This window comes from Daphnia pulex, chromosome 5 (genome assembly GCF_021134715.1).
Source record: "Daphnia pulex isolate KAP4 chromosome 5, ASM2113471v1".
Classification (NCBI taxonomy): Eukaryota; Metazoa; Arthropoda; class Branchiopoda; order Diplostraca; family Daphniidae; genus Daphnia; species Daphnia pulex.
The window spans coordinates 5,423,361-5,702,605 of record NC_060021.1 but is presented as its reverse complement, the minus strand read 5'-3'; the positions used below and the strand labels follow the sequence as shown (position 1 = coordinate 5,702,605).

General features: G+C 37.8%; 15 protein-coding genes, 3 long non-coding RNA genes and 110 other non-coding genes across 138 annotated transcripts; 8 read left to right on the top strand and 120 right to left on the bottom strand.

Moving 5' to 3' along the window:
* The first annotated feature begins 30,813 nt into the window (after positions 1-30,813).
* LOC124195036 lies at positions 30,814-31,388 on the top strand. The gene is made up of 3 exons (XR_006875109.1): positions 30,814-30,933; positions 31,008-31,210; positions 31,270-31,388. It is a non-coding gene; the product is annotated as an uncharacterized LOC124195036 (long non-coding RNA).
* Positions 31,389-45,921: 14,533 nt separating this feature from the next.
* Positions 45,922-49,700, bottom strand: LOC124195035 (chorion peroxidase-like). Its single transcript, XM_046589501.1, has 12 exons — positions 49,255-49,700; positions 48,925-49,183; positions 48,720-48,844; positions 48,503-48,654; positions 48,227-48,435; positions 47,989-48,162; positions 47,497-47,880; positions 47,073-47,418; positions 46,830-47,006; positions 46,418-46,767; positions 46,252-46,357; positions 45,922-46,192 (listed from the first exon to the last, which is right to left on the bottom strand). Exons 2-12 carry the CDS (start codon positions 49,148-49,150, stop codon positions 46,126-46,128), a joined length of 2,316 nt encoding a protein of 771 aa, XP_046445457.1. The 5' UTR covers positions 49,151-49,183; positions 49,255-49,700; the 3' UTR covers positions 45,922-46,125.
* Positions 49,701-50,384: 684 nt separating this feature from the next.
* LOC124195034 lies at positions 50,385-55,916 on the bottom strand. Its single transcript, XM_046589500.1, has 10 exons — positions 55,681-55,916; positions 54,451-55,609; positions 54,251-54,381; positions 53,924-54,175; positions 53,735-53,841; positions 53,405-53,672; positions 53,040-53,332; positions 52,342-52,971; positions 51,249-52,269; positions 50,385-51,177 (listed from the first exon to the last, which is right to left on the bottom strand). The coding sequence occupies exons 1-10, from the start codon at positions 55,750-55,752 to the stop codon at positions 50,614-50,616; spliced, it is 4,497 nt and encodes a 1,498-aa protein (XP_046445456.1). The 5' UTR covers positions 55,753-55,916; the 3' UTR covers positions 50,385-50,613.
* A 432-nt stretch (positions 55,917-56,348) lies between these two features.
* Positions 56,349-57,860, top strand: LOC124195028 (ketimine reductase mu-crystallin-like). 2 transcript variants are annotated; one of them, XM_046589489.1, is made up of 7 exons: positions 56,349-56,455; positions 56,515-56,688; positions 56,749-56,899; positions 56,967-57,128; positions 57,202-57,397; positions 57,465-57,671; positions 57,741-57,860. In XM_046589489.1, the coding sequence occupies exons 2-7, from the start codon at positions 56,525-56,527 to the stop codon at positions 57,818-57,820; spliced, it is 960 nt and encodes a 319-aa protein (XP_046445445.1). In that variant the 5' UTR covers positions 56,349-56,455; positions 56,515-56,524; the 3' UTR covers positions 57,821-57,860. The 2 variants fall into 2 exon arrangements, with proteins under 2 accessions (XP_046445445.1, XP_046445444.1); XM_046589488.1 differs by having other exon boundaries at positions 56,363-56,455; positions 56,525-56,688.
* Positions 57,861-57,862: 2 nt separating this feature from the next.
* LOC124195029 (glycogen [starch] synthase-like) lies at positions 57,863-60,136 on the bottom strand. Of its 4 annotated transcripts, none has more exons than XM_046589494.1 (3): positions 60,038-60,136; positions 59,935-59,975; positions 57,863-59,878 (listed from the first exon to the last, which is right to left on the bottom strand). In XM_046589494.1, exon 3 carries the CDS (start codon positions 58,948-58,950, stop codon positions 57,949-57,951), a length of 1,002 nt encoding a protein of 333 aa, XP_046445450.1. In that variant the 5' UTR covers positions 58,951-59,878; positions 59,935-59,975; positions 60,038-60,136; the 3' UTR covers positions 57,863-57,948. The 4 variants fall into 4 exon arrangements, with proteins under 4 accessions (XP_046445450.1, XP_046445448.1, XP_046445449.1 ...); XM_046589492.1 differs by having other exon boundaries at positions 57,863-59,053; positions 59,195-59,975; positions 60,038-60,135; XM_046589493.1 differs by having other exon boundaries at positions 57,863-59,053; positions 59,645-59,975; positions 60,038-60,135.
* A 2-nt stretch (positions 60,137-60,138) lies between these two features.
* LOC124195031 lies at positions 60,139-61,124 on the top strand. 2 transcript variants are annotated; one of them, XM_046589496.1, is made up of 5 exons: positions 60,139-60,274; positions 60,344-60,498; positions 60,577-60,719; positions 60,786-60,925; positions 60,999-61,124. In XM_046589496.1, exons 1-5 carry the CDS (start codon positions 60,167-60,169, stop codon positions 61,041-61,043), a joined length of 591 nt encoding a protein of 196 aa, XP_046445452.1. In that variant the 5' UTR covers positions 60,139-60,166; the 3' UTR covers positions 61,044-61,124. The 2 variants fall into 2 exon arrangements, with proteins under 2 accessions (XP_046445452.1, XP_046445453.1); XM_046589497.1 differs by having other exon boundaries at positions 60,996-61,124.
* A 407-nt stretch (positions 61,125-61,531) lies between these two features.
* LOC124195033 lies at positions 61,532-63,255 on the bottom strand. The gene is made up of 4 exons (XR_006875108.1): positions 63,109-63,255; positions 62,631-63,038; positions 61,937-62,070; positions 61,532-61,847 (listed from the first exon to the last, which is right to left on the bottom strand). It is a non-coding gene; the product is annotated as an uncharacterized LOC124195033 (long non-coding RNA).
* Positions 62,736-63,737, top strand: LOC124195032. The gene is made up of 5 exons (XM_046589498.1): positions 62,736-62,864; positions 62,938-63,068; positions 63,145-63,230; positions 63,301-63,417; positions 63,493-63,737. Exons 1-5 carry the CDS (start codon positions 62,745-62,747, stop codon positions 63,591-63,593), a joined length of 555 nt encoding a protein of 184 aa, XP_046445454.1. The 5' UTR covers positions 62,736-62,744; the 3' UTR covers positions 63,594-63,737.
* Positions 63,668-65,443, bottom strand: LOC124195030 (TATA-box-binding protein 2-like). Its single transcript, XM_046589495.1, has 6 exons — positions 65,009-65,443; positions 64,622-64,794; positions 64,315-64,558; positions 64,155-64,258; positions 64,005-64,099; positions 63,668-63,940 (listed from the first exon to the last, which is right to left on the bottom strand). The coding sequence occupies exons 1-6, from the start codon at positions 65,252-65,254 to the stop codon at positions 63,864-63,866; spliced, it is 939 nt and encodes a 312-aa protein (XP_046445451.1). The 5' UTR covers positions 65,255-65,443; the 3' UTR covers positions 63,668-63,863.
* Positions 65,444-65,760: 317 nt separating this feature from the next.
* LOC124194816 (F-box-like/WD repeat-containing protein ebi) lies at positions 65,761-68,215 on the bottom strand. The gene is made up of 8 exons (XM_046589201.1): positions 67,714-68,215; positions 67,289-67,641; positions 67,035-67,220; positions 66,636-66,961; positions 66,414-66,568; positions 66,180-66,345; positions 66,009-66,107; positions 65,761-65,912 (listed from the first exon to the last, which is right to left on the bottom strand). The coding sequence occupies exons 1-4, from the start codon at positions 68,213-68,215 to the stop codon at positions 66,728-66,730; spliced, it is 1,275 nt and encodes a 424-aa protein (XP_046445157.1). The 3' UTR covers positions 65,761-65,912; positions 66,009-66,107; positions 66,180-66,345; positions 66,414-66,568; positions 66,636-66,727.
* A 23,385-nt stretch (positions 68,216-91,600) lies between these two features.
* Positions 91,601-91,673, bottom strand: Trnat-agu. The gene has a single exon. It is a non-coding gene; the product is annotated as a tRNA-Thr (tRNA).
* Positions 91,674-92,529: 856 nt separating this feature from the next.
* Trnav-aac lies at positions 92,530-92,602 on the bottom strand. Its single transcript has one exon. It is a non-coding gene; the product is annotated as a tRNA-Val (tRNA).
* An 856-nt stretch (positions 92,603-93,458) lies between these two features.
* Positions 93,459-93,531, bottom strand: Trnav-aac. Its single transcript has one exon. It is a non-coding gene; the product is annotated as a tRNA-Val (tRNA).
* A 410-nt stretch (positions 93,532-93,941) lies between these two features.
* On the bottom strand, positions 93,942-94,014 carry Trnat-agu. The gene has a single exon. It is a non-coding gene; the product is annotated as a tRNA-Thr (tRNA).
* An 857-nt stretch (positions 94,015-94,871) lies between these two features.
* Positions 94,872-94,944, bottom strand: Trnav-aac. The gene has a single exon. It is a non-coding gene; the product is annotated as a tRNA-Val (tRNA).
* Positions 94,945-95,354: 410 nt separating this feature from the next.
* Positions 95,355-95,427, bottom strand: Trnat-agu. Its single transcript has one exon. It is a non-coding gene; the product is annotated as a tRNA-Thr (tRNA).
* A 411-nt stretch (positions 95,428-95,838) lies between these two features.
* Trnat-agu lies at positions 95,839-95,911 on the bottom strand. Its single transcript has one exon. It is a non-coding gene; the product is annotated as a tRNA-Thr (tRNA).
* Positions 95,912-97,742: 1,831 nt separating this feature from the next.
* Trnat-agu lies at positions 97,743-97,815 on the bottom strand. The gene has a single exon. It is a non-coding gene; the product is annotated as a tRNA-Thr (tRNA).
* Positions 97,816-99,602: 1,787 nt separating this feature from the next.
* Positions 99,603-99,675, bottom strand: Trnav-aac. Its single transcript has one exon. It is a non-coding gene; the product is annotated as a tRNA-Val (tRNA).
* Positions 99,676-100,085: 410 nt separating this feature from the next.
* Trnat-agu lies at positions 100,086-100,158 on the bottom strand. The gene has a single exon. It is a non-coding gene; the product is annotated as a tRNA-Thr (tRNA).
* An 895-nt stretch (positions 100,159-101,053) lies between these two features.
* On the bottom strand, positions 101,054-101,126 carry Trnat-agu. The gene has a single exon. It is a non-coding gene; the product is annotated as a tRNA-Thr (tRNA).
* A 412-nt stretch (positions 101,127-101,538) lies between these two features.
* Positions 101,539-101,611, bottom strand: Trnat-agu. The gene has a single exon. It is a non-coding gene; the product is annotated as a tRNA-Thr (tRNA).
* A 412-nt stretch (positions 101,612-102,023) lies between these two features.
* Trnat-agu lies at positions 102,024-102,096 on the bottom strand. The gene has a single exon. It is a non-coding gene; the product is annotated as a tRNA-Thr (tRNA).
* Positions 102,097-102,507: 411 nt separating this feature from the next.
* Positions 102,508-102,580, bottom strand: Trnat-agu. The gene has a single exon. It is a non-coding gene; the product is annotated as a tRNA-Thr (tRNA).
* Positions 102,581-102,992: 412 nt separating this feature from the next.
* Positions 102,993-103,065, bottom strand: Trnat-agu. The gene has a single exon. It is a non-coding gene; the product is annotated as a tRNA-Thr (tRNA).
* A 411-nt stretch (positions 103,066-103,476) lies between these two features.
* Positions 103,477-103,549, bottom strand: Trnat-agu. Its single transcript has one exon. It is a non-coding gene; the product is annotated as a tRNA-Thr (tRNA).
* A 411-nt stretch (positions 103,550-103,960) lies between these two features.
* On the bottom strand, positions 103,961-104,033 carry Trnat-agu. The gene has a single exon. It is a non-coding gene; the product is annotated as a tRNA-Thr (tRNA).
* A 411-nt stretch (positions 104,034-104,444) lies between these two features.
* Trnat-ugu lies at positions 104,445-104,517 on the bottom strand. The gene has a single exon. It is a non-coding gene; the product is annotated as a tRNA-Thr (tRNA).
* A 4,860-nt stretch (positions 104,518-109,377) lies between these two features.
* Trnat-agu lies at positions 109,378-109,450 on the bottom strand. Its single transcript has one exon. It is a non-coding gene; the product is annotated as a tRNA-Thr (tRNA).
* A 411-nt stretch (positions 109,451-109,861) lies between these two features.
* Trnat-agu lies at positions 109,862-109,934 on the bottom strand. The gene has a single exon. It is a non-coding gene; the product is annotated as a tRNA-Thr (tRNA).
* A 411-nt stretch (positions 109,935-110,345) lies between these two features.
* On the bottom strand, positions 110,346-110,418 carry Trnat-agu. The gene has a single exon. It is a non-coding gene; the product is annotated as a tRNA-Thr (tRNA).
* Positions 110,419-110,829: 411 nt separating this feature from the next.
* Positions 110,830-110,902, bottom strand: Trnat-agu. Its single transcript has one exon. It is a non-coding gene; the product is annotated as a tRNA-Thr (tRNA).
* A 411-nt stretch (positions 110,903-111,313) lies between these two features.
* Positions 111,314-111,386, bottom strand: Trnat-agu. Its single transcript has one exon. It is a non-coding gene; the product is annotated as a tRNA-Thr (tRNA).
* Positions 111,387-112,281: 895 nt separating this feature from the next.
* On the bottom strand, positions 112,282-112,354 carry Trnat-agu. The gene has a single exon. It is a non-coding gene; the product is annotated as a tRNA-Thr (tRNA).
* Positions 112,355-112,765: 411 nt separating this feature from the next.
* On the bottom strand, positions 112,766-112,838 carry Trnat-agu. Its single transcript has one exon. It is a non-coding gene; the product is annotated as a tRNA-Thr (tRNA).
* A 412-nt stretch (positions 112,839-113,250) lies between these two features.
* Trnat-agu lies at positions 113,251-113,323 on the bottom strand. Its single transcript has one exon. It is a non-coding gene; the product is annotated as a tRNA-Thr (tRNA).
* Positions 113,324-113,734: 411 nt separating this feature from the next.
* Trnat-agu lies at positions 113,735-113,807 on the bottom strand. The gene has a single exon. It is a non-coding gene; the product is annotated as a tRNA-Thr (tRNA).
* An 884-nt stretch (positions 113,808-114,691) lies between these two features.
* On the bottom strand, positions 114,692-114,764 carry Trnat-agu. The gene has a single exon. It is a non-coding gene; the product is annotated as a tRNA-Thr (tRNA).
* Positions 114,765-115,175: 411 nt separating this feature from the next.
* Positions 115,176-115,248, bottom strand: Trnat-agu. Its single transcript has one exon. It is a non-coding gene; the product is annotated as a tRNA-Thr (tRNA).
* Positions 115,249-115,660: 412 nt separating this feature from the next.
* Positions 115,661-115,733, bottom strand: Trnat-agu. The gene has a single exon. It is a non-coding gene; the product is annotated as a tRNA-Thr (tRNA).
* Positions 115,734-116,144: 411 nt separating this feature from the next.
* On the bottom strand, positions 116,145-116,217 carry Trnat-agu. The gene has a single exon. It is a non-coding gene; the product is annotated as a tRNA-Thr (tRNA).
* Positions 116,218-117,101: 884 nt separating this feature from the next.
* On the bottom strand, positions 117,102-117,174 carry Trnat-agu. The gene has a single exon. It is a non-coding gene; the product is annotated as a tRNA-Thr (tRNA).
* Positions 117,175-117,586: 412 nt separating this feature from the next.
* Positions 117,587-117,659, bottom strand: Trnat-agu. Its single transcript has one exon. It is a non-coding gene; the product is annotated as a tRNA-Thr (tRNA).
* Positions 117,660-118,070: 411 nt separating this feature from the next.
* Trnat-agu lies at positions 118,071-118,143 on the bottom strand. The gene has a single exon. It is a non-coding gene; the product is annotated as a tRNA-Thr (tRNA).
* An 884-nt stretch (positions 118,144-119,027) lies between these two features.
* Positions 119,028-119,100, bottom strand: Trnat-agu. The gene has a single exon. It is a non-coding gene; the product is annotated as a tRNA-Thr (tRNA).
* A 411-nt stretch (positions 119,101-119,511) lies between these two features.
* On the bottom strand, positions 119,512-119,584 carry Trnat-agu. The gene has a single exon. It is a non-coding gene; the product is annotated as a tRNA-Thr (tRNA).
* A 1,380-nt stretch (positions 119,585-120,964) lies between these two features.
* Positions 120,965-121,037, bottom strand: Trnat-agu. Its single transcript has one exon. It is a non-coding gene; the product is annotated as a tRNA-Thr (tRNA).
* Positions 121,038-121,448: 411 nt separating this feature from the next.
* On the bottom strand, positions 121,449-121,521 carry Trnat-agu. Its single transcript has one exon. It is a non-coding gene; the product is annotated as a tRNA-Thr (tRNA).
* A 411-nt stretch (positions 121,522-121,932) lies between these two features.
* Positions 121,933-122,005, bottom strand: Trnat-agu. The gene has a single exon. It is a non-coding gene; the product is annotated as a tRNA-Thr (tRNA).
* Positions 122,006-123,385: 1,380 nt separating this feature from the next.
* On the bottom strand, positions 123,386-123,458 carry Trnat-agu. Its single transcript has one exon. It is a non-coding gene; the product is annotated as a tRNA-Thr (tRNA).
* A 411-nt stretch (positions 123,459-123,869) lies between these two features.
* Trnat-agu lies at positions 123,870-123,942 on the bottom strand. The gene has a single exon. It is a non-coding gene; the product is annotated as a tRNA-Thr (tRNA).
* Positions 123,943-124,354: 412 nt separating this feature from the next.
* Trnat-agu lies at positions 124,355-124,427 on the bottom strand. The gene has a single exon. It is a non-coding gene; the product is annotated as a tRNA-Thr (tRNA).
* Positions 124,428-124,838: 411 nt separating this feature from the next.
* Trnat-agu lies at positions 124,839-124,911 on the bottom strand. The gene has a single exon. It is a non-coding gene; the product is annotated as a tRNA-Thr (tRNA).
* Positions 124,912-127,256: 2,345 nt separating this feature from the next.
* Trnat-agu lies at positions 127,257-127,329 on the bottom strand. The gene has a single exon. It is a non-coding gene; the product is annotated as a tRNA-Thr (tRNA).
* A 1,861-nt stretch (positions 127,330-129,190) lies between these two features.
* Positions 129,191-129,263, bottom strand: Trnat-agu. The gene has a single exon. It is a non-coding gene; the product is annotated as a tRNA-Thr (tRNA).
* Positions 129,264-130,137: 874 nt separating this feature from the next.
* Trnat-agu lies at positions 130,138-130,210 on the bottom strand. The gene has a single exon. It is a non-coding gene; the product is annotated as a tRNA-Thr (tRNA).
* A 410-nt stretch (positions 130,211-130,620) lies between these two features.
* Positions 130,621-130,693, bottom strand: Trnat-agu. Its single transcript has one exon. It is a non-coding gene; the product is annotated as a tRNA-Thr (tRNA).
* Positions 130,694-131,104: 411 nt separating this feature from the next.
* Trnat-agu lies at positions 131,105-131,177 on the bottom strand. The gene has a single exon. It is a non-coding gene; the product is annotated as a tRNA-Thr (tRNA).
* A 407-nt stretch (positions 131,178-131,584) lies between these two features.
* On the bottom strand, positions 131,585-131,657 carry Trnat-agu. Its single transcript has one exon. It is a non-coding gene; the product is annotated as a tRNA-Thr (tRNA).
* Positions 131,658-132,552: 895 nt separating this feature from the next.
* On the bottom strand, positions 132,553-132,625 carry Trnat-agu. Its single transcript has one exon. It is a non-coding gene; the product is annotated as a tRNA-Thr (tRNA).
* Positions 132,626-133,036: 411 nt separating this feature from the next.
* On the bottom strand, positions 133,037-133,109 carry Trnat-agu. The gene has a single exon. It is a non-coding gene; the product is annotated as a tRNA-Thr (tRNA).
* An 874-nt stretch (positions 133,110-133,983) lies between these two features.
* Trnat-agu lies at positions 133,984-134,056 on the bottom strand. The gene has a single exon. It is a non-coding gene; the product is annotated as a tRNA-Thr (tRNA).
* A 407-nt stretch (positions 134,057-134,463) lies between these two features.
* On the bottom strand, positions 134,464-134,536 carry Trnat-agu. The gene has a single exon. It is a non-coding gene; the product is annotated as a tRNA-Thr (tRNA).
* A 412-nt stretch (positions 134,537-134,948) lies between these two features.
* Positions 134,949-135,021, bottom strand: Trnat-agu. Its single transcript has one exon. It is a non-coding gene; the product is annotated as a tRNA-Thr (tRNA).
* A 1,850-nt stretch (positions 135,022-136,871) lies between these two features.
* Positions 136,872-140,277, top strand: LOC124195027. Its single transcript, XR_006875107.1, has 3 exons — positions 136,872-139,897; positions 139,965-140,045; positions 140,108-140,277. It is a non-coding gene; the product is annotated as an uncharacterized LOC124195027 (long non-coding RNA).
* Positions 140,278-141,145: 868 nt separating this feature from the next.
* Positions 141,146-141,218, top strand: Trnat-agu. The gene has a single exon. It is a non-coding gene; the product is annotated as a tRNA-Thr (tRNA).
* A 1,309-nt stretch (positions 141,219-142,527) lies between these two features.
* Positions 142,528-142,600, bottom strand: Trnat-ugu. Its single transcript has one exon. It is a non-coding gene; the product is annotated as a tRNA-Thr (tRNA).
* Positions 142,601-143,010: 410 nt separating this feature from the next.
* Trnat-agu lies at positions 143,011-143,083 on the bottom strand. The gene has a single exon. It is a non-coding gene; the product is annotated as a tRNA-Thr (tRNA).
* Positions 143,084-143,978: 895 nt separating this feature from the next.
* On the bottom strand, positions 143,979-144,051 carry Trnat-ugu. Its single transcript has one exon. It is a non-coding gene; the product is annotated as a tRNA-Thr (tRNA).
* A 413-nt stretch (positions 144,052-144,464) lies between these two features.
* On the bottom strand, positions 144,465-144,537 carry Trnat-ugu. Its single transcript has one exon. It is a non-coding gene; the product is annotated as a tRNA-Thr (tRNA).
* A 410-nt stretch (positions 144,538-144,947) lies between these two features.
* On the bottom strand, positions 144,948-145,020 carry Trnat-agu. The gene has a single exon. It is a non-coding gene; the product is annotated as a tRNA-Thr (tRNA).
* Positions 145,021-145,915: 895 nt separating this feature from the next.
* Positions 145,916-145,988, bottom strand: Trnat-ugu. Its single transcript has one exon. It is a non-coding gene; the product is annotated as a tRNA-Thr (tRNA).
* Positions 145,989-147,369: 1,381 nt separating this feature from the next.
* Positions 147,370-147,442, bottom strand: Trnat-ugu. The gene has a single exon. It is a non-coding gene; the product is annotated as a tRNA-Thr (tRNA).
* Positions 147,443-149,794: 2,352 nt separating this feature from the next.
* Positions 149,795-149,867, bottom strand: Trnat-agu. Its single transcript has one exon. It is a non-coding gene; the product is annotated as a tRNA-Thr (tRNA).
* Positions 149,868-155,601: 5,734 nt separating this feature from the next.
* Trnat-agu lies at positions 155,602-155,674 on the bottom strand. The gene has a single exon. It is a non-coding gene; the product is annotated as a tRNA-Thr (tRNA).
* Positions 155,675-156,572: 898 nt separating this feature from the next.
* Positions 156,573-156,645, bottom strand: Trnat-ugu. The gene has a single exon. It is a non-coding gene; the product is annotated as a tRNA-Thr (tRNA).
* An 898-nt stretch (positions 156,646-157,543) lies between these two features.
* On the bottom strand, positions 157,544-157,616 carry Trnat-ugu. Its single transcript has one exon. It is a non-coding gene; the product is annotated as a tRNA-Thr (tRNA).
* An 899-nt stretch (positions 157,617-158,515) lies between these two features.
* Positions 158,516-158,588, bottom strand: Trnat-ugu. Its single transcript has one exon. It is a non-coding gene; the product is annotated as a tRNA-Thr (tRNA).
* An 896-nt stretch (positions 158,589-159,484) lies between these two features.
* Positions 159,485-159,557, bottom strand: Trnat-ugu. Its single transcript has one exon. It is a non-coding gene; the product is annotated as a tRNA-Thr (tRNA).
* Positions 159,558-159,970: 413 nt separating this feature from the next.
* Positions 159,971-160,043, bottom strand: Trnat-ugu. The gene has a single exon. It is a non-coding gene; the product is annotated as a tRNA-Thr (tRNA).
* Positions 160,044-160,939: 896 nt separating this feature from the next.
* Positions 160,940-161,012, bottom strand: Trnat-ugu. Its single transcript has one exon. It is a non-coding gene; the product is annotated as a tRNA-Thr (tRNA).
* A 1,858-nt stretch (positions 161,013-162,870) lies between these two features.
* Positions 162,871-162,943, bottom strand: Trnat-ugu. The gene has a single exon. It is a non-coding gene; the product is annotated as a tRNA-Thr (tRNA).
* A 1,865-nt stretch (positions 162,944-164,808) lies between these two features.
* On the bottom strand, positions 164,809-164,881 carry Trnat-ugu. The gene has a single exon. It is a non-coding gene; the product is annotated as a tRNA-Thr (tRNA).
* Positions 164,882-165,294: 413 nt separating this feature from the next.
* On the bottom strand, positions 165,295-165,367 carry Trnat-ugu. The gene has a single exon. It is a non-coding gene; the product is annotated as a tRNA-Thr (tRNA).
* A 411-nt stretch (positions 165,368-165,778) lies between these two features.
* Positions 165,779-165,851, bottom strand: Trnat-agu. Its single transcript has one exon. It is a non-coding gene; the product is annotated as a tRNA-Thr (tRNA).
* A 3,320-nt stretch (positions 165,852-169,171) lies between these two features.
* Trnat-ugu lies at positions 169,172-169,244 on the bottom strand. Its single transcript has one exon. It is a non-coding gene; the product is annotated as a tRNA-Thr (tRNA).
* A 414-nt stretch (positions 169,245-169,658) lies between these two features.
* Trnat-ugu lies at positions 169,659-169,731 on the bottom strand. The gene has a single exon. It is a non-coding gene; the product is annotated as a tRNA-Thr (tRNA).
* Positions 169,732-171,109: 1,378 nt separating this feature from the next.
* Positions 171,110-171,182, bottom strand: Trnat-agu. The gene has a single exon. It is a non-coding gene; the product is annotated as a tRNA-Thr (tRNA).
* Positions 171,183-171,596: 414 nt separating this feature from the next.
* Positions 171,597-171,669, bottom strand: Trnat-ugu. The gene has a single exon. It is a non-coding gene; the product is annotated as a tRNA-Thr (tRNA).
* A 410-nt stretch (positions 171,670-172,079) lies between these two features.
* On the bottom strand, positions 172,080-172,152 carry Trnat-agu. The gene has a single exon. It is a non-coding gene; the product is annotated as a tRNA-Thr (tRNA).
* Positions 172,153-173,052: 900 nt separating this feature from the next.
* Positions 173,053-173,125, bottom strand: Trnat-ugu. The gene has a single exon. It is a non-coding gene; the product is annotated as a tRNA-Thr (tRNA).
* An 895-nt stretch (positions 173,126-174,020) lies between these two features.
* Positions 174,021-174,093, bottom strand: Trnat-ugu. Its single transcript has one exon. It is a non-coding gene; the product is annotated as a tRNA-Thr (tRNA).
* A 414-nt stretch (positions 174,094-174,507) lies between these two features.
* Trnat-ugu lies at positions 174,508-174,580 on the bottom strand. Its single transcript has one exon. It is a non-coding gene; the product is annotated as a tRNA-Thr (tRNA).
* A 1,377-nt stretch (positions 174,581-175,957) lies between these two features.
* On the bottom strand, positions 175,958-176,030 carry Trnat-agu. Its single transcript has one exon. It is a non-coding gene; the product is annotated as a tRNA-Thr (tRNA).
* Positions 176,031-178,376: 2,346 nt separating this feature from the next.
* Trnat-agu lies at positions 178,377-178,449 on the bottom strand. The gene has a single exon. It is a non-coding gene; the product is annotated as a tRNA-Thr (tRNA).
* Positions 178,450-178,860: 411 nt separating this feature from the next.
* Trnat-agu lies at positions 178,861-178,933 on the bottom strand. The gene has a single exon. It is a non-coding gene; the product is annotated as a tRNA-Thr (tRNA).
* Positions 178,934-179,344: 411 nt separating this feature from the next.
* Positions 179,345-179,417, bottom strand: Trnat-agu. The gene has a single exon. It is a non-coding gene; the product is annotated as a tRNA-Thr (tRNA).
* Positions 179,418-179,828: 411 nt separating this feature from the next.
* Trnat-agu lies at positions 179,829-179,901 on the bottom strand. The gene has a single exon. It is a non-coding gene; the product is annotated as a tRNA-Thr (tRNA).
* A 411-nt stretch (positions 179,902-180,312) lies between these two features.
* On the bottom strand, positions 180,313-180,385 carry Trnat-agu. The gene has a single exon. It is a non-coding gene; the product is annotated as a tRNA-Thr (tRNA).
* A 411-nt stretch (positions 180,386-180,796) lies between these two features.
* Trnat-agu lies at positions 180,797-180,869 on the bottom strand. Its single transcript has one exon. It is a non-coding gene; the product is annotated as a tRNA-Thr (tRNA).
* A 1,379-nt stretch (positions 180,870-182,248) lies between these two features.
* Trnat-agu lies at positions 182,249-182,321 on the bottom strand. The gene has a single exon. It is a non-coding gene; the product is annotated as a tRNA-Thr (tRNA).
* Positions 182,322-185,162: 2,841 nt separating this feature from the next.
* Trnat-agu lies at positions 185,163-185,235 on the bottom strand. Its single transcript has one exon. It is a non-coding gene; the product is annotated as a tRNA-Thr (tRNA).
* A 411-nt stretch (positions 185,236-185,646) lies between these two features.
* Trnat-agu lies at positions 185,647-185,719 on the bottom strand. Its single transcript has one exon. It is a non-coding gene; the product is annotated as a tRNA-Thr (tRNA).
* Positions 185,720-187,097: 1,378 nt separating this feature from the next.
* Trnat-agu lies at positions 187,098-187,170 on the bottom strand. The gene has a single exon. It is a non-coding gene; the product is annotated as a tRNA-Thr (tRNA).
* Positions 187,171-190,976: 3,806 nt separating this feature from the next.
* Positions 190,977-191,049, bottom strand: Trnat-agu. Its single transcript has one exon. It is a non-coding gene; the product is annotated as a tRNA-Thr (tRNA).
* An 898-nt stretch (positions 191,050-191,947) lies between these two features.
* On the bottom strand, positions 191,948-192,020 carry Trnat-ugu. The gene has a single exon. It is a non-coding gene; the product is annotated as a tRNA-Thr (tRNA).
* Positions 192,021-192,431: 411 nt separating this feature from the next.
* On the bottom strand, positions 192,432-192,504 carry Trnat-agu. The gene has a single exon. It is a non-coding gene; the product is annotated as a tRNA-Thr (tRNA).
* Positions 192,505-195,825: 3,321 nt separating this feature from the next.
* On the bottom strand, positions 195,826-195,898 carry Trnat-agu. The gene has a single exon. It is a non-coding gene; the product is annotated as a tRNA-Thr (tRNA).
* Positions 195,899-201,641: 5,743 nt separating this feature from the next.
* On the bottom strand, positions 201,642-201,714 carry Trnat-agu. Its single transcript has one exon. It is a non-coding gene; the product is annotated as a tRNA-Thr (tRNA).
* A 411-nt stretch (positions 201,715-202,125) lies between these two features.
* On the bottom strand, positions 202,126-202,198 carry Trnat-ugu. Its single transcript has one exon. It is a non-coding gene; the product is annotated as a tRNA-Thr (tRNA).
* Positions 202,199-214,717: 12,519 nt separating this feature from the next.
* Positions 214,718-214,790, bottom strand: Trnat-ugu. Its single transcript has one exon. It is a non-coding gene; the product is annotated as a tRNA-Thr (tRNA).
* Positions 214,791-216,655: 1,865 nt separating this feature from the next.
* On the bottom strand, positions 216,656-216,728 carry Trnat-ugu. Its single transcript has one exon. It is a non-coding gene; the product is annotated as a tRNA-Thr (tRNA).
* Positions 216,729-217,141: 413 nt separating this feature from the next.
* Positions 217,142-217,214, bottom strand: Trnat-agu. Its single transcript has one exon. It is a non-coding gene; the product is annotated as a tRNA-Thr (tRNA).
* Positions 217,215-219,081: 1,867 nt separating this feature from the next.
* Trnat-ugu lies at positions 219,082-219,154 on the bottom strand. Its single transcript has one exon. It is a non-coding gene; the product is annotated as a tRNA-Thr (tRNA).
* Positions 219,155-219,567: 413 nt separating this feature from the next.
* Trnat-agu lies at positions 219,568-219,640 on the bottom strand. The gene has a single exon. It is a non-coding gene; the product is annotated as a tRNA-Thr (tRNA).
* A 2,834-nt stretch (positions 219,641-222,474) lies between these two features.
* Trnat-ugu lies at positions 222,475-222,547 on the bottom strand. The gene has a single exon. It is a non-coding gene; the product is annotated as a tRNA-Thr (tRNA).
* A 413-nt stretch (positions 222,548-222,960) lies between these two features.
* Positions 222,961-223,033, bottom strand: Trnat-ugu. Its single transcript has one exon. It is a non-coding gene; the product is annotated as a tRNA-Thr (tRNA).
* An 896-nt stretch (positions 223,034-223,929) lies between these two features.
* On the bottom strand, positions 223,930-224,002 carry Trnat-ugu. Its single transcript has one exon. It is a non-coding gene; the product is annotated as a tRNA-Thr (tRNA).
* A 3,159-nt stretch (positions 224,003-227,161) lies between these two features.
* Trnat-ugu lies at positions 227,162-227,234 on the bottom strand. Its single transcript has one exon. It is a non-coding gene; the product is annotated as a tRNA-Thr (tRNA).
* A 2,189-nt stretch (positions 227,235-229,423) lies between these two features.
* Positions 229,424-229,496, bottom strand: Trnat-ugu. The gene has a single exon. It is a non-coding gene; the product is annotated as a tRNA-Thr (tRNA).
* Positions 229,497-230,391: 895 nt separating this feature from the next.
* Trnat-ugu lies at positions 230,392-230,464 on the bottom strand. The gene has a single exon. It is a non-coding gene; the product is annotated as a tRNA-Thr (tRNA).
* Positions 230,465-231,630: 1,166 nt separating this feature from the next.
* Positions 231,631-233,608, bottom strand: LOC124194814 (probable 4-coumarate--CoA ligase 3). The gene is made up of 4 exons (XM_046589200.1): positions 233,507-233,608; positions 233,265-233,442; positions 232,869-233,197; positions 231,631-231,927 (listed from the first exon to the last, which is right to left on the bottom strand). The coding sequence occupies exons 1-4, from the start codon at positions 233,606-233,608 to the stop codon at positions 231,631-231,633; spliced, it is 906 nt and encodes a 301-aa protein (XP_046445156.1).
* Positions 233,008-241,748, bottom strand: LOC124195025 (F-box-like/WD repeat-containing protein ebi). 3 transcript variants are annotated; one of them, XM_046589484.1, is made up of 16 exons: positions 241,514-241,748; positions 241,338-241,414; positions 240,036-241,252; positions 239,611-239,963; positions 239,358-239,543; positions 239,107-239,292; positions 238,967-239,041; positions 238,745-238,899; positions 238,507-238,672; positions 238,336-238,434; positions 236,324-237,239; positions 234,017-234,424; positions 233,739-233,953; positions 233,507-233,673; positions 233,265-233,442; positions 233,008-233,197 (listed from the first exon to the last, which is right to left on the bottom strand). In XM_046589484.1, exons 1-11 carry the CDS (start codon positions 241,568-241,570, stop codon positions 236,958-236,960), a joined length of 2,853 nt encoding a protein of 950 aa, XP_046445440.1. In that variant the 5' UTR covers positions 241,571-241,748; the 3' UTR covers positions 233,008-233,197; positions 233,265-233,442; positions 233,507-233,673; positions 233,739-233,953; positions 234,017-234,424; positions 236,324-236,957. The 3 variants fall into 3 exon arrangements, with proteins under 3 accessions (XP_046445440.1, XP_046445441.1, XP_046445442.1); XM_046589485.1 differs by having other exon boundaries at positions 233,739-234,424; XM_046589486.1 differs by lacking the exons at positions 233,008-233,197; positions 233,265-233,442; positions 233,507-233,673; ... (1 more) ...; positions 234,017-234,424; positions 236,324-237,239 and adding an exon at positions 237,917-238,239.
* A 90-nt stretch (positions 241,749-241,838) lies between these two features.
* On the bottom strand, positions 241,839-243,405 carry LOC124195026 (DNA repair protein RAD51 homolog 2-like). Its single transcript, XM_046589487.1, has 6 exons — positions 243,195-243,405; positions 243,004-243,117; positions 242,723-242,943; positions 242,539-242,652; positions 242,406-242,467; positions 241,839-242,331 (listed from the first exon to the last, which is right to left on the bottom strand). The coding sequence occupies exons 1-6, from the start codon at positions 243,279-243,281 to the stop codon at positions 241,976-241,978; spliced, it is 954 nt and encodes a 317-aa protein (XP_046445443.1). The 5' UTR covers positions 243,282-243,405; the 3' UTR covers positions 241,839-241,975.
* A 194-nt stretch (positions 243,406-243,599) lies between these two features.
* On the top strand, positions 243,600-244,847 carry LOC124195023 (ribosomal RNA processing protein 36 homolog). 3 transcript variants are annotated; one of them, XM_046589481.1, is made up of 5 exons: positions 243,602-243,832; positions 243,881-244,180; positions 244,265-244,393; positions 244,465-244,582; positions 244,646-244,847. In XM_046589481.1, exons 1-5 carry the CDS (start codon positions 243,665-243,667, stop codon positions 244,780-244,782), a joined length of 852 nt encoding a protein of 283 aa, XP_046445437.1. In that variant the 5' UTR covers positions 243,602-243,664; the 3' UTR covers positions 244,783-244,847. The 3 variants fall into 3 exon arrangements, with proteins under 3 accessions (XP_046445435.1, XP_046445437.1, XP_046445436.1); XM_046589480.1 differs by having other exon boundaries at positions 243,602-244,180; XM_046589479.1 differs by having other exon boundaries at positions 243,600-244,180; positions 244,465-244,847.
* Positions 244,783-245,796, bottom strand: LOC124195024 (39S ribosomal protein L11, mitochondrial-like). The gene is made up of 3 exons (XM_046589483.1): positions 245,428-245,796; positions 245,170-245,359; positions 244,783-245,098 (listed from the first exon to the last, which is right to left on the bottom strand). Exons 1-3 carry the CDS (start codon positions 245,566-245,568, stop codon positions 244,833-244,835), a joined length of 597 nt encoding a protein of 198 aa, XP_046445439.1. The 5' UTR covers positions 245,569-245,796; the 3' UTR covers positions 244,783-244,832.
* A 1,993-nt stretch (positions 245,797-247,789) lies between these two features.
* LOC124195022 (serine/threonine-protein phosphatase PP1-beta catalytic subunit) lies at positions 247,790-249,853 on the top strand. 2 transcript variants are annotated; one of them, XM_046589477.1, is made up of 6 exons: positions 247,790-247,928; positions 248,347-248,478; positions 248,572-248,802; positions 248,865-249,041; positions 249,114-249,400; positions 249,462-249,853. In XM_046589477.1, the coding sequence occupies exons 1-6, from the start codon at positions 247,808-247,810 to the stop codon at positions 249,561-249,563; spliced, it is 1,050 nt and encodes a 349-aa protein (XP_046445433.1). In that variant the 5' UTR covers positions 247,790-247,807; the 3' UTR covers positions 249,564-249,853. The 2 variants fall into 2 exon arrangements, with proteins under 2 accessions (XP_046445433.1, XP_046445434.1); XM_046589478.1 differs by lacking the exon at positions 247,790-247,928 and adding an exon at positions 247,992-248,194.
* Positions 249,854-249,949: 96 nt separating this feature from the next.
* Positions 249,950-253,073, bottom strand: LOC124195021 (probable ATP-dependent RNA helicase DDX10). Its single transcript, XM_046589476.1, has 6 exons — positions 252,160-253,073; positions 251,889-252,090; positions 250,882-251,826; positions 250,402-250,811; positions 250,237-250,341; positions 249,950-250,179 (listed from the first exon to the last, which is right to left on the bottom strand). The coding sequence occupies exons 1-6, from the start codon at positions 252,924-252,926 to the stop codon at positions 249,999-250,001; spliced, it is 2,610 nt and encodes an 869-aa protein (XP_046445432.1). The 5' UTR covers positions 252,927-253,073; the 3' UTR covers positions 249,950-249,998.
* Positions 253,074-279,245: the final 26,172 nt, after the last annotated feature.

Here is a 279,245-nt window from a genome sequence, read left to right as displayed (position 1 = left end):
TCCCCCGGCTTTGGCCCTCGGCTCTTCAGTCATGGTAATAAAAACCGCACGGTGTAATTAATTGGAAGTATTAATAGTGTACATGCAGCGTGAATCATCGAACAAGAATGACACTGCCAGTGACACCAACGAAGACCTAGCAAATGTGTAAGCTGTTAATGACTTCTAAGTAGTAACAGTTGACATGCAGCATGAATCATCTAACAAGAATGGCACTGCCAGTGACACCAACGAAGACCAAGCAAATGTGCAAGCTATTAATGACTTCGAAGTAGTAACAGTTGACATGCAGCGTGAATCATCTATCAAGAATGGCACTGCCAGTGACACCAACGAAGACCCAGCAAATGTGCAAGCTGTTAATGACTTCGAAGTAGTAACAGTTGAAATGCATCAGCGTGAATCATCAAACAAAAATTGCACTGCCAGTGACACTAACGAAGACCCAGCAAATTTTAAAACAAATTCATTGCCGGAATCTATTGACGGTCTTATCTTAGATACCACTAAGGCCAAAACACCTAATGCATCTTGAAGCTGTCTGTCTGCCGAAGTGGAAGCTTTTGGGAAAGAGAGACGAGAAAGTTATACAAGAACCTGAGTGAAGTTTACAAATGTTGGCGATATTAGTTTACACTTACTAATTGGAATACTCACGGTTGGTGGGCAACGACGTGGTTGAATTGCCTTTCTTGCCCTACCACCAGTTTTGGAAAGATTATTTGGAGGTACTTCTGGAGCTCCCGATGGTGCAAACACTGCTCCGCACCGACCTTAGTTTTTTTACTCTGTATTTTTGCTTCCTCCACAACGTTTCGCTTCCTCTTCTTGGCTGCGCGAACCTCGTTTTTTGTCTCTTTATCCCATCGGATATAGCCTGGCGACGGCGGTTGTGTGTGCGTCGGTCTACGGCGTCTGCAATGGCTATTAAATCCTCCTCCCGCCCATTCCAACCAGGCCCTTCAATGATCCTTTCCTAAAAAAAAGAATCAATTTTTTAAATTTTAATTAGTATTTTATTTTTTTTTTACTTACCAACTGAAATACCCATGGGTGGTGTGCAACGATGTGGTTGAATTGCCTTTCTTGCTCCACCACAAGTTCAGGAAATATTTTTTGGAGGTACTTCTGGAACTACCGATGGTGGAAACACCGCACCACACCGACCTTAGTTGTTTTACTAGCTGTATTTTGGCTTCCTCCACCACGTCTTGCTTCCTATTCTTGGCTGTGCGAACCAAGTTTTGTTCTTTATCCCATCGGATATAGGTTAGCAACGGCGGTTGTTTCGGCGTCGGTCTACGGCGTCTGCAATGGCAATTAACTCTTCCTCCCGCCCATTCCAAACGGGCCCTTCAATGATCCTTTCCTAAAAATAGAATCAACTTTTAAAATTTAATTAATATTTAAATTTTTGTTTTAAGTTACCAATTGAAATACCCACGGGTGGTGGGCAACGATGTGGTTGAATTGCCTTTCTTGCCCCACCACCAGTTCGGGAAAGATTATTTGGAGGTACTTCTGGAGCTCCCGATGGTGAAAACACTACACTGCAAAATTTGTTACCCGAGGAAGGGAGTGGAGGATATTCTGAACCTGCCTTTCCTAGGGAGTGACACCGGTCATCGAGAGGGCAGCCGCCATTTGTCCGGCAGTGACAACCATTGAAAAAAAACGTTGAAAGTGCAAATTAAAATTAAGAAAATTCGCGGAACCACGACCGGGAACATCCTTTTGGACATAAATAAATAAACTTAACTACACACATTGCATACACTATTGCCAAAAGGTTCGGTGAAATGAGCATTATCCCAGTCAGAGCCTGGATGCTCATACCATTACAACAAAAAATAATTCATCGACCGGCTGGTGACTTGCTTTCACTGCAAATGTAAAAATTATTCGTGGCACGAATAATCACTTTTGTCTTGTTTTCTTGAGTAGTTTGGTTGTCAATCTTCTGGTGTTATGACTTTTTTCGGCTTAAGAATCCAAATCCATGTTAATTCCTATAAGAAATGTTACAAATATTTATTACCATTATTTTTAAATTATGATTGAATTCACTCAAAATATATTGTGGCTTTTCTTAAAGTTCGTTAAGCTCGTGTTTAAATCCACTCTTAGTGCGCTCTACTGAGCTCGGATTCTGGTAGTATCCTCTCACTGGTTTGTAACGGAAAATTTTTACCACAAAAACAGATAAAAATTTCTTATGTGAAAAATACCTTCAAAAGATTGAAGAAATCAAGCTTATTAGTTCAAAATGAACTTAACAATTCTAAATTTCTTCAAAAGCCACACGTTAGTTAAAATAAATTATAAAAATAAAGTTAAGTCCTACAAAGGAAAAGACAAGAAATCAATCCGCTGTGAATATGCTTAAAATTTAAAATTTAATTTTTTTTTATATTTGATTGATTGACGTCTAGTATGACAACTGTTTAGCACAATCCAATGTAGTTATTACATTGCTCTGTTCCTTCAGTTGTCTTGAGTTCCTTAATTTGGATAAAATGGAAAACGAAATTCGAATTCAGCTACTTCAAGTTCATAATCTTACGCCTTATTTACAACATACAGAAAACTGTAGGAAAAATTTGTAGTCGTTTCAATTATAACTTATTAAAGAAAATCATTTTACATACAAAGACTTGCATCCAGGGACGATTGCATAAACGAATCACTTCAGAAGAGGAGATTTTAAAAAATTGGTGTTTGTTGTGGCCTGCAATAATCGAAACGACTGAAACTTTTTATTGTTTCAATCATCAATTATTTTATCTTTCATATCTAATTATGTAAAAATTGTCTGAGTCAATTTGATATTTTATTTTTGTGGTGTGTGTCATTTGCTAAGGGATGTATACGAGAAAACTATAGAGAATTAAGAGATAAATGTAGACGTTTCCGCGAAGGAATATTTATATTGTCCTAGATTTTAGTGAAAGAAAATTTATTTGAATACGTTTTATTTTACACTCCTGCTGGGGTGTAAAATTTTGGTGAAACAAAATTTATTTTAATACGTTTGATTTTACAATCCTTGGGTGTAATGCCGGTGTAATGGTTAGAGCTTCGGGTAGATCAAATAAGTTGTGTTTGGGCTCGAATTAGCTTTCGTGGGGCCGTATGGGAGAGTGGGGCCACTGGCTCACTTTTTTTTAGCTCCCATTCCCTTATTTTCCTATGTATTTAGGGAATCCCGACGTTTCGGACCTTACCATTTCGGCCCCGTCCTTTTCGGCCCTTTTTAACCATTTCGGCCCGGGGCCAAAAATGTCCAAAACTGGGTCCGAAATGACTTGTTATAATAAAACAAATTTAAAGAAAGAAAGAAGTTTGTATTGTTTATTTTGCATTGATATAGGCATAACATTATTATTATGGTGACTCAATCGATTGGTAGGACGACCCAATTTTAAGACGAAAAATTAATTTTACTTTTTTATTCCTCAAAGAGGGTTGTATTCAGCCGTAGGCAGTACGAAAAGGGTGATTTTGGTGAGCGTCGTCTACAAATTCATCAAAAATTAAGCACCACCCATCAAAAATGGCTGAGACCCCATTTTGAAATGGGAGGCGCTTATTTTAACTTTAAACTAGAAAAACCCACACTTCGATTGATTTTTTAAAAAAAGAAAAAAAAAACATGATAATCAGCGTGAAAAACTGATTCTCATGAAGTATGTTAAAACAAATCGAAATTTCATGCAAAGACCCTATTCTAACCCATCAAGAAATCAATTGAGCCAATCGTCCCGTCTGCCAGATCGCCCCACTCACCCCTACATTATAGCGTACCCGCCGATATGTCCAAGTTAAACTTGCATAACCGAGAATTGTTTCTTAGTTATTCATGCTTTTTATTAAAAAATATTTTCTTTTTAGAACAATTGACTTAATCGAATAATCCTTTGGCATTCGAAATCAATACGTAAAACAAAGGAAAATATGCTACTTATTTAAATATTATGTCGATTCGTTATAAAAACTCAAATTTTTCGTGAAGCACGCTACAAATACTTATATTAGATGAAGTTGTTCGATTTATTCATTGCGTTGTTAGGTGAATACCAACTGTACGAGTAAAGGTAAAGGGAAACGACTAAAAACAACAAATACAGCCATAACGGGTGGGGGCTTTCACTATAGTGATGTTTGCACCCACAAAAAAGTAAGCTAATAAAAACTTTTTCAGATGTATTTATAGTAATTAACAATCAAATCTTTTTTTTAGGAAACTAAGTACGTACAACACCGCTTGAAAGATATTTACTTACACATACTGTGGTTACTAATCCTTTTTAAGTTTTGTGATTTCAAAATATTCAGCCTTTGAATAGAAAGAAAAATATACTTTTCTTTTTTAAAATAAATGGAATGTAATACGTTCGTCAGTGATGAGTGACTATAATTAAGAAATAATAGTGCTTACACCAAAGTATCCGATAGCGTCCGATAGCAACTGCCAATTGCGTGCCAGTAGCGTCCCACTCGATTGTGTAGATTCCGCCGTGATATAGATATTAGATTCTGAAACAGCTCAAAACTATTTCTTTTTTTAAAAGTTGCATGCCACACGATAACCGTGCCATCATCAGAACCACTGTGAAAACGTCGCTGTAAGAATTTCAAGCAACCACCACTTAAAAGTAACCAAAAATTTGAAGTCACCTTGCCAGGTATTTGCTACACAGCTATCCCTCCTAATTTAAGAGACACCTGGTCCAGAGGAAACAGCAGGATGCCATGAAATCGCGTTCATCGATCGATAATGACCATTCAATTCCTTTGGTTCAGAGCTAATTCTTAATGCATCTTTCCAAACCTGAATAATAGAGAACTAACTTTGTAAGAACCAACATTAAATAATGTTTCTGTGTAGTGTGTATGTGTGAGTTTACTTGAAACGATGAATCCACAGAAAAAGTTGCTAATACATTTGAACCAGGATTCCAGATGACTGATTTACCCAACGCTAAATTGAATCGCATATTAAAATTTTAAATAATAGTGAACAATTACATAACATAGGCTTACGGGATGATCGGAAAGAGTTCGCAGTGGATGGCCATGCCCTACTCGATGAATGAAGATGAATCCATAATAAGCGTAAGACACGAAAATATTTGTATTTATTTTCCAGTCAACATCGCAAATTGGATCTGAATGGCAGGTGAAAACTTCAAATTTTATTAATGATAAATGTTTGCAGCTAGGCTGCAAACAAACTCATCTCTACAACGAAACATACAATTTTGCATCGGAAACAGCTTTTTCCCTGAGAGATTTTTAAAATTCTTATTTTAAAATTCATCATTAAAAAAAATTGATTCTTTTTTTAGGAAAGGATCATTGAAGGGCCTGGTTGGAATGGGCGGGATGAGGATTTAATAGCCATTGCAGACGCCGTAGACCGACGCACACACAACCGCCGTCGCCAGGCTATATCCGATGGGATAAAGAGACAAAAAACGAGGTTCGCGCAGCCAAGAAGAGGAAGCGAAACGTTGTGGAGGAAGCAAAAATACAGAGTAAAAAAACTAAGGTCGGTGCGGAGCAGTGTTTGCACCATCGGGAGCTCCAGAAGTACCTCCAAATAATCTTTCCAAAACTGGTGGTAGGGCAAGAAAGACAATTCAACCACGTCGTTGCCCACCAACCGTGAGTATTCCAATTAGTAACTTACTAATTATTAATTATTTATCATTTATAACCTGGAAATGTCGTTGGAGTTCTTTAAATTGTCTAATTTTCATTGGCGATACCATAATCAGGAGTTCAGGATACTAGCCTATTACAGAATTTCTATAGGACATTTCTCACATTATCTTGAAGCCCCCCCCCCCCCATAAAGAACCCTTTCATTGATCTCATTTTCTAAAGTTATTCATCTTTAAAATTGACTCTGAGACGCAAGCCTTTTTTGTAAAAGGTTTTGACTCCTTTGAATATATTTGTCACCTATTTGCGTTAGCACTCATCTCCAGGACACAAAGAAGTGAAAGACTGAATACGTTCCCAACTACGGCTGAAAAGATGCTCCAGGGCGATGCTCGTAACTGCCACCAGGTTCGCACTCTTTTCTCCCCTATTCTCTACAAGGGTCAGATCTGCGCATGCGCAGACTCGGTCACGTGGTCTTAATCGATCAATGGGACAGTTTCTTTTGGTCTGAATGGTCCCTAACTTTAGACCACGTGACCAAGCCTGTGGGTATCTGCTCATGCGCAGATCCAACCCTCGTCACCCAGAGAAAAGGGGAGATCCCCCCACTTTAAAACGGACCCCATGCCATTTTTGGTGGGTGGTCCTTTAAATGTGATGAATTTTGCTCTTTTTCCCCCCTTTTTTTCTTTTGCCTCTGTCTTTTGGCTCTAAGGGCAAAAGAGGGGGTATAGGCAGCACAAAAAAGGGTGAAAAGGGGGAAAATGAGCAATGTGTGCTACACTTTATTTGTGTGCGTTCTATTTATTTTTAACGTTGTGCGTTTTTTTAACGCTTGCCACCGTGTTACTTGTGGGAATACGTAATTTCATCACGCACCTAACTAATAGTTATAGTGTTAGACACATCCATTGTAAAATTGCTAAAGCGAGCAGAGCTCATGAGGAATAATTCACATTTTTTTGTAAAAATAAATGTGAAACACTAACTGTATAATCTTGTAATCGAGCACTTTTATAGTAAGCAAGTGATTTGATAGCTTACAACGTCAAATGAAAGGGGGAAGGTAAAAAATAGGGGGGCGTATAGCGTCTATAACGCATGTCTAGTAGAACAACAACAAAAAACTGGTGGGCTGGTGCGTTGACCATTAAAAACCTTGCGTTTTGAGGTTACGCCTGATAGTAACGCCAATAGGTGGCTCTCTCCCAGTTGTGAGATCAAAAGGTTCGGTAGTTGATGAAGTAGGCGAAGGATGTAGATCGTGAGGTCCATCGCCGTTGGGAACCAGGGTTGTCTGAGCCAGTACGGAGTGATGAGGGTCACCTCTGCATCTTCCACTAACAGTTTTGATAAGCAAAATGGAATAATATTGAACGGCAGGAAACAGTACCCGTCGAGCCCTTCCCAGTTGAGGTTGAATGCGTCCATTTTCCAAGCACATGATTGGGGAAACCAGCTCACAAACTGAGTTGTTTGTTCCAATCGCTATAGATCTATGTGGATCTTCCAGATATATTGAGAAAACGATCCTGAAAATCCACAGGGAAAGTTTCCCATCTCCTGTAGATGGGGGACCGGCTTCATTGTTGGTCAACGTGTTAAGTTTGCCAGAAACAAAAATAGCATTCAGATAAATATTTTTCTTTTCACGCCAGCTAGCGATCTGTAGGGTGATGTTGCAAAGAATTTAAGGATGTTCAACCTCCTAGCATGAGGCAAGAGGTTGAGAGGTATCTCTACTGGGTTCTTCCCCGATGACCGTGATAAAAGGACGTGGTAGTTGCAAAAGAAGCCCATTTTTGCATGGGGGGTACAGAGACTTTGATCGTATTATCAATATTGTTGTCAATAAGTAGAAAAAAGCGTTTACAATCATTTTTGTTTTATATTGTCAGAAATAGTTTTAGCAACATATTTCACTTGTAAATGGAACGATATGTTGGATAAAAAATAAATATGTTTCGCTTTGTGGTTTTTTAGCAACAGCTGGTTTGCTAGAATTTGTGGGGGGTTTTAAAGGAGAAAATATTTTGAACGAGCAAAAATCATAGCAACCATAAGAAAAGGAACTTGTTATCTGTCATATGTACTCATTTAACGTTTGTTTTATTTTGTGAAAACCAACTACGACGAAATATTGGTAATCATTATCAAATAACTAGGTTTTAAGTGTTAACACATTTTAAACAAGCTTTATTGCAAGAATTGTTTGATTAAAACTGTAGATTAGTCAGTAAATACGACAGAAATAAGGTAAAACTTAAAAAAGAAAAAAAGACTAGAAATTATTTCTGCTTGTTTATGCAGTGATTTTTCCAGTTGGTGTTTTATACATTTTTTAAATTTTTCGCTTATATATACTCCTGCTGTATATAAACATACACTGTTTCTGTCAAAAACAATAAAATTCGTTTTGTCCTAAGAGAATTTCACTTGCACTCGTATTTTGTGTGAATCAAAGTATTCATAAATTTATTGGTTTAATGTTTCTTCATATATTTAATGGATTGTTTTTATTAAAAGGGAAAATTACATATGAATCTATATATTGGAGAATCATTATCTTCATAGTTTTCTTTCTTTGATGTTTTTAGTTTTGTCACACAAAACTTGTATGGTCAATTTTTCAATTTTTTTCATCATGTTGCTCTTTAAATTAACGTGAAATTTTTAAAAATTAGGGTATGATTAAACAAAACAATAAAATAATTCACCATTATTTGGAATTTGAATCATTATTGGATTTTTGGCAAGAGAATCACAAACATACGGTGGCTTTTAAGAGTAATTATTGGAACCTGTAAGAGTATCAAATAATACTAAATTAAATAAATCAATATTAGTACGAGGTATGCCTACCATGAATTTTGCCTGCAAAGAATACAATTTTCTTAATTTTATCAAACAATTTTGGTTTCTTTTTGTTATCTGAGACACCGCTCCCAGTTTATAATTTGTATAGGAATGACCTCTAGAGTACTCTTTACGTACTGTAGCTTCTCCTATTCAGATTTGCAAGTTTGGCCTTTGTCTAAACCTCGTAGTGGGGAACCAGATCTTCCTCTATCCCATTTTAATAGTGTCCCCAAATTATTTTTTACTGGTTTTGGAATCATTCAGGGACTCCCAATTATCTCACAATATACCTAAAATATAGTTGTTTCATAAATAAAATTAAGATTAACAGATGGAAATAAAAAATGACTCAAAAGGCCAACTCAAAGGCTTTTGTAGATTCAAAATCAATTGCAATCTGATAATAATACCCTGTAATAAAACTGATCGCCGGAAGCGTAGGGGACACCGGAGTCGAGCGAATGACCACCAACGACTCCCAAGAGACTTGCCATCCACGAACATTTTCATTAGAGTTCGCTTCAAAGTCTGGATATGGCGCTTCACCAAGCCATTAGACTGGGTGAATTCAGGGCTGGACGTGACCTGGTGAATACCAGCAGTAAGGCAAAACTCTTGGAACTTGGCACTGCATAATTGCGAACTCCATCTCTACCGGGCTGCCAAAATCACAGAAAAAATGGGTCACTTCACAAATTAGCGCTGCCGAGGTGATCGGTTTTATCTGGGCGACGCATGGCCGCTTGCTATAAGCGTCCACCAGCAGCAAGTAGGACACCTGAGAGAAATAGAACAAATTGGACGGCACAATCTGTAAAGCATAATCCGGCAAACAGACCGGAAACAGCAGCATGCGCGGATTACGATGACGATGTTCTTGACAAATAGCGCAGCTTGACACTGCGTTGCGAACCTGCTCTCCGCATCCTGATCAATATACAGATGAAAAAACATATTTGGACTCACCAAAGGGCCCATCATGAATGCAGTCTATTGCCTCTTTGCGTAGTGAACGGGACCACCAGTCTTGTTCCAAGAAGAACAACACTTTCTTCAGTCGCGAGACTATGTTGCGCCAGCCAATATGGTTTCACTGAAACAGGGCAACTGCGCCTGTGTTCCGGTCTCCCAGCCTCCATCACCAAACGAAGTAACTGCAGCGTTAGTTTTGCCATATGGCATCTGCATAGCGGAGACGAGTTGACTCAGCAGGTACAATACTGGTGAGAACGTGATGGACTTCCTCCTCACAATCCGGTGTAACATCGTCGTCATAAAGGCGAGGCGACGGGCGTGGCTGAGCGTATCCACGATAAAAAGTTCTTTGTCAGGTTTGCATACAACTTGAAAATTAAACCTCTGGAGCTGTAGTCTTATTCTCTGGATTCGTGGTGAACAAGCCGCGACCGGTTTCTCCAGTAGTCACACTATCAGTTTGTGGTCCAATTCCACGATGACCCGCTGGATGTAAGCATACTAATGGAACCGCAGTAGCCCAATGAATTGCTCGAAGCTCTTTTTCAATTTGACAATATCGCCGTTACGTTGGCGTCAAGGTTGTTGATGAGAACGCAACCGGCTGCCATCTTGGACTAAAACTTCTCATAGTCCAACGGGAGAAGCGTCCACCGACACCAACAATGGCTTAGAAACATCAAACAATCGCAGCAGGGTAACGAAAACAGGACAGTCTTCAGAGATGCCATGCCTCTGCTGTTCATCCCAGAACCGAGCAGCGTACTTTTTAAGGATGTCAAGAAGAGGACGTGTTTGAGTGGCTAAAGCTTTTCAGTTTTCTCATTTTTCCCAAATTGCAATTGCGAAAAGAGTGGGAAACCCCTTGTTGTTTTAAATTTTATATCATGTGAGTAGCATCTTTCTTTCATCTTTCTTTGTTTTCTAGACTTGTGTGTGTGTGTATGTGCATGTGTGTATTTTGACTCATCGGCCTACGAGATAGTCAATCACCTAATGATCGACTGGATCACCCAGGTATCTCCCACTGTTCCCTTTCTGATCGCCTATTCAACCTAGGCACTATCTAAACATTGATAGAAATACTATCCATGCAAGTCTCAATCTCAGTATATTGAATTTTAAACCGAAAAAGAACAACCGAAACAACTTCTTGCTTATGCCTCCCAAATTACCAAGATTCATGATTCATTTGAGCCACCAATTCAGGCGTGATTTGAGCGGCCCAGGAGATGGAAGAAGCTTAATATGAACCCAGCCTTAAATTATGGTCAGCGGCATCCCTTTGATAGATCTTTAAGCTTGGATTGCTACGTTGGAGAAGGCAACGAGAAGCAGAATGAGTCGTTTGGTTCAGGTGAGCCTACAGCAGTAGTGCCGGGTGTTTGCCCATGTTTAAAAAAAAACGCCGAGAGTCTGTCGTCCATTTTACGGATCCCAGAGTTGACTACCTTTTTGGGGATGATAGCTGTTTCACAAACAGTGAGGAGGCCCGCGAGGTCCATTTCACCGCACCTAAAAAAACCTTGCCGATTATCGGACAAATTATCCCCGAAAACGGGAATCCAGATTCGGATATTTTTACTACCGAAAAAAGAGGCAGTGGAGGGTACCGCTAATCGGAAATTTAGGTTATAATTTTTTACTGCGTATACATACCATGTTAAATGTTAAAAGCTTACATAATAGCTCCTAAGGCATTGATAAAGATTCTAATTGATGATTCTAATGCACAATAAAGATAAATTATTGTAAAAAGGGGAAACAAATTTTCTCCTCCATGATTTGAACCTATTACATATGGATTCCCACACTAGTATTCTAATTATTGCACAATGAATTTATATTTTATATTGAATTTGAACTGACAAATTGCAAGAAAAGAAGCCAGCTTGGTTCCACTAAATATTAAGGCCGATATTACTTCTATGGGTCTAAAATTAAGGCCAACAGATAAAACCTTGTGCTGGCTTCCGCAAGCAGTGCGGCGGAGAGTACAAAAAAATTGCTGCCAGGTAAAGAGGGAAAAGGGAAAAATGAGCCTCACTGTAAATGTTTTCCACGACTCAAGTAGACCGAAATCCCGAAGCGGCTTTCCAGATCTAAATCCGGAAAAGGCCTTAAAAATATTTAAAAAATATTATCATGTTCGTCTTTGCACGCCGGATTTACTTGCGTTTGCAAAAAGATGAAATTCCCACCCGTTTACGAGATATTAAGAGTTAAAGTGAGGGTTTTTTTAATTTTGTCAGAAAGGGGGGGGGGGGTACTTTGACATCGCTTTTCTGAAAAGCGGAGGAGCAATAGCAAAAACTAATTTTTTTAAAAGGTTTATTACTATCTCAACCACCAAAATCCAAAAGGAATTTCTTTTCCGGATTTTATTGGTTGTGATATGACTAATTTACTGAGAGGCTCATTTTTCCCTTTTCCCTCACTGCCTGGCAGCAATTTTTTGTACTCTCCTTCGAGCCCCTTGCGGAAGCCAGCTTGGATCCACTAAATATTAAGGCCGATATGAGTTCTATGGGTCTAAATTTAAGGCCAACAGATAAAACTTTCTACTGGCTTCCGCAAGGGGCGCGACGAATTTATACAGAGCCTACCTAAAGTTTTGGAACGCGCGAGAGAACCTTATGGAAAAAGGCGTTTTTTCTCGGCGTTAAAAAAAAAAAAAAAAAAATTTGTTGGAATGCGACCAATTTTTTTTTACGTGCCCACTAGAGGTATGATAAAGCTATTTTTTTTTTAGATTTTTTCATTCACGGGAATAGTAGGTTTTTTAACGAGCCATAAGTTTTGGAACGCTCCGTAGAGTTATATGTAAATTAGGCTACTTTAAAGGGTTATAACTTGTAACGGGTAAAACTAGAACGACGCGGAATGCTTTAAAAATTAAAACGATGAGCTTTATAAAGTTAATATGGATAGTTGGTGTACAACGAAAAATAAAATCAAGTTTGACTTAAAAATTAAATTTGAATAAAGTAAAAATAATGATAAGTTGTTTGTACAACTTTAAAGAACTCATGAATTATATTTAACATTTTTATTATTTTTGTTTATTTTGGATGTTTTCTTAGTTCTCTCGTGGGTTCAAGCAGGTATTTAACACATCATTATTATACATCAATTTTTTTTGTATTAACAATGAGTCCACAACTCATGCCGTTTTGGGGGTTTTAATTTTTTGGGAAATATTGACTGAATTCGCCCAGTCTAATGGCTTGGTGAAGCGCCATATCCAGACTTTGAAGCGAACTCTAATGAAAATGTTCGTGGATGGCAAGTCTCTTGGGAGTCGTTGGTGGTCATTCGCTCGACTCCGGTGTCTCCTACGCTTCCGGCGATCAGTTTTATTACAGGGTATTATTATCAGATTGCAATTGATTTTGAATCTACAAAAGCCTTTGAGTTGGCCTTTTGAGTCATTTTTTATTTCCATCTGTTAATCTTAATTTTATTTATGAAACAACTATATTTTAGGTATATTGTGAGATAATTGGGAGTCCCTGAATGATTCCAAAACCAGTAAAAAATAATTTGGGGACACCATTAAAATGGGATAGAGGAAGATCTGGTTCCCCACTACGAGGTTTAGACAAAGGCCAAACTTGCAAATCTGAATAGGAGAAGCTACAGTACGTAAAGAGTACTCTAGAGGTCATTCCTATACAAATTATAAACTGGGAGCGGTGTCTCAGATAACAAAAAGAAACCAAAATTGTTTGATAAAATTAAGAAAATTGTATTCTTTGCAGGCAAAATTCATGGTAGGCATACCTCGTACTAATATTGATTTATTTAATTTAGTATTATTTGATACTCTTACAGGTTCCAATAATTACTCTTAAAAGCCACCGTATGTTTGTGATTCTCTTGCCAAAAATCCAATAATGATTCAAATTCCAAATAATGGTGAATTATTTTATTGTTTTGTTTAATCATACCCTAATTTTTAAAAATTTCACGTTAATTTAAAGAGCAACATGATGAAAAAAATTGAAAAATTGACCATACAAGTTTTGTGTGACAAAACTAAAAACATCAAAGAAAGAAAACTATGAAGATAATGATTCTCCAATATATAGATTCATATGTAATTTTCCCTTTTAATAAAAACAATCCATTAAATATATGAAGAAACATTAAACCAATAAATTTATGAATACTTTGATTCACACAAAATACGAGTGCAAGTGAAATTCTCTTAGGACAAAACGAATTTTATTGTTTTTGACAGAAACAGTGTATGTTTATATACAGCAGGAGTATATATAAGCGAAAAATTTAAAAAATGTATAAAACACCAACTGGAAAAATCACTGCATAAACAAGCAGAAATAATTTCTAGTCTTTTTTTCTTTTTTAAGTTTTACCTTATTTCTGTCGTATTTACTGACTAATCTACAGTTTTAATCAAACAATTCTTGCAATAAAGCTTGTTTAAAATGTGTTAACACTTAAAACCTAGTTATTTGATAATGATTACCAATATTTCGTCGTAGTTGGTTTTCACAAAATAAAACAAACGTTAAATGAGTACATATGACAGATAACAAGTTCCTTTTCTTATGGTTGCTATGATTTTTGCTCGTTCAAAATATTTTCTCCTTTAAAACCCCCCACAAATTCTAGCAAACCAGCTGTTGCTAAAAAACCACAAAGCGAAACATATTTATTTTTTATCCAACATATCGTTCCATTTACAAGTGAAATATGTTGCTAAAACTATTTCTGACAATATAAAACAAAAATGATTGTAAACGCTTTTTTCTACTTATTGACAACAATATTGATAATACGATCAAAGTCTCTGTACCCCCCATGCAAAAATGGGCTTCTTTTGCAACTACCACGTCCTTTTATCACGGTCATCGGGGAAGAACCCAGTAGAGATACCTCTCAACCTCTTGCCTCATGCTAGGAGGTTGAACATCCTTAAATTCTTTGCAACATCACCCTACAGATCGCTAGCTGGCGTGAAAAGAAAAATATTTATCTGAATGCTATTTTTGTTTCTGGCAAACTTAACACGTTGACCAACAATGAAGCCGGTCCCCCATCTACAGGAGATGGGAAACTTTCCCTGTGGATTTTCAGGATCGTTTTCTCAATATATCTGGAAGATCCACATAGATCTATAGCGATTGGAACAAACAACTCAGTTTGTGAGCTGGTTTCCCCAATCATGTGCTTGGAAAATGGACGCATTCAACCTCAACTGGGAAGGGCTCGACGGGTACTGTTTCCTGCCGTTCAATATTATTCCATTTTGCTTATCAAAACTGTTAGTGGAAGATGCAGAGGTGACCCTCATCACTCCGTACTGGCTCAGACAACCCTGGTTCCCAACGGCGATGGACCTCACGATCTACATCCTTCGCCTACTTCATCAACTACCGAACCTTTTGATCTCACAACTGGGAGAGAGCCACCTATTGGCGTTACTATCAGGCGTAACCTCAAAACGCAAGGTTTTTAATGGTCAACGCACCAGCCCACCAGTTTTTTGTTGTTGTTCTACTAGACATGCGTTATAGACGCTATACGCCCCCCTCTTTTTTACCTTCCCCCTTTCATTTGACGTTGTCAGCTATCAAATCACTTGCTTACTATAAAAGTGCTCGATTACAAGATTATACAGTTAGTGTTTCACATTTATTTTTTATTTTTACAAAAAATGTGAATTGTTCCTCATGAGCTCTGCTCGCTTTAGCAATTTTACAATGGATGTGTCTAACACTATAACTATTAGTTAGGTGCCTGATGAAATTACGTATTCCCACAAGTAACACGGTGGCAAACGTTAAAAAAACGCACAACGTTAAAAATAAATAGAACGCACACAAATAAAGTGTAGCACACATTGCTCATTTTCCCCCCTTTTCACCCTTTTTTGTGCTGCCTATACCCCCTCTTTTGCCCTTAGAGCCAAAAGACAGAGGCAAAAGAAAAAAAGGGGGGAAAAAGAGCAAAATTCATCACATTTAAAGGACCACCCACCAAAAATGGCGTGGGGTCCGTTTTAAAGTGGGGGGATCTCCCCTTTTCTCTGGGTGACGAGGGTTGGATCTGCGCATGAGCAGATACCCACAGGCTTGGTCACGTGGTCTAAAGTTAGGGACCATTCAGACCAAAAGAAACTGTCCCATTGATCGATTAAGACCACGTGACCGAGTCTGCGCATGCGCAGATCTGACCCTTGTAGAGAATAGGGGAGAAAAGAGTGCGAACCTGGTGGCAGTTACGAGCATCGCCCTGGAGCATCTTTTCAGCCGTAGTTGGGAACGTATTCAGTCTTTCACTTCTTTGTGTCCTGGAGATGAGTGCTAACGCAAATAGGTGACAAATATATTCAAAGGAGTCAAAACCTTTTACAAAAAAGGCTTGCGTCTCAGAGTCAATTTTAAAGATGAATAACTTTAGAAAATGAGATCAATGAAAGGGTTCTTTATGGGGGGGGGGGCTTCAAGATAATGTGAGAAATGTCCTATAGAAATTCTGTAATAGGCTAGTATCCTGAACTCCTGATTATGGTATCGCCAATGAAAATTAGACAATTTAAAGAACTCCAACAACATTTCCAGGTTATAAATGATAAATAATTAATAGAAACTACTTATTAAATCATGCTTATTTCATACCTAGTTGAAAAATTTTTCACTCGGTCTACATTTCGAAAAATCGAATGATGCAACATGTGTCAAATTATCCCTGAAACCAAATTTGAAAGTTGGATTTTTTACTGTACAGTTGACAAACACAAACAAGTGATGCTTAACCATTTCAAGATCAACCTTTAAGCAATGCTTGTTCTCCTTCTTGATCTTCTTATTCTGTTTAAGGGCTGGGTTAGTTATTTGGGCTTCAGTTGGTGTTTGAAGCAACAAACTAGTATCGTGTTTCCGCTTCGTGTGAAAAACAGACCCGTACTCAGGTCTACCTGAGCCTGTCGACGAAGAGTCTAGAGCGGCTGTACGATACCAAACAAGATTTCCTCACCTCTGGTGTTTCACAAATGATCCGTACGCCGTCGTCTTCGGTGATGGGCGAGCCAGCCGACTTTGCCCATGTATTCTCCAATGGACATATTGCTCTACGTCTCTCTTTTTGCTTTCGTACAGCCGCTCTAGCCTCTTCGTCGACAGGCTGATGCGACTACCCTGAATTAAGACCTGCTGCGAAGCTTCAATCCGTCGGCGTTTACGCTCGAACTATTCGCGCTGGACCTTAGTTTTTTTGCTAGCTGTATTTTGGCTTCCTCCACCGCGTCTCGCTTCCTCTTCTTGGCTGCGCGAACCTCGTTTTGTGCCTCTTTATCCCGTCGGATATAGGTTGGCGACGGCGGTTGTGTGGGCGTCGGTCTACGGCGTCTGCAATGGCCATTAACTCCTCCTCCCGTCCATTCCAACCAGGCCCTTCAATGATCCTTTCCAAAAAAAAAGAATCAATTTTAAAATTTCATTAATATTTTTTTTTACTTACTAATTGGAATACTCACGGTTGGTGGGCAATGACGTGGTTGAATTGCCTTTCTTGCCCTACCACCAGTTTTGGAAAGATTATTTGGAGGTACTTCTGGAGCTCCCGATGGTGCAAACACTGCTCCGCACCGACCTTAGTTTTTTTACTCTGTATTTTTGCTTCCTCCACAACGTTTCGCTTCCTCTTCTTGGCTGCGCGAACCTCGTTTTTTGTCTCTTTATCCCATCGGATATAGCCTGGCGACGGCGGTTGTGTGTGCGTCGGTCTACGGCGTCTGCAATGGCTATTAAATCCTCATCCCGCCCATTCCAACCAGGCCCTTCAATGATCCTTTCATAAAAAAAAGAATCAATTTTTTTTAATGATGAATTTTAAAATAAGAATTTTAAAAATCTCTCAGGGAAAAAGCTGTTTCCGATGCAAAATTGTATGTTTCGTTGTAGAGATGAGTTTGTTTGCAGCCTAGCTGCAAACATTTATCATTAATAAAATTTGAAGTTTTCACCTGCCATTCAGATCCAATTTGCGATGTTGACTGGAAAATAAATACAAATATTTTCGTGTCTTACGCTTATTATGGATTCATCTTCATTCATCGAGTAGGGCATGACCATCCACTGCGAACTCTTTCCGATCATCCCGTAAGCCTATGTTATGTAATTGTTCACTATTATTTAAAATTTTAAAATGCGATTCAATTTAGCGTTGGGTAAAATCAGTCATCTGGAATCCTGGTTCAAATGTATTAGCAACTTTGTCTGTGGATTCATCGCTTCAAGTAAACTCACACATACACACTACACAGAAACATTATTTAATGTTGGTTCTTACAAAGTTAGTTCTCTATTATTCAGGTTTGGAAAGATGCATTAAGAATTAGCTCTGAACCAAAGGAATTGAATGGTCATTATCGATCGATGAACGCGATTTCATGGCATCCTGCTGTTTCCTCTGGACCAGGTGTTTCTTAAATTAGGAGGGATAGCTGTGTAGCAAATACCTGGCAAGGTGACTTCAAATTTTTGGTTACTTTTAAGTGGTGGTTGCTTGAAATTCTTACAGCGACGTTTTCACAGTGGTTCTGATGATGGCACGGTTATCGTGTGGCATGCAACTTTTAAAAAAAGAAATAGTTTTGAGCTGTATCAGAATCTAATATCTATATCACGGCGGAATCTACACAATCGAGTGGGACGCTACTGGCACGCAATTGGCAGTTGCTATCGGACGCTATCGGATACTTTGGTGTTAGCACTATTCTTTCTTAATTATAGTCACTCATCACTGACGAACGTATTACATTCCATTTATTTTAAAAAAGAAAAGTATATTTTTCTTTCTATTCAAAGGCTGAATATTTTGAAATCACAAAACTTAAAAAGGATTAGTAACCACAGTATGTGTAAGTGAATATCTTTCAAGCGGTGTTGTACGTACTTAGTTTCCTAAAAAAAAGATTTGATTGTTAATTACTATAAATACATCTGAAAAAGTTTTTATTAGCTTACTTTTTTGTGGGTGCAAACATCACTATAGTGAAAGCCCCCACCCGTTATGGCTGTATTTGTTGTTTTTAGTCGTTTCCCTTTACCTTTACTAGTACAGTTGGTATTCACCTAACAATCAATTTTTTAAATTTTAATTAGTATTTTATTTTTTTTTTACTTACCAACTGAAATACCCATGGGTGGTGTGCAACGATGTGGTTGAATTGCCTTTCTTGCTCCACCACAAGTTCAGGAAATATTTTTTGGAGGTACTTCTGGAACTACCGATGGTGGAAACACCGCACCACACCGACCTTAGTTGTTTTACTAGCTGTATTTTGGCTTCCTCCACCACGTCTTGCTTCCTATTCTTTGCTGTGCGAACCAAGTTTTGTTCTTTATCCCATCGGATATAGGTTAGCAACGGCGGTTGTTTCGGCGTCGGTCTACGGCGTCTGCAATGGCAATTAACTCTTCCTCCCGCCCATTCCAAACGGGCCCTTCAATAATATTAATATTTAAATTTTTGTTTTAAGTTACCAATTGAAATACCCACGGGTGGTGGGCAACGATGTGGTTGAATTGCCTTTCTTGCCCCACCACCAGTTCGGGAAAGATTATTTGGAGGTACTTCTGGAGCTCCCGATGGTGAAAACACTACACCGCAAAATTTGTTACCCGAGGAAGGGAGTGGAGGATATTCTGAACCTGCCTTTCCTAGGGAGTGACACCGGTCATCGAGAGGGCAGCCGCCATTTGTCCGGCAGTGACAACCATCGAAAAAAAACGTTGAAAGTGCAAATTAAAATTAAGAAAATTCGCGGAACCACGACCGGGAACATCCTTTTGGACATAAATAAATAAACTTAACTACACACATTGCATACACTATTGCCAAAAGGTTCGATGAAATGAGCATTATCCCAGTCAGAGCCTGGATGCTCATACCATTACAACAAAAAATAATTCATCGACCGGCTGGTGACTTGCTTTCACTGCAAATGTAAAAATTATTCGTGGCACGAATAATCACTTTTGTCTTGTTTTCTTGAGTAGTTTGGTTGACAATCTTCTGGTGTTATGACTTTTTTCGGCTTAAGAATCCAAATCCATGTTAATTCCTATAAGAAATGTTACAAATATTTATTACCATTATTTTTAAATTATGATTGAATTCACTCAAAATATATTGTGGCTTTTCTTAAAGTTCGTTAAGCTCGTGTTTAAATCCACTCTTAGTGCGCTCTTCTGAGCTCGGATTCTGGTAGTATCCTCTCACTGGTTTGTAACGGAAAATTTTTACCACAAAAACAGATAAAAATTTCTTATGTGAAAAATACCTTCAAAAGATTGAAGAAATCAAGCTTATTAGTTCAAAATGAACTTAACAATTCTAAATTTCTTCAAAAGCCACACGTTAGTTATAATAAATTATAAAAATAAAGTTAAGTCCTACAAAGGAAAAGACAAGAAATCAATCCGCAGTGAATATGCTTAAAATTTAAAATTTAAATTTTTTTTATATTTGATTGATTGACGTCTAGTATGACAACCGTTTAGCACAATCCAATGTAGTTATTACATTGCTCTGTTCCTTCAGTTGTCTTGAGTTCCTTAATTTGGATAAAATGGAAAACGACGTTCGAATTCAGCTACTTCAAGTTCATAATCTTACGCCTTATTTACAACATACAGAAAACTGTAGCAAAAATTTGTAGTCGTTTCAATTATAACTTATTAAAGAAAATCATTTTACATACAAAGACTTGCATCCAGGGACGATTGCATAAACGAATCACTTCAGAAGAGGAGATTTTAAAAAATTGGTGTTTGTTGTGGCCTGCAATATGTGGGAATTTCTTGAAAGAATCTCTGGATTATAAGCCTGACTGACGGAGTACTGTTGACGGACGTTGTATGGTGAAAAGAATTCTAACGCCGACTTGCCTCGGTAATCCCGTTGCTCCTATACAAAATTCCCATCCAGAATTTTTCTTGTGATGTCAACTGTTCGGATCGGGCTTTAAAATATATCTGACGCCCATAAAATGTGTCTTCGCATTCATATTGGGCCAGTAGATGTAGTGGGCTTAGAGAATTTGTATCAACTGCGTTGGTATTGGAACCCAACCTCAGCAAAAGCTTAAACAAATAAAAATCAGACGGTTTTCCTTTGTACTCCTTACTATCTTTGAAAAGATAGGATACTTCATAATTGTAAAGGTGCATGCTTATCTCATGACCCAAAACCAGCTTCTTTGTTGTCCAGTTTTAGGTCACAGATCCAACAATTTAAGGATATGAATGATCAGATGGATTTCTTCGTCCTTCTTCCTGGCTGCATCATGCTGCTTGAGATTATGAATCTCCAATAAGTACTTGCAGACGAATTCCAGGCAGGGATATAAGTGTTGAAACCTAAAATACTGTATTCACATCTTCAATCCATGATGAGTTTCTGATTTCCCAGGATTAGAGATAAGTTTGTCTTTTAGAATTAGACAAGGTTAAACGTTGTTCATCTCAAATGATCAACTCAGCAGAACGAAATAGCTCAAAAAAGTACATGGCGAATTTGAAGGCGCGGAAGTCAAGCAATCCGCGACCAAGATTAACTTTGTACAAGGCCTTCAAGACGTAGTTTTTTGGAAAAAACCCATACCTCCTTTAGATACATTTACAGACGAATAACGCTTGATTATTCAAAAACTTTTCTGGCTTGAGTGAAAAAATATCCAGTTTTCTTTACAGTTAACTTCACTATTGGGCGTGAAGGCAAGTTATTCAATGTGAGACTGACGAGGTTTTGTTTTTTGAATCAATTGCTCTTCACGCATTTCATTGCTACTTTCCCTAGGGTAATACCGTCTTTTCGTGCAATGTTACTACGAAAGAAGCATGCTACGTCTGTTATTTCCAGGTTACCAATAATTAGCTCAATACCAATGTCAATTGGGATTATCAAGCAACCTAGGAATTGTTGGTTCGTAACGACTGGTAGAAACTTCCCAATGAAGTAGTTCATCTTTTTTTCCCAAAAACAGTGTGAACAGCCACTGAAAGTTTCACCATTATCTGCGAATGGCTCCAACGCCGTCTTCCCAGAGTCCAAAGTTCCAAATTTTTCGAGTGATAATGAATAAACGATAAGCAGCACACGAAAACTCTCCTGACACCACCCGAAATTATCGGAACACTCTTTACGGGACAGTATGTGCAATGGGGTGTAGAAGATTCTTCAACAACGTTGGTGTTTGCTTTAGCTTTTAACAACCGTTAAAGAAACGACTAAGAAACTAAGAAGAGACAAAGAACCAAGAGAAAAGAAAGCTTGTTCTCCTTCTTGATCTTCTTATTCTGTGTTTTAAGGCTGAGTTAGTTTTCTAGTTTTTAATGTTCATCATAATCAATATTTCATTAGACGATAACCTCTGAATTATCACAAACCTGACAAGCAAGAAAAAAAAATGATTGGAAGCAATAGCACGTCGTTAAATGTATGAGAAAAGCTAATATTGGTTGTCATAATAACCTGATCGACAGTTGATGCTGAACTTAGAGACGTACTCTTTGATCACTCGAACGTATCGTGATTGTCATGGATCTGCTGGTTGAGTAGAGGAACAAATTCAATGTAAGCGATGAGAAGCAGTGACGTAACAAAATAAGGTTGTAATCCTGCAATCCACTTCAAGTGTATACGGGATGCTTTAAGTTGGAAACAATATGTTATCTCCAACAATCAATACTATTTTGAAATCACATATGTAAATTATATTACAAATGAGACAATAAACAAGATAGCTTACACATCACACATGAAAAAGGCCATTGTCTGTGTGGTTTAGTTTAATTAGCAAGCCCAACTGTTTTTAACAAAAAAAACCTAGGACTAACAATATTACTCTATCATTAATTTATCCTATTGGGAGGGATTGCCTTTTTTTCCTAGATACATTTTTAAAATAGATTGAGTAATAACCCGTAGGTCTAGAGGTGGTTCAAACTAATAACGATTTGACATCCATTTCTTTGATACTTAATACAACGTTAGGAGAAAATTCATACGCACGTTTGCATAATGCATACACATCTGAAATATTTAATTTCTAGAGATAAAAGATATCCAGATCTTCCAGACTGTTGATTTAATTATTGTACATGAAAGCAAGTTCTTTAAACTCAGACTGACGTGGTAGAGTTTTGTCTTTTCCTATCTTCATGGCTTTTTTCCATGAGGTAAAGCTTCTTCTTGTGCGATGCCACCATGACAGAAGCATTTCTAAATCAATCTAAATTTTAAATTAAATTTACATTACTATAATTGCTTCCTTTACATGTTTTCTGTTGTTTTTTTAACATATAGTAGTCAGTTTTATTTCGTCATTAATAATTTTGCTTTTTCCCACATAAATCGGTGCCAATGTCACAACAGTTCGCTGCATGCAGTTTACACTCTGCTGTTATCCAGAAGTGTAGAAGCAATATCTGGAGCGTATCTGCATAAAGACTTCTTGAAAAGGTTTCTGTCCTCCCTGAGCCAGCCTTAGGACACCTGCATAATCGTTTGACAGATGTACCGCAGTCAAACTCCCCATTCGGCAATGTCCTCAGCTCGGATCGCCCCAGCATCGTGCGTCAGCAAGAAGTTGACACTTCAACTATCCTGCCTCTACATTCCCTCCGTGGCTGAGTTCGTCTTATGTCCTTGTCTTGGACAACAATGAGCGTATGCTTCTTTCTGTATCATGTGTGCTGTGGCTACGTTCTGGTTACCATCGTCGTACGGACTCTTACCAATTCTGTGTGATGTCAATTGACAACATGGTTATTCTGGACATAGGACATTATTAGTGGTTTTCTTGGCTCAGAATTCGGTGAACTAACTACCCATCTACATAATGTACTGAGTGCTCTACGGGTCACGTCCCTGTCAGTTCAGAGATACCCCTGTGTGAAGCTATGTGCATCATTAGTTCCATCTTTCACCTTCTTTCCACCCCTCTCCGGATTGCAGGTTAAGAATCTCGACATCCTCTCTTCCATTCGTAAAAAACCCACTCTCTGCTTGTGCCTCCCTTTGTTACCAATTCCCTGGTCCTTTCCTTTACCAGTTTTGGTTCCCCTCTTCCTTAACAATCTATCTCTTCTAAAAAATCCGGACTAAAAACTCACCAGATAGTTGACAAGTCGGCCATCTGAAACCGTAAGTTGATAAAACCCTCGTCTAGTGCAAACACACGAGTTATTTTCTTGCACATGATGCACATAACACCGTCTCTCTTCAAGCTGCTATCAACAACATTACTGCAAATCTTCCATTTTTTTTATTACTTTAACCTAAGCTAGAAGTCTCATGACGACTATGTGTCTTTAAAGTAGTTGTATTGTCTTCTTTGTTAAATAATAAGATTTCTTCCCACAAAGGTTTGAGCTTTCCTTTTAAATTTTTCGCGCTGTATTTTTCCAATCAACCCCGCATACTCTGTTGGCCCGACGTTGTCGACGTCTTTTGGCATATTTTTATCTCTCATACTGCTTGTGAACATAATGTCTCCTTGGAGCTCTTTGAAGCATATCAACAAATTAATCAAGTCTGGTGCGACCGTCCCAGCCTGTTCCACGGGAATTTCCTAGAACAAGGTAAATCTTATCAGAAGAAGGAGTAACATTTGTTGTTTGGGAATTTTGTCTCAATACATAAGGGAGGAGTCTGGGGTGCGACGTTCAGTTGTTAGGACATTTGAGCTGGAAAAAGCTGGGGTGCGGGTTCTGCTTTATTTATGCTTAATGGATGTTCTTCATAAATACAGACGAATGGCATCAATTTTCTATTAAAGGCATGGTATTCCATGGCATCGAAGAAAAACTTGAATAACATGTACCTTAACTTAAACAGTTAAGACACGCTGTAATCATAATTGTAAGGTCTTAGAGGGATAACCAGGACACGGTGACACTTCAGAACTTCCAGATTTCCGCAGTAAAAGTCACGATCCTCTGCAACTGATGAAAGAACTACATTATATATTTGAGAAAGCTTTTTATTTTGTTTCCATTAAATTGACTCTCAGACTTCAGTAAAACACATAACAACGAAATAATAATAATCTGAATCAATAAAAATTGAAAGTACAGTCTTGCTAACCACCACCAAGGTGCGCACTAATCGAAAAGTGACACGAGGTTTTACTGCGAATACTTTGCAACGTTAAAAAAACACATGATAACAAAAAAAACTAGTAAAAAAAGGAATCGGAAACTTCTTAACCCTTCCCCTTGGAAACACATGTTAAGCACGCAACTGGCACCGTTAAATAAACAGTGACTCGTCCTCGCGTGTTTTTCCTCGGTGTCTCTTTACGTCACATAAACGTCTTTTTCACATCACTAACCGCATTGGCTTGCGATAAATAAAAACAAATTCAAATTAGTATTCGCGATGGATCAAATCCAAGGAGCTATATGTGACCAACAATGTCCAAGATTGCTCCCACAACGCGGATAGAATTAGGTTATTTCTCGGAATCTGGTTTCATGGTTCTATTCCTTGAGGAAGAATGCTGTTTGCTCAGGAAGATTCAACGAAGGTTGAGCCCCTGCTCACCGAAACGACCATGAGTATCATTGTCATCATTGTCGTTCACATTTTTTTATTTCTTCGTGGTACTTGCTTTTGTCTGATTTATTATACATTGTCTTACCTTTTTACAGGAAAGACTAATTGACGGACCTGTTTGGTATGGTTGACGGGCAAATATTGATGCTGTTGTCATCAAGTCTAGAATGAGGCTGATGTTATCTACAACAACTTTTTGTTGTTATAGCAGACGACCATCACGAGAATACGCCATAACATCAGTAATTCATTTTTAATCTCGTTGTTAATTTCATTATTATTTTATATTTCATAAAGCTTCAGCTAGTTCATAACTTCTATTGCTGTAAAACAAGGATAAATGAATGGAGTCTTAAAAACCAACAATCGGTTAGCATTCGTTTTTGACGATGGGAAAATTTGTCTCCACGTCACGGACGCAGTGCTAGAGAATTGTGCTATGTGTGAGTAAAGATTTTAAAACAAAATTTGTTTGGTCTTATGGTTATCTCTGTGATAAATTTCTAAGCCATCGGTATGTCGACGATATTTCTTAAAATTTTTGTTAAAATTGTTAAAAAAACCAAGGAGCTGGACGCGGCAGGAGTTTTTCTCGGTTTTTAGAGTACAGTTTGCACAAAGACATCCAAAGAAGCAATTATTATTTTATTTTATTTTCTGAATCCTCTCCCAGAATTTGGACGGAGGATGCAAAAATGTGTACCTTTTCCCCTCCAATATATGAGTACTTTGTGTTTGTGCCTTACATTTCATTCATTTATTTTTTTATCTTTTAAAATGAATTTAATTAAATGAATAAATAAACAACGACGTTTTGTAATACAATTTCTATTTCAGTAGAAAAATCAAATCGTTGTGATGGTCACCGCATAAAAACGCGTATTGTACGCTGCACAGTAATTGAAAACGGAATAGAGTCAGTACGAGTCATGTGGCAACACCAGGGAAATTTCAGGATAACAACGTAGCGTAGCAACGGATAACAGACTGCACGCAAGAAATTTATGAAGAATGGCGCAAAGCAATATTCCGATTTTGGGGTGGCGAAACGGGAGGAAATTCTTTGTTCGAGAATACTATCATTTGTCCCCCATATCCTTAAGTCATGCCGTGGGTAGGGACAAGCCATGCGACATATTTTTACTGTGTGATCCAATATTGATAATCCATGAAAAAATTGAGGGTGTCTGGTGCGGACTTAGGTCAAACCAATTTCTCAGTGGCAATGGTATAAAAATATCGTTGATTTTACTGATAAAAATTAACAAATCACAATTACAATGAAGAAACCAAACTTTGATAAACTCGCATCTGCAGCCAAGTCAAGTATGAATAAAAATTTTCCCAACTAACACACTGACTGCCCGATATCCGCCAACGGTGGAATCTTGACTTCGCCTATATATGATGCCAACCTATTCCGATATCTGCAATAAAAATCGGATTTGGACGCTAAACTGCGTTGGTATGCCGGTATGCTATAGAAAAGAATTTTTTACTTTTCTTTTATTATTTCCTCTGTTTCCGCTGCAATTCGCTTATTTCATGGATTAAATCCATTCATTGATTTTTTACTGGGAATAACACTTAAACTCGAGCCCTCATAGTGTTATGCCAGTGCAAGACATAAACGTAAATAATACACATTTTAATTTTCATCTGCGAGTATATGTTTTTTAAACAGATCCTTGAAACTTCAACAGATGCTCAAATCCCTTTCTAACAAAGCTTAACATATAACATTGCAACATTTCAAATTCGTTCGCAATTGCAAAATGAAGTTTTTCTAACCCCGGTAAGATTGGGAATGGTTTGTATTCTTGAGGAGCTCGTCCTCTCCACCAATCGGTAGATCTTGTGGATCATCAAACAACTGAGTCAATCCAAACGGGCCCTCAAAATTTACAGGTTTGGATCTGAGGCTTTTGCGTCGTGCCGTCTATTTGCTCGCCGCCTCCACAAACTTTTTCAAAGGTGGGTTGATTTTTTTCGGGTCTTTTGGATCTTCACTAGCATGACACCAGGATTCTCCTCGTCAAAACTTTTGAGAATGAGCTCCGACTCCTGATACTGTTTAGCTGGAGCGAAATTGACGGTTGACGTTTCAGATTTTGTCGTGGTCTTCGGACTGACTAGCTCATTGCCTTTTGTTGGCTTGGGCGAGATCGGACTCAGCAAAACCGGTAAATTCAGGATCGGGGCAAAGCAGATGCCTTCCTCTTACTACCTACCGTTTGCTTTGGAGCCGCCGTTTTTTGTGCCTGGCTCTTCGAGGCTGCTGACAAGGATTGAATTGTCTTTTGAGTAAGCAATGATACAAGAACGGAGGTTACCAGATCACTCGCCGTGCCCAGTATAACCCTTTATCTACCGTCGGGACATCCTAGACATATCGGCTTGGAAACTTCTAATGCCTGTCGGGACAAATCCAGACGGGGAATCCCCTATTAATTCTTGTTTACGCGGCTTCTAGAGGTTAAAAACTTTTATTGGCTCGCGTCGACAAAGGGATAAGGAACTGACATGGTATTGGTGGCTGGAGATGGTGATTGTGTTGGTGGCGTAGATGGTGATGGTGTTGGTGCCATTGCTGGAGGGGCGGAGCTAATAGCCGTCTCCTTTGAAGGTGACTCACAGAGTAGGTGTCTTCTATAATACATGATAAAACGGAACAGTGAAGAGCAATCAACACAAAAAAAATTAGAAGGACAGCACTTGGGATTGAAATACGAAAATAAACTAGCATAGGGGATTTTGAGGCGAAAATGATGAACTAAGATAAGGTATAGGACGAACCAAAAGTGGGGACCAAAAGAAAAAACATAAAAGCAGTCAAGATAGTGAATTAGGCATACTTGGCGCATTATCAAAATTAGAATAAGGAATCCAGGTGAGAGGGAGGGTTACTTCGTGCCCCTCCCCTTTCCTTTTAATGACGAGCCTCCACGCATCGCGACGGGACATGTCTAATTGACCTGCATCTAGGGCAGGTTGGACCTAACTTTGTCCACGTGGAAGGCTGGTAGGGGTTGACGGTCATGGTGCGGGGCCATGTGATGGATATGCCAGGAATTCGTACGCTGAAGTCTGTTGTTTCAAAAACTTTATTCCCATGATAAACTGTGTGTTTATGTTAGTAATCAAAACACAAAAAAGGGGTAGCAAATTGGGGGTAGCCAGTGTCGGGTAGCCGGTGTCGGGGTAGCCAGTGTCGGCCTTATGGGTAGCCAGTGTCGGGTAGCCAGTGTCGACGGTAGCAGGTGTCGTTTTCGCGAGTTTTTTCAAATTTTTTTTAAATTGAAAATTGGTTTCATTTCTGTCCACAAATAAAATGAAAATTATCCGAAAGACTTTCATAAAAGCAAATACACAATGAATGAGGACATTTTGTAAACAAATTTTAGTTTACCAACAACAAGCTTATGAGTCAAGGGCAAACGTGCCATAGAAAAAAAATATGTCCAATAATTACGCTATTTGAGGATGTGGTGGTGTAGTGGATTAGAGCGTCAACGCTTTGGAAAAAAGGCAATGAGGCTCTGGTTTCGAAACCCAGCTGAACCCGTCAAAAACCTGTAACAGTCGCGCCGACGGAAGGCAGCACGCTTAACACAGGGATCCTTGATTGCTTTCAAGGATATGACGTTAAACATACGGTGATGTGTTCACCCGTACGAAACTTTTAGCTAATTCTATGCTAGAATTAGCTACGAAGTTAGGTGGTTTTAGCTAGAAATTTTCAAGTCAAAATTTTTAAATTTCACATTGGGAATTTTAGGGTAGTTTTAGCTTTTTTTTCTAGCTGGGAATCTTAGATTGAGGTTAGCTTGAAATTTTCACGCTAAAGTAGAACTAAGAGAAAAAGATTCTTTGCGCGCGATTTCCCTTTGTATGCAGGGTCACCCATCCATTTACTTCTCAAGTCATATTTGCTGCACTTACTTACTTATGGTCGCTGGTTCTCCGGCTCTGGCATTTTCTGATATATTTATTTTTATTAAATATTTGATCGTATTATAGTTATGTTCATAATTCTTCACATAGACTGGTGAATAAAACTAATGAAGAACTAAAATAAACTATTTTTAATTAAAAAAATACATTTTCAAAAATTTTTAAATCTAGATTCTATAAATGAAATTAATTATAAATTTATGCCTAGTTTTTATTTGGTTTCGTAATTAGTTCAAAATTTGTTTTGACTATTTCGTAGTTCAAACAATATCTTCATCTAATCTCCAATCATATAATTTATTCGAAATGTATATTATATGTCAGTAATTATTATAGAAAAATGATAAAAATCTAAGCTAAGTTGAACCTCAAACAGGTTATAAAAATGATAATACCCGGGCGAAACCTTAGCTTAAAAATTTCATACTAGAATTAGCTGAAACAGTTAGGAAATATATTTAGGGGGAAAAATTCGAGCTGATTTCAAGCTTAATTATTTCAAGCCAGATCCAAAAACTCCCTAGCTTGGAAAATAAAAGCTGATATCTGCTAAACAAAGTGGAGCGAAATCCTAGATTAAAACTTCCATACTGGAATTAGCTAACAGTTAGGAAATATATTTAGGGGGGAAAATTCAAGCTGGTTTAAAGGTTTATTTTTTCAAGCAAGAAAAGAAAACGCCCTAGCTTGAAAAAAAAAAGCTTATATCTGCTAAAAAAAAGATGAATTGTGTTAACTTGAATTATTTCGATGTGATCGCAGCATGAAAGCTGCTTTTATTTTTTAGCCTAGCACCGCGCGAGCTGTTATTAGCAAACAGTTCAAAATCTAAGCTAAAAGTTTCGTACGGGCAATCACATCTTCCAAATTGGAAACGAAACAGCGTCATTAGATCGGGATTCAGTTCCATGCGATAGTGCGCTATATAAATTGAGAAATACATACATACGCTACCCAACATATTTTATGTTAATGTCGTCTTCGCTGTTGGTCTCGCTGTCCTTTTCTTCGTTGTAGTCATCTTATATTTAAGATTGAATTTGATATTTAGAAATGACAATAAGGTATAAAGGACTTACAAGGATGGTACGCAGTCTACGATGTGTTTTCAAGGCCGCTTCAGCTTTCTCTTTCTCTCTTTTCTTCTTCTCTTTCTACAACTTCATCTGCTTCCTCTTATGCATCTCTGTATGTTACAAAAAATGTTGGATATTAGTCTCGGCTCTCTTCTTTTTCGACGTTTTCGTCTTGGCATATTTCCTGGAGAGAAACCGACAGTCAACTGTGCCTACGCAAAGGAATGTGACCAGCTCACTTCAGCCCTGTTGAAACTGATCTTGAAATCTACGTGTTATATCGAACATTTTACTTCGAATTTATACAAAGTGACCACATACCGGAACATGAAGGAGAGAAAAATTGATATGGAGGGAAAAAGTTGCTACAAGAGCCTTGGAAGGAATTTGAATCCCAACGCTTCGCCATCGTAAGGTACAGTATCCTGCAAAAAAAAAGAACGGGAAATCTCCACCTTTTGGTCGTTTTTGTAGTCGCAAGAAAGCGGTTAACAAAAGAAGCCAAGTTTCACGACCTGATGTTCAACAGTTCAACTACTGTGATGCGTAAAAATTGTAGTCTTTTCTCTTTGGCTCTTTGCTATCAAGGCCAGCTAATTACAAATGTTGTGAACATGTTGAGTGATTTTTTACAGTGACAAAGCGTTTTAAGAGTATTATCACACGGAGAAGTGCTTAACAGCACAAGAAGAAAGTGGAAAGTGGCTGTCGGTGGCTTTGACGAAAAGACAATCTGCCGTTACGGATGTCCAATTACAACCCAACTTGGAAACTACGACAAAATTTGTTGACGAACCAGTAAAAGGTGGAATAAATTGAAATCCAGTTTCCCCTTTGTATATTCCTATAATGGGTCAATGTTTTACTCGGTTGGAACAGGTTTGATGACCAACTGCCATTATCGAGCAGCATTACCAATTTACTTGTCAAATGTTTGAACTTGCGAGATACATGGTTAACAAAACCACCAGTTCTTATTATTATCCCCCCCCCTCCTTTTTCAAAGATCAACAGCGGCTTGAAAACTCTGACCCAGTCTCTAAACTTGCTAAAATTGGGGACAAGACCAAAAAGGCTCTTACGTAAATCGTTTTACTCACTTAATTTTTTCAGTTCAAATTCATATTCCTTTGGTTTTCAGGGCAATTAACAAACCTAAAACAGAAACAAGTTAACAGCTTACAGCACAATTGTCTGTTGAACAGCAGCTATACTATAAAGAAATTACTGAGGCGTGTGTTTGCTCCGATCAAGCCAGACGAGCTGTAAGAGCTTTACATATTTGTTGGTTCCTTCTGAATACCCTTTTCTATGTTGATTCTTTTTAGGAAGCATTTCAAAGTTTGACTTCAGATCCGGGATTGCATCGAATGGTACCTCGCTTGTGCACCTTTATCGCTGAAGGCGTTCGAGTTTACGTTGTTCAAAACAAGTTGGCACCTGTTAAAGCACTGCTTTTCAATCAAACGCTTAACTTTGAAAAATACTTGAGTTTACATTTTTGCAGTTCTTTCCCAGCAGCTCCGTTATAGATAATTTCAGTTAGGTTTTCAGCTTCACGAATGAGTTCCTGCTGTCACGTCTTGCATGGACAGTAAACAAATTTTTCTTCGGCAAGAAGTGGATAATCATTGGGCTTTGAAAGATTATTTTCACGCCTGATTGCACAAATTTGCAAAAATATCCCCACGACGACGAATAACTCGATTTTGTGTCTCATTCCTAGGGTGGTGATATCAGGGTCAGGCCTGATAATGGAAAAAAATTAAACAACTTTCTGGCCCTTAAAATCGTCATCGGAAAGCGAATTGAAAGTTTCTTTCAAGTTAGTCTACTTTTGCGCTAAAAAGCCATTCTCTTTAACATTGACATATTTTAATCAGGATCACTGTTGCAATTTTGTAATCCAAATGTGCTAGCCGCGACAACCTCCGATCGCTGCGTCACATATTTTTCGTCGACGATTTGGATGACACTTTGTCAGAAGAAGAGGATGTGAATCAGGTGGCCCAGGAAGTGTTCCATTTATTGACTAAACAATTGCATGGTAAGAATTACCGCTCCGACAACAGAAACACGAAGATAACGTTTCGCTTTTGTTTTTAGGACTACTTGTCAAAACTGTTGGTGAGGATCTCTGCACTGACGTCTTAAAAACTAATATTCATGCTTAACAGACCCCCTACTTAATCGCGACCTCGTTTTAACGTTACTCAATTTCGTCTTTTTGCAAATCCTCCCAATATGTGCTTTCCAACATATTTTTTGTTTGTCGAAGCTTGTTTACTGAAATCTTAAATTGCACTCAATGTTTCGAAACATTTGTTGACTTGCCGCTGCAAGATTTCGGTGAGGGGAAAAACATTCTTAAATGAATGACAGCAGACCTGGAAAATAGATTCAGAAGCACACGGTTAAACCTCGTCAGCATGAAATATTACTTTTAATTCGGATAAACGCCTGTGTAACCAACGAGATATACAGTTCTAAAATCGTATTTTGCCGCTTTCCGCTTCATTTTTTTTATTCATCGTCCATTTCTCTTTTATTGATGCTATAGTTTGCGACTATACATATAAACTAAAGAAATAATAGTAAAACACGTCAATCTTTTTAACTACAGTGTTTATTTAATATTCGGTCCAATGGCCGTCATTTTCTACGACTAGACGAAGCCGGGAAACCATTGAATACGAAAGCTTTCGCCAATAAGTAGCATTTGGTCGGTACCCATCCCAAATAGAATTAACCCTGTCAAAAACTTCATCCGCAGTACAAGGCCGGAAGAATTCGCAATCCTTGACCATATCCCCCCCCCCCAAAAAAAAAACGTTCTCTATAGGGTTGAGATCTGCTCCCTTAGCTGGCCAAGGAAGTAGATCAAAATGAGGATTATTTTCAAACCAATACTTAATAATATTGGCACCGTTAATGGGCCACTTATCCTGAACAAATGAAACGCGCATTACCGGGAATCTAATCTGAACGGAGGGAAGAAGGGTATTGCCGAGAATTTCCAAATACTTCTCAGCCGTTAATTTTCCGTCAATACGGACGAAGTCAACGGCTCCACTTGCGGAAAACCACGCCCAGACAGGGACGGATTTCCTTCCACTTCGATCTTTAACCTTGACGTGGTTGTTATCAAAGCGGGTTCCATCACGTCGGTAAACAAATACTCGGCCGCACTCGTCCGATCTAATATGAAATTAGTAAATAAGTTTACTGTTATTAGAATAAGTCAACTTTAAATTACCCAAATGTTTTTTCTTCGCTGAAAATAACATTTTCCCAGAACGCTTGGGTTTCGTTCCTGTATGGAAAGCAAATTCTAAACGTAAATTCGCGTGCGCAGGCGTTAAAAACAATTTGCACGCAGCTCGCCTCGCATTAATTCCTTGCCGTTTCAGAATGCGGATGATGGTGGTGGGACTCACATTAACATTTGCAATATCTAGAAGACAATTAAATATAGTTCCGATATATTTTTTTAGATTGCTTAAGATTTAAATTTACCCGCAATCTCTTGCACTGTCGTGATTGGCTTGGCAGCCACCGCAAGGGCTATATTCTCTTCTTCTTCCGGGGTAGTTTTTCTTGGTCTATCGGAACCCACTTGCCTAGTTATGTCACCCGTGTCACGATACCGTGTTTGCAATAAACTCACGGTCCCGACACCGATCCCCAATCGATTACTTATGAATCTAACTGACTTCCCGTCGTTTGAATAAGCAATGATAGCGCCGCTTTCTTTGTCTTAATGTTTTCTTCCGCGATCGGCACGAAACATTTCGACTACTGTCTTCCATAGAAAATCTAGACTAAATTTTTTCGTACTACATTATTTCATTTGCAGACCGCCCCATTCCTCCCCCCCCCCTTAAAAAAATAAAAATTTAGTGTCATAATGTCTGGGTCAAACTTCCAATCAGACTTAATGAAATAAGAAAGCCATAACCATGGCCATAGATTTTAATGGAATGGTTATGAGGAGCGATGAGTAACCTTGGGGTTTCCGGTTACAGAAATAAATATATCATTCTTACCCTCCATTAATTACTTTAAGTTAATTTTTTTCCTATGGCTTGTAGGAAAGCCTATATAAAGTTTTATTTCAACCTTATGTATCCCCAACCCCAATACGCTGGGGTTTAAAGGAAAGGGAATCCCAGCATAGATGTGGGGCTATAAAACGCCGAGCTCATCTTCACTCCTCATTTTTTCTCAGTCATTCGTCCGTCAACATGACACAAAGACAATTATTCGCTGCCCAATTTGCCTCTTCTTCTTTTTCCTTTTGGAAAAACTGTATTTTTATTGGTAACCAGAGATTTGGGTAGTGAAATTTATATTTTGTGTTTCTTTTTTTAAGTTATTTCTCTAATCATTGTAATTTATTTTTTAGATTAATCCCGCGGGAGATTTAATCACGCTCCCGCTTCAAAGTCCCCAACGGAGATCTGTTCTCGTGACTGGGTGCGTGTCCTACGACTTCCCGAGGACAATCCACCACGTTGAAGGATCACTCAACATCGAGCAGTATTTCACCGTGTTGGAGAGTTTGGCTGCGCCCGCCGGAAGAACTATCGTTCATTCCCGCAGTCCAGTTCATTCATCACTAAGGGTAAAGGAATGGATTGCTGCCCACAACATGTCCAGCATCTTGTGGCCGACAGGAAGTTCGGACATAATGCCCATGACTTCGATTTGGCGACAATTCATTCATGAATTTAACATAGCCGGTCCAGTCATCGGGAACGTGAATGATTTGTGGGGGGAAATTGAATTTCAATGGGAAAAGTTTATATACAATCAATTTTATCTCATGTCATCCACTGTTGGATATTTATGGGTGGATCTGTCTAATATTGAAGAACAATACAATTACTTTGTAAAGCCCGTTGGGCGCCTTCGGGATTTACGTTTTTACCATTACGTTTTGTTTAGTTAATGATTTACAGTTTCTAACTCCTATCCAATTTTGACTATTTTTTTAGTTTTCTTACCATGTCTCACCATAGCTTGTTTTTCACAGAAGTGTGCAACTGACCAACTGTCATTCTATTTTCGTGTGTTTACATTTACCCATTAACGTAATGTAGCGCCATCTGCTGTAACATTATGAACTATCTCAGAAAACAATAGCTGTGAAAAAGTAAATGGCCGCTACTTCACTTTTAAATGCATCGAAAGGGTTAAAAGAATCACATAGTTTCTATTTTTAGGTTCAGAAGTATCTAATAAGCTCTATACCTAACTTCGTCATCCCTTATAGTTAAAAACTAAACCTTAAAATTACCCTAAATCGTGTTTTTCGGATTTCCTCGATTCTGATTGGTAGAGAAAATTCCCAATAATGACTTTCGGGGTTCCTCTCTCAGCAGACTACTGTTACTTGTGCTGCGATAAGAGCCCCTAAGCCTTCGGTAATTTAGTTGCGAGCCCGAAGGGCGAAGCTAATAATCGCATACGCAGAAGAAAAAAAAGCCATGAAAAAAATAAAGGCAAAGAAAAAGGCATTAAAAATATAAAAAAATACAACCATGTGTGTCTTCGCACGCCGGATTTACCTGCATTTGCAGAATGACGAAATTCCCACCCGTTGAGGAGTTATTTAGCTCTAAAGTTTGGGTTTTTTGAATTTTGTCAGAAAGTGGGGGGGGGGCTTTGACATCAATTTTCGGAAAAGCGAGGGAGCTAGGAAAAAAAACTAATTTTTTAAAAAGTTTTATTGCAATCTCAACCACCGAAATCCAAAATTTATTTCCCTTCCGGATTTTATTGGTTGAGATATGACTAATTTAGTGAAAGGATAATTTATCTGGTTTCCCTCCCTGGCTTGCAGCCATTTTTTCGTACGGTCCGCTACGCTCCTAGTGGGAGCCAGCAGAAGGTCTTATGTATCGGCCTTCACATTAGACCCATTGAATTTATACAGGCATTCATATATAGTGAACCCAGAAGCTTTTCGTCAGTTGCAATTGACATTGATTGCTACGGCTAATAGTGAGGTGTTACGAGCGTTGGTGTTACAAGCTGCGGAGAGAAACCCATGAACTGTTGAATCTTTGCAATCAGGAACGCTAGTAGATGTGCATTTTTCAATGGTATCTAGCATTTCATCACCGGAACACATTGTGAAATTGGGTTTGACACAACCTTCATTTTCCGGTGTTGCTGCAATAATTTCGATACCGTAAGCCATATAAATGACATCAGCTGGTTTTATCCCCACCATGTCGAGGTCTTTCAAAGTGTGAGCCTAAAAAAACCGCACAAATTAGAGGAATGCTGGTGATGCACATAGAAGAGTATCGGAAAGCTCGAGAAGGCGGAAAAATGTCACCGCCATTATCGTTTGAGCTCTGCAGTACATGAGAAATTCATGCACATATCGCTTTTCACACAACCAATTCTATTGTTGTATAGCCGATTTCTCTTCCAAATAAAAATGGTGGACGAATTAGCAATCAAGTTGTCACGTTTGCCAGCAAAGCCAACCAAATGTTGTGTTCCCTACAATACAATATGCCTATTCTTGGTGGTTGATTTCACACTCTAATTAGTCTACATGCATGCAAACCTCCTGACACACGAATGACAATGGCCATTTCTTGCATCACACATGCCAAACAAATTTGTCTAGGCCGTTACTGGGGGAGTGTGACAGACAGCAAATTTTTGGTCAGGTTATTTTCAAATATTGGGAGAAAGAAGGACGAATGAAAAAAAATACTTACAAAATTGGCCATCTTTCCACTGAAATCGCTAGGGTAGTTCACCATGTACCCAACCTTATAATTAGGCATGTAGTGATATTTTAACAAATCAGATACATGGGCCATAGGTAGGTGAAGATCGTTGGTTTCATCAGAACGGTCGTGTTTGATCATGTCACTTTCTAAACTCAAAATAGAGCCGTTGGCTGCCGCTTCAGAAATTATATGAATTTCATAGTCGATGCCCGTCTTCTCCTTCAAGTAAATTCTTATTTTCCTGTAAAAAGAAATAAATTATTTGCACTGCCATGTTTGCCTACGAATCTGCTTTGACAGATGATTGGAGGTGACTTGAATCATTAAAGGGTCAAGGGAGAGAGTAAGAGAAATAAACCTTTCTCCTCTTGACTTTTTTTCTCCCCGATTGTGATGATGGATCTCTTGAGCTATGCTTTTGGCTACCCTTATAGTTTGGCCAAGCCATTTTTACTCTATCTCTCTCCTGATGAATTTATACATGTGTTTGTGTCTCTCTATCTCATATCGTTGGCGCGCGTCTAGGACGGAGTCCACAACTCTTTTTGGTTCTGTTTTTTGCCATCCACGACGTTCAATTCAATTACATTTCCCTTTGTTTTGTATTATATTACATTAGATTACGTGTTCCCGACCCAAAGCCAAAAGAAAAATACAAACTCTTCCCAGTAATAAATATTTTAATTGAATACCAACTTTTAGGCAATTACAAGTTGAGACGGCATAAAAGTTCCCGAGAAAGATGAAGATACATTCAAATGGATTGCCAATATATCCGTTTCCTTGTAGGCTATCTATTCTATTTGAAGTGGCAGATGTTAGAAGTTTCCCTTGTTTCTTCTCTACACGGCCCCAAATCGATACAAATAACTCAATATAGCGGAATTAATGTTTAAGGGATTCGCACAGTCAGCAGGATTGGGATTGGTCAACCGGTTTTTTTTCCATTAACACCGTTGCACAGCAGCAGCAGCATCTCGGCTGCGCTGATGGTCATCGCACGTAACACGATCGAATCATCACAGTAAAAAGCCACGTCCACCCATCCCCTTATTTTTAAGGAAAAGAATTTTCTTACCTTTAGTTATCTATTACGCTTTGGCGCATTTTTTGGAAAAATGAGGCGGAATAGCCCGCCAACTTGAGGAACGGGTAACCAAGACAATCAAAAAGCAGTTCGCCAAAGACTAAAGGTGGTATTGTCCAAAATTTGTTGGTGCCATCTTGAAAAGGGGGAATAGTTGTCTTGCACTTTTGGCAAATTAACTGCAAAGTGTCGACGTTATGAAACGATCCTAAATGGCCTTTATTTTGACACCACACACCGTGCCCCTCTGTGTGGTAGTGAATTGCCGGAATTGTACCATTTACCGGTATCTTGAAACCACTGGCATTTTTTTGGTAAAGGTTTCACTGTGCCGCTTTTGCCCGTCACTATGGAAAAAAAGGAATATAAGTAAGGAAAACCAAAGGAAATTGAAAATTTAATTACATGCATGATAAACACATTAAAAAAGATGATTGATGTTGTCACAGTTTGCTTCGCGTACAGTAGCATCCATGAATTGGGTGCCTGTACATGTCTTATGAGATCGGGATTTCCGTAGAAAAGGGTAGTAGAAAAAGGGGTTGTTTAGAAGCTATGATGTGTTTTCTTTATATATTAGTTCGTTATAGTGTTAGTGTTTACTTTATTTATGTTTACTAATTTTGAAGCTGTAATTCTATAAGCACGGTAACAGAACCAGTATTTGCTATCGCTCTGGTTTGCAGTTAGGGAGGAAATAGCTTCTTGTTGTTCTACAGTGACTGAAATTTGGCTATACAGCTCATTACTCTTTTTGATAAGCTCCGACAATGTACTACCCATTAGGTCAATTTTAAAAAAAAGAACCAATAGGTTTTGGTAAAGTGATTTTAAGAGCTTCAGGAATGAAATTGCTCGAGTTCTCAGTAACTAATAAAATACCGGCAGGATTGCCGGGCATTTCAGTCAGTTTACAAAGAAGAATTGATATTTCCTCCTTTGTTGGTACCTTAACTTTTAGTAATTTTTCTTTACAAATAGACCCCATATCAGCCATTTTTTGAAGACTTCCTGATCATAAGTTAATCGTCATAAACTCATAAAAATAAGTAAACTAACACAAAAATTACCGGCTTTGAATAGGTACCAGACTAGGTACACATTTCCTCAGTACAGCTTATTTGTTTATTAATCTGTGACGAAACCATGCAGACTTGCAGCAACCCAGCTACATGGTTTTGATAGATTTTTGTTTCAACAAGATGTATGAAGATATCTGAGGGAGCAATTTTTTGAACCATTGGACAACAGTCTAAACCGTGTTTCCACAGAGAATTAGGAATACAATATGGACAATCACTGTAAAACATTTGTAACTTTCCCAAATAACGTTGGTTGGCCTCAATTCTAAGTCCACTGGCATAATTAGACAGTAATTGTTATAGTTATTCAATTTCTATAGCGTACTTTACAGCTTCATGATCAAATGACGCTGTTTAGTTTCCAATGTTGAAGATGTGATTAAACACATCACAGTATATTTAACGTAATATCCTTGAAAGCAATCAAGGATCCTGTGTTATGCGTGCAACCTCAACTGCTAACAGTATTATGGCGGGTTCATCTGGGGATCGAAACCAGAGCTTCGTTGAATTTTTCAAGAGCGTTGACGCTTTAGTCCACTTCACCCCACATCCCCTAACTCCCGTGACATACTTAACCACTAACACTATAACGAACTAATATATAAAGAAAACACATCATAACTTCTAAACAACCCCCTTTTCTATTACTATTTTTCAAAAAAATTCATATTTCGCAGAACTACACAAGTCAATCGTAGCAGACAGAAAATACATGAGTTGCTGCGTTGCCACAATGGTAACAAATGTTAAAAAAGATGTCGAACAGCCCTATAGAGGTGCGCTTTCTCTCCAATTCTTTTTTATTTTTTTCCAAAGCTTACACTAACGTGATCGACGACGAAAAAATATTAAAAAATAGAGCAGGTTTTATAGATTAACACCTATTTATTTCAAATAAACTCAAATGTCTTTCATGCAATACTAAAATAAAGAAAAACGTAGTCCCATAAGGACCCTGTGAACTGTGGCGACGGGTTTTTTGGGGGGAGCAGAAGTAGGAGAGAACGGGGCTAAAAGGCCTGAAGGCAGGTTTCTCTTTTCTAATTATTTACAGTACCGTATCCTACAAAAAAAAATTCCGAACACAGCTCTTTTTCTAAAGCCCAGTTCAATGTATATTTTTTGTTTTTAACTTTGAAGACTTCACATTATATGTAGAATTAATTGTTTTACAAAGTTCATTTATAAGAATTAAGAAAAAAATGCCGAAATATTTTTTATATATAAAAAAGAGACCAAGGTGTTCAGGATACTACCTACCCGAAGTTTGGGAATGCGCAAGCGCGCGCGAGATAATCTTATGGGAAATTGCTTTTTTTTTGGCGTGCCCAAAAATCAAATTTTTGTCGGATCGCGACGAAATAGTTTTGGCCGTAGCCATTACTAATAGCATTAAAGAATTTTTTTTTTAGATTTCTTCGATAAAGGGAAATTTAGGTTTAAAATGGATCCCTAAGTTCGGGAACACTCTATAGAGCTCCATGCAAAGTAGAATACTTTGAAGGGGAATAAGTACAGAACGGGTTAAGGTAGGAAGACGCGGAAAACTCTGAAATGAAGAACTTTAAAAGCTGAAAAACAGTCACCATTTTCGGATTTTTCGCGTCATATTGAACTTCGCATTTGCGGAATTATTTTTTTGGCCCGTTCTTCCCTCCTCTTTCCACCCACGCTGGGTTGTAGTCCCCTCATAAGAGCGCGGGGTGGAAATGGGGGGGGGAGAGAAAGGGACTAGAAAGGGCCGAATCAAAAAGCTGTTTTCAATTCCCAAATGCGAAGTTCAATATGACGCGAAAAATCTGAAAATACTACATTAGAAAAAAATAACCAAAAAATCCCCACTTAGTCTTTTTTTGAAGCCCGTTTATCTTTCTTTACTTTGTTAAAAATTCATACACTAAAAGTAAAAAGGATAAAAAGTAACAAAGATAATACAATCTTCGTTAGAAAACTGTCTTACCCAAATTCGTGTATCAACTGGTTTTGGTATTTCGTACCTTGGTATGTCTGAACCGGATACTGGAAGTATACCTTTTCTTGTGTACGGAAGTGAATAGTAACAAGAAAAAGTGAAATAAAATTACTCTTTATGTTAGAATTTTCAAATGGAGGAAAGTATACAAAAAGCACCCCCTACTTTGGATTTATTTTGCCCTTTCCATTCTCTTCTTCTAATCCTTTCTCTCTTTCAATAACTTTCCCACCAGAATAAACACTAATGAGAGATAATATGAGATTCCTAAGCTAAAACTTCCACCAAATTAAAGTTAAAACATAGAGAGATATTTTGCTAAACACACTTTCACGGATGATGATATTATGTAAGTCACAATTTAATTTCATTTACCAGGTCGCAAGCATACATTTATAATAGGAAAACCAATCGAATATTTTTAAAATTTCATAACCGAACAATTATTTAATGTGTGTTCGAAATTCCGATTACAGTTTTCATGCTACGATTATTACCAGGATAACTTGGATGTCACATGAACAGTTGGAAAAAGATTGGACATCAAAAGTGCTATTGAGATGATACTGAACAAACAATCTAGCATATTTTATTACACTTCAGTAGGAAGCCTAGCAAATATTAGTGAACGGATGTCTAAAAAAAAATTAACAAATTACAATGACAGCTTAGATGACGGGACGATATTAAATATAATTCATATGATAATACATGTTTTTTAAATATCTAACAAGGAACAACCAGAGCCTTTAATGGCTCTGGCAGAGCTATGGACTCCTGGTCTCTTCTCGGCTGTGTTAGCTTCCCTATCCCGGGTTTAGGGTAAAAGTAGTTTCCGTCTGGGGCTTTATGAAAAGCGAAAACATATTTTATCAGGTTACTCTGAAGCTATGTGGGAATAAAGAGGTGTGTAGGATGTAATAGTTTTAATTTATATATTTATTCATTAACTTTTTTCTTCTTGCTTATTTTTTAGCTTGATGTTTTGGTGAAGGAGTTACGTCGTCAAAACTATGTTTCAGATCCACTTCTTGCGTGGAGGAGGAATAATGATGTCCACATGAAATGTAAATAGCAATGATGGCGAGTACTCGTACTGATATCAATTGCAATTGCCCATCAGCTATCTAACAGAAGGAGGAAAAATGGAATGGTTGAGCGAACAATGTTGGAAGAATAGGGAATGGGAAAAACTTTCGAGAAAATTACCTGCAGAAATGTGGCTTAAAGACTTGGAAGACTTTTTGGTGAAGTATGGTGTGGATGAAGGTTTTGAGTAGGAGAGTTGTTGATTAATGTCGACGAATTTAAGATCAACGTACGTCAGTGATGATAAATTAGATAGTTAACTTTAAAAGTAATTAAATTTACTGTCTTTTTAAAAATATATTTCAGTTTGTAACTATTGTCTTGTTTTGTGATAAATAAAAACCTAGATTGAGTAAATAAAATCGAAAGGTTAAAACGCTACATTTATTAATAATTATTTCCAGCTATAATAATTACAGGGGAGGGGAGGAGGGGGAGAAACAAATAGGTCTAACGTAAAAAAAATGGATACGAGAAAGATGATTTATGCCATAAAAGGCCAAGTTAAAAAAGAAATTCAAAATACAACACCAAGTACGGCTGGTGTTCAACAACAAAATTCAAAGTACGGCTGGTGTTCGACAAAAAAATTCAAAGTTCTTGGTGCAATAGTACTTTGAATTTTTTTTTGCACCCGGTCGTGGTGCCGTGAATTTTTTAAATTTTAATTTGCACTTTCTTTTTTTTCAGATGGTTGTCACAGCCGAGCAAATGGCGGCGGCCCTAATGGTGACCGGCAACACTCCCGAGGAAATAGAGGTTCGGAATATCCTCCACTACCTTCCTCGGGTTTCAAATTTCACGGTGCAGTGTTTGCACCATCGAAAGCTGCAAGTTTTGCTCCAAAGAATCTTTCCAGAGCTGGTGGTGGGACGGGAAAAGGAGTTAAACCACATCGTTGCCCACCACCCGTGGGTATTTCAATTGATAAGTTTTAAAAAAAATAATATTAATTTAATTTAAAAATCGATTCTTTTTTTTAGGAAAGGATCAACCGTCGTCACCAACCTATATCCGACGGGATAAAGAGGCACAAAACGAGGTTCGCGCAGCCAAGAAGAGGAAGCGAGACGCGGTGGAGGAGGCCAAAATACAGCTAGTAAAAAAACTAAGGTCCAGCGTGAAGAGTTCGAGCGTAAACGCCGACGGATTGAGGCTTCGCAGCAGGTCTTAACTCAGGGTAACATGGTAGACCTGAGTAGGGTCCGTTTGTCACACGAAGCGGAAACACGATACTATTTTGTTGCTTCAAACACCAACTGAAGCCCAAATAACTAACCCAGCCCTTAAACAGAATAAGAAGATCAAGAAGGAGAACAAGCCTTACTTAAAGGTTGATCTTGAAATGGTTAAGCATCACTTGTTTTTGTTTGTCAACTGTACAGTAAAAAATCCAACATTCAAATTTCGTTTCAAGGATAATATGACACATGTTGCATTCTTTGATTTTTTGAAATGTAGACCGAGTGAAAGTTTTTTCAATGAGGTATGAAATAAGCATGATTTAATAAGTCATTTCTATTACTTATTTATTATTTATAACCTGGAAATGTCGTTGGAGTTCTTTACATTGTGTAATTTTCATTGGCGATACCATAATCAGGAGTTCAGGATAGTAGCCTATTAGAATTTCTATAGGAATTTCTCACGTTATCTTGAAGCCACCCCCCAAAAAAAGAACCCTTTCATTGATCTCATTTTCTAAAGTTATTCATCTTTAAAATTGACCCTGAGAAGCAAACCTTTTTTGTAAAAGGTTTTGACTCCTCTGAATATTTTTGTCACCTATTTGCGTTTGCACTCATCTCCAGGACACAAAGAAGTGAAAGACTGAGAACGTTCCCAACTACGGTTGAGAAGATGCTCCAGGGCGATGCTCGTTACTGCCACCAGGTTCGCACTCTTTTCTCCCCTTTTCTCTACAAGTCTGCGCATGCGCAGACTTGGTCACGTGGTCTTAATCGACCAATGGGAGAGTTTCTTTTGGTATGAATGGTCCCTTACTTCAGACAACGTGACCAAGCCTGCGGGTATCTGCTCATGCGTAGATCCAACCCTCGTCACCCAGAGAAAAGGGGAGATCCCCCCCCCCACCACTTTAAAACGGACTTCACGCCATTGTTGGTGGGCGGTCCTTTAAATGTGATGAATTTTGCTCTTTTTTTCCTCTTTTCACCCTTTTCGTCTTTTGCCTTTAGGCTCTAAGGGATACGGATTCTAATTATATTTGTTTTAAAGGAATCCCTTATTCATGCAAGGACCCTATTATAAATTGAAAAAAACGGGCATCATGTCAAGCAGTGCCACTAGCGGTTGGTGACATAAATTTAGAGGGCTAACCCTGGGAAATTTGAAACTTGGAAATGGCTCACCTTCCCGATATGACTCGGCGATGGTCATCATGAAGAGCGCGGGGCTGCTGCGGGGCATTACAAATATAAAAGATTGATTTCTTTTCCGTTCCAACTTGTTTTTTTATTTTTAAAGAGACTTTGTAATTGATTATCAATTTCAAAAAATTAATCGATTTTCAGAAAAAATTTCCGAAAAAGTAATCGTTTAGTATCTCATAGAAATCCGTAGTGGCGGGGCTGCAATCTTTATGTGTATGTCCAAAGAACGCTCTTGTTATTGCATGAATTTTGAATTTGAAAAAAAAGCATTACAATAGGGCCCTATTAAATAAACTTTCTTTTTCAATTCTTAAACAAACAGAATTTGCAATAGCCTGCAAATTCGACATACTTACATACGAAAGGCAAACGGTCTTAAAAAAAGATCTGCGTTTCTTCTATGGCACCCGTGAGTCACGATTTTTTAAAGCGAAATCAGTAAAAACTGCAAAAGAATGAAAAGAATACTGAAAAGGGAATATTAGGAATGAATAAGAAGCGGTAAATAATTTATAAATTAATTAGTTGTCTCATGCATGTCTTGAAGAAGATATCTTCCATACATGACATTAAACTATTGCAAAGATATCTATAGGATAGCTATCTAATAGATGTATTCCTGTCTGAACGATATCTTAAAGATATCTTGTTCTACTAGGGAGGACTAGGGAGGAGGAGGGGGGAAAACGTTGACTGCTGGACTTTACTTAGAGTAACCGATCTCCTTATCTCTGGACCAGGATGCGTAACAGCTTTTTTTACGTGAAACCCGAAATCGTTTCTACTGAAAACTGATTTCACGGTGAAATAGAGCATGAAAAGCTCTATATAATTGCAAACGACTAGACTAAATGATATGGTGCAAAATACAATAGCAATTACCAGACTCAAGTGTGTAATAGAATTTTGACACCTAGTGGTAGTTTTTCGTATATGGCAAAGCTGCTCTACGGCCCGCTTTTTTCAAATTTCAATGCAAACAAATAAACAATTAACAATAACATCTTAGTTTAATTAAGCATTGGGAAGTAGGCCTAACAATTTTAGTCAAAAATGAGAACTGGACTTAAAAATTATAAGACTAAACTAGCAACTGATTGGTGATCTCGTTTAAACTTTGAAAAAACCTTAAAAAAGCTGTGTTAAGGACTTACGACCGAATCCAACAGCGTGGCTATACCATCTCTTTTTAGAGCATGATTAGACTGATCAGAGATTGATCACGTCCGTCTGGTGTTTACTATAATTGTTTGTCACTCTGAATTGTTCGTCGTCAAGCGTGCTCAGATGATGAAATTGCTTGAAAATTCTTTATTTTAGTTAATTAATAACAGAATCGACACTTAAGAAAAACCAAATAAATTATGCAAGCGTCTACTGCCAGATGTTGCCGAACGAAAATAATGTAATCATTTATGATTGAATAATGTATTTTATAAATTTGTTAGTAATTAAGTGTACCGTTCATATCATAGATACAGCCACTAGTGTCATTAATGTGATTAAATAAATGTTATTCACTGTTCAAGAAATCATTCATATATCTTAAAAGGGGCTGTACAATGTTAGGGTTGGTTATTTATACAAAAGTCGAAGCGTTGATTAGCCAATGCCAATTACTGTTTCCATGCAGCAAGATTCATGCGAGGAATCATCGGAGATTTACAGTTGACGCGAGGATTCCTACGGAATGAAGAAATAGTAAACCATAACAGTCAAGACTTTCAAATAAATCTTCTTACGTGGGAGATGGTTGGCGTAATACCAATGGCTGAATGTTAATGATTTGATCCGCATTGTCGCAAATTACTGCAGCTAAACTCATTTGACGGATCTCCTGTAGTTGCGCTGCAAAATTGAAATTTAGATTCTCAACAGAATCGTAAAACTATGTGAGCAGTTTCATACCTGGTGAGAATGAGCTAGGATGTCCCCCGTGCTCGAAAAAAAAGCGATCACCTTCCTTTAAACGAGCAAACTGATCAGCAATGATACAGGAGAAAACTGGACCGAGCATTGAACCAGGCAAATGACTTTCAACAAGACCACCAATGAAAAGGTCAATGTCGTCGACTGAGCGGTAAACTGAAGCCAAACGATCCACCACTGAACGATCCATGATTGTCAAGAGCTCCTGAAAGTTAGTCACACGGGGTAAACCACAGACTTGACGATAAGTATTATAACCTGGGAGACCGTGATCACGACCACGCCAAATGTTTAATGAAACAAGGTCAAATCCGAAATCACGTTTAGCGCTATAAAATAAAAGAAACACGTTAGGATATGAGACAAATTACTCAACGTTAGCCATTTATACCTTTGGAAGAGGTGATTCGTTACGTCCTCAGAGACCCACTCGTCCATATTTTGGGGCCACTGATCAACCAGACCACGTAATACAGCGTCCATAAGACCAGCTTGACGCAGCAAGTGTGGGTTATCGAACCAGTGTCTCATCAATTCCACCCGAACCGTACCATCTTCCGCCACTAAACTATATCAATATGAAGATTAAGCTTAGGTGATTATAATTACGGTAATAGTTTTTTAGATTACATACTTCATTGCACCTTGGATGAGCGAGTGTCCCATTCGGAAAGCAGCCGCGCCAAATTCGTTAGTAATAGATGGATTAACATTTTCGTCGTAACTAGGTGAGTAGCCAGATGTCTGTGGTGTTAATCCGTAGGTGTCCATTGTCAGTCGACCGAGTAAAGTGGGCAAGAATTCGTTATAGGTGATGTGCTGCATTAAGGCACCAACAATTCGTCGAGCTTCGAGATACAGGATTTCGTCGTTCCATTGAGGGTTGAGAGCAGCCAACGCTGAAGCCAAAAAATTATGTTGACGAAGGAATAGGATGTGCAAAGCAGTCAGTCCCATAATCTGATTCACACGTGTATCACCTGTACAGCGTAAATCAAGAAACAAATTAGATTTAAAAATCAAACCTTCATTGGAAATTTTTAAAAATTTGAGAATACCTGATACAAAACAAGCAAAGCCATTGGTACGAATGCAGCCTCTAGCTTGAGGATTTTGAGGAAGATAAGGACGGCCCTCGATAACCGAAATTTTCAAGAGTCCTCCAACGAACTCACGTAAACTGGAAGCGATATCTGGTGATGGTCCATATATGTGCGACGCATCAATAAAGTGGGTAAGCTGATTCATTTGCTCCGCATAACCAACTCGGCAATCTAACCGAGGAGCAATCATGGATCGAACAAAGTTCAAACATCTCACACCTCTAGGACCGTAGAAGGGATCATTGATTGGAATATCAATCGGGAAACAGTGAGGATGGCGCATTTCAGGAGGAATGGTTCCACCCTCCCTAGTGCAGCATTCAATGTTTGATCTATTTGCTAAAATAAGAAATAGCAATTTATTTAAATCCTACACATCTAAAAAACGATTTATTAAGCCAAAATATGAATAGATCGACTCGGTCTCGAAAAAAGGTTAGAATTTACCTGTGCGAAAGACTGGAACGTGAATCATATCGTGATCCAAAAACTGCCCCCATTGCATAAGCATGTGCGTCATGTCTACCTTTGGGTGATTTTCGTCTGTGACTAGAACGCTCCTGACAACTCGCACACTGGGAAGCTCTTGACCAAATTTTCTAATTTTGGGTTCCCAAATACCTGAAAAATAAATTGCTATGTAATTTGTACAGACATAAGACAATTAACCAATGTATGAATGTACCGTCATCGTATTCCGGTGGGGCCAGTCGTTCTAACGGCGATAAAGCACTTCCCCAGGAAGGTTGTCGTAGGTTATTACATGTTCCGTCAAAAGATCGATATTTAATCGGTACACAAGCAGGGAGTATGGGGCACGTGTCTCCGAGTAAACTCAACCGTGTGTCGATCGCCTGGAGTCCAAGTCCGGCCTGTTCCGGTGAAAGTCTCAAACTGCGACGAAAAAGTAAAAATTAATAGTAACAAAATTCATACGCTTCCTTCGTCCAACCACAAGTACCTGTCCTGCAAACGTCGGGCGACATTGACCACCAAAAGAGCTCTTTCACCCTGGACGCCGGCCATTTCCAACGGAGCCATGTTGGAAGAGTGAGCCCAAGCCATTGAGTTAAAACTCATCGTCATTTGGTTACGACTGAGATTTTCCTCGATCTTAATTATAACAGAAGGGAATTAAAAATTTGAAACAATTAATTTGCCGATCTTGTTTTACTTACAACTTTCATGTGTATCAAATCTGTACGAGCTGCTCGGGCAGTATTTGCCAAAATTGCTGGTGGGACAGGTGTAAGAGGTGGAAGCAAGCGAATTATTGGAACCTCCGGGTATTTGATGGCAGTGGCTATTTCAAATAATCACAAAAATTTAATTTTTCGAAAAACTTTTATCAACGATACAATAAGAATTGGCAATTTAACTTACATTTAACGTGAACAACATCAGGGCAGCAGAGACCGACGACTCCTCGAGGATCCGAGCAAGGTTTCGGTGGAAGTGCATTTAATTCGGCATACCAAACAGAACACTGTGAAGTCGGTTTGCATGCAAACTGGTTGCCACATACACCATTCGGTAAGATGCTAATGGCATTAGGACTAGGAGGAAGAGCCCAAACCACAGTGGGTAACAACAGTAAAATCCACCACATTTTGAAATAAAATGCCTTTTTAAGAATAAAATTCTAAACAAATAAAAAAGTTATTTATTCAAAACAATATTGAAAAAATAAGTAGAATATTCGATTAAACTTACACTCTTCTCTTTTTAAAAATTAAGTTGAAATCTAAAACAGGAGCTAGTGCAGAGGACTGCACCGGGTGAAAGATCCAAGACAACTGACTCTGTCGTTGCCAGAGATTTGCGTTTTATAAAAGAAAGTCCCGCTCGATGCTAATGAATCAGCTAAAATGAAAGTGGTGATGAAGGAGTTGCACGTGGATTGGAATGTCCTAATGAGCTTTCGATTGCCACCTTAGGAAGGGGTAAGCTTTTTTTTTTGTCTCCCTGCCTCCCTGCCTCCTTTGTCTCGATTTGATATCGATGACAACATCAGGGAAGTAAATGGGCGCAAGCCTGGAGCTGATGTGTACCAAACCCAAGGATTTAATAAAGTTTTCTTTTACTTTATTTTAATGTTACGGAGTAATATTGATAGCAGAAAGAGATAAGTACCGTATGACCTTTTGCAGTTCAGATACTAGACAGATCGCATGATGTCACGTACCCCAATATTTTATCCTTAAGCGTTATTTTTATTGTCCTTTCACTTTTCACCTGGGGATATTTAAAAAACGCCATATTTATTTCCTGAAAATCGATTAGCCTGATATTTAACTGTATCAAGGCTATTCAGTCTTTGCTAAATGACATCAGAATTGATAATATACTATTTTTGTAAAGCAAATCTTGTCGTCATCGAGAGAAATCCTTTGGTCTGATTACAGTATTTACTTCTAGTTCACATGTCATTTGCTTCTAGTTTATTTATAGTAGGCACTTGCCTGACACGCGAATCTGTGCATACGAGCAATGTCAAAAGCAGAAACTAATTTAGCATAGTCGAAAGTAACTGTTGGTCGCTGGCATACGATTCTCCAGGAAAAGCCATTTAGGATTTGCCAATCAAATATCCTTTCACGTCAAACAAACAAGTGGTCACCACTTTCTCCCGTTTCTGGTCCCCATCACGCAACACGCGAAACTACCCATGACACATAAACACGCAGGCTCTACCGCTTTGTGGAAGTCGGGTCATGTATCAAACGTAATTAATTTAAGGTAAAATATTCCGTTAGGCAGGGGAAAAAGGACAAATGACCCAGATTTTCGCACGACACGCACAGGTGAGTGGGTGCAATGAATGTCACAACGCAAAGCGTGCATGAAGTGGAGAAAGACAAACTGTATGCTCGCAGAAAACGTATGGGTCTCTGCTCTAGTAGTACATGTAACAAAACAAATGTACATTATGCGTTCAACAATGCCTTCATTCAACTTGGACGGAAGACGAAAGTTTCCGAGTTTCGCCATTTCTAGCGGGTTGACCGACTCTAAAAAAAAAGTGGTATTAGACGTGACACGCAAATGAGAGAAAAAGGGAAAGGCCCAATTTCATTTCCTCGTAGAACGCGTCGTCCGTTTAGGTCGGGTTTCTTTCGTTTCCGTGTTTTCGGGGTTAATCTTGGTGGCCGCAAGCTTGGAGCTTAAATCAGCCACTTCCAAATCTTTTTTAGATGATGATGAAGCCAATCTGGACTTGAAAAATTTCTTTTCCACTGGGGCGGAAGCAGCCGGCTGCTGTGGGTCTAGGTCAGCCTCCGCTTTGGCTTTACTCGAGGATGAGGTTTTTCCGGGAGGTTTAGTTTTATCGGCAGCAGATCGTTTTTCTTTTTCTGGTCGGATGTCCAAATCTTCGCTTTTCGAATCAGAAGACTTCAAATTCTTACGCTTAGAATACGTCTTTACAACAGGCGGAACGGTAAACTCCGCGGTAGGAGATGGCATTTCTTGTGTCTTCTTCTTGACAACTGCTTTTGTTTTCTTCGGCGCTTTAACCGTCGGAGGAGTTGGCGGAAGTAGGTCACTATCGCTGTCGCTCGAATACAGAATAGCTTTTTGGGGTTTGCCTAATCGGCGACGAGAGAAGCCTCCATCGCTATCCTCGTCGTCATCGATCTATGAGAATATGAAAAGGTTGATGTGTCATTAATTGAGCAGTCAATGTAAAAGAGGTTATTTGAACTTACAGTGATCGTATCGTCGATTTTAACGGCCATCAGATTTCGCCGCACACGTCGCGGAGCCGGAATTTCCAACGGCTTTCTGAGACCAAAGGCTGGAGTCTTGGGAGCTAGACCCCCCTCTAAAATGATGATATCGTCGTCCTCCTCTTCAACCATAATCTTACATTTCTGTTCTGGAGTAGTGAAACAAGTAGGCTGCTGAAGGGAGATTGTGGCGATTGCCGATGTCAATTTCATAACTCGATGTTCCAGCGGCCCCAAATAGAAGTCGTACATGACGGCTTTCACTGGATCCAATAACTCTGAAAGTGGAATGATGGTAGATTCGGTGACTAGCCGGTGCATCGCATTTTCCAAGAATAGTTCCATGCCAGTTACGACGGGCGGCTGAAACCAATGCATTTTGTACTGCGCCCATGTTTCATTGATTTTCAAACAGTCAGGTACTTCGAATAGTCTCTTCGACGATTTTTTCGCGGCAACAGGTTTTGTTGAACTCCTCAGACGAGAGCATATCGACTGGACTAGCTGACGCCCCTTGAGGAAGTCTTCGGTGGCTAGGTCTTGAAAGCCCAGCAAACTCCATAGTTTCGATTGGACCGACAGAGCAGCGATGCGAATTGACATTGTCAGTTCACCGGAACAAATTAAGCAAATGCAGTCGGAGATATGTTGTGGGAAGATGCCGTCGGATACTTCTCTTGCCTTTGTGTTTGGTGACGCACCTTGATGGTTTAAAGGTAACTGCAGTGCGCGTTGTGTTGCGTCCTGCTGCACTTGGATTGGAATCTCAGGAACATTTCGGGAAGCAATTCCTTTCCGCCGATCAGTTTTGAGTTGTACGGGTGACGCGGGAGTTTCAAAAGATTTCTTCCCAGCCGAAGGCGCAATGTTCTCTGAATCCGGAATAACTGGTGGTGCTACACCCATCAGGTGGCAGATAAGAACCAACTTGGATTGACAGTCGATGGTGTTATCGAGCATCAAATCTAAGTTACAAAGTACCAAGAGCGCTTCAGCTGTCCTGTTCGTGAAATAATAAAAATTTTAAATTGTATTGTGAATTTTCATATCTAGAATAAAAAAATCGCGTTACCTGAGAACTGACACATGTTTCTGTGCTGCATTTAGAGCTTCTTTTAGAAAGAAACGGGCCTCTCTTGGGGCAGCAATGTACAAATAAATACGAGAAATGTTGATGGCGGCAACAAGAAAATTCCCCAGAATATTCCACTCTTGTCCGTAATAATCCCAACCATACTGCTGAGCATAGGCTACATACCCTCTAAGTGTAGCGTAAGCCGATTGCCCAGCTTTTACACCGGCTTGGACGGGCCCGATGTCATCCGATGGTGGGATGTGGCTCAGTTCTTCAGGCAAGACGGCCAGCAGACTTCGAAGTAAATTGGCTTGTGAAATTAACAGCAGTATGCTTTTCGTTGGTGATTCGGTGTTTATCGATGAAGATTGCAAGACTTGCTCATCGAGAATTTGCCAGGCTTCTGCAAAATTATGTTGTAAATATTGGAACCACGCCCAGCTCAAGTGGAAGAAAAGTTGATCCTGAGTAACCAACTCTTTTTTCTCTACCAATTCTTTGCAGCGTAATAGAACACAGTTTTCAACTTTCCATCCCAGTCTGAGCAATTGTGATGCAGAAAGCACCAATTCCTCATTTGAATTTACCGATTCCGCCAATTTAAGCGAAAGAGACCATGCACGGGCACTAAAAAAAATAAAAAGAATAAATAAATACCTTAGCAAATAAAACTTCAACTATAACAACTCGATTACCTGAAGAAACTGTTGCCGATAAGGCTAAAGTAGTAGCCCAGAGATTTAAGGCAAGTAAAAATGATGTTGCTGTATTGATCCGGCGACCAACCAAACTGTACTAGTTCTTCCCACTGCTGAAGGCATTTAACCATCCATTCTTGATTTTTTAGCTCCAGCTCCAATTTCAGATAAGAATAGGAAACTGCGTCTACTGATGTTCCATCACTTTGCAAGTTTGTGCCATCTTCTCCTGATTGAACCTCTACGTTCGAACTACTTTGAATCAGGGGTCCAAGTGATTCCATTTCTTCCTGCAGTTCAGCAATGAATAAAAATACTGTTTAAAAAAAGTGTTAGAAAATTATTACTATTAGAATTCATACTTCCGTCTTCTTCTTCAAAATTTCTTGTTGGCTAACGAACAGTTCCAGATAAGCCAATGCGATGTATACTTGTCCCTGAGATTTGCAATCGGCCATCGTAGTCTGCCCTGATAATTTTGCTATGGCTTTCTTGGCCGCTTTATGCCTTTGAACGAAATCGTCTCCTTTGCGAGAGAGAAAAAAACTAGAAACTCCTTTTTGGAAAGGGGATTTTGCCAATGTTGATGCTTGTTGTGCTACGACGCTGAAAGCAGCTTTGGGCATTGGCCTAAATATTCAACGGTATAAATTAGTTGCTACGGATTTTGCTATGGAGCGTTTCAGACTAACCCTATTCGTTGATCGAGCATCCGATACTCTTCGAAAAGTAGTCTCCAAGCAGAGTCGTTATCGAATGTCACATTTATCTGCTTAAAAACATCTAAGACAGTCATTTTCTGTTCAATGTTTATAAATAAAAATTAAAAACGTTAAAAAAATGTACTAGACATGAACCTAAAATATTAGATTTTGAAATACCAGAAAACGTTCACAGGACGGCGTAGAACATTGATTTTGATATATATATAGATTTGATTTAAATCGACTCCATGCCACAAGCAAGTGTTGTTCAATGACTTTGCTCTTGCAACGAAATCTGATTTTTGCTTCACAATAGTCATAAAACTTTGAAAAACAAAGGGCAAAATCTTCTATTATGCCATCCCAATCACGAGCAGCTTTGCGGTTATCGTAGAGTGTCATAAATCGCGAGGAAAAATAAGTTGGTAACTTAAAAAAAAAAAAAGAAATAAATAAAAAATAATTCAGAAAAATGTCGGTTGATTAGCGAGAAAAAAAACTTACCTCTCCGCTGGAAACTTGTAGTTCTGACACATTAAAAATGTGATACTCGAGCGCTTTGCGATAGTATTTGACAGCGTTTACGTGATCCGAATTGTGATTTGAAATTACGGCCAAGTTGTTTGCGAAATATTCTTTTCGTATGCAAAAAGTTAAGATATTGTAGAAGTAGTTTAATAAATTGAGAAACTGACATTATTTACCAGCATTAGAAAAGCAGTTGCTTGAACTTTTGCTCTGCTCCACAATTCCTTGTTTGTAGAGCTTGTCTATTTCATGAATTACTCTTTGGCAAACAAATATCTTGGAAAAGTCGAGCTTAACCAAGTGTAAAGCAACAGAGAAAGCTCGTGTTAAACACGTGATTCTCAAGTTTATCGGTTCCATTTGCAAGTTGGCTTTGACGACCGCTCCTAGTCGATCACTTTCTTGACAGAAATATAGTAAAACGTTGAGCGTAGAGATGATTTGATTTGTTCGATTCCACTTCGTCTCCGCCGACTGGCTACGAACTACACAGGATGAGGAGCTCAAAGAAAGCATAGTGATTCGGATGAATACAATCTCAAAATCTTTGGTGAAGAAATTATTCCATTTTGGAAGGGAAAAATCAACTTCGTCGCTGGCGTCATCACTGTCTCCAAACAAGTTCAACACCAAATCAATTATGCTGAAAATTTGACAATGTTCTTGAATTTCCATGGCAAATAACTTGAGTTTGGAAGTTCGATCTTGATGCTGATTTGATGAATTTGATGAGAGCACCAAAAAAGTCCACACTTGAAGTAATGATGAAACACAATATGATTCTTTTAGTTTGAGGTTATTGCAGTATGAAAGTAACTCATCAAAAATAGATTCAGCCAGTTGGAATGAAGTGGTAGATGGTTCCTGCACATCAGTTATGAGTTTCTCAATTAATCGATTCCAGTGGGTACTTCCACCATGAACCAATATTAAAAGAGCCACACTCCTGTATGAGAAGCATAGTTCACTATTCACTTTGTTGGCAATTTTCCATATTTGAAGATAAACATTTGCTGCAATTGACTGAACATCATTCAGACTTTTGTCAGTCTTGCGTAAACAAACAAGAATTGTTTTTGACAACAAACTGATCTCACTTTTATAAGAAGAAGTGAGTGAAAGTGTGACCAAATGATATAGGGATACTAATCCTTGAGTAAATTCTGAATCGTCAGCTGTTAGATCTTGAGATTGATCAAGAGTAGCACAACAATCTTGCATGAATTCCTTGACACTGTCTTCATCTTCTATGTTACTTGAATTAATTTTCAACTGAGTAACCAAGTATCTCATAAGCTTGAATGTTGTTCTGCCGTCTATAACTGTTTGATGCGCCTATGGAAAGAAAAACAATGTTAGAAACAAACATACTGGTATGCAAACAACATCATGTCAATATCCAATACCTTGAGTAAAGTGGCAGCTTTTTCAAAGTGCCTAGACTTCAAACATGTTGTTATTTCGTAGGAGGGGTTCATTTTACAATAATAATACAAATCAACACGTTAAACTAATGAATTTTAAGGACTAATTATTGAGAAAAATTCAGTTGTTCACTTCAAACTGCGCCATGTTGATAAAACTTTGAATATAAAAAAACCGTTGCCAAGTCGGAGATTTACGCGTCACAACTTTCCGTTCGCAAACAAAATTTTCCTTTTTTACAAAACCACAGATAAAAACCTTTGTTATATTCCACGTAAATTTGGAATTGTCATTTCTAATTATATTTAAAATTATTTGACTTTGAAATTTATTTATTATTTTGATTTAAAAAATTTAGTTGACGATATCGATAAAATTTTTGTAGGCAAATTTTTTTGATTTATTTTGTTCGTTATATGGACAAATTATACAATCGTTCATCGATAAATTAGGACATGCACGGCATTTAACGATGTTGTCAATGTTGCAACAATTCGCTGAAATATTTACATATGGTTTAATCACAGTTATTGTGTTTCAACCAATAACAGGTTTCGGTTTGTCACGATGAATTGCAGATAAATTTAGCTGTTCAGCATGCGATATGCCGCTTGGAGCGCTTTTCGAAAGGTGCTAACGTTGATCAAAGAAATAGGATAGATTAAAAACAGCGTTATCATGTTATGTAGTCACAGAGGTGTCTACGATGAAAACCACACGAAAACATTGTTTTCACCACAGCAGACGCAACAAGTCGTACGTCTCATCCATTCAATTTTTATTAAGCAGGCGCCATTTTATTTCACTTATTTTAGTTAATTGAAGATGAACAACATCCCATACTACGGCCCCGAGGACGTAAAGGCCTCGTTGAAATATGAAGAACTGGTTTCAGCGTTGGAACTGGCATTGGCTGATTTTTCAAAGGGGCCAGAAGGAGGGGTTAGTCAGCCCCTCAGAGCCACTGCTGAAGTCACAAAATTCAATGGGTTTGAAAAATAAATTGTCCTGTTCTTTTCTGATTAAAAATTTATTTGGTAATGTAATAGTTTTTTAGCTGCGATGCCAGCATATGTCGCATCACGAAACGCCTTGGCATGCAAATTAGTTACGTTTTATCCAAATAATGCAGCCAAAGAAATGGACACTCATATGGCTCATGTATTACTATTTGACGAAACGTCTGGAGAAATCAAAGCAGTAATTCCTCTATTTAATAATAAAGGGGATCGCAATAATACCGTATTACATTTGTCATAAATACTAGATCATGGATGGGGAGGTGATCACTGCCATGAGAACGGCAGCGGTTTCCGCGATTGCCACCAAATACTTGGCGGAAAAGTATGATATATTGGCTGTTCTGGGATCGGGAGTCCAAGCTACAGCTCACATCGAAGCCTTTTGTAAAATGTTTCCAATTAAGAAGGTATATTGTACTGATTTCTCACTTTTCGCATTTTTTTGTAAGGAAACCGCACTATAATTCTTTTATTTCACAGATTAATATTTGGAATCATCGAACAGAAGGCGCAGAAAAGCTAGCCAAATACGTAAAAGAATCGATGGGAATCGAAGTGCAAGTTTTCACAGACGTTCAGTCGTGCGTAGAAATGGCCGATGTTATTATCGCGGCCACATTCGCAACAGAACCAATTCTTAAAGAATACCCCATGAGACCATGGGTTCACATAAATTGTAAGGACATTGAGCTTCTAAACTATTTGAATTATGCAGAGTAACTACGTGAACGTTTCACCTTCAGCTGTTGGAGCTCCGCGTCCGCAATGGCAAGAATTGAGCGCAGAACTTATGAACAACTCGGTTGTGTACGTCGATTCGTTTTTATCGGCAAACAAGGAATCGGGCGATGTTATTAAATCTGGAGCTCAAATTTATGCAGAAATCGGGGAAATAATTCTCGGGAATAAAAAGGCGGAAATCACTACACGAACCGTATTTAAATCTTTAGGTAATTTAAATGAAGCTGTAAATTATGTGCACAACTTACGCCTTTTACTGTAAAATTCGCTTGCAACAGGACTAGCCCTCGAAGATGCTGTTTCTGCCCGCCTTGTTTTTGACGTGATGGAACTAAACAAGAAAATTCTCAAACAATAGTTGTGTCTTGTTTAAATAAAAAGAACTCTTAAGAACACAAGATTATCTTTGCATTTGTTTTATTCGACATTAATCAGATAACAGAACGAAATTATTCAGGAAATGGTTGGCGATCGGCATACATCATGTTAGTCTTGAGTGATGACACAGTCTGGGTGTTTCCCTAGAACGACCTCGGCCTGTTCCGCAACGGTTTCGGATATAGGAGTGAAAATATTGGAAGCAAGGGCGGCAGCGAGTTCCATAGAAAAGCGGTGGAATATTCCTCGTCGACGAGCTTCTTCATGAGCCCTTTCCTGAGAATGAAAGTCTCCCTCCAGACAACTAGTTTTCAGAGTAAAGATGGTTGTGATGCGACTGCTCCACTGACGCAGAAGAACGAGCCCAACTGCACATTTCCAGTCGTGAAATTGAGTGCAAATCTCGTTTCCTGACGATGGTTCCCGTTCAATATCACTCGGGACGATGGAAGGCTCGGTCGGTTCATCTTGATGAGAAGGCTGTTTAGTATCACTCAAAGAAGGGTTGAGTCCCGTTGTTGGATTGGCATTGGACCCATTAGAAGATTCTGGCCGACACCTCAATTCGAATTCCGTGAGGAATTCGGCTACCATGTATCCGAATATCACAGCGTCTCTGGCTTCTTCATCATCAGCTGGGATGTCAATCTGGTGGTCTTTCTTAAACATTTCAACATAACGATCTCCAAACATGTCACGAGCTGATTCAACATGGAAAACGATAGCTGGTGGACGGTCACGAATCAGCCATTTGCCAGTTATCACCTTGAATCCTTTATCACGAACGGCTTCCACCGCCACGGCTAGCGGAGAATCTCTTGGGAATTCGGCATGTAGAATTTCATCAGCAGCTTTATCGGGCCTGTAACGTCCAATTAGGATATTCTTTTCGCCGTTTATGGTAAACAAATCAGCGACGTTGGCGACCACATCCCACAAAATTTCAAAAGTCCAGGGCTCTTCGACGTTATCTTCGTCCGGGGTAGTGGATTCTTCACTATTTACTCCAACTTGGCCTTTTTCCGCATCGTTGTTTGGTGTGCGATTAACTTCGTACAAACGAAACCAACAAAGGATTTTCGAAACGTAATCTTTCAATTTGCGAAACATTTTTTAGTAGTTCCAAAAGATTGATTATCATCTAGTTGTGATGTCGGGTCTTAAGTAACCTGAATACGTGAAGGGTACACTTGCAAGCGCTGAAATACCGTTCCTAGGATAATTTTCGTGTAAAAAAAATTGTTACATCAGAAAATGAAAATATTTTACTAATACTAATACATATTTCGCACATTATTCAATTTTCTTTCATATCTTTTTTCGGCATTATCAATATTTAAAACATAATTGATACCTGTCCTATGTTGTTTGTTGACTAAAGAAAACGCTGTCCTACATCGTTGTGATAATTTACCGTAGTGGGCGAAAAAACTGAAATGTTATGATATTTAACGCCATGCCAACGTAAGGTCAATTAACCTTCATCAACGTTTTACTCAGTATTTACAGATTATTCTGTAAGGCCAAGCCACGTCTTCTGTTCCAGGAATAAGAGGATCGAATGGTTTTACCGTATTGAGTATGTTCGAGTGTTGACGGTAGGGCTATACCCTATTGACCTAGATCGATCAGCAATGCTGTGCTTTGATTATTGAAAAGTTCAAACGGTGCAGATTGGTCTGGTTTTTACGTGAGGGGCGGAAGTGATTACTATTCTACGTTTGTCGTTCCATTTCCAGTTTGATGCAACAGCTACATTCTTTTGCAGACTAAAGACGAGGAAAGAAAAGAGCTGCTGTATTACCTTTTCCTCTTGCTTCACTCGGGATTGTTAGGCTTTCCCTTTCCTCGATAACATTTCCTTTTTCCGCCGGTCAATTTCTCCAGGAGGACCAACTGCGCCGTGCCTATTGGATTTCAAAGTAGTACCTTCAACCAACAACTAGAGAACGGATTGCAGATTAGGTGGCCTTCCCTGTTCCTCCGACGAAAACCAAGGGCCGTCCAAACATGTGTGGATGTTGTCGTACAAAATTGCCTATCTCGATGGTTAGACACAAATGCGACTTTATGCTGATCTTGATAAACGCTTACGGATTTTCTCGATACTGATCACGCCGTTTTCCTCTTCCAAACTGCGCCAACAGAACGAATAAATTAGCGTCACATAAAAGGTATAAAAGCATGTCCAACTTACCACCGGGCCGCAGTGATACCAACAGTTTCAGTTCTCGATTCCAAAAGCGTCTATGCAGCCGTGTTCGATTTTCTGTTTTACCTTGTCCACTAATTTTACTTAAATCAAAGAAAACATTTGCAATTTGAAATGATGGCCGAGAACGGCACAGTGTGGAAGAGCGATTACCCTAAAAGACACATTTACTTCTTGGGTACCCTAGGATTACTTTTGGGGCTTGGAATAATCGTCCTTGAGGTAAAAGACGTAGAAACGTTTACATCCATTATACAGCCTACTTTATACATTACGATTTATAACCTGCAGGCCACGATGGTTGTTTACCGAGATGATATTCGCCTCAACGACATCCGCAACAACCCTCTGCTGCCGATTGCCATCACGGGTCTTACATTTGGAGTTTACTTCGTTGTCTTAGCCATCGTTACTGCCTGTGCTGCCAAATCAAAATCACGATGCATGTAAATTATTAGCTTATTTCTCCCTGTTAAAGTTTGTTAATTAACTAACAATTTGATAATGATTGCTACCAATTGCAGAACCGTAACATTCCTCGTCATGAGCATCATCGCGCTAGCTTTGGACTTGTGCTTACTTTCTTTCCACGGTCTTCATCTAATCACTCGCTGTAATCCAAATGAGTTTGAAGGTCTCGGAGGAAATTTTGGCATCCGGAATTGCCGTAAGTTCCGGGATCAGTAGTTTAGCCTTTTAATGAATAATAAACAAATTTGGAATGATTTTATAGGTAATGAATTCGATCACGTATTGTTGATCAATCGACATGGTACCTCGTTACTGTTGATCATCATCGGCACAACACTCCATGCCGTTATCAATTTTTGCTCCATTATTGTCTCCTTTTATGTTGTCTGCCGATTCGAGCAGGTATGAATGACTCCTACAGCAGAAAAGTTATTAACAATACAGAAATTTTTAATTTTGTTTGGATTTGAAGTAGAAATACCTTATCAACGGCCGAAATGGATCGCACCGCAACAAATAAACTATACTAATCTTATACTTCATCGTCACAGTAATGACATCATCCGAATTTCAGAGATAAATACATCCTTTGTTATAATAACCCGTGTTCCTTCATTGAACCCATTCCTTGACCCGGATGCTGATTTCTTCACCATGCCACTCCATTGTTTATGGTTATTTCCGCTTGCTACGAAGCAGGATGAAAGGGATCCGGATCTGTAAAACTTGAAATTACAATTTCGACTTGAATGGGACATCAGTTCAGTAGAGGCAATAGCATAAATCGAGTGCCAACATGACGATCGCGTGGCTGACTACCGAAGTTTATATTAAAACTAAGCTTAGACTTATTTCAATTTACAATGGAGTGAAAGAGCGCTCAAAAAGATGGGCATACCTTCTAATTGTTACGTGGTGTACACTTTTGATAGCAACAACTGGAATTCAGGTATATATGTTGTAATAATTATAAAAATTTAGCTAATCTTAAACTACCTTAATTAAACAAGATATCGATGGTTACGGCATATCAAGAGCAAGAAGGATCTCATGACGTACCGTATAATCCTTGGTTTCCTGCCACCATGAACGGACTAACAATGTGTCTTTATGCTGCAGTGCTGTCAGCACTTGTTCTTTGGTCAATTCAAGCCTATTCAAGAAAGTTGTAGGTGTGACCTGAAACAGATATTAAATCAATGTATTAAATTTGTCTTTATTTATTAGTGCCGTCACGTGTTTTTCAGTTACACTAATAGGGTACTTATTACTGGACATGGCAGTCTTCTTCTACTATCCCCTTCGACTTGTGACTCGATGTAGCCTGTCGGATTTCAACGGAATTATGCGCAAATGCCGTACAAAGAATTTTAACAAAATGAGATTTGAATGTACAGCCTAATATTCTAATACCATGTGTGGGATTTTAGGTGCTGAATTTAGTGACGTCTTGATGGTGGTGCGACGTGGAAGCACACCAATGATGTTCTCTATAGTGGGCGTCCTTCATGGTTTGGTCATTTCTTTTTCACTTGCTGTCATGATTGCTGTCCTCATTAGAAAAAAACAGGTATTTTATTAATCATTCACTAGATTACGTTAAACACTTGCTTTAATACTGATTAAATCATTGGCTAAAGGTAAAATATGAAGTTAACGGACGTGGTAATGGACACGGAATTTCACAAGAAAGCTACACAGATTTCGACGATATAGAATTAAAATAAAATAGTTCCCATTAGTGCAGTTACAGTCCAATCTTTCAACTACTAAAGAGAACCATAGAAAATCATCTGCATTAATATTTATCTCCGGAATCCATTTGAAAGCTCATAGATTTTAATTTCCCTTATAACGTATGCGGCATCACGCCAGTCGTAGTGGAATCATTCTGTCTGGAAAGCATAATACACGTGCCGATCTTGAGAAGAAAGTAAGCGTTTTCTCACAACAGCAGCAGAACCTAATCATTTATGTACAAGGTATAGTTTACAGCATCACGGGGTAAGGCCAACTCACGACCGGCTTGCACAGGATACTCAAATGTGAACATAACCTAACCATCACTGTGGTGTAAAAATTTCCATCATAAAAAATTATAACTTACGGATGCTGTGGTCACCGGTGTGTGGCTTTCCGCTTCCTTAGTAGAAAGAAAAGTTGAGAAGGACAGATCAAAAACAGTGTTTGTACCCATTCAGTGGTTCTCAAAACTCGTTTCATGGAGTACAAATGCTACGTACCGTCTAGTCCGTCACAGGCAACAAGATTTTTTCGACTTAGATTCCGTATCACAGCGGTGATTGGATTGCTGATCGGAATCATCACAGTGTTCTGGCAGGTAACTTGAGGGATTCCGCAATATTTTTCAAATGTGGAGGTCGACATGAATAGCCTACTGAATTCTTTTACAGATACAGTCTCATGTAGACAGGGATCAGCCTGACGTTGATATGACTTTTGAACTTGAAATTTGTTTTGGGATTTACGGTTTTTTTCTAGCGAGTACGAGCTACTACCTCGGTGAAATTCAAGCAAGTTCATGGTATTTTATTTTATTTTACAGAGATTGAAAACTTTATTACCTTTAATCTTTGGTTCAATAATTCTTCCACTTTTAGGGCGCGATTTCACATCGTCATCTCGTCTACTGGAATTGTATTAGATCTTGTTCTTCTGGTTTACCATGCTACTTCAACAATTCTAAGTTAGTGGAAAAATACATAAAATGAATTATTATTACTACTTAATAACTACATTTATACTGCATTTATCAGGAGGCAGCTATATCAACCCTGGAAACAATTTCTTTATGATTTCAATAGCGACGTTACAAGCGGTCAACAACTCTGTTGCTATATTTCTCTGTCGGAAGCTCATTGTTCATGAACACAGTATTCTAAAATTAATTATTAGTTAACTTAGTGCTCAAAAACAGACCTTTCACCTAAATTTGAATTTTTCTTAAGGAACACAAGAGCTTCGTTTTAAACGTGAAACTTCACCCGAGCCTAACGATGACGTGGAACACAGTATTTTATTGCTAAAAAAACCTGAAAATGTTGAGTGATGAAAAGAGAAACAATTAAATTATTACAGGAACGGTATAAACTGAGAGTTACCAAGTGCTTTTTAAAAATAAGATTAAATTGAGAAAAATGTCTGTATTATTTTTACTGGATGAAATATCAATACAAAGAAATGTGAATGAAAAGCGCATTTTGAGTTACCCGATGGTTGCCCAATAGCACAGAACCAGCAATGAGTTAAACAAAGGAGGAAAATTGGAAATTAACCAACGTACGTAAGTAATTTTGTCATCGCCATGTTGACAAATGTGCTATTGCTTCTTGAAACTTTTTAATATGGGGTATATGTTATCGAATGCATCGTAGATCTCTTGGCGAACTTTCGCGCCTAGAAGAAGTGAAATTGAAGTAAACAAATATTCAAAAACCCCACATTGAAAATTTTAACATACCGGTTAGCACAACTTTTCCTGAAACGAAAATAAGCAAAACAATACGAGGTTTGACCATTCGGTAAATGAGACCAGGGAAGAGTTCGGGTTCGTAGCTGTAAATATAATAATAAGTAAAATTATACACAACATTTTATTGTATATGATTACCTGCTAAACTGGCTGTGTGTCAAAACGAGGCCTTCTAGACGGATAGGAAATTTCACGTCACAACTACCAACCATGTTTTGAATTTTGAAATCAAGAAATTTTGCCTGGAATATAAAATGGTTATTTGAAGTGAATTTTTTCCTCGCACAAATTGTCTTACGGGAAAGTTAAGCTTCTGTACGATTCGAGCATATTTTCTGGCTGCTAATCTTGAATCTTCTTCAGATTTAGCTCCTGTACACACCATTTTCCCTGAACTAAAGATAAGGGCTGTTGTTCTGGGCTCTCGGATTCTCATAATCACGGCTGCGAAACGTTTAGGGTTGTACTCTGCATTACGGGCGTGGAGAGCAATCTTTTTTAGATCTAATTTGCATCCCAGATTCACTGTTGATACTATATTCCTGAAATATAAAAAGAAAATACCTGATTATCATAGCAACTAAAATAAATATTTCGTCTCTTACTGTAGTTGAGGAACAATTCCTGGATCAGCAGAAGCTGGTGTGTGTGGTGTCATGGGAGCAGGTGTAGATGGGCCAAACATTCCAGCAGGAGCTGGTGTGCCTTGTGAATGCAAGTGTGAATCCCCGATGGCTGCACTAGACCCTCGGTTTGGAGCAGGTGACATAAGAGCTTGCTGCAAACAAAAAATAGTTTTAATGAATCCCATTACATATACAAATTTTTTCAAAGCAAATAAGATACTGTCGTAACTCAATCCTCAGATAAAATTAGAACATGATTGACATTACAATTTTCCAGCAATATTTTTAGCAACACGTAAAAGACTGGTACATCATCTCATCATAGACTTTAGTCAATGGTCGTGCCTCAGTTTAACAATATATTACCGGAGTCTGAGGTTGTAACATGTGCTGGGGTGTAAATCCCGGTAAACTGTATAGGTTCTGTGAGCTAGATGCAGTGTTGATCTGTTGGTGGGGAAGAGCAAGTCCAAACCCATTTTGTTGTTGTTGTTGACGTTGTGTCGGAATAGGGCTGTTATGAGGTAAAATTTGCTGGTCTTCCTCTGGCTGATGAAGTGGAGTGCCAATTGATGGAATACTGAAGCCAGGACTGGATAGCATTTGATCCATTTTCTAGGCTATCTTGAACTCCTCCAAAGATCAGTAAGGAAATTAAGCAAAACCCCGAAACAGTTCAAGTAATCACAACTCTTTAGGCAACAGGCAAGAGTCACAGCAGCAAAATCTATATCGAAGCAGTACAGCAGCTCTCTCTGTACGGCTCTCCAACCGTCTCTGCCTTCAGAACTGCGAATGGCCGACACTTTTCTGTTTCTGATCAAAGGCGTACAACGCGAACCTAGCGGTAGAACTTTGTACTTGACACAGTCAGACAGCCAGTAAAGAGCGCCAAAAAGCAAAAAGTTCAAAAAGTAAAACAAACGAAAATATGCTACTTATTTCATTATTACGTCGATTCGTTATAAAAACTCAAATTTTGCGTGAAGCACGCTACAAATACTTATATTAGATGAAGTCGTTCGATTTATTCATTGAATTGTTAGGTGTATCAACTGTACTGTGTGTACGGTAAGGAGAACGACTAAAAACAAGAAATACAGCAATAAGGGGTGGGGAAAAACGTTTAAAAATGTATTCATAGTAATTAACAATCAAAATCAAACTTTTAGGAAACTATAAGTACGAACAACATCACTTGAAAGATATCCATTTACACATACTGTGGTTACTAATCCTTTTTAAGTTTTTTTATTTCAAAATACTCAGCCTGCAAATGGAATGAAAAATATAGATTTTTCTTTTTTAAAATAAGTGGAATGTAATACGTTCGTCAGTGACTTTAATAAGAAATAATAGTGCTTACCCCAAAGTCTCCGACAGCAACTGCCAATTGCGTGCCAGTAGCGTCCCACTCTATTGTGTAGATTGCACCGTTGAGTTTCATGGAACCAAACAGCTTCCCCTTTTTGAATTTCATTCCATCACTCGATAATCAGCTCGAATGAGTACATACTGGATTAAGTTATATGCTTACCTTTGAAAACCAGCAATCTACATGACCATCACCTCTGCCAGCAGCTAAAAGTTTTCCATTAGGTGAGAAGGCGAGGCACTTGACGCTACTTTTATTCTTACTGCTCAAAACCATTTTTGTTTTTAAAGTTGCATGCCACACGATAACCGTGCCATCATCAGAACCACTGTGAAAACGTTGCTGTAAGGATTTCAAGCAACCACCACTTATAAGTAACCAAAAATTTGAAGTCACCTTGCCAGGTATTTGCTACACAAGCTATCCCTCCTAATTGAAGAAACACCTGGTCCAGAGGAAACAGCAGGACGCCATGAAATGGCGTTCACCGATCGATAATGACCATTCAATTCCTTTGGTTCAGAGCTAATTTTTAATGCATCTTTCCAAACCTGAATAATAGAGAACTGACTTTGTAAGAACCAACATTAAAAATATGCTGTGTATGTGTGAGTTTACTTGAAGCGATGAATCCACAGAAAAAGTTGCTAATACATCTGAACCAGGATTCCAGCGGACTGATCTTACCCAACGCTAAATTGAATCGCATTTTAAAATTTAAAATAATAATTTTGCGCAAATACATAACATAGTCTTACGGGATAATCGGAAACAGTTCGCAGTGGATGATCATGCCCTGCTCGATGAATGAAGATGAATCCATTATAAGCGCAAGAAACGAAAATATTTGTATTTATTTTCCAGTCAACATCGCAAATCGGATCTGAATGGCAGGTGAAAGTCTGGCGCAGACTTAATCTGTCCATATCCCAGACCAACATTTTCTAGAAAGAATAAAGATGTGATAGTCATTATCAAGTTATACAGATATCTGCTGGTTTTCTATGGGTTACGTACGCCGTCCATCCCTCCAGAAACGAGGTACTTTCCTGACGGACTAAATTTCAAAACTAAAACCTCATTTGCATGAGTTTCTACCATGGTTTCAGCTTCAGGCGGGATTGCAGGATTTAATTTGCCTTCGGTAGACCAAAATCGAATGACTCCTTTTTTCGATCCTGTAACTAGAATGGTCCCATTGGGCTAACAAAAGAAAAGAAAAGAGATCAACATTTGACTAAAGGTAATAATAATAATTAGCAATTCTTTACATTCCAAGCAATTTGAAAAACAGGATCATTCGAGTGGTCGAGTGCAACGCGTCGGTTTTGTTTGCGAAAGGTATCTGATAAGCTAGCGAATTTCGCTAACCGAACTGATTCATTCACATTTTCATTTTCAACTTTGTTTTCATTCTGTGCGGGTAATATCCAAATAAGGGCATCTGCCCCATCACTGGTGGTGGCCACACAGTTAGTTTGAGGGTGCCATGTACATGTGTTTTTTAAAGCGCTGCGAATGCGATCAGCAGCAAAACGACGATTTTCTAGCACTGCATCCTCCAAGCTGACTGAATGAGCAATAGGAGGACTGCTCAACGATAAATTTGGACCTATCGGTACTTCTGCGATATTAATAAAAATAAAGTTTAGTTTCATTGCCTTGTTTTCAAAGAATACCATGAAGTTTTAGTAACCATAAAATTCTGGAGACTCAGGATCGAAACCAAGATTGGAACGAACCCGTTTATTAATTCTTGACTCCGTTCCATTAATGCCAGATCTAGATTCTGCAGAGAAATTTAATGAAGAAGGTGTTGGAGACGATGCATCGTCGGTTAAGGAGACAGTGCTATTTGCCGGTGATACGGAAGATTGTGGAGAATCAATAGATAAATCATAGCTTATATAGGAAGGAAGCTCGGATGCGAAGCTCGTTTTCCCTTTAAGACTTTTTAAAGGCCTCAATGAAAGTGGTTTCGGAGGATTTGGCGGATTCTGAAGCGATACGGTTGCTGTCGATGGGAGAATACTATTACGTGCCAGTGTTATGTTACTGCTTTCGTCATCTGATGATGAAAGCCGCCTAATTGAAAGTGAGGACAATGTTGGATTCTTATTACAGCAATCAAACGGTTTTCTAGGTGATGTAGGCGTCTTTGCGTGCTGCAGGGGTGTACGACATTCAGGCCCAGTCATTCAGGCCCGCGACGTTCAGGCCCACCTTTTTTTTACGTGCCTTTCAGGCCCAATTTTGACGTCATTCAGGCCCAAGTTTTTTTTAAATATAAAATCATGGAAATTTTTTCATTTTCGTTCGCAATAAAACGTCAATGTTCGGGGGACAGGTGGGTGAGTCGAATAAGGCGTCGCTTAGTGATCTGGTGTTCGAGGTCCTTTGGTATCCGAGTTCGACTCCCATGATGAGCATAGTTGCTCCCACACCTGGGCCCTACCACTACACGTATACAGTTCACACGCTACTACATACAACACTTACAGATCCACAAACATAACTTCGGATAGCTCTTCATGAATTCCTAGAAGTCGGCTTGGACAAATAAGAGAATAAGAAAATTCAAATAAGAATACGGCGAATTGCAATGCCATATCAAAAAGTGGTTTGGTTGCATGGAAATGAGACCAAACTAATAAGTTGACGACGTTATTGAGTCCATACCATTCTGGCCCATTTTTCTCCCTCTGCTAACATAATAACGGTGGTCTAATGGTCAGAAGCCTGGGCTGTAATGTCAAAGGACCGAGGTTCGAATCTCTGACAAGGCGAGATAGAAAATGCCAATAAATAGAAATTTATTGGCATACCCGACGCTATGCCCGTCACCTCATCTTCGCCACCGATCAGCAGCTACATCTGTTACGCAAAGCCAAAAGATGGTACGGTGACGGAACTTTTTTCATCTGCCCGACTCCTTTCTATCAGGTTTTCGGCATACATGCGTTCATCCGACATGGTAATCTAGATATGCAGGTAAGATAGTTGGTACGAGGACTCGAACCTTTGACTTTAAGAATGGTAATCGAACACCGTAACCACTTACCCATTTATCATTGATCCAGGTTCCTTTAGTCACAGTGCTGATGTCCGGGAAAAGAAAGAAAGACTACGTTGCAGTTTTTTCTTCTATTCTTGAACTTCTGACTCTTTTGGGTGAACCAAGAGTGGAAGAGTTTATGATGGATTTCGAGGCTGCTATGTGGCAGGTATTTGCTTTTTTAAACGTTAATCTTCAGTAATAAACACTCCCTTTTCTCTTCCTATAGGCATGCAGGGCGGTTTTCCCCACAGTGAAGCCGGTCGGCTGTTCCTTTCACTTGACACAGTCCTTCTACCGCAACATCAAGGTTATAGGACTAAGTCCAGCCTATAGAAAGGACAGCCAGACCCGGAACACCTGTCGGGAATTGCTTAGCCTTTACCTGCTGCCAGCCGAAAAAATTCGCAAAAGGTTCCAGAGCATCGCATCCAACGCGACAGGGCTAATGTTGCGTTTCTGCAACTATGTGGAGACAGCACAATTCGGCCACCAGAGTGCTGGTCTATGTTTATGCAGCATGTTAGGACCAATAACAACGTTGAGGGTACCCACAATAACCTCAAAGCTGTTGCTGGCAAGTTATCTATTTAAGTTATCGATCTATAATATATCGATTATTTTTAATTTTCTATCTGTATTTTTGTACTAGGACTGGCTTCAACCAATCTTGTTGCCTTTTTAATAAAGATGCACGCAGAGGCTGAGAAACTTGCCATGACGGCAAAACTTTTGTCACAAAAACAAGTGCTCAAAAAACTCAACAAGGACGCAGAATCGAAACAGCGCCATCTGACCTTCTTCCAATCTTTTAACAGACCGGACCACCCCATTTCCTCTAAAGAGATGCTTTTGCAGCTCGCGAAGCTCACAAAGAAGCACTCAAAAGCGGATCTGAGAGAGCTGAGGAACGGTCCGGTGAACGAAGATTCCGATTAATGTTTTCATAATAGTCTTCGAATTATTCTGTTCGATCATGAAATACAATTCCTTATAAGCACTTCCGCTTTATATTCAATTTCTTTCCATTTCCTACTTTTGAATTTACTGTGATGTCTAAGAAAGGAGTATCTATTTCATTTTCACATATTTTCAATTAATATAAACGTTGTCCGGCTATGAACCGTTGACCTCAGAACAGCAGCTCACCTTGCTAACCACTACACCACTAGTTAATATTTTACTTTGTGTATTTATGAATGACTGTGTATTTATGTACATATGAAGAACATAAAAAATTATATTGGGCCTGAATGACATTCAAGTCCGTCTTTCAGGCCCAATTTTTGCGACGTTCAGGCCCAATAAAAGTGGGCCTGAAAGACGTGGGCCTGAATGACTGGGCCTGAATGTCGCACACCCGTGCTGCAGCAGTGGTGCACCAAGCAAAGTACGAGGTGCCGGGAGCGGTGATCGACGCAGCATTGCTTTCGTTGGATATATCCGGCGGACTTCATTTGTTTCCTCTTTAATAGAAAGGGAAGTTTCCAATGAATAAGCAATCACACGACGAACGTCTTCTGCTGTAGAATGTCCTTCAAGACGATCTTGATCCAAACCATGAAGAATATTAACGGGTCCGTCGATCGAGGATTCCAAGCGAACAGACGACAGATTACCGTATGGTCCTTCGATAATCACTTTCAGATAAGATTGCTGCAAATCGGAATAAAGCTGATAAATCTGGGCAGCGGTCGTGCAAGAATCTACAAGTTTCTTGATGCAGTCTTCAATTTGACTGCTAAAATCCTCACGATCAGTTCGGGATGAACGTCCAGCGGAGAGGAAGTTGTCCTGAAAAGATACTATTTCGTTTTTTGCCACTTCTAGTTGACTTATTTGCTGGTTGTTATGAGCTATTTTCTCTCGTACGCTTATTGTAAGGCGCTGCAAGGAGTCCTCGACAGTATTTAAAACGTCTCCGTATTTCTTTCGCTGGTCTAAGGCAGAGTCTAAATTTGTAATAGTCTTGTAGAATAAAATGACGTGATTTCCGATTGCGCAGTGAATAATATCAGACACATCGAAAACTAGATGGCTGTCATTCCAACACCAGTCGCTGGATATCTTTTGACACAAAAACCAAGAAACACAAGACTACCAAGAAAATAATCATTATAACTAGCAATTTAACGGTATTTTGCGCTAAAATAGAACTTATTTTAACGATTGCATCAGTTCTTTTTCTTTTTTCTAAGAATCACAGGATGATTATGATGACATTTTTACAGGTACCAACGCTACTTGAACTCGTGATCTCCTGTTTACTAGGCAGGCGCTTTACCATCGAAGCCATAGGACCAAAAAACATATTCATAGGACAACAATTTAAAAAGTGGTCATGACGTCACAACAGCAGTTTTACAATTGATTACTTCTATTTTAAAGTTCCCAACTGTTCCACAGCACAAAGAACAATTTACAAAAAAATCAACGAGATTTTCAACGATACTACGAGTCCTGGGTTCTTACTAGGAAGAGCAGATCCATGCAGCACAATTAGTTATTATGATTTGGTGTTTAAATTTCAGCATGAAAAATACCTATGCAATTGTGCCCGAGTAGGCAGTCAAAATTAGATTACCAAGAAAATAATCATTTTATTTTATCATATTTATTCATTCATTTTAACGATTCTATCAGTTCTTTTTCTGATTTCTAAGAGACACGGGATGATTATGATGACATTTCTTACAGGTTTCAATGAGACTCGAACTCGTTATCTAATGCTTACTAGGCAGGCGCTTTGCCATGTAAGCCATAGTACCACAACACTCTTTCATAGGACAACAATTTCAAAAGTGGTCATGACGTCACAACAGCAGTTTTACAATTGATTACTTCTATTTTAAAGTTCCCAACTGTTCCACAGCACAAAGAACAATTTACAAAAAAATCAACGAGATTTTCAACGATACTACGAGTCCTGGTCTCTTACAAGGAAGAGAAGATCCCTGCAGCACAATTAGTAATTATGATTTGATGTTTAAATTTTAGCATGGAAAATACCTATGGAATTGTGCCCGAGTAGGCAGTAAAAATTAGACTACCAAGAAAATAATCATTATAACTATTAATTTAACGGTATTCTGCGCTAAAATAGAACTTATTTTAACGATTCTAACAGTTCTTTTTCAGTTTTCCAAGAGACACGGGATGATTATGATGACATTTCTTACATGTCCCAACGAGACACGAACTCGTGATATCCTGCTTACTAGGCAGGACCTTTGCCATCTAAGCCATAGGACCACAAAACTTTTTCATAGGACAACAATTTCAAAAGTGGTCATGACGTCACAACAGCAGTTTTACAATTGATTTCTTCTATTTTAAAGTTCCCAACTGTTCCACAGCACAAAGAACAATTTACAAAAAAGTCAACTAGATTTTCAACGATACTACGAGTCCTGGTCTCTTACTAGGAAGAGCAGATCCATGCAGCACAATTAGTTATTATGATTTGGTGTTTAAATATCAGCATGGAAAATACCTATGGAATTGTGCCCGAGTAGGCAGTCAAAATTAGATAACCAAGAAAATAATCATTATAACTAGCAATTTAACGGTATTCTGCGCTATAATAGAACTTATTTTAACGATTCTATCAGTTCTTTTTCTGATTTCTGAGAGACACGGGATGATTATGATGACATTTTTTACAAGTCACAACGAGACTCGAACTCGTGATCCCCTGCGTACTAGGCAGGCTCTTTTCCATCTAAGCCATAGGACCACAAAACTGCTTCATAGGACAACAATTTCAAAAGTGGTCATGAAGTCACAACAGCAGTTTTACAATTGATTACTTCTATTTTAAAGTTCCCAACTGTTCCACAGCACAAAGAACAATTTACAAAAAAATCAATGAGATTTTCAACGATACTACGAGTCCTGGTCTCTTACTAGGAAGAGAAGATCCATGCAGCACAATTAGTTTTTATGATTTGGTGTTTAAATATCAGCATGGAAAATACCTATGGAATTGTGCCCGAGAAGGCAGTCAAAATTAGACTACCAAGAAAATAATCATTATAACTAGCAATTTAACGGTATTCTGCGCTAAAATAGAACTTATTTTAACGATTCTATCAGTTCTTTTTCTGTTTTCTAAGAGACCAGGGATGATTATGTAGACATTTTTTACAGGTACCATCGAGACTCGAACTCATCATCTCCTGCTTGCTAGGCAGGCGCTTTGCCATCGAAGCCATAGGACCAAAAAACATATTCATAGGACAACAATTTCAAAAGTGGTCATGACGTCACAACAGCAGTTTTACAATTGATTACTTCTATTTTAAAGTTCCCAACTGTTCCACAGCACAAAGAACAATTTACAAAAAAATCAATGAGATTTTCAACGATACTACGAGTCCTGGTCTCTTACTAGGAAGAGAAGATCCATGCAGCACAATAAGTTATTATGATTTGGTGTTTAAATATCAGCATGGAAAATACCTATGGAATTGTGCCCGAGAAGGCAGTCAAAATTAGACTACCAAGAAAATAATCATTATAACTAGCAATTTAACGGTATTCTGCGCTAAAATAGAACTTATTTTAACGATTCTATCAGTTCTTTTTCTGTTTTCCAAGAGACAAGTGATGATTATTTTGACATTTTTTACAGGTACCATCGAGACTCGAACTCATCATCTCCTGCTTACTAGGCAGGCGCTTTGCCATCGAAGCCATAGGACCAAAAAACATATTCATAGGACAACAATTTCAAAAGTGGTCATGACGTCACAACAGCAGTTTTACAATTGATTACTTCTATTTTAAAGTTCCCAACTGTTCCACAGCACAAAGAACAATTTACAAAAAAATCAATGAGATTTTCAACGATACTACGAGTCCTGGTCTCTTACTAGGAAGAGAAGATCCATGCAGCACAATTAGTTATTATGATTTGGTGTTTAAATATCAGCATGGAAAATACCTATGGAATTGTGCCCGAGAAGGCAGTCAAAATTAGACTACCAAGAAAATAATCATTATAACTAGCAATTTAACGGTATTCTGCGCTAAAATATAACTTATTTTAACGATTCTAACAGTTCTTTTTCAGTTTTCTAAGAGACACGGGATGATTATGATGACATTTCTTACATGTCCCAACGAGACTCGAACTCGTGATCTCCTGCTTACTAGGCAGGCCCTTTGCCATCTAAGCCATAGGACCACAAAACGGCTTCATAGGACAACAATTTGAAAAGTGGTCATGACGTCACAAAAGCAGTTTTACAATTGATTACTTCTATTTTTAAGTTCCCAACTGTTCCACAGCACAAAGAACAATTTACAAAAAAGTCAACTAGATTTTCAACGATACTACGAGTCCTGGTCTCTTACTAGGAAGAGCAGATCCATGCAGCACAATTAGTTATTATGATTTGGTGTTTAAATATCAGCATGGAAAATACCTATGGAATTGTGCCCGAGTAGGCAGTAAAAATTAGACTACCAAGAAAATAATCATTATAACTAGCAATTTAACGGTATTCTGCGCTAAAATATAACTTATTTCAACGATTCTAACAGTTCTTTTTCAGTTTTCTAAGAGACACGGGATGATTATGATGACATTTCTTACATGTCCCAACGAGACTCGAACTCGTGATCTCCTGCTTACTAGGCAGGCCCTTTGCCATCTAAGCCATAGGACCACAAAACGGCTTCATAGGACAACAATTTGAAAAGTGGTCATGACGTCACAAAAGCAGTTTTACAATTGATTACTTCTATTTTTAAGTTCCCAACTGTTCCACAGCACAAAGAACAATTTACAAAAAAGTCAACTAGATTTTCAACGATACTACGAGTCCTGGTCTCTTACTAGGAAGAGCAGATCCATGCAGCACAATTAGTTATTATGATTTGGTGTTTAAATATCAGCATGGAAAATACCTATGGAATTGTGCCCGAGTAGGCAGTCAAAATTAGACTACCAAGAAAATAATCATTATAACTAGCAATTTAACGGTATTCTGCGCTAAAATAGAACTTATTTTAACGATTCTATCAGTTCTTTTTCTGAATTCTAAGAGACCAGAGATGATTATGTTGACATTTTTTACAGGTACCATCGAGACTCGAACTCATCATCTCCTGCTTGCTAGGCAGGCGCTTTGCCATCGAAGCCATAGGACCAAAAAACATATTCATAGGACAACAATTTCAAAAGTGGTCATGATGTCACAACAGCAGTTTTACAATTGATTACTTCTATTTTAAAGTTCCCAACTGTTCCACAGCACAAAGAACAATTTACAAAAAAATCAATGAGATTTTCAACGATACTACGAGTCCTGGTCTCTTACTAGGAAGAGAAGATCCATGCAGCACAATTAGTTTTTATGATTTGGTGTTTAAATATCAGCATGGAAAATACCTATGGAATTGTGCCCGAGAAGGCAGTCAAAATTAGACTACCAAGAAAATAATCATTATAACTAGCAATTTAACGGTATTCTGCGCTAAAATAGAACTTATTTTAACGATTCTATCAGTTCTTTTTCTGTTTTCTAAGAGACCAGGGATGATTATGTAGACATTTTTTACAGGTACCATCGAGACTCGAACTCATCATCTCCTGCTTGCTAGGCAGGCGCTTTGCCATCGAAGCCATAGGACCAAAAAACATATTCATAGGACAACAATTTCAAAAGTGGTCATGACGTCACAACAGCAGTTTTACAATTGATTACTTCTATTTTAAAGTTCCCAACTGTTCCACAGCACAAAGAACAATTTACAAAAAAATCAATGAGATTTTCAACGATACTACGAGTCCTGGTCTCTTACTAGGAAGAGAAGATCCATGCAGCACAATTAGTTTTTATGATTTGGTGTTTAAATATCAGCATGGAAAATACCTATGGAATTGTGCCCGAGAAGGCAGTCAAAATTAGACTACCAAGAAAATAATCATTATAACTAGCAATTTAACGGTATTCTGCGCTAAAATAGAACTTATTTTAACGATTCTATCAGTTCTTTTTCTGTTTTCTAAGAGACCAGGGATGATTATGATGACATTTTTTACAGGTACCATCGAGACTCGAACTCATCATCTCCTGCTTGCTAGGCAGGCGCTTTGCCATCGAAGCCATAGGACCAAAAAACATATTCATAGGACAACAATTTCAAAAGTGGTCATGACGTCACAACAGCAGTTTTACAATTGATTACTTCTATTTTAAAGTTCCCAACTGTTCCACAGCACAAAGAACAATTTACAAAAAAATCAATGAGATTTTCAACGATACTACGAGTCCTGGTCTCTTACTAGGAAGAGAAGATCCATGCAGCACAATTAGTTATTATGATTTGGTGTTTAAATATCAGCATGGAAAATACCTATGGAATTGTGCCCGAGAAGGCAGTCAAAATTAGACTACCAAGAAAATAATCATTATAACTAGCAATTTAACGGTATTCTGCGCTAAAATAGAACTTATTTTAACGATTCTATCAGTTCTTTTTCTGTTTTCTAAGAGACCAGGGATGATTATGTTGACATTTTTTACAGGTACCATCGAGACTCGAACTCATCATCTCCTGCTTGCTAGGCAGGCGCTTTGCCATCGAAGCCATAGGACCAAAAAACATATTCATAGGACAACAATTTCAAAAGTGGTCATGACGTCACAACAGCAGTTTTACAATTGATTACTTCTATTTTAAAGTTCCCAACTGTTCCACAGCACAGAACAATTTACAAAAAAATCAATGAGATTTTCAACGATACTACGAGTCCTGGTCTCTTACTAGGAAGAGCAGATCCATGCAGCACAATTAGTTATTATGATTTGGTGTTTAAATATCAGCATGGAAAATACCTATGGAATTGTGCCCGAGTAGGCAGTAAAAATTAGACTACCAAGAAAATAATCATTATAACTAGCAATTTAACGGTATTCTGCGCTAAAATATAACTTATTTCAACGATTCTAACAGTTCTTTTTCAGTTTTCTAAGAGACACGGGATGATTATGATGACATTTCTTACATGTCCCAACGAGACTCGAACTCGTGACCTCCTGCTTACTAGGCAGGCCCTTTGCCATCTAAGCCATAGGACCACAAAACGGCTTCATAGGACAACAATTTGAAAAGTGGTCATGACGTCACAAAAGCAGTTTTACAATTGATTACTTCTATTTTTAAGTTCCCAACTGTTCCACAGCACAAAGAACAATTTACAAAAAAGTCAACTAGATTTTCAACGATACTACGAGTCCTGGTCTCTTACTAGGAAGAGCAGATCCATGCAGCACAATTAGTTATTATGATTTGGTGTTTAAATATCAGCATGGAAAATACCTATGGAATTGTGCCCGAGTAGGCAGTCAAAATTAGACTACCAAGAAAATAATCATTATAACTAGCAATTTAACGGTATTCTGCGCTAAAATAGAACTTATTTTAACGATTCTATCAGTTCTTTTTCTGAATTCTAAGAGACCAGAGATGATTATGTTGACATTTTTTACAGGTACCATCGAGACTCGAACTCATCATCTCCTGCTTGCTAGGCAGGCGCTTTGCCATCGAAGCCATAGGACCAAAAAACATATTCATAGGACAACAATTTCAAAAGTGGTCATGATGTCACAACAGCAGTTTTACAATTGATTACTTCTATTTTAAAGTTCCCAACTGTTCCACAGCACAAAGAACAATTTACAAAAAAATCAATGAGATTTTCAACGATACTACGAGTCCTGGTCTCTTACTAGGAAGAGAAGATCCATGCAGCACAATTAGTTTTTATGATTTGGTGTTTAAATATCAGCATGGAAAATACCTATGGAATTGTGCCCGAGAAGGCAGTCAAAATTAGACTACCAAGAAAATAATCATTATAACTAGCAATTTAACGGTATTCTGCGCTAAAATAGAACTTATTTTAACGATTCTATCAGTTCTTTTTCTGTTTTCTAAGAGACCAGGGATGATTATGTAGACATTTTTTACAGGTACCATCGAGACTCGAACTCATCATCTCCTGCTTGCTAGGCAGGCGCTTTGCCATCGAAGCCATAGGACCAAAAAACATATTCATAGGACAACAATTTCAAAAGTGGTCATGACGTCACAACAGCAGTTTTACAATTGATTACTTCTATTTTAAAGTTCTCAACTGTTCCACAGCACAAAGAACAATTTACAAAAAAATCAATGAGATTTTCAACGATACTACGAGTCCTGGTCTCTTACTAGGAAGAGAAGATCCATGCAGCACAATTAGTTTTTATGATTTGGTGTTTAAATATCAGCATGGAAAATACCTATGGAATTGTGCCCGAGAAGGCAGTCAAAATTAGACTACCAAGAAAATAATCATTATAACTAGCAATTTAACGGTATTCTGCGCTAAAATAGAACTTATTTTAACGATTCTATCAGTTCTTTTTCTGTTTTCTAAGAGACCAGGGATGATTATGATGACATTTTTTACAGGTACCATCGAGACTCGAACTCATCATCTCCTGCTTGCTAGGCAGGCGCTTTGCCATCGAAGCCATAGGACCAAAAAACATATTCATAGGACAACAATTTCAAAAGTGGTCATGACGTCACAACAGCAGTTTTACAATTGATTACTTCTATTTTAAAGTTCCCAACTGTTCCACAGCACAAAGAACAATTTACAAAAAAATCAATGAGATTTTCAACGATACTACGAGTCCTGGTCTCTTACTAGGAAGAGAAGATCCATGCAGCACAATTAGTTATTATGATTTGGTGTTTAAATATCAGCATGGAAAATACCTATGGAATTGTGCCCGAGAAGGCAGTCAAAATTAGACTACCAAGAAAATAATCATTATAACTAGCAATTTAACGGTATTCTGCGCTAAAATAGAACTTATTTTAACGATTCTATCAGTTCTTTTTCTGTTTTCTAAGAGACCAGGGATGATTATGTTGACATTTTTTACAGGTACCATCGAGACTCGAACTCATCATCTCCTGCTTGCTAGGCAGGCGCTTTGCCATCGAAGCCATAGGACCAAAAAACATATTCATAGGACAACAATTTCAAAAGTGGTCATGACGTCACAACAGCAGTTTTACAATTGATTACTTCTATTTTAAAGTTCCCAACTGTTCCACAGCACAGAACAATTTACAAAAAAATCAATGAGATTTTCAACGATACTACGAGTCCTGGTCTCTTACTAGGAAGAGCAGATCCATGCAGCACAATTAGTTATTATGATTTGGTGTTTAAATATCAGCATGGAAAATACCTATGGAATTGTGCCCGAGTAGGCAGTAAAAATTAGACTACCAAGAAAATAATCATTATAACTAGCAATTTAACGGTATTCTGCGCTAAAATATAACTTATTTCAACGATTCTAACAGTTCTTTTTCAGTTTTCTAAGAGACACGGGATGATTATGATGACATTTCTTACATGTCCCAACGAGACTCGAACTCGTGATCTCCTGCTTACTAGGCAGGCCCTTTGCCATCTAAGCCATAGGACCACAAAACGGCTTCATAGGACAACAATTTGAAAAGTGGTCATGACGTCACAAAAGCAGTTTTACAATTGATTACTTCTATTTTTAAGTTCCCAACTGTTCCACAGCACAAAGAACAATTTACAAAAAAGTCAACTAGATTTTCAACGATACTACGAGTCCTGGTCTCTTACTAGGAAGAGCAGATCCATGCAGCACAATTAGTTATTATGATTTGGTGTTTAAATATCAGCATGGAAAATACCTATGGAATTGTGCCCGAGTAGGCAGTCAAAATTAGACTACCAAGAAAATAATCATTATAACTAGCAATTTAACGGTATTCTGCGCTAAAATAGAACTTATTTTAACGATTCTATCAGTTCTTTTTCTGAATTCTAAGAGACCAGAGATGATTATGTTGACATTTTTTACAGGTACCATCGAGACTCGAACTCATCATCTCCTGCTTGCTAGGCAGGCGCTTTGCCATCGAAGCCATAGGACCAAAAAACATATTCATAGGACAACAATTTCAAAAGTGGTCATGATGTCACAACAGCAGTTTTACAATTGATTACTTCTATTTTAAAGTTCCCAACTGTTCCACAGCACAAAGAACAATTTACAAAAAAATCAATGAGATTTTCAACGATACTACGAGTCCTGGTCTCTTACTAGGAAGAGAAGATCCATGCAGCACAATTAGTTTTTATGATTTGGTGTTTAAATATCAGCATGGAAAATACCTATGGAATTGTGCCCGAGAAGGCAGTCAAAATTAGACTACCAAGAAAATAATCATTATAACTAGCAATTTAACGGTATTCTGCGCTAAAATAGAACTTATTTTAACGATTCTATCAGTTCTTTTTCTGTTTTCTAAGAGACCAGGGATGATTATGTAGACATTTTTTACAGGTACCATCGAGACTCGAACTCATCATCTCCTGCTTGCTAGGCAGGCGCTTTGCCATCGAAGCCATAGGACCAAAAAACATATTCATAGGACAACAATTTCAAAAGTGGTCATGACGTCACAACAGCAGTTTTACAATTGATTACTTCTATTTTAAAGTTCCCAACTGTTCCACAGCACAAAGAACAATTTACAAAAAAATCAATGAGATTTTCAACGATACTACGAGTCCTGGTCTCTTACTAGGAAGAGAAGATCCATGCAGCACAATTAGTTTTTATGATTTGGTGTTTAAATATCAGCATGGAAAATACCTATGGAATTGTGCCCGAGAAGGCAGTCAAAATTAGACTACCAAGAAAATAATCATTATAACTAGCAATTTAACGGTATTCTGCGCTAAAATAGAACTTATTTTAACGATTCTATCAGTTCTTTTTCTGTTTTCTAAGAGACCAGGGATGATTATGATGACATTTTTTACAGGTACCATCGAGACTCGAACTCATCATCTCCTGCTTGCTAGGCAGGCGCTTTGCCATCGAAGCCATAGGACCAAAAAACATATTCATAGGACAACAATTTCAAAAGTGGTCATGACGTCACAACAGCAGTTTTACAATTGATTACTTCTATTTTAAAGTTCCCAACTGTTCCACAGCACAAAGAACAATTTACAAAAAAATCAATGAGATTTTCAACGATACTACGAGTCCTGGTCTCTTACTAGGAAGAGAAGATCCATGCAGCACAATTAGTTATTATGATTTGGTGTTTAAATATCAGCATGGAAAATACCTATGGAATTGTGCCCGAGAAGGCAGTCAAAATTAGACTACCAAGAAAATAATCATTATAACTAGCAATTTAACGGTATTCTGCGCTAAAATAGAACTTATTTTAACGATTCTATCAGTTCTTTTTCTGTTTTCTAAGAGACCAGGGATGATTATGTTGACATTTTTTACAGGTACCATCGAGACTCGAACTCATCATCTCCTGCTTGCTAGGCAGGCGCTTTGCCATCGAAGCCATAGGACCAAAAAACATATTCATAGGACAACAATTTCAAAAGTGGTCATGACGTCACAACAGCAGTTTTACAATTGATTACTTCTATTTTAAAGTTCCCAACTGTTCCACAGCACAAAGAACAATTTACAAAAAAATCAATGAGATTTTCAACGATACTACGAGTCCTGGTCTCTTACTAGGAAGAGAAGATCCATGCAGCACAATTAGTTTTTATGATTTGGTGTTTAAATATCAGCATGGAAAATACCTATGGAATTGTGCCCGAGAAGGCAGTCAAAATTAGACTACCAAGAAAATAATCATTATAACTAGCAATTTAACGGTATTCTGCGCTAAAATAGAACTTATTTTAACGATTCTATCAGTTCTTTTTCTGTTTTCTAAGAGACCAGGGATGATTATGTAGACATTTTTTACAGGTACCATCGAGACTCGAACTCATCATCTCCTGCTTGCTAGGCAGGCGCTTTGCCATCGAAGCCATAGGACCAAAAAACATATTCATAGGACAACAATTTCAAAAGTGGTCATGACGTCACAACAGCAGTTTTACAATTGATTACTTCTATTTTAAAGTTCCCAACTGTTCCACAGCACAAAGAACAATTTACAAAAAAATCAATGAGATTTTCAACGATACTACGAGTCCTGGTCTCTTACTAGGAAGAGAAGATCCATGCAGCACAATTAGTTATTATGATTTGGTGTTTAAATATCAGCATGGAAAATACCTATGGAATTGTGCCCGAGAAGGCAGTCAAAATTAGACTACCAAGAAAATAATCATTATAACTAGCAATTTAACGGTATTCTGCGCTAAAATAGAACTTATTTTAACGATTCTATCAGTTCTTTTTCTGTTTTCCAAGAGACAAGTGATGATTATTTTGACATTTTTTACAGGTACCATCGAGACTCGAACTCATCATCTCCTGCTTACTAGGCAGGCGCTTTGCCATCGAAGCCATAGGACCAAAAAACATATTCATAGGACAACAATTTCAAAAGTGGTCATGACGTCACAACAGCAGTTTTACAATTGATTACTTCTATTTTAAAGTTCCCAACTGTTCCACAGCACAAAGAACAATTTACAAAAAAATCAATGAGATTTTCAACGATACTACGAGTCCTGGTCTCTTACTAGGAAGAGAAGATCCATGCAGCACAATTAGTTTTTATGATTTGGTGTTTAAATATCAGCATGGAAAATACCTATGGAATTGTGCCCGAGAAGGCAGTCAAAATTAGACTACCAAGAAAATAATCATTATAACTAGCAATTTAACGGTATTCTGCGCTAAAATAGAACTTATTTTAACGATTCTATCAGTTCTTTTTCTGTTTTCTAAGAGACCAGGGATGATTATGTAGACATTTTTTACAGGTACCATCGAGACTCGATCTCATCATCTCCTGCTTGCTAGGCAGGCGCTTTGCCATCGAAGCCATAGGACCAAAAAACATATTCATAGGACAACAATTTCAAAAGTGGTCATGACGTCACAACAGCAGTTTTACAATTGATTACTTCTATTTTAAAGTTCCCAACTGTTCCACAGCACAGAACAATTTACAAAAAAATCAATGAGATTTTCAACGATACTACGAGTCCTGGTCTCTTACTAGGAAGAGAAGATCCATGCAGCACAATTAGTTATTATGATTTGGTGTTTAAATATCAGCATGGAAAATACCTATGGAATTGTGCCCGAGAAGGCAGTCAAAATTAGACTACCAAGAAAATAATCATTATAACTAGCAATTTAACGGTATTCTGCGCTAAAATAGAACTTATTTTAACGATTCTATCAGTTCTTTTTCTGTTTTCCAAGAGACAAGTGATGATTATTTTGACATTTTTTACAGGTACCATCGAGACTCGAACTCATCATCTCCTGCTTACTAGGCAGGCGCTTTGCCATCGAAGCCATAGGACCAAAAAACATATTCATAGGACAACAATTTCAAAAGTGGTCATGACGTCACATCAGCAGTTTTACAATTGATTACTTCTATTTAAAGTTCCCAACTGTTCCACAGCACAAAGAACAATTTACAAAAAAGTCAACTAGATTTTCAACGATACTACGAGTCCTGGTCTCTTACTAGGAAGAGCAGATCCCTGCAGCACAATTAGTAATTATGATTTGATGTTTAAATTTCAGCATGGAAAATACCTATGCAATTGTGCCCGAGTAGGCAGTAAAAATTAGACTACCAAGAAAATAATCATTATAACTAGCAATTTAACGGTATTCTGCGCTAAAATATAACTTATTTTAACGATTCTAACAGTTCTTTTTCAGTTTTCTAAGAGACACGGGATGATTATGATGACATTTCTTACATGTCCCAACGAGACTCGAACTCGTGATCTCCTGCTTACTAGGCAGGCCCTTTGCCATCTAAGCCATAGGACCACAAAACTTTTTCATAGGACAACAATTTCAAAAGTGGTCATGACGTCACAACAGCAGTTTTACAATTGATTACTTCTATTTTAAAGTTCCCAACTGTTCCACAGCACAAAGAACAATTTACAAAAAAGTCTACTAGATTTTCAACGATACTACGAGTCCTGGTCTCTTACTAGGAAGAGCAGATCCATGCAGCACAATTAGTTATTATGATTTGGTGTTTAAATATCAGCATGGAAAATACCTATGGAATTGTGCCCGAGTAGGCAGTCAAAATTAGACTACCAAGAAAATAATCATTATAACTAGCAATTTAACGGTATTCTGCGCTAAAATAGAACTTATTTTAACGATTCTATCAGTTCTTTTTCTGTTTTCTAAGAGACCAGGGATGATTATGTTGACATTTTTTACAGGTACCATCGAGACTCGAACTCATCATCTCCTGCTTGCTAGGCAGGCGCTTTGCCATCGAAGCCATAGGACCAAAAAACATATTCATAGGACAACAATTTCAAAAGTGGTCATGACGTCACAACAGCACTTTTACAATTGATTACTTCTATTTTAAAGTTCCCAACTGTTCCACAGCACAAAGAACAATTTACAAAAAAATCAACGAGATTTTCAACGATACTACGAGTCCTGGTCATTTACTAGGAAGAGAAGATCCCTGCAGCACAATTAGTAATTATGATTTGATGTTTAAATTTCAGCATGGAAAATACCTATGCAATTGTGCCCGAGTAGGCAGTAAAAATTAGACTACCAAGAAAATAATCATTATAACTAGCAATTTAACGGTATTCTGCGCTATAATAGAACTTATTTTAACGATTCTATCAGTTCTTTTTCTGATTTCTAAGAGACACGGGATGATTATGATGACATTCCTTACAAGTCCCAACGAGACTCGAACTCGTGATCTCCTGCTTACTAGGCAGGCGCTTTGCCATCTATGCCATAGTACCACAAAACTTTTTCATAGGACAACAATTTAAAAAGTGGTCATGACGACACAACAGCAGTTTTACAATTGATTACTTCTATATTAAAGTTCCCAACTGTTCCACAGCACAAAGAACAATTTACAAAAAAATCAATGAGATTTTCAACGATATTACGAGTCCTGGTCTCTTACTAGGAAGAGCAGATCCATGCTTATTAGAATAAATAAGATATAATGTACTGAGTGTATATTGTTGATGACACTAGGGATACACAAAGCCACATTTGAGACACACATAAGAAATACAGAGCACATACAGCGTTACCACACTCCACGAGATCACGGACAAGAAGAAGGAAAAAAGGAAGCACCCCCTTTTCTAAGATGACTCCCACCCACGTTGCCAGACTTAAAGAAAAGCCTGGCGTCGTCACTTGCTCAAAGGAGGGGAAGGGGGTAAAGCGGGTTTGCCAAATGGACAGCCGTTTCTAATACCCTCTCTCAAACCCGTACCTCCTCAATTCTTCTCGTATGGTCCTACCCCGATGCGTTCACGTAACTCTTGAAACCTTGGCGCTGGCAAAGCCTTCGTGAAGATGTCGGCCAGTTGGTCTTTGGAGCTAACGAATTCGACGGCGATCTTGTTGTTTTCTTGCAGCTGTCTTACAAAGTGATATCTCACGTCGATGTGTTTTGATCGCCGCGGATGGACCGGATTTTTGACCAGACAAATAGCACTTTGATTGTCGCAATACATCTTAACGGGATTTGGTGGTACCTCGTCGCCTGAAGACTTTTCCATTGGGACCGGAGACGAGTTTAGGCCGTTAGCCAGCGCGTTGAGCCAAAGAGCTGTCTTCGCTCCATCTGATAAGGACACATATTCCGACTCGGTAGTTGAGATAGATACACATTCTTGTCTCCTGCACGACCATGCGACTGGCCCTCCCTTGTAGAAAGCGATGCATCCTGAGATGGATTTTCGGTCGTCTACATCACTGGCGTAGTCGGCGTCGGTATAGACTACGGCTCCTTCATCCTTCCGTCCACCCAGCCATATACCGAAGTCGAGCGTACCTTTCAGGTAAGCGAATATACGTTTGACTGCGTTCCAGTGCGCCGGCTGTGGGTTTTCGCAAAATTTCGACACTTGTCCAACGCCTTAGGCAATGTCCGGTCTAGTGGTGGATGAAAGATAGAGCAGGAATCCAACTGCCGCACGGTAGGGGATTAAAGACATGTCCACTTTCCCCTCGTTGCGTGGCACCATCGAACTAGAAAGGTGAACGCTGGATTCGGCTGGGGTCAGCTTAGGATGGCTATCCGTCATGCCGAACTGTTCCAGTGCCTTGAGTATCGAGTGCTGCTGCGAGAGAAATACTTGGCTATTTTTCCTGTCGTACTCGATGTTCATACCAACGAATCTGGTCGGGGGGAGACATCTTACTTCAAATTCGTTACCTGACAAAAGAGGTAGGAAATTTGATTTGTGAGTAATGGGGAAAAAAAAGGTTATATCTTATTAGTTACCGATCCAAGTAGCGAAGCGTTGACACTCCTCATCAGAACTGCTAGAAAACCATCCGTCATCTACCCAGATGAAGAGATATGACACGATGCTATTGTTAACCAGGATGAACACGCACATATCTGCGTCCAGTGCCTTAAAACCATATCTGAGTAGGGCGGCGATGAAGGTCTTGCACCAAAGACGGGGAGCCTGCTTTATTCCGTAGACTGCTTTCAAAAGTTTACACACGTGATCCTCTTTTCCAGACACCACGAATCCTTCGGGTTGGGTCATGAAAATTGGTTTGTCAACATCCGCGTTCAGAAACGCTGTGGCCACGTCGAACTGAAATGATTTGTATCCGAGTGATGCGGTGAGTGATAGAACAGATCGAATTGAGTCAAGACGTGGCACAGGTGCGTACGTTTCTTCGTAGTCGACGCCGTACTGCTGGTGACATCCAACAACTGTTAATCTTCCTTTAAAGCGTGGGGCCACGAAATCTGGCTGCAGTGGGTCTCCATAGCCCGGCTTATATTTCCCAACCCATTTGTGAGGCAGTATAGCGCACTCAGTTGGTACATGGGATTTTGGGATGAGCACCCACGATTTGTTCTTGATCTGAGAGTCATACTCTGCCTTGAAAGCTGGTAACCACTGTTCCGCATATCTTGATTCCACCGCTTGTTTGTAGGTTTGTGGTTCATCAACTTCTAGTTCGAAAAATGAAGAGCTCTTAGGGGCTGGATCAGTGGATGCTGCATTTCCGAAGGATTCCATATATTCCACGTATCGATCCGTGTATCTTGGCACGCGGCCGGATCTTGTTGGTCTATGAAATATATATGGAAGGTGGTGAGCGCCAGTAATTGTTTCGTAACGGCGATTAGTTTTTACCTTCGATAATTGTGTGAATCGTGAATCGATATTGGTGGGGCGTCGATGTTGGGGACTTCGTCCACTTCTTGATTCTTGTTGGCGTGATCAGGAGTCACAACGTGAACAGGTTCCGCATTCGCAACGTCGAGGACTTCCGTACCTTCTTCATTTCTGCCGCTAGGAGCCCGTTCAATCTCCTCCTCTAAGGCCTCGACTTGGGGAGCTTCTTCGACTGATGCATCTTGATTATCGGGAGTGTCTTGGCTTTCATCTACACCTTCGATTAGTTGAGTCTGGTGAAAAAAAAACGGATATATATATAAAATATATATATACATATATGAATATATACATACACATACATAAATATATATACACAAAAAATATATTTGGTTTGTTTATGTATGGCTACTAGTATAAGCAAGATACCTGATTAAGTACTTCTACTAATAGTTGCATTGGTTCCATTGGGCTATTGCCCTTTTCAGCTGTGAGTGGGTGATCTCCAATCAGGATTGTTTCATCGAAGGTCACATCACGGGAAATGATTATTTTCCTCTCGACAGGATTCCAAAGTCGCCAGGCCTTTTGATTTTCACCGTAGCCGACCATCCAACATGCTTCGCCTTTAGGATCTAGTTTCTTGCGTAACTGGTCAGGAACGTGGGCGTATGCGCGGCAGCCGAGAACCCTTAGGTGGGCAACCGATGGTTTCTTGCCGAATAATTTCTCGAACGGAGTGACTTCTGTGTGGCTGGTGAGAGTCCGGTTGAATATGTAAACGATAGACAGAAGAAATTCGCCCCAGAGTTCTCTGACTTCATTTCTGATGTTGCACGGAAGTTGTTTGCTGTTGTCGTTAGTGTACAGGCCACTTCTCACGGCCTCTACAACTGTACGCATCGTTCTCTCGGAACGAGAGTTTTGTTGTGGAGTGTACCTAGCAGTAGTTTGATGAATAAGACCAGTACGTTTTTTGTATTCGCTAAAGTTTCCACCGAGGATGTCAGTTCCTTGGTCCGTCCTGAGTATTTTTATTGGCCTTCCGGTTTGGGTTTTCATCATTTCTGCAAATTCCATGAAATGCGTGCCAGCTTCATTTTTCGTCTTCATGAGTTTGGCTACTGTATAACTGCTGTTGTCGTCTTTGAAGATGACGAAGAAGCGATGGCCTTCAGGAGTTGGCACGTGTAATGGACCCCCGACATCGGAGTGGATCAAGTCGCCGATATTTTCCGCGCGGCCGCATCCGGTTGGGAACTTGCTACGGTGGAGTTTTCCAAAGATGCAACCTTCGCATATGAGTGGTTTTTTGACGTCGTTGAGGTGCAGGCCGTATACTGCTTTAGATTTGTTGATCTTTAAAATGTCTTGACAGTTGAGATGGCCGAATCTTCTATGCCAAAGTTCGAGGGACGCCTTGGTACTCCCATTACCAACACCGTAGAGCGCTGTTGAAGATTCTTCGTTCAGTTCCGTTGGGTTTTTGGTCGTAGCGCATAATCTGTAGAGGGAGTTTTCGACACGAGAGCCAGTCATGAATTTTTCGTTAGTTTCCTTATTAGCGAAAAAGACCTGTGTATCAGTGAACTCAACATTGACGTTACAGTCGGTGGCTGCTCCAATTGAAAAAAGATTAATTCCAAGACCGGGAACGTATAACACGTCGTGGAATGTTCCTTCAAGCTTCACACCATCTACTTCTGTAATGACGTCGATGTTTCCTATACCAAGGGCTTGTAGTTCAACACCACCAATTCCATTGATTTTCCATGTTCCGGGTGGAATTATTTTGAAAGTGGTGAAGAAGGACCGTTGATCAGTCATGTGATTGGTTGCGCCCGAATCAGCGTTCCAGACCTTGTGTTCTCGTGCAACCAGACACAATGACGAAGAGATACAACCAAAACCTCTTTTCTTGTTGAAATTTTCTTGTCTCGCCTGACCACGTTCTTCTTCTCTTTTTGTTGGACACTGATAAGCTTTGTGTCCGTTTCCATTGCAGTTGAAGCAGACGACTGAGCCGGCATGTTGGCTGCTTTGCTGCTGATCGTTTTGTTGATGTCCATCTTTTCGTGCGTATGAGTGGTTGTGCGGATTGGAGCTGCCACCACCTCTACCTCCTCTTCCTCCTCTGCCTCTGCCGCGTCCTCGCCATTCACCCGTAAAGTAGGAGCCTCGTCCACGGCCAAGAAATCCCCCTTGCGCGTGTGCTGCGTTGTCGAAACTTTGCCCTGGGGATGTCTTTGCGGCGCTCTCCCCGGCGAAAGCGGCTGCTTTAGGCGTGTGGAACGCAAAGAAGGCCGCATCGGTCGGATTCATCGCGCCGTTGTTGGCCGCTCTGCTGATGGCTTCTTCGTTTACCAGTCTTGGTGTTAGGTTTGCTATTGTTTGCTCGTTTCTTGGTAGATTGTCCCAAGCCGAACGGAATGAGCGAAAACTGGGGGGCAGTGTTTGGATAATTTTCACAACGAGTTGTTGTTCAGTGACAGGTGATTCCAAGTTTCTCAGCTCTTCTGCCAAGTTTGTGTATACTGCCACATGATCCAGCACTCTGTGCTCAGGATTGTATTTGTAGTTGAAAAATTTCTCTAGCAGTAGATTGCCGTTGATAGGAGCAGCGTTGGCGTATTGCAGTATCAAACGCTCCCACATTTCCGCGGAGGACGCGCATCCTTCGATGAGAGTTTGCTGTGGCCCCTCAACGTTGCAGAATATTATAATTCTCGCCTCTGCATCCTTCATGTCCCAAGCGTCTATCAGATTTTGATTCGCGACCTCCTGGTTCTCATTGAGGTTCTGTCAATAATTGAACATAACGTTAATTAACTGGCGTGCGTAATATGCCGCGTCTGTGGAGATAAGCTCTCAATGAACAGCATAATAATGTGTGAGTTCTCAATAGAACAAACAGTGGCACTCTGTCGTGTCGTGGTACGCGCATAAAATATGTATACATACATATATTTATATATAAATATATATTTATATTTTGTTTTAATCAAACGATCGTGACTTTCACCACTCGTTAGATGCGAGTGTGGCGTGTGTGAGGCCTGAGTGACGTGAACGATAATTTGACCCAAGCAAATGCGTTTACCCGACTTACAACGACATAAAATTTCTTCACAATTCATACTAGAATGGCAGTATAGTGTTTCTATTTCAGACAGAGGCTATATAGTGAGAGGATTAATTCAGACTGCTATAGGCGGCTGAAAACAAAGTCAAGCTTACAGGTATCATGTGAATTGCCTATCTGATAGAAACACTATTTACGACTGCAAACTTGAACAATAAGCCAAGCATTTAATGCTTTTCCATCATCAGGTAGTGTCATGCTTTTATACCAACACGTGGCTGCAAAGAAGCAAGTCTGGCCCCATAGTTACTGTAATACGTTTCATAATTTAATTTAAAAAAAAACTGGGCATTGACTTCATTCTGAGCAGCCGTTGGATAGAAACATCACTTACAACTACTCGTCAAATCTCTTTCTTCTATGTCCAGGAAATAGTTTAGTCTTTTGCCATCATTACAATTTTCGTCTCTCTCATTTTCTTTTGTAAAGAAGAATTCTCAAAATTCAACCTTTGTTCTTTGTCTCGCAAGACGTCTACATAGAAAGACAATAATTACCGGTTCGGGTCGAGGTTCAAGTCTCGTGACGACGTTGAGAACACGTGCTCGTTGCAGCAGCAGTGTACACCCATATCTAAACGAGGTCCATTTTTCCGGACCGCTTAACTTCGTTATTCTGTTGACTTCTCTCGAGGCTTCGTGATTCATTCTTGTCAATTAATTGGCGTGTCCTGGGCCCATAACCTATTAGAATAAATAAGATATAATGCACTGAGTGTATATTGTTGATGACACTAGGGATACACAAAGCCACATTTGAGACACACATAAGAAATACAGAGCACATACAGCGTTACCACACTCCACGAGATCACGGACAAGAAGAAGGAAAAAAGGAAGCCCCCCCTTTTCTAAGATGACTCCCACCCACGTTGCCAGACTTAAAGAAAAGCCTGGCGTCGTCACTTGCTCAAAGGAGGGGAAGGGGGTAAAGCGGGTTTGCCAAATGGACAGCCGTTTCTAATAATGCTGGACAATTAGTTATTATGATTTGGTATTTAAATTTCAGCATGGAAAATACCTATGGAATTGTGCCCGAGTAGGCAGTCAAAATTAGACTACCAAGAAAATAATCATTATAACTAGCAATTTAACGATATTCTGCGCTAAAATAGAACTTATTTTAACGATTCTATCAGTTCTTTTTCTGATTTCTAAGAGACACGGGATGATTATGATGACATTTCTTACAGGTCCCAACGAGACTCGAACGCGTGATCTCCTGCTTACTAGGCAGGCGCTTTGCCATCTAAGCCATAGGACCCAGAACTTTTTCATAGGACAACAATTTCAAAAGTGGTCATGACGTAACAACAGTAGTTTTACAATTGATTACTTCTATTTTAAAGTTCCCAACTGTTCCACAGCACAAAGATCAATTTACAAAAAAATCATTGAGATTTTCAACGATACTACGAGTCCTGGTCTCTTACTAGGAAGAGCAGATCCATGCTGCACCATTAGTTATTATCATTTGGTGTTTAAATTTCAGCATCGAAAATACCTATGGAATTGTGCCCGAGTAGGCAGTCAAAATTAGACTACCAAGAAAATAATCATTATAACTAGCAATTTAACGGTATTCTGCGCTAAAATAGAACTTGTTTTAACGATTCTATCAGTTCTTTTTCTGATTTCTAAGTGACACGGGATGATTTTTATTTCATTTCTTACAGGTCCCAACTTTGCCATCTAAGCCATAGGACCACACAAAACGGCTTCATAGGACAACAATTTAAAAAGTGGTCATGACGTCACAAAAGCAGTTTTACAATTGATTACTTCTATTTTAAAGTTCCCAACTGTTGCACAGCACAAAGAACAATTTACAAAAAAATCAACGAGATTTTCAACGATATTACGAGTCCTGGTCTCTTACTAGGAAGAGCAGATCCATGCTGGACAATTAGTTATAATGATTTGGTATTTAAATTTCAGCATAAAAAATACCTATGGAATTGTGCCCGAGTAGGCAGTCAAAATTAGACTACCAAGAAAATAATCATTATAACTAGCAATTTAACGGTATTCTGCGCTAAAATAGAACTTATTTTAACGATTCTATCAGTTATTTTTCTGATTTCTAAGAGACGCGGTATGATTATGATGACATTTCTTACAGGTCCCAACGAGACTCGAACTCGTGATCTCCTGCTTGTTAGGCAGGCGCTTTGCCATCTAAGCCATAGGACCCAGAACTTTTTCATAGGACAACAATTTCAAAAGTGGTCATGACGTAACAACAGTAGTTTTACAATTGATTACTTCTATTTTAAAGTTCCCAACTGTTCCACAGCACAAAGATCAATTTACAAAAAAATCATTGAGATTTTCAACGATACTACGAGTCCTGGTCTCTTACTAGGAAGAGCAGATCCATGCTGCACCATTAGTTATTATCATTTGGTGTTTAAATTTCAGCATCGAAAATACCTATGGAATTGTGCCCGAGTAGGCAGTCAAAATTAGACTACCAAGAAAATAATCATTATAACTAGCAATTTAACGGTATTCTGCGCTAAAATAGAACTTGTTTTAACGATTCTATCAGTTCTTTTTCTGATTTCTAAGTGACACGGGATGATTTTTATTTCATTTCTTACAGGTCCCAACTTTGCCATCTAAGCCATAGGACCACACAAAACGGCTTCATAGGACAACAATTTAAAAAGTGGTCATGACGTCACAAAAGCAGTTTTACAATTGATTACTTCTATTTTAAAGTTCCCAACTGTTGCACAGCACAAAGAACAATTTACAAAAAAATCAACGAGATTTTCAACGATATTACGAGTCCTGGTCTCTTACTAGGAAGAGCAGATCCATGCTGGACAATTAGTTATAATGATTTGGTATTTAAATTTCAGCATAAAAAATACCTATGGAATTGTGCCCGAGTAGGCAGTCAAAATTAGACTACCAAGAAAATAATCATTATAACTAGCAATTTAACGGTATTCTGCGCTAAAATAGAACTTATTTTAACGATTCTATCAGTTATTTTTCTGATTTCTAAGAGACGCGGTATGATTATGATGACATTTCTTACAGGTCCCAACGAGACTCGAACTCGTGATCTCCTGCTTGTTAGGCAGGCGCTTTGCCATCTAAGCCATAGGACCCAGAACTTTTTCATAGGACAACAATTTCAAAAGTGGTCATGACGTCCCAACAGCAGTTTTACAATTGATTACTTTTATTTTAAAGTTCCCAACTGTTCCACAGCACAAAGAACAATTTACAAAAAAATCAACGAGATTTTCAACGATACTACGAGTCCTGGTCTCTTACTAGGAAGAGCAGATCCATGCTGCACAATTAGTTATTATGATTTGTTAATTAAATTTCAGCATGGAAAATACCTATGGAATTTTGGCCGAGTAGGCAGTCAAAATTAGACTACCAAGAAAATAATCATTATAACTAGCAATTTAACGGTATTCTGCGCTAAAATAGAACTTATTTTAACGATTCTATCAGTTATTTTTCTGATTTATAAGAGACACGGGATGATTATGATGACATTTCTTACAGGTCCCAGCGAGACTCGAACTCGTGATCTCCTGCTTACTAGGCAGGCGCTTTGACATCTAAGCCATAGGACCACAAAACGGATTCATAGGAAAACAATTTGAAAAGTGGTCATAACGTCACAAAAGCAGTTTTACAATTGATTACTTCTATTTTAAAGTTCCCAACTGTTCCACAGCACAAAGAACAATTTACAAAAAAATCAACGAGATTTTCAACGATATTACGAGTCCTGGTCTCTTACTAGGAAGAGCAGATCCATGCTGGACAATTAGTTATTATGATTTGGTATTTAAATTTCAGCATAAAAAATACCTATGGAATTGTGCCCGAGTAGGCAGTCAAAATTAGACTACCAAGAAAATAATCATTATAACTAGCAATTTAACGGTATTCTGCGCTAAAATAGAACTTGTTTTAACGATTCTATCAGTTCTTTTTCTGATTTCTAAGTGACACGGGATGATTTTTATTTCATTTCTTACAGGTCCCAACTTTGCCATCTAAGCCATAGGACCATACAAAACGGCTTCATAGGACAACAATTTAAAAAGTGGTCATGACGTCACAAAAGCAGTTTTACAATTGATTACTTCTATTTTAAAGTTCCAAACTGTTCCATAGCACAAAGAACAATTTACAAAAAAATCAACGAGATTTTCAACGATACTACGAGTCCTGGTCTCTTACTAGGAAGAGCAGATCCATGCTGGAAAATTAGTTATTATGATTTGGTATTTAAATTTCAGCATAAAAAATACCTATGGAATTGTGCCCGAGTAGGCAGTCAAAATTAGACTACCAAGAAAATAATCATTATAACTAGCAATTTAACGGTATTCTGCGCTAAAATAGAACTTATTTTAACGATTCTATCAGTTATTTTTCTGATTTCTTAGAGACGCGGTATGATTATGATGACATTTCTTACAGGTCCCAACGAGACTCGAACTCGTGATCTCCTGCTTGTTAGGCAGGCGCTTTGCCATCTAAGCCATAGGACCCAGAACTTTTTCACAGGACAACAATTTCAAAAGTGGTCATGACGTCCCAAAAGCAGTTTTACAATTGATTACTTTTATTTTAAAGTTCCCAACTGTTCCACAGCACAAAGAACAATTTACAAAAAAATCAACGAGATTTTCAACGATACTACGAGTCCTGGTCTCTTACTAGGAAGAGCAGATCCATGCTGCACAATTAGTTATTATGATTTGTTAATTAAATTTCAGCATGGAAAATACCTATGGAATTTTGGCCGAGTAGGCAGTCAAAATTAGACTACCAAGAAAATAATCATTATAACTAGCAATTTAACGGTATTCTGCGCTAAAAAAGAACTTATTTTAACGATTCTATCAGTTCTTTTTCTGATTTATAAGAGACACGGGATGATTATGATGACATTTCTTACAGGTCCCAGCGAGACTCGAACTCGTGATCTCCTGCTTACTAGGCAGGCGCTTTGACATCTAAGCCATAGGACCACAAAACGGCTTCATAGGAAAACAATTTGAAAAGTGGTCATAACGTCACAAAAGCAGTTTTACAATTGATTACTTCTATTTTAAAGTTCCCAACTGTTCCACAGCACAAAGAACAATTTACAAAAAAATCAATGAGATTTTCAACGATACTACGAGTCCTGGTCTCTTACTAGGAAGAGCAGATCCATGCTGGACAATTAGTTATTATGATTTGGTATTTAAATTTCAGCATAAAAAATACCTATGGAATTGTGCCCGAGTAGGCAGTCAAAATTAGACTACCAAGAAAATAATCATTATAACTAGCAATTTTACGGTATTCTGCGCTAAAATAGAACTTATTTTAACGATTCTATCAGTTATTTTTCTGATTTCTAAGAGACACGGGATGATTATGATGACATTTCTTACAGGTCCCAACGAGACTCGAACTCGTGATCTCCTGCCTACTAGGCAGGCACTTTGCCATCTAAGCCATAGGACCCAGAACTTTTTCATAGGACAACAATTTCAAAAGTGGTCATGACGTCACAACAGCAGTTTATAATTGATTACTTCTATTTTAAAGTTCCCAACTGTTCCACAGCATAAAGAACAATTTAAGAAAAAATCAACGAGATTTTCAACGATACTACGAGTCCTGGTCTCTTACTAGGAAGAGCAGATCCATGCTGCACAATTAGTTATTATGATTTGGTGTTTAAATTTCAGCATGGAAAATACCTATGGAATTGTGCCCGAGAAGGCAGTAAAAATTAGACTACCAAGAAAATAATCATTATAACTAGCAATTTAACGGTATTCTGCGCTATAATAGAACTTATTTTAACGATTCTATCAGTTCTTTTTCTGAATTCTAAGAGACACTGGATGATTATGATGACATTTCTTACAGGTCCCAACGAGACTCGAACTCATCATCCCCTGCTTACTAGGCAGGCGCTTTGCCATCGAAGCCATAGGACCACAAAACGGCTACATAGGGCAACAATTCAAAAAGTGGTCATGATGTCACAACAGCAGTTTTACAATTGATTACTTCTAATTTAAAGTTCCCAACTGTTCCACAGCACAAAGAACAATTTACAAAAAAATCAACGAGATTTTCAACGATACTACGAGTCCTGGTATCTACTAGGAAGAGCAGATCCATGCTGCACAATTAGTTATTATGATTTGGTGTTTAAATTTCAGCATGGAAAATACCTATGGAATTGTGCCCGAGTAGGCAGTCAAAATTAGACTACCAAGAAAATAATCATTATAACTAGCAATTTAACAGTATTCTGCGCGTAAATAGAACTTGTTTTAACGATTCTATCAGTTCTTTTTCTGATTTCTAAGTGACACGGGATGATTTTTATTTCATTTCTTACAGGTCCCAACTTTGCCATCTAAGCCATAGGACCACACAAAACGGCTTCATAGGACAACAATTTAAAAAGTGGTCATGACGTCACAAAAGCAGTTTTACAATTGATTACTTCTATTTTAAAGTTCCCAACTGTTCCATAGCACAAAGAACAATTTACAAAAAAATCAACGAGATTTTCAACGATACTACGAGTCCTGGTCTCTTACTAGGAAGAGCAGATCCATGCTGCACCATTAGTTATTATGATTTGGTGTTTAAATTTCAGCATTGAAAATACCTATGGAATTGTGCCCGAGTAGGCAGTCAAAATTAGACTACCAAGAAAATAATCATTAGAACTAGCAATTTAACGGTATTCTGCGCTATAATAGAACTTTTTTTAACGATTCTATCAGTTCCTTTTCTGAATTCTAAGAGACACGGGATGATTTTTCATACATGATGACATTTCTTACAGATCGCAACGAGACACGAACGCGTGATCTCATGCATACTAGGCAGGCGCTTTGCCATCTAAGCCATAGAACCACAATACTTTTTCATAGGACAACAATTTAAAAAGTGGTCATGACGTCACAACAGCAGTTTTACAATTGATTACTTCTATTTTAAAGTTCCCAACTGTTCCACAGCACAAAGAACAATTTACAAAAAAATCAGCGAGATTTTCAACGATACTACGAGTCCTGGTCTCTTACTAGGAAGAGCAGATCCATGCTGCACAATTAGTTATTATGATTTGTTAATTAAATTTCAGCATGGAAAATACCTATGGAATTTTGGCCGAGTAGGCAGTCAAAATTAAGACTACCAAGAAAATAATCATTATAACTAGCAATTTAACGGTATTCTGCGCTAAAAAAGAACTTATTTTAACGATTCTATCAGTTCTTTTTCTGATTTATAAGAGACACGGGATGATTATGATGACATTTCTTACAGGTCCCAGCGAGACTCGAACTCGTGATCTCCTGCTTACTAGGCAGGCGCTTTGACATCTAAGCCATAGGACCACAAAACGGCTTCATAGGACAACAATTTGAAAAGTGGTCATGACGTCACAAAAGCAGTTTTACAATTGATTACTTCTATTTTAAAGTTCCCAACTGTTCCACAGCATAAAGAACAATTTAAGAAAAAATCAACGAGATTTTCAACGATACTACGAGTCCTGGTCTCTTACTAGGAAGAGCAGATCCATGCTGCACAATTAGTTATTATGATTTGGTGTTTAAATTTCAGCATGGAAAATACCTATGGAATTGTGCCCGAGAAGGCAGTAAAAATTAGACTACCAAGAAAATAATCATTATAACTAGCAATTTAACGGTATTCTGCGCTATAATAGAACTTATTTTAACGATTCTATCAGTTCTTTTTCTGAATTCTAAGAGACACTGGATGATTATGATGACATTTCTTACAGGTCCCAACGAGACTCAAACTCATCATCCCCTGCTTACTAGGCAGGCGTTTTGCCATCGAGGCCATAGGACCATAAAACGGCTACATAGGGCAACAATTCAAAAAGTGGTCATGATGTCACAACAGCAGTTTTACAATTGATTACTCCTAATTTAAAGTTCCCAACTGTTCCACAGCACAAAGAACAATTTACAAAAAAATCAACGAGATTTTCAACGATACTACGAGTCCTGGTCTCTTACTAGGAAGAGCAGATCCATGCTGCACAATTAGTTATTATGATTTGGTGTTTAAATTTCAGCATGGAAAATACCTATGGAATTGTGCCCGAGTAGGCAGTCAAAATTAGACTACCAAGAAAATAATCATTATAACTAGCAATTTAACGGTATTTTGCGCTAAAATAGAACTTGTTTTAACGATTCTATCAGTTCTTTTTCTGATTTCTAAGTGACACGGGGTGATTTTGATTTCATTTCTTACAGGTCCCAACTTTGCCATCTAAGCCATAGGACCACACAAAACGGCTTTATAGGACAACAATTTAAAAAGTGGTCATGACGTCACAAAAGCAGTTTTACAATTGATTACTTCTATTTTAAAGTTCCCAACTGTTCCACAGCACAAAGAACAATTTACAAAAAAATCAACGAGATTTTCAACGATATTACGAGTCCTGGTCTCTTACTAGGAAGAGCAGATCCATGCTGGACAATTAGTTATTATGATTTGGTATTTAAATTTCAGCATAAAAAATACCTATGGAATTGTGCCCGAGTAGGCAGTCAAAATTAGACTACCAAGAAAATAATCATTATAACTAGCAATTTAACGGTATTCTGCGCTAAAATAGAACTTGTTTTAACGATTCTATCAGTTCTTTTTCTGATTTCTAAGTGACACGGGATGATTTTTATTTCATTTCTTACAGGTCCCAACTTTGCCATCTAAGCCATAGGACCACACAAAACGGCTTCATAGGACAACAATTTAAAAAGTGGTCATGACGTCACAAAAGCAGTTTTACAATTGATTACTTCTATTTTAAAGTTCCAAACTGTTCCATAGCACAAAGAACAATTTACAAAAAAATCAACGAGATTTTCAACGATACTACGAGTCCTGGTCTCTTACTAGGAAGAGCAGATCCATGCTGGAAAATTAGTTATTATGATTTGGTATTTAAATTTCAGCATAAAAAATACCTATGGAATTGTGCCCGAGTAGGCAGTCAAAATTAGACTACCAAGAAAATAATCATTATAACTAGCAATTTAACGGTATTCTGCGCTAAAATAGAACTTATTTTAACGATTCTATCAGTTATTTTTCTGATTTCTTAGAGACGCGGTATGATTATGATGACATTTCTTACAGGTCCCAACGAGACTCGAACTCGTGATCTCCTGCTTGTTAGGCAGGCGCTTTGCCATCTAAGCCATAGGACCCAGAACTTTTTCACAGGACAACAATTTCAAAAGTGGTCATGACGTCCCAACAGCAGTTTTACAATTGATTACTTTTATTTTAAAGTTCCCAACTGTTCCACAGCACAAAGAACAATTTACAAAAAAATCAACGAGATTTTCAACGATACTACGAGTCCTGGTCTCTTACTAGGAAGAGCAGATCCATGCTGCACAATTAGTTATTATGATTTGTTAATTAAATTTCAGCATGGAAAATACCTATGGAATTTTGGCCGAGTAGGCAGTCAAAATTAGACTACCAAGAAAATAATCATTATAACTAGCAATTTAGCGGTATTCTGCGCTAAAAAAGAACTTATTTTAACGATTCTATCAGTTCTTTTTCTGATTTATAAGAGACACGGGATGATTATGATGACATTTCTTACAGGTCCCAGCGAGACTCGAACTCGTGATCTCCTGCTTACTAGGCAGGCGCTTTGACATCTAAGCCATAGGACCACAAAACGGCTTCATAGGAAAACAATTTGAAAAGTGGTCATAACGTCACAAAAGCAGTTTTACAATTGATTACTTCTATTTTAAAGTTCCCAACTGTTCCACAGCACAAAGAACAATTTACAAAAAAATCAATGAGATTTTCAACGATACTACGAGTCCTGGTCTCTTACTAGGAAGAGCAGATCCATGCTGCACCATTAGTTATTATGATTTGGTGTTTAAATTTCAGCATGGAAAATACCTATGGAATTGTGCCCGAGTAGGCAGTCAAAATTAGACTACCAAGAAAATAATCATTATAACTAGCAATTTAACGGTATTCTGCGCTAAAATAAAACTTATTTTATTGATTCTATAAGTTCTTTTTCTGAATTCTAAGAGTCACGGGATGATTTTGATGACATTTCTTACAGGTCCCATCGAGACACGAACTCGTGATCTCCTGCTTACTAGGCAGGCGCTTTGCCATCTAAGCCATAGGACCATAAAACGGCTTCATAGGACAACAATTCAAAAAGTGGTCATGACGTCATAACAGCAGTTTTACAATTGATTACTTCTATTTTAAAGTTCCCAACTGTTCCACAGCACAAAGAACAATTTACAAAAAAATAAACGAGATTTTCAACGATACTACTAGTCCTGGTCTCTTACTAGGAAGAGCAGATCCATGCTGCACAATTAGTTATTATGATTTGGTGTTTAAATTTCAGCATGGAAAATACCTATGGAATTGTGCCCGAGTAGGCAGTCAAAATTAGACTACCAAGAAAATAATCATTATAACTAGCAATTTAACGGTATTCTGCGCTATAATAGAACTTATTTTAACGAATCTATCAGTTCTTTTTCTAATTTATAAGAGACACGGGATGATTATGATGGCATTTCTTACAGGTCCCAACGAGACTCGAACTCGTGATCTCCTGCTTACTAGGCAGGCGCTTTGCCATCTAAGCCATAGGACCATAAAACGGCTTCATAGGACAACTATTTCAAAGGTGGTCATGACGTCACAAAAGCAGTTTTACAATTGATTACTTCTATTTTAAAGTTCCCAACTGTTCCAAAGCACAAAGAACAATTTACAAAAAAATCAACGAGATTTTTAACGATATTACGAGTCCTGGTCTCTTACTAGGAAGAGCAGATCCATGCTGGACAATTAGTTATTATGATTTGGTATTTAAATTTCAGCATGGAAAATACCTATGGAATTGTGCCCGAGTAGGCAGTCAAAATTAAGACTACCAAGAAAATAATCATTATAACTAGCAATTTAACGGTATTCTGCGCTATAATAGAACTTATTTTAACGATTCTATCAGTTCTATTTCTGTTTTCTAAGAGACACGGGATGATTTTGATAACATTTCTTACAGGTCCCAACGAGACTCGAACTCGTGATCTCCTGCTTACTAGGCAGGCGCTTTGCCATCTAAGCCATATAACCACAACACTTTTTCATAGGACAACAATTTCAAAAGTGGTCATGACGTCACAACAGCAGTTTTACAATTGATTACTTCTATTTTAAAGTTCCCAACTGTTCCAAAGCACAAAGAACAATTTACAAAAAAATCAACGAGATTTTTAACGATATTACGAGTCCTGGTCTCTTACTAGGAAGAGCAGATCCATGCTGGACAATTAGTTATTATGATTTGGTATTTAAATTTCAGCATGGAAAATACCTATGGAGTTGTGCCCGAGTAGGCAGTCAAAATTAAGACTACCAAGAAAATAATCATTATAACTAGCAATTTAACGGTATTCTGCGCTATAATAGAACTTATTTTAACGTTTCTATCAGTTCTTTTTCTGTTTTCTAAGAGACACGGGATGATTAAGATGACATTTCTTACAGGTACCAACGAGACTCGAACTCGTGATCTCCTGCTTACTAGGCAGGCGCTTTGCCATCTAAGCCATAGAACCACAACACTTTTTCATAGGACAACAATTTCAAAAGTGGTCATGACGTCACAAAAGCAGTTTTACAATTGATTACTTCTATTTTAAAGTTCCCAACTGTTCCACAGCACAAAGAACAATTTACAAAAAAATCAACGAGATTTTCAACGATACTACTAGTCCTGGTCTCTTACTAGGAAGAGCAGATCCATGCTGCACAATTAGTTATTATGATTTGGTGTTTAAATTTCAGCATGGAAAATACCTATGGAATTGTGCCCGAGTAGGCAGTCAAAATTAGACTACCAAGAAAATAATCATTATAACTAGCAATTTAACGGTATTCTGCGCTAAACAAGAACTTATTTTAACGATTCTATCAGTTCTTTTTCTGAATTCTAAGAGACACGGGATGATTATGATGACATTTCTTACAGGTCCTAGCGAGACTCGAACTCGTGATCTCCTGCTTACTAGGCAGGCGCTTTGCCATCTAAGCCATAGGACCATAAAACGGCTTCATAGGACAACTATTTCAAAGGTGGTCATGACGTCACAAAAGCAGTTTTACAATTGATTACTTCTATTTTAAAGTTCCCAACTGTTCCAAAGCACAAAGAACAATTTACAAAAAAATCAACGAGATTTTTAACGATATTACGAGTCCTGGTCTCTTACTAGGAAGAGCAGATCCATGCTGGACAATTAGTTATTATGATTTGGTATTTAAATTTCAGCATGGAAAATACCTATGGAATTGTGCCCCAGTAGGCAGTCAAAATTAAGACTACCAAGAAAATAATCATTATAACTAGCAATTTAACGGTATTCTGCGCTATAATAGAACTTATTTTAACGATTCTATCAGTTCTATTTCTGTTTTCTAAGAGACACGGGATGATTTTGATGACATTTCTTACAGGTCCCAACGAGACTCGAACTCGTGATCTCCTGCTTACTAGGCAGGCGCTTTGCCATCTAAGCCATATAACCATAACACTTTTTCATAGGACAACAATTTCAAAAGTGGTCATGACGTCACAACAGCAGTTTTACAATTGATTACTTCTATTTTAAAGTTCCCAACTGTTCCACAGCACAAAGAACAATTTACAAAAAAATCAGCGAGATTTTCAACGATACTACGAGTCCTGGTCTCTTACTAGGAAGAGCAGATCCATGCTGCACCATTAGTTATTATGATTTGGTGTTAAAATTTCAGCATGGAAAATACCTATGGAATTGTGCCCGAGTAGGCAGTCAAAATTAGACTACCAAGAAAATAATCATTATAACTAGCAATTTAACGGTATTCTGCGCTATAATAGAACTTATTTTAACGATTCTATCAGTTTTTTTTCTGAATTCTAAGAGACACGGGATGATTATGATGACATTTCTTACAGGTTCCAGCGAGACTCGAACTCGTGATCTCCTGCTTACTAGGCAGGCGCTTTGCCATCTAAGCCATAGAACCACAACACCTTTTCATAGGACAACAATTTCAAAAGTGGTCATGACGTCACAACAGCAGTTTTACAATTGATTACTTCTATTTTAAAGTTCCCAACTGTTCCACAGCACAAAGAAAAATTTACAAAAAAATCAACGAGATTTTCAACGATACTACGAGTCCTGGTCTCTTACTAGGAAGAGCAGATCCATGCTGCACAATTAGTTATTATGATTTGGTGTTTAAATTTCAGCATGGAAAATACCTATGGAATTGTGCCCGAGTAGGCAGTCAAAATTAGACTACCAAGAAAATAATCATTATAACTAGCAATTTAACGGTATTCTGCGCTATAATAGAACTTATTTTAACGAATCTATCAGTTCTTTTTCTAATTTATAAGAGACACGGGATGATTATGATGACATTTCTTACAGGTCCCAACGAGACTCGAACTCGTGATCTCCTGCTTACTAGGCAGGCGCTTTGCCATCTAAGCCATAGGACCATAAAACGGCTTCATAGGACAACAATTTATAAAGTGGTCATAACATCACAAAAGCAGTTTTACAATTGATTACTTCTATTTGAAAGTTCCCAACTGTTCCACAGCACAAAGAACAATTTACAAAAAAATCAGCGAGATTTTCAACGATACTACGAGTCCTGGTCTCTTACTAGGAAGAGCAGATCCATGCTGCACCATTAGTTATTATGATTTGGTGTTTAAATTTCAGCATGGAAAATACCTATGGAATTGTGCCCGAGTAGGCAGTCAAAATTAGACTACCAAGAAAATAATCATTATAACTAGCAATTTAACGGTATTCTGCGCTAAAAAAGAACTTATTTTAACGATTCTATCAGTTCTTTTTCTGAATTCTAAGAGACACGGGATGATTATGATGACATTTCTTACAGGTCCCAACGAGACTAGAACTCGTGATCTCCTGCTCACAAGGCAGGCGCTTTGCCATCTAAGCCATAGAACCACAACACTTTTTCATAGGACAACAATTTCAAAAGTGGTCATGACGTCACAAAAGCAGTTTTACAATTGATTACTTCTATTTTAAAGTTCCCAACTGTTCCACAGCACAAAGAACAATTTAAAAAAAAATCAACGAGATTTTCAACGATACTACGAGTCCTGGTCTCTTACTAGGAAGAGCAGATCCATGCTGCACCATTAGTTATTATGATTTGGTGTTTAAATTTCAGCATGGAAAATACCTATGGAATTGTGCCCGAGTAGGCAGTCAAAATTAGACTACCAAGAAAATAATCATTATAACTAGCAATTTAACGGTATTCTGCGTTAAAATAAAACTTATTTTATTGATTCTATAAGTTCTTTTTCTGAATTCTAAGAGACACGGGATGATTATGATGACATTTCTTACAGGTCCCATCGAGACACGAACTCGTGATCTCCTGCTTACTAGGCAGGCGCTTTGCCATCTAAGCCATAGGACCATAAAACGGCTTCATAGGACAACAATTCAAAAAGTGGTCATGACGTCATAACAGCAGTTTTACAATTGATTACTTCTATTTTAAAGTTCCCAACTGTTCCACAGCACAAAGAAGAATTTACAAAAAAATCAACGAGATTTTCAACGATACTACTAGTCCTGGTCTCTTACTAGGAAGAGCAGATCCATGCTGCACAATTAGTTATTATGATTTGGTGTTTAAATTTCAGCATGGAAAATACCTATGGAATTGTGCCCGAGTAGGCAGTCAAAATTAGACTACCAAGAAAATAATCATTATAACTAGCAATTTAACGGTATTCTGCGCTATAATCGACTTCGACTGCTTTTTTTCGACTGCTCTATAAACCGCGGGCGCGGGTAGGTGACCTTGGCCCGTCTGTGGATCTGTCTGTTTGTTTGTTTGTTTGTTTGTTTGTCCCAACCGAGGTCCAGAGTGGTTTGTCTGTATCGGCGAGACGCAACCAGTGGCGAAAGTTTCGAATTGAGTAAGCGAGGCGATACACACGTCAGCATTCCTCACCGTTTGTCCGTTTGCGCGCGCCCTTCTCGCCACACACACACACACGGGCTCGAACCGTGTGCGTTTTTTTTTTTTTTTTTTTTTTATTATTGGCACAGGGGGGGAGAGGGGGGTAGAATTAGTTAGTAGTCGGGTAGGGTTTTTTTTCCATCGGTTATATGTCGATGTCCTCTATTAGATTCGAGTGTACTACTTGGGGTTTGAACCATGGTCGGAGAGGTGCTTCCGCTGCACATTCGATAAGGATGGCATTGTCGCTCACACTCTAACCACTACACTATCAGAACTGATATTCTTACCGAGTTGGAATTTAGACAAATGGTTGTTGTTGTTGCGCTTTCAGTGTTTCGTGCGCGGCGCGCGCCGTTTGTCTTTGACAACCATTTTTACATCCAATTTCCTCTTTTGCATTCCAAGTCGCTCATGGTGTATTGGTTAGCGTGGTCGGCTACCATGTGAGAGGTTTGAGGTTCGATCCCGGATCCAGGCGCTGTTATTATTTATTTATTTGCAATGTTCAATTTGCAGAAATTGGTGTGTCTATCGGGATTTGAACCCGAATACTCACGCATGGTAAGAGAACATGCTAACCACTTGACCATCAATTGATGTTTTTTCTTTGATCTTACTGACAAGTTCTTTCAAACATATCTGCGTCTCGCGTCACGTCGCTCAGGACGCATAGGTGAGCGCGAAGCGATGCACCGTGTCTCTACGACATATTTATAGATCCAATTTCCTCTATTGAATTCCATCTCTTCTCTCTCATGGTATATTGAATAGCGTTCACGGCTACGAAGCGACAGGTCTGAGGTTCGATCCCGGGTCAAGGCATTGTTATGAATTGTTTATTTGTAAAGTTCAATTTTTAATTTAGAAATTAGGGTCTATCTGGATTTGAACCCGAATACTCACGCATGGTAAGCGAACTTGCTAACCACTTGACCACCAATTGATATTCATTACTGAGCTCATTTAGAGGTAGTTTCAATTATTTTGGCGTCTCGCGTTACACACGTCGCGTAGCTCTTGCCACACACAGGTGAGCGCGACGTGACGCACCGTATCTGCACGACATATTTTTACATCCAATTCCCTCTATTACTTTCCATCTCTCTAATAGTGTATTGGTTAGCGTGCTCGGCTAATATGTGAGAGGTCCAAGGTTTGATCCCGGGCAAATTCTTTGTTATTGATTATTAATTTGCAATGTTCAATTTTTAATTTAGAAATGGGAGGGTCGATCGGGATTTGAACCCGAGTACTCACGCATGGTAAGCGAACTCACTAACCACTTCGCCACCAATTTAAATTAAATATTGATCTCATTGAAGAGTGGTCACCGTATAGTGGTTGCTCATGCCGAGTTGAAAATTATTCACTATTTTTCGCTCACGTCGGGCTGAAAAGAATTCACCCTAAGTTGCTCACGACGGGCTGAAAATAATTCAATCTATTTCGCTCACGACGGGCTGAAAAGAATTCACTCTATTTCGCTCACGACGGGTAAAAAATAATTCACCCTATTTCGCTCACGACGGGCTGCAAATAATTCACCCTATTTGCTCATGACGGGCTGCAAATAATTCAATCTATTTTGCTCACGACGGGCTGAAAATAATTCACCCTTTTCCGCTCACGACAGGCATAAAATAATTCACCCTTATTTTCTCACGACGGGCTGAAAATAATTCAACGAAAGTTAATCACGACGGGCTAAAAGTCACGTGGGATGATTAACTTTCTTGATTTGGCTCACGCTTAACAAGTAGCTACAAAGAATAGTTGTAAAAAAGTGAGAATGCGTTCGACGGGCGAAACGTGTTCAAGGTACAAAAAACCAAGGATACCTTCACCGCGACTCGAGCCCGCGGGGGTGGGGCCCCTAAGGGGCACCCCCGTGGCCGCGAGAGCTCGTGGTGAAGGAATTCGAGGTAATTTTTCGGGTCAAACAAAAGGTATCGGAGATTCAATGACATTGGTTTAACTGGCAAATGATTTGTCCACGGGCAGGAAATTTAAGCGCAGGCTCACGCTTAACGGGCAGGAAATTTTAAAATTCCTTCAAAATACGCTGTGCCATGAGTGGATATATGAGAAATCTAATGGCAGTGGTTTAACTGGTAAATGCGTAACTGAGTTCAACGGGCGAAACGTTTTCAAGGTACCAAAAACCGAGGATACCTTCACCTCGACTCGAGCCCGCGGGGGTGGGGCCCCCGAAGGGGCACCCCCGCGGCCGCGAGAGCTCGTGGTGAAGGAATTCGAGGGAATTTTTCGGGTCAAACACAAGGTATCGGAGATTCAATGACATTGGTTAAACTGGCAAATGATTTGTCCACGGGCAGGAAATTAAATCTTTTAAACTGTTAAAAAACGGGCAGGAAATTTTAAGTGTCCTACAGAACACGTTGGGTGAAACATAATATCTACAAATTTGTTTACGTTGGGCCATGAGTAATTGCAACTAATTCGCTAACGACGGGTGATGAATTATTCTACCAATTTATTGCAAACGCAACTGTTCACTATCGATGTTGCCTCATATATGTCGATGACTTCCTCCCAAGGAAATACTTCAATAATTCTCAATAGCTATGTGGTTAGAGAACAGGACTCAAGAAACGATGGGCTGTTGTTCAAACCGGCAATGAGGAATGTATAGACGAAAACAGGAAATTATGAGATAATCAGATTGAAAGCCAAGTAAATTATTTCAAACACTTTGTCAATTATTATCAATTATTATTTTAATAATTTATGAGTATTGAACCTAAAGACATAAATGTGCTATGCGAACACTCTAACCAATACACAACCAATCATATATTTCACTATTACCTCTCAAGTGGTTATTCGAATTTTATACGCAAAGCGAGTTTTGTAACTTACATTAAAAGACAGGAGCAAATACATTACGGGCCAAAGAATTACGTCGTGCGATTAATATTTATTGGTATTTAGAGCAAATCCGAATTGACTTAAGTGGCTGATGACTTTTCCCCCTGTTTAACTGATAATACAACTGAACAGCTCAGTGGTTAGAGCATTGGATCCAGGATACAACGGCCCGTTGTTCAAGCCCTCATCGAGATAAGTACGAGATACATGTGAGTCTAAGGAGAAGGGTTACATGAGGGAGGAGTGTGCAAGGAGGGGATGGTGAGGGGTGGGGAGATAGAGAGGTGGAGGATGGGAGTGGGGAGTAGGAGGGGAGAAAGTGGGAGGGGAGAAAGTGGGAGGGGAGAAAGTGGAAGGGGAGAAAGTGGGAGGTGAGGATGAGGAAAGATAGGGAGAAGGAGGGGAGGATAAGAGTGGGGAGGTCGACGAGCCAAACGTGAACAAGTTACAAAACACCGTAGATACCTTGACCGCGACTCAAGCCCTTGAAGGTGGGCCCCCGAAGTGCCACCCCCGCAGCCGCGTAAGCTCGCGGTGAAAAAATCCGAGGAAATGTGTCAAAGCCAATTCAACTAAACTCTGAAAAATACAAGTCCCAAAATAAATCCAAATGCCACCGATAATTGGTTGCAACGAAAAAACCAAGTCCACAAACAAAACCCAAAAGACCGACTGGCTCACGGTGGAAGATGTAAAAGTCCATAAATGGATGAAAAAACAAGTCCCGGACAGTAAGGAATTGGCCAGTGGGATTATACGAGTGGCGTTTTGCTCCACGTGTGCTGTGCTGTGCGCTTGGGTGATTGCGTCTAGCAAGGTGGTTCGCCGTCCTTGGACGGGCATCTGGTATACTTAGAACTTATTTTAACGAATCTATCAGTTCTTTTTCTAATTTATAAGAGACACGGGATGATTATGATGACATTTCTTACAGGTCCCAACGAGTCTCGAACTCGTGATCACCTGCTTACTAGGCAGGCGCTTTGCCATCTAAGCCATAGGACCATAAAACGGCTTCATAGGACAACAATTTAAAAAGTGGTCATGACATCACAAAAGCAGTTTTTCAATTGATTACTTCTATTTTAAAGTTCCCAACTGTTCCACAGCACAAAGAACAATTTACAAAAAAATCAGCGAGATTTTCAACGATACTACGAGTCCTGGTCTCTTACTAGGAAGAGCAGATCCATGCTGCACCATTAGTTATTATGATTTGGTGTTTAAATTTCAGCATGGAAAATACCTATGGAATTGTGCCCGAGTAGGCAGTCAAAATTAGACTACCAAGAAAATAATCATTATAACTAGCAATTTAACGGTATTCTGCGCTATAATAGAACTTATTTCAACGATTCTATCAGTTCTTTTTCTGAATTCTAAGAGACACGGGATGATTATGATGACATTTCTTACAGGTCCCAGCGAGACTCGAACTCGTGATCTCCTGCTTACTAGGCAGGCGCTTTGCCATCTAAGCCATAGAACCACAACACCTTTTCATAGGACAACAATTTCAAAAGTGGTCATGACGTCACAACAGCAGTTTTACAATTGATTACTTCTATTTTAAAGTTCCCAACTGTTCCACAGCACAATGAACAATTTACAAAAAAATCAGCGAGATTTTCAACGATACTACGAGTCCTGGTCTCTTACTAGGAAGAGCAGATCCATGCTGCACCATTAGTTATTATGATTTGGTGTTTAAATTTCAGCATGGAAAATACCTATGGAATTGTGCCCGAGTAGGCAGTCAAAATTAGACTACCAAGAAAATAATCATTATAACTAGCAATTTAACGGTATTCTGCGCTATAATAGAACTTATTTTAACGATTCTATCAGTTCTTTTTCTGAATTCTAAGAGACACGGGATGATTATGATGACATTTCTTACAGGTCCCAGCGAGACTCGAACTCGTGATCTCCTGCTTACTAGGCAGGCGCTTTGCCATCTAAGCCATAGAACCGCAACACCTTTTCATAGGACAACAATTTCAAAAGTGGTCATGACGTCACAACAGCAGTTTTACAATTGATTACTTCTATTTTAAAGTTCCCAACTGTTCCACAGCACAAAGAAAAATTTACAAAAAAATCAACGAGATTTTCAACGATACTACGAGTCCTGGTCTCTTACTAGGAAGAGCAGATCCATGCTGCACCATTAGTTATTATGATTTGGTGTTTAAATTTCAGCATGGAAAATACCTATGGAATTGTGCCCGAGTAGGCAGTCAAAATTAGACTATCAAGAAAATAATCATTATAACTAGCAATTTAACGGTATTCTAAGCTATAATAGAACTTATTTTAACGAATCTATCAGTTCTTTTTCTAATTTATACGAGACACGGGATGATTATGATGACATTTCTTACAGGTCCCAACGAGACCCGAACTCGTGATCTCCTGCTTACTAGGCAGGCGCTTTGCCATCTAAGCCATAGGACCATAAAACGGCTTCATAGGACAACAATTTAAAAAGTGGTCATGACATCACAAAAGAAGTTTTACAATTGATTACTTCTATTTGAAAGTTCCCAACTGTTCCACAGCACAAAGAACAATTTACAAAAAAATCAGCGAGATTTTCAACGATACTACGAGTCCTGGTCTCTTACTAGGAAGAGCAGATCCATGCTGCACCATTAGTTATTATGATTTGGTGTTTAAATTTCGGCATGGAAAATACCTATGGAATTGTGCCCGAGTAGGCAGTCAAAATTAGACTACCAAGAAAATAATCATTATAACTAGCAATTTAACGGTATTCTGCGCTATAATAGAACTTATTTTAACGATTCTATCAGTTCTTTTTCTGAATTCTAAGAGACAAGGGATGATTATGATGACATTTCTTACAGGTCCCAGCGAGACTCGAACTCGTGATCTCCTGCTTACTAGGCAGGCGCTTTGCCATCTAAGCCATAGAACCACAACACCTTTTCATAGGACAACAATTTCAAAAGTGGTCATGACGTCACAACAGCAGTTTTACAATTGATTACTTCTATTTTAAAGTTCCCAACTGTTCCACAGCACAAAGAAAAATTTACAAAAAAATCAACGAGATTTTCAACGATACTACGAGTCCTGGTCTCTTACTAGGAAGAGCAGATCCATGCTGCACCATTAGTTATTATGATTTGGTGTTTAAATTTCAGCATGGAAAATACCTATGGAATTGTGCCCGAGTAGGCAGTCAAAATTAGACTACCAAGAAAATAATCATTATAACTAGCAATTTAACGGTATTCTGCGCTAAAATAAAACTTATTTTATTGATTCTATAAGTTCTTTTTCTGAATTCTAAGAGACACAGGATGATTATGATGACATTTCTTACAGGTCCCATCGAGACACGAACTCGTGATCTCCTGCTTACTAGGCAGGCGCTTTGCCATCTAAGCCATAGGACCATAAAACGGCTTCATAGGACAACAATTCAAAAAGTGGTCATGACGTCATAACAGCAGTTTTACAATTGATTACTTCTATTTTAAAGTTCCCAACTGTTCCACAGCACAAAGAACAATTTACAAAAAAATCAACGAGATTTTCAACGATACTACTAGTCCTGGTCTCTTACTAGGAAGAGCAGATCCATGCTGCACAATTAGTTATTATGATTTGGTGTTTAAATTTCAGCATGGAAAATACCTATGGAATTGTGCCCGAGTAGGCAGTCAAAATTAGACTACCAAGAAAATAATCATTATAACTAGCAATTTAACGGTATTCTGCGCTATAATAGAACTTATTTTAACGAATCTATCAGTTCTTGTTCTAATTTATAAGAGACACGGGATGATTATGATGACATTTCTTACAGGTCCCAACGAGACACGAACTCGTGATCTCCTGCTTACTAGGCAGGCGCTTTGCCATCTAAGCCATAGGACCATAAAACGGCTTCATAGGACAACAATTTAAAAAGTGGTCATGACATCACAAAAGCAGTTTTACAATTGATTACTTCTATTTGAAAGTTCCCAACTGTTCCACAGCACAAAGAACAATTTACAAAAAAATCAGCGAGATTTTCAACGATACTACGAGTCCTGGTCTCTTACTAGGAAGAGCAGATCCATGCTGCACCATTAGTTATTATGATTTGGTGTTTAAATTTCAGCATGGAAAATACCTATGGAATTGTGCCCGAGTAGGCAGTCAAAATTAGACTACCAAGAAAATAATCATTATAACTAGCAATTTAACGGTATTCTGCGCTAAAAAAGAACTTATTTTAACGATTCTATCAGTTCTTTTTCTGAATTCTAAGAGACACGGGATGATTATGATGACATTTCTTACAGGTCCCAGCGAGACTCGAACTCGTGATCTCCTGCTTACTAGGCAGGCGCTTTGCCATCTAAGCCATAGGACCATAAAACGGCTTCATAGGACAACTATTTCAAAGGTGGTCATGACGTCACAAAAGCAGTTTTACAATTGATTACTTCTATTTTAAAGTTCCCAACTGTTCCAAAGCACAAAGAACAATTTACAAAAAAATCAACGAGATTTTTAACGATATTACGAGTCCTGGTCTCTTACTAGGAAGAGCAGATCCATGCTGGACAATTAGTTATTATGATTTGGTATTTAAATTTCAGCATGGAAAATACCTATGGAATTGTGCCCGAGTAGGCAGTCAAAATTAAGACTACCAAGAAAATAATCATTATAACTAGCAATTTAACGGTATTCTGCGCTATAATAGAACTTATTTTAACGATTCTATCAGTTCTATTTCTGTTTTCTAAGAGACACGGGATGATTTTGATGACATTTCTTACAGGTCCCAACGAGACTCAAACTCGTGATCTCCTGCTTACTAGGCAGGCGCTTTGCCATCTAAGCCATAGAACCACAACACTTTTTCATAGGACAACAATTTCAAAAGTGGTCATGACGTCACAACAGCAGTTTTACAATTGATTACTTCTATTTTAAAGTTCCCAACTGTTCCACAGCACAAAGAACAATTTACAAAAAAATCAGCGAGATTTTCAACGATACTACGAGTCCTGGTCTCTTACTAGGAAGAGCAGATCCATGCTGCACCATTAGTTATTATGATTTGGTGTTTAAATTTCAGCATGGAAAACACCTATGGAATTGTGCCCGAGTAGGCAGTCAAAATTAGACTACCAAGAAAAAAATCATTAAAACTAGCAATTTAACGGTATTCTGCGCTATAATAGAACTTATTTTAACGATTCTATCAGTTCTTTTTCGGTTTTCTAAGAGACACGGGATGATTTTGATGACATTTCTTACAGGTCCCAACGAGACTCGAACTCGTGATCTCCTGCTTACTAGGCAGGCGCTTTGCCATCTAAGCCATAAAACCACAACACCTTTTCATAGGACAACAATTTCAAAAGTGGTCATGACGTCACAACAGCAGTTTTACAATTGATTACTTCTATTTTAAAGTTCCCAACTGTTCCACAGCACAAAGAACAATTTACAAAAAAATCAACGAGATTTTCAACGATACTACTAGTCCTGGTCTCTTACTAGGAAGAGCAGATCCATGCTGCACAATTAGTTATTATGATTTGGTGTTTAAATTTCAGCATGGAAAATACCTATGGAATTGTGCCCGAGTAGGCAGTCAAAATTAGACTACCAAGAAAATAATCATTATAACTAGCAATTTAACGGTATTCTGCGCTATAATAGAACTTATTTTAACGAATCTATCAGTTCTTTTTCTAATTTATAAGAGACACGGGATGATTATGATGACATTTCTTACAGGTCCCAACGAGACTCGAACTCGTGCCTAGGCAGGCGCTTTGCCATCTAAGCCATAGGACCATAAAACGGCTTCATAGGACAACAATTTAAAAAGTGGTCATGACATCGAAAAAGCAGTTTTACAATTGATTACTTCTATTTTAAAGTTCCCAACTGTTCCACAGCACAAAGAACAATTTACAAAAAAATCAGCGAGATTTTCAACGATACTACGAGTCCTGGTCTCTTACTAGGAAGAGCAGATCCATGCTGCACCATTAGTTATTATGATTTGGTGTTTAAATTTCAGCATGGAAAATACCTATGGAATTGTGCCCGAGTAGGCAGTCAAAATTAGACTACCAAGAAAATAATCATTATAACTAGCAATTTAACGGTATTCTGCGCTAAAAAAGAACTTATTTTAACGATTCTATCAGTTCTTTTTCTGAATTCTAAGAGACACGGGATGATTTTGATGACATTTCTTACAGGTCCCAACGAGACTCGAACTCGTGATCTCCTGCTTACTAGGCAGGCGCTTTGCCATCTAAGCCATAGAACCACAATACTTTTTCATAGGACAACAATTTCAAAAGTGGTCATGACGTCACAAAAGCAGTTTTACAATTGATTATTTCTATTTTAAAGTTCCCAACTGTTCCACAGCACAAAGAACAATTAAAAAAAAAATCAACGAGATTTTCAACGATACTACGAGTCCTGGTCTCTTACTAGGAAGAGCAGATCCATGCTGCACAATTAGTTATTATGATTTGGTGTTTAAATTTCAGCATGGAAAATACCTATGGAATTGTGCCCGAGTAGGCAGTCAAAATTAGACTACCAAGAAAATAATCATTATAACTAGCAATTTAACGGTATTCTGCGCTAAAAAAGAACTTATTTTAACGATTCTATCAGTTCTTTTTCTGAATTCTAAGAGACACGGGATGATTATGATGACATTTCTTACAGGTCCCAGCGAGACTCGAACTCGTGATCTCCTGCTTACTAGGCAGGCGCTTTGCCATCTAAGCCATAGGACCATAAAACGGCTTCATAGGACAACTATTTCAAAGGTGGTCATGACGTCACAAAAGCAGTTTTACAATTGATTACTTCTATTTTAAAGTTCCCAACTGTTCCAAAGCACAAAGAACAATTTACAAAAAAATCAACGAGATTTTTAACGATATTACGAGTCCTGGTCTCTTACTAGGAAGAGCAGATCCATGCTGGACAATTAGTTATTATGATTTGGTATTTAAATTTCAGCATGGAAAATACCTATGGAATTGTGCCCGAGTAGGCAGTCAAAATTAAGACTACCAAGAAAATAATCATTATAACTAGCAATTTAACGGTATTCTGCGCTATAATAGAACTTATTTTAACGATTCTATCAGTTCTATTTCTGTTTTCTAAGAGACACGGGATGATTTTGAAGACATTTCTTACAGGTCCCAACGAGACTCAAACTCGTGATCTCCTGCTTACTAGGCAGGCGCTTTGCCATCTAAGCCATAGAACCACAACACTTTTTCATAGGACAACAATTTCAAAAGTGGTCATGACGTCACAACAGCAGTTTTACAATTGATTACTTCTATTTTAAAGTTCCCAACTGTTCCACAGCACAAAGAACAATTTACAAAAAAATCAGCGAGATTTTCAACGATACTACGAGTCCTGGTCTCTTACTAGGAAGAGCAGATCCATGCTGCACCATTAGTTATTATGATTTGGTGTTTAAATTTCAGCATGGAAAACACCTATGGAATTGTGCCCGAGTAGGCAGTCAAAATTAGACTACCAAGAAAAAAATCATTAAAACTAGCAATTTAACGGTATTCTGCGCTATAATAGAACTTATTTTAACGATTCTATCAGTTCTTTTTCGGTTTTCTAAGAGACACGGGATGATTTTGATGACATTTCTTACAGGTCCCAACGAGACTCGAACTCGTGATCTCCTGCTTACTAGGCAGGCGCTTTGCCATCTAAGCCATAAAACCACAACACCTTTTCATAGGACAACAATTTCAAAAGTGGTCATGACGTCACAACAGCAGTTTTACAATTGATTACTTCTATTTTAAAGTTCCCAACTGTTCCACAGCACAAAGAACAATTTACAAAAAAATCAACGAGATTTTCAACGATACTACTAGTCCTGGTCTCTTACTAGGAAGAGCAGATCCATGCTGCACAATTAGTTATTATGATTTGGTGTTTAAATTTCAGCATGGAAAATACCTATGGAATTGTGCCCGAGTAGGCAGTCAAAATTAGACTACCAAGAAAATAATCATTATAACTAGCAATTTAACGGTATTCTGCGCTATAATAGAACTTATTTTAACGAATCTATCAGTTCTTTTTCTAATTTATAAGAGACACGGGATGATTATGATGACATTTCTTACAGGTCCCAACGAGACTCGAACTCGTGCCTAGGCAGGCGCTTTGCCATCTAAGCCATAGGACCATAAAACGGCTTCATAGGACAACAATTTAAAAAGTGGTCATGACATCACAAAAGCAGTTTTACAATTGATTACTTCTATTTTAAAGTTCCCAACTGTTCCACAGCACAAAGAACCATTTAAAAAAAAATCAACGAGATTTTCAACGATACTACGAGTCCTGGTCTCTTACTAGGAAGAGCAGATCCATGCTGCACAATTAGTTATTATGATTTGGTGTTTAAATTTCAGCATGGAAAATACCTATGGAATTGTGCCCGAGTAGGCAGTCAAAATTAGACTACCAAGAAAATAATCATTATAACTAGCAATTTAACGGTATTCTGCGCTAAAAAAGAACTTATTTTAACGATTCTATCAGTTCTTTTTCTGAATTCTAAGAGACACGGGATGATTATGATGACATTTCTTACAGGTCCCAGCGAGACTCGAACTCGTGATCTCCTGCTTACTAGGCAGGCGCTTTGCCATCTAAGCCATAGGACCATAAAACGACTTCATAGGACAACTATTTCAAAAGTGGTCATGACGTCACAAAAGCAGTTTTACAATTGATTACTTCTATTTTAAAGTTCCCAAAAGTTCCAAAGCACAAAGAACAATTTACAAAAAAATCAACGAGATTTTTAACGATATTACGAGTCCTGGTCTCTTACTAGGAAGAGCAGATCCATGCTGGACAATTAGTTATTATGATTTGGTATTTAAATTTCAGCATGGAAAATACCTATGGAATTGTGCCCGAGTAGGCAGTCAAAATTAAGACTACCAAGAAAATAATCATTATAACTAGCAATTTAACGGCATTCTGCGCTATAATAGAACTTATTTTAACGATTCTATCAGTTCTATTTCTGTTTTCTAAGAGACACGGGATGATTTTGATGACATTTCTTACAGGTCCCAACGAGACTCAAACTCGTGATCTCCTGCTTACTAGGCAGGCGCTTTGCCATCTAAGCCATAGAACCACAACACTTTTTCATAGGACAACAATTTCAAAAGTGGTCATGACGTCACAACAGCAGTTTTACAATTGATTACTTCTATTTTAAAGTTCCCAACTGTTCCACAGCACAAAGAACAATTTACAAAAAAATCAGCGAGATTTTCAACGATACTACGAGTCCTGGTCTCTTACTAGGAAGAGCAGATCCATGCTGCACCATTAGTTATTATGATTTGGTGTTTAAATTTCAGCATGGAAAACACCTATGGAATTGTGCCCGAGTAGGCAGTCAAAATTAGACTACCAAGAAAATAATCATTATAACTAGCAATTTAACGGTATTCTGCGCTATAATAGAACTTATTTTAACGATTCTATCAGTTCTTTTTCTGTTTTCTAAGAGACACAGGATGATTTTGATGACATTTCTTACAGGTCCCAACGAGACTCGAACTCGTGATCTCCTGCTTACTAGGCAGGCGCTTTGCCATCTAAGCCATAAAACCACAACACCTTTTCATAGGACAACAATTTCAAAAGTGGTCATGACGTCACAACAGCAGTTTTACAATTGATTACTTCTATTTTAAAGTTCCCAACTGTTCCACAGCACAAAGAACAATTTACAAAAAAATCAACGAGATTTTCAACGATACTACTAGTCCTGGTCTCTTACTAGGAAGAGCAGATCCATGCTGCACAATGAGTTATTATGATTTGGTGTTTAAATTTCAGCATGGAAAATACCTATGGAATTGTGCCCGAGTAGGCAGTCAAAATTAGACTACCAAGAAAATAATCATTATAACTAGCAATTTAACGGTATTCTGCGCTATAATAGAACTTATTTTAACGAATCTATCAGTTCTTTTTCTAATTTATAAGAGACACGGGATGATTATGATGACATTTCTTACAGGTCCCAACGAGACTCGAACTCGTGCCTAGGCAGGCGCTTTGCCATCTAAGCCATAGGACCATAAAACGGCTTCATAGGACAACAATTTAAAAAGTGGTCATGACATCACAAAAGCAGTTTTACAATTGATTACTTCTATTTTAAAGTTCCCAACTGTTCCACAGCACAAAGAACAATTTACAAAAAAATCAGCGAGATTTTCAACGATACTACGAGTCCTGGTCTCTTACTAGGAAGAGCAGATCCATGCTGCACCATTAGTTATTATGATTTGGTGTTTAAATTTCAGCATGGAAAATACCTATGGAATTGTGCCCGAGTAGGCAGTCAAAATTAGACTACCAAGAAAATAATCATTATAACTAGCAATTTAACGGTATTCTGCGCTATAATAGAACTTATTTTAACGATTCTATCAGTTCTTTTTCTATTTTCTAAGAGACACGGGATGATTTTGATGACATTTCTTACAGGTCCCAACGAGACTCGAACTCGTGATCTCCTGCTTACTAGGCAGGCGCTTTGCCATCTAAGCCATAGAACCACAACACTTTTTCATAGGACAACAATTTGAAAAGTGGTCATGACGTCACAAAAGCAGTTTTACAATTGATTACTTCTATTTTAAAGTTCCCAACTGTTCCACAGCACACAGAACAATTTACAAAAAAATCAACGAGATTTTCAACGATACTACTAGTCCTGGTCTCTTACTAGGAAGAGCAGATCCATGCTGCACAATTAGTTATTATGATTTGGTGTTTAAATTTCAGCATGGAAAATACCTATGGAATTGTGCCCGAGTAGGCAGTCAAAATTAGACTACCAAGAAAATAATCATTATAACTAGCAATTTAACGGTATTCTGCGCTATAATAGAACTTATTTTAACGAATCTATCAGTTCTTTTTCTAATTTATAAGAGACACGGGATGATTATAATGGCATTTCTTACAGGTCCCAACGAGACTCGAACTCGTGATCTCCTGCTTACTAGGCAGGCGCTTTGCCATCTAAGCCATAGGACCATAAAACGGTTTCATAGGACAACAATTTAAAAAGTGGTCATGACATCACAAAAGCAGTTTTACAATTGATTACTTCTATTTGAAAGTTCCCAACTGTTCCACAGCACAAAGAACAATTTACAAAAAAATCAGCGAGATTTTCAACGATACTACGAGTCCTGGTCTCTTACTAGGAAGAGCAGATCCATGCTGCACCATTAGTTATTATGATTTGGTGTTTAAATTTCAGCATGGAAAACACCTATGGAATTGTGCCCGAGTAGGCAGTCAAAATTAGACTACCAAGAAAATAATCATTATAACTAGCAATTTAACGGTATTCTGCGCTATAATAGAACTTATTTTAACGATTCTATCAGTTCTTTTTCTGTTTTATAAGAGACACGGGATGATTTTGATGACATTTCTTACAGGTCCCAACGAGACTCGAACTCGTGATCTCCTGCTTACTAGGCAGGCTTTTTGCCATCTAAGCCATAGAACCACAACACTTTTTCATAGGACAACAATTTCAAAAGTGGTCATGACGTCACAAAAGCAGTTTTACAATTGATTACTTCTATTTTAAAGTTCCCAACTGTTCCACAGCACAAAGAACCATTTAAAAAAAAATCAACGAGATTTTCAACGATACTACGAGTCCTGGTCTCTTACTAGGAAGAGCAGATCCATGCTGCACCATTAGTTATTATGATTTGGTGTTTAAATTTCAGCATGGAAAATACCTATGGACTTGTGCCCGAGTAGGCAGTCAAAATTAGACTACCAAGAAAATAATCATTATAACTAGCAATTTAACGGTATTCTGCGCTAAAATAAAACTTATTTTATTGATTCTATAAGTTCTTTTTCTGAATTCTAAGAGACACGGGATGATTATGATGACATTTCTTACAGGTCCCATCGAGACACGAACTCGTGATCTCCTGCTTACTAGGCAGGCGCTTTGCCATCTAAGCCATAGGACCATAAAACGGCTTCATAGGACAACAATTCAAAAAGTGGTCATGACGTCATAACAGCAGTTTTACAATTGATTACTTCTATTTTAAAGTTCCCAACTGTTCCACAGCACAAAGAACAATTTACAAAAAAATCAGCGAGATTTTCAACGATACTACGAGTCCTGGTCTCTTACTAGGAAGAGCAGATCCATGCTGCACCATTAGTTATTATGATTTGGTGTTTAAATTTCAGCATGGAAAATACCTATGGAATTGTGCCAGAGTAGGCAGTCAAAATTAGACTACCAAGAAAATAATCATTATAACCAGCAATTTAACGGTATTCTGCGCTAAAAAAAGAACTTATTTTAACGATTCTATCAGATCTTTTTCTGAATTCTAAGAGACACGGGATGATTATGATGACATTTATTACAGGTCCCAGCGAGACTCGAACTCGTGATCTCCTGCTTACTAGGCAGGCGCTTTGCCATCTAAGCCATAGGACCATAAAACGGCTTCATAGGACAACTATTTCAAAGGTGGTCATGACGTCACAAAAGCAGTTTTACAATTGATTACTTCTATTTTAAAGTTCCCAACTGTTCCAAAGCACAAAGAACAATTTACAAAAAAATCAGTGAGATTTTCAACGATACTACGAGTCCTGGTCTCTTACTAGGAAGAGCAGATCCATGCTGCACCATTAGTTATTATGATTTGGTGTTTAAATTTCAGCATGGAAAATACCTATGGAATTGTGCCCGAGTAGGCAGTCAAAATTAGACTACCAAGAAAATAATCATTATAACTAGCAATTTAACGGTATTCTGCGCTATAATAGAACTTATTTTAACGATTCTATCAGTTCTTTTTCTATTTTCTAAGAGACACGGGATGATTTTGATGACATTTCTTACAGGTCCCAACGAGACTCGAACTCGTGATCTCCTGCTTACTAGGCAGGCGCTTTGCCATCTAAGCCATAGAACCACAACACTTTTTCATAGGACAACAATTTGAAAAGTGGTCATGACGTCACAAAAGCAGTTTTACAATTGATTACTTCTATTTTAAAGTTCCCAACTGTTCCACAGCACACAGAACAATTTACAAAAAAATCAACGAGATTTTCAACGATACTACTAGTCCTGGTCTCTTACTAGGAAGAGCAGATCCATGCTGCACAATTAGTTATTATGATTTGGTGTTTAAATTTCAGCATGGAAAATACCTATGGAATTGTGCCCGAGTAGGCAGTCAAAATTAGACTACCAAGAAAATAATCATTATAACTAGCAATTTAACGGTATTCTGCGCTATAATAGAACTTATTTTAACGAATCTATCAGTTCTTTTTCTAATTTATAAGAGACACGGGATGATTATAATGGCATTTCTTACAGGTCCCAACGAGACTCGAACTCGTGATCTCCTGCTTACTAGGCAGGCGCTTTGCCATCTAAGCCATAGGACCATAAAACGGTTTCATAGGACAACAATTTAAAAAGTGGTCATGACATCACAAAAGCAGTTTTACAATTGATTACTTCTATTTGAAAGTTCCCAACTGTTCCACAGCACAAAGAACAATTTACAAAAAAATCAGCGAGATTTTCAACGATACTACGAGTCCTGGTCTCTTACTAGGAAGAGCAGATCCATGCTGCACCATTAGTTATTATGATTTGGTGTTTAAATTTCAGCATGGAAAACACCTATGGAATTGTGCCCGAGTAGGCAGTCAAAATTAGACTACCAAGAAAATAATCATTATAACTAGCAATTTAACGGTATTCTGCGCTATAATAGAACTTATTTTAACGATTCTATCAGTTCTTTTTCTGTTTTATAAGAGACACGGGATGATTTTGATGACATTTCTTACAGGTCCCAACGAGACTCGAACTCGTGATCTCCTGCTTACTAGGCAGGCTTTTTGCCATCTAAGCCATAGAACCACAACACTTTTTCATAGGACAACAATTTCAAAAGTGGTCATGACGTCACAAAAGCAGTTTTACAATTGATTACTTCTATTTTAAAGTTCCCAACTGTTCCACAGCACAAAGAACCATTTAAAAAAAAATCAACGAGATTTTCAACGATACTACGAGTCCTGGTCTCTTACTAGGAAGAGCAGATCCATGCTGCACCATTAGTTATTATGATTTGGTGTTTAAATTTCAGCATGGAAAATACCTATGGACTTGTGCCCGAGTAGGCAGTCAAAATTAGACTACCAAGAAAATAATCATTATAACTAGCAATTTAACGGTATTCTGCGCTAAAATAAAACTTATTTTATTGATTCTATAAGTTCTTTTTCTGAATTCTAAGAGACACGGGATGATTATGATGACATTTCTTACAGGTCCCATCGAGACACGAACTCGTGATCTCCTGCTTACTAGGCAGGCGCTTTGCCATCTAAGCCATAGGACCATAAAACGGCTTCATAGGACAACAATTCAAAAAGTGGTCATGACGTCATAACAGCAGTTTTACAATTGATTACTTCTATTTTAAAGTTCCCAACTGTTCCACAGCACAAAGAACAATTTACAAAAAAATCAGCGAGATTTTCAACGATACTACGAGTCCTGGTCTCTTACTAGGAAGAGCAGATCCATGCTGCACCATTAGTTATTATGATTTGGTGTTTAAATTTCAGCATGGAAAATACCTATGGAATTGTGCCAGAGTAGGCAGTCAAAATTAGACTACCAAGAAAATAATCATTATAACCAGCAATTTAACGGTATTCTGCGCTAAAAAAAGAACTTATTTTAACGATTCTATCAGTTCTTTTTCTGAATTCTAAGAGACACGGGATGATTATGATGACATTTATTACAGGTCCCAGCGAGACTCGAACTCGTGATCTCCTGCTTACTAGGCAGGCGCTTTGCCATCTAAGCCATAGGACCATAAAACGGCTTCATAGGACAACTATTTCAAAGGTGGTCATGACGTCACAAAAGCAGTTTTACAATTGATTACTTCTATTTTAAAGTTCCCAACTGTTCCAAAGCACAAAGAACAATTTACAAAAAAATCAGTGAGATTTTCAACGATACTACGAGTCCTGGTCTCTTACTAGGAAGAGCAGATCCATGCTGCACCATTAGTTATTATGATTTGGTGTTTAAATTTCAGCATGGAAAATACCTATGGAATTGTGCCCGAGTAGGCAGTCAAAATTAGACTACCAAGAAAATAATCATTATAACTAGCAATTTAACGGTATTCTGCGCTAAACAAGAACTTATTTTAACGATTCGATCAGTTCTTTTTCTGAATTCTAAGAGACACGGGATGATTATGATGACATTTCTTACAGGTCCCAGCGAGACTCGAACTCGTGATCTCCTGCTTACTAGGCAGGCGCTTTGCCATCTAAGCCATAGGACCATTAAACGGCTTCATAGGACAACTATTTCAAAGGTGGTCATGACGTCACAAAAGCAGTTTTACAATTGATTACTTCTATTTTAAAGTTCCCAACTGTTCCAAAGCACAAAGAACAATTTACAAAAAAATCAACGAGATTTTTAACGATATTACGAGTCCTGGTCTCTTACTAGGAAGAGCAGATCCATGCTGGACAATTAGTTATTATGATTTGGTATTTAAATTTAAGCATGGAAAATACCTATGGAATTGTGCCCGAGTAGGCAGTCAAAATTAAGACTACCAAGAAAATAATCATTATAACTAGCAATTTAACGGTATTCTGCGCTATAATAGAACTTATTTTAACGATTCTATCAGTTCTATTTCTGTTTTCTAAGAGACACGGGATGATTTCGATGACATTTCTTACAGGTCCCAACGAGTCTCGAACTCGTGATCTCCTGCTTACTAGGCAGGCGCTTTGCCATCTAAGCCATAGAACCACAACACTTTTTCATAGGACAACAATTTCAAAAGTGGTCATGACGTCACAACAGCAGTTTTACAATTGATTACTTCTATTTTAAAGTTCCCAACTGTTCCACAGCACAAAGAACAATTTACAAAAAAATCAGCGAGATTTTCAACGATACTACGAGTCCTGGTCTCTTACTAGGAAGAGCAGATCCATGCTGCACCATTAGTTATTATGATTTAGTGTTTAAATTTCAGCATGGAAAATACCTATGGAATTGTGCCCGAGTAGGCAGTCAAAATTAGACTACCAAGAAAATAATCATTATAACTAGCAATTTAACGGTATTCTGCGCTATAATAGAACTTATTTTAACGATTCTATCAGTTCTTTTTCTGTTTTCTAAGAGACACGGGATGATTTTGATGACATTTCTTACAGGTCCCAACTAGACTCGAACTCGTGATCTCCTGCTTACTAGGCAGGCGCTTTGCCATCTAAGCCATAGAACCACAACACCTTTTCATAGGACAACAATTTCAAAAGTGGTCATGACGTCACAACAGCAGTTTTACAATTGATTACTTCTATTTTAAAGTTCCCAACTGTTCCACAGTACAAAGAAAAATTTACAAAAAAATCAACGAGATTTTCAACGATACTACGAGTCCTGGTCTCTTACTAGGAAGAGCAGATCCATGCTGCACCATTAGTTATTATGATTTGGTGTTTAAATTTCAGCATGGAAAATACCTATGGAATTGTGCCCGAGTAGGCAGTCAAAATTAGACTACTAAGAAAATAATCATTATAACTAGCAATTTAACGGTATTCTGCGCTAAAATAAAACTTATTTTATTGATTCTATAAGTTCTTTTTCTGAATTCTAAGAGACACGGGATGATTATGATGACATTTCTTACAGGTCCCATCGAGACACGAACTCGTGATCTCCTGCTTACTAGGCAGGCGCTTTGCCATCTAAGCCATAGGACCATAAAACGGCTTCATAGGACAACAATTTAAAAAGTGGTCATGACATAACAAAAGCAGTTTTACAATTGATTACTTCTATTTTAAAGTTCCCAACTGTTCCACAGCACAAAGAACAATTTACAAAAAAATCAGCGAGATTTTCAACGATACTACGAGTCCTGGTCTCTTACTAGGAAGAGCAGATCCATGCTGCACCATTAGTTATTATGATTTGGTGTTTAAATTTCAGCATGGAAAATACCTATGGAATTGTGCCCGAGTAGGCAGTCAAAATTAGACTACCAAGAAAATAATCATTATAACTAGCAATTTAACGGTATTCTGCGCTAAAAAAGAACTTATTTTAACGATTCTATCAGTTCTTTTTCTGAATTCTAAGAGACACGGGATGATTATGATGACATTTCTTACAGGTCCCAGTGAGACTCGAACTCGTGTTCTGCTGCTTACTAGGCAGGCGCTTTGCCATCTAAGCCATAGAACCACAACACTTTTTCATAGGACAACAATTTGAAAAGTGGTCATGACGTCACAAAAGCAGTTTTACAATTGATTACTTCTATTTTAAAGTTCCCAACTGTTCCAAAGCACAAAGAACAATTTACAAAAAAATCAACGAGATTTTTAACGATATTACGAGTCCTGGTCTCTTACTAGGAAGAGAAGATCCATGCTGGACAATTAGTTATTATGATTTGGTATTTAAATTTCAGCATGGAAAATACCTATGGAATTGTGCCCGAGTAGGCAGTCAAAATTAAGACTACCAAGAAAATAATCATTATAACTAGCAATTTAACGGTATTCTGCGCTATAATAGAACTTATTTTAACGATTCTATCAGTTCTTTTTCTGTTTTCTAAGAGACACGGGATGATTTTGATGACATTTCTTACAGGTCCCAACGAGACTCGAACTCGTGATCTCTTCTTACTAGGCAGGCGCTTTGCCATCTAAGCCATAGAACCACAACACTTTTTCATAGGACAACAATTTCAAAAGTGGTCATGACATCACAAAAGCAGTTTTACAATTGATTACTTCTATTTTAAAGTTCCCAACTGTTCCACAGCACAAAGAACAATTTAAAAAAAAATCAACGAGATTTTCAACGATACTACGAGTCCTGGTCTCTTACTAGGAAGAGCAGATCCATGCTGCACCATTAGTTATTATGATTTGGTGTTTAAATTTCAGCATGGAAAATACCTATGGAATTGTGCCCGAGTAGGCAGTCAAAATTAGACTACCAAGAAAATAATCATTATAACTAGCAATTTAACGGTATTCTGCGCTAAAATAGAACTTGTTTTAACGATTCTATCAGTTCTTTTTCTGATTTCTAAGTGACACGAGATTTGATGACATTTCTTACAGGTCCCAACGAGACTCGAAGTCGTGATTTCCTGCTTACTAGGCAGGCGCTTTGCCATCTAAGCCATAAGACCACACAAAACGGGTTCATAGGACAACAATTAAAAAAGTGGTCATGACGTCACAAAAGCAGTTTTACAATTGATTACTTCTATTTTAAAGTTCCCAACTGTTCCATAGCACAAAGAACAATTTACAAAAAAATCAACGAGATTTTCAACGATACTACGAGTCCTGGTCTCTTACTAGGAAGAGCAGATCCATGCTGCACCATTAGTTATTATGATTTGGTGTTTAAATTTCAGCATGGAAAATACCTATGGAATTGTGCCCGAGTAGGCAGTCAAAATTAGACTACCAAGAAAATAATCATTATAACTAGCAATTTAACGGTATTCTGCGCTAAAAAAGAACTTATTTTAACGATTCTATCGGTTCTTTTTCTGAATTCTAAGAGACACGGGATGATTTTGATGACATTTCTTACAGGTCCCAACGAGACTCGAACTCGTGATCTCCTGCTTACTAGGCAGGCGCTTTGCCATCTAAGCCATAGAACCACAACACTTTTTCATAAGACAACAATTTCAAAAGTGGTCATGACGTCACAAAAGCAGTTTTACAATTGATTACTTCTATTTTAAAGTTCCCAACTGTTCCACAGCACAAAGAACCATTTAAAAAAAAATCAACGAGATTTTCAACGATACTACGAGTCCTGGTCTCTTACTAGGAAGAGCAGATCCATGCTGCACCATTAGTTATTATGATTTGGTGTTTAAATTTCAGCATGGAAAATACCTATGGAATTGTGCCCGAGTAGGCAGTCAAAATTAGACTACCAAGAAAATAATCATTATAACTAGCAATTTAACGGTATTCTGCGCTAAAATAGAACTTGTTTTAACGATTCTATCAGTTCTTTTTCTGATTTCTAAGTGACACGAGATTTGATGACATTTCTTACAGGTCCCAATGAGACTCGAAGTCGTGATTTCCTGCTTACTAGGCAGGCGCTTTGCCATCTAAGCCATAAGACCACACAAAACGGGTTCATAGGACAACAATTAAAAAAGTGGTCATGACGTCACAAAAGCAGTTTTACAATTGATTACTTCTATTTTAAAGTTCCCAACTGTTCCACAGCACAAAGAACAATTTACAAAAAAATCAGCGAGATTTTCAACGATACTACGAGTCCTGGTCTCTTACTAGGAAGAGCAGATCCATGCTGCACCATTAGTTATTATGATTTGGTGTTTAAATTTCAGCATGGAAAATACCTATGGAATTGTGCCCGAGTAGGCAGTCAAAATTAGACTACCAAGAAAATAATCATTATAACTAGCAATTTAACGGTATTCTGCGCTAAAATAAAACTTATTTTATTGATTCTATAAGTTCTTTTTCTGAATTCTAAGAGACACGGGATGATTATGATGACATTTCTAACAGGTCACATCGAGACACGAACTCGTGATCTCCTGCTTACTAGGCAGGCGCTTTGCCATCTAAGCCATAGGACCATAAAACGGCTTCATAGGACAACAATTTAAAAAGTGGTCATGACGTCATAACAGCAGTTTTACAATTGATTACTTCTAATTTAAAGTTCCAAACTGTTCCACAGCACAAAGAACAATTTACAAAAAAATCAACGAGATTTTCAACGATACTACTAGTCCTGGTCTCTTACTAGGAAGTGCAGATCCATGCTGCACAATTAGTTATTATGATTTGGTGTTTAAATTTCAGCATGGAAAATACCTATGGAATTGTGCCCGAGTAGGCAGTCAATATTAGACTACCAAGAAAATAATCATTATAACTAGCAATTTAACGGTATTCTGCGCTAAAATAAAACTTATTTTATTGATTCTATAAGTTCTTTTTCTGAATTCTAAGAGACACGGGATGATTATGATGACATTTCTTACAGGTCCCATCGAGACACGAACTCGTGATCTCCTGCTTACTAGGCAGGCGCTTTGCCATCTAAGCCATAGGACCATAAAACGGCTTCATAGGACAACAATTCAAAAAGTGGTCATGACGTCATAACAGCAGTTTTACAATTGATTACTTCTATTTTAAAGTTCCCAACTGTTCCACAGCACAAAGAACAATTTACAAAAAAATCAACGAGATTTTCAACGATACTACTAGTCCTGGTCTCTTACTAGGAAGAGCAGATCCATGCTGCACAATTAGTTATTATGATTTGGTGTTTAAATTTCAGCATGGAAAATACCTATGGAATTGTGCCCGAGTAGGCAGTCAAAATTAGACTACCAAGAAAATAATCATTATAACTAGCAATTTAACGGTATTCTGCGCTATAATAGAACTTATTTTAACGATTCTATCAGTTCTTTTTCTGTTTTCTAAGAGACACGGGATGATTTTGATGACATTTTTTACAGGTCCCAACGAGACTCGAACTCGTGATCTCCTGCTTACTAGGCAGGCGCTTTGCCATCTAAGCCATAAAACCACAACACTTTTTCATAGGACAACAATTTCGAAAGTGGTCATGACGTCACAAAAGCAGTTTTACAATTGATTACTTCTATTTTAAAGTTCCCAACTGTTCCACAGCACAAAGAACAATTTAAAAAAAAATCAACGAGATTTTCAACGATACTACGAGTCCTGGTCTCTTACTAGGAAGAGCAGATCCATGCTGCACCATTAGTTATTATGATTTGGTGTTTAAATTTCAGCATGGAAAATACCTATGGAATTGTGCCCGAGTAGGCAGTCAAAATTAGACTACCAAGAAAATAATCATTATAACTAGCAATTTAACGGTATTCTGCGCTAAAATAAAACTTATTTTATTGATTCTATAAGTTCTTTTTCTGAATTCTAAGAGACACGGGATGATTATGATGACATTTCTTACAGGTCCCATCGAGACACGAACTCGTGATCTCCTGCTTACTAGGCAGGCGCTTTGCCATCTAAGCCATAGGACAACAATTCAAAAAGTGGTCATGACGTCATAACAGCAGTTTTACAATTGATTACTTCTATTTTAAAGTTCCCAACTGTTCCACAGCACAAAGAACAATTATCAAAAAAATCAACGAGATTTTCAACGATACTACTAGTCCTGGTCTCTTACTAGGAAGAGCAGATCCATGCTGCACAATTAGTTATTATGATTTGGTGTTTAAATTTCAGCATGGAAAATACCTATGGAATTGTGCCCGAGTAGGCAGTCAAAATTAGACTACCAAGAAAATAATCATTATAACTAGCAATTTAACGGTATTCTGCGCTATAATAGAACTTATTTTAACGAATCTATCAGTTCTTTTTCTAATTTATAAGAGACACGGGATGATTATGATGACATTTCTTACAGGTCCCAACGAGACTCGAACTCGTGATCTCCTGCTTACTAGGCAGGCGCTTTGCCATCTAAGCCATAGGACCCAGATTTTCTTCATAGGAGAACAATTTCAAAAGTGGTCATGACGTCACAACAGCAGTTTTACAATTGATTACTTCTATTTTAAAGTTCCCAACTGTTCCACAGCATAAAGAACAATTTACAAAAAAATCAACGAGATTTTCAACGATACTACTAGTCGTGGTCTCTTACTAGGAAGAGCAGATCCATGCTGCACAATTAGTTATTATGATTTGGTGTTTAAATTTCAGCATGGAAAATACCTATGGAATTGTGCCCGAGTAGGCAGTCAAAATTAGACTACCAAGAAAATAATCATTATAACTAGCAATTTAACGGTATTCTGCGCTATAATAGAACTTATTTTAACGAATCTATCAGTTCTTTTTCTAATTTATAAGAGACACGGGATGATTATGATGACATTTCTTACAGGTCCCAACGAGACTCGAACTCGTGATCTCCTGCTTACTAGGCAGGCGCTTTGCCATCTAAGCCATAGGACCATAAAACGTCTTCATAGGACAACAATTTAAAAAGTGGTCATGACATCACAAAAGCAGTTTTACAATTGATTACTTCTATTTTAAAGTTCCCAACTGTTCCACAGCACAAAGAACAATTTACAAAAAAATCAACGAGATTTTCAACGATACTACTAGTCCTGGTCTCTTACTAGGAAGAGCAGATCCATGCTGCACAATTAGTTATTATGATTTGGTGTTTAAATTTCAGCATGGAAAATACCTATGGAATGGTGCCCGAGTAGGCAGTCAAAATTAGACTACCAAGAAAATAATCTTTATAACTAGCAATTTAACGGTATTCTGCGCTATAATAGAACTTATTTTAACGAATCTATCAGTTCTTTTTCTAATTTATAAGAGACACGGGATGATTATGATGACATTTCTTACAGGTCCCAACGAGAGTCGAACTCGTGATCTCCTGCTTACTAGGCAGGCGCTTTGCCATCTAAGCCATAGGACCATAAAACGGCTTCATAGGACAACAATTTAAAAAGTGGTCATGACATCACAAAAGCAGTTTTACAATTGATTACTTCTATTTTAAAGTTCCCAACTGTTCCACAGCACAAAGAACAATTTACAAAAAAATCAACGAGATTTTCAACGATACTACGAGTCCTGGTCTCTTACTAGGAAGAGCAGATCCATGCTGCACCATTAGTTATTATTATTTGGTGTTTAAATTTCAGCATGGAAAATACCTATGGAATTGTGCCCGAGTAGGCAGTCAAAATTAGACTACCAAGAAAATAATCATTATAACTAGCAATTTAACGGTATTCTGCGCTAAAATAGAACTTGTTTTAACGATTCTATCAGTTCTTTTTCTGATTTCTAAGTGACACGAGATTTGATGACATTTCTTACAGGTCCCAACGAGACTCGAACTCGTGATCTCCTGCTTACTAGGCAGGCGCTTTGCCATCTAAGCCATAGGACCATAAAACGGCTTCATAGGACAACAATTTAAAAAGTGGTCATGACATCACAAAAGCAGTTTTACAATTGATTACTTCTATTTTAAAGTTCCCAACTGTTCCACAGCACAAAGAACAATTTACAAAAAAATCAGCGAGATTTTCAACGATACTACGAGTCCTGGTCTCTTACTAGGAAGAGCAGATCCATGCTGCACCATTAGTTATTATGATTTGGTGTTTAAATTTCAGCATGGAAAATACCTATGGAATTGTGCCCGAGTAGGCAGTCAAAATTAGACTACCAAGAAAATAATCATTATAACTAGCAATTTAACGGTATTCTGCGCTAAAATAAAACTTATTTTATTGATTCTATAAGTTCTTTTTCTGAATTCTAAGAGACACGGGATGATTATGATGAAATTTCTAACAGGTCACATCGAGACACGAACTCGTGATCTCCTGCTTACTAGGCAGGCGCTTTGCCATCTAAGCCATAGGACCATAAAACGGCTTCATAGGACAACAATTTAAAAAGTGGTCATGACGTCATAACAGCAGTTTTACAATTGATTACTTCTAATTTAAAGTTCCAAACTGTTCCACAGCACAAAGAACAATTTACAAAAAAATCAACGAGATTTTCAACGATACTACTAGTCCTGGTCTCTTACTAGGAAGAGCAGATCCATGCTGCACAATTAGTTATTATGATTTGGTGTTTAAATTTCAGCATGGAAAATACCTATGGAATTGTGCCCGAGTAGGCAGTCAATATTAGACTACCAAGAAAATAATCATTATAACTAGCAATTTAACGGTATTCTGCGCTAAAATAAAACTTATTTTATTGATTCTATAAGTTCTTTTTCTGAATTCTAAGAGACACGGGATGATTATGATGACATTTCTTACAGGTCCCAACGAGACACGAACTCGTGATCTCCTGCTTACTAGGCAGGCGCTTTGCCATCTAAGCCATAGGACCATAAAACGGCTTCATAGGACAACAATTCAAAAAGTGGTCATGACGTCATAACAGCAGTTTTACAATTGATTACTTCTATTTTAAAGTTCCCAACTGTTCCACAGCACAAAGAACAATTTACAAAAAAATCAACGAGATTTTCAACGATACTACTAGTCCTGGTCTCTTACTAGGAAGAGCAGATCCATGCTGCACAATTAGTTATTATGATTTGGTGTTTAAATTTCAGCATGGAAAATACCTATGGAATTGTGCCCGAGTAGGCAGTCAAAATTAGACTACCAAGAAAATAATCATTATAACTAGCAATTTAACGGTATTCTGCGCTATAATAGAACTTATTTTAACGATTCTATCAGTTCTTTTTCTGTTTCCTAAGAGACACGGGTTGATTTTGATGACATTTTTTACAGGTCCCAACGAGACTCGAACTCGTGATCTCCTGCTTACTAGGCAGGCGCTTTGCCATCTAAGCCATAAAACCACAACACTTTTTCATAGGACAACAATTTCGAAAGTGGTCATGACGTCACAAAAGCAGTTTTACAATTGATTACTTCTATTTTAAAGTTCCCAACTGTTCCACAGCACAAAGAACAATTTAAAAAAAAATCAACGAGATTTTCAACGATACTACGAGTCCTGGTCTCTTACTAGGAAGAGCAGATCCATGCTGCACCATTAGTTATTATGATTTGGTGTTTAAATTTCAGCATGGAAAATACCTATGGAATTGTGCCCGAGTAGGCAGTCAAAATTAGACTACCAAGAAAATAATCATTATAACTAGCAATTTAACGGTATTCTGCGCTAAAATAAAACTTATTTTATTGATTCTATAAGTTCTTTTTCTGAATTCTAAGAGACACGGGATGATTATGATGACATTTCTTACAGGTCCCATCGAGACACGAACTCGTGATCTCCTGCTTACTAGGCAGGCGCTTTGCCATCTAAGCCATAGGACAACAATTCAAAAAGTGGTCATGACGTCATAACAGCAGTTTTACAATTGATTACTTCTATTTTAAAGTTCCCAACTGTTCCACAGCACAAAGAACAATTTACAAAAAAATCAACGAGATTTTCAACGATACTACTAGTCCTGGTCTCTTACTAGGAAGAGCAGATCCATGCTGCACAATTAGTTATTATGATTTGGTGTTTAAATTTCAGCATGGAAAATACCTATGGAATTGTGCCCGAGTAGGCAGTCAAAATTAGACTACCAAGAAAATAATCATTATAACTAGCAATTTAACGGTATTCTGCGCTATAATAGAACTTATTTTAACGAATCTATCAGTTCTTTTTCTAATTTATAAGAGACACGGGATGATTATGATGACATTTCTTACAGGTCCCAACGAGACTCGAACTCGTGATCTCCTGCTTACTAGGCAGGCGCTTTGCCATCTAAGCCATAGGAACATAAAACGGCGTTATAGGACAACAATTTAAAAAGTGGTCATGACATCACAAAAGCAGTTTTACAATTGATTACTTCTATTTTAAAGTTCCCAACTGTTCCACAGCACAAAGAACAATTTACAAAAAAATCAACGAGATTTTCAACGATACTACGAGTCCTGGTCTCTTACTAGGAAGAGCAGATCCATGCTGCACCATTAGTTATTATTATTTGGTGTTTAAATTTCAGCATGGAAAATACCTATGGAATTGTGCCCGAGTAGGCAGTCAAAATTAGACTACCAAGAAAATAATCATTATAACTAGCAATTTAACGGTATTCTGCGCTAAAATAGAACTTGTTTTAACGATTCTATCAGTTCTTTTTCTGATTTCTAAGTGACACGAGATTTGATGACATTTCTTACAGGTCCCAACGAGACTCGAACTCGTGATCTCCTGCTTACTAGGCAGGCGCTTTGCCATCTAAGCCATAGGACCCAGATTTTCTTCATAGGAGAACAATTTCAAAAGTGGTCATGACGTCACAACAGCAGTTTTACAATTGATTACTTCTATTTTAAAGTTCCCAACTGTTCCACAGCATAAAGAACAATTTACAAAAAAATCAACGAGATTTTCAACGATACTACGAGTCCTGGTCTCTTACTAGGAAGAGCAGATCCATGCTGCACAATTAGTTATTATGATTTGGTGTTTAAATTTCAGCATGGAAAATACCTATCGAATTGTGCCCGAGTAGGCAGTCAAAATTAGACTACCAAGAAAATAATCATTATAACTAGCAATTTAACGGTATTCTGCGCTATATAATAGAACTTATTTTAACGATTCTATCAGTTCTTTTTCTGATTTATAAGAGACACGGGATGATTTTGATGACATTTCTTACAGGTCCCAACGAGACTCGAACTCGTGATCTCATGCTTACTAGGCAGGCGCTTTGCCATTTAAGCCATAGAACCACAACACTTTTTCATAGGACAACAATTTCAAAAGTGGTCATGACGTCACAACAGCAGTTTTACAATTGATTACTTCTATTTTAAAGTTCCCAACTGTTCCACAGCACAAAGAACAATTTACAAAAAAATCAACGAGATTTTCAACGATACTACGAGTCCTGGTCTCTTACTAGGAAGGAACAGGACAACTGGTCTCTGCTGTGGAACAGTTGGAAACTTTAAAATAGAAGTAATCAATTGTAAAACTGCTGTTGTGACGTCATGACCACATTTAAAAATTGTTGTCCTATGAAAAAGATTTTTGGTCCTACCCTACTAACACGGCCCATCCACTTTATGTATGATGTAGGTAAATATGGGATGAATAGATCCAGGTCGCAATTTGGGGGCGATAGTATAGCGTAGGTATAAATTTATTCGGATCTAGGATGGGATCAAATAAAGAATATTCATCGTAGATCCACCAGCGTATATTCATTAATATACTGATTGTACGTCAAAGTAATATACCCGGGGGTATGATTTTGTTGATATACCATTTGGTACATACACAGAATGTGCATCACAGTATAACCATACTAGGTACACAGTGGACGAAAAAGCTAAAAAATGATGATCAGATCATGATCATGACAAAGATCTGCTCTTCCTAGTAAGAGACCAGTACTCGTAGTATCGTTGAAAATCTCGTTGATTTTTTTTGTAAATTGTTCTTTGTGCTGTGGAACAGTTGGGAACTTTAAAATAGAAGCAATCAATTGTAAAACTGCTGTTGTGACGTCATGACCACTTTTGAAATTGTTTTCCTTTATTGGAAGTGTGTGATCCTATGGCTTAGATGGCAAAGCGCTTGCCTACTAAGCAGGAGATCACGAGCTCGAGTCTCGTTGGGACCTGTTCCGGTGAAATTCCGTCTCTGAGTCGATTTATTGCAATCTGGCAACGTCCTCGCCTTTATTTCTCGCTGTCACTATATTTTCCTATTAGTCGTCTGCTTCTTGCACGTTTTGAAGTCGAGTGTGACATTCTGTTCTCGAAGATCACCGTTACTTGTCTTTCTTTCTGTGATTTCTGTTCGGTCTTTGTCTCACAAGGTTAGTCCAACGTGTTGTGTTGTATGTATATATTATTTATTAATTTCGTGTCATTGTCTTATCGTTGTTCACCCTGGAACTATTCTGCCTTGCCTTATTTCTGTGGTCAATAGCCTGTGAGCCATTTTGTTCTATTTCTGCTTCGCAGGTATTGCCCTATTCTGTTTATTATGTTATTCTTATTTCCTAAAATCTATCTTTGCCTTTCAGGCACCATCGCTTATACCATTGCTACGTCAACATCGTTAACTCTCATAGTCATACTGCCATTCTGGCAGACAAATCTTTACTCGCAATACATTGAAGAGAAAACCCACTGCCGGCCTATGCTCTGATTTAGCTTCTGAACATTTTTGGTCCTTCGAACCGGAGCTTTAGTCAGTGAAGGTGGTGGCCAGCTTATTGTTTAGCCAACATCATCATCGTTGGCCCCTCATCATTCTGCTACACGAGTTCCTGTAGCCAGCCTTCTATTGCCAGCAGTTACAACGTTGGCCTGTCACCATCCTGCTGTTCAAGTCCATCGTGTGCAGCCATCCTACACAGCCAACATCCATTGTTGGCCAGCCATCATTCTGCTACACGAGTCCTGTAGCCAGCCTTCTACTGCCAGCATTTACAACGTTGGCCTGTCATCATCCTGCTGTTCAAGTCCATCGTGTACAGCCATCCTAAACAGCCAACCTTCATTGTTGCCAGCCATCATTCTGCTACACGAGTCCTGTAGTCAGCCTTCTACAGCCAGCATTTACAACGCTGGCCTGACAACATCCTGGTGTTCAAGTTCATCGTGAGCAGCCATCCAGTCCTATTCAGCATTTCTGCAGCCAGCATTTACAACGTTGGCCTGACAACATCCTGCTGTTCAGGTTCATCGTGAGCAGTCAGCTTATTCAGCCATCATAATCATTGTTGGCCCGCCAGCAATCGTGCTGTTCAAGTTTATCGTTGGCAGCTCTCCTACACAGTTCACCAATATTGAACCACATGTTTTGACTCGTCTACCTTTCCAGTCAAGGCATTCAGCTCGCTAATATTGAACCACATGTTTTGACTCGTCTACCTTTCCAGTCAAGGCATTCAGCTCGCCGATATTGAAACATTTGCTTTCGGCTCGTCTACTCTCCTAGTCGAAGCATTTTATTCAGCATGACACCAGTATTATAAAATTACAGTTGACTCATCCAGCCGTCTACGCCTCTAGTCATCTGCAGTTCATCTCTATTCGACTCATCAATATTGAACCACTTGCTTTTCGACTCGTCTACCCTCTTACTCTTCCAGTCAAAGGCATTCAGTCCATCACCTGCTTGACTAGTCTACACATCTGGTCATCCACAGTCCAGTTCTTCATTTTTCAGCCTCCTGGTTCATCAGTAAACCACTTGCCTTTCGACTCGTCTACTCTTCTAGTCAAGGCATTCAGCTCGTCAATATTGAACCAATGCAGCTGACTCATCCGGTCGTCTACCCTTCTAGTCATCTGCAGTGAAGCTCTTTCAAGTTTCGTCTCGCTTCGTCAGCTCTACTACTTTTACTTCCATCAACGCAGCTCGAGCTTCATTTTAGCCGTTCCATTCCTCTAGTCAATCGCAGTCTGACTCGTCCTCTCGCCTACTCTACTGCATCTTGACTCGCGAACAATTTCACTAGATTATCAGTCTATTATTATTCTTCTGTCAATATCACCAGTCTATTATCCCATTCTTCCGTCAGCGTGATTTGTGTTTTGATTTCAGTCACATGCCTTATTCGTTTCAGCCAATTCAATCACTCTAAGCCCAATCAGCCATGCCTAGTCCTAGTTTTAGATCCAGCCAAGAAGAAGAAGAAGGCCGAAAGGTTAATCAATCTGCTGGAGATGTCGAGCTCACGAAGAGAAGGAGGATAAGCGTTCGCAGTCAGATCACCTCAACGATTCGTCAGATCCGAGTCAACATCGATCAGTGCGGATCACGGGGAGGTATAACCGGCCTAGTCAAACACCTCCAGTATTTAGCAACGACATCTACACTCTTGCATACCCTCTTGCTAACAGTAGAAGATGCAAGTGAGAAAGACAGGCAAGAGGAGAGGCATCGGTCGTATGTTCAACAGATTGGTGAAGCGGTTGCCGAAGCCGAAGAACACCTGAAGTCCAGAGCTGGGGAAGCCCCTTCTGGAGTCAATGAAAGTATCAAGCAAGATTCTAAACGTGCAGTAAGAGCATCGGAAGAAGAAATCCGTGGGGCACAACAAACCCGCACACAAGCAGAGCAGTCCAGAAGAAAAGCAGAAGATGCTTTACAGAAATTGCAGCCAGTCGATTCCGATCTCGACAAACTCTCTTCAGTCAGCAACGGAGGTCAATTTCATCCATTTTCAAGATTAGCGGCTGAACCGACACCACCAATTCAGAAAGCCAGCGTATGTTTTGCTGCTCGTGTCAATCAAGTCTCTTCCAAACACTCGTCAATGTCACACATTTCATCGAAATCCGCTTCACACCCGTTCTGTTTCAAGTGTGAAGGGGAGCAAAGCCTGGAGAGCCATGGAGCTTTCAAATTATCTTCTGCAGGAGAACGTGTCAGCTTTTGTGTAAAGTATCGGCTGTGTTTCGGTAATCTGAAACCAAGTCAGTCGATTCGTGTCTGTCATCTACGGAAGCCCTAAAGTCAATCCGGCCGCGCCTTATTCTGCCACGCGCTACTACCTGACGTCAAGCGAGTCAATTTCCACGCCTCCATCGTGGTATATCCAGCTACTCTACTCATCGACAACAAAGGTCATCAACGAGTGGAGATGGGAAGCAACTCTACTTTAATGCAGCAAGGATTTCCCAGCCTCTTAAAACTTTGTGATGATCATCTTATTCTTTCCAGTTCGTCTCCCATCCTTAATATCATCAGAGTTAGAAACGTCATAGACTACCCCTTGCAGCGAAGCAGTTTCAGTATGGGAGGCTCAGTTCATCCTACCACATCCATTGTCTGCTCAACTCTGCCAACGGTGGCCACCGATACATCCATCACCGATTGGCCAGTTCCGAAGGAACGTTGGAAGGATCATCCCAATCTATCAGTATCAACGACCTGTGGTATGGTAGACATTTTGATCTGTGATGGTCTTCTTCCCCTAGTCAAAGCTGTCAGAGCCAATACAATCATCAGATCAACCCAATTGGTCCAGCCTGCCAACGCGATGAATCAGTCCCGAGAAACAGATAATTTTGACACCGAATAACGAGTCACGGGAATGTCCGAAGATCATCAAAGGGCCGTCTCGATTTTAGATGGTGGAACCCGGAAGTTCAGTGCCGAGGATTGCGTCAAGAGAATGCTGTCCGATGTCAACCTGCACCTCCAAGACTGGATTCCAAATTCATCCGAGTTCATCCAGTCAGTCGTAAGAGAGCCACACATCACCTGGATCTTCTAGAATATGCGCTGAAGAATTCCTCTGCAGTTGAAGATTGTCATTTACATCAAGTCTACATCAAGTCATTAAAATCCCAGTTACCCATTGTAATCATCTAAGACGTTATTTTTCTATTTCGCCTTGATTTGCTCATCGATGTTACACTACACCTCGATTCGGGGGAGTATGTTCCGGCGAAATTCCGTCTTTGAGCCGATTTATTGCAATCTGGCAACGTCCTCGCCTTTATTTCTCGCTGTCACTATATTTTCCTATTAGTCGTTTGCTTCTTGCACGTTTTGAAGTCGAGTGTGACATTCTGTTCTCGAAGATCACCGTTACTTGTCTTTCTTTCTGTGATTTCTGTTCGGTCTTTGTCTCACAAGGTTAGTCCAACGTGTTGTGTTGTATGTATATATTATTTATTAATTTCGTGTCATTGTCTTATCGTAGTTCACCCTGGAACTATTCTGCCTTGCCTTATTTCTGTGGTCAATAGCCTGTGAGCCATTTTGTTCTATTTCTGCTTCGCAGGTATTGCCCTATTCTGTTTATTATGTTATTCTTATTTCCTAAAATCTATCTTTGCCTTTCAGGCACCATCGCTTATACCATTGCTACGTCAACATCGTTAACTCTCATAGTCATACTGCCATTCTGGCAGACAAATCTTTACTCGCAATACATTGAAGAGAAAACCCACTGCGGCCTATGCTCTAATTTAGCTTCTGAACAGGACCTGTAAGAAATGTCATCATAATCATCCCGTGTCTCTTAGAAAACAGAAAAAGAACTGATAGAATCGTTAAAATAAGTTCTATTTTAGCGCAGAATACCGTTAAATTGCTAGTTATAATAATTATTTTCTAGGTAATCTAATTTTGACTGCCTACTCGGGCACAATTCCATAGGTATTTTCCATGCTGAAATTTAAACAACAAATCATAATAACTAATTGTGCTGCATGGATCTGCTCTTCCTAGTAAGAGACCAGGACTCGTAGTATCGTTGAAAATCTCGTTGATTTTTTTGTAAATTGTTCTTTGTGCTGTGGAACAGTTGGGAACTTTAAAATAGAAGTAATCAATTGTAAAACTGCTTTTGTGACGTCATGACCACCTTTGAAATAGTTGTCCTATGAAGCCGTTTTACGGTCCTATGGCTTAGATGGCAAACCGCCTGCCTTGTAGGCAGGAGATCACGAGTTCGAGTCTCGTTGGGACCTGTAATAAATGTCATCGTAATCATCCCGTGTCTCTTAGAAATCAGAAAAAGCACTGATAGAATCGTTAAATTAAGTTCTATTTTAGCGCAGAATACCGTTAAATTGCTAGTTATAATAATTATTTTCTAGGTAATCTAATTTTGACTGCTACTCGGGCAAAATTGCACAGGTATTTTCTAGGCTGAAATTTAAACACCAAATCATAATAACTAATTGTGCTGCATGGATCTTTTCTTCCTAGTAAGAGACCAGGACTCGTAGTATCGTTGAAAATCTCGTTGATTTTTTTGTAAATTGTTCTTTGTGCTGTGGAACAGTTGGGAACTTTAAAATAGAAGTAATCAATTGTAAAACTGCTGTTGTGACGTCATGACCACTTTTGAAATTGTTGTCCTATGACAAAGTTCTTGGTCCTATGGCTTAGATGGCAAAGCGCCTGCCTAGTAAGCAGGAGATCACGAGTTCGAGTCTCGTTGGGACCTGTAAGAAATGTCATCATAATCATCCCGTGTCTCTTAGAAAACAGAAAAAGAACTGATAGAATCGTTAAAAAAAGTTTTATTTTAGCGCAGAATACCGTTAAATTGCTAGTTATAATAATTATTTTCTAGGTAATCTAATTTTGACTGCCTACTCGGGCACAATTGCACAGGTATTTTCTATGCTGAAATTTAAACACCAAATCATAATAACTAATTGTGCTGCATGGATCTGTTCTTCCTAGTAAGAGACCAGGACTCGTAGAATCGTTGAAAATCTCGTTGATTTTTTTGTAAATTGTTCTTTGTGCTGTGGAACAGTTGGGAACTTTAAAATAGAAGTAATCAATTGTAAAACTGCTGTTGTGACGTCATGACCACTTTTGAAATTGTTGTCCTATGACAAAGTTTTTGGTCCTATGGCTTAGATGGCAAATCGCCTGCCTAGTAAGCAGGAGATCACGAGTCCGAGTCTTGTTGGGACCTGTAAGAAATGTCATCATAATCATCCCGTGTCTCTTAGAAGTCATAAAAAAAACTGATAGAATCGTTAAAATAAGTTCTATTTTAGCGCTGGTCTCTTACTAGGAAGAACAGATCCATGCAGCACAATGAGTTATTATGATTTGGTGTTTAAATTTCAGCATAGAAAATACCTATGGAATTGTGCCCGAGTAGGCAGTCAAAATTAGATTACCTAGAAAATAATTATTATAACTAGCAATTTAACGGTATTCTGCGCTAAAATAAAACTTCTTTTAACGATTCTATCAGTTCTTTTTCTGTTTTCTAAGAGACACGGGATGATTATGATGACATTTCTTACAGGTCCCAACGAGACTCGAACTCGTGATCTTCTGCTTTCAAGGCAGGCGCTTTGCCATCTAACCCATAGGACCACAGAACTGTTCATAGGACAACAATTTCAAAAGTGGTCATGACGTCACAACAGCAGTTTAACAATTGATTACTTCTATTTTAAAGTTCCCAACTGTTCCACAGCACAAAGAACAATTTACAAAAAAATCAACGAGATTTTCAACGATACTACGAGTCCTGGTCTCTTACTAGGAAGAGCAGATCCATGCTGCACAATTAGTTATTATGATTTGGTGTTTCAATATCAGCATGGAAAATACCTATGGAATTGTGCCCGAGTAGGCAGTCAAAATTAGACTACCAAGAAAATAATCATTATAACTAGCAATTTAACGGTATTCTGCGCTAAAATAGAACTTATTTTAACGATTCTATCAGTTCTTTTTCACACAAAAATCCCGAGACACGGGATGATTATGATGACATTTCTTACAGGTCCCAACGAGACTCGAACTCGTGATCTCCTGCTTACAAGGCAGGCGCTTTGCCATCTAACCCATAGGACCACAGAACTTTTCATAGGACAAAAATTTCGAAAGTGGTCATGACGTCACAACAGCAGTTTTACAATTGATTACTTCTATTTTAAAGTTCCCAACTGTTCCACAGCACAAAGAACAATTTACAAAAAAATCAACGAGATTTTCAACGATACTACGAGTCCTGGTCTCTTACTAGAAAGAGCAGATCCATGCAGCACAATTAGTTATTATGATTTGGTGTTTAAATATCAGCATGGAAAATACCTATGGAATTGTGCCCGAGTAGGCAGTCAAAAATAGACTACCAAGAAAATAATCATTATAACTAGCAATTTAACGGTATTCTGCGCTAAAATAGAACTTATTTTAACGATTCTATCAGTTCTTCTTCTGTTTTTTAAGAGACACGGGATGATTATGATGACATTTCTTACAGGTCCCAATGAGACTCGAACTCATGATCTCCTGCTTACTAGGCAGGCGCTTTGCCATCTCAGCCATAGTACCACAAAACAGCTTCATAGAACAACAATTTCAAAAGTGGTCATGACGTCACAACAGCAGTTTAACAATTGATTACTTCTATTTTAAAGTTCCCAACTGTTCCAAAGCACAAAGAACAATTTACAAAAACAATCAACGAGATTTTCAACGATACTACGAGTCCTGGTCTCTTACTAGGAAGAGCAGATCCATGCTGCACAATTAGTTATTATGATTTGGTGTTTAAATATCAGCATGGAAAATATCTATGGAATTGTGCCCGAGTAGGCAGTCTAAATTAGACTACCAAGAAAATAATCATTATAACTAGCAATTTAACGGTATTCTGCGCTAAAATAGAACTTATTTAACGATTCTATCAGTTCGTTTTCTGTTTTCTAAGAGACATGGGATGATTATGATGACATTTCTTACAGGTCCCAACGAGACACGAACTCGTAATCTCCTGCTTACAAGGCAGGCGCTTTGCCATCTAACCCATAGGACCACAAACACTTTTCATAGGACAACAATTTCAAAAGTGGTCATAACGTCACAACAGCAGTTTAACAATTGATTACTTCTATTTTAAAGTTCCCAACTGTTCCAAAGCACAAAGAACAATTTACAAAAAAATCAACGAGATTTTCATCGATACTACGAGTCCTGGTCTCTTACTAGGAAGAGCAGATCCATGCAGCACAATTAGTTATTATGATTTGGTGTTTCAATTTCAGCATGGAAAATACCTATGGAATTGTGCCCGAGTAGGCAGTCAAAATTAGATTACCAAGAAAATAATCATTATAACTAGCAATTTAACGGTATTCTGCGCTAAAATAGAACTTATTTTAACGATTCTATCAGTTCTTTTTCTGTTTTCTAAGAGACACGGGATGATTATGATGACATTTCTTACAGGTCCCAACGAGACTCGAACTCGTGATCTCCTGCTTACAAGGCAGGCGCTTTGCCATCTAACCCATAGGACCACAGAACTTTTCATAGGACAAAAATTTCGAAAGTGGTCATGACGTCACAACAGCAGTTTTACAATTGATTACTTCTATTTTAAAGTTCCCAACTGTTCCACAGCACAAAGAACAATTTACAAAAAAATCAACGAGATTTTCAACGATACTACGAGTCCTGGTCTCTTACTAGGAAGAGCAGATCCATGCTGCACAATTAGTTATTATGATTTGGTGTTTCAATATCAGCATGGAAAATACCTATGGAATTGTGCCCGAGTAGGCAGTCAAAATTAGACTACCAAGAAAATAATCATTATAACTAGCAATTTAACGGTATTCTGCGCTAAAATAGAACTTATTTTAACGATTCTATCAGTTCTTTTTCACACAAAAATCCCGAGACACGGGATGATTATGATGACATTTCTTACAGGTCCCAACGAGACTCGAACTCGTGATCTCCTGCTTACAAGGCAGGCGCTTTGCCATCTAACCCATAGGACCACAGAACTTTTCATAGGACAAAAATTTCGAAAGTGGTCATGACGTCACAACAGCAGTTTTACAATTGATTACTTCTATTTTAAAGTTCCCAACTGTTCCACAGCACAAAGAACAATTTACAAAAAAATCAACGAGATTTTCAACGATACTACGAGTCCTGGTCTCTTACTAGAAAGAGCAGATCCATGCAGCACAATTAGTTATTATGATTTGGTGTTTAAATATCAGCATGGAAAATACCTATGGAATTGTGCCCGAGTAGGCAGTCAAAAATAGACTACCAAGAAAATAATCATTATAACTAGCAATTTAACGGTATTCTGCGCTAAAATAGAACTTATTTTAACGATTCTATCAGTTCTTCTTCTGTTTTTTAAGAGACACGGGATGATTATGATGACATTTCTTACAGGTCCCAATGAGACTCGAACTCATGATCTCCTGCTTACTAGGCAGGCGCTTTGCCATCTCAGCCATAGTACCACAAAACAGCTTCATAGAACAACAATTTCAAAAGTGGTCATGACGTCACAACAGCAGTTTAACAATTGATTACTTCTATTTTAAAGTTCCCAACTGTTCCAAAGCACAAAGAACAATTTACAAAAACAATCAACGAGATTTTCAACGATACTACGAGTCCTGGTCTCTTACTAGGAAGAGCAGATCCATGCTGCACAATTAGTTATTATGATTTGGTGTTTAAATATCAGCATGGAAAATATCTATGGAATTGTGCCCGAGTAGGCAGTCTAAATTAGACTACCAAGAAAATAATCATTATAACTAGCAATTTAACGGTATTCTGCGCTAAAATAGAACTTATTTAACGATTCTATCAGTTCGTTTTCTGTTTTCTAAGAGACATGGGATGATTATGATGACATTTCTTACAGGTCCCAACGAGACACGAACTCGTAATCTCCTGCTTACAAGGCAGGCGCTTTGCCATCTAACCCATAGGACCACAAACACTTTTCATAGGACAACAATTTCAAAAGTGGTCATAACGTCACAACAGCAGTTTAACAATTGATTACTTCTATTTTAAAGTTCCCAACTGTTCCAAAGCACAAAGAACAATTTACAAAAAAATCAACGAGATTTTCATCGATACTACGAGTCCTGGTCTCTTACTAGGAAGAGCAGATCCATGCAGCACAATTAGTTATTATGATTTGGTGTTTCAATTTCAGCATGGAAAATACCTATGGAATTGTGCCCGAGTAGGCAGTCAAAATTAGATTACCAAGAAAATAATCATTATAACTAGCAATTTAACGGTATTCTGCGCTAAAATAGAACTTATTTTAACGATTCTATCAGTTCTTTTTCTGTTTTCTAAGAGACACGGGATGATTATGATGACATTTCTTACAGGTCCCAACGAGACTCGAACTCGTGATCTCCTGCTTACAAGGCAGGCGCTTTGCCATCTAACCCATAGGACCACAGAACTTTTCATAGGACAAAAATTTCGAAAGTGGTCATGACGTCACAACAGCAGTTTTACAATTGATTACTTCTATTTTAAAGTTCCCAACTGTTCCACAGCACAAAGAACAATTTACAAAAAAATCAACGAGATTTTCAACGATACTACGAGTCCTGGTCTCTTACTAGAAAGAGCAGATCCATGCTGCACAATTAGTTATTATGATTTGGTGTTTAAATTTCAGCATGGAAAATACCTATGGAATTGTGCCCGAGTAGGCAGTCAAAATTAGACTACCAAGAAAATAATCATTATAACTAGCAATTTAACGGTATTCTGCGCTAAAATAGAACTTATTTTAACGATTCTATCAGTTCTTCTTCTGTTTTTTAAGAGACACGGGTGATTATGATGACATTTCTTACAGGTCCCAATGAGACTCGAACTCGTGATCTCCTGCTTACTAGGCAGGCGCTTTGCCATCTCAGCCATAGTACCACAAAACAGCTTCATAGAACAACAATTTCAAAAGTGGTCATGACGTCACAACAGCAGTTTAACAATTGATTACTTCTATTTTAAAGTTCCCAACTGTTCCAAAGCACAAAGAACAATTTACAAAAAAAATCAACGAGATTTTCAACGATACTACGAGTCCTGGTCTCTTACTAGGAAGAGCAGATCCATGCTGCACAATTAGTTATTATGATTTGGTGTTTAAATATCAGCATGGAAAATATCTATGGAATTGTGCCCGAGTAGGCAGTCAAAATTAGACTACCAAGAAAATAATCATTATAACTAGCAATTTAACGGTATTCTGCGCTAAAATAGAGCTTATTTTAACGATTCTATCAGTTCTTTTTCTGTTTTCTAAGAGACACGGGATGATTACGATGACATTTCTTACAGGTCCCAACGAGACACGAACTCGTGATCTCCTGCTTACAAGGCAGGCGCTTTGCCATCTAACCCATAGGACCACAGAACTGTTCATAGGACAACAATTTCAAAAGTGGTCATGACGTCACAACAGCAGTTTAACAATTGATTACTTCTATTTTAAAGTTCCCAACTGTTCCAAAGCACAAAGAACAATTTAAAAAAAAAATTAACGAGATTTTCAACGATACTACGAGTCCTGGTCTCTTACTAGGAAGAGCAGATCCATGCTGCACAATTAGTTATTATGATTTGGTGTTTTAATATCAGCATGGAAAATACCTATGGAATTGTGCCCGAGTAGGCAGTCAAAATTAGACTACCAAGAAAATAATCATTATAACTAGCAATTTAACGGTATTCTGCGCTAAAATAGAACTTATTTTAACGATTCTATCAGTTCTTTTTCACACAAAAATCCCGAGACACGGGATGATTATGATGACATTTCTTACAGGTCCCAACGAGACTCGAACTCGTGATCTCCTGCTTACAAGGCAGGCGCTTTGCCATCTAACCCATAGGACCACAGAACTTTTCATAGGACAAAAATTTCAAAAGTGGTCATGACGTCACAACAGCAGTTTTACAATTGATTACTTCTATTTTAAAGTTCCCAACTGTTCCACAGCACAAAGAACAATTTACAAAAAAATCAACGAGATTTTCAACGATACTACGAGTCCTGGTCTCTTACTAGAAAGAGCAGATCCATGCAGCACAATTAGTTATTATGATTTGGTGTTTAAATATCAGCATGGAAAATACCTATGGAATTGTGCCCGAGTAGGCAGTCAAAAATAGACTACCAAGAAAATAATCATTATAACTAGCAATTTAACGGTATTCTGCGCTAAAATAGAACTTATTTTAACGATTCTATCAGTTCTTCTTCTGTTTTTTAAGAGACACGGGATGATTATGATGACATTTCTTACAGGTCCCAATGAGACTCGAACTCGTGATCTCCTGCTTACTAGGCAGGCGCTTTGCCATCTCAGCCATAGTACCACAAAACAGCTTCATAGAACAACAATTTCAAAAGTGGTCATGACGTCACAACAGCAGTTTAACAATTGATTACTTCTATTTTAAAGTTCCCAACTGTTCCAAAGCACAAAGAACAATTTACAAAAAAAATCAACGAGATTTTCAACGATACTACGAGTCCTGGTCTCTTACTAGGAAGAGCAGATCCATGCTGCACAATTAGTTATTATGATTTGGTGTTTAAATATCAGCATGGAAAATATCTATGGAATTGTGCCCGAGTAGGCAGTCAAAATTAGACTACCAAGAAAATAATCATTATAACTAGCAATTTAACGGTATTCTGCGCTAAAATAGAGCTTATTTTAACGATTCTATCAGTTCTTTTTCTGTTTTCTAAGAGACACGGGATGATTACGATGACATTTCTTACAGGTCCCAACGAGACACGAACTCGTGATCTCCTGCTTACAAGGCAGGCGCTTTGCCATCTAACCCATAGGACCACAGAACTGTTCATAGGACAACAATTTCAAAAGTGGTCATGACGTCACAACAGCAGTTTAACAATTGATTACTTCTATTTTAAAGTTCCCAACTGTTCCAAAGCACAAAGAACAATTTAAAAAAAAAATTTACGAGATTTTCAACGATACTACGAGTCCTGGTCTCTTACTAGGAAGAGCAGATCCATGCTGCACAATTAGTTATTATGATTTGGTGTTTCAATATCAGCATGGAAAATACCTATGGAATTGTGCCCGAGTAGGCAGTCAAAATTAGACTACCAAGAAAATAATCATTATAACTAGCAATTTAACGGTATTCTGCGCTAAAATAGAACTTATTTTAACGATTCTATCAGTTCTTTTTCACACAAAAATCCCGAGACACGGGATGATTATGATGACATTTCTTACAGGTCCCAACGAGACTCGAAGTCGTGATCTCCTGCTTACAAGGCAGGCGCTTTGCCATCTAACCCATAGGACCACAGAACTTTTCATAGGACAAAAATTTCAAAAGTGGTCATGACGTCACAACAGCAGTTTTACAATTGATTACTTCTATTTTAAAGTTCCCAACTGTTCCACAGCACAAAGAACAATTTACAAAAAAATCAACGAGATTTTCAACGATACTACGAGTCCTGGTCTCTTACTAGAAAGAGCAGATCCATGCAGCACAATTAGTTATTATGATTTGGTGTTTAAATATCAGCATGGAAAATACCTATGGAATTGTGCCCGAGTAGGCAGTCAAAAATAGACTACCAAGAAAATAATCATTATAACTAGCAATTTAACGGTATTCTGCGCTAAAATAGAACTTATTTTAACGATTCTATCAGTTCTGCTTCTGTTTTTTAAGAGACACGGGATGATTATGATGACATTTCTTACAGGTCCCAATGAGACTCGAACTCGTGATCTCCTGCTTACTAGGCAGGCGCTTTGCCATCTCAGCCATAGTACCACAAAACAGCTTCATAGAACAACAATTTCAAAAGTGGTCATGACGTCACAACAGCAGTTTAACAATTGATTACTTCTATTTTAAAGTTCCCAACTGTTCCAAAGCACAAAGAACAATTTAAAAAAAAAAAATCAACGAGATTTTCAACGATACTACGAGTCCTGGTCTCTTACTAGGAAGAGCAGATCCATGCTGCACAATTAGTTATTATGATTTGGTGTTTAAATATCAGCATGGAAAATATCTATGGAATTGTGCCCGAGTAGGCAGTCAAAATTAGACTACCAAGAAAATAATCATTATAACTAGCAATTTAACGGTATTCTGCGCTATATTAGAACTTATTTTAAAGATTCTATCACTTCTTTTTCTGTTTTCTAAGAGACACGGGATGATTTTAATGACATTTCTTACAGGTCCCAACGAGACTCGAACTCGTGATCTCCTGCTTACTAGGCAGGCGCTTTGCCATCTTAGCCATAGAACCACAACACATTTTCATAGGACAACAATTTCAAAAGTGGTCATGACGTCACAAAAGCAGTTTTACAATTGATTACTTCTATTTTAAAGTTCCCAACTGTTCCACAGCACAAAGAACAATTTTAAAAAAAATCAACGAGATTTTCAACGATACTACGAGTCCTGGTCTCTTACTAGGAAGAGCAGATCCATGCTGCACCATTAGTTATTATGATTTGGTGTTTAAATTTCAGCATGGAAAATACCTATGGAATTGTGCCCGAGTAGGCAGTCAAAATTAGACTACCAAGAAAATAATCATTATAACTAGCAATTTAACGGTATTCTGCGCTAAAATAGAACTTATTTTAACGATTCTATCAGTTCTTTTTCTGTTTTCTAAGAGACACGGGATGATTATGATGACATTTCTTACAGGTCCCAACGAGACACGAACTCGTAATCTCCTGCTTACAAGGCAGGCGCTTTGCCATCTAACCCATAGGACCACAGAACTTTTCATAGGACAACAATTTCAAAAGTGGTCATGACGTCACAACAGCAGTTTAACAATTGATTACTTCTATTTTAAAGTTCCCAACTGTTCCAAAGCACAAAGAACAATTTTTTAAAAAAATCAACGAGATTTTCAACGATACTAAGAGTCCTGGTCTCTTACTAGGAAGAGCAGATCCATGCTGCACAATTAGTTATTATGATTTGGTGTTTAAATATCAGCATGGAAAATACCTATGGAATTGTGCCCGAGTAGGCAGTCAAAAATAGACTACCAAGAAAATAATCATTATAACTAGCAATTTAACGGTATTCTGCGCTAAAATAGAACTTATTTTAACGATTCTATCAGTTCTTCTTCTGTTTTTTAAGAGACACGGGATGATTATGATGACATTTCTTACAGGTCCCAATGAGACTCGAACTCGTGAACTCCTACTTACTAGGCAGGCGCTTTGCCATCTCAGCCATAGTACCACAAAACCGCTTCATAAAACAACAATTTCAAAAGTGGTCATGACGTCACAACAGCAGTTTAACAATTGATTACTTCTATTTTAAAGTTCCCAACTGTTCCAAAGCACAAAGAACAATTTACAAAAAAAATCAACGAGATTTTCAACGATACTACGAGTCCTGGTCTCTTACTAGGAAGAGCAGATCCATGCTGCACAATTAGTTATTATGATTTGGTGTTTAAATATCAGCATGGAAAATATCTATGGAATTGTGCCCGAGTAGGCAGTCAAAATTAAGACTACCAAGAAAATAATCATTATAACTAGCAATTTAACGGTATTCTGCGCTATAATAGAACTTATTTTAACGATTCTATCAGTTCTTTTTCTGTTTTCTAAGAGAAACGGGATGATTATGATGACATTTCTTACAGGTCCCAACGAGACTCGAACTCGTGATCTTCTGCTTTCAAGGCAGGCGCTTTGCCATCTAACCCATAGGACCACAGAACTGTTCATAGGACAACAATTTCAAAAGTGGTCATGACGTCACAACAGCAGTTTAACAATTGATTACTTCTATTTTAAAGTTCCCAACTGTTCCAAAGCACAAAGAAAAATTTAAAAAAAAATCAACGAGATTTTCAACGATACTACGAGTCCTGGTCTCTTACTAGGAAGAGCAGATCCATGCTGCACAATTAGTTATTATGATTTGGTGTTTAAATATCAGCATGGAAAATATCTATGGAATTGTGCCCGAGTAGGCAGTCAAAATTAGACTACCAAGAAAATAATCATTATAACTAGCAATTTAACGGTATTCTGCGCTAAAATAGAACTTATTTTAACGATTCTATCAGTTCTTTTTCTGTTTTCTAAGAGACACGGGATGATTATGATGACATTTCTTACAGGTCCCAACGAGACACGAACTCGTAATCTCCTGCTTACAAGGCAGGCGCTTTGCCATCTAACCCATAGGACCACAGAACTTTTCATAGGACAACAATTTCAAAAGTGGTCATGACGTCACAACAGCAGTTTAACAATTGATTACTTCTATTTTAAAGTTCCCAACTGTTCCAAAGCACAAAGAACAATTTTTTAAAAAAATCAACGAGATTTTCAACGATACTACGAGTCCTGGTCTCTTACTAGGAAGAGCAGATCCATGCTGCACAATTAGTTATTATGATTTGGTGTTTAAATATCAGCATGGAAAATACCTATGGAATTGTGCCCGAGTAGGCAGTCAAAAATAGACTACCAAGAAAATAATCATTATAACTAGCAATTTAACGGTATTCTGCGCTAAAATAGAACTTATTTTAACGATTCTATCAGTTCTTCTTCTGTTTTTTAAGAGACACGGGATGATTATGATGACATTTCTTACAGGTCCCAATGAGACTCGAACTCGTGAACTCCTGCTTACTAGGCAGGCGCTTTGCCATCTCAGCCATAGTACCACAAAACCGCTTCATAGAACAACAATTTCAAAAGTGGTCATGACGTCACAACAGCAGTTTAACAATTGATTACTATTATTTTAAAGTTCCCAACTGTTCCAAAGCACAAAGAACAATTTACAAAAAAAATCAACGAGATTTTCAACGATACTACGAGTCCTGGTCTCTTACTAGGAAGAGCAGATCCATGCTGCACAATTAGTTATTATGATTTGGTGTTTAAATATCAGCATGGAAAATACCTATGGAATTGTGCCCGAGTAGGCAGTCAAAAATAGACTACCAAGAAAATAATCATTATAACTAGCAATTTAACGGTATTCTGCGCTAAAATAGAACTTATTTTAACGATTCTATCAGTTCTTCTTCTGTTTTTTAAGAGACACGGGATGATTATGATGACATTTCTTACAGGTCCCAATGAGACTCGAACTCGTGAACTCCTGCTTACTAGGCAGGCGCTTTGCCTTCTCAGCCATAGTACCACAAAACCGCTTCATAGAACAACAATTTCAAAAGTGGTCATGACGTCACAACAGCAGTTTAACAATTGATTACTTCTATTTTAAAGTTCCCAACTGTTCCAAAGCACAAAGAACAATTTACAAAAAAAATCAACGAGATTTTCAACGATACTACGAGTCCTGGTCTCTTACTAGGAAGAGCAGATCCATGCTGCACAATTAGTTATTATGATTTGGTGTTTAAATATCAGCATGGAAAATATCTATGGAATTGTGCCCGAGTAGGCAGTCAAAATTAAGACTACCAAGAAAATAATCATTATAACTAGCAATTTAACGGTATTCTGCGCTATAATAGAACTTATTTTAACGATTCTATCAGTTCTTTTTCTGTTTTCTAAGAGAAACGGGATGATTATGATGACATTTCTTACAGGTCCCAACGAGACTCGAACTCGTGATCTTCTGCTTTCAAGGCAGGCGCTTTGCCATCTAACCCATAGGACCACAGAACTGTTCATAGGACAACAATTTCAAAAGTGGTCATGACGTCACAACAGCAGTTTAACAATTGATTACTTCTATTTTAAAGTTCCCAACTGTTCCAAAGCACAAAGAAAAATTTAAAAAAAAATCAACGAGATTTTCAACGATACTACGAGTCCTGGTCTCTTACTAGGAAGAGCAGATCCATGCTGCACAATTAGTTATTATGATTTGGTGTTTCAATATCAGCATGGAAAATACCTATGGAATTGTGCCCGAGTAGGCAGTCAAAATTAGACTACCAAGAAAATAATCATTATAACTAGCAATTTAACGGTATTCTGCGCTAAAATAGAACTTATTTTAACGATTCTATCAGTTCTTTTTCTGTTTTCTAAGAGACACGGGATGATTATGATGACATTTCTTACAGGTACCAACGAGACTCGAACTCGTGATCTCCTGCTTACAAGGCAGGCGCTTTGCCATCTAACCCATAGGACCACAGAACTTTTCATAGGACAACAATTTCAAAAGTGGTCATGACGTCACAACAGCAGTTTAACAATTGATTACTTCTATTTTAAAGTTCCCAACTGTTCCAAAGCACAAAGAACAATTTAAAAAAAAAATTAACGAGATTTTCAACGATACTACGAGTCCTCTTACTAGGAAGAGCAGATCCATGCTGCACAATTAGTTATTATGATTTGGTGTTTCAATATCAGCATGGAAAATACCTATGGAATTGTGCCCGAGTAGGCAGTCAAAATTAGACTACCAAGAAAATAATCATTATAACTAGCAATTTAACGGTATTCTGCGCTAAAATAGAACTTATTTTAACGATTCTATCAGTTCTTTTTCACACAAAAATCCCGAGACACGGGATGATTATGATGACATTTCTTACAGGTCCCAACGAGACTAGAACTCGTGATCTCCTGCTTACAAGGCAGGCGCTTTGCCATCTAACCCATAGGACCACAGAACTTTTCATAGGACAAAAATTTCGAAAGTGGTCATGACGTCACAACAGCAGTTTTACAATTGATTACTTCTATTTTAAAGTTCCCAACTGTTCCACAGCACAAAGAACAATTTACAAAAAAATCAACGAGATTTTCAACGATACTACGAGTCCTGGTCTCTTACTAGAAAGAGCAGATCCATGCAGCACAATTAGTTATTATGATTTGGTGTTTAAATATCAGCATGGAAAATACCTATGGAATTGTGCCCGAGTAGGCAGTCAAAAATAGACTACCAAGAAAATAATCATTATAACTAGCAATTTAACGGTATTCTGCGCTAAAATAGAACTTATTTTAACGATTCTATCAGTTCTTCTTCTGTTTTTTAAGAGACACGGGATGATTATGATGACATTTCTTACAGGTCCCAATGAGACTCGAACTCGTGATCTCCTGCTTACTAGGCAGGCGCTTTGCCATCTCAGCCATAGTACCACAAAACAGCTTCATAGAACAACAATTTCAAAAGTGGTCATGACGTCACAACAGCAGTTTAACAATTGATTACTTCTATTTTAAAGTTCCCAACTGTTCCAAAGCACAAAGAACAATTTACGAAAAAAATCAACGAGATTTTCAACGATACTACGAGTCCTGGTCTCTTACTAGGAAGAGCAGATCCATGCTGCACAATTAGTTATTATGATTTGGTGTTTAAATATCAGCATGGAAAATATCTATGGAATTGTGCCCGAGTAGGCAGTCAAAATTAGACTACCAAGAAAATAATCATTATAACTAGCAATTTAACGGTATTCTGCGCTAAAATAGAACTTATTTAACGATTCTATCAGTTCGTTTTCTGTTTTCTAAGAGACACGGGATGATTATGATGACATTTCTTACAGGTCCCAACGAGACACGAACTCGTAATCTCCTGCTTACAAGGCAGGCGCTTTGCCATCTAACCCATAGGACCACAAACACTTTTCATAGGACAACAATTTCAAAAGTGGTCATGACGTCACATCAGCAGTTTAACAATTGATTACTTCTATTTTAAAGTTCCCAACTGTTCCAAAGCACAAAGAACAATTTAAAAAAAATCAACGAGATTTTCATCGATACTACGAGTCCTGGTCTCTTACTAGGAAGAGCAGATCCATGCAGCACAATTAGTTATTATGATTTGGTGTTTCAATTTCAGCATGGAAAATACCTATGGAATTGTGCCCGAGTAGGCAGTCAAAATTAGATTACCAAGAAAATAATCATTATAACTAGCAATTTAACGGTATTCTGCGCTAAAATTGAACTTATTTTAACGATTCTATCAGTTCTTTTTCTGTTTTCTAAGAGACACGGGAAGATTATGATGACATTTCTTACAGGTCCCAACGAAACTCGAACTCGTGATCTCCTGCTTACTAGGCAGGCGCTTTGCCATCTAAGCCATAGGACCACAAATCTTCTTCATAGGGCAACAATTTCAAAAGTAGTCATGACGTCACAACAGCAGTTTTACAATTGATTACTTCTATTTTAAAGTTCCCAACTGTTCCACAGCACAAAGAACAATTTACAAAAAAATCAACGAGATTTTCAACGATACTACGAGTCCTGGTCTCTTACTAGGAAGAGCAGATCCATGCTGCACAATTAGTTATTATGATTTGGTGTTTAAATATCAGCATGGAAAATATCTATGGAATTGTGCCCGAGAAGGCAGTCAAAATTAGACTACCAAGAAAATAATCATTATAACTAGCAATTTAACGGTATTCTGCGCTAAAATAGAACTTAATTTAACGATTCTATCATTTCTTTTTCTGTTTTCTAAGAGACACGGGATGATTATGATGACATTTCTTACAGGTCCCAACGAGACTCGAACTCGTGATCTTCTGCTTTCAAGGCAGTCGCTTTGCCATCTAACCCATAGTACCACAGAACTGTTCATAGGACAACAATTTCAAAAGTGGTCATGACGTCACAACAGCAGTTTAACAATTGATTACTTCTATTTTAAAGTTCCCAACTGTTCCAAAGCACAAAGAAAAATTAAAAAAAAAAATCAACGAGATTTTCAACGATACTACGAGTCCTGGTCTCTTACTAGGAAGAGCAGATCCATGCTGCACAATTAGTTATTATGATTTGGTGTTTCAATATCAGCATGGAAAATACCTATGGAATTGTGCCCGAGTAGGCAGTCAAAATTAGACTACCAAGAAAATAATCATTATAACTAGCAATTTAACGGTATTCTGCGCTAAAATAGAACTTATTTTAACGATTCTATCAGTTCTTTTTCACACAAAAATCCCGAGACACGGGATGATTATGATAACATTTCTTACAGGTCCCAACGAGACTCGAACTCGTGATCTCCTGCTTACAAGGCAGGCGCTTTGCCATCTAACCCATAGGACCACAGAACTTTTCATAGGACAAAAATTTCGAAAGTGGTCATGACGTCACAACAGCAGTTTTACAATTGATTACTTCTATTTTAAAGTTCCCAACTGTTCCACAGCACAAAGAACAATTTACAAAAAAATCAACGAGATTTGCAACGATACTACGAGTCCTGGTCTCTTACTAGAAAGAGCAGATCCATGCAGCACAATTAGTTATTATGATTTGGTGTTTAAATATCAGCATGGAAAATACCTATGGAATTGTGCCCGAGTAGGCAGTCAAAAATAGACTACCAAGAAAATAATCATTATAACTAGCAATTTAACGGTATTCTGCGCTAAAATAGAACTTATTTTAACGATTCTATCAGTTCTTCTTCTGTTTTTTAAGAGACACGGGATGATTATGATGACATTTCTTACAGGTCCCAATGAGACTCGAACTCGTGATCTCCTGCTTACTAGGCAGGCGCTTTGCCATCTCAGCCATAGTACCACAAAACAGCTTCATAGAACAACAATTTCAAAAGTGGTCATGACGTCACAACAGCAGTTTAACAATTGATTACTTCTATTTTAAAGTTCCCAACTGTTCCAAAGCACAAAGAACAATTTAAAAAAAAAATTAACGAGATTTTCAACGATACTACGAGTCCTGGTCTCTTACTAGGAAGAGCAGATCCATGCTGCACAATTAGTTATTATGATTTGGTGTTTCAATATCAGCATGGAAAATACCTATGGAATTGTGCCCGAGTAGGCAGTCAAAATTAGACTACCAAGAAAATAATCATTATAACTAGCAATTTAACGGTATTCTGCGCTAAAATAGAACTAATTTTAACGATTCTATCAGTTCTTTTTCACACAAAAATCCCGAGACACGGGATGATTATGATAACATTTCTTACAGGTCCCAACGAGACTCGAACTCGTGATCTCCTGCTTACAAGGCAGGCGCTTTGCCATCTAACCCATAGGACCACAGAACTTTTCATAGGACAACAATTCCAAAAGTGGTCATGACGTCACAACAGCAGTTTTACAATTGATTACTTCTATTTTAAAGTTCCCAACTGTTCCAAAGCACAAAGAACAATTTACAAAAAAAATCAACGAGATTTTCAACGATACTACGAGTCCTGGTCTCTTACTAGGAAGAGCAGATCCATGCTGCACAATTAGTTATTATGATTTGGTGTTTAAATATCAGCATGGAAAATACCTATGGAATTGTGCCCGAGTAGGCAGTCAAAAATAGACTACCAAGAAAATAATCATTATAACTAGCAATTTAACGGTATTCTGCGCTAAAATAGAACTTATTTTAACGATTCTATCAGTTCTTCTTCTGTTTTTTAAGAGACACGGGATGATTATGATGACATTTCTTACAGGTCCCAATGAGACTCGAACTCGTGATCTCCTCCTTACTAGGCAGGCGCTTTGCCATCTCAGCCATAGTACCACAAAACAGCTTCATAGAACAACAATTTCAAAAGTGGTCATGACGTCACAACAGCAGTTTAACAATTGATTACTTCTATTTTAAAGTTCCCAACTGTTCCAAAGCACAAAGAACAATTTACAAAAAAAATCAACGAGATTTTCAACGATACTACGAGTCCTGGTCTCTTACTAGGAAGAGCAGATCCATGCTGCACAATTAGTTATTATGATTTGGTGTTTCAATATCAGCATGGAAAATACCTATGGAATTGTGCCCGAGTAGGCAGTCAAAATTAGACTACCAAGAAAATAATCATTATAACTAGCAATTTAACGGTATTCTGCGCTAAAATAGAACTTATTTTAACGATTCTATCAGTTCTTTTTCACACAAAAATCCCGAGACACGGGATGATTATGATAACATTTCTTACAGGTCCCAACGAGACTCGAACTCGTGATCTCCTGCTTACAAGGCAGGCGCTTTGCCATCTAACCCATAGGACCACAGAACTTTTCATAGGACAACAATTCCAAAAGTGGTCATGACGTCACAACAGCAGTTTTACAATTGATTACTTCTATTTTAAAGTTCCCAACTGTTCCAAAGCACAAAGAACAATTTACAAAAAAAATCAACGAGATTTTCAACGATACTACGAGTCCTGGTCTCTTACTAGGAAGAGCAGATCCATGCTGCACAATTAGTTATTATGATTTGGTGTTTAAATATCAGCATGGAAAATACCTATGGAATTGTGCCCGAGTAGGCAGTCAAAAATAGACTACCAAGAAAATAATCATTATAACTAGCAATTTAACGGTATTCTGCGCTAAAATAGAACTTATTTTAACGATTCTATCAGTTCTTCTTCTGTTTTTTAAGAGACACGGGATGATTATGATGACATTTCTTACAGGTCCCAATGAGACTCGAACTCGTGATCTCCTCCTTACTAGGCAGGCGCTTTGCCATCTCAGCCATAGTACCACAAAACAGCTTCATAGAACAACAATTTCAAAAGTGGTCATGACGTCACAACAGCAGTTTAACAATTGATTACTTCTATTTTAAAGTTCCCAACTGTTCCAAAGCACAAAGAACAATTTACAAAAAAAATCAACGAGATTTTCAACGATACTACGAGTCCTGGTCTCTTACTAGGAAGAGCAGATCCATGCTGCACAATTAGTTATTATGATTTGGTGTTTCAATATCAGCATGGAAAATACCTATGGAATTGTGCCCGAGTAGGCAGTCAAAATTAGACTACCAAGAAAATAATCATTATAACTAGCAATTTAACGGTATTCTGCGCTAAAATAGAACTTATTTTAACGATTCTATCAGTTCTTTTTCTGTTTTCTAAGAGACACGGGATGATTATGATGACATTTCTTACAGGTCCCAACGAGACTCGAACTCGTGATCTCCTGCTTACAAGGCAGGCGCTTTGCCATCTAACCCATAGGACCACAGAACTTTTAATAGGACAACAATTCCAAAAGTGGTCATGACGTCACAACAGCAGTTTAACAATTGATTACTTCTATTTTAAAGTTCCCAACTGTTCCAAAGCACAAAGAACAATTTTAAAAAAAATTAACGAGATTTTCAACGATACTACGAGTCCTGGTCTCTTACTAGGAAGAGCAGATCCATGCTGCACAATTAGTTATTATGATTTGGTGTTTCAATATCAGCATGGAAAATACCTATGGAATTGTGCCCGAGTAGGCAGTCAAAATTAGGCTACCAAGAAAATAATCATTATAACTAGCAATTTAACGGTATTCTGCGCTAAAATAGAACTTATTTTAACGATTCTATCAGTTCTTTTTCACACAAAAATCCCGAGACACGGGATGATTATGATGACATTTCTTACAGGTCCCAACGAGACTCGAACTCGTGATCTCCTGCTTACAAGGCAGGCGCTTTGCCATCTAACCCATAGGACCACAAAACTTTTCATAGGACAAAAATTTCAAAAGTTGTCATGACGTCACAACAGCAGTTTAACAATTGATTACTTCTATTTTAAAGTTCCCAACTGTTCCAAAGCACAAAGAACAATTTACAAAAAAAATCAACGAGATTTTCAACGATACTACGAGTCCTGGTCTCTTACTAGGAAGAGCAGATCCATGCTGCACAATTAGTTATTATGATTTGGTGTTTAAATATCAGCATGGAAAATACCTATGGAATTGTGCCCGAGTAGGCAGTCAAAAATAGACTACCAAGAAAATAATCATTATAACTAGCAATTTAACGGTATTCTGCGCTAAAATAGAACTTATTTTAACGATTCTATCAGTTCTTCTTCTGTTTTTTAAGAGACACGGGATGATTATGATGACATTTCTTACAGGTCCCAATGAGACTCGAACTCGTGATCTCCTCCTTACTAGGCAGGCGCTTTGCCATCTCAGCCATAGTACCACAAAACAGCTTCATAGAACAACAATTTCAAAAGTGGTCATGACGTCACAACAGCAGTTTAACAATTGATTACTTCTATTTTAAAGTTCCCAACTGTTCCAAAGCACAAAGAACAATTTACAAAAAAAATCAACGAGATTTTCAACGATACTACGAGTCCTGGTCTCTTACTAGGAAGAGCAGATCCATGCTGCACAATTAGTTATTATGATTTGGTGTTTCAATATCAGCATGGAAAATACCTATGGAATTGTGCCCGAGTAGGCAGTCAAAATTAGACTACCAAGAAAATAATCATTATAACTAGCAATTTAACGGTATTCTGCGCTAAAATAGAACTTATTTTAACGATTCTATCAGTTCTTTTTCTGTTTTCTAAGAGACACGGGATGATTATGATGACAATTCTTACAGGTCCCAACGAGACTCGAACTCGTGATCTCCTGCTTACAAGGCAGGCGCTTTGCCATCTAACCCATAGGACCACAGAACTTTTCATAGGACAACAATTCCAAAAGTGGTCATGACGTCACAACAGCAGTTTAACAATTGATTACTTCTATTTTAAAGTTCCCAACTGTTCCAAAGCACAAAGAACAATTTTTAAAAAAATCAACGAGATTTTCAACGATACTACGAGTCCTGGTCTCTTACTAGGAAGAGCAGATCCATGCAGCACAATTAGTTATTATGATTTGGTGTTTAAATATCAGCATGGAAAATACCTATGGAATTGTGCCCGAGTAGGCAGTCAAAAATAGACTACCAAGAAAATAATCATTATAACTAGCAATTTAACGGTATTCTGCGCTAAAATAGAACTTATTTTAACGATTCTATCAGTTCTTTTTCACACAAAAATCCCGAGACACGGGATGATTATGATGACATTTCTTACAGGTCCCAACGAGTCTCGAACTCGTGATCTCCTGCTTACAAGGCAGGCGCTTTGCCATCTAACCCATAGGACCACAGAACTTTTCATAGGACAAAAATTTCGAAAGTGGTCATGACGTCACAACAGCAGTTTTACAATTGATTACTTCTATTTTAAAGTTCCCAACACAAAGAACAATTTACAAAAAAATCAACGAGATTTTCAACGATACTACGAGTCCTGGTCTCTTACTAGAAAGAGCAGATCCATGCAGCACAATTAGTTATTATGATTTGGTGTTTAAATATCAGCATGGAAAATACCTATGGAATTGTGCCCGAATAGGCAGTCAAAAATAGACTACCAAGAAAATAATCATTATAACTAGCAATTTAACGGTATTCTGCGCTAAAATAGAACTTATTTTAACGATTCTATCAGTTCTTTTTCTGTTTTTTAAGAGACACGGGATGATTATGATGACATTTCTTACAGCTCCCAACGAGACTCGAACTCGTGTTATCCTGTTTACTAGGCAGGCGCTTTGCCATCTCAGCCATAGTACCACAAAACAGCTTCATAGAACAACAATTTCAAAAGTGGTCATGACGTCACAACAGCAGTTTAACAATTGATTACTTCTATTTTAAAGTTCCCAACTGTTCCAAAGCACAAAGAACAATTTACAAAAAAAATCAACGAGATTTTCAACGATACTACGAGTCCTGGTCTCTTACTAGGAAGAGCAGATCCATGCTGCACAATTAGTTATTATGATTTGGTGTTTAAATATCAGCATGGAAAATATCTATGGAATTGTGCCCGAGTAGGCAGTCAAAATTAGACTACCAAGAAAATAATAATTATAACTAGCAATTTAACGGTATTCTGCGCTAAAATAGAATTTATTTTAACGATTCTATCAGTTCTTTTTCTGTTTTCTAAGAGACACGGGATGATTATGATGACATTTCTTACAGGTCCCAACGAGACTCGAACTCGTGATCTCCTGCTTACAAGGCAGTCGCTTTGCCATCTAACCCATAGGACCACAGAACTTTTCATAGGACAACAATTTCAAAAGTGGTCATGACGTCACAACAGCAGTTTAACAATTGATTACTTCTATTTTAAAGTTCCCAACTGTTCCAAAGCACAATGAACAATTTAAAAAAAAAAATCAACGAGATTTTCAACGATACTACGAGTCCTGGTCTCTTACTAGGAAGAGCAGATCCATGCTGCACAATTAGTTATTATGATTTGGTGTTTAAATATCAGCATGGAAAATACCTATGGAATTGTGCCCGAGTAGGCAGTCAAAATTAGACTACCAAGAAAATAATCATTATAACTAGCAATTTAACGGTATTCTGCGCTAAAATAGAACTTATTTTAACGATTCTATCAGTTCTTTTTCACACAAAAATCCCGAGACACGGGATGATTATGATGACATTTCTTACAGGTCCCAACGAGACTCGAACTCGTGATCTCCTGCTTACAAGGCAGGCGCTTTGCCATCTAACCCATAGGACCACAGAACTTTTCATAGGACAAAAATTTCGAAAGTGGTCATGACGTCACAACAGCAGTTTTACAATTGATTACTTCTATTTTAAAGTTCCCAACTGTTCCACAGCACAAAGAACAATTTACAAAAAAATCAACGAGATTTTCAACGATACTACGAGTCCTGGTCTCTTACTAGAAAGAGCAGATCCATGCAGCACAATTAGTTATTATGATTTGGTGTTTAAATATCAGCATGGAAAATACCTATGGAATTGTGCCCGAGTAGGCAGTCAAAAATAGACTACCAAGAAAATAATCATTATAACTAGCAATTTAACGGTATTCTGCGCTAAAATAGAACTTATTTTAACGATTCTATCAGTTCTTCTTCTGTTTTTTAAGAGACACGGGATGATTATGATGACATTTCTTACAGGTCCCAATGAGACTCGAACTCGTGATCTCCTGCTTACTAGGCAGGCGCTTTGCCATCTCAGCCATAGTACCACAAAACAGCTTCATAGAACAACAATTTCAAAAGTGGTCATGACGTCACAACAGCAGTTTAACAATTGATTACTTCTATTTTAAAGTTCCCAACTGTTCCAAAGCACAAAGAACAATTTTTAAAAAAATCAACGAGATTTTCAACGATACTACGAGTCCTGGTCTCTTACTAGGAAGAGCAGATCCATGCTGCACAATTAGTTATTATGATTTGGTGTTTAAATATCAGCATGGAAAATACCTATGGAATTATGCCCGAGTAGGCAGTCAAAAATAGACTACCAAGAAAATAATCATTATAACTAGCAATTTAACGGTATTCTGCGCTAAAATAGAACTTATTTTAACGATTCTATCAGTTCTTTTTCACACAAAAATCCCGAGACACGGGATGATTATGATGACATTTCTTACAGGTCCCAACGAGTCTCGAACTCGTGATCTCCTGCTTACAAGGCAGGCGCTTTGCCATCTAACCCATAGGACCACAGAACTTTTCATAGGACAAAAATTTCGAAAGTGGTCATGACGTCACAACAGCAGTTTTACAATTGATTACTTCTATTTTAAAGTTCCCAACTGTTCCACAGCACAAAGAACAATTTACAAAAAAATCAACGAGATTTTCAACGATACTACGAGTCCTGGTCTCTTACTAGAAAGAGCAGATCCATGCAGCACAATTAGTTATTATGATTTGGTGTTTAAATATCAGCATGGAAAATACCTATGGAATTGTGCCCGAGTAGGCAGTCAAAAATAGACTACCAAGAAAATAATCATTATAACTAGCAATTTAACGGTATTCTGCGCTAAAATAGAACTTATTTTAACGATTCTATCAGTTCTTCTTCTGTTTTTTAAGAGACACGGGATGATTAAGATGACATTTCATACAGGTCCCAATGAGACTCGAACTCGTGATCTCCTCCTTACTAGGCAGGCGCTTTGCCATCTCAGCCATAGTACCACAAAACAGCTTCATAGAACAACAATTTCAAAAGTGGTCATGACGTCACAACAGCAGTTTAACAATTGATTACTTCTATTTTAAAGTTCCCAACTGTTCCAAAGCACAAAGAACAATTTACAAAAAAAATCAACGAGATTTTCAACGATACTACGAGCCCTGGTCTCTTACTAGGAAGAGCAGATCCATGCTGCACAATTAGTTATTATGATTTGGTGTTTCAATATCAGCATGGAAAATACCTATGGAATTGTGCCCGAGTAGGCAGTCAAAATTAGACTACCAAGAAAATAATCATTATAACTAGCAATTTAACGGTATTCTGCGCTAAAATAGAACTTATTTTAACGATTCTATCAGTTCTTTTTCTGTTTTCTAAGAGACACGGGATGATTATGATGACATTTCTTACAGGTCCCAACGAGACTCGAACTCGTGATCTCCTGCTTACAAGGCAGGCGCTTTGCCATCTAACCCATAGGACCACAGAACTTTTCATAGGACAACAATTCCAAAAGTGGTCATGACGTCACAACAGCAGTTTAACAATTGATTACTTCTATTTTAAAGTTCCCAACTGTTCCAAAGCACAAAGAACAATTTAAAAAAAAATTAACGAGATTTTCAACGATACTACGAGTCCTGGTCTCTTACTAGGAAGAGCAGATCCATGCTGCACAATTAGTTATTATGATTTGGTGTTTCAATATCAGCATGGAAAATACCTATGGAATTGTGCCCGAGTAGGCAGTCAAAATTAGGCTACCAAGAAAATAATCATTATAACTAGCAATTTAACGGTATTCTGCGCTAAAATAGAACTTATTTTAACGATTCTATCAGTTCTTTTTCACACAAAAATCCCGAGACACGGGATGATTATGATGACATTTCTTACAGGTCCCAACGAGACTCGAACTCGTGATCTCCTGCTTACAAGGCAGGCGCTTTGCCATCTAACCCATAGGACCACAGAACTTTTCATAGGACAAAAATTTCGAAAGTGGTCATGACGTCACAACAGCAGTTTAACAATTGATTACTTCTATTTTAAAGTTCCCAACTGTTCCAAAGCACAAAGAACAATTTACAAAAAAAATCAACGAGATTTTCAACGATACTACGAGTCCTGGTCTCTTACTAGGAAGAGCAGATCCATGCTGCACAATTAGTTATTATGATTTGGTGTTTAAATATCAGCATGGAAAATACCTATGGAATTGTGCCCGAGTAGGCAGTCAAAATTAGACTACCAAGAAAATAATCATTATAACTAGCAATTTAACGGTATTCTGCGCTAAAAAAGAACTTATTTTAACGATTCTATCAGTTCTTTTTCTGAATTCTAAGAGACACGGGATGATTTTGATGACATTTCTTACAGGTCCCAACGAGACTCGAACTCGTGATCTCCTGCTTACTAGGCAGGCGCTTTGCCATCTAACCCATAGGACCACAGAACTTTTCATAGGACAAAAATTTCGAAAGTGGTCATGACGTCACAACAGCAGTTTTACAATTGATTACTTCTATTTTAAAGTTCCCAACTGTTCCACAGCACAAAGAACAATTTACAAAAAAATCAACGAGATTTTCAACGATACTACGAGTCCTGGTCTCTTACTAGAAAGAGCAGATCCATGCAGCACAATTAGTTATTATGATTTGGTGTTTAAATATCAGCATGGAAAATACCTATGGAATTGTGCCCGAGTAGGCAGTCAAAAATAGACTACCAAGAAAATAATCATTATAACTAGCAATTTAACGGTATTCTGCGCTAAAATAGAACTTATTTTAACGATTCTATCAGTTCTTCTTCTGTTTTTTAAGAGACACGGGATGATTATGATGACATTTCTTACAGGTCCCAATGAGACTCGAACTCGTGATCTCCTGCTTACTAGGCAGGCGCTTTGCCATCTCAGCCATAGTACCACAAAACAGCTTCATAGAACAACAATTTCAAAAGTGGTCATGACGTCACAACAGCAGTTTAACAATTGATTACTTCTATTTTAAAGTTCCCAACTGTTCCAAAGCACAAAGAACAATTTACAAAAAAAATCAACGAGATTTTCAAAGATACTACGAGTCCTGGTCTCTTACTAGGAAGAGCAGATCCATGCTGCACAATTAGTTATTATGATTTGGTGTTTAAATATCAGCATGGAAAATATCTATGGAATTGTGCCCGAGTAGGCAGTCAAAATTAGACTACCAAGAAAATAATCATTATAACTAGCAATTTAACGGTATTCTGCGCTAAAATATAACTTATTTTAACGATTCTATCAGTTCTTTTTCTGTTTTCTAAGAGACACGGGATGATTATGATCACATTTCTTACAGGTCCCAACGAGTCTCGAACTCGTGATCTCCTGCTTACAAGGCAGGCGCTTTGCCATCTAACCCATAGGACCACAGAACTTTTCATAGGACAAAAATTTCGAAAGTGGTCATGACGTCACAACAGCAGTTTTACAATTGATTACTTCTATTTTAAAGTTCCCAACTGTTCCACAGCACAAAGAACAATTTACAAAAAAATCAACGAGATTTTCAACGATACTACGAGTCCTGGTCTCTTACTAGAAAGAGCAGATCCATGCAGCACAATTAGTTATTATGATTTGGTGTTTAAATATCAGCATGGAAAATACCTATGGAATTGTGCCCGAGTAGGCAGTCAAAATTAAGACTACCAAGAAAATAATCATTATAACTAGCAATTTAACGGTATTCTGCGCTAAAATAGAACTTATTATAACGATTCTATCAGTTCTTCTTCTGTTTTTTAAGAGACACGGGATGATTATGATGACATTTCTTACAGGTCCCAATGAGACTCGAACTCGTGATCTCCTGCTTACTAGGCAGGCGCTTTGCCATCTCAGCCATAGTGCCACAAAACAGCTTCATAGAACAACAATTTCAAAAGTGGTCATGACGTCACAACAGCAGTTTAACAATTGATTACTTCTATTTTAAAGTTCCCAACTGTTCCAAAGCACAAAGAACAATTTACAAAAAAAATCAACGAGATTTTCAACGATACTACGAGTCCTGGTCTCTTACTAGGAAGAGCAGATCCATGCTGCACAATTAGTTATTATGATTTGGTGTTTCAATATCAGCATGGAAAATACCTATGGAATTGTGCCCGAGTAGGCAGTCAAAATTAGACTACCAAGAAAATAATCATTATAACTAGCAATTTAACGGTATTCTGCGCTAAAATAGAACTTATTTTAACGATTCTATCAGTTCTTCTTCTGTTTTTTAAGAGACACGGGATGATTATGATGACATTTCTTACAGGTCCCAATGAGACTCGAACTCGTGATCTCCTGCTTACTAGGCAGGCGCTTTGCCATCTCAGCCATAGTACCACATAACAGCTTCATAGAAAAACAATTTCAAAAGTGGTCATGACGTCACAACAGCAGTTTAACAATTGATTACTTCTATTTTAAAGTTCCCAACTGTTCCAAAGCACAAAGAACAATTTACAAAAAAAATCAACGAGATTTTCAACGATACTACGAGTCCTGGTCTCTTACTAGGAAGAGCAGATCCATGCTGCACAATTAGTTATTATGATTTGGTGTTTCAATATCAGCATGGAAAATACCTATGGAATTGTGCCCGAGTAGGCAGTCAAAATTAGACTACCAAGAAAATCATCATTATAACTAGCAATTTAACGGTATTCTGCGCTAAAATAGAACTTATTTTAACGATTCTATCAGTTCTTTTTCACACAAAAATCCCGAGACACGGGATGATTATGATGACATTTCTTACAGGTCCCAACGAGACTCGAACTCGTGTTCTCCTACTTACAAGGCAGGCGCTTTGCCATCTAACCCATAGGACCACAGAACTTTTCATAGGACAACAATTTCGAAAGTGGTCATGACGTCACAACAGCAGTTTTACAATTGATTACTTCTATTTTAAAGTTCCCAACTGTTCCACAGCACAAAGAACAATTTACAAAAAAATCAACGAGATTTTCAACGATACTACGAGTCCTGGTCTCTTACTAGAAAGAGCAGATCCATGCAGCACAATTAGTTATTATGATTTGGTGTTTAAATATCAGCATGGAAAATACCTATGGAATTGTGCCCGAGTAGGCAGTCAAAAATAGACTACCAAGAAAATAATCATTATAACTAGCAATTTAACGGTATTCTGCGCTAAAATAGAACTTATTATAACGATTCTATCAGTTCTTCTTCTGTTTTTTAAGAGACACGGGATGATTATGATGACATTTCTTACAGGTCCCAATGAGACTCGAACTCGTGATCTCCTGCTTACTAGGCAGGCGCTTTGCCATCTCAGCCATAGTACCACAAAACAGCTTCATAGAACAACAATTTCAAAAGTGGTCATGACGTCACAACAGCAGTTTAACAATTGATTACTTCTATTTTAAAGTTCCCAACTGTTCCAAAGCACAAAGAACAATTTACAAAAAAAATCAACGAGATTTTCAACGATACTACGAGTCCTGGTCTCTTACTAGGAAGAGCAGATCCATGCTGCACAATTAGTTATTATGATTTGGTGTTTCAATATCAGCATGGAAAATACCTATGGAATTGTGCCCGAGTAGGCAGTCAAAATTAGACTACCAAGAAAATAATCATTATAACTAGCAATTTAACGGTATTCTGCGCTAAAATAGAACTTATTTTAACGATTCTATCAGTTCTTTTTCTGTTTTCTAAGAGACACGGGATGATTATGATGACATTTCTTACAGGTCCCAACGAGACTCGAACTCGTGATCTCCTGCTTACAAGGCAGGCGCTTTGCCATCTAACCCATAGGACCACAGAACTTTTCATAGGACAAAAATTTCAAAATTGGTCATGACGTCACAACAGCAGTTTTACAATTGATTACTTCTATTTTAAAGTTCCCAACTGTTCCACAGCACAAAGAACAATTTACAAAAAAATCAACGAGATTTTCAACGATACTACGAGTCCTGGTCTCTTACTAGAAAGAGCAGATCCATGCAGCACAATTAGTTATTATGATTTGGTGTTTAAATATCAGCATGGAAAATATCTATGAAATTGTGCCCGAGTAGGCAGTCAAAATTAAGACTACCAAGAAAATAATCATTATAACTAGCAATTTAACGGTATTCTGCGCTAAAATAGAACTTATTTTAACGATTCTATCAGTTCTTTTTCACACAAAAATCCCGAGACACGGGATGATTATGATGACATTTCTTACAGGTCCCAACGAGACTCGAACTCGTGATCTCCTGCTTACAAGGCAGGCGCTTTGCCATCTAACCCATAGGACCACAGAACTTTTCATAGGACAAAAATTTCGAAAGTGGTCATGACGTCACAACAGCAGTTTTACAATTGATTACTTCTATTTTAAAGTTCCCAACTGTTCCACAGCACAAAGAACAATTTACAAAAAAATCAACGAGATTTTCAACGATACTACGAGTCCTGGTCTCTTACTAGAAAGAGCAGATCCATGCAGCACAATTAGTTATTATGATTTGGTGTTTAAATATCAGCATGGAAAATACCTATGGAATTGTGCCCGAATAGGCAGTCAAAAATAGACTACCAAGAAAATAATCATTATAACTAGCAATTTAACGGTATTCTGCGCTAAAATAGAACTTATTTTAACGATTCTATCAGTTCTTTTTCTGTTTTTTAAGAGACACGGGATGATTATGATGACATTTCTTACAGCTCCCAACGAGACTCGAACTCGTGATATCCTATTTACTAGGCAGGCGCTTTGCCATCTAACCCATAGGACCACAAAACAGCTTCATAGAACAACAATTTCAAAAGTGTTCATGACGTCACAACAGCAGTTTAACAATTGATTACTTCTATTTTAAAGTTCCCAACTGTTCCAAAGCACAAAGAACAATTTACAAAAAAAATCAACGAGATTTTCAACGATACTACGAGTCCTGGTCTCTTACTAGGAAGAGCAGATCCATGCTGCACAATTAGTTATTATGATTTGGTGTTTAAATATCAGCATGGAAAATATCTATGGAATTGTGCCCGAGTAGGCAGTCAAAATTAGACTACCAAGAAAATAATCATTATAACTAGCAATTTAACGGTATTCTGCGCTAAAATAGAATTTATTTTAACGATTCTATCAGTTCTTTTTCTGTTTTCTAAGAGACACGGGATGATTATGATGACATTTCTTACAGGTCCCAACGAGACTCGAACTCGTGATCTCCTGCTTACAAGGCAGTCGCTTTGCCATCTAACCCATAGGACCACATAGATTTTCATAGGACAACAATTTCAAAAGTGGTCATGACGTCACAACAGCAGTTTAACAATTGATTACTTCTATTTTAAAGTTCCCAACTGTTCCAAAGCACAAAGAACAATTAAAAAAAAAATCAACGAGATTTTCAACGATACTACGAGTCCTGGTCTCTTACTAGGAAGAGCAGATCCATGCTGCACAATTAGTTATTATGATTTGGTGTTTAAATATCAGCATGGAAAATACCTATGGAATTGTGCCCGAGTAGGCAGTCAAAATTAGACTACCAAGAAAATAATCATTATAACTAGCAATTTAACGGTATTCTGCGCTAAAATAGAACTTATTTTAACGATTCTATCAGTTCTTTTTCTGTTTTCTACGAGACACGGGATGATTATGATGACATTTCTTATAGGTCCCAACGAGACTCGAACTCGTGATCTCCTGCTTACTAGGCAGGCGCTTTACCATCTAAGCCATAGTACCACAAAACAGCTTCATAGGACAACAATTGCAAAAGTGGTCATGACATCACAACAGCAGTTTTACAATTGATTACTTCTATTTTAAAGTTCCCAACTGTTCCACAGCACAAAAAACAATTTACAAAGAATCAACGAGATTTTCAACGATACTACGAGTCCTGGTCTCTTACTAGGAAGAGCAGATCCATGCTGCACAATTAGTTATTATGATTTGGTGTTTAAATATCAGCATGGAAAATATCTATGGAATTGTGCCCGAGTAGGCAGTCAAAATTAAGACTACCAAGAAAATAATCATTATAACTAGCAATTTAACGGTATTCTGCGCTAAAATAGAACTTATTTTAACGATTCTATCAGTTCTTTTTCACACAAAAATCCCGAGACACGGGATGATTATGATGACATTTCTTACAGGTCCCAACGAGACTCGAACTCGTGATCTCCTGCTTACAAGGCAGGCGCTTTGCCATCTAACCCATAGGACCACAGAACTTTTCATAGGACAAAAATTTCGAAAGTGGTTATGACGTCACAACAGCAGTTTTACAATTGATTACTTCTATTTTAAAGTTCCCAACTGTTCCACAGCACAAAGAACAATTTACAAAAAAATCAACGAGATTTTCAACGATACTACGAGTCCTGGTCTCTTACTAGAAAGAGCAGATCCATGCAGCACAATTAGTTATTATGATTTGGTGTTTAAATATCAGCATGGAAAATACCTATGGAATTGTGCCCGAGTAGGCGGTCAAAATTAGATTACCAAGAAAATAATCATTATAACTAGCAATTTAACGGTATTCTGCGCTAAAATAGAACTTATTTTAACGATTCTATCAGTTCTTTTTTTTTTTTCTAAGAGACACGGGATGATGATGATGACATTTCTTGCAGGTACCAACGAGACTCGAACTCGTGATCTCCTGCTTACTAGGCAGGCGCTTTGCCATCTCAGCCATTGTACCACAAAACAGCTTCATAGAACAACAATTTCAAAAGTGGTCATGACGTCACAACAGCAGTTTAACAATTGATTACTTCTATTTTAAAGTTCCCAACTGTTCCACAGCACAAAGAACAATTTACAAAAAAATCAACGAGATTTTCAACGATACTACGAGTCCTGGTCTCTTACTAGAAAGAGCAGATCCATGCAGCACAATTAGTTATTATGATTTGGTGTTTAAATATCAGCATGGAAAATACCTATGGAATTGTGCCCGAGTAGGCAGTCAAAAATAGACTACCAAGAAAATAATCATTATAACTAGCAATTTAACGGTATTCTGCGCTAAAATAGAACTTATTTTAACGATTCTATCAGTTCTTCTTCTGTTTTTTAAGAGACACGGGATGATTATGATGACATTTCTTACAGGTCCCAATGAGACTCGAATTCGTGATCTCCTGCTTACTAGGCAGGCGCTTTGCCATCTCAGCCATAGTACCACAAAACAGCTTCATAGAACAACAATTTCAAAAGTGGTCATGACGTCACAACAGCAGTTTAACAATTGATTACTTCTATTTTAAAGTTCCCAACTGTTCCAAAGCACAAAGAACAATTTACAAAAAAAATCAACGAGATTTTCAACGATACTACGAGTCCTGGTCTCTTACTAGGAAGAGCAGATCCATGCTGCACAATTAGTTATTATGATTTGGTGTTTAAATATCAGCATGGAAAATATCTATGGAATTGTGCCCGAGTAGGCAGTCAAAATTAAGACTACCAAGAAAATAATCATTATAACTAGCAATTTAACGGTATTCTGCGCTAAAATAGAACTTATTTTAACGATTCTATCAGTTCTTTTTCACACAAAAATCCCGAGACACGGGATGATTATGATGACATTTCTTACAGGTCCCAACGAGACTCGAACTCGTGATCTCCTGCTTACAAGGCAGGCGCTTTGCCATCTAACCCATAGGACCACAGAACTTTTCATAGGACAAAAATTTCGAAAGTGGTCATGACGTCACAACAGCAGTTTTACAATTGATTACTTCTATTTTAAAGTTCCCAACTGTTCCACAGCACAAAGAACAATTTACAAAAAAATCAACGAGATTTTCAACGATACTACGAGTCCTGGTCTCTTACTAGAAAGAGCAGATCCATGCAGCACAATTAGTTATTATGATTTGGTGTTTAAATATCAGCATGGAAAATACCTATGGAATTGTGCCCGAGTAGGCAGTCAAAAATAGACTACCAAGAAAATAATCATTATAACTAGCAATTTAAGGGTATTCTGCGCTAAAATAGAACTTATTATAACGATTCTATCAGTTCTTCTTCTGTTTTTTAAGAGACACGGGATGATTATGATGACATTTCCTACAGGTCCCAATGAGACTCGAACTCGTGATCTCCTGCTTACTAGGCAGGCGCTTTGCCATCTCAGCCATAGTACCACAAAACAGCTTCATAGAACAACAATTTCAAAAGTGGTCATGACGTCACAACAGCAGTTTAACAATTGATTACTTCTATTTTAAAGTTCCCAACTGTTCCAAAGCACAAAGAACAATTTACAAAAAAAATCAACGAGATTTTCAACGATACTACGAGTCCTGGTCTCTTACTAGGAAGAGCAGATCCATGCTGCACAATTAGTTATTATGATTTGGTGTTTCAATATCAGCATGGAAAATACCTATGGAATTGTGCCCGAGTAGGCAGTCAAAATTAGACTACCAAGAAAATAATCATTATAACTAGCAATTTAACGGTATTCTGCGCTAAAATAGAACTTATTTTAACGATTCTATCAGTTCTTTTTCTGTTTTCTAAGAGACACGGGATGATTATGATGACATTTCTTACAGGTCCCAACGAGACTCGAACTCGTGATCTCCTGCTTACAAGGCAGGCGCTTTGCCATCTAACCCATAGGACCACAGAACTTTTCATAGGACAAAAATTTCAAAATTGGTCATGACGTCACAACAGCAGTTTTACAATTGATTACTTCTATTTTAAAGTTCCCAACTGTTCCACAGCACAAAGAACAATTTACAAAAAAATCAACGAGATTTTCAACGATACTACGAGTCCTGGTCTCTTACTAGAAAGAGCAGATCCATGCAGCACAATTAGTTATTATGATTTGGTGTTTAAATATCAGCATGGAAAATATCTATGGAATTGTGCCCGAGTAGGCAGTCAAAATTAAGACTACCAAGAAAATAATCATTATAACTAGCAATTTAACGGTATTCTGCGCTAAAATAGAACTTATTTTAACGATTCTATCAGTTCTTTTTCACACAAAAATCCCGAGACACGGGATGATTATGATGACATTTCTTACAGGTCCCAACGAGACTCGAACTCGTGATCTCCTGCTTACAAGGCAGGCGCTTTGCCATCTAACCCATAGGACCACAGAACTTTTCATAGGACAAAAATTTCGAAAGTGGTCATGACGTCACAACAGCAGTTTTACAATTGATTACTTCTATTTTAAAGTTCCCAACTGTTCCACAGCACAAAGAACAATTTACAAAAAAATCAACGAGATTTTCAACGATACTACGAGTCCTGGTCTCTTACTAGAAAGAGCAGATCCATGCAGCACAATTAGTTATTATGATTTGGTGTTTAAATATCAGCATGGAAAATACCTATGGAATTGTGCCCGAATAGGCAGTCAAAAATAGACTACCAAGAAAATAATCATTATAACTAGCAATTTAACGGTATTCTGCGCTAAAATAGAACTTATTTTAACGATTCTATCAGTTCTTTTTCTGTTTTTTAAGAGACACGGGATGATTATGATGACATTTCTTACAGCTCCCAACGAGACTCAAACTCGTGATATCCTATTTACTAGGCAGGCGCTTTGCCATCTCAGCCATAGTACCACAAAACAGCTTCATAGAACAACAATTTCAAAAGTGGTCATGACGTCACAACAGCAGTTTAACAATTGATTACTTCTATTTTAAAGTTCCCAACTGTTCCAAAGCACAAAGAACAATTTACAAAAAAAATCAACGAGATTTTCAACGATACTACGAGTCCTGGTCTCTTACTAGGAAGAGCAGATCCATGCTGCACAATTAGTTATTATGATTTGGTGTTTAAATATCAGCATGGAAAATATCTATGGAATTGTGCCCGAGTAGGCAGTCAAAATTAGACTACCAAGAAAATAATCATTATAACTAGCAATTTAACGGTATTCTGCGCTAAAATAGAATTTATTTTAACGATTCTATCAGTTCTTTTTCTGTTTTCTAAGAGACACGGGATGATTATGATGACATTTCTTACAGGTCCCAACGAGACTCGAACTCGTGATCTCCTGCTTACAAGGCAGTCGCTTTGCCATCTAACCCATAGGACCACATAACTTTTCATAGGACAACAATTTCAAAAGTGGTCATGACGTCACAACAGCAGTTTAACAATTGATTACTTCTATTTTAAAGTTCCCAACTGTTCCAAAGCACAAAGAACAATTAAAAAAAAATCAACGAGATTTTCAACGATACTACGAGTCCTGGTCTCTTACTAGGAAGAGCAGATCCATGCTGCACAATTAGTTATTATGATTTGGTGTTTAAATATCAGCATGGAAAATACCTATGGAATTGTGCCCGAGTAGGCAGTCAAAATTAGACTACCAAGAAAATAATCATTATAACTAGCAATTTAACGGTATTCTGCGCTAAAATAGAACTTATTTTAACGATTCTATCAGTTCTTTTTCTGTTTTCTACGAGACACGGGATGATTATGATGACATTTCTTATAGGTCCCAACGAGACTCGAACTCGTGATCTCCTGCTTACTAGGCAGGCGCTTTACCATCTAAGCCATAGTACCACAAAACAGCTTCATAGGACAACAATTGCGAAAGTGGTCATGACATCACAACAGCAGTTTTACAATTGATTACTTCTATTTTAAAGTTCCCAACTGTTCCACAGCACAAAAAACAATTTACAAAGAATCAACGAGATTTTCAACGATACTACGAGTCCTGGTCTCTTACTAGGAAGAGCAGATCCATGCAGCACAATTAGTTATTATGATTTGGTGTTTAAATATCAGCATGGAAAATACCTATGGAATTGTGCCCGAGTAGGCGGTCAAAATTAGATTACCAAGAAAATAATCATTATAACTAGCAATCTAACGGTATTCTGCGCTAAAATAGAACTTATTTTAACGATTCTATCAGTTCTTTTTCTGTTTCCTAAGAGACACGGGATGATTATGATGACATTTCTTACAGGTCCCAACGAGACTCGAACTCGTGATATCCTGCTTACTAGGCAGGCGCTTTGCCATCTAAGACATAGTACCATAAAACAGCTTCATAGGACAACAATTGCAAAAGTGGTCATGACGTCACAACAGCAGTTTTACAATTGATTACTTCTATTTTAAAGTTCCCAACTGTTCCAAAGCACAAAGAACAATTTACAAAAAAAAATCAACGAGATTTTCAACGATACTACGAGTCCTGGTCTCTTACTAGGAAGAGCAGATCCATGCTGCACAATCAGTTATTATGATTGTGTGTTTAAATATCAGCATTGAAAATACCTATGGAATTGTGCCCGAGTAGGCAAACAAAATTAGACTACCAAGAAAATAATCATTATAACTAGCAATTTAACGGTATTCTGCGCTAAAATAGAACTTATTTTAACGATTCTATCAGTTCTTTTTCTGTTTTCTAAGAGACACGGGATGATTATGATGACATTTCTTACAGGTCCCAACGAGACTCGAACTCGTGATCTTCTGCTTACTAGGCAGGCGATTTGCCATCTAAGCCATAGGACCAAAAAGTATTTCATAGGACAACCATTTCAAAAGTGGTCATGACGTCACAACAGCAGTTTTACAATTGATTACTTCTATTTTAAAGTTCCCAACTGTTTCACAGCACAAAGAACAATTTACAAAAAAATCAACGAGATTTTCAACGATACTACGAGTCCTGGTCTCGTACTTGGAAGAGCAGATCCATGCAGCACAATTAGTTATTATGATTTGGTGTTTAAATTTCAGCATGGAAAATACCTGTGGAATTGTGCCCGAGTAGGAAGTCAAAATTAGATTACCAAGAAAATAATCATTATAACTAGCATTTTAACGGTATTCTGCGCTAAAATAGAACTTATTTTAACGATTCTATCAGTTCTTTTTCTGTTTTCTAAGAGACACGGGATGATGATGATGACATTTCTTACAGGTCCCAACGAGACTTGAACTCGTGATCTCCTGCTTTGTTGGCAGGCGCTTTGCCATCGAAGCCATAGGACAACAAAACGCTTTCATAGGACAACAATTTCAAAAGTGGTCATGACGTCACAACAGCAGTTTTACAATTGATTACTTCTATTTTAAAGTTGCCAACTGTTCCACATCACAAAGAACAATTTACAAAAAAATCAACCAGATTTTCAACGTTACTACGAGTCCTGGTCTCTTACTAGGAAGAACAGATCCATGCAGCACAATTAGTTATTATGATTTGGTGTTTAAATATCAGCATGGAAAATACCTATGGAATTGTGCCCGAGTAGGCAGTCAAAATTAGACTACCAAGAAAATAATCATTATAACTAGCAATTTAACGGTATTCTGCTCTAAAATAGAACTTATTTTAACGATTCTATCAGTTCTTTTTCTGTTTTCTAAGAGACACGGGATGATTATGATGACATTTATTACAGGTCACAACGAGACTCAAACTCGTGATCTCCTGCTTACTAGGCAGGCGATTTGCCATCTAAGCCATAGGACCAAAAAGTATTTCATAGGACAACCATTTCAAAAGTGGTCATGACGTCACAACAGCAGTTTTACAATTGATTACTTCTATTTTAAAGTTCCCAACTGTTCCACAGCACAAAGAACAATTTACAAAAAAATCAACGAGATTTTCAACGATACTACGAGTCCTCGTCTCTTACTAGGAAGAGCAGATCCATGCAGCACAATTAGTTATTATGATTTGGTGTTTAAATTTCAGCACGGAGAATACCTATGGAATTGTGCCCGAGTAGGCAGTCAAAATTAGATTACCTAGAAAATAATTATTATAGCTAGCAATTTAACGGTATTCTGCGCTTAAAAAGAACTTATTTGGACGATTCTATCAGTTCTTTTTCTGTTTTCTAAGAGACACTGGATGATTATGATGACATTTATTACAGGTCCCAACGAGACTCGAACTCGTGATCTCCTGCTTACTAGGCAGGCGCTTTGCCATCTAAGCCATAGGACCACAAACCTATTTCATAGGACAACAATTTCAAAAGTGGTCATGACGTCACAACAGCAGTTTCACAATTGATTACTTCTATTTTTAAGTTCCCAAATGTTCCACAGCACAAAAAACCATTTACAAAAAAATCAACGAGATTTTCAACGATACTACGAGTCCTGGTCTCTTACTAGGAAGAGCAGATCCATGCAGCACAATTAGTTATTATGATTTGGTGTTTAAATTTCAGCACGGAAAATACCTATGGAATTGTGCCCGAGTAGGCAGTCAAAATTAGATTACCTAGAAAATAATTATTATAGCTAGCAATTTAACGGTATTCTGCGCTTAAATAGAACTTATTTTGACGATTCTATCAGTTCTTTTTCTGTTTTCTAAGAGACACGGGATGATTATGATGAAATTTATTACAGGTCCCAACGAGACTCGAACTCGTGATCTCCTGCTTACTAGGCAGGCGCTTTGCCATCTAAGCCATAGGACCACTAACTTTTTTCATAGGACAACAATTTCAAAAGTGGTCATGACGTCACAACAGCAGTTTTACAATTGATTACTTCTATTTTAAAGTTCCCAACTGTTCCACAGCACAAAGAACAATTTACAAAAAAATCAACGAGATTTTCAACGATACTACGAGTCCTGGTCTCTTACTAGGAAGAGCAGATCCATGCTGCACAATTAGTTATTATGATTTGGTGTTTAAATATCAGCATGGAAAATACCTATGGAATTGTGCCCGAGTAGGCAGTCAAAATTAGACTACCAAGAAAATAATCATTATAACTAGCATTTTAACGGTATTCTGCGCTAAAATAGAACTTATTTTAACGATTCTTTCAGTTCTTTTTCTGTTTTCTAAGAGACACGGGATGATGATGATGAAATTTATTACAGGTCCCAACGAGACTCGAACTCGTGATATCCTGCTTACTAGGCAGGCGCTTTGCCATCTAAGCCATAGGACCACTAACTTTTTTCATAGGACAACAATTTCAAAAGTGGTCATGACGTCACAACAGCAGTTTTACAATTGATTACTTCTATTTTAAAGTTCCCAACTGTTCCACAGCACAAAGAACAATTTACAAAAAAATCAACGAGATTTTCAACGATACTACGAGTCCTGGTCTCTTACTAGGAAGAGCAGATCCATGCAGCACAATTAGTTATTATGATTTGGTGTTTAAATTTCAGCACGGAAAATACCTATGGAATTGTGCCCGAGTAGGCAGTCAAAATTAGATTACCTAGAAAATAATTATTATAGCTAGCAATTTAACGGTATTCTGCGCTTAAAAAGAACTTATTTGGACGATTCTATCAGTTCTTTTTCTGTTTTCTAAGAGACACTGGATGATTATGATGACATTTATTACAGGTCCCAACGAGACTCGAACTCGTGATCTCCTGCTTACTAGGCAGGCGCTTTGCCATCTAAGCCATAGGACCACAAACCTATTTCATAGGACAACAATTTCAAAAGTGGTCATGACGTCACAACAGCAGTTTCACAATTGATTACTTCTATTTTTAAGTTCCCAAATGTTCCACAGCACAAAAAACCATTTACAAAAAAATCAACGAGATTTTCAACGATACTACGAGTCCTGGTCTCTTACTAGGAAGAGCAGATCCATGCAGCACAATTAGTTATTATGATTTGGTGTTTAAATTTCAGCACGGAAAATACCTATGGAATTGTGCCCGAGTAGGCAGTCAAAATTAGATTACCTAGAAAATAATTATTATAGCTAGCAATTTAACGGTATTCTGCGCTTAAATAGAACTTATTTTGACGATTCTATCAGTTCTTTTTCTGTTTTCTAAGAGACACGGGATGATTATGATGAAATTTATTACAGGTCCCAACGAGACTCGAACTCGTGATCTCCTGCTTACTAGGCAGGCGCTTTGCCATCTAAGCCATAGGACCACTAACTTTTTTCATAGGACAACAATTTCAAAAGTGGTCATGACGTCACAACAGCAGTTTTACAATTGATTACTTCTATTTTAAAGTTCCCAACTGTTCCACAGCACAAAGAACAATTTACAAAAAAATCAACGAGATTTTCAACGATACTACGAGTCCTGGTCTCTTACTAGGAAGAGCAGATCCATGCTGCACAATTAGTTATTATGATTTGGTGTTTAAATATCAGCATGGAAAATACCTATGGAATTGTGCCCGAGTAGGCAGTCAAAATTAGACTACCAAGAAAATAATCATTATAACTAGCATTTTAACGGTATTCTGCGCTAAAATAGAACTTATTTTAACGATTCTTTCAGTTCTTTTTCTGTTTTCTAAGAGACACGGGATGATGATGATGAAATTTATTACAGGTCCCAACGAGACTCGAACTCGTGATATCCTGCTTACTAGGCAGGCGCTTTGCCATCTAAGCCATAGGACCACTAACTTTTTTCATAGGACAACAATTTCAAAAGTGGTCATGACGTCACAACAGCAGTTTTACAATTGATTACTTCTATTTTAAAGTTCCCAACTGTTCCACAGCACAAAGAACAATTTACAAAAAAATCAACGAGATTTTCAACGATACTACGAGTCCTGGTCTCTTACTAGGAAGAGCAGATCCATGCAGCACAATTAGTTATTATGATTTGGTGTTTAAATTTCAGCACGGAAAATACCTATGGAATTGTGCCCGAGTAGGCAGTCAAAATTATATTACCTAGAAAATAATTATTATAGCTAGCAATTTAACGGTATTCTGCGCTTAAATAGAACTTATTTTGACGATTCTATCAGTTCTTTTACTGTTTTCTAAGAGACACGGGAAGATTATGATGACATTTATTACAGGTCCCAACGAGACTCGAACTCGTGATCTCCTGCCTACTAGGTAGGCGCTTTGCCATCTAAGCCATAGGACCACAAACCTATTTCATAGGACAACAATTTCAAAAGTGGTCATGACGTCACAACAGCAGTTTCACAATTGATTACTTCTATTTTTAAGTTCCCAAATGTTCCACAGCACAAAAAACCATTTACAAAAAAATCAACGAGATTTTCAACGATACTACGAGTCCTGGTCTCGTACTAGGAAGAGCAGATCCATGCAGCACAATTAGTTATTATGATTTGGTGTTTAAATTTCAGCATGGAAAATACCTGTGGAATTGTGCCCGAGTAGGAAGTCAAAATTAGATTACAAAGAAAATAATCATTATAACTAGCATTTTAACGGTATTCTGCGCTAAAATAGAACTTATTTTAACGATTCTATCAGTTCTTTTTCTGTTTTCTAAGAGACACGGGATGATTATGATGACATTTCTTACAGGTCCCAACGAGACTCGAACTCGTGATCTCCTGCTTAGTGTGCAGGCGCTTTGCCATCGAAGCCATAGGACAACAAAACAGCTTCATAGGACAACAATTTCAAAAGTGGTCATGACGTCACAAGAGCAGTTTTACAATTGATTACTTCTATTTTAAAGTTGCCAACTGTTCCACATCACAAAGAACAATTTACAAAAAAATCAACCAGATTTTCAACGTTACTACGAGTCCTGGTCTCTTACTAGGAAGAACAGATCCATGCAGCACAATTAGTTATTATGATTTGGTGTTTAAATTTCAGCATGGAAAATACCTATGGAATTGTGCCCGAGTAGGCAGTCAAAATTAGACTACCAAGAAAATAATCATTATAACTAGCAATTTAACGGTATTCTGCTCTAAAATAGAACTTATTTTAACGATTCTTTCAGTTCTTTTTCTGTTTTCTAAGAGACACGGGATGATGATGATGACATTTCTTACAGGTCCCAACGAGACTCGAACTCGTGATCTCCTGCTTACTAGGCAGGCGATTTGCCATCTAAGCCATAGGACCAAAGAACTTTTCATAGGACAACAATTAAAAAAGTGGTAATGACGTCACAACAGCAGTTTAACAATTGATTACTTCTATTTAAAAGTTCCCAACTTTTCCAAAGCACAAAGAACAATTTACAAAAAAAAATCAACGAGATTTTCAACGATACTACGAGTCCTGGTCTCTTACTAGGAAGAGCAGATCCATGCAGCACAATTATTTATTATGATTTTGGTGTTTAAATTTCAGCACGGAAAATACCTATGGAATTGTGCCCGAGTAGGCAGTCAAAATTAGATAACCTAGAAAATAATTATTATAGCTAGCAATTTAACGGTATTCTGCGCTAAAATAGAACTTATTTTAACGATTCTCTCAGTTCTTTTTCTGTTTTCTAAGAGACACGGGATGATTATGACGACAATTCTTACAGGTCCCAATGAGACTCGAACTCGTGATATCCTGCTTACTAGGCAGGCGCTTTGCCATCTAAGCCATAGTACCACAAAACATCTTCAAAGGACAACAATTGCAAAAGTGGTCATGACGTCACAACAGCAGTTTTACAATTGATTACTTCTATTTTAAAGTTCCCAACTGTTCCACAGCACACAGAACAATTTACAAAAAAATCAACGAGATTTTCAACGATACTACGAGTCCTGGTCTTTTACTAGGAAGAGCAGATCCATGCTGCACAATTAGTTATTATGATTTGGTGTTTAAATATCAGCATGGAAAATACCTATGGAATTGTGCCCGAGTAGGCAGTCAAAATTAGACTACCAAGAAAATAATCATTATAACTAGCATTTTAACGGTATTCTGCGCTAAAATAGAACTTATTTTAACGATTCTTTCAGTTCTTTTTCTGTTTTCTAAGAGACACGGGATGATGATGATGACATTTCTTACAGGTCCCAACGAGACTCGAACTCGTGATATCCTGCTTACTAGGCTGGCGCTTTGCCATTTAACCCATAGGACCACAAAACAGCTTCATAGGACAACAATTTCAAAAGTGGTCATGACGTCACAACAGCAGTTTAACAATTGATTACTTCTATTTTAAAGTTCCCAACTGTTCCAAAGCACAAAGAACAATTTACAAAAAAAAAATCAACGAGATTTTCAACGATACTACGAGTCCTGGTCTCTTACTAGGAAGAGCAGATCCATGCAGCACAATTAGTTATTATGATTTGGTGTTTAAATATCAGCATGGAAAATACCTATGGAATTGCCCCCGAGTAGGCAGTCAAAATTAGACTACCAAGAAAATAATCATTATAACTAGCAATTTAACGGTATTCTGCGCTAAAATAGATCTTATTTTAACGATTCTATCAGTTCTTTTTCTGTTTTCTAAGAGACACGGGATGATTATGATGACATTTCTTACAGGTCCCAATGAGACTCGAACTCGTGATATCATGTTTACTAGGCAGGCGCTTTGCCATCTAAGCCATAGTACCACATAACATCTTCATAGGACAACAATTGCAAAAGTGGTCATGACGTCACAACAGCAGTTTTACAATTGATTACTTCTATTTTAAAGTTCCCAACTGTTCCACAGCACAAAGAACAATTTACAAAAAAATCAACGAGATTTTCAACGATACTACGAGTCCTGGTCTCTTACTAGGAAGAGCAGATCCATGCAGCACAATTAGGTATTATGATTTGGCGTTTAAATATCAGCATGGAAAATAACTATGGGATTGTGCCCGAGTAGGCAGTCAAAATTAGACTACCAAGAAAATAATCATTATAAATAGCAATTTAACGGTATTCTGCGCTAAAATAGAACTTATTTTAACGATTCTATCAGTTCTTTTTCTGTTTTCTAAGAGACACGGGATGATGATGATGACATTTCTTACAGGTCTCAACGAGACTCGAACTCGTGTTCTCCTGCTTACTAGGCTGGCGCTTTGCCATTTAACCCAAGGGACCACGAAACAGCTTCATAGGACAACAATTTCAAAAGTGGTCATGACGTCACAACAGCAGTTTAACAATTGATTACTTCTATTTTAAAGTTCAAAACTGTTCCAAAGCACAAAGAACAATTTACAAAAAAAAAATCAACGAGATTTTCAACGATACTACGAGTCCTGGTCTCTTACTAGGAAGAGCAGATCCATGCTGCACAATTAGTTATTATGATTTGGTGTTTAAATATCAGCATGGAAAATACCTATGGAATTGTGCCCGAGTAGGCAGTCAAAATTAGACTACCAAGAAAATAATCATTATAACTAGCATTTTAACGGTATTCTGCGCTAAAATAGAACTTATTTTAACGATTCTTTCAGTTCTTTTTCTGTTTTCTAAGAGACACGGGATGATGATGATGACATTTCTTACAGGTCCCAACGAGACTCGAACTCGTCATATCCTGCTTATTAGGCTGGCGCTTTGCCATTTAACCCATAGGACCACAAAACAGCTTCATAGGACAACAATTTCAAAAGTGGTCATGACGTCACAACAGCAGTTTAACAATTGATTACTTCTATTTTAAAGTTCCCAACTGTTCCAAAGCACAAAGAACAATTTACAAAAAAAAATCAACGAGATTTTCAACGATACTACGAGTCCTGGTCTCTTACTAGGAAGAGCAGATCCATGCTGCACAATTAGTTATTATGATTTGGTGTTTAAATATCAGCATGGAAAATACCTATGGAATTGTGCGCGAGTAGGCAGTCAAAATTAGATTACCTAGAAAATAATTATTATAGCTAGCAATTTAACGGTATTCTGCGCTTAAATAGAACTTATTTTAACGATTCTATCAGTTCTTTTTCTGTTTTCTAAGAGACACGGGATGATGATGATGACATTTATTACAGGTCCCAACGAGACTCGAACTCGTGATCTCCTGCTTACTAGGCAGGCGCTTTGCCATCTAAGCCATAGGACCACTAACTTATTTCATAGGACAACAATTTCAAAAGTGGTCATGACGTCACAACAGCAGTTTTACAATTGATTACTTCTATTTTAAAGTTTCCAACTGTTCCACAGCACAAAGAACAATTTACAAAAAAATCAACGAGATTTTCAACGATACTACGAGTCCTCGTCTGTTACTAGGAAGAGCAGATCCATGCAGCCCAATTAGTTATTATGATTTGATGTTTAAATTTCAGCATGGAAAATACCTGTGGAATTGTGCCCGAGTAGGAAGTCAAAATTAGATTACCAAGAAAATAATCATTATAACTAGCATTTTAACGGTATTCTGCGCTAAAATAGAACTTATTTTAACGATTCTATCAGTTCTTTTTCTGTTTTCTAAGAGACACGGGATGATGATGATGACATTTCTTACAGGTCCCAACGAGACTCGAACTCGTGATCTCCTGCTTACTAGGCAGGCGATTTGCCATCTAAGCCATAGGACCAAAAATTATTTCATAGGACAACCATTTCAAAAGTGGTCATGACGTCACAACAGCAGTTTTACAATTGATTACTTCTATTTTAAAGTTCCCAACTGTTCCACAGCACAAAGAACAATTTACAAAAAAATCAACGAGATTTTCAACGATACTACGAGTCCTGGTCTCTTACTAGGAAGAGCAGATCCATGCAGCACAATTAGTTATTATGATTTGGTGTTTAAATTTCAGCACGGAAAATACCTATGGAATTGTGCCCGAGTAGGCAGTCAAAATTAGATTACCTAGAAAATAATTATTATAGCTAGCAATTTAACGGTATTCTGCGCTTAAATAGAACTTATTTTGACGATTCTATCAGTTCTTTTACTGTTTTCTAAGAGACACGGGAAGATTATGATGACATTTATTACAGGTCCCAACGAGACTCGAACTCGTGATCTCCTGCCTACTAGGTAGGCGCTTTGCTATCTAAGCCATAGGACCACAAACCTATTTCATAGGACAACAATTTCAAAAGTGGTCATGACGTCACAACAGCAGTTTCACAATTGATTACTTCTATTTTTAAGTTCCCAAATGTTCCACAGCACAAAAAACCATTTACAAAAAAATCAACGAGATTTTCAACGATACTACGAGTCCTGGTCTCGTACTAGGAAGAGCAGATCCATGCAGCACAATTAGTTATTATGATTTGGTGTTTAAATTTCAGCATGGAAAATACCTGTGGAATTGTGCCCGAGTAGGAAGTCAAAATTAGATTACAAAGAAAATAATCATTATAACTAGCATTTTAACGGTATTCTGCGCTAAAATAGAACTTATTTTAACGATTCCATCAGTTCTTTTTCTGTTTTCTAAGAGACACGGGATGATTATGATGACATTTCTTACATGTCCCAACGAGACTCGAACTCGTGATCTCCTGCTTAGTGTGCAGGCGCTTTGCCATCGAAGCCATAGGACAACAATACAGCTTCATAGGACAACAATTTCAAAAGTGGTCATGACGTCACAAGAGCAGTTTTACAATTGATTACTTCTATTTTAAAGTTGCCAACTGTTCCACATCACAAAGAACAATTTACAAAAAAATCAACCAGATTTTCAACGTTACTACGAGTCCTGGTCTCTTACTAGGAAGAACAGATCCATGCAGCACAATTAGTTATTATGATTTGGTGTTTAAATTTCAGCATGGAAAATACCTATGGAATTGTGCCCGAGTAGGCAGTCAAAATTAGACTACCAAGAAAATAATCATTATAACTAGCAATTTAACGGTATTCTGCTCTAAAATAGAACTTATTTTAACGATTCTTTCAGTTCTTTTTCTGTTTTCTAAGAGACACGGGATGATGATGATGACACTTTTTACAGGTCCCAACGAGACTCGAACTCGTGATCTCCTGCTTACTAGGCAGGCGATTTGCCATCTTAGCCATAGGACCAAAGAACTTTTCATAGGACAACAATTAAAAAAGTGGTCATGACGTCACAACAGCAGTTTAACAATTGATTACTTCTATTTTAAAGTTCCCAACTTTTCCAAAGCACAAAGAACAATTTACAAAAAAAAATCAACGAGATTTTCAACGATACTACGAGTCCTGGTCTCTTACTAGGAAGAGCAGATCCATGCAGCACAATTATTTATTATGATTTGGTGTTTAAATTTCAGCACGGAAAATACCTATGGAATTGTGCCCGAGTAGGCAGTCAAAATTAGATAACCTAGAAAATAATTATTATAGCTAGCAATTTAACGGTATTCTGCGCTAAAATAGAACTTATTTTGACGATTCTATCAGTTCTTTTTCTGTTTTCTAAGAGACACGGGATGATTATGATGACATTTATTACAGGTCCCAACGAGACTCGATCTCGTGATCTCCTGCTTACTAGGCAGGCGCTTTGCCATCTAACCCATAGGACCACAAAACAGTTTCATAGAACAACAATTTCAAAAGTGGTCATGACGTCACAACAGCAGTTTTACAATTGATTACTTCTATTTTAAAGTTCCCAACTGTTCCACAGCACAAAGAACAATTTACAAAAAAATCAACGAGATTTTCAACGATACTACGAGTCCTGGTCTCTTACTAGGAAGAGCAGATCCATGCAGCACAATTAGTTATTATGATTTGGTAATTAAATATCAGCATGGAAAATACCTATGGAATTGTGCCCGAGTAGGCAGTCAAAATTAGACTACCAAGAAAATAATCATTATAACTAGCAATTTAACGGTATTCTGCGCTAAAATAGAACTTATTTTAACGATTCTCTCAGTTCTTTTTCTGTTTTCTGAGAGACACGGGATGATTATGACGACATTTCTTACAGGTCCCAATGAGACTCGAACTCGTGATATCCTGCTTACTAGGCAGGCGCTTTGCCATCTAAGCCATAGTACCATAAAACATCTTCATAGGACAACAATTGCAAAAGTGGTCATGACGTCACAACAGCAGTTTTACAATTGATTACTTCTATTTTAAAGTTCCCAACTGTTCCACAGCACAAAGAACAATTTACAAAAAAATCAACGAGATTTTCAACGATACTACGAGTCCTGGTCTCTTACTAGGAAGAGCAGATCCATGCTGCACAATTAGTTATTATGATTTGGTGTTTAAATATCAGCATGGAAAATACCTATGGAATTGTGCCCGAGTAGGCAGTCAAAATTAGACTACCAAGAAAATAATCATTATAACTAGCAATTTAACGGTATTCTGCGCTAAAATAGAACTTAATTTATCGATTCTATCAGTTCTTTTTCTGTTTACTAAGAGACACGGGATAATTATGATGACATTTCTTACAGGCCCCAACGAGACTCGAACTCGTGATATCCTGCTTACTAGGCAGGCGCTTTGCCATCTAAGCCATAGTACCACAAAACAGCTACATAGGACAACAATTTCAAAAGTGGTCATGACGTCACAACAGCAGTTTTACAATTGATTACTTCTATTTTAAAGTTCCCAACTGTTCCACAGCACAAAGAACAATTTACAAAAAAATCAACGAGATTTTCAACGATACTACGAGTCCTGGTCTCTTACTGGGAAGAGCAGATCCATGCAGCACAATTAGTTATTATGATTTGGTGTTTAAATATCAGCATGGAAAATACCTATGGAATTGTGCCCGAGTAGGCAGTCAAAATTAGACTACCAAGAAAATAATCATTATAACTAGCATTTTAACGGTATTCTGCGCTAAAATAGAACTTATTTTAACGATTCTATCAGTTCTTTCTCTGTTTTCTAAGAGACACGGGATGATTATGATGACATTTCTTACAGGTCCCAATGAGACTCGAACTCGTGATATCCTGCTTACTAGGCAGGCGCTTTGCCATCTAAGCCATAGTACCACAAAACATCTTCATAGGACAACAATTGCAAAAGTGGTCATGACGTCACAACAGCAGTTTTACAATTGATTACTTCTATTTTAAAGTTCCCAACTGTTCCACAGCACAAAGAACAATTTACAAAAAAATCAACGAGATTTTCAACGATACTACGAGTCCTGGTCTCTTACTAGGAAGAGCAGATCCATGCTGCACAATTAGTTATTATGATTTGGTGTTTAAATATCAGCATGGAAAATACCTACGGAATTGTGCCCGAGTAGGCAGTCAAAATTAGACTACCAAGAAAATAATCATTATAACTAGCATTTTAACGGTATTCTGCGCTAAAATAGAACTTATTTTAACGATTCTTTCAGTTCTTTTTCTGTTTTCTAAGAGACACGGGATGATTATGATGACATTTCTTACAGGTCCCAACGAGACTCGAACTCGTGATCTCCTGCTTACTAGGCTGGCGCTTTGCCATTTAACCCATAGGACCACGAAACAGCTTCATAGGACAACAATTTCAAAAGTGGTCATGACGTCACAACAGCAGTTTAACAATTGATTACTTCTATTTTAAAGTTCAAAACTGTTCCAAAGCACAAAGAACAATTTACAAAAAAAAAATCAACGAGATTTTCAACGATACTACGAGTCCTGGTCTCTTACTAGGAAGAGCAGATCCATGCTGCACAATTAGTTATTATGATTTGGTGTTTAAATATCAGCATGGAAAATACCTACGGAATTGTGCCCGAGTAGGCAGTCAAAATTAGACTACCAAGAAAATAATCATTATAACTAGCATTTTAACGGTATTCTGCGCTAAAATAGAACTTATTTTAACGATTCTTTCAGTTCTTTTTCTGTTTTCTAAGAGACACGGGATGATGATGATGACATTTTTTACAGGTCCCAACGAGACTCGAACTCGTGATCTCCTACTTACTAGGCTGGCGCTTTGCCATTTAACCCATAGGACCACGAAACAGCTTCATAGGACAACAATTTCAAAAGTGGTCATGACGTCACAACAGCAGTTTAACAATTGATTACTTCTATTTTAAAGTTCAAAACTGTTCCAAAGCACAAAGAACAATTTACAAAAAAAAAATCAACGAGATTTTCAACGATACTACGAGTCCTGGTCTCTTACTAGGAAGAGCAGATCCATGCTGCACAATTAGTTATTATGATTTGGTGTTTAAATATCAGCATGGAAAATACCTATGGAATTGTGCCCGAGTAGGCAGTCAAAATTAGACTACCAAGAAAATAATCATTATAACTAGCAATTTAACGGTATTCTGCGCTAAAATAGAACTTATTTTAACGATTCTCTCAGTTCTTTTTCTGTTTTCTAAGAGACACGGGATGATTATGATGACATTTCTTACAGGTCCCAACGAGACTCGAACTCGTGATATCCTGCTTACTAGGCAGGCGCTTTGCCATCTAAGCCATAGTACCACAAAACATCTTCATAGGACAACAATTGCAAAAGTGGTCATGACGTCACAACAGCAGTTTTACAATTGATTACTTCTATTTTAAAGTTCCCAACTGTTCCACAGCACAAAGAACAATTTACAAAAAAATCAACGAGATTTTCAACGATACTACGAGTCCTAGTCTCTTACTAGGAAGAGCAGATCCATGCTGCACAATTAGTTATTATGATTTGGTGTTTAAATATCAGCATGGAAAATACCTATGGAATTGTGCCCGAGTAGGCAGTCAAAATTAGACTACCAAGAAAATAATCATTATAACTAGCATTTTAACGGTATTCTGCGCTAAAATAGAACTTATTTTAACGATTCTTTCAGTTCTTTTTCTGTTTTCTAAGAGACACGGGATGATGATGATGACATTTCTTACAGGTCCCAACGAGACTCGAACTCGTGATATCCTGCTTACTAGGCAGGCGCTTTGCCATTTAACCCATAGGACCACAAAACAGCTTCATAGGCCAACAATTTCAAAAGTGGTCATGACGTCACAACAGCAGTTTAACAATTGATTACTTCTATTTTAAAGTTCCCAACTGTTCCAAAGCACAAAGAACAATTTACAAAAAAAAAATCAACGAGATTTTCAACGATACTACGAGTCCTGGTCTCTTACTAGGAAGAGCAGATCCATGCTGCACAATTAGTTATTATGATTTGGTGTTTAAATATCAGCATGGAAAATACCTATGGAATTGTGCCCGAGTAGGCAGTCAAAATTAGACTACCAAGAAAATAATCATTATAACTAGCAATTTAACGGTATTCTGCGCTAAAATAGAACTTAATTTATCGATTCTATCAGTTCTTTTTCTGTTTTCTAAGAGACACGGGATAATTATGATGACATTTCTTACAGGTCCCAACGAGACTCGAACTCGTGATATCCTGCTTACTAGGCAGGCGCTTTGCCATCTAAGCCATAGTACCACAAAACAGCTTCATAGGACAACAATTTCAAAAGTGGTCATGACGTCACAACAGCAGTTTTACAATTGATTACTTCTATTTTAAAGTTCCCAACTGTTCCACAGCACAAAGAACAATTTACAAAAAAATCAACGAGATTTTCAACGATACTACGAGTCCTGGTCTCTTACTAGGAAGAGCAGATCCATGCAGCACAATTAGTTATTATGATTTGGTGTTTAAATATCAGCATGGAAAATACCTATGGAATTGTGCCCGAGTAGGCAGTCAAAATTAGACTACCAAGAAAATAATCATTATAACTAGCAATTTAACGGTATTCTGCGCTAAAATAAAATTTATTTTAACGATTCTATCAGTTCTTCTTCTGTTTTCTAAGAGACACGGGATGATTATGATGACATTTCTTACAGGTACCAACGAGACTCGAACTCGTGATCTCCTGCTTACAAGGCAGGCGCTTTGCCAACTAACCCATAGGACCACAAACTTTTTTCATAGGACAACAATTTCAAAAGTGGTCATGACGTCACAATAGCAGTTTAACAATTGATTACTTCTATTTTAAATTTCCCAACTGTTCCACAGCACAAAGAACAATTTACAAAAAAATCAACGAGATTTTCAACGATACTACGAGTCCTGGTCTCTTACTAGGAAGAGCAGATCCATGCTGAACAATTAGTTATTATGATTTGGTGTTTAAATATCAGCATGGAAAATACCTATGGAATTGTGCCCGAGTAGGCAGTCAAAATTAGACTACCAAGAAAATAATCATTATAACTAGCAATTTAACGGTATTCTGCGCTAAATTAGAACTTAATTTATCGATTCTATCAGTTCTTTTTCTGTTTTCTAAGAGACACGGGATAATTATGTTGACATTTCTTACAGGCCCCAACGAGACTCGAACTCGTGATCTCCTGCTTACTAGGCAGGCGCTTTGCCATCTAAGCCATAGTACCACAAATCAGCTTCATAGGACAACAATTTCAAAAGTGGTCATGACGTCACAACAGCAGTTTTACAATTGATTACTTCTATTTTAAAGTTCCCAACTGTTCCACAGCACAAAGAACAATTTACAAAAAAATCAACGAGATTTTCAACGATACTACGAGTCCTGGTCTCTTACTAGGAAGAGCAGATCCATGCAGCACAATTAGTTATTATGATTTGGTGTTTAAATATCAGCATGGAAAATACCTATGGAATTGTGCCCGAGTAGGCAGTCAAAATTAGACTACCAAGAAAATAATCATTATAACTAGCAATTTAACGGTATTCTGCGCTAAAATAGAACTTATTTTAACGATTCTATCAGTTCTTTCTCTGTTTTCTAAGAGACACGGGATGATTATGATGACATTTCTTACAGGTCCCAATGAGACTCGAACTCGTGATCTCCTGCTTACTAGGCAGGCGCTTTGCCATCTAAGCCATAGTACCACAAAACATCTTCATAGGACAACAATTGCAAAAGTGGTCATGACGTCACAACAGCAGTTTTACAATTGATTACTTCTATTTTAAAGTTCCCAACTGTTCCACAGCACAAAGAACAATTTACAAAAAAATCAACGAGATTTTCAACGATACTACGAGTCCTGGTCTCTTACTAGGAAGAGCAGATCCATGCTGCACAATTAGTTATTATGATTTGGTGTTTAAATATCAGCATGGAAAATACCTATGGAATTGTGCCCGAGTAGGCAGTCAAAATTAGACTACCAAGAAAATAATCATTATAACTAGCAATTTAACGGTATTCTGCGCTAAAATAGAACTTAATTTATCGATTCTATCAGTTCTTTTTCTGTTTTCTAAGAGACACGGGATAATTATGATGACATTTCTTACAGGCCCCAATGAGACTCGAACTCGTGATATCCTGCTTACTAGGCAGGCGCTTTGCCATCTAAGCCATAGTACCACAAAACAGCTTCATAGGACAACAATTTCAAAAGTGGTCATGACGTCACAACAGCAGTTTTACAATTGATTACTTCTATTTTAAAGTTCCCAACTGTTCCACAGCACAAAGAACAATTTACAAAAAAATCAACGAGATTTTCAACGATACTACGAGTCCTGGTCTCTTACTAGGAAGAGCAGATCCATGCAGCACAATTAGTTATTATGATTTGGTGTTTAAATTTCAGCATGGAAAATACCTATGGAATTGTGCCCGAGTAGGCAGTCAAAATTAGACTACCAAGAAAATAATCATTATAACTAGCAATTTAACGGTATTCTGCACTAAAATAGAACTTATTTTAACGATTCTCTCAGTTCTTTTTCTGTTTTCTAAGAGACACGGGATGATTATGATGACATTTCTTACAGGTCCCAATGAGACTCGAACTCGTGATATCCTGCTTACTAGGCAGGCGCTTTGCCATCTAAGCCATAGTACCACAAAACATCTTCATAGGACAACAATTGCAAAAGTGGTCATGACGTCACAACAGCAGTTTTACAATTGATTACTTCTATTTTAAAGTTCCCAACTGTTCCACAGCACAAAGAACAATTTACAAAAAAATCAACGAGATTTTCAACGATACTACGAGTCCTGGTCTCTTACTAGGAAGAGCAGATCCATGCTGCACAATTAGTTATTATGATTTGGTGTTTAAATATCAGCATGGAAAATACCTATGGAATTGTGCCCGAGTAGGCAGTCAAAATTAGACTACCAAGAAAATAATCATTATAACTAGCATTTTAACGGTATTCTGCGCTAAAATAGAACTTATTTTAACGATTCTTTCAGTTCTTTTTCTGTTTTCTAAGAGACACGGGATGATGATGATGACATTTCTTACAGGTCCCAACGAGACTCGAACTCGTGATATCCTGCTTACTAGGCTGGCGCTTTGCCATTTAACCCATAGGACCACGAAACAGCTTCATAGGACAACAATTTCAAAAGTGGTCATGACGTCACAACAGCAGTTTAACAATTGATTACTTCTATTTTAAAGTTCCCAACTGTTCCAAAGCACAAAGAACAATTTACAAAAAAAAAATCAACGAGATTTTCAACGATACTACGAGTCCTGGTCTCTTACTAGGAAGAGCAGATCCATGCTGCACAATTAGTTATTATGATTTGGTGTTTAAATATCAGCATGGAAAATACCTATGGAATTGTGCCCGAGTAGGCAGTCAAAATTAGACTACCAAGAAAATAATCATTATAACTAGCAATTTAACGGTATTCTGCGCTAAAATAGAACTTATTTTAACGATTCTCTCAGTTCTTTTTCTGTTTTCTAAGAGACACGGGATGATTATGATGACATTTCTTACAGGTCCCAATGAGACTCGAACTCGTGATATCCTGCTTACTAGGCAGGCGCTTTGCCATCTAAGCCATAGTACCACAAAACATCTTCATAGGACAACAATTGCAAAAGTGGTCATGACGTCACAACAGCAGTTTTACAATTGATTACTTCTATTTTAAAGTTCCCAACTGTTCCACAGCACAAAGAACAATTTACAAAAAAATCAACGAGATTTTCAACGATACTACGAGTCCTGGTCTCTTACTAGGAAGAGCAGATCCATGCTGCACAATTAGTTATTATGATTTGGTGTTTAAATATCAGCATGGAAAATACCTATGGAATTGTGCCCGAGTAGGCAGTCAAAATTAGACTACCAAGAAAATAATCATTATAACTAGCATTTTAACGGTATTCTGCGCTAAAATAGAACTTATTTTAACGATTCTTTCAGTTCTTTTTCTGTTTTCTAAGAGACACGGGATGATGATGATGACATTTCTTACAGGTCCCAACGAGACTCGAACTCGTGATATCCTGCTTACTAGGCTGGCGCTTTGCCATTTAACCCATAGGACCACAAAACAGCTTCAAAGGACAACAATTTCAAAAGTGGTCATGACGTCACAACAGCAGTTTAACAATTGATTACTTCTATTTTAAAGTTCCCAACTGTTCCAAAGCACAAAGAACAATTTACAAAAAAAAAATCAACGAGATTTTCAACGATACTACGAGTCCTGGTCTCTTACTAGGAAGAGCAGATCCATGCTGCACAATTAGTTATTATGATTTGGTGTTTAAATATCAGCATGGAAAATACCTATGGAATTGTGCCCGAGTAGGCAGTCAAAATTAGACTACCAAGAAAATAATCATTATAACTAGCAATTTAACGGTATTCTGCGCTAAAATAGAACTTAATTTATCGATTCTATCAGTTCTTTTTCTGTTTTCTAAGAGACACGGGATAATTATGATGACATTTCTTACAGGCCCCAACGAGACTCGAACTCGTGATCTCCTGCTTACTAGGCAGGCGCTTTGCCATCTAAGCCATAGTACCACAAAACAGCTTCATAGGACAACAATTTCAAAAGTGGTCATGACGTCACAACAGCAGTTTTACAATTGATTACTTCTATTTTAAAGTTCCCAACTGTTCCACAGCACAAAGAACAATTTACAAAAAAATCAACGAGATTTTCAACGATACTACGAGTCCTGGTCTCTTACTAGGAAGAGCAGATCCATGCAGCACAATTAGTTATTATGATTTGGTGTTTAAATATCAGCATGGAAAATACCTATGGAATTGTGGCCGAGTAGGCAGTCAAAATTAGACTACCAAGAAAATAATCATTATAACTAGCAATTTAACGGTATTCTGCGCTAAAATAGAACTTATTTTAACGATTCTCTCAGTTCTTTTTCTGTTTTCTAAGAGACACGGGATGATTATGATGACATTTCTTACAGGTCCCAATGAGACTCGAACTCGTGATATCCTGCTTACTAGGCAGGCGCTTTGCCATCTAAGCCATAGTACCATAAAACATCTTCATAGGACAACAATTGCAAAAGTGGTCATGACGTCACAACAGCAGTTTTACAATTGATTACTTCTATTTTAAAGTTCCCAACTGTTCCACAGCACAAAGAACAATTTACAAAAAAATCAACGAGATTTTCAACGATACTACGAGTCCTGGTCTCTTACTAGGAAGAGCAGATCCATGCTGCACAATTAGTTATTATGATTTGGTGTTTAAATATCAGCATGGAAAATACCTATGGAATTGTGCCCGAGTAGGCAGTCAAAATTAGACTACCAAGAAAATAATCATTATAACTAGCAATTTAACGGTATTCTGCGCTAAAATAGAACTTAATTTATCGATTCTATCAGTTCTTTTTCTGTTTTCTAAGAGACACGGGATAATTATGATGACATTTCTTACAGGCCCCAACGAGACTCGAACTCGTGATATCCTGCTCACTAGGCAGGCGCTTTGCCATCTAAGCCATAGTACCACAAAACAGCTTCATAGGACAACAATTTCAAAAGTGGTCATGACGTCACAACAGCAGTTTTACAATTGATTACTTCTATTTTAAAGTTCCCAACTGTTCCACAGCACAAAGAACAATTTACAAAAAAATCAACGAGATTTTCAACGATACTACGAGTCCTGGTCTCTTACTAGGAAGAGCAGATCCATGCAGCACAATTAGTTATTATGATTTGGTGTTTAAATATCAGCATGGAAAATACCTATGGAATTGTGCCCGAGTAGGCAGTCAAAATTAGACTACCAAGAAAATAATCATTATAACTAGCAATTTAACGGTATTCTGCGCTAAAATAGAACTTAATTTATCGATTCTATCAGTTCTTTTTCTGTTTTCTAAGAGACACGGGATGATTATGATGACATTTCTTACAGGTCCCAATGAGACTCGAACTCGTGATATCCTGCTTACTAGGCAGGCGCTTTGCCATCTAAGCCATAGTACCATAAAACATCTTCATAGGACAACAATTGCAAAAGTGGTCATGACGTCACAACAGCAGTTTTACAATTGATTACTTCTATTTTAAAGTTCCCAACTGTTCCACAGCACAAAGAACAATTTACAAAAAAATCAACGAGATTTTCAACGATACTACGAGTCCTGGTCTCTTACTAGGAAGAGCAGATCCATGCTGCACAATTAGTTATTATGATTTGGTGTTTAAATATCAGCATGGAAAATACCTATGGAATTGTGCCCGAGTAGGCAGTCAAAATTAGACAACCAAGAAAATAATCATTATAACTAGCATTTTAACGGTATTCTGCGCTAAAATAGAACTTATTTTAACGATTCTTTCAGTTCTTTTTCTGTTTTCTAAGAGACACGGGATGATGATGATGACATTTCTTACAGGTCCCAACGAGACTCGAACTCGTGATATCCTGCATACTAGGCTGGCGCTTTGCCATTTAACCCATAGGACCACAAAACAGCTTCATAGGACAACAATTTCAAAAGTGGTCATGACGTCACAACAGCAGTTTAACAATTGATTACTTCTATTTTAAAGTTCCCAACTGTTCCAAAGCACAAAGAACAATTTACAAAAAAAAAATCAACGAGATTTTCAACGATACTACGAGTCCTGGTCTCTTACTAGGAAGAGCAGATCCATGCTGCACAATTAGTTATTATGATTTGGTGTTTAAATATCAGCATGGAAAATACCTATGGAATTGTGCCCGAGTAGGCAGTCAAAATTAGACTACCAAGAAAATAATCATTATAACTAGCAATTTAACGGTATTCTGCGCTAAAATAGAACTTAATTTATCGATTCTATCAGTTCTTTTTCTGTTTTCTAAGAGACACGGGATAATTATGATGACATTTCTTACAGGCCCCAACGAGACTCGAACTCGTGATATCCTGCTCACTAGGCAGGCGCTTTGCCATCTAAGCCATAGTACCACAAAACAGCTTCATAGGACAACAATTGCAAAAATGGTCATGACGTCACAACAGCAGTTTTACAATTGATTACTTCGATTTTAAAGTTCCCAACTGTTCCACAGCACAAAGAACAATTTACAAAAAAATCAACGAGATTTTCAACGATACTACGAGTCCTGGTCTCTTACTAGGAAGAGCAGATCCATGCAGCACAATTAGTTATTATGATTTGGTGTTTAAATATCAGCATGGAAAATACCTATGGAATTGTGCCCGAGTAGGCAGTCAAAATTAGACTACCAAGAAAATAATCATTATAACTAGCAATTTAACGGTATTCTGCGCTAAAATAGAACTTAATTTATCGATTCTATCAGTTCTTTTTCTGTTTTCTAAGAGACACGGGATAATTATGATGACATTTCTTACAGGTCCCAACGAGACTCGAACTCGTGATATCCTGCTTACTAGGCTGGCGCTTTGCCATTTAACCCATAGGACCACAAAACATCTTCATAGGACAACAATTTCAAAAGTGGTCATGACGTCACAACAGCAGTTTAACAATTGATTACTTCTATTTTAAAGTTCCCAACTGTTCCAAAGCACAAAGAACAATTTACAAAAAAATCAACGAGATTTTCAACGATACTACGAGTCCTGGTCTCTTACTAGGAAGAGCAGATCCATGCAGCACAATTAGTTATTATGATTTGATGTTTAAATATCAGCATGGAAAATACCTATGGAATTGTGCCCGAGTAGGCAGTCAAAATTAGACTACCAAGAAAATAATCATTATAACTAGCAATTTAACGGTATTCTGCGCTAAAATAGAACTTATTTTAACGATTCTCTCAGTTCTTTTTCTGTTTTCTAAGAGACACGGGATGATTATGATGACATTTCTTACAGGTCCCAATGAGACTCGAACTCCTGATATCCTGCTTACTAGGCAGGCGCTTTGCCATCTAAGCCATAGTACCACAAAACATCTTCATAGGACAACAATTGCAAAAGTGGTCATGACGTCACAACAGCAGTTTTACAATTGATTACTTCTATTTTAAAGTTCCCAACTGTTCCACAGCACAAAGAACAATTTACAAAAAAATCAACGAGATTTTCAACGATACTACGAGTCCTGGTCTCTTACTAGGAAGAGCAGATCCATGCTGCAGAATTAGTTTTTATGATTTGGTGTTTAAATATCAGCATGGAAAATACCTATGGAATTGTGCCCGAGTAGGCAGTCAAAATTAGACTACCAAGAAAATAATCATTATAACTAGCATTTTAACGGTATTCTGCGCTAAAATAGAACTTGTTTTAACGATTCTTTCAGTTCTTTTTCTGTTTTCTAAGAGACACGGGATGATGATGATGACATTTCTTACAGGTCCCAACGAGACTCGAACTCGTGATCTCCTGCTTACTAGGCTGGCGCTTTGCCATTTAACCCATAGGACCACGAAACAGCTTCATAGGACAACAATTTCAAAAGTGGTCATGACGTCACAACAGCAGTTTAACAATTGATTACTTCTATTTTAAAGTTCCCAACTGTTCCAAAGCACAAAGAACAATTTACAAAAAAAAAATCAACGAGATTTTCAACGATACTACGAGTCCTGGTCTCTTACTAGGAAGAGCAGATCCATGCTGCACAATTAGTTATTATGATTTGGTGTTTAAATATCAGCATGGAAAATACCTATGGAATTGTGCCCGAGTAGGCAGTCAAAATTAGACTACCAAGAAAATAATCATTATAACTAGCAATTTAACGGTATTCTGCGCTAAAATAGAACTTAATTTATCGATTCTATCAGTTCTTTTTCTGTTTTCTAAGAGACACGGGATAATTATGATGACATTTCTTACAGGCCCCAACGAGACTCGAACTCGTGATATCCTGCTTACTAGGCAGGCGCTTTGCCATCTAAGCCATAGTACCACAAAACAGCTTCATAGGACAACAATTTCAAAAGTGGTCATGACGTCACAACAGCAGTTTTACAATTGATTACTTCTATTTTAAAGTTCCCAACTGTTCCACAGCACAAAGAACAATTTACAAAAAAATCAACGAGATTTTCAACGATACTACGAGTCCTGGTCTCTTACTAGGAAGAGCAGATCCATGCAGCACAATTAGTTATTATGATTTGGTGTTTAAATATCAGCATGGAAAATACCTATGGAATTGTGCCCGAGTAGGCAGTCAAAATTAGACTACCAAGAAAATAATCATTATAACTAGCAATTTAACGGTATTCTGCGCTAAAATAGAAATTATTTTAACGATTCTATCAGTTCTTTCTCTGTTTTCTAAGAGACACGGGATGATTATGATGACATTTCTTACAGGTCCCAATGAGACTCGAACTCGTAATATCCTGCTTACTAGGCAGGCGCTTTGCCATCTAAGCCATAGTACCACAAAACATCTTCATAGGACAACAATTGCAAAAATGGTCATGACGTCACAACAGCAGTTTTACAATTGATTACTTCTATTTTAAAGTTCCCAACTGTTCCACAGCACAAAGAACAATTTACAAAAAAATCAACGAGATTTTCAACGATACTACGAGTCCTGGTCTCTTACTAGGAAGAGCAGATCCATGCTGCACAATTAGTTATTATGATTTGGTGTTTAAATATCAGCATGGAAAATACCTATGGAATTGTGCCCGAGTAGGCAGTCAAAATTAGACTACGAAGAAAATAATCATTATAACTAGCATTTTAACGGTATTCTGCGCTAAAATAGAACTTATTTTAACGATTCTTTCAGTTCTTTTTCTGTTTTCTAAGAGACACGGGATGATGATGATGACATTTCTTACAGGTCCCAACGAGACTCGAACTCGTGATCTCCTGCTTACTAGGCTGGCGCTTTGCCATTTAACCCATAGGACCACGAAACAGCTTCATAGGACAACAATTTCAAAAGTGGTCATGACGTCACAACAGCAGTTTAACAATTGATTACTTCTATTTTAAAGTTCCCAACTGTTCCAAAGCACAAAGAACAATTTACAAAAAAAAAATCAACGAGATTTTCAACGATACTACGAGTCCTGGTCTCTTACTAGGAAGAGCAGATCCATGCTGCACAATTAGTTATTATGATTTGGTGTTTAAATATCAGCATGGAAAATACCTATGGAATTGTGCCCGAGTAGGCAGTCAAAATTAGACTACCAAGAAAATAATCATTATAACTAGCAATTTAACGGTATTCTGCGCTAAATAGAACTTAATTTATCGATTCTATCAGTTCTTTTTCTGTTTTCTAAGAGACACGGGATAATTATGATGACATTTCTTACAGGCCCCAACGAGACTCGAACTCGTGATCTCCTGCTTACTAGGCAGGCGCTTTGCCATCTAAGCCATAGTACCACAAAACAGCTTCATAGGACAACAATTTCAAAAGTGGTCATGACGTCACAACAGCAGTTTTACAATTGATTACTTCTATTTTAAAGTTCCCAACTGTTCCACAGCACAAAGAACAATTTACAAAAAAATCAACGAGATTTTCAACGATACTACGAGTCCTGGTCTCTTACTAGGAAGAGCAGATCCATGCAGCACAATTAGTTTTTATGATTTGGTGTTTAAATATCAGCATGGAAAATACCTATGGAATTGTGCCCGAGTAGGCAGTCAAAATTAGACTACCAAGAAAATAATCATTATAACTAGCAATTTAACGGTATTCTGCGCTAAAATATAATTTATTTTAACGATTCTATCAGTTCTTCTTCTGTTTTCTAAGAGACACGTTATGATTATGATGACATTTCTTACAGGTCCCAACGAGACTCGAACTCGTGATCTCCTGCTTACAAGGCAGGCGCTTTGCCAACTAACCCATAGGACCACAAACTTTTTTCATAGGACAACAATTTCAAAAGTGGTCATGACGTCACAACAGCAGTTTAACAATTGATTACTTCTATTTTAAAGTTCCCAACTGTTCCAAAGCACAAAGAACAATTTACAAAAAACAATCAACGAGATTTCAAACGATACTACGAGTCCTGGTCTCTTACTAGGAAGAGCAGATCCATGCTGCACAATTAGTTTTTATGATTTGGTGTTTAAATATCAGCATGGAAAATACCTATGGAATTGTCCCCGAGTAGGCAATCAAAATTAGACTACCAAGAAAATAATCATTATAACTAGCTATTTAACGGTATTCTGCGCTAAAATAGAACTTATTTTAACGATTCTATCAGTTCTTTTTCTGTTTTCTAAGAGACACGAGATGATTATGATGACATTTCTTACAGGTCTTAACGAGACTCGAACTCGTTATCTTCTGCTTACTAGGCAGGCGCTTTGCCATCTAATCCATAGGATCTAAGAATTATTCAAAGGACAACAATTTCAAAAGTGGTCATGACGTCACAACAGCAGTTTTACAATTGATTACTTCTTTTTTAAAGTTCCCAACTGTTCCACAGCACAAAGAACAATTTACAAAAAAATCAACGAGATTTTCAACGATACTACGAGTCCTGGTCTCTTACTAGGAAGAGCAGATCAATGCAGCACAATTAGTTATTATGATTTGGTGTTTAAATTTCAGCATGGAAAATACCTGTGGAATTGTGCCCGAGTAGGCAGTCAAAATTAGCTTACCTAGAAAATAATTATTATAACTAGCAATTTAACGGTATTCTGCGCTAAAATAGAACTTATTTTAACGATTCTATCAGTTCTTTCTCTGTTTTCTAAGAGACACGGGATGATTATGATGACATTTCTTACAGGTCCCAATGAGACTCGAACTCGTGATATCCTGCTTACTAGGCAGGCGCTTTGCCATCTAAGCCATAGTACCACAAAACATCTTCATAGGACAACAATTGCAAAAATGGTCATGACGTCACAACAGCAGTTTTACAATTTATTACTTCTATTTTAAAGTTCCCAACTGTTCCACAGCACAAAGAACAATTTACAAAAAAATCAACGAGATTTTCAACGATACTACGAGTCCTGGTCTCTTACTAGGAAGAGCAGATCCATGCTGCACAATTAGTTATTATGATTTGGTGTTTAAATATCAGCATGGAAAATACCTATGGAATTGTGCCCGAGTAGGCAGTCAAAATTAGACTACCAAGAAAATAATCATTATAACTAGCATTTTAACGGTATTCTGCGCTAAAATAGAATTTATTTTAACGATTCTTTCAGTTCTTTTTCTGTTTTCTAAGAGACACGAGATGATTATGATGACATTTCTTACAGGTCTTAACGAGACTCGAACTCGTGATCTTCTGCTTACTAGGCAGGCGCTTTGCCATCTAATCCATAGGATCTAAGAATTTTTCAAAGGACAACAATTTCAAAAGTGGTCATGACGTCACAACAGCAGTTTTACAATTGATTACTTCTTTTTTAAAGTTCCCAACTGTTCCACAGCACAAAGAACAATTTACAAAAAAATCAACGAGATTTTCAACGATACTACGAGTCCTGGTCTCTTACTAGGAAGAGCAGATCAATGCAGCACAATTAGTTATTATGATTTGGTGTTTAAATTTCAGCATGGAAAATACCTGTGGAATTGTGCCCGAGTAGGCAGTCAAAATTAGCTTACCTAGAAAATAATTATTATAACTAGCAATTTAACGGTATTCTGCGCTAAAATAGAACTTATTTTAACGATTCTATCAGTTCTTTCTCTGTTTTCTAAGAGACACGGGATGATTATGATGACATTTCTTACAGGTCCCAATGAGACTCGAACTCGTGATATCCTGCTTACTAGGCAGGCGCTTTGCCATCTAAGCCATAGTACCACAAAACATCTTCATAGGACAACAATTTCAAAAATGGTCATGACGTCACAACAGCAGTTTTACAATTGATTACTTCTATTTTAAAGTTCCCAACTGTTCCACAGCACAAAGAACAATTTACAAAAAAATCAACGAGATTTTCAACGATACTACGAGTCCTAGTCTCTTACTAGGAAGAGCAGATCCATGCTGCACAATTAGTTATTATGATTTGGTGTTTTAATATCAGCATGGAAAATACCTATGGAATTGTGCCCGAGTAGGCAGTCAAAATTAGATTACCAAGAAAATAATCATTATAACTAGCAATTTAAGGGTATTCTGCGCTAAAATAGAACTTATTTTAACGATTCTATCAGTTCTTTTTCTGTTTTCTAAGAGACACGGGATGATTATGATGACATTTCTTTCAGGTCCCAACGAGACTCGAACTCGTGATCTCCTGCTTACAAGGCAGGCGCTTTGCCATCTAATCCATAGGATCAAAGAACTTTTCAAAGGACAACAATTTCATAAGTGGTCATGACGTCACAACAGCAGTTTTACAATTGATTACTTCTATTTTAAATTTCCCAACTGTTCCACAGCACAAAGAACAATTTACAAAAAACAATCAACGAGATTTTCAACGATACTACGAGTCCTGGTCTCTTACTAGGAAGAGCAGATCCATGCTGCACAATTAGTTTTTATGATTTGGTGTTTAAATATCAGCATGGAAAATACCTATGGAATTGTGCCCGATTAGGTGGTCAAAATTAGATTACCAAGAAAATAATCATTATAACTAGCAATTTAACGGTATTCAGCGCAAAAATAGAACTTATTTTAACGATTCTATCAGTTCTTTTTCTGTTTTCTAAGAGACACGGGATGATTGTGATGACATTTCTTACAGGTCCCAACGATACTCGAACTCGTGATCTCCTGCTTACAAGGCAGGCGCTTTGCCATCTAAGCCATAGTACCACAGAACTTTTTCATAGGCCAACAATTTCAAAAGTGGTCATGACGTCACAACAGCAGTTTAACAATTGATTACTTCTATTTTAAAGTTCCCAACTGTTCCAAAGCACAAAGAACAATTTACAAAAAACAATCAACGAGATTTTCAACGATACTACGAGTCCTGGTCTCTTACTAGGAAGAGCAGATCCATGCTGCACAATTAGTTTTTATGATTTGGTGTTTAAATATCAGCATGGAAAATACCTATGGAATTGTGCCCGAGTAGGCGGTCAAAATTAGATTACCAAGAAAATAATCATTATAACTAGCAATTTAACGGTATTCAGCGCTAAAATAGAACTTATTTTAACGATTCTATCAGTTCTTTTTCTGTTTTCTAAGAGACACGGGATGATTGTGATAACATTTCTTACAGGTCCCAACGATACTCGAACTCGTGATCTCCTGCTTACAAGGCAGGCGCTTTGCCATCTAAGCCATAGTACCACAAAATTTTTTCATAGGCCAACAATTTCAAAAGTGGTCATGACGTCACAACAGCAGTTTAACAATTGATTACTTCTATTTTAAAGTTCCCAACTGTTCCACAGCACAAAGAACCATTTACCAAAAAATCAACGAGATTTTCAACGATTCTACGAGTCCTGGTCTCTTACTAGGAAGAGCAGATCCATGCTGCACAATTAGTTTTTATGATTTGGTGTTTAAATATCAGCATGGAAAATTCCTATGGAATTGTGCCTGAGTTGGCAGTCAAAATTAGACTACCAAGAAAATAATCATTATAACTAGCAATTTAACGGTATTCTGCGCTAAAATAGAACTTGTTTTAACGATACTATCAGTTCTTTTTCTGTTTTCTAAGAGACACGGGATGATTATGATGACATTTCTTACAGGTCCCAACGAGACTCGAACTCCTGATCTCCTGCTTACTAGGCAGGCCCTTTTCCATCTAAGCCATAGTACCACAAATCTTATTTATAGGACAACAATTTCTTAAGTGGTCATGACGTCACAACAGCAGTTTTACAATTGATTACTTCCATTTTAAATTTCCCAACTGTTCCACAGCACAAAGAAAAATTTACAAAAAAATCAACGAGATTTTCAACGATACTACGAGTCCTAGTCTCTTACTAGGAAGAGCAGATCCATGCTGCACAATTAGTTATTATGATTTGGTGTTTTAATATCAGCATGGAAAATACCTATGGAATTGTGCCCGAGTAGGCAGTCAAAATTAGATTACCAAGAAAATAATCATTATAACTAGCAATTTAAGGGTATTCTGCGCTAAAATAGAACTTATTTTAACGATTCTATCAGTTCTTTTTCTGTTTTCTAAGAGACACGGGATGATTATGATGACATTTCTTTCAGGTCCCAACGAGACTCGAACTCGTGATCTCCTGCTTACAAGGCAGGCGCTTTGCCATCTAATCCATAGGATCAAAGAACTTTTCAAAGGACAACAATTTCAAAAGTGGTCATGACGTCACAACAGCAGTTTTACAATTGATTACTTCTATTTTAAAGTTACCAACTGTTCCAAAGCAAAAAGAACAATTTACAAAAAAAAATCAACGAGATTTTCAACGATACTACGAGTCCTGGTCTCTTACTAGGAAGAGCAGATCCATGCTGAACAATTAGTTATTATGATTTGGTGTTTAAATATCAGCATGGAAAATACCTATGGAATTGTGCCTGAGTTGGCAGTCAAAATTAGACTACCAAGAAAATAATCATTATAACTAGCAATTTAACGGTATTCTGCGCTAAAATAGAACTTGTTTTAACGATACTATCAGTTCTTTTTCTGTTTTCTAAGAGACACGGGATGATTATGATGACATTTCTTACAGGTCCCAACGAGACTCGAACTCGTGATCTCCTGCTTACTAGGCAGGCCCTTTTCCATCTAAGCCATAGTACCACAAATCTTATTTATAGGACAACAATTTCTTAAGTGGTCATGACGTCACAACAGCAGTTTTACAATTGATTACTTCTATTTTAAATTTCCCAACTGTTCCACAGCACAAAGAAAAATTTACAAAAAAATCAACGAGATTTTCAACGATACTACGAGTCCTAGTCTCTTACTAGGAAGAGCAGATCCATGCTGAACAATTAGTTATTATTATTTGGTGTTTAAATATCAGCATGGAAAATACCTATGGAATTGTGCCCGAGTAGGCAGTCAAAATTAGACTACTAAGAAAATAATCATTATAACTAGCAATTTAACGGTATTCTGCGCTAAAATATAATTTATTTTAACGATTCTATCAGTTCTTCTTCTGTTTTCTAAGAGACACGGGATGATTATGATGACATTTCTTACAGGTCCCAACGAGACTCGAACTCGTGATCTCCTGCTTACAAGGCAGGCGCTTTGCCAACTAACCCATAAAAAAACTTTTTTCATAGGACAACAATTTCAAAAGTGGTCATGACGTCACAACAGCAGTTTAACAATTGATTACTTCTATTTTAAAGTTCCCAACTGTTCCAAAGCACAAAGAACAATTTACAAAAAACAATCAACGAGATTTCAAACGATACTACGAGTCCTGGTCTCTTACTAGGAAGAGCAGATCCATGCTGCACAATTAGTTTTTATGATTTGGTTTTTAAATATCAGCATGGAAAATTCCTATGGAATTGTGCCTGAGTTGGCAGTCAAAATTAGACTACCAAGAAAATAATCATTATAACTAGCAATTTAACGGTATTCTGCGCTAAAATAGATCTTATTTTAACGATACTATCAGTTCTTTTTCTGTTTTCTAAGAGACACGGGATGATTATGATGACATTTCTTACAGGTCCCAACGAGACTCGAACTCGTGATCTCCTGCTTACTAGGCAGGCCCTTTTCCATCTAAGCCATAGTACCACAAATCTTATTTATAGGACAACAATTTCTTAAGTGGTCATGACGTCACAACAGCAGTTTTACAATTGATTACTTCTATTTTAAATTTCCCAACTGTTCCACAGCACAAAGAAAAATTTACAAAAAAATCAACGAGATTTTCAACGATACTACGAGTCCTAGTCTCTTACTAGGAAGAGCAGATCCATGCTGCACAATTAGTTATTATGATTTGGTGTTTTAATATCAGCATGGAAAATACCTATGGAATTGTGCCCGAGTAGGCAGTCAAAATTAGATTACCAAGAAAATAATCATTATAACTAGCAATTTAAGGGTGTTCTGCGCTAAAATAGAACTTATTTTAACGATTCTATCAGTTCTTTTTCTGTTTTCTAAGAGACACGGGATGATTATGATGACATTTCTTTCAGGTCCCAACGAGACTCGAACTCGTGATCTCCTGCTTACAAGGCAGGCGCTTTGCCATCTAATCCATAGGATCAAAGAACTTTTCAAAGGACAACAATTTCAAAAGTGGTCATGACATCACAACAGCAGTTTTACAATTGATTACTTCTATTTTAAAGTTCCCAACTGTTCCAAAGCACAAAGAACAATTTACAAAAAACAATCAACGAGATTTTCAACGATACTACGAGTCCTGGTCTCTTACTAGGAAGAGCAGATCCATGCTGCACAATTAGTTTTTATGATTTGGTGTTTAAATATCAGCATGGAAAATACCTATGGAATTGTGCCCGATTAGGTGGTCAAAATTAGATTACCAAGAAAATAATCATTATAACTAGCAATTTAACGGTATTCAGCGCAAAAATAGAACTTATTTTAACGATTCTATCAGTTCTTTTTCTGTTTTCTAAGAGACACGGGATGATTGTGATGACATTTCTTACAGGTCCCAACGATACTCGAACTCGTGATCTCCTGCTTACAAGGCAGGCGCTTTGCCATCTAAGCCATAGTACCACAGAACTTTTTCATAGGCCAACAATTTCAAAAGTGGTCATGACGTCACAACAGCAGTTTAACAATTGATTACTTCTATTTTAAAGTTCCCAACTGTTCCAAAGCACAAAGAACAATTTACAAAAAACAATCAACGAGATTTTCAACGATACTACGAATCCTGGTCTCTTACTAGGAAGAGCAGATCCATGCTGCACAATTAGTTTTTATGATTTGGTGTTTAAATATCAGCATGGAAAATACCTATGGAATTGTGCCCGATTAGGTGGTCAAAATTAGATTACCAAGAAAATAATCATTATAACTAGCAATTTAACGGTATTCAGCGCAAAAATAGAACTTATTTTAACGATTCTATCAGTTCTTTTTCTGTTTTCTAAGAGACACGGGATGATTGTGATGACATTTCTTACAGGTCCCAACGATACTCGAACTCGTGATCTCCTGCTTACAAGGCAGGCGCTTTGCCATCTAAGCCATAGTACCACAGTACTTTTTCATAGGCCAACAATTTCAAAAGTGGTCATGACGTCACAACAGCAGTTTAACAATTGATTACTTCTATTTTAAAGTTCCCAACTGTTCCAAAGCACAAAGAACAATTTACAAAAAACAATCAACGAGATTTTCAACGATACTACGAATCCTGGTCTCTTACTAGGAAGAGCAGATCCATGCTGCACAATTAGTTTTTATGATTTGGTGTTTAAATATCAGCATGGAAAATACCTATGGAATTGTGCCCGAGTAGGCGGTCAAAATTAGATTACCAAGAAAATAATCATTATAACTAGCAATTTAACGGTATTCAGCGCTAAAATAGAACTTATTTTAACGATTCTATCAGTTCTTTTTCTGTTTTCTAAGAGACACGGGATGATTGTGATAACATTTCTTACAGGTCCCAACGATACTCGAACTCGTGATCTCCTGCTTACAAGGCAGGCGCTTTGCCATCTAAGCCATAGTACCACAAAATTTTTTCATAGGCCAACAATTTCAAAAGTGGTCATGACGTCACAACAGCAGTTTAACAATTGATTACTTCTATTTTAAAGTTCCCAACTGTTCCACAGCACAAAGAACCATTTACCAAAAAATCAACGAGATTTTCAACGATTCTACGAGTCCTGGTCTCTTACTAGGAAGAGCAGATCCATGCTGCACAATTAGTTTTTATGATTTGGTGTTTAAATATCAGCATGGAAAATTCCTATGGAATTGTGCCTGAGTTGGCAGTCAAAATTAGACTACCAAGAAAATAATCATTATAACTAGCAATTTAACGGTATTCTGCGCTAAAATAGAACTTGTTTTAACGATACTATCATTTCTTTTTCTGTTTTCTAAGAGACACGGGATGATTATGATGACATTTCTTACAGGTCCCAACGAGACTCGAACTCGTGATCTCCTGCTTACTAGGCAGGCCCTTTTCCATCTAAGCCATAGTACCACAAATCTTATTTATAGGACAACAATTTCTTAAGTGGTCATGACGTCACAACAGCAGTTTTACAATTGATTACTTCTATTTTAAATTTCCCAACTGTTCCACAGCACAAAGAAAAATTTACAAAAAAATCAACGAGATTTTCAACGATACTACGAGTCCTAGTCTCTTACTAGGAAGAGCAGATCCATGCTGCACAATTAGTTATTATGATTTGGTGTTTTAATATCAGCATGGAAAATACCTATGGAATTGTGCCCGAGTAGGCAGTCAAAATTAGATTACCAAGAAAATAATCATTATAACTAGCAATTTAAGGGTATTCTGCGCTAAAATAGAACTTATTTTAACGATTCTATCAGTTCTTTTTCTGTTTTCTAAGAGACACGGGATGATTATGATGACATTTCTTTCAGGTCCCAACGAGACTCGAACTCGTGATCTCCTGCTTACAAGGCAGGCGCTTTGCCATCTAATCCATAGGATCAAAGAACTTTTCAAAGGACAACAATTTCAAAAGTGGTCATGACGTCACAACAGCAGTTTTACAATTGATTACTTCTATTTTAAAGTTACCAACTGTTCCAAAGCAAAAAGAACAATTTACAAAAAAAAATCAACGAGATTTTCAACGATACTACGAGTCCTGGTCTCTTACTAGGAAGAGCAGATCCATGCTGAACAATTAGTTATTATGATTTGGTGTTTAAATATCAGCATGGAAAATACCTATGGAATTGTGCCTGAGTTGGCAGTCAAAATTAGACTACCAAGAAAATAATCATTATAACTAGCAATTTAACGGTATTCTGCGCTAAAATAGAACTTGTTTTAACGATACTATCAGTTCTTTTTCTGTTTTCTAAGAGACACGGGATGATTATGATGACATTTCTTACAGGTCCCAACGAGACTCGAACTCGTGATCTCCTGCTTACTAGGCAGGCCCTTTTCCATCTAAGCCATAGTACCACAAATCTTATTTATAGGACAACAATTTCTTAAGTGGTCATGACGTCACAACAGCAGTTTTACAATTGATTACTTCTATTTTAAATTTCCCAACTGCTCCACAGCACAAAGAAAAATTTACAAAAAAATCAACGAGATTTTCAACGATACTACGAGTCCTAGTCTCTTACTAGGAAGAGCAGATCCATGCTGCACAATTAGTTATTATGATTTGGTGTTTTAATATCAGCATGGAAAATACCTATGGAATTGTGCCCGAGTAGGCAGTCAAAATTAGATTACCAAGAAAATAATCATTATAACTAGCAATTTAAGGGTATTCTGCGCTAAAATAGAACTTATTTTAACGATTCTATCAGTTCTTTTTCTGTTTTCTAAGAGACACGGGATGATTATGATGACATTTCTTTCAGGTCCCAACGAGACTCGAACTCGTGATCTCCTGCTTACAAGGCAGGCGCTTTGCCATCTAATCCATAGGATCAAAGAACTTTTCAAAGGACAACAATTTCAAAAGTGGTCATGACGTCACAACAGCAGTTTTACAATTGATTACTTCTATTTTAAAGTTACCAACTGTTCCAAAGCAAAAAGAACAATTTACAAAAAAAAATCAACGAGATTTTCAACGATACTACGAGTCCTGGTCTCTTACTAGGAAGAGCAGATCCATGCTGAACAATTAGTTATTATGATTTGGTGTTTAAATATCAGCATGGAAAATACCTATGGAATTGTGCCCGAGTAGGCAGTCAAAATTAGACTACCAAGAAAATAATCATTATAACTAGCAATTTAACGGTATTCTGCGCTAAAATAGAACTTGTTTTAACGATACTATCATTTCTTTTTCTGTTTTCTAAGAGACACGGGATGATTATGATGACATTTCTTACAGGTCCCAACGAGACTCGAACTCGTGATCTCCTGCTTACTAGGCAGGCCCTTTTCCATCTAAGCCATAGTACCACAAATCTTATTTATAGGACAACAATTTCTTAAGTGGTCATGACGTCACAACAGCAGTTTTACAATTGATTACTTCTATTTTAAATTTCCCAACTGTTCCACAGCACAAAGAAAAATTTACAAAAAAATCAACGAGATTTTCAACGATACTACGAGTCCTAGTCTCTTACTAGGAAGAGCAGATCCATGCTGCACAATTAGTTATTATGATTTGGTGTTTTAATATCAGCATGGAAAATACCTATGGAATTGTGCCCGAGTAGGCAGTCAAAATTAGATTACCAAGAAAATAATCATTATAACTAGCAATTTAAGGGTATTCTGCGCTAAAATAGAACTTATTTTAACGATTCTATCAGTTCTTTTTCTGTTTTCTAAGAGACACGGGATGATTATGATGACATTTCTTTCAGGTCCCAACGAGACTCGAACTCGTGATCTCCTGCTTACAAGGCAGGCGCTTTGCCATCTAATCCATAGGATCAAAGAACTTTTCAAAGGACAACAATTTCAAAAGTGGTCATGACGTCACAACAGCAGTTTTACAATTGATTACTTCTATTTTAAAGTTACCAACTGTTCCAAAGCAAAAAGAACAATTTACAAAAAAAAATCAACGAGATTTTCAACGATACTACGAGTCCTGGTCTCTTACTAGGAAGAGCAGATCCATGCTGAACAATTAGTTATTATGATTTGGTGTTTAAATATCAGCATGGAAAATACCTATGGAATTGTGCCTGAGTTGGCAGTCAAAATTAGACTACCAAGAAAATAATCATTATAACTAGCAATTTAACGGTATTCTGCGCTAAAATAGAACTTGTTTTAACGATACTATCAGTTCTTTTTCTGTTTTCTAAGAGACACGGGATGATTATGATGACATTTCTTACAGGTCCCAACGAGACTCGAACTCGTGATCTCCTGCTTACTAGGCAGGCCCTTTTCCATCTAAGCCATAGTACCACAAATCTTATTTATAGGACAACAATTTCTTAAGTGGTCATGACGTCACAACAGCAGTTTTACAATTGATTACTTCTATTTTAAATTTCCCAACTGCTCCACAGCACAAAGAAAAATTTACAAAAAAATCAACGAGATTTTCAACGATACTACGAGTCCTAGTCTCTTACTAGGAAGAGCAGATCCATGCTGCACAATTAGTTATTATGATTTGGTGTTTTAATATCAGCATGGAAAATACCTATGGAATTGTGCCCGAGTAGGCAGTCAAAATTAGATTACCAAGAAAATAATCATTATAACTAGCAATTTAAGGGTATTCTGCGCTAAAATAGAACTTATTTTAACGATTCTATCAGTTCTTTTTCTGTTTTCTAAGAGACACGGGATGATTATGATGACATTTCTTTCAGGTCCCAACGAGACTCGAACTCGTGATCTCCTGCTTACAAGGCAGGCGCTTTGCCATCTAATCCATAGGATCAAAGAACTTTTCAAAGGACAACAATTTCAAAAGTGGTCATGACGTCACAACAGCAGTTTTACAATTGATTACTTCTATTTTAAAGTTACCAACTGTTCCAAAGCAAAAAGAACAATTTACAAAAAAAAATCAACGAGATTTTCAACGATACTACGAGTCCTGGTCTCTTACTAGGAAGAGCAGATCCATGCTGAACAATTAGTTATTATGATTTGGTGTTTAAATATCAGCATGGAAAATACCTATGGAATTGTGCCCGAGTAGGCAGTCAAAATTAGACTACCAAGAAAATAATCATTATAACTAGCAATTTAACGGTATTCTGCGCTAAAATAGAACTTGTTTTAACGATTCTATCAGTTCTTTTTCTGTTTTCTAAGAGACACGGGATGATTATGATATTTCTTACAGGTCCCAACGAGACTCGAACTCGTGATCTCCTGCTTACTAGGCAGGCCCTTTTCCATCTAAGCCATAGTACCACAAATCTTATTTATAGGACAACAATTTCATAAGTGGTCATGACGTCACAACAGCAGTTTTACAATTGATTACTTCTATTTTAAATTTCCCAACTGTTCCACAGCACAAAGAACAATTTACAAAAAAATCAACGAGATTTTCAACGATACTACGAGTCCTAGTCTCTTACTAGGAAGAGCAGATCCATGCTGCACAATTAGTTATTATGATTTGGTGTTTTAATATCAGCATGGAAAATACCTATGGAATTGTGCCCGAGTAGGCAGTCAAAATTAGATTACCAAGAAAATAATCATTATAACTAGCAATTTAAGGGTATTCTGCGCTAAAATAGAACTTATTTTAACGATTCTATCAGTTCTTTTTCTGTTTTCTAAGAGACACGGGATGATTATGATGACATTTCTTTCAGGTCCCAACGAGACTCGAACTCGTGATCTCCTGCTTACAAGGCAGGCGCTTTGCCATCTAAGCCATAGTACCACAAATCTTATTTATAGGACAACAATTTCATAAGTGGTCATGACGTCACAACAGCAGTTTTACAATTGATTACTTCTATTTTAAATTTCCCAACTGTTCCACAGCACAAAGAACAATTTACAAAAAAATCAACGAGATTTTCAACGATACTACGAGTCCTAGTCTCTTACTAGGAAGAGCAGATCCATGCTGCACAATTAGTTATTATGATTTGGTGTTTAAATATCAGCATGGAAAATTCCTATGGAATTGTGCCTGAGTTGGCAGTCAAAATTAGACTACCAAGAAAATAATCATTATAACTAGCAATTTAACGGTATTCTGCGCTAAAATAGAACTTGTTTTAACGATTCTATCAGTTCTTTTTCTGTTTTCTAAGAGACACGGGATGATTATGATGAAATTTCTTTCAGGTCCCAACGAGACTCGAACTCGTGATCTCCTGCTTACAAGGCAGGCGCTTTGCCATCAAATCCATAGGATCAAAGAACTTTTCAAAGGACAACAATTTCAAAAGTGGTCATGACGTCACAACAGCAGTTTTACAATTGATTACTTCTATTTTAAAGTTACCAACTGTTCCAAAGCAAAAAGAACAATTTACTAAAAAAAATCAACGAGATTTTCAACGATACTACGAGTCCTGGTCTCTTACTAGGAAGAGCAGATCCATGCTGAACAATTAGTTATTATGATTTGGTGTTTAAATATCAGCATGGAAAATACCTATGGAATTGTGCCTGAGTTGGCAGTCAAAATTAGACTACCAAGAAAATAATCATTATAACTAGCAATTTAACGGTATTCTGCGCTAAAATAGAACTTGTTTTAACGATTCTATCAGTTCTTTTTCTGTTTTCTAAGAGACACGGGATGATTATGATGACATTTCATACAGGTCCCAACGAGACTCGAACTCGTGATCTCCTGCTTACTAGGCAGGCCCTTTTCCATCTAAGCCATAGTACCACAAATCTTATTTATAGGACAACAATTTCATAAGTGGTCATGACGTCACAACAGCAGTTTTACAATTGATTACTTTTATTTTAAATTTCCCAACTGTTCCACAGCACAAAGAACAATTTACAAAAAAATCAACGAGATTTTCAACGATACTACGAGTCCTAGTCTCTTACTAGGAAGAGCAGATCCATGCTGCACAATTAGTTATTATGATTTGGTGTTTAAATATCAGCATGGAAAATTCCTATGGAATTGTGCCTGAGTTGGCAGTCAAAATTAGACTACCAAGAAAATAATCATTATAACTAGCAATTTAACGGTATTCTGCGCTAAAATAGAACTTGTTTTAACGATTATATCAGTTCTTTTTCTGTTTTCTAAGAGACACGGGATGATTATGATGAAATTTCTTTCAGGTCCCAACGAGACTCGAACTCGTGATCTCCTGCTTACAAGGCAGGCGCTTTGCCATCTAATCCATAGGATCAAAGAACTTTTCAAAGGACAACAATTTCAAAAGTGGTCATGACGTCACAACAGCAGTTTTACAATTGATTACTTCTATTTTAAAGTTACCAACTGTTCCAAAGCAAAAAGAACAATTTACAAAAAAAAATCAACGAGATTTTCAACGATACTACGAGTCCTGGTCTCTTACTAGGAAGAGCAGATCCATGCTGAACAATTAGTTATTATGATTTGGTGTTTAAATATCAGCATGGAAAATACCTATGGAATTGTGCCCGAGTAGGCAGTCAAAATTAGACTACCAAGAAAATAATCATTATAACTAGCTATTTAACGGTATTCTGCGCTAAAATATAATTTATTTTAACGATTCTATTAATTCTTCTTCTGTTTTCTAAGAGACACGGGATGATTATGATGACATTTCTTTCAGGTCCCAACGAGACTCGAACTCGTGATCTCCTGCTTACAAGGCAGGCGCTTTGCCAACTAACCCATAGGACCACAAACTTTTTTCATAGGACAACAATTTCAAAAGTGGTCATGACGTCACAACAGCAGTTTAACAATTGATTACTTCTATTTTAAAGTTCCCAACGGTTCCAAAGCACAAAGAACAATTTACAAAAAACAATCAACGAGATTTCAAACGATACTACGAGTCCTGGTCTCTTACTAGGAAGAGCAGATCCATGCTGCACAATTAGTTTTTATGATTTGGTGTTTAAATATCAGCATGGAAAATTCCTATGGAATTGTGCCTGAGTTGGCAGTCAAAATTAGACTACCAAGAAAATAATCATTATAACTAGCAATTTAACGGTATTCTGCGCTAAAATAGAACTTGTTTTAACGATTCTATCAGTTCTTTTTCTGTTTTCTAAGAGACACGGGATGATTATGATGACATTTCTTACAGGTCCCAACGAGACTCGAACTCGTGATCTCCTGCTTACTAGGCAGGCGCTTTGCCATCTAAGCCATAGTACCACAAATCTTATTTATAGGACAACAATTTCGTAAGTGGTCATGACGTCACAACAGCAGTTTTACAATTGATTACTTCTATTTTAAATTTCCCAACTGTTCCACAGCACAAAGAACAATTTACAAAAAAATCAACGAGATTTTCAACGATACTACGAGTCCTAGTCTCTTACTAGGAAGAGCAGATCCATGCTGCACAATTAGTTATTATGATTTGGTGTTTAAATATCAGCATGGAAAATTCCTATGGAATTGTGCCTGAGTTGGCAGTCAAAATTAGACTACCAAGAAAATAATCATTATAACTAGCAATTTAACGGTATTCTGCGCTAAAATAGAACTTGTTTTAACGATTATATCAGTTCTTTTTCTGTTTTCTAAGAGACACGGGATGATTATGATGAAATTTCTTTCAGGTCCCAACGAGACTCGAACTCGTGATCTCCTGCTTACAAGGCAGGCGCTTTGCCATCTAATCCATAGGATCAAAGAACTTTTCAAAGGACAACAATTTCAAAAGTGGTCATGACGTCACAACAGCAGTTTAACAATTGATTACTTCTATTTTAAAGTTCCCAACTGTTCCACAGCACAAAGAACAATTTACAAAAAAAAATCAACGAGATTTCAAACGATACTACGAGTCCTGGTCTCTTACTAGGAAGAGCAGATCCATGCTGCACAATTAGTTATTATGATTTGGTGTTTAAATATCAGCATGGAAAATACCTATGGAATTGTCCCCGAGTAGGCAGTCAAAATTAGACTACCAAGAAAATAATCAATATAACTAGCAATTTAACGGTATTCTGCACTAAAATAGAACTTATTTTAACGATTCTATCAGTTCTTTTTCCGTTTTCTAAGAGTAACGGGATAATTATGATGACATTTCTTACAGTTCCCAACGAGACTCGATCTCGTTATCTTCGGCTTACTAGGCAGGCGCTTTGCCATCTAAGCAATAGGACCACAAAACTTATTCATAGGACAACAATTTTATAAGTGGTCATGACGTCACAACAGCAGTTTTACAATTGATTACTTCTATTTTAAAGTTACCAACTGTTCCAAAGCAAAAAGGACAATTTACAAAAAAAAATCAACGAGATTTTCAACGATACTACGAGTCCTGGTCTCTTACTAGGAAGAGCAGATCCATGCTGCACAATTAGTTATTATGATTTGGTGTTTAAATATCAGCATGGAAAATTCCTATGGAATTGTGCCTGAGTTGGCAGTCAAAATTAGACTACCAAGAAAATAATCATTATAACTAGCAATTTAACGGTATTCTGCGCTAAAATAGAACTTGTTTTAACGATTATATCAGTTCTTTTTCTGTTTTCTAAGAGACACGGGATGATTATGATGAAATTTCTTTCAGGTCCCAACGAGACTCGAACTCGTGATCTCCTGCTTACAAGGCAGGCGCTTTGCCATCTAATCCATAGGATCAAAGAACTTTTCAAAGGACAACAATTTCAAAAGTGGTCATGACGTCACAACAGCAGTTTTACAATTGATTACTTCTATTTTAAAGTTACCAACTGTTCCAAAGCAAAAAGAACAATTTACAAAAAAAAATCAACGAGATTTTCAACGATACTACGAGTCCTGGTCTCTTACTAGGAAGAGCAGATCCATGCTGAACAATTAGTTATTATGATTTGGTGTTTAAATATCAGCATGGAAAATACCTATGGAATTGTGCCCGAGTAGGCAGTCAAAATTAGACTACCAAGAAAATAATCATTATAACTAGCTATTTAACGGTATTCTGCGCTAAAATATAATTTATTTTAACGATTCTATTAATTCTTCTTCTGTTTTCTAAGAGACACGGGATGATTATGATGACATTTCTTTCAGGTCCCAACGAGACTCGAACTCGTGATCTCCTGCTTACAAGGCAGGCGCTTTGCCAACTAACCCATAGGACCACAAACTTTTTTCATAGGACAACAATTTCAAAAGTGGTCATGACGTCACAACAGCAGTTTAACAATTGATTACTTCTATTTTAAAGTTCCCAACGGTTCCAAAGCACAAAGAACAATTTACAAAAAACAATCAACGAGATTTCAAACGATACTACGAGTCCTGGTCTCTTACTAGGAAGAGCAGATCCATGCTGCACAATTAGTTTTTATGATTTGGTGTTTAAATATCAGCATGGAAAATTCCTATGGAATTGTGCCTGAGTTGGCAGTCAAAATTAGACTACCAAGAAAATAATCATTATAACTAGCAATTTAACGGTATTCTGCGCTAAAATAGAACTTGTTTTAACGATTCTATCAGTTCTTTTTCTGTTTTCTAAGAGACACGGGATGATTATGATGACATTTCTTACAGGTCCCAACGAGACTCGAACTCGTGATCTCCTGCTTACTAGGCAGGCGCTTTGCCATCTAAGCCATAGTACCACAAATCTTATTTATAGGACAACAATTTCGTAAGTGGTCATGACGTCACAACAGCAGTTTTACAATTGATTACTTCTATTTTAAATTTCCCAACTGTTCCACAGCACAAAGAACAATTTACAAAAAAATCAACGAGATTTTCAACGATACTACGAGTCCTAGTCTCTTACTAGGAAGAGCAGATCCATGCTGCACAATTAGTTATTATGATTTGGTGTTTAAATATCAGCATGGAAAATTCCTATGGAATTGTGCCTGAGTTGGCAGTCAAAATTAGACTACCAAGAAAATAATCATTATAACTAGCAATTTAACGGTATTCTGCGCTAAAATAGAACTTGTTTTAACGATTATATCAGTTCTTTTTCTGTTTTCTAAGAGACACGGGATGATTATGATGAAATTTCTTTCAGGTCCCAACGAGACTCGAACTCGTGATCTCCTGCTTACAAGGCAGGCGCTTTGCCATCTAATCCATAGGATCAAAGAACTTTTCAAAGGACAACAATTTCAAAAGTGGTCATGACGTCACAACAGCAGTTTAACAATTGATTACTTCTATTTTAAAGTTCCCAACTGTTCCACAGCACAAAGAACAATTTACAAAAAAAAATCAACGAGATTTCAAACGATACTACGAGTCCTGGTCTCTTACTAGGAAGAGCAGATCCATGCTGCACAATTAGTTATTATGATTTGGTGTTTAAATATCAGCATGGAAAATACCTATGGAATTGTCCCCGAGTAGGCAGTCAAAATTAGACTACCAAGAAAATAATCAATATAACTAGCAATTTAACGGTATTCTGCACTAAAATAGAACTTATTTTAACGATTCTATCAGTTCTTTTTCCGTTTTCTAAGAGTAACGGGATAATTATGATGACATTTCTTACAGTTCCCAACGAGACTCGATCTCGTTATCTTCGGCTTACTAGGCAGGCGCTTTGCCATCTAAGCAATAGGACCACAAAACTTATTCATAGGACAACAATTTTATAAGTGGTCATGACGTCACAACAGCAGTTTTACAATTGATTACTTCTATTTTAAAGTTACCAACTGTTCCAAAGCAAAAAGGACAATTTACAAAAAAAAATCAACGAGATTTTCAACGATACTACGAGTCCTGGTCTCTTACTAGGATGAGCAGATCCATGCTGAACAATTAGTTATTATGATTTGGTGTTTAAATATCAGCATGGAAAATACCTATGGAATTGTGCCCGAGTAGGCAGTCAAAATTAGACTACTAAGAAAATAATCATTATAACTAGCAATTTAACGGTATTCTGCGCTAAAATATAATTTATTTTAACGATTCTATCAGTTCTTCTTCTGTTTTCTAAGAGACACGGGATGATTATGATGACATTTCTTACAGATCCCAAAGAGACTCGAACTCGTGATCTCCTGCTTACAAGGCAGGCGCTTTGCCAACTAACCCATAGGAACACAAACTGTTTTCATAGGACAACAATTTAAAAAGTGGTCATGACGTCACAACAGCAATTTTACAATTGATTACTTCTATTTTAAATTTCCCAACTGTTCCACAGCACAAAGAACAATTTACAAAAAAATCAACGAGATTTTCAACGATACTACGAGTCCTGGTCTCTTACTAGGAAGAGCAGATCCATGCTGCACAATTAGTTATTATGATTTAATGTTTAAATATCAGCATGGAAAATACCTATGGAATTGTGCCTGAGTAAGCAGTCAAATTAGACTACCAAGAAAATAATCATTATAACTAGCAATTTAACGGTATTCTGCGCTAAAATAGAACTTGTTTTAACGATTCTATCAGTTCTTTTTCTGTTTTCTAAGAGACACGGGATGATTATGATGACATTTCTTACAGGTCTCAACGAGACTCGAACTCGTGATCTCCTGCTTACTAGGCAGGCCCTTTTCCATCTAAGCCATAGTACCATAAATCTTATTTATAGGACAACAATTTCATAAGTGGTCATGACGTCACAACAGCAATTTTACAATTGATTACTTCTATTTTAAATTTCCCAACTGTTCCACAGCACAAAGAACAATTTACAAAAAAATCAACGAGATTTTCAACGATACTACGAGTCCTGGTCTCTTACTAGGAAGAGCAGATCCATGCTGCACAATTAGTTATTATGATTTGGTGTTTTAATATCAGCATGGAAAATACCTATGGAATTGTGCCCGAGTAGGCAGTCAAAATTAGATTACCAAGAAAATAATCATTATAACTAGCAATTTAAGGGTATTCTGCGCTAAAATAGAACTTATTTTAACGATTCTATCAGTTCTTTTTCTGTTTTCTAAGAGACACGGGATGATTATGATGACATTTCTTTCAGGTCCCAACGAGACTCGAACTCGTGATCTCCTGCTTACAAGGCAGGCGCTTTGCCATCTAATCCATAGGATCAAAGAACTTTTCAAAGGACAACAATTTCAAAAGTGGTCATGACGTCACAACAGCAGTTTTACAATTGATTACTGCTATTTTTAAGTTACCAACTGTTCCAAAGCAAAAAGAACAATTTACAAAAAAAAATCAACGAGATTTTCAACGATACTACGAGTCCTGGTCTCTTACTAGGAAGAGCAGATCCATGCTGAACAATTAGTTATTATGATTTGGTGTTTAAATATCAGCATGGAAAATACCTATGGAATTGTGCCCGAGTAGGCAGTCAAAATTAGACTACCAAGAAAATAATCATTATAACTAGCAATTTAACGGTATTCTGCGCTAAAATATAATTTATTTTAACGATTCTATCAGTTCTTTTTCTGTTTTCTAAGAGACACGGGATGATTATGATGACATTTCTTACAGGTCCCAACGAGACTCGAACTCGTGATCTCCTGCTTACAAGGCAGGCGCTTTGCCATCTAACCCATAGGACCACAAGCTTTTTTCATAGGACAACAATTTCAAAAGTGGTCATGACGTCACAACAGCAGTTTAACAATTGATTACTTCTATTTTAAAGTTCCCAACTGTTCCAAAGCACAAAGAACAATTTACAAAAAACAATCAACGAGATTTTCAATGATACTACGAGTCCTGGTCTCTTACTAGGAAGAGCAGATCCATGCTGAACAATTAGTTATTATGATTTGGTGTTTAAATATCAGCATGGAAAATACCTATGGAATTGTGCCCGAGTAGGCAGTCAAAAATAGACTACCAAGAAAATAATCATTATAACTAGCAATTTAACGGTATTCTGCGCTAAAATATAATTTATTTTAACGATTCTATCAGTTCTTTTTCTGTTTTCTAAGAGACACGGGATGATTATGATGACATTTCTTACAGGTCCCAACGAGACTCGAACTCGTGATCTCCTGCTTACAAGGCAGGCGCTTTGCCATCTAAGCCATAGTACCACAAAACTTTCTCATAGGACAACCATTTCAAAAGTGGTCATGACGTCACAACAGCAGTTTAACAATTGATTACTTCTATTTTAAAGTTCCCAACTGTTCCAAAGCACAAAGAACAATTTACAAAAAACAATCAACGAGATTTTCAACGATACTACGAGTCCTGGTCTCTTACTAGGAAGAGCAGATCCATGCTGCACAATTAGTTTTTATGATTTGGTGTTTAAATATCAGCATGGAAAATACCTATGGAATTGTGCCCGAGTAGGCGGTCAAAATTAGATTACCAAGAAAATAATCATTATAACTAGCAATTTAACGGTATTCAGCGCTAAAATAGAACTTATTTTAACGATTCTATCAGTTCTTTTTCTGTTTTCTAAGAGACACGGGATGTTTGTGATAACATTTCTTACAGGTCCCAACGATACTCGAACTCGTGATCTCCTGCTTACAAGGCAGGCGCTTTGCCATCTAAGCCATAGTACCACAAAATTTTTTCATAGGCCAACAATTTCAAAAGTGGTCATGACGTCACAACAGCAGTTTAACAATTGATTACTTCTATTTTAAAGTTCCCAACTGTTCCACAGCACAAAGAACCATTTACCAAAAAATCAACGAGATTTTCAACGATTCTACGAGTCCTGGTCTCTTACTAGGAAGAGCAGATCCATGCTGCACAATTAGTTATTATGATTTGGTGTTTAAATATCAGCATGGAAAATACCTATGGAATTGTGCCTGAGTTGGCAGTCAAAATTAGACTATAAAGAAATAATCATTATAACTAGCAATTTAACGGTATTCTGCGCTAAAATAGAACTTGTTTTAACGATTCTATCAGTTCTTTTTCTGTTTTCTAAGAGACACTGGATGATTATGATGACATTTCTTACAGGTCCCAACGAGACTCGAACTCGTGATCTCCTGCTTACAAGGCAGGCGCTTTGCCATCTAACCCATAGGACCACAAGCTTTTTTCATAGGACAACAAATTCAAAAGTGGTCATGACGTCACAACAGCAGTTTAACAATTGATTACTTCTATTTTAAAGTTCCCAACTGTTCCAAAGCACAAAGAACCATTTACAAAAAACAATCAACGAGATTTTCAACGATACTACGAGTCCTGGTCTCTTACTAGGAAGAGCAGATCCATGCTGCACAATTAGTTTTTATGATTTGGTGTTTAAATATCAGCATGGAAAATACCTATGGAATTGTCCCCGAGTAGGCAGTCAAAATTAGACTACCAAGAAAATAATCATTATAACTAGCTATTTAACGGTATTCTGCGCTAAAATAGAGCTTATTTTAACGATTCTATCAGTTCTTTTTCTGTTTTCTAAGAGACACGAGATGATTATGATGACATTTCTTACAGGTCCTAACGAGACTCGAACTCGTTATCTTCTTCTTACTAGGCAGGCGCTTTGCCTTCTAAGTAATAGGACCACAAAACTTTTTCATAGGACAACAATTTTATAAGTGGTCATGACGTCACAACAGCAGTTTTACAATTGATTACTTCTATTTTAAAGTTCCCAACTGTTCCACAGCACAAAGAACAATTTACAAAAAAATCAACGAGATTTTCAACGATACTACGAGTCCTGGTCTCTTACTAGGAAGAGCAGATCCATGCTGCACAATTAGTTATTATGATTTGGTGTTTTAATATCAGCATGGAAAATACCTATGGAATTGTGCCCGATTAGGCAGTCAAAATTAGATTACCAAGAAAATAATCATTATAACTAGCAATTTAACGGTATTCTGCGCTAAAATAGAACTTATTTTAACGATTCTATCAGTTCTTTTTCTGTTTTCTAAGAGACACGGGATGATTATGATGACATTTCTTTCAGGTCCCAACGAGACTCGAACTAGTGATCTTCTGAATACAAGGTAGGCGCTTTGCCATCTAAGCCATAGGATCAAAGAACTTTTCAAAGGACAACAATTTCAAAAGTGGTCATGACGTCACAACAGCAGTTTAACAATTGATTACTTCTATTTTAAAGTTCCCAACTGTTCCAAAGCACAAAGAACAATTTACAAAAAACAATCAACGAGATTTTCAACGATACTACGAGTCCTGGTCTCTTACTAGGAAGAGCAGATCCATGCTGCACAATTAGTTTTTATGATTTGGTGTTTAAATATCAGCAAGTAAAAATACCTATGGAATTGTGCCCGAGTAGGCGGTCAAAATTAGATTACCAAGAAAATAATCATTATAACTAGCAATTTAACGGTATTCAGCGCTAAAATAGAACTTATTTTAACGATTCTATCAGTTCTTTTTCTGTTTTCTAAGAGACACGGGATGAATGTGATGACATTTCTTACAGGTCCCAACGATACTCGAACTCGTGATCTCCTGCTTACAAGGCAGGCGCTTTGCCATCTAAGCCATAGTACCACAAAACTTTTTCATAGGCCAACAATTTCAAAAGTGGTCATGACGTCACAACAGCAGTTTTACAATTGATTACTTCTATTTTAAAGTTCCCAACTGTTCCACAGCACAAAGAACCATTTACAAAAAAATCAACGAGATTTTCAACGATACTACGAGTCCTGGTCTCTTACTAGGAAGAGCAGATCCATGCTGCACAATTAGTTATCCCTGAGAGATTTTCAACTTGATTGAAAATCTAGAAGGCTTTTAGCGGCATAAATGGGCGGGGAGGAACACAGGGCCAAAAACTATTATTTAAACCCAAGGGAATCAATGGCGCTCTGTGATTGGCTGAATAACAGTTTACAAACTGTGGCACAGGTGTGGCTCGCATGAATTGACGTGAGCCCTTGGCGTTAACTTTATTCGATTCCTTAGACGTTTGTCCAACTAACGCGCAAAAGTTTATAACGATAAGTTAAGTTGTTAATTAGTTACGAATTGTTGAAGGTGCAAAAGGGGCGGGAAAAAACGTTTTTTAAAGCTGCGACTCATATTCCAAGTTTGTTTGTTGTTGCGTGAATTCCTTCCGATTCCCCATCAAATTCTTCAAATAATATGCTAGATTTCATCTCAACATCTGATTTGGTTGATTTTACAAGAATATTTATATGTGTGAAATGGGAGGAGTTTCGTGAAATGGGAGGAGTTTCTTTGACAGAGTGTGATACGGACTATTTCGTGATCTGGCAATGCAGGATATTACATCACAAAAAAAGAACAGGACAATTAATTACGCCTGCTAGTTTCGCAGTACCTACGAATCATTTAGCCGAATAGTCGGTGTTATTATCGCTATTAGTATTATGGAAAAATCAATAGATGATTTGGATTTATTTCATTTTGGACAATCGGAGGTATATAGTAAAAGAATCTTTTTCAAGTCTATAGAATCATCAGTGAATAGTAATTTTTTAAATACGAACGACCCTCACAACAATAAAATCTCGAAGGCCGACACGCAGTGGCATTTTTATGATTTGGTGTTTAAATATCAGCATGGAAAATACCTATGGAATTGTGCCTGAGTTGGCAGTCAAAATTAGACTACCAAGAAAATAATCATTATAACTAGCAATTTAACGGTATTCTGCGCTAAAATATAATTTATTTTAACGATTCTTTCAGTTCTTTTTCTGTTTTCTAAGAGACACGGGATGATTATGATGACATTTCTTACAGGTCCCAACGAGACTCGAACTCGTGATCTCCTACTTACTAGGCAGGCCCTTTTCCATCTAAGCCATAGTACCACAAATCTTATTTATAGGACAACAATTTCATAAGTGTTCATGACGTCACAACAGCAGTTTTACAATTGATTACTTCTATTTTAAATTTCCCAACTGTTCCACAGCACAAAGAACAATTTAAAAAAAAATCAACGAGATTTTCAACGATACTACGAGTCCTGGTCTCTTACTAGGAAGAGCAGATCCATGCTGCACAATTAGTTATTATGATTTGGTGTTTAAATATCAGCATGGAAAATACCTATGGAATTGTGCCTGAGTTGGCAGTCAAAATTAGACTACCAAGAAAATAATCATTATAACTAGCAATTTAACGGTATTCTGCGCTAAAATAGAACTTGTTTTAACGATTCTATCAGTTCTTTTTCTGTTTTCTAAGAGACACGGGATGATTATGATGACATTTCTTACAGGTCCCAACGAGACTCGAACTCGTGATCTCCTGCTTACAAGGCAGGCGCTTTGCCATCTAACCCATAGGACCACAAGCTTTTTTCATAGGACAACAATTTCAAAAGTGGTCATGACGTCACAACAGCAGTTTAACAATTGATTACTTCTATTTTAAAGTTCCCAACTGTTCCAAAGCACAAAGAACAATTTACAAAAAACAATCAACGAGATTTTCAACGATACTACGAGTCCTGGTCTCTTACTAGGAAGAGCAGATCCATGCTGCACAATTAGTTTTTATGATTTGGTGTTTAAATATCAGCATGGAAAATACCTATGGAATTGGGCCCGAGTAGGCGGTCAAAATTAGATTACCAAGAAAATAATCATTATAACTAGCAATTTAACGGTATTCAGCGCTAAAATAGAACTTATTTTAACGATTCTATCAGTTCTTTTTCTGTTTTCTAAGAGACACGGGATGAATGTGATGACATTTCTTACAGGTCCCAACGATACTCGAACTCGTGATCTCCTGCTTACAAGGCAGGCGCTTTGCCATCTAAGCCATAGTACCACAAAACTTTTTCATAGGCCAACAATTTCAAAAGTGGTCATGACGTCACAACAGCAGTTTTACAATTGATTACTTCTATTTTAAAGTTCCCAACTGTTCCACAGCACAAAGAACCATTTACAAAAAAATCAACGAGATTTTCAACGATACTACGAGTCCTGGTCTCTTACTAGGAAGAGCAGATCCATGCTGCACAATTAGTTATCCCTGAGAGATTTTCAACTTGATTGAAAATCTAGAAGGCTTTTAGCGGCATAAATGGGCGGGGAGGAACACAGGGCCAAAAACTATTATTTAAACCCAAGGGAATCAATGGCGCTCTGTGATTGGCTGAATAACAGTTTACAAACTGTGGCACAGGTGTGGCTCGCATGAATTGACGTGAGCCCTTGGCGTTAACTTTATTCGATTCCTTAGACGTTTGTCCAACTAACGCGCAAAAGTTTATAACGATAAGTTAAGTTGTTAATTAGTTACGAATTGTTGAAGGTGCAAAAGGGGCGGGAAAAAACGTTTTTTAAAGCTGCGACTCATATTCCAAGTTTGTTTGTTGTTGCGTGAATTCCTTCCGATTCCCCATCAAATTCTTCAAATAATGTGCTAGATTTCATCTCAACATCTGATTTGGTTGATTTTACAAGAATATTTATATGTGTGAAATGGGAGGAGTTTCGTGAAATGGGAGGAGTTTCTTTGACAGAGTGTGATACGGACTATTTCGTGATCTGGCAATGCAGGATATTACATCACAAAAAAAGAACAGGACAATTAATTACGCCTGCTAGTTTCGCAGTACCTACGAATCATTTAGCCGAATAGTCGGTGTTATTATCGCTATTAGTATTATGGAAAAATCAATAGATGATTTGGATTTATTTCATTTTGGACAATCGGAGGTATATAGTAAAAGAATCTTTTTCAAGTCTATAGAATCATCAGTGAATAGTAATTTTTTAAATACGAACGACCCTCACAACAATAAAATCTCGAAGGCCGACACGCAGTGGCATTTTTATGATTTGGTGTTTAAATATCAGCATGGAAAATACCTATGGAATTGTGCCTGAGTTGGCAGTCAAAATTAGACTACCAAGAAAATAATCATTATAACTAGCAATTTAACGGTATTCTGCGCTAAAATATAATTTATTTTAACGATTCTTTCAGTTCTTTTTCTGTTTTCTAAGAGACACGGGATGATTATGATGACATTTCTTACAGGTCCCAACGAGACTCGAACTCGTGATCTCCTACTTACTAGGCAGGCCCTTTTCCATCTAAGCCATAGTACTACAAATCTTATTTATAGGACAACAATTTCATAAGTGGTCATGACGTCACAACAGCAGTTTTACAATTGATTACTTCTATTTTAAATTTCCCAACTGTTCCACAGCACAAAGAACAATTTAAAAAAAAATCAACGAGATTTTCAACGATACTACGAGTCCTGGTCTCTTACTAGGAAGAGCAGATCCATGCTGCACAATTAGTTATTATGATTTGGTGTTTTAATATCAGCATGGAAAATACCTATGGAATTGTGCCCGAGTAGGCGGTCAAAATTAGATTACCAAGAAAATAATCATTATATCTAGCAATTTAACGGTATTCAGCGCTAAAATAGAACTTATTTTAACGATTCTATCAGTTCTTTTTCTGTTTTCTAAGAGACACGGGATGATTATGATGACATTTCTTACAGGTCCCAACGAGACTCGAACTCGTGATCTCCTGCTTACAAGGCAGGCGCTTTGCCATCTAAGCCATAGTACCACAAAACTTTTTCATAGGACAACAATTTCAAAAGTGGTCATGACTTCACAACAGCAGTTTTACAATTGATTACTTCTATTTTAAAGTTCCCAACTGTTCCACAGCACAAAGAACCATTTACAAAAAAATCAACGAGATTTTCAACGATACTACGAGTCCTGGTCTCTTACTAGGAAGAGTAGATCCATGCTGCACAATTAGTTATTATGATTTGGTGTTTAAATATCAGCATGGAAAATACCTATGGAATTGTGCCTGAGTTGGCAGTCAAAATTAGACTACCAAGAAAATAATCATTATAACTAGCAATTTAACGGTATTCTGCGCTAAAATATAATTTATTTTAACGATTCTTTCAGTTCTTTTTCTGTTTTCTAAGAGACACGGGATAATTATGATGACATTTCTTACAGGTCCCAACGAGACTCGAACTCGTGATCTCCTACTTACTAGGCAGGCCCTTTTCCATCTAAGCCATAGTACTACAAATCTTATTTATAGGACAACAATTTCATAAGTGGTCATGACGTCACAACAGCAGTTTTACAATTGATTACTTCTATTTTAAATTTCCCAACTGTTCCACAGCACAAAGAACAATTTAAAAAAAAATCAACGAGATTTTCAACGATACTACGAGTCCTGGTCTCTTACTAGGAAGAGCAGATCCATGCTGCACAATTAGTTATTATGATTTGGTGTTTTAATATCAGCATGGAAAATACCTATGGAATTGTGCCCGAGTAGGCGGTCAAAATTAGATTACCAAGAAAATAATCATTATATCTAGCAATTTAACGGTATTCAGCGCTAAAATAGAACTTATTTTAACGATTCTATCAGTTCTTTTTCTGTTTTCTAAGAGACACGGGATGATTATGATGACATTTCTTACAGGTCCCAACGAGACTCGAACTCGTGATCTCCTGCTTACAAGGCAGGCGCTTTGCCATCTAAGCCATAGTACCACAAAACATTTTCATAGGACAACAATTTCAAAAGTGGTCATGACTTCACAACAGCAGTTTTACAATTGATTACTTCTATTTTAAAGTTCCCAACTGTTCCACAGCACAAAGAACCATTTACAAAAAAATCAACGAGATTTTCAACGATACTACGAGTCCTGGTCTCTTACTAGGAAGAGTAGATCCATGCTGCACAATTAGTTATTATGATTTGGTGTTTAAATATCAGCATGGAAAATACCTATGGAATTGTGCCTGAGTTGGCAGTCAAAATTAGACTACCAAGAAAATAATCATTATAACTAGCAATTTAACGGTATTCTGCGCTAAAATATAATTTATTTTAACGATTCTTTCAGTTCTTTTTCTGTTTTCTAAGAGACACGGGATGATTATGATGACATATCTTACAGGTCCCAACGAGACTCGAACTCGTGATCTCCTACTTACTAGGCAGGCCCTTTTCCATCTAAGCCATAGTACTACAAATCTTATTTATAGGACAACAATTTCATAAGTGGTCATGACGTCACAACAGCAGTTTTACAATTGATTACTTCTATTTTAAATTTCCCAACTGTTCCACAGCACAAAGAACAATTTAAAAAAAAATCAACGAGATTTTCAACGATACTACGAGTCCTGGTCTCTTACTAGGAAGAGCAGATCCATGCAACATCAAATTAGCTTACATACAAGAAAACTTAAAACTGTGTCACATAAACAGTACCAAATATATAGTGCGATCGAGTGAAAACTGACATAACAAAATTAACTTTGCATTGAATATGCATTTGCATTCGAATTTAGTAATTTTGACAGTCCACACAAGGACGACGAGAGAACACATTCACCCGAATAATATATAGAGTAAATTATACGCGCACCAGAAATTGAAAAAGAAAAAAAGCTGTTTGCTATCCGTTTTACAAGTTTCGAATGACTGAAAAGTGAAAGCTTCACCTTACCAGTCGGTACAGAAAAAAAGGGAAAATTAAGGCACTAAGTGCTTTACAATGGAATATAAAGTATCGATTTATACGTATAACCAAGGAAAGGAAAAAATTTCAAACGACAGTCATTTCCTGCAAATAATTTGTGTGATTTTCTCAAGGTATAACAGCTTTTTTAAAAGCAATAATATAGTCTTCAACTTGAGTTTAGCCTCATGAGATCTGAGACAATAGCATGCTTTTCAATTCGCGGCGCAGCAATTTACCTGTATTCGTTTTGGGGATTGCGTCGATGAACATGACTCCACCCTTGAGTCTTTTATGAGGAGCTACTTTTGCGTCGACAAACTCGGCAATGTCTTCCTTGGAGACAGAGACGCCATTTTTCTTGACGACATAAGCGCGGGGAAGTTCACCAGACATATCATCGGGAATACCGATGACAGCTACGTCCAAAACAGCAGGGTGGCGCCGTAAAACATCTTCCAGTTCAGACGGGGATAGGGGAGACTGGAGTAAAACGGGACGGTTTTCGTTTGCCCCCTATATCTCCCCAACTAATTCTTTAATTTCGTTAAAAAAATTTTTTATGTATTCTTTATTGTAATGTACCCCCCATATTTTTTTTATAATTTTATAATAAACCATTTCCCCATAAAAGACCTTGAAAGTTTACTCAGATTTATGGGAGGAGCCTATTTTTTGGGGGTAAGTGAGGACACTGGGGTGGGTGGTAAGGGACGTCCTCCGTTTTCGCCTTAAAATTCATTAATAAAATTGAAAAAAATTGAAAAAGTGTTCCACTGCATAGACTCTTTGAGTTTATAAATGTTTCAATTAAATTATTGTGTTAATGAACCTTTTTTCTTATATATACAAAAACCCTTATGGAGCTGTAGGACATCCTGCGTTGCTAGGTCAGGAAATCGAGCCTCTTAAAAATGCTGTACGCTGATTGGTCCGTAACTGTCCCATTTTAGGCAAAAACGGCTGTCCCAAACAACCCGATTATGACTCTTTTTTTAAAAAGTTCATACCGTCTAAACAAATTGGTCTAAAATTCTAATTTTTGTTTTAAACGATCAAGAAATGAATCAGCTTCATTTCAATATTAAATTTACATGCCATTACCGTTTATTTGTTTCTATAAACATAAAATGGCAGAGACAAAAATTTATAAATAAAAACCGTTTTTTTAGTTTTGTCAATAACTCATGCAGTTATTGACAAAAATCAACAAAATTTCATGCCGAAGTAGATTATACAGATTTACATAACATACTAAAAATTTTTAAAGTTTTATTAACATCTACTATTTTTCCCCCCACTGTCCCTTTTGACCCGGTGTCCCATTTTACTCCAGTCTCCCCTACCTGTAGGTCAGATTTGTTAATCAATTTAGTTGTACTAGCCGTAGTAAGTATAAAACCCCATATGGGAAAAGAACATACCTGCAGTCCCTTAACCTTGATGAGCTCTTTGAGACGATCGACGATAAAGAACTGGTCTTGTTCATTGTAATAAGCAATATCTCCCGTGTGGAGCCATCCCGCGCTGTCGATGGTTTCTTCGGTGGCCTTCTCGTTTGTGTAATAACCTTTCATGACTTGAGGACCAAAAACGCACATCTCTCCTTCTTGTCCTGGTCTAAGCGATTCGCCAGTATTGAGATCCATAGTTTTCACTCGGATACGGGATACTGGCTCTCCGAATGAACCGATTTCGTTGTTGATGATTGGACTCATATGAGTAATGGGAGAAGACTCTGTCATTCCGTAACCTAAATAAATAAATCAACATGTAGAAATTAAATTTCAACATTACTTTCAAAATTATTGTATATGTACCTTCTTGCATTAGAATATCCCGTCTTCCCAATCGATCCATAAGCTTATTGGCCGCAGAGGGGCCCAATGGAGCGGCTGCACAAAAGATTGTGTGCAATCTATGAAAAGCGTCTAATTTCAGGTCAGGGCGATGTCCAAGGAACGAAACTAATGGAGGAACCAGCTGCAGCATGGTTGGCTACAATCCAAATATAACTAGTCACGTAATGTCGATTACTTGCGTTTTTTTAAACACGACTTACGTGATGTTGGTACAAGCAATTGAGAAACGATTCGCTTTCGAAACGCGGCAGGGTAACAAGTTTGACACCGTGATCCAAACCGGTGAGCATAGAGCCGACCATTCCTTAAATGTGGAAAAATGGAAGCACGCAGATGTAAACTTCTTGAAACGAGTCTGACACGTTATCTGTAGCAAACATAACGAATTAAAATTACGAAAACAAAATAAAATGTTGTAAAAGAAATCCCTACTGGATGTTGTTGGAATAACTCTAGCTGTTCCAGGATGAATGATTTGCTGAATGTTGGCGCAAATGTTTGAATGGGTGAGCAGGATTCGGCAGGATTCGGAAGACCGGTCGTTCCACGAAAGTGTTAAAAAATTGCAATTATTTCACTACCCGAAAGAAAATATAAGTCCAATACCTTGAATAGGGCAGCACAAACATGTCATCGAATGGATCAAGCTGTCGAATAAATTAGCAACAATTATTGAATTGAAAAATAAAAAATAAAGACAAACGAAATACCTCAATGTTTTCATTGAAAAGATCACCAGAATCTTGGAACATTTCCATCAGGGAAACAAATCCTTCTTGATGTCCACCAACTACAATGAGTTGACGAATTGACGGGCACATGCTGGCCACTTCACGGATGGTATCGGCCATTTGTGGGATAGTAACGATGACGGATGTACCGGAATTTTGCATCTGGCGCGCAATTTCTTCGGCAGTGTAGATTGGGTTAACGGTAGTGACGGGCATACCGATGCCAGCGGCTCCAAGCATAGTAATCGGGAACTCTGGCAGATTGGGCAGAACCAATCCCAAAACTTCGCCTTTTTTGAATCCCATTCTGACCAGGGCAGAGCCGAATCGACGGGTAAGCATGCGCACTTTGTCGTACGTATACTTGCGTCCAGTTATCCCACATTCCTGGAAATATATGAATAGGAAAATGAAGCTTATGTATATGGAACCCAGCCAAGGTAACATTCGAGGGGGCGCCAACTCAAAAAAGTAAAAAAAGAGATTTTCCTTTTAGGCCTAAGTTTTTTGTTGTTCTCTATCTTTTCGCGCCATTCACCAAAAGTGGACAAAAATGTTTTCTTTTTACCAAGTTTTTTTTCTTTTGACCAAGGTTTTTGTCTTTTCTCTATGTTTTTAACTTTTTTAACTTTTTGGTCGAAAAAAAAAACTTTTTATCTTTTTGTTTAGCCGGAGGCGGAATAAAAGCGGGGTTGTCAGAACAGTATATTACTGAAATTTACAAATCGGGACAGCTGAGCTGACTAACGGCTGTTTGATCCAACATTAGACAATGCTGCATTATCGTTCCCGGCCTTCAAAAATTTTCTTTCAGTATCTCTTGAGTGTTATTTTTTTCGCTGATTGTCGACACGGGACTTGCTGTGACTTTGCGTGTTGGATCTGCGCAACGTTGACTCGGTATTGTTTCTTGTGGCTCAGGGGTAATTTTATGACATCTCTGAAGATGATTGCAAAAGAGGATCTTCCACCCTCCGTTGTCATCAACATGACTTTTTATGATCACGTTGCATTTTAAACACTTGATTGTGCTATTTTCAGATATCACTTCACAGTCACCCATAACAAATGCTATTTGTTTCTCAGCAATAAGCTTCGTGTTCATGAACCATTTCATAAGGTAATCATGGAGGGTTTTACCTTTCCTAGTTAGGGGAACGAGAGGGGCAGAGTTCTCAGTTTCATTTATAGTTGAGGCTGTAGTAGCAGGATCTTTAGTCGTTGTGGTTGAGGTTGAAGCAACACACTCTACCTCAACCGAAACTGCCGATTTCTCACCGGCCGAACGCACATAGTCAAAACGGGGTCTCTTTATAAGGGAACCAGTAGTGTTGGCCGAGGTCTTACGCTTTTCTGTCTGACGAAGAAAGGTGTACTGTTTAGAGTACTCAAGTAAAATATGTTTTGACACATTAATGGCATCGTTCAGCATTAGTTTCTCACCAAAAGAGAATTTAAATGTTGATGGAGCACTCGCAAATTTATCACCTAACAACACAAGCTTTTCTTCTTCGTTTTTAAAACGCCCTGGCTCACTCACCGATTCCTGATTGGCTTCTTGTAAGCCAACTAATTTGTCTGGTGAATCAAGTTGAGAAATAGATCTTAGACTATCGACATCAACTTCTTTTAATAACGACACTATTCTGGGAGATATGTTTACGTAATATCGCCGTAAAAGCTGAAAAGGGCACTGTATTTTATCCATGATTAGAATAGCATACGCGCACAACATCGACAGGTGTGAAACAAAATGTAACTAAGTTAATTTTGAATGTGGCGCGCGGTGGCGCTAGGATCGAAATCGCCTTTGGCTTCATTATGTTTTTAACATTTTCACCAAAGAAAAAAACTTTTAACCCAAAGTAAATTTCTTTTCCTCTTTTTTGTAGAAAAAAAATTACCTTCCTCTTTCTTTGTCACTTTACCCGTTTGCTATTTCCATTTTTGCCCTCTCCCCCTAAAAAATTTCTTTTGTCACATAACCTTCACTTTTTTTGTCTTTTTTGTTTGACTTTTTTTAGTTGGCGCCCCCTCGGTAACATTGATCAGCGCATGTCACAACTTCCCGCGTCGTAGTTTAGCAACGTGCGCAAGGTTACGTCTGGATTGTTTGTTTGCCAAATTTACCCTTGAGGATGGGCGTGAGGCCACGAATTGTTTAATTCTCCGTAACAACAAATGCCCTTGGACATTATTACAAAATCAGCCAACGTGTTTGTGTTTACACACACACACTTCCATTACCGAGAAATTGAATGGTGAATAAAATGTATCATAACTTACCACGGCTGTGTGATTGGGCTATAGGGAAGCCTGGTCAAAGAATCTCTGCACCATCGTTTGACTGTGGAGAAAACAATCCTCGTGACGGGAATAGACGACATTGTCATTGATTCTTTCCGATGATAAGTTGACGCTCGAGGCGGTGCTGCTCCTGCGTCTAGACTGGAGTCAATTCTGGAGCTTTTGACATTGTTGGAGGTGCTGGGGGCCCGTCGAAACACGAGCTGATAGTCCACTCAAATTAGCCAACGATTTGAAACACGGCAAGCGGAAACCAGCCATTGATTTGCCTAAAATCGATATTTGGTTAACTACATTAAATTGTTTTATAAAAAGAACCCATACTATGCTGGCATGCCTATTCTACAGAGATGATAACAGGTTTTAAACGTTCGTGGGCCTGTTTTAGGGGCTGCTAGATTATGGATAGAGAAAGGGACGGAAAATATATAGGGACCGTACATTTTCCACTCATGACCCACTTTTGTAGTGGGTCAGCCCACTACTATAATATATAATATTTGCAACTACCATAAATGAAATAAAAAAAGGGATAGAAAAATGGGGTTTAATTTTAAATTTCGACAATTTTAAACAGACGACAAAATGGCGAATGAGCGAAGAGGCGAATTTATCACCAACGTTGAATTGGGTCGACCAGGTAAACCCAATGGATATCCACCAAAAACTCGTCGTCCTCCTCACTCTCTTCCTCATTCATGTCCTCTTCCTCTCTCTTCTCGTCGCTAGTCTTCTTCTTTCTATTCTTCATCTCCAGTTTCTTTTCTTTTCTCTTGCGCCTCTGTTTTTTCTTCTTGTTATCCAATTTTCCCTTCTTTCTGTCAACTGTTTCTTCCTTCCCTTTGGTTTCTTTTGAGCTACGTGTCCTTAATTCAGCTGGTGTCTTCAGAGTTATCTGCACAAAAAAAACATTAGATGAATCTTATTGGATAAAATGGCAATAGGCCGGGGAAAAGTTAATGAGTTTCAAGATTTTCTGAAATGGGCCTGAAAATCGTGAAACGCTGTTTCCTGGGCCTGAAAATGGGCCAAAAGTGGGTTTAATAAAGGAATTTATAGATTGTATCTAGACATCACATAGAAATTTAAAAAAATTCCCACAACATGGGGGATATCTAAGCTATATTCACACAAAACATCACTATTGAAATATTAATGGTTTAATTATAAACTTACGGTGTGTGAAGACTCAAATCAGTAGGGAAAGAGGAAAAATAATGGCTCTAGATTTGTGTGCTCGACGCGCCACCATACGGCATAGGACGAGCATAGCTTCAAGCATTCCTCTCAGCCCTATCCCCGATCATAGTCTTTACCCTCTTAGTCTGTGGTACGGGTATCCAACCGTCTCTGCCCTTAGAACTGCGAATGGGCGACACTTTTCTGTTTCTGATCAAAGGCGTACAAAGCGATTCTAGCGGTAGAACTTTGTACTTGACACAGTCAGACAGCCAGTAAAGAGCGCCAAAAAGCAAAAAGTTCAAAACGTAAAATAAAACAAAGGAAAATATGCTAGTAGGCCCACTTAAAAAATATCATGTCGATTCGTTATAAAAACTCAAATTTTGCGTGAAGCACTCTAAAAATACTTATTAAATGAAGTCGTTCGATTTACTCATTGCATAGTTAGGTGTACCAACTGTAATGTGTGTACGGTAAGGAGAACGACTAAAAACAAGAAATACAGCCATAAGGGGTGGGGGCTTTCACGATAGTAATGTTTGCACCTCACAGAAAAGTAATAAAAACGTTTTAAAATGTATTCATAGTAATTAATAATCAAAATCAAATTTTTAGGAAACTATAAGTACGAACAACATCACTTGAAAGATATCCATTTACACATACTGTGGTTACTAATCCTTTTTAAGTCTTTTTATTTCAAAATACTCAGCCTGCAAATGGAATGAAAAATATAGATTTTTCTTTTTTAAAATAAGTGGAATGTAATACGTTCGTCAGTGACTTTAATAAGAAATAATAGTGCTTACCCCAAAGTCTCCGACAGCAACTGCCAATTGCGTGCCAGTAGCGTCCCACTCTATTGTGTAGATTGCACCGTTGAGTTTCATGGAACCAAACAGCTTCCCCTTTTTGAATTTCATTCCATCACTCGATAATCAGCTCGAATGAGTACATACTGGATTAAGTTATATGCTTACCTTTGAAAACCAGCAATCTACATGACCATCACCTCTGCCAGCAGCTAAAAGTTTTCCATTAGGTGAGAAGGCGAGGCACTTGACGCTACTTTTATTCTTACTGCTCAAAACCATTTTTGTTTTTAAAGTTGCATGCCACACGATAACCGTGCCATCATCAGAACCACTGTGAAAACGTCGCTGTAAGAATTTCTAGCAACCACCACTTATAAGTAACCAAAAATTTGAAGTCGTTCACCTTGCCAGGTATTTGCTACACAAGCTATCCCTCCTAATTGAAGAAACACCTGGTCCAGAGGAAACAGCAGGACGCCATGAAATGGCGTTCACCGATCGATAATGACCATTCAATTCCTTTGGTTCAGAGCTAATTTTTAATGCATCTTTCCAAACCTGAATAATAGATAACTGACTTTGTAAGAACCAACATTAAAAATATGCTGTGTATGTGTGAGTTTACTTGAAGCGATGAATCCACAGAACAAGTTGCTAATACATCTGAACCAGGATTCCAGCGGACTGATCTTACCCAACGCTAAATTGAATCGCATTTTAAAATTTAAAATAATAATTTTGCGCAAATACATAACATAGTCTTACGGGATAATCGGAAACAGTTCGCAGTGGATGATCATGCCCTACTCGATGAATGAAGATGAATCCATTATAAGCGCAAGACACGAAAATATTTGTATTTATTTTCCAGTCAACATCGCAAATTGGATCTGAATGGCAGGTGAAAGTCTGGCGCAGACTTAATCTGTCCATATCCCAGACCAACATTTTCTAGAAAGAATAAAGATGTGATAGTCATTATCAAGTTATCTGCTGGTTTTCTATAGGTTACGTACGCCGTCCATCCCTCCAGAAACGAGGTACTTTCCTGACGGACTAAATTTCAAAACTAAAACCTCATTTGCATGAGTTTCTACCATGGTTTCAGCTTCAGGCGGGATTGCAGGATTTAATTTGCCTTCGGTAGACCAAAATCGAATGACTCCTTTTTTCGATCCTGTAACTAGAATGGTCCCATTGGGCTAACAAAAGAAAAGAAAGGAGATCAACATTTGACTAAAGGTAAGAATAATAAATAGCAATTCTTACATTCCAAGCAATTTGAAAAACAGGATCATTCGAGTGGTCGAGTGCAACGCGTCGGTTTTGTTTGCGAAAGGTATCTGATAAGCTAGCGAATTTCGCTAACCGAACTGATTCATTCACATTTTCATTTTCAACTTTGTTTTCATTCTGTGCGGGTAATATCCAAATAAGGGCATCTGCCCCATCACTGGTGGTGGCCAGCCAGTTAGTTTGAGGGTGCCATGTACATGTGTTTTTTAAAGCGCTGCGAATGCGATCAGCAGCAAAACGACGATTTTCTAGCACTGCATCCTCCAAGCTGACTGAATGAGCAATAGGAGGACTGCTCAACGATAAATTTGGACCTATCGGTACTTCTGCGATATTAATAAAAATAAAGTTTAGTTTCATTGCATTGTTTTCAAAGAATACCATGAAGTTTTAGTAACCATAAAATTCTGGAGACTCAGGATCGAAACCAAGATTGGAACGAACCCGTTTATTTATTCTTGACTCCGTTCCATTAGTGCCAGATCTAGATTCTGCAGAGAAATTTAATGAAGAAGGTGTTGGAGACGATGCATCGTCGGTTAAGGAGACAGTGCTATTTGCCGGTGATACGGAAGATTGTGGAGAATCAATAGATAAATCATAGCTTATATAGGAAGGAAGCTCGGATGCGAAGCTCGTTTTCCCTTTAAGACTTTTTAAAGGCCTCAATGAAAGTGGTTTCGGAGGATTTGGCGGATTCTGAAGTGATACGGTTGCTGTCGATGGGAGAATACTATTACGTGCCAGTGTTATGTTACTGCTTTCGTCATCTGATGATGAAAGCCGCCTAATTGAAAGTGAGGACAATGTTGGATTCTTATTACAGCAATCAAACGGTTTTCTAGGTGATGTAGGCGTCTTTGCGTGCTGCAGCAGTGGTGCACCAAGCAAAGTACGAGGTGCCGGGAACGGTGATCGACGCAGCATTGCTTTCGTTGGATATATACGGCGGACTTCATTTGTTTCCTCTTTAATAGAAAGGGAAGTTTCCAATGCATAAGCAATCACACGACGAACGTCTTCTGCTGTAGAATGTCCTTCAAGACGATCTTGATCCAAACCATGAAGAATATTAACGGGTCCGTCGATCGAGGATTCCACGTGAACAGACGACAGATTACCGTATGGTCCTTCGATAATCACTTTCAGATAAGATTGCTGCAAATCGGAATAAAGCTGATAAATCTGGGCAGCGGTCGTGCAAGAATCTACAAGTTTCTTGGTGCAGTCTTCAATTTGACTGCTAAAATCCTCACGATCAGTTCGGGATGAACGTCCAGCGGAGAGGAAGTTGTCCCGAAAAGATACTATTTCGTTTTTTGCCACTTCTAGTTGACTTATTTGCTGGTTGTTATGAGCTATTTTCTCTCGTACGTTTATTGTAAGGCGCTGCAGGGAGTCCTCGACAGTATTTAAAACTTCTCCGTATTTCTTTCGCTGGTCTAAGGCAGAGTCTAAATTTGTAATAGTCTTGTAGAATAGAATGACGTGATTTCCGATTGCGCAGTGAATAATATCAGACACATCGAAAACTAGATGGCTGTCCTTCCAACAAGAGTCGCTGGATATCTTTTGACACAAAAAGCAATACAAGATTTCTTTTCTTCGTTGCTCTCTAGAGATTAATTGAATTTTTTTTGCAATTAGTTAGATTACTAAGTAAAAATGGCCTAATTTGAAACATTCCCTAGTATACATACACAATAGATCCGTTCAAAAACGAAGAGTCAACTGATGGGTCGGAAAAGTCAGAACTGCTTGATATTGTCTCTAGATGCTGTTGTGTGACGCAATACATATCAATTTGAAATTTAAAAATATACTATTATTTCACTTGAAGAATTACGTAGCAAATCGTTAACTTAACAAAATTTACCACTATGTTGGTTCCACTGACATTCGGAAAATTGGCACTAGAACTAGTCGGTTCCATTTTGGATGATTTTTTCTAAAAATGTCTTACTATAGAGTCAAACGAAGAATGAGCACACTTTGACATGCAGTCCTTGTTTTTCTAAAATTAACAGCAAAAAGTTATCATCGATGAAGATGATTTAACAAGCACGACAGGACTATTATTTGTTCTCATTGGACTTCATGCAACGTCCCGGATAAGATAAGATTTTGATGATTGGAGACTATGTCACGTACGCTTTCACATTACTATATTTGAAAAGGGGGAATTTCGAATTTTTTCGAAATAGGAGTGAAAAAGAATTTATTGCCTTTACACAAAATATTTTTAACAACAAACGTGCCAAAGGCGCCTACGATTATTTTACGCAAACTTTGTAGTTAAGTAGTAGTAGTAAAGTAGTAAAGAAAGATAAAAGGCAGATTAAGAACAGCCTCCACTTTGAATTTCGATGCCGCCTTTGCTGATGCAATAATTGACGATAATCTCAGGGATTTCAGGGGATTTTGAAACGATTAAACGTCGTGCATTTTGGCTAATAAACAAATGAAGCCGACTGTTGATCCAATGACTCCAAGATGGACCCAACGCTGGAATTGAAGTTGATCCACCATTTAAATCTTTAGACGTTTCCATTTTAGCAGTTACGTGATTAGTTACAACCACAGCCAAATTAAAGGTGTGTGCTATTCGTTTTAAATTCGAACTCAACGAGCACATTTGAGTACCCCTTTCGACGCTTTTCTCTGCTCCAAAATCTCGTCGGACAATCGAACCCACTAAATGTGACATAAGGCGAAACAAAATTTACAACACGCCTGAATAATAAACAAACATATTGAAAAATACTTACTAGAATCAATTATTAAAAGACCGATGCGCTCTTTGATAATAAACACTTCTATACTGATTAACCTGTGAATGTTTTGATAGTAGTTAGTTTGTGATAAAGCATTTATCAAATAATTTAATGCAAAAACTATTACTTGTCTATGATGTCTTTAAGACTGTGGGGATGCCACAGATGGATTCTATTCAAAGAGCTTTCCAATTCCTCTTGTGTTGTTGTCCCATATTTATGCACAGCTATATCCAAAAGCCTAATAAGTAACAAAAAATATTATATAAACTAAACAAACAACTGATACTTTTGTAATTTTCTGCACACACCTAGAAGAATTAAACGCACCTTCAGTATCTATGTATAGAACACCATTACTTGCACCACCATGTAAGGTATTTGAAAAAGCAAGCTGAAGGCAAAGTTGAGTTTTTCCTAGACCAGGAGCTCCTGAAAATTCTGTTATGTGACCATGTGTTATGCCCCCTTTAAGAAAAACATCTAGTTCACCATTAAAAATTGCATGTGATGGCTGCAGTAACTGGCTAACCTGTTTAAAATAATATTTCAATTGAAAGTTGTGGTTAACAGATTTCTAAAATATTCCTACCGGAATGCCTCTAGGTGACACAAAGTTGTTGACTTCTGTTGAAATGGCTGACAATTTTTGGTAAGTTAATCCAGTTTTCCGTTGCAACTCAATGAAATTCAATGTCAAAAAGTCCTTTGAAATACAACAAAAAAAATGCATGATTGCACTTCCAACCAAACACTTGCCCAGAAAATATCATGTCATCATACTTGAACCGTGACAATGTTATGATTAGCAAGTTTGTCTGTGATGGCTATCGGTAGACCGATGACTCTCAGTTTTAAGTTATTAGCCATATTCTATAAAGATATAAGAAATAAATATTATGTAAATATTTCAGTAGCCTACGTTTCTTTTGAAGACTTCTGAAATTTAACACGATTCGGCGGCTCAATTTTGTAAACAGAAACATGTGAATCAGAAGTCTCATCTCCTACACACTGCCAGATCTGTTCTTTGATAATTTAAATGTTGAAATTCTAAGTGATTTGTTAGGTAATGTAGAAACAGAAAGAAATTAAAATTCAATTTTAACATAAAATTATTTTTACCTATTATTTTATTTAAAATCTTAATCTTTTCAAGTGTCTTAATTTATGTCAAAGCATGCAATCTGGCAATTACACCAACAGACGACAATCAATTAACGAAACCACATGTGTTTGTGAAAAATTGGAAAATGTCAAAAAAATGGAAGGTTGAAAATCTTGTAGAAGAAGCCTCAGATACAGAGGAAAGTGACGTTGAGCAAGATGAGGAAAGGCCCCTCAAAAGTTCTGATGACGATGAAGATGAACTCTCGGGCTTGGATATTCCCGAAGCCAAACTTCCAGTCCTACGTTCGATCGTGAGTAAAGGTAAAACTGTTGATCATGATCAACAACGATCTTTTCAGGGTAGCGAAAGAGGTGAGGAAGCTGAAAAACTTGCAATAAGAGAAGAACTTTCCGCCTTGACATTTGAAGAGCTTCAAAAACTGAAGGAAAAGATTGGTTCTAAGAAATTTAATCAGACTCTTATTGGAGTTAAAAAGAAACCTCAGGTAAGAACTGATTTTAAAAGAGCCAATCCAAACAGACCAAGAGAAATATCATCAAAATCAAGAAGAATAGAGCCTAAAGTTGCCATCCAAGTTCCAAAAGTTTTTCGGAGTGATCCTCGCTTTGACAATCTCTGTGGTGAATTTCATGAAAAGGTTTGTAGACATCCCACAATATCTTGTGAATTTGTAATTTCTCTTACTTGATCCCACCTGTTAACTATCATCTAATCTTACCAGAAATTTTACAAAAACTATGACTTTGTCAATAAAATGAAGGAAGATGAAGTAAAAAAACTGAAAGAAGAACTGCGGGAAGAAACCAATCCGAGACGCACTGAAAAGATCAAATATCTCATACAGCGAATGGTAATTTACTAAATGTTACGGGCTTACTTTGAAATTTACTGTAAAAGTTTTTTTGTATCTATCAATCGTAGGAAAACCAAATTAGATCAGAGAAGATGCGGAAGCTCGAAGAGGAAAAACAGGAAGAAGAGAAACAAATTACTATTGATGCATTGAAGGAAGGAAAATCCCTTTATTTTGCAACCAAAGGTAACTGGAAACATTTAATCAATTTGAAACCTCTCTTTAATTACCTTAATTTTAAATTTTCAGCGGCGCGTAAGGAGCGAAATCTGAAAGAGAAATTTGATAGCTTAAAGGAAGAAGGAAGACTTAATCAATACATGGCGAAAAAACGGAAGCACAATGCTCAAAGAGACCGTAGGCATATGCCGTCTGAAGACTATTGATTCAAGGAAAAAGTTGACAAATTTATTGACTACAATTGAGAATACACATGCTATGCCGTTCGTAACATACGAGCTTCTTTCTTAGCTTGTAAGTCTTTTAACTCCTCCTCTACAATTATCTTTCTTTCCTTCAAAAATTCTCCATATTCTTCGGCATCCAATTTTGGAACTACTTCAATTCCACAACTTTTGGCAATTGCAACAACCTGTTTACAAATTGTTTCTAGAGGCAGGAAGCTTAGTGTTGCATCCTGTTGTTTGATTTTCGCAATTTCATAGACATGCTTGAGGGAAACTTTTCCTGCTACTTCTTGAGCTGGATATAATAATAATTTCTTCAAATTAGCAAAAAATTGTAAAGCAGGACATACATTTGTAAACTTTTACCATGTTTCATGGCTCCCCGCTGAATGCCTGCTGCTTGTTTCAGAAAATATGTAGCTGGAGGTTGATTAATGGTAAGGTCAAATGTCCTATCAGGATTCACAACTACTCTGCAGGGCAAAGGAATCCCCTCTTTGTAATCCTTGGTTCTTTCATTGAATTCTTTACAAAATGCTGCAATATTTATGTTTTTCTGTACAAGAAGCAGTGTGCTAGTTAGAAAAAGTCATCGCTAGAATTTAGCAGTAGCAAACTACAAACCTGTCCTAATTGAGGGCCAAGTGGAGGACCTGCAACTGCTTTTCCCGAAGGTATATACGTTTCCATTCTATTGCCATGATCAATTTTCGCTATAGTCTTCTTCGACATCGCTTTCACCACCTTCTTTGCAACTTTTGACATTATAATAAAGAAAACGGGCAAAGTTTGAAACTGCAAATCTCGGTATAAGGCCGCTGATATTGTTGGGTTCGTTTTTCCCTGAGGCTAAGGCTTTAGCCTGCCGAGGGCCTTAACAGGGTTCCCGTAGAGCTCAAAAGTCTCCCTGGAAGGAAATGGGAAAAGGCGGAGCTTAGAGAGAAAAACTACCCCCACGTGACCGAAATCTGGCCTTGCTATTGGCTCCCGTCTCGATTTACCGATCGATATAAAATCGGAAATTCAGTGAAGCCTATACTCCCTGCCACGCGGTTTTCAACCCACGGTCCCACATTTTTCAGTCACCGCCGAAACCTGAAAATGGAATTGCGTGGTATACCCAGGGGTAGTTTTTGTGATAGAAATGTAAATGTAAACAAACAATAGATTTAGAATGCATTCGAAGATTCGTGTATTATATTATCAAAGGAAAAGTAATTCAAAATGTTTTCCATGCCTAACAAAAATTGGCGTTTACTTCCGAATTTTATTTAAGTTAATATTTAATGTTTCGGTATTCCCAAGTTTCACTGTATTCATTGAGCTTTTTGTTATGTCCTAGTCCTAGTCCACAGACACATACCAACAGTTGCTTCCATTGAAAAAAAAAACGATTAAACATTCAGCAACTTGTGTCAACAGTTAAATAATTGGTCTCTTACTAAATTAAGTCATTTCAGGAACTCAGCATGTTCTTCAGTATATCGAAACAGTGCCAACCCACCTGTGCCAAACTACATGTTTACAACTGGTAGTTCGTAATCGCCCAGATGCAGAAAAGTTTAATCTTTAAACTGAATTTGTTCTACAGGAGTAAATGTAGCATGGATCAACTTACAGTGACCAACTTACAGTGACCAACTTCCAGTGACCAACTTCCAGTTACCAACTTGTGGCTAGAGTCGATACTTACAAGGGTATTAGTTGCAATGCTTCCTGACATGGCAAATTATTCCATAGCAGAAATAGGTGAGACACACACATAATCATTGTAGAGTCTAATGTTCTATTTCTATACATAATTTTTTCATCATTAGATGCTATGTGTCGAAAAGCTAAAGTGTTTTTCCACTGTGATGGAGCCCAAGCTCTAGGTAAAATTCCAATTGATGTTGAATCGATGTCAATTGATTTATAAAGGTATTTTACAATTTAATATATGATTGTTATTTCGATGTAATTCACTCTTTTTTCGCATCATTCTTTTCTTGAACTTGAACAAAAGGTGTTGGTGCTCTTTACGTGATAGGCCGACCACGGGTTAGGATTGAAGCTCTGCAAAGTGGAGGTGGTCAGGAATGAGGGATACGTGGTGGAACAGTTCCTACTCCACTGACAGAGTGACAGTTGGTTTTGGCGCAGCATGTGAAGTAGCTCAGCAAGAACTTAAGGTTTTAGTTCATGTCATAGTAGTATCCATACATAACTAATTGATCAAAACCATGTTTTAGTATAATCATGCCAGATTAGTAAACTATCGCAACGCTTGATCGATCAGATTGGTAATAGTTTAACACATGTCGTACGAAATTGAGATCCTGAACACTCCTACCCAGGTTGTGTAAACCTTTCTTTCGCCTACGTCGAGGGAGAAAGTCTTTTCATGGCCCTGAAAGGTAACTTTATATAAAGGCAACTTCCACTACCTTTCATTTTAACTAATTCTTTTTATTACGTAAGACGTGGCACTCTCAAGCGGAAGTACTTGCACCTCAGCATTGCTGGAACTTTCATATATTTTGCGGACCATTGGCGCTGAAGAAGATTTGGCGCATTCTTCTATTCGATTTGGAATTGGGCGATTCACCACCGAAGCTGAGGTTGATTACACGGCAGAAAAGTGTATTCATCAAGTATCACCAAACTTCGAGAAATGAGGTATATACCGACCAGGTTTGGAATTCCCAGACAAAAAGCTTATTTTACTTCCGCTAAAAATGTTAATTTGTCCTTCTTCCTTATTTGTTTATTTTTGTCGAAATGAAAATTTATAAATGCAACGTCGTTCTTTTTTTTTTTTTATGGTCAGTGTTTTAAAAAAGTAGAAGAGTATACAGAGTACAATAAAATAAAAAATTACAGAGTAAAATAAAAAATAACGACAAGAAAATGAAGCACAAGAACAAGACTGCCTAATTCCAAAATTCTTCCAAGATAGCTCTGTCACTTAGCCGAAGGCCAACGCTTGCAACGCGAGCCCTAGTTTCCCTAGCAGACGAAAGCCATGTCTCAAGTTCAGGTGTTTACATCCAGATGGTGCTGCACAACTATTTTAATCCCGTCTGACTTTTCGATGATGGCGGACGACCTTAATGTTGACAGTATTATTTCTCGATTGTTAGAAGGTAAGTCATTATGAATTAAAAATTTTGATTAAAACTAATAGAGCAGTCTGAAAGCTAGGAACTAAGTGGTCTCATTGATACATCTTTTATGCGTTCAATAGCTTCTTAGACTACTTTTTTGGTGTAGAACTGCAAAGGGCTTCAATTTTCAATTTCGAAAATAATGATTACGTTGGCAATTTTGTGACGCTAAACAAATTCTTGAAACCAATATTTCCCCATCTTCTTATTTATATTTAAATGAAACTAAATGGTCTCATTCAATGGTAATAATTTAAGGTTCTATACAACTTGATTAGAGTATTTATATCACATACCCACAGCCTTGTTCCTTGCCCTAAAAATGAAATTGTCATGTGATTACCTGTAAATCAAATTGTTAATCACTAACCATTTTTTTTTATGTGTTTTGTAACAGTGAGAGGATGCCGGCCTGGGAAGTCTGTGCAGATGACAGAGGCTGAAGTTAGGGGCTTGTGTTTAAAATCCAGAGAGATTTTCCTTCAACAGCCAATACTCCTTGAGCTAGAAGCACCCCTGAAAATTTGTGGTATGCACTAATTTTAACAAATTTCATTCTTATTTTTTTTACTTGGGACTTCCAAAGAGGTAGTAAATTATATTTTCTGTTTGGTATTTTCAGGTGATATTCATGGCCAGTATACAGATTTGCTAAGATTGTTTGAGTATGGAGGTTTCCCCCCTGAAGCAAATTATTTATTTCTTGGCGATTACGTGGATCGCGGAAAACAGTCCTTGGAAACCATTTGCCTTCTACTTGCTTATAAAATCAAGTACCCTGAAAATTTCTTCTTATTAAGAGGAAATCACGAATGTGCATCCATCAACAGAATTTATGGCTTTTATGATGAATGTAAGTAACTATCGTTTTCTAAATGGCCATTTTTTAGAGTGATGTATTCTGCTTTATCTTAGGCAAACGGCGGTACAACATTAAACTGTGGAAGACTTTCACCGATTGTTTTAATTGTCTTCCTATCGCCGCCATAATTGACGAGAAAATATTTTGTTGTCACGGCGGCTTAAGTCCCGACCTACAAAACATGGACCAAATCAAACGTATTATGAGGCCGACTGATGTACCTGACACTGGTAAACTTCGACTTGGCTTTTACACCTGAAATATATATAACATCATATGTGGCTGATTTGTTTTACATTCAGGCCTTCTTTGTGACCTGCTGTGGTCCGACCCTGATAAAGACGTGCAAGGATGGTCTGAAAATGACCGCGGCGTTTCCTTCACTTTCGGAGCTGATGTTGTCAGCAAATTTTTGAATCGCCATGACCTTGACTTGATTTGCAGAGCTCATCAGGTCGTAGAAGATGGTTACGAATTTTTTGCCAAACGTCAACTGGTTACTCTCTTTTCTGCGCCAAATTACTGCGGGGAGTTTGACAACGCGGGCGGCATGATGAGCGTTGATGAAACACTTATGTGCTCTTTTCAGGTATTTCTATTGAATGTTTAATATTTGTAACTCAAATTTAAAATTTTTCCAAATTCGTTAGATTTTGAAACCCTCGGAGAAGAAAGCAAAATACCAGTATTCTGGTATCAACGCCACGAAGCCGAACGCAGCTGCCAACAAACCAGTGCCCAAGAAGAAGTAATAGTTAGTAAGAGTTATTGTAAGCTTAATCCTATTGAATTATTTGATCGACTTAACCTTTCAACCGGAATGTGGTGGGAGCCATCAATGCCCAATTTCCCCTTTTTAACAAATTCTTACAACTACTATTTCTGTTGCCCTCGTCACACAATTTGGAGGACAACGTTACTCCTTCGCATGCTTCGTCAGCGTCTTCATTTTTTTCCTCGTTACTTACCACATCTCTTTCTCCCTTCATTTAGTGTATATCCTCTGTAAATCAAACAAATAAACCAACATGATATCAGCAAACTTGAACATGCTTTCCTTGTATGACGCAATGAAACAGTTTACAATTACGTCGGAAAAGATTCAGTCGACAAGCCGCGTTAATGTCAAAGTTCTCAATCCATTAAGCTGACTGTGTATTTCATATGGACAACGAGGCAGTCTTTCTTTAATTTTTAGAGCCAAGAATGTGAAGAGCCAACTCTTCGTCCATAGCCAAATCCAGGCCAGTGTCAAATTTACTGTTCTTAGCTGGTTTCTGTTTCTTAGGTGGCTTCTTCTTGATCCATTTTTGTTTCGTCTTTGTAGGTGTGGGAAGTTCTTCGCTTTCACTCGGTTGTCGCCGTTTCCTAATTATGAGAAAGAATTAATAGAATTCCAACTTGGTTTCAGCCAAATGTTTGTACCTTGTAATCGGGGTAGGCTTGACAGGTGCTTCGTCATTGTCACTTTCACTATCATCTTCACTGTCGTCATCTTCTTCACTCTCGCTCGGCAATCGCGAGCGTTTCCTAAATAAAGACAGAATTACTTTATTGGAACAAACGAAAATTAAATGGGAGATTTCTTACTTTGCAACAGCTGGCCCTCTGTAAACCTCACCTTCTTCTTCGCTATCATCTTCCTTGGCGCCGTAGATGCGATCGGGATCGGGTAAAGCGTCTATAATTTCTCCGACTGAACCATCGACACTCTCGTCACCTTCAGACTCTTCGTCCTCCTCCTCACCTTCGACATTCGTTACTTCTTCTTCCTTCTCTACCCGGTTGGCAAGTCTACGCTCTGCTTTGGCTTTGAGTCGATCTTCGCGATGTTTGGCTTTAATACGCTGACGGAAGATTTCTTTGTCGTATTTATCCTCTTCTTCCATCGCCTTTTTGGCTTCAACCAAATTGATGCCACCAGTAATCGATGTCGAAGCTTCAATTTCGAGAGCTCGGCCAAGCTCGGAAACTTTCTCGCGAGATGCGTCATAAATTCTCTGCAAAATAAACAACAATAAATTATACAACAACACGAAATGGGATCATTCTGTAAAAAATGGGTATTACATTTCCTTCGTCGTCAAAGTTGACAATTTTATTGGCCTTCAGCTTTTTAGCAAGGATTCGTTTGGCAACTTTCTCCTTGGTCAAGATCTTTTCCTTCTTCTTTTTCTCAACACCAATTTCAACCTCCTCCTCCTCGGCTTCTTCGAATCCGGGGAGAGCGTGATTTTGCCGCTTGATTTTGAAAATGCCGTCATCGCTATCGGAATCCTGTAATTCGTCTTCTGCGTGGAAATCGTAAGCTGCTTCCAGGTCGTTTCTTCTCCATTGCTGCTCAGTCGATTGAGCGGCAATAGGCTTCTCGGCTGGGGTGTCATAGTTTGGTTTCAACATTCGAGGAGCTTGTGGAGGCGCAGCCGATTCTGTTGCCTTGAGATGTTTTTGTAGGAAACGGACGCGTGGAGCAAGAGCGAGCCCCAAAGACCGAGCTAAAGCATTCAAATCGATACTAGTGACATCAAAAATCGACTTGTCTTTCATAAGGAAAACTGATTTGGCATAAGTAACAAAAGCCCGTTGGGCCATTTGTTTCAATTCAACATCACGAGCGAGCATGGCTTCGAGTTTCCGCTGAATGGAAACCAATTTCGAAGGATTGACTTCAATTTTCTGAATGGGGATCTTTTTCTGGGCCAACTGCTCAACCATGGCTTCTTCTGAGGGCAGCAGCATCAGCAACGATTCCCCTCCTTTCTGATAACGAGCAGTACGACCGGCTCGGTGGATGTAGCTACTTGGGTCGTCCGGACAATCCATTTGAATTACCCAATCAACATTAGGAAAATCGAGTCCTCGAGCGGCAATGTCTGTGGCGAACAGGACGGCAGTTTGCTTCTCGCAAAACTCTTCGTAGACTGACATGCGTTTCATCTGGTGCATGGTACCATACAAAGCCAATACAGAAAGACCAGGTCGCAGACGAGTAAAAGCTTGATGAATAAATCGAACCTAATTAAAAGGCAATGTTCAAGTTAGTTTGATAATCAACGGCAAATTTTTCAACAAATTACCTGTTTGCAAGAAGTCAAAAAGACAATCAGTTTCTTCTTCCTATGACTCCTAAGAAAAGACCATAAAATGTCGACTTTGTTTTGAATGGGAGTAATGATGTAGCTTTGACGCAAAGACTCGGGTGTGGAGTATTGAGCGTTTTCGTGAACAGAAACGTAAACGGGGTCCTTTAAACTGAGACGAGCGAGATCTTTGACTGATCTGTAATTTACATAAGATATAAAAAGGTGAGCGTAAATTCTAAACGATGAATGTTATCATATTAAATACTTGGTTTGTGTGGCGGAAAACAGCAGAGTTTGCCTCTTTGGGGGTAAATTTTCAATGATACCGTTCATCGTTTGCTGGAATCCCAGATCCAAACAACGATCAGCCTCGTCAATAACCAATATCTGTAGGTTGGAGCAGTCAAAGAGAGGATTTTCATCCATGTGATGAAGGACTCTTCCAGGGGTGCAAATCATGATGTTACATTGGTCTAATCGTTTCCTTTCAAAATTAAGGTCTTTGCCTCCAATGATGAGACCAGCAGAAAAATCATGCTGGATTCCAACCTTCCTGAAAGTCTCAAATATCTGGTATGCCAATTCTCGAGTTGGGGTTATAATTAGGGCACCAAGACCATCTAGTCGAGTCCATTGCATGCAGTACAGTCTTTCAAGAACAGGTATCACAAAGGCAAGGGTTTTTCCACTACCGGTTTTGGCAGCTCCCAATACATCTAGACCTCTTAGGGCAAGAACAATACTCTCTTTTTGGACTTCGGTTGGCGTGGTGTACTCGTTCTGCTGCAGACCTTGCAAGGTTTTCTTGGAAAGCGGAATATCTTTAAATTTTAGTACAGCTGATGTTTCCACTGATGTATAGCGAATTTGCAAATTCTTGATTTCGTGTTGCTCAATGGCACTTGCTTTAACTCGACTTGGGTGTAATTTTCCTTTGGAGTTGTTTTTCTTCTTTGTCTTTTGTGACCCAGGTCCATTTTGTTTGTTGTCATCCGGGGTTTTTGCATTACCATTTGTACTACCACTCTCCATTTTCTTGTTGTAATTTGTTTTTCTTTTATTTGAAATATTTTTGAAAGAAACTAGGTAACTTGAACCATTCAATTCAATAACTAAGTAACTTGCCGTCTTGCCCTGTGTCGAAATTTTTGGGCACCACGAGACAAGCAGACGACAAAAATCTGGTAAGTGCCATCTGGCGATAAATGAAGCATATAAGAAAGTTGGCGGAAAGTTTGAAAAGGTTTCGATTTCATCAAAATTGAATTAAAAAAAAAATAGTTTATTACACTATTTTACAAGGCAATGAGAATAACTAAAAAATAATTAATTTCGTCACGCGTATATTTTTAATCTTTTTTTGTTCAATAAGAGGATGCATCACTTTATTAAAAAGCACCAGATCCCACAAAAAAAAAACACAATTTAATAAAATATAATTTTATTTTGACTATCTTTTTTATTAGCTTTGGTACGTATAAAATTCAGAGCTGAAGAACGAACGGAAGGTCTTCGGACTCATCTAATACACCTGTAACCGAAGAAAGTTCGGGCAATTCCGAGAGAGATACCAATTGAATGTATATTTGCGTCGTGTTGTGATTGTTTTTCATGTCCTTCAACAAGAAAGTTGCGACTTGCACAGCGTGATAGTACTGAGGAATAAATGAGAGATAAGGAAAACACGAGGGAAAACACGGTAAATCGTCGCATTAATCTTGATCTTGTCTGAGATTATCTTGGAGAGAAGGACGCTGTCCAAATGAAATAGAATTCCCAAAAAGCGAGGCCGCAGATAGTCCCCTATACTTTCCACACTTTTGACTTGGCCATGGCTCTTGACGACAGAACTCGACGTAGATGGGACGCGACGTGCTGGGAATGCAACTGGATGAGCAAATCGTTATGAATTGATTGGAAATTTGGTGCCAACACGTGCCCGCAGTTGTGTCAATTTTAGTCGATGAAGTCCAGCACGTTACATGTGATGTGTAGGCAGACAGCAACAATATCTTGAAGAGGGATGTGAAAACAGTCTGCCATGACAGTTTCCTTCCAAAACTGTACCAAAACCGTTGCGCACGTTAAGATGGCTCGTTGAAGAGATGGTAAATTTTTTCAGTCGAAATTTGCGCCACTTTGTGCATTTTCTTGGTGATTGATAAACGAAGGGCTTCGGTTCGAGCAGAATGATAAAGAACCGATATAGAAAAAGATCCACGCGGTGGAGTAGCGAAATATCATTTTCATCAAAGACAAACTCGAGGAAGAAGAGCGCCATATCTTCAGGAACGATGCTTACTTTTAATGATGTAGCAAGATTTTCGAGATTGTGAGTGCACCGTGAACTTAGTCCATCTTCTAGATTATGAACAACATTCATCTTGCTTGATAGAGCACAGACAAGGTCTGCTCCATTTTTTGTTAAAACCCTTATATCTTCTCTAGAACCAGAAGCCAAAATTGTGGTTAAGCATTGTGTTATTGATTTGCGGAACGACTTGCTGTGGCGGATGATCCATTTGATGACTTATGAGTTATGACTTTGATGAACATTTGCGTCGCTGCATTTGTGATAGCGAGTGAAATAGCGCGAGTTTCTTGCAATGGCTGCACTTCTACTAGAAATAGAGGTGCGCTTTCCCTCCAATTCTTTTTGATTTTTTTCCAAAGCTTACACTAACGCGATCGACGACAAAAAAATATTAAAAAATAGAGCAGGTCTTAAAGATTAACACATATTTATTTCAAATAAACACAAATGTCTTTCATGCAATAATAAAATAAAGAAAAACGTAGTCCCTTAAGGCCCCTGTGAACTGTGGCGGCGGGTTTTTTTGGGGGAGCAGAAGTAGGGAAGAATGGGGCTAAAAGGCCTGGAGGCAGGTCGCTCTTTTCTAATTATTTACAGTACGGTATCCTACAAAAAAATCCGAACACAGCTCTTTTTCTAAAGCCCAGTTCAATGTATATTTTTTGTTTTTAACTTTGAAGACTTCCCATTATATGTAGAATTAATTGTTTTACAAAGTTCATTTATAAGAATTAAGAAAAAAATGCCGAAATATTTTTTTTTATATAAAAAAAAAGACCAAGGTGTTCAGGTTACTACCTACCCGAAGTTTGGGAACGCGCAAGCGCGAGCGAGAAAATCTTATGGGAAATTGCGTTTTTTCTCGGCGTTCCCAAAAATCAAATTTTTGTCGGATCGCGACGAAATTTTTTTGGCCGTAGCCATTACTGATAGCATTAAAGAATTTTTTTTTAGATTTCTTCGATAAAGGGAAATTTAGGTTTAAAATGGATCCCTAAGTTTGGGAACACTGTATAGAGCTCCATGCAAAGTAGGGTACTTTGAAGGGAAATAAGTACAGAACGGGTTAAGGTAGGAAGACGCGGAAAACTCTGAAATGAAGAACTTTAAAAGCTGAACAACAGTCACCATTTTCAGATTTTTTGCGTCATATTGAACTTCGCATTTGGGGAATAATTTTTTTGGCCCGTTCTTCCCTTCTCTTTCTACCCACGCTGGGTTGTAGTCCCCTCATAAGCGCGCGATTTCTCTGTTTCACAGAGAAAAATGAGAACGGGGTGGAAATGGGGGAGGGGGAGAAAGGGACTAGAAAGGGCCGAAACAAAAAGCTGTTTTCAATTCCCAAATGCGAAGTTCAATATGACGCGAAAAATCTGAAAATACTACATTAGAAAAAAATAACCAAAAAATCCCCACTTAGTCTTTTTTTGAAGCCCGTTTATCCTTCTTTACTTTGTTAAAAATTCATACACTAAAAGTAAAAAGGATAAAAAGTAACAAAGATAATACAATCTTCGTTAGAAAACTGTCTTACCCAAATTCGTGTATCAACTGGTTTTGGTATTTCGTACCTTGGTATGTCTGAACCGGATACTGGAAGTATACCTTTTCCTGTGTACGGAAGTGAATAGTAACAAGAAAAAGTGAAATAAAATTACTCTTTATGTTATAATTTTCAAATGGAGGAAAGTATACAAAAAGCACCCCCTACTTTGGATTTATTTTTCCCTTTCCATTCTCTAATTCTAATCCTTTCTCTCTTTCAAAAACTTTCCCACCAGAATAAACACTTATGAGAGATAATATGATATTCCTAAGCTATAACTTCCACCAAATTAAAATTAAAACATAGAGAGATATTTTGCTAAACCCACTTTCACGGATGATTGTATATTATTTAAGTCACAATTTAATTTCATTTACCAGGTCGCAAGCATACATTTATAATAGGAAAACCAATCGAATATTTTTAAAATTTTATAACCGAACAATTATTGAATGTGTGTTCGAAATTCCGATTACAGTTTTCAATCCTACGATTATTACCAGGATAACTTGGATGTCACATGAACAGTTGGAAAAAGATTGGACGTCAAAAGTGCTAATGAGATGATACTGAACAAAAAATCTAGCATATTTCATTACATTTCAGTAGAAGATCTAGCAAATATTAGTGAATGGATGTATAAAAAAAAATTAAAACAATTACAATGTCAGTAGATGACGGGACGATATTCAATATTTTATAATTCATATGATAATACATGTTTTTTAAATATCTAATTGTAAAAACTCCAACCTTTACATGGGCGCAAATAATGGATTTAAAAGGGTAGAAGGGCGGTTATATATTAATCAGTAATGTCCACAAACCTCAGGAAACAAGAATTAACAGACAATACCATAATTAAACAGAAACAAATGTAAACAATCTTATATTTATTAGATCTTTTTTCACTTTCGTGATATTAGGGTTTAAATTAACAATAATTGCAAGCTGTTCACTCTCAATTAAGGAAGCCACAAAGATGTTCCTTGTAATCAATCCATTTTTTCAATCTTCAATTACGAGAATAACCAGTAGTTGTAGGCTATTTTGTGGTGTCAAAAAGAAAAATCGGTTTTCTAATGAGTTCTTTATTGGAGATAATGTAAAATTCAATAATTATTTAAATGGCATGCAAATAACTGCAAGAGAAAGTTTTCATACTACTTGGTTAATCAATTGGAAAACATTATATATCACTGTTGCGATCGTCCATTGGCAGTTTATCTAAAAAACAATTACACAAAACACATTACGAGAGGAGGGGAAAAATGAAAAAAAAAAATGAAGGACGGACTCAGTTTCTTGCTGGAGAAGTCTTTCATGCACGTTAAGAAGATGACTTTGTTGTTGTTGGTGTTAGTGTTGCCACAGCCAGTGCCTGGTAAAACGACGACTCCCATTAGACTCATGTAGGAAGACAAAGAGTGACTTGCCGTCGTTGACGATGTACTTGAGCTTGTTAACCAATGTCGAAAAAGCTGTTGTCACCATTCCTTTGAAGTTCCGAGATTATAAATGGTGAGAAGAACACAGCGGAGTGAATATGGCAGGGTCAGCAAAGCTTTATCCAAATTTGCTAAATTCACGCTTTCTTCGTCGTGACTCATCCATTTGAGGAGACGAAGCGACGGTGAGGGGAGGAGGGGGAGAAACAAACAGGTCTAACGTAAAAAAAGGATACGAGTAAGATGATTCATGCCATAAAAGGTTTATTTACCACAGTTTAACATTTTGTCAAGATGAGATTGGCAAACAAATGAGAAAAACCAATATTCGTTGACTTACCAGCCATGCCCGTTGCATTTACTATCGTTGATATAAAGACTTTTTGAACGTAAAAAATCTTAGCCTCTCAGGTCAGAATGAACTTGTTCCTCCAATATTGTAACCTTTTTAAATTTAAATCGTGAAAATCACCAGTTCAAGGATTAAACCTTAATCCAAGTGTATTTCGACATAGAAACCACTAGTTTTTAATATAGCATACTGTAATTCCTATTGCAAAGTTAAGTTAAATAAAAGTAATATAATAGGGGAACTAAAAAAAAACAACAAAAAGATTGAACTTGGTTTAATTTCACCTGGATTTTATCCTTGAGCGCACAAGTGCATTCAACTTTATTTTTGAATTTTTTTTTGTCCACAGATTAAATAAAAAATCAATCTCTTCGAAAATGGTGTAGCCAGAATTTACAATCATGTGAAATGCGCCGGGGAATCCCGCAACAGAAGAGAATTGGTGGCTCGGCCGTCTTGAAGATGTGAGGGAAATATAATCTCATGTTTTTATTTAAAAAGGAAACAAATTGAAACACGAAATCAAAATAACCGAGAAAGAAATAAAGTAAAATTACGACTCTGCCCGCAAAACTCGAAAAATCCGAGACTTCCGTCTTAAACAAATTTATTAAGCGGGGAGCAAATTTAGATGACACAATTAGGAGAAAATAAAGCAATTCTTGTGCATACAGAAGAAAATAAATCCTCTGATGAAATCGAATTCTCACACAACTCAGATTTTTGGCGCACCATAGTAATTAGTGAAGGATAGTGATCTAGGATGAAGTTAAAGCTTGGAAAGTTGAGATCTTTAACATGAAAGACGGTGTAGTATTCATTTGTGCTATCGTAATTTAGGTGGTGCTGACACCTGCCAAATTGTCGTTTGGGTTATCTCTGGATGGTGGTAAAGGTGCTGTAAAATGCCGCCAGATGTTTGTGTTTCTTAGGGGAAAAAAATAAAAAATAATAAATGAATTAAAGAAATTTATAGTAACCAATGGTTCTGACTGTTGGATGTCCCATCCTGTTGCTGACACACCTGTCGGTTATTTATTTGTTACAACAGTTTCTCAAATAGAGGCAGAATTGAATTCAAGAAAAGTTTCCGTGGTGGTCAGGTTGAAGAAGGGTTATGTTAACATAGAACAACTAAAACATTGCCAATCAGACCACGAACTCTACGTTTGATAATTCCGATTTCGAACAATTTCTACACTTTCACAGTACCGAGCATTTATGTCAACTTCTGTGTATCTGTTGAATATCAAAATTTAATTCTGACTTGCCAGTCCCGAATAATGGCGCCATCACGTACCATGCTATCCAGGAACTCCCCTTTATGGTAAGGAAAAAGTATCATTGACTTTCCTCTGCGCTTGAAAATCTAATTCAGAAGAAATGCCGAAAAACAAATGCACCAAAGTGAAAGCCTTCGATGTTTTTGTTCGTTGTTTAATGCGATAATATTTATCTCTGTAGAAACTCAGGCCGTTGTACGTCACAGGCCATGCATTGTAATCGACGTGGTTTCCCATCACTCTACTGAAAATAGTTGTAAGTTTCGTTAGCTGCGCCAATGCCACATCACCTATCAGTACCAATGTATGAGCGAGTAACAAAACAAGCTGACGTGCAAGCAAGACTCGTTGAGCTGGTCTCTGATTCAATAAGTCACCTGATTCAATGAAACCCCACGCACCAGCTTCTGCTGATCCAAAAAACAATATCACAGGGAAGAAAGGATCAGCTGAAAGCAAGCATCGATCATTGGCATCGAAGAAAAATCGACACAGAAGAAAAATAATTTATTGTTATGTTGATGTTACCTGATGGGGACTCTGGTTTGCTTCAAGGCTTTAAGCATACTAAAACCAAAATAACTGTTTATTCTTCTCAAATATTCATGTCATTAAAGTAAACGTCTGGTAGAAGTCGCATGTATAAAATTAATTAAGAAGAGTTTTGAAATATTTCAAATAAATTTGCTGATTTTCACTAACAAAACTTTATGAACTTGTTATTTACTTTGCAATATTTTTGAACACCATGTTGATCCATTCGACATTAGGGAAAAAATTAAAATTAAAAAAATTCATAACTGATGAACTGGTCCTGGTAAAAATTTCATTGTTTGATTGGGTGTTCTTCACACCCACAACAACAACTGGTACAAATATGGTGTCGATGCAAGAGGCCGATTTGATCCGCTGACCATTTAAAAGAAATTTTTAAACGAAGATTACTGCATGACGGCCAAACGTTTTTGCATTTTAAATACATCATTAGAAGACACTGACCCTTGAGCCCCCACTCTCCCAACCTGGGCGGGCTCAAGTGGTCATCATAGAAGACCAAGATCTAACACCTTCTCCTTCCCCAATCAAATGGTTCGTTTCCCCATTACGAAAAATGCCTAACAAGTGATAGCAGGCATCTTTTTCGTGAAACTTACGAACATCCGGGCCCCAATCATCCTCATGTATACCAAGGGATCGGTCATCAATATTCCTTCCTCCTCCAGTTATTTCGTCTTCATCCCGTAACTAAATGAATCTCAGTCCTGGTGCCTCTACCAAGGATCCAGTATTTTCTCGGCTGAAATACACGTTGTTCAAATACCCTGTCCGCCATCTATGGATCTGATTCCACAGTTCCGGTAATCCACATCTTCTCTGACTCTAGCTTCGCAATCAAAGCTATCTCGTCCTTCGATAAACCTACGAACCACTGCATCGCTGAAATAAGGAATCTGCTGAGCTGCCTCAAGTACAGCGGATCCAGCAGCAATATTAGCTGGATTTCCATCAACTCTGGGATCGCCGGAAATGAAGAAGTTGGCAAATTGGCAACGGCAAAGACCAGCACTCCTTCAGGAAATTTTATCAATAATGAACTCTTTTCTAGCCACGGGGACCTCTGCAACAAGCCCAACGAAAAAATCAAGACTAAACTTGACATCATTTCCTGGCACGAAACCAAAGATCCCAAAACTTCATCCCCTTCGATCAGGCCACATCACTCACCTAAACGCTTTCTCTAATAGAATGGACATCGAAGCTGATCCTCTTTGCTGTCAGAAAGTATCCAACATGTCTTGATGGAATGGCCTGCCCACAACTCTCAGCATAAGAAAATCAGCAATTTCTCTGTAAGCGAAAGGTTTTACTTAACATCCGAACCCTCTTGGGTCTTTACCCTAACGTCGAAATGAAACCTAAAATTAAGATCAACAAACCTCCTGTCCGCATTTTTGTCTAAATCCAACCTCATTGATACAGCCTAAAAGATAACCACTACGCCGAAAACGCAACGCATGGGAAGGAATTATAATAACACGTGGGGACCAACCACTCCACACCACTCTTAATACTGACAGACCAGGGACCAGACTTTTTTTCGGTTGTGTGAATTCAAACAGAACAGACGGGGTAGAATCTATATACCACTCACTTCCTGGTGTAAAAAACCTGGAAACGTACTTCGTAACTTATCATTTGCGCAATGTTTTCAGTAACTAACATACCCCAGGTATAGTACTTGTGTTTTTTTACTTTCTTTTGAATCCTGCCTGAAAAATTGAACTTGTCGATAAACATACACTTGTAACAACCGTGACTACGCTTTTTCATGGCAAGGCTGCATAAAGCCACATTATGATGACCGTTCGTGGAGGAAACTGTTACCCTGCGCTTACGTATCGGGCACTGTCACGACAAAATGACAAAGTGACTATCCAGTCAGTAAAAACTTTGAAATATAGTAGAAATTCGAAAAAAAAATTATTTCCAGCTCCCACCCGTTTTTTTTGTATTTTTTCGATTTAAAAATTATCATTGCAGTTTTCAAACTATTGGTTGAATTTCGAGATTTTTCTGAAAAAAGCATTGAATAACTTAAAGCCCAATTTAGCGTAATACATACATTTATTTTGTTTGGGAATTGTTGTCCCAACGCCTGACCAAAGCCGTGCAGATGGTACGAAGGGCACAGGAGAATCTCAAGGTATCCCATTGGGGGCCGTAATTTGAACACGATGCACGTTTTAATCTTGACAAAAACGACCTTTTTTACTCTCTCTCGTAGAAGATTTTGATACTTCCCATTTTTAGATTTTGGCTCCTTCGTGACCCTTAGAAAATTACGGAGAAATTGTCTTTGTTTTTTCGAGGCAAATTTATTCTGAAATCTAATTATTACCTCTTCTTTCTATCGTGTAAAAAATTATTCGTGACATATCGTTATAGTGCTGGCAACGCACCACTACGGTCTGGGTTCGATCCCCCTATTGGGGAAAATATTTAAAAAAAAACATTCCATTCGAAATAGTTTAATTAGTGAGGTCTTTCCGGAAATTCCAATTTGCGTTCAAACATGAAATCTTATTAAACACAATCCAAAAAGGAAAAAAATATATAAAAAGGGGAAAGTTAAGAAAAAGGAAAAGAAAATTCGAGAGAGTCTTGAAATAATTTATTATTATTGACTGATTTTTTCCCCGTTCAAAGTACGTCCATAGTCCATCCAAGATAGGGAAGGGTATCGGATCTCGGCAAAGGGGATACTACCCATACATAAAAGATGTCCAAGGAATGTAAACTTGAGAATCTGTTATGTTCCAAGTACATCTCACACGTCTCCAAGTAACGTGTTTGGGACGTCTCTGGTACGGACGGCACTGTGTTAACTGGGTTATTAAATTCATATGTAGAGTCTAAGGTGGGCGTCAATTGAATCCAATTGACAATCCTGGCACGGACGATATATGAATATAACAGGTATAAAAGGGCAAAAGTTATAGTGTTCGTCACACAATTAACTGCAACGTAAAATATCCCTAATTGATAGACGATGGCTAATTTTACACCAGGGATTTATTTATATTAGAAATCAATTAATTATTTCATGATTGTGGAATATTGCTATTTTATTTCCAAATTCAATTTAAATTTAGTTGTCAATTTTGATAATTCAATTTCAGATACACTTACATGCACAAGACACATCAGTTCCTGCTGGGATGTTTGGCCCGTCTATGACAAAGGCAAATGCTGTTCCGGTAATGATGATATTAATTTGACCTGAGACATGTACACTAATTAATTCAATTCCATCGATTGGCACTCCCCTTTATCAGCCAGAGGGAGAACAGACAGAAGTTGACAGAAAAAAGCGAAAATTGGACAACAAGAAGGAAAAACAGAGGCGCAAGAGAAAAAAAAAGAAACTGGAGATGAAGAATAGAAAGAAGAAGACGAGTGACGAGAAAAGAGAGGAAGCGGACATGAGTGAGGAAGAGAGTGAGGATAACGACGAGTTCGAGGTCGATATTCATTAAGTCGACCTGGTCGACCTTCAACGTTGGTGAAGATTTGCGAAAAAGCAACGAACATAGCAAACAAAATTGTTTTCTTCACCAAAAGCTGGTGGAAAAGAGAAAACATGAAAAGAAGAATAGAAAGAAGGCGAGAGAGGAAGACGACAGGAGTGAGGAAGAGACGACAGGAGCGAGGAAGACGACGAGTTCGAGGTCGATATTCATTGGGTTCCGGGATCTTCACACCAGCTTTATATGTTACAGCATCAGGCTCTGGTAATTTTTTTCAAACCAAGATAAAATCATTAACTTTTGCCCGGCCTATTGCCATTTTATCCAATAAGATTCATCTAATGTTTTTTTTTGTGCAGATAACTCTGAAGACACCAGCTGAATTAAGGACACGTAGTACAAAAGAAACTAAAGGGAATGAAGAATAGTTGAAAGAAAGAAGGGAAAATTGGATAACAAGAAGAAAAAACAGAGGCGCAAGAGAAAAGAAAAGAAACTGGAGATGAAGAATAGAAAGAAGAAGACGAGTGACGAGAAGAGAGAGGAAGAGGACATGAGTGAGGAAGAGAGTGAGGATAACGACGAGTTCGAGGTCGATATTCATTAAGTCGACCTGGTCGACCTTCAACGTTGGTGAAGATTTGCGAAAAAGCAACGAACATAGCAAACAAAATTGTTTTCTTCACCAAAAGCTGGTGGAAAAGAGAAAACAGGGGAAGAAGAATACAGAGAAGGCGAGAGAGGAAGACAGCAGAAGCGAGGAAGACGACGACGAGTTCGAGGTCGATATACATTGGGTCAACCTTGAACGTTGGTGAACATTTTGCGTAACAAAGTTTTTTTTTGTTTGTGATGAATAAATTGTTGGATAGATCGTAAAATCGAAGTCTGCAAACGACCCTGTCCTCCTTCAACCCACCATCCGACCCCACTCAGGACGGGGGTAAGACGTTTTTTTCCTTAAAGCTCGATGGCTTTTTTGGTAAATTTTTCCATCTTCATGATCATCATCATATGACGTCCGAGGAGCTAGCTAGTCCTGGGGATACTGATACCAATACAGCGATGCATCTAAAAATTCTAAATATCGATACAGATACATGTGAAATACGATATATTGGTTTATCCAAACAACGCCATCTATCCATAGCAATTCAAACAATATTTTTGATTTTCTAATTAGTAATTATTTGTTAACTAGGTCTAACTAATATAACGCAGTCATTAAATCTGTCAGTGCTTGTCTTGTTTTTTTTTATTAATAGGGATTTTTTTTTCCAAGTAGTTACGGGAAAAAAAAACAGTACAATATGGAAAGTCTTTCAGCAAGTGAGTGTCGACCCCGGTGGCGGGAAATTTTGTTATGCCGCTGCAATTATTCTTAACGCTGTATATCATTGCAGCGGCATGTCAATATTCTTTTTTTGGTATTCTTCGTCTTTAAAAATTGGGGTGGGGGGGGGGGAAACAGTCAACCAAGAATACCAAAGAAATAATGTTGACATGCCACTGCAATGATATTCAGTGTCAAGAATAATTGCAGTGGTTTTAGAAATATTTCCCACCACCGGGGTCCGTCGTATATTTATGGAGAAGGGTGTACCTCATGAAAGAATATTCTTTGACTGAAACCATCTGGTGATCAGTAATAGACGTTTCATCAGTGGCCTCTCACAAGCTACTGAACAAGATGTGTTCTTAACTTCAAAATCAGTCACCTAGTCTATTCGCTGACTCTAGCCCCGATGAGAATATGTCTGACTCGAAGAAAGTTCGGTACAAAGACTACACCAGCCTCCCTGATCACTTCGAGCTCTCCAAGACGCCTTCGAGACTCTCTTACAAATGAGGCCCTCAGCAAGGAACTAAAAGCTGCCATTGAATTTACCAAGATCAAACATGATCACCCGACTGGAATCCGACCGGATGGACGTAAAACTTGCTTTCGCGTACGCAATGACCCTTCGGTTTGTTAATCAACGTTCTTCCTCAGCCCCTTCTCTGCATCCTGATCTTGTTTTCTTGGTCAAACTCCTGTACTCGGAAGCTGCCAGAGGCAAACAAGCTCCTGCTCTCGTAGCCCTCCTACCCACCAATCACCATAACTCCCTACTGCTTTCTCTAGCCGGAATAGAGAAGCTGGACCGAGCCAAGGCTATTTTAGAATCCAAAGCTGGGTTAGGCAGAATGTTTTTAATTCAATCTTTCGTCCTTCTAAATTATACCCTGCTGTCGCACTTTTTGTGAATCTTAGTTATACCTCCCAAGCTTGAAAGAAGAGCTGATGACTTGAAATTGTGGCCTTAAAGGAAAAAAGAGGTTTATTTGTTCAATAACACTTCTCGTCTTCTTAAGGTGTCTTTAGATCGCAAAGTCCGTCGATGTTTTGAATGTCATGGTACGGTCGTGTTAAAGCTTCCTGTCGCAGTACTAACCTCAGCAGCGGTAAATGTGCAAACCCCAATCCCACTCTCACGACTATAAAAACCAACTATGAAGAAATTCGTAAACTTTAATGGCGACCACCAATGTGTTGATTGTTTCTGTTTCTCGCAAATGAAAATCCGTGTCAAAATACAGCGCGAAGATAGAACGCCGCCAAAATTCCATGTAGTAAATGATCGTTCAGATTCCTTCAAATGAATCCTCGTCACTCAAGAGTGGCTTTGGCTCCCCTTGCTGAGGTCAGTGTTTTTCAAGGTGTTTCTTTCAGTGTCAACACCTTCGATGTCATTTTCATTCAATAACCTTTTGCAAAAAGCAACTTGTCCCACGCTATCTCAAATATCCCACCTGGTAAAATTTCCTATCACTGTCTCTCTCAAGAGCACACCTTTGGCACGACAGTGCTGGTCAAACTCTCTCTTGCCAAGTCCTGTCGGAAGGCACTTTTTTTTCATACTTTTTACTTCATTTTAAGAAGTAAAATATTCAATCATTTCACAAAAAAACATTGCTCTACAATCTTGAAATGTAGTGGATTAACAGCAACATTTTTTGCCATCCACTACATCAGACTAAAACATCAAATCTCTTGAGACCTGACATATTCTCACAACTCTCGTGAGTGTTATAACAATGACTTCTTGGTCATGATGACTTTTACATTTCCATTCATGAATGACTAAAATACGAAGACCTTCCAATATCATGTACAAACGATCAATAAGCACATTACAAAAAAGCGTTGTATACACATACACATACACATTACAGGATCTCATTGTATACACATTTGATTTTACTATACGTTTCAGCAATCTGAATCCTCAATTTACATTCTTACATTCTTACGGTTTCTTTTACAATTAACATAACGTTTTTATATACCACTGAGGCTGATTCTTCTCTTATAGTTCTTCCAGGATACGTGCATCATCGTTCTTTTAACTACGTCTTTGATTAGTGGCAGAAAAATAAGAAAAAAGGGCTTTTTGTTTCTTATGTGTCCGTAACTGTCTGTAACTTCATATCTCCTGATTTTTTTTTCTAAAATATGTAGAATGATTTGGAGAAGCTACAGTGCTTCCAAAAATTTTCACGGAAAATTTGTTAAAACTTAATTTTAATTTTTGAGTCGTTTTTCATCTATTGAAAAATGCATTAAGATTAATAAAATTGCAATTTAAGTTCATGAAATTTGTTTATCTATATTTAATCTATATTTAAACTTATTTTCATTAAAGTCTGTGTCATAATGGTTAAAAAATACTGAAAATGCTTAGATTTCCACTATTTCCGAGTTCCGTATTGAACACGGCTCTAACGGAAACCACCTTAATTTTCCCTCATATATGTACCAAACTATTATCCCCTTCCCTATAGTTTTTGGAATTGATAAAGTCAAGATAGACATGTAATAATCCAAAAAAAATTATCGAGAAGGGACTTTTCGTTCCATTAGAAATATTGGTTTGAATATTTGCACATTTCTAGATTTTCATCATTTTGGGGATGCCGCATTTGGCGGTTGTTGTAGTCTTTTTGATTTTCAGATGGTTTTACGATTTCTATGTACGTACCATCCATAGCTCCAATTACGCCAGGAAATCCAGCAATTTGTTGAAAGCTATGTTCAATTACTGGAACCTCTTCAACAGTTGGCCATTTTATGAAATCCTGTAGTTTTCGTTCAATAATCTTTGTAATTTTGTTGTCGAATCACCCTATAGTGGATATGGATCGATCGAATAGCACCAATATTTCGCGGTGCGTACATAGATTCCAAATACCATTATATATAACATTTCATTCGTTGGTTTTCAAAAAAGCTACATAATTTTGTTAAACAAAAACAAATTATGATGATTTACGCCTTTTGTTTTCTTGTTTCCTTTTCTAAAACATTGTTAGATGAGCTCAGTTAGGCTTAGGCAGCAGCTTTTGAAAAATTAAGACCATGGAAAACCTCCGTAATTTTGATTTCATCGGCAATGCTATCTTGTGTGGATACATTACCTCATAGTGTGATTCCTTTTATGTTTACTGTGGAAAAACGGTTGATGGTATGTGGTTTTTCAGCAGTTCATTGTTGTTATAATTGTCCTCTTTTAGTCCCTTATTCGAAACCAAATTTTATTTTATAATTTTTTTCGTTGCTGTTTACATTGGCAAAGTGTCAATTGGACATCTTGATGTGCCATGCCAAGAGCCCACAGAGAAGGATAACATTGAGAATATGAATAAACTTATTGAATCACAGATGATTCAAAATGATTAAACATCTGCACTACAAGTAAATCACCCATAAGATGGTAATCGTGAGCTAGGTGCAGAAGTTCCGGAAGACGATTCCTCGGTTGGATTAGAACGAGGATAAATATTCCTTATCAGGCGACCAAACTAGATTCTGACACGGAAAACGATCTTTGGTCCGGAAAAACATCAATAAAAAAGAAAGATGTTGGCCACCATGCAACCGGCTTACTGTTGGAGATCATAAAGGAACGATTGGAGATTGTTGCGGATAAAAAATCAAGACGTACGTTGTTCTCTACAATATAGCACTGGAAATGAGAGCTGTGGGAGTGAAAATCAATCGCAAGTCAGATAAAGCCTTGGTCAAGGTTTACAGCAGATGGAACAAAGGCAAAGAAATATATAAAATCTTCAAGGACTCAACAGGTGGAACTAGGAAAGGTTCATCCGCAAACCGCCATTTTATGAGGAAGTGCAAGAATTGGCTGGTAAAACTACAATGCTCTAATTATATTTTCTGTGTGTCAATTGTTAAGAATCAAGCAACAGAAGATAACGGGTTGCCGAAACCCGTTGACGCAAGGATACTGACGGATTCTGTTTAGACTTACCTTATGTCTTCTCTACTCTCTATATATGGTGTCCTACTCCTCGTTTTAGTGGTCCTACTCTATCTTGAATTATTGTTCTCCAAACTACTACAGCCTATGGTATGTCCTAACAAATTATCCTACTGTATTCTAATTTGTTACAATGTAGTACACTAAAGTGAAACCCAATACTGCTGTAAGCTTATGTGTCAACACATTATCGCCTCAACAGGTTATGGGCCCAGTGTTACGTATTAGCTGAATCTGTGAGAACAAATTAAAATTTTTTTTTCTTCTTTCCCTCGAATTGTAGTACTAATCATGGCGAACAACGCCCCAGTGGGAAACTGTCTCAAAGACATGGCCCACATTGTGAAATTTGATGGCACCAACCACTTTGACTGGAAATACGAGTTCCTAGGCATTCTAGAACAGCATGGTCTCAAGCACTTGATTGAACCAACTGCTGGCGGTGACATCTTAGCCCGACCCAATGTGGTAAACCTTTTTTTTTTTCCTTCTCTTCTCCTATGCATGTACCTATACAGTTACTACAGCAAACTTTACTCTAACATGCATAGTGACTTATTGATTTAAACACGAAATATGTTGCATTGGTGACCACCTAAAGTTACACCCAAAGCGATACCACATGTACAGACAATTCTGTCTAGTCAAAGGTCCCACACACACACATTTAACTCATTTTTTTTTCTCTCCCCCTTGGTATTTTCTCCTCCCTTCCTAAGTAATAACTTCACTCGAGTAAAACTAAATTTAATTTATTCCTCTTTCTCTCTCGCTTTGGAACTCAGTTGTACACCATGCAACATATCTAGTGTCTTAACTCAAATTAGACACAAATCAAATATCAATCAAATCGACACGTAAACATTGTCGATCAAGACATTTGCCTGCACATTATTCCAATTCCATTCAAGGAACTAAAACAACTATATTATCCTATTCAGGCCAGAAACGCAGACAATGCAATCACCAATCAGGCAGCCATCGACCTGTGGAATCAAAAAGACATCATCATTCGAAATTCAATTTTGATTTCCATCGATTCAAGTCAGAAGCAAAACCTTTACGGGCTGCCAACAGCCAGAGAAATGTGGGTAAAAATCAGCACCCTATTCGCTGCCCAAGCTGATGAGATTGAACAACAACTCATCACTAGAATCTTCAATTATCAACACAATCCAGGTCTTTCCTAATCATACACATTAATCGATATAATTCAAACAACTTTCGCTCTATCGAAATCAAATGCAGGAAAGGATATTAGATATCACATCAACTGTATCATGAACGATGCTAACAAACTAAGAGAGATGGGCAGTCCCCTGCAAGACAAATACATCATCAATAGGATGTTGCAAACACTACCTGAGAGTTACCGACATGTCCGTTCAGCATGGACCAATGTCCCTAGAGACGAGAAAACCATCGATAATTTAGCTCAACGACTGATAGCTGAAGAGGGAGTCGTGGCATCCTATGCAGTACAGACCCCAGCACCACCTACCAACTCAGTCGCATTCCAAGCCACAGTTCCCGGTATGATTTTAATTTTCTCTCGAACCGAAGTCAAGTATCCACTCATACTAAAATCAACTCCCTTCTTAACTAATAGAATCCAGGGTTCATAACGCCCATTATGCAACAAATAGAGGAGGCCAAAGAGGCCGAGGACGTGGCGGCTTTAGAGGACGCGGTGGTCGTGGCAATTATGGAGGGCCTAGAGGTGGTGGTGTTAATCAACATGCCCCAAAACAAGAAGGCGCCAATCTAGAAACCCCCCAGAAAATCTGGAACTGCATTTATTACGAAATAGATTCCCACCACACGGTTGACTGTAGGAAATTGATTTCCGCCCGCACACTCGCAAAAGAACATTTCACTAAGAAAGACTCTGGCTACCCCGCCTCTGCATGTTACTTAGCCAGAAGTGTCTTCGACTGGTTTGCAGACTCAGGGGCGACCTCCCATATGACAGACCAACTGTCACTACTAATGGATTACCAGCCCATTGAACTCGGTTCCTGGATGGTCACGGGAATTGGAGGCACATCTCTCCCTGTACACGGACAGGGAAGTGTAAGAGTCATTACTGAGGTACAACCACACCTATCCGTATAAATGTATAAAGTCCAGATGATCCATTACTGAATCCCAATTTCTTCTACTTTATTTAGAATGAACTGGAACGAGTTATCTCACCAGTGTTGCATGTACCTGAGTTAGGTACCAATCTATTCTCTATTGGCTCAGCCACAGAAGCGGGCATGAAAGCTGTCTTCACTGGCACTAGTGTAAACATTTTGAGCCCTGACGGCAACATCTTCGTGAAGGGTGAACGTGCAGCTCGTACTATGTACCACCTCAAGATCAGATCGAAAGTGAACATTGACCACGCTGCAGCTGCAACATCAACGGGCCAAAGAGTCTCCCCTGAAATACTACACCAGCGACTAGGCCACGTGAATTTCAAGAATTTAAAACGGATGGCGACACAAGTACTGGTTGACGGGCTCAACATTTTTCAATTTACAGAAGAAGAATGGAAGACATTTAAAGAAATAATCTACAAGTGTTTCGGGTGTGCCCAAGGGAAAATGCACAAGACATCCTACAACCATCCCAGCACACATGCGGCCCAGGCCTGTGGGGACCGAGTACACACCGACTACTGCGGTCCGATGTCCAACGCTTCGTTGGGGGGAGCCCGATTCTTCGCATTATTCAAAGATGAATGGACGGAATGGTTCGACGTCTATTTTATGAAGAATAAGTCAGAAATCCCGGATCATTTCGAATCATTCAGGATAAAGATGGAGACTCAAACTGGATACAAGATTAAAGTCTTACGATCGGACAATGCTGCAGAATACGTAAGTGCGAGGCAAAGTAACAGATTGACTGAACTAGGAATCATCCATGAAACGAGCGCCCCATACACACCACAACAGAACGGAAAGGCCGAACGGGAGAATAGGACTGTAGTGGAGATGGCAAGATCAATGCTGTATGCGAGCAAAAGCAAGTTACCACCTAGCCTCTGGGCAGAGGCCGTTGCATACGCGACCTACATTTTAAAAAGGATCCCGTCAAGCAAGTCAACTTCATCCCCGTTTGAAAAATGGAATGGAACAAAACCGAATTTATCACACCTTCGAATCTTTGGATCAAGAACCTTCGTCCACGTTCCGGATGTAAAACGAACCAAATTCCAACCGAAATGCATTGAAGGAGTTCTAGTGGGCTTCTGCGAGTCTTCCAAGGCCTACCGTGTATACATCCCAACACAACGAAAGGTAGTAGTTAGTCTGGACGTCATCATTGACGAATTGAGAGGATACGAGGGAGAAATTCCTTTTCCGAATGCAATCGACTTACTAATAGACTCTCAAATTCAGATTGATCCTTTCATTGACCAGACAATTGAACCGGCTCGCGCAAATATTAGAACGACAGAGAATGAAGATGAAATCATGACTGAAGGGGACGAGCAAGTGAATCCACATGCAGCTGAAGAACCTCCTATTCCTGATGCCCAAACCGATTACATTCCCCCTGGCGGAGCTATTACAACAGTGGAGGTAGATGAACAGCGTACACCTACCACCGAAGGAAATGAAGATGAGACGACTGGAAGAGAACGCATGGAGATTGATGGGCCAGCACAGCAGATTGAAGTACCAACCAACCAACTACAACAGATCCAAACTGATTCAGAAGTAGGACTTCGACGATCGACTCGTATGCTCAACCCTAAATACATCAAGGTAAAAAGTTTCAAAGGGATGTCTGCTGTGGTCGACGACGAAACTGTTGACACAGTCACTGAAGAGGCATTCAAAGAACTCACGCTGGACTACGACATCAACAGAGAATCATTCCAACCAACTAGCGCCTTACTTCTGGAACCATACGTCCCTATTAATTATAATGATGCCTTGACTTGCCCAGAATCTGAGAAGTGGAAAGCTGCGATCCAAGACGAATACGACTCCATCATGGACAACAAGACGTGGCAGATCGTTCCACTTCCGAAGAACCGGAAGGCCATCAAGGGAAAATGGGTCCTTGATTTCAAACCAGCCCACAAGGGAGCAGCAGCGAGGTACAAAGCCCGATTTGTTGCTTGTGGCTACGCACAACTTTACGGAATCGACTACTTCGCAACATATTCTCCGGTCGTGAAACAGTATTCAATTCGTCTCGTCCTGTCAATAGCAGCAGCCAAAGACCTTGAAATGGTCCAGCTGGATATCAAGACCGCATTTCTCTACGGGGACCTCAAAGAAGAGATCTACATGCTACAGCCAGAGGGGTATGCACTGCCGGGCAGAGAAGATGAAGTCTGCAAATTACTCAAGTGCCTCTATGGGTTAAAGCAGTCTTCAAGATGTTGGTTTGAAAAATTCGACGACTTCATCACGAAATATGGCTTCATCCGCTGCAAATCCGACCCTTGTGTCTACTACCGTTTCGGGTTAGATGGAGAATACACAATCCTTATCATCTATGTAGATGATGGCCTCCTGTGCAGCAACAGAACCAGTGCTATCGACGCCATCTTACAGTATCTCCGCACCCACTTTCAAGTTAGAGATCTACCGGCAAGCCGATTCGTCGGCCTCGACATCACCCGCGATAGGCCGAACCGCTTCCTGTATATTAATCAAAGTGATTTTATTGCAAAGATGCTTAGACGATACAATATGGCAGATTGCCACCCCTCGCCAATTCCCGCCAACAAAGACAACAGACCATCTCCAATGATGACACCGAAATCAGAAGACGACCGCAACAAAATGGCTGCCACCCCAGTAAGAGAAGCCCTTGGATCTTTAATGTATCTGATGGCCATGAGCCGTCCTGATATAGCGCTGGCAGTTAACCAAGTCGCAGCTTATGTCTCCAATCCTGGACCAGGACATTGGGAAGCGGTAAAACTAATTTTTTCCTATCTTGCTGGGACCGGCAACCTTGGCATCCGTTACGGAGGCGAGATGGCGAACAGAGAGCAGTCACCCCTACAAGGTTTTACCGACGCAAACTTTGCTATGGACCTCATTGCACGGAAATCAACCACCGGGATCTTATTCCAGCTTTTTGGTGGGCCAATCTCATGGGGAAGCAAGAGACAACGCGCTACGGCATTATCGACAACTGATGCTGAGATCTATGCTGCCTCAGAGGGATCCAGAGAAGCCATCTGGCTGAAGACAATTTTGGGCGAACTCAAAATCGATGTCGGCCAAATTCCAATCTACTGTGACAGCCGATGTGCGATCAGCATTATAGAAAATCCAGAAAACCATCAACGGGTAAAACATATTCACACCAAATATTTTTTTATCCGTGAGCAGCAGGAGCAGGGAACCCTTATCCTACGCAATGTACCAACTGAAAATCAGTTGGCTGATATGTTCACAAAACCCCTTGGAAAAAAGGACTTTGAAAAATTCCGCAACCTGATCGGAGTAAAAGAAGTAATAGAGTAAGTAAACAAATGGCTTTGAAGGGACAAGACTTGAGCAGAATATATAAAATGTCTTATGTTTAAAAATTATATGCATGCCTGGAAAAGAGACTACTATAATTTTAGACCAGGCTCAATCCTCAAATACCTACATCACTCATTGTTCCTAGCCTCTTTGTTTTCTCCCCTCTTTATGTTTTTTTTTTTCTCTCCTAAACTTATTAAATCAACCCAGGCACAGACTACAAAGTCAGACCAGGTATAGAATAGACAACTCTCCACCGAACATTTACTAATTATTTTGAACTTATGTCATGTCACACAAGTACAGTTGTGAAGAAAACTTACCTATTTTCCGTTCTAAATAATTTTGTTTTCTTTCTCTCATTGTCACTCTCCACAGAACATTTACTAATTTTATTTTCATGTTATGTCACTCAAGTACAGTTGTGAAGGAAACTTACCTGTTTTCCGTATTAATTAATTTTGTTTTCTTTCTCTCATTGTCAACGGGGCTTAAGACCTCAACTCCTTAATCTTCCGTTAGACCAGGTGTTAAGAATCAAGCAACAGAAGATAACGGGTTGCCGAAACCCGTTGACGCAAGGATACTGACGGATTCTGTTTAGACTTACCTTATGTCTTCTCTACCCTCTATATATGGTGTCCTACTCCTCGTTTTAGTGGTCCTACTCTATCTTGAATTATTGTTCTCCAAACTACTACAGCCTATGGTATGTCCTAACAAATTATCCTACTGTATTCTAATTTGTTACAATGTAGTACACTAAAGTGAAACCCAATACTGCTGTAAGCTTATGTGTCAACACATTATCGCCTCAACATCAATTTGATTAAAAAATAAGGTAGCATGCAGAGCGATTATCAATACAAAGGCTTTAAGTAGCTTTAATTTTGACAATCATTATATGCCCTACGGGCTTTTCATGAGTGAAAAAGGGTTGGTATAACGGGCCCGAGATGGCACTGATCCCCATTATTAGCCCGTTGGGCATAACATGACGGTCAAAATCCATAAAATTTATGAACTTTGCCGAATTTTTGTGGGCAAAGTAAACATTTAAGTCTAGTAATAGTGTTAATAGATATTTCATTAACAATTTTAAAAAATGGCTACTGTACGAAGTAGCAGACTTTTGCTTCCGATTTTTGAATACGGAAGTTTTTACGAACTTTAAAATTAAATAACTACACTTTGAAATACTTTTTAAAAAAATAAAATTAAACCAAACGAATGCCCGTGAAAAACTGAGTTAGATATTTTAATTTAAATTTCTTCAAAAAAATAATGATAGGGACAAAACATAAAACATAAAAAAACTCCGGTAAAAAACTCTACGGCAAAATGAGAAAAAAATTGATTTACATTTTGCCTTATCTCGGCAAATACTGGTAAAAAAAATGAAAATCAGTGTTTCATAATTAAATGAATCCACTGTCTTAATTTAAAAAAAATCGTTTATTTACCCGCGCCCAAGATCTGACGGATTGGCGTGGATTACCTTCTACCAAGTTTAACTCATTGGCTTTGTGATGAAATAGTAGACGGCAGACTTGGTGAGAAGAGGCTGTTCTGTATTCAAACGGAAGAGTAGGAAGACGCAAAAAAAAAGAATTGAGCACAACGAGTATGCCATCATAGGTAAGCTCAGTTCTTAGGTCTATGGAATTAGAGATTACAGAACTTCCAATGCCAGAACATAAAAAAGTAAGAAAGTCTCGGGTTTTATTAAAAGAGGAAACAGTAGGCCTACTTAACCGATTGAGTTCAAGCGAAGTCTAAATATCTCTCAAATAAATGCAGATTCATTCGCAATGCATTTTCCGAAGATTTGACTGTCAACTACTGAGACTTTGTGCACAAGGACTTGATCCGTTTCAGCAACATGGGACACAACTTCATGAATTCTGGTGGGCAGTTGCAGTTACCCTGTGCAATTTGCAAGAGTCCCGTTCCTCGGTTTGGATTCGAAAGTAAAGCCTCGTTTTTTAAAATTAGATTAATGACGCTCTAGACCATTCAATCACTGCACCCCCGTCTATTTCATCTCCCGAACCAAGAAAGATTTGCTATAGATGTTATTCCAACCAAAAAGTTGTAAACAAGCCAAAAAGTGTGCGCAGTTAACGCCAAGGCGCACCACTGCGGCAAAAAACAGAACGAATTTTGTTGTTTTGCTTGGTGGAAGGTCTCTTGCAAGAGACCTTGGATTATGAACATTGTAAAGTATCCCCTTGTCACCCATCCAATTTTTTATTTATTTTTCCGTTTGAAAAAAAAAAGAAGTTGAAAAGGTTTTTACAAAGTCAATTTTTTTTACCTTCGCGAAAAAAACGTACTAGTAAAGAAAAATAAGCCATTTGACCCCAAACAAATTATATACAAATTTGTTTTCGTGAGCATTGTTTTTATCATAAAAATATACTAGTTAAAAATATCGTGTAGAACATGTTTAAAGCGTGATTTTAAATTTTATTTCCCGTGTAAATATAATTTCTAGATGAAATAAAAGATGTTAAAAATATTAAATGGTAGGAAATCGTTCATTCTATGAGTTCCCAAATTTTGGTGCAGTTATGAAGAGATTAAATATTTCAAAAAATTCAACGTAAAACCCATTTTTTTCCGCGCTAAAAAGTGTTTCTGTTTTTTTACACAGCGGCTTACAGGAAAAATGTTTTTTTTTTTAAAATTATTTCCATTACATCTTAGCACATAGAAATCCCCTCTTGGGTTCATTCGATGGCTAAATAATCATTCTATCACTATCATTCGTGTTTTTCAAAAGGGGACATTCCTTTAGAAGTTATAACCGATATTCTAGGCCCCAATTTTGCATATTTTCTCAAGTGTTTTGCATTAGTGAATAACACACCTCTCAATTGAGTAACTCACTGAAATTTTTTATTTCAACAAGAAAGTATTTTTACACGGGAAACCAAATTTAAAATCTCTTTTTAAACATGTTCTACATAATATTTCTAACTAGTATTTTGAACATAAACTACATATTATGATAAAAACAGTGCTCACGAGAAAAAAACTTTATATATAATTTGTTTGGAATTAACCTCTTTTTCGGGCCCAATTTGACTATAAAATAGGGGTAAAAGTGGACAGGCTATGAAAGAGATTGGACAGTGTTAGTAAAAGGCACAATGATCAATGAAAAAATAAAAATAAAATATTTTTGTTTTCTCCGTTCATTCTTTAGTCATCCACGCTAAAATGGATAAAGTCGTGTTAAACACTTTATAGGTTATGAGTGTTTCTGTAAAGAGAGAGGTAGATTGGACGTTTTACGGAAATTTTGGCCCGAAGGCTACTAAGCTTCTCCCACTGCTATAGTTAGCGTTGTCCAAATACATCCCTAAAACTGCTGTCCAATCTGACCCAACCCTACACTTTTTTGTATTTTGCTTATATATTTTAATGTACTTGACATTAACACTGAGTCCACCACTAAAAGAGGCCAAAATTGGGGGTTTTGGGGGTTTACAATTTTTGGGAACCGGTGACCAAGGCATTGCAGCCAGTCCCAGTATAAACCATTTTGTGCGGAATTTTACGGCAAATTTTCAGTTACGGTAGTTTTTCAGTTATTAAATAAAAACTAAGGGACCCCCCGGGAAATTGTAGCGTTTTTTTGGTTTTTGACATTAGTTTTCGGGTAATCCAGACCTTAAAAAAAACTTATTGTTCAGAATGAAAGATTTTGCCCCCCCTCAACAGACATCTTGCCCCGTTTTTTAAACCCTTATTAGCAGAGATATTGGAAATTGAAAATCTTGAAAATTTTCTGTCATTTTCTGAAGATTTTCGCCATTGATAGACGTCATTTCGCCACGACATCTAGCGGCTTATCTTTATACCCAGGGGAGCTGTAAATGGCATGCGCGCCCCCCTCTGGGAGAAGTGTAAGGTGCGATTTTGCCTGTGTTTAAAGATTTTTAAAGATAGGAATATTGAACAAATTTAAATAATTCATAACTAGGACACTAAGACCGGTAGGAGGGAATTTTTTACAGTGGTCTTTATCTGTGATATAACTTTCAATTTCAGAATATTGTGATGACGCCATGTCTGGCAACTCCGCACCCCCCCCCCCCAAATCTAGATGTGCCCAACAGGGAAGCTTGCGCCCTCTCAGGCTCAGTCCCTGCTGGCCCCTCTTGGATTGATGATTGGTGATGGGTTTTTTTTGGGGGAATGAATTATTTACAAATAAAAATAAGCCTTTTGAATTTGGCAGTTTTTTTTAAATAAAATAATGGAAATCAAGAAGAAAACTTCTTCTTCTTGCCTTTCGCCTTGGATGGCTTCTTGTTGCTGTGCATCTGCTCAGCATCCTTCTCTGCCTGATGTCGGTCGTCAGAGCTAACAAATAGCGAAGCAACGGATTTTTTCCCTTTTGGCTTGTATCCGAGTCAAAATCCCGGCGAGATTTCTTCTTCGTCGGAGACGTTGTAGGCTTTGCTATTGGTGGAGGAATGGCTTTTCAACATCAGTAACGGGGTCGATTTGCCGACCTTTAGAAGAACTATAAGATTCGGTGTTGGACGCATGCGATTTTTTCGAATCTCTATAATAAGCTTATCTTTTGATCCGTGACCGTGAGATAGGGAGTAGGGAGGCTTTAAAAAGACAGAAAAATCGTATTCTGCAATCTTATTGGCAACTTCTGCATTAACTTTCTAATTCTAAACAAGAATTGTTGTCCTTTGACGTTCTTCTGTTGAAAGCGACGGAAACAAGCAAAGGTTGTTAGTCTGTTTTGCATATTTCTTGCTACTTCTTTCCAATCGTATTTGCTCACCAGATCCTGGATAAACAATTTCTGTCTTTGCTTACAAAGTCGTGATAACTTATTTGTTTGATGCCTTCATCGTATATATATATATTCAAAAAATTAAGTTTAGAGAGCAGCTTGCTATCTTCTAGAAATTAAGACGGTATTTGCGATCTTCAAGGTGTTTCTGGCTGAATGCCATAACAATAGCTTTGTAATCTTGGTCTATCTTATCTATCCCTAGAGTTATATTATTTACATAAATTACTAAAAACTAATTACATGAATTCTTGAAAAGTGGATAAAAACTTACTAGCTTTCTCTTTTTCAGAAACCGACTGCAATTCTTCAATCGTTACTGTTTCTTTTTTCAAAATTGCAATTAATTTTGCATTCTCCTGAAGGAGTGCTTTCTTTTTTTGTAGAATTTTAACATTTTCTGCTTCAACTAAAGCAAATTGGCTTCCGTTTCGGTAATCAATCGATCACGATTCGTACTAAAATGCGAAATCGGTGGGTGCGAAACGTCAACAGAACGTCAACAGACGACTCCATTAACATACCGAACCAAACCGCAAAAAAACTAAGAAATAAACAAGTTAACTAAATAATAATTGCTTTTTCCTTTAATCCTTTATGTATCCTTCTGGCGTCATACAACTTTAAAAATGGCCACAGAATCAAATCATCCATTAAATGTTTCCCATCGAAAAAAAAATAAAACAACACTTTGAAAAAAAAACGGGGTTAAGAATAATAGGCGCAAGGCGCAAGAGTTGTGTCAAAA

Excerpts from the sequence above, each read along its gene's own strand:
- LOC124195035 (XM_046589501.1), bottom strand. The coding sequence starts at position 49,150 with ATGTGGTGGATTTTACTGTTGTTACCCACTGTGGTTTGGGCTCTTCCT. Across the intron at positions 48,655-48,719 it reads ATTTGATACACATGAAAGTT|ATCGAGGAAAATCTCAGTCG; the intron begins GTAAGTAAAACA and ends GTTATAATTAAG. Across the intron at positions 46,193-46,251 it reads TTACGCCAACCATCTCCCAC|GAATCCTCGCGTCAACTGTA; the intron begins GTAAGAAGATTT and ends TTCATTCCGTAG.
- LOC124195034 (XM_046589500.1), bottom strand. The coding sequence starts at position 55,752 with ATGAACCCCTCCTACGAAATAACAACATGTTTGAAGTCTAGGCACTTT. Across the intron at positions 54,382-54,450 it reads CAACTGCTTTTCTAATGCTG|AATATTTCGCAAACAACTTG; the intron begins GTAAATAATGTC and ends GCATACGAAAAG. Across the intron at positions 53,333-53,404 it reads TTTTGAAGAAGAAGACGGAA|GAAGAAATGGAATCACTTGG; the intron begins GTATGAATTCTA and ends GCTGAACTGCAG.
- LOC124195028 (XM_046589488.1), top strand. The coding sequence starts at position 56,378 with ATGTTATGTAGTCACAGAGGTGTCTACGATGAAAACCACACGAAAACA. Across the intron at positions 56,900-56,966 it reads CGTCTGGAGAAATCAAAGCA|ATCATGGATGGGGAGGTGAT; the intron begins GTAATTCCTCTA and ends CATAAATACTAG. Across the intron at positions 57,398-57,464 it reads ACCATGGGTTCACATAAATT|CTGTTGGAGCTCCGCGTCCG; the intron begins GTAAGGACATTG and ends TTTCACCTTCAG.
- LOC124195029 (XM_046589494.1), bottom strand. The coding sequence starts at position 58,950 with ATGTTTCGCAAATTGAAAGATTACGTTTCGAAAATCCTTTGTTGGTTT.
- LOC124195031 (XM_046589496.1), top strand. The coding sequence starts at position 60,167 with ATGATGGCCGAGAACGGCACAGTGTGGAAGAGCGATTACCCTAAAAGA. Across the intron at positions 60,499-60,576 it reads AAATCAAAATCACGATGCAT|AACCGTAACATTCCTCGTCA; the intron begins GTAAATTATTAG and ends TACCAATTGCAG. Across the intron at positions 60,926-60,998 it reads TTGTCTGCCGATTCGAGCAG|AAATACCTTATCAACGGCCG; the intron begins GTATGAATGACT and ends GATTTGAAGTAG.
- LOC124195032 (XM_046589498.1), top strand. The coding sequence starts at position 62,745 with ATGGAGTACAAATGCTACGTACCGTCTAGTCCGTCACAGGCAACAAGA. Across the intron at positions 62,865-62,937 it reads TCATCACAGTGTTCTGGCAG|ATACAGTCTCATGTAGACAG; the intron begins GTAACTTGAGGG and ends ATTCTTTTACAG. Across the intron at positions 63,418-63,492 it reads GCTCATTGTTCATGAACACA|GAACACAAGAGCTTCGTTTT; the intron begins GTATTCTAAAAT and ends ATTTTTCTTAAG.
- LOC124195030 (XM_046589495.1), bottom strand. The coding sequence starts at position 65,254 with ATGGATCAAATGCTATCCAGTCCTGGCTTCAGTATTCCATCAATTGGC. Across the intron at positions 64,100-64,154 it reads ACACACAGCCAGTTTAGCAG|CTACGAACCCGAACTCTTCC; the intron begins GTAATCATATAC and ends TTATATTTACAG. Across the intron at positions 63,941-64,004 it reads AGGAAAAGTTGTGCTAACCG|GCGCGAAAGTTCGCCAAGAG; the intron begins GTATGTTAAAAT and ends CACTTCTTCTAG.
- LOC124194816 (XM_046589201.1), bottom strand. The coding sequence starts at position 68,215 with ATGACTGGGCCTGAATGTCGTACACCCCTGCAGCACGCAAAGACGCCT. Across the intron at positions 67,642-67,713 it reads TGAGTCTCCAGAATTTTATG|AAGTACCGATAGGTCCAAAT; the intron begins GTTACTAAAACT and ends TTAATATCGCAG. Across the intron at positions 66,962-67,034 it reads TTTCTGGAGGGATGGACGGC|AAAATGTTGGTCTGGGATAT; the intron begins GTACGTAACCCA and ends TATTCTTTCTAG.
- LOC124194814 (XM_046589200.1), bottom strand. The coding sequence starts at position 233,608 with ATGGTCGGCTCTATGCTCACCGGTTTGGATCACGGTGTCAAACTTGTT. Across the intron at positions 233,198-233,264 it reads GGATATTCTAATGCAAGAAG|GTTACGGAATGACAGAGTCT; the intron begins GTACATATACAA and ends TTATTTATTTAG. Across the intron at positions 231,928-232,868 it reads TCAAGGTTAAGGGACTGCAG|TCTCCCCTATCCCCGTCTGA; the intron begins GTATGTTCTTTT and ends GTTTTACTCCAG.
- LOC124195025 (XM_046589485.1), bottom strand. The coding sequence starts at position 241,570 with ATGGAACCGACTAGTTCTAGTGCCAATTTTCCGAATGTCAGTGGAACC. Across the intron at positions 241,415-241,513 it reads TCAGTGGAACCAACATAGTG|CATCTAGAGACAATATCAAG; the intron begins GTAAATTTTGTT and ends GTCACACAACAG. Across the intron at positions 237,240-238,335 it reads TTGCTGTCGGAGACTTTGGG|ATAACTCTGAAGACACCAGC; the intron begins GTAAGCACTATT and ends TTTTTTGTGCAG.
- LOC124195026 (XM_046589487.1), bottom strand. The coding sequence starts at position 243,281 with ATGGCTAATAACTTAAAACTGAGAGTCATCGGTCTACCGATAGCCATC. Across the intron at positions 242,468-242,538 it reads CTTAAAGACATCATAGACAA|GTTAATCAGTATAGAAGTGT; the intron begins GTAATAGTTTTT and ends AAACATTCACAG. Across the intron at positions 242,332-242,405 it reads TCTTTTAATAATTGATTCTA|TGGGTTCGATTGTCCGACGA; the intron begins GTAAGTATTTTT and ends TGTCACATTTAG.
- LOC124195023 (XM_046589479.1), top strand. The coding sequence starts at position 243,665 with ATGTCAAAAAAATGGAAGGTTGAAAATCTTGTAGAAGAAGCCTCAGAT. Across the intron at positions 244,181-244,264 it reads GTGGTGAATTTCATGAAAAG|AAATTTTACAAAAACTATGA; the intron begins GTTTGTAGACAT and ends TAATCTTACCAG. Across the intron at positions 244,394-244,464 it reads AATATCTCATACAGCGAATG|GAAAACCAAATTAGATCAGA; the intron begins GTAATTTACTAA and ends TATCAATCGTAG.
- LOC124195024 (XM_046589483.1), bottom strand. The coding sequence starts at position 245,568 with ATGTCAAAAGTTGCAAAGAAGGTGGTGAAAGCGATGTCGAAGAAGACT. Across the intron at positions 245,360-245,427 it reads TTGGCCCTCAATTAGGACAG|AAAAACATAAATATTGCAGC; the intron begins GTTTGTAGTTTG and ends CTTCTTGTACAG. Across the intron at positions 245,099-245,169 it reads GCGGGGAGCCATGAAACATG|CTCAAGAAGTAGCAGGAAAA; the intron begins GTAAAAGTTTAC and ends TATTATATCCAG.
- LOC124195022 (XM_046589477.1), top strand. The coding sequence starts at position 247,808 with ATGTCTCAAGTTCAGGTGTTTACATCCAGATGGTGCTGCACAACTATT. Across the intron at positions 247,929-248,346 it reads TATTTCTCGATTGTTAGAAG|TGAGAGGATGCCGGCCTGGG; the intron begins GTAAGTCATTAT and ends GTTTTGTAACAG. Across the intron at positions 248,803-248,864 it reads TTATGGCTTTTATGATGAAT|GCAAACGGCGGTACAACATT; the intron begins GTAAGTAACTAT and ends GCTTTATCTTAG.
- LOC124195021 (XM_046589476.1), bottom strand. The coding sequence starts at position 252,926 with ATGGAGAGTGGTAGTACAAATGGTAATGCAAAAACCCCGGATGACAAC. Across the intron at positions 252,091-252,159 it reads TTTTCCGCCACACAAACCAA|ATCAGTCAAAGATCTCGCTC; the intron begins GTATTTAATATG and ends TGTAAATTACAG. Across the intron at positions 250,812-250,881 it reads ACTTTGACGACGAAGGAAAT|AGAATTTATGACGCATCTCG; the intron begins GTAATACCCATT and ends TTTATTTTGCAG.